General features: G+C 39.8%; 3 protein-coding genes, 1 long non-coding RNA gene and 3 pseudogenes across 17 annotated transcripts; 1 reads left to right on the forward strand and 6 right to left on the reverse strand.

Moving 5' to 3' along the window:
* Positions 1–25,222: 25,222 nt before the first annotated feature.
* On the reverse strand, positions 25,223–212,617 carry ANKRD42 (ankyrin repeat domain 42). 11 transcript variants are annotated; one of them, XR_637595.4, is made up of 14 exons: positions 211,604–212,615; positions 207,768–207,934; positions 201,832–201,939; positions 197,576–197,695; positions 196,561–196,696; positions 183,065–183,265; positions 180,387–180,512; positions 165,455–165,560; positions 160,728–160,903; positions 156,018–156,144; positions 151,384–151,528; positions 143,237–143,319; positions 25,977–26,061; positions 25,223–25,377 (listed from the first exon to the last, which is right to left on the reverse strand). XR_637595.4 is itself a non-coding variant. In XM_031653071.1 (13 exons), exons 1-13 carry the CDS (start codon positions 211,659–211,661, stop codon positions 47,676–47,678), a joined length of 1,581 nt encoding a protein of 526 aa, XP_031508931.1. In that variant the 5' UTR covers positions 211,662–212,615; the 3' UTR covers positions 47,661–47,675. The 11 variants fall into 11 exon arrangements, 9 of the variants coding, with proteins under 9 accessions (XP_031508931.1, XP_009185293.2, XP_031508932.1 ...); XM_031653071.1 differs by lacking the exons at positions 25,223–25,377; positions 25,977–26,061 and adding an exon at positions 47,661–47,703; XM_009187029.4 differs by lacking the exons at positions 25,223–25,377; positions 25,977–26,061 and adding an exon at positions 55,803–55,851.
* Positions 111,427–123,484, forward strand: CCDC90B (coiled-coil domain containing 90B). The gene is made up of 7 exons (XM_031653075.1): positions 111,427–111,956; positions 117,928–118,047; positions 119,009–119,112; positions 122,000–122,101; positions 122,751–122,792; positions 122,879–122,950; positions 123,044–123,484. The coding sequence occupies exons 1-7, from the start codon at positions 111,857–111,859 to the stop codon at positions 123,104–123,106; spliced, it is 603 nt and encodes a 200-aa protein (XP_031508935.1). The 5' UTR covers positions 111,427–111,856; the 3' UTR covers positions 123,107–123,484.
* LOC116269710 lies at positions 134,879–137,557 on the reverse strand. Its single transcript, XR_004177428.1, has 2 exons — positions 136,766–137,557; positions 134,879–134,972 (listed from the first exon to the last, which is right to left on the reverse strand). It is a non-coding gene; the product is annotated as an uncharacterized LOC116269710 (long non-coding RNA).
* LOC108581993 lies at positions 194,590–195,006 on the reverse strand (annotated as a pseudogene).
* On the reverse strand, positions 197,702–199,643 carry LOC108581994 (annotated as a pseudogene).
* An 8,997-nt stretch (positions 212,618–221,614) lies between the features above and the next one.
* PCF11 (PCF11 cleavage and polyadenylation factor subunit) lies at positions 221,615–250,415 on the reverse strand. Of its 4 annotated transcripts, none has more exons than XM_021926368.2 (16): positions 249,777–250,415; positions 245,978–246,103; positions 243,567–243,755; positions 242,988–243,182; positions 240,673–241,787; positions 240,080–240,263; positions 239,886–239,976; positions 237,392–238,959; positions 235,452–235,548; positions 230,008–230,127; positions 229,423–229,525; positions 226,123–226,306; positions 225,390–225,545; positions 224,906–224,998; positions 224,332–224,367; positions 221,615–222,741 (listed from the first exon to the last, which is right to left on the reverse strand). In XM_021926368.2, the coding sequence occupies exons 1-16, from the start codon at positions 249,966–249,968 to the stop codon at positions 222,526–222,528; spliced, it is 4,665 nt and encodes a 1,554-aa protein (XP_021782060.2). In that variant the 5' UTR covers positions 249,969–250,415; the 3' UTR covers positions 221,615–222,525. The 4 variants fall into 4 exon arrangements, with proteins under 4 accessions (XP_021782060.2, XP_003910536.2, XP_009185286.2 ...); XM_003910487.3 differs by having other exon boundaries at positions 229,423–229,528; XM_009187022.2 differs by having other exon boundaries at positions 239,493–239,976.
* A 24,949-nt stretch (positions 250,416–275,364) lies between these two features.
* LOC108582129 lies at positions 275,365–276,166 on the reverse strand (annotated as a pseudogene).
* Between the last annotated feature and the right edge of the window lie 12,192 nt (positions 276,167–288,358).

A 288,358-nucleotide genomic window follows, 5' to 3' on the forward strand; every position in this document is an offset into this window, starting at 1 on the left:
ACATCAAGGTGTCAGCAGGGTTGGTGTATTTCCCCTTGGCTTATAGATGACTGCCTTTCTCCCTGTGTCTTCACATAGACTTCCCTCTGTACCTGCCTGTGCCCAATTTTCTTATAAAGACACCTATCATATTGGTAGGGCCCACCCCATTGACTTCGTTTTAGTTTAATTACTACTGTAAAGGCCCCAATCTCTAAATGTAGTCACATCTGAGGTCCTGGGGGTTAGGACTCTAACATTTGATTTGGAGGGGACAAATATAGCCCATTGTAGTCCACATTTTGTAGATAAGAACATGGGGACTCAGAGAAGTTAAATTATGCCTCAAAAGTTATTCTGCTGGTAACTGTCAGGGCTGAGATTGGAATTCAGGACATCCTATCACCTTTCTTCAGAATTAAACTTTGTCTTCTAAAGGCAGTCATGAAATATAAAAAGAATAAAGGGTCTAAAGTTCTAAAATGAGTTAATAAAAAGACAAGTGATTTCAAATATGAATATTATTTCATGACTATATCAGTCATAATTATTAGTTGCAAACAACAGAAAGGCCTATCTGGGTTAACTTAAGCAGAAAATAAATTTAGTAGAATATTGGAGAGCTGACAGACCTAATGGGGAAGTTAAGAAATAAGGATTGGAAAATAGAGCAGAACTAAAGAAAGCTAAACAGCCAGAACAATGACCAAATTATGCCCAGTCAAGTTGGCGTAGGCACTGTGGCCACCAAACACTACACACCTTTGATGCCCTTGTCTCAATAACCCAGGATGAATTCAGATCTGCTTCTTTTTATCACTTGCTTCAGACTCAGAGTCCCAAGCTGAGGTATCTGGTTAGCCCATTCTAAGCCATACCTGTTCTCTGGCTGCCGGGGAGCTGGAAGCAGGAAAATCTACCATTTCAGCTTCTAGACTAGGTGTTAAAGATAGGAAGAGTTTTTGGATATGAGGCAGCATAAATGTAAACAGCATAAATGGGACTCAAACTACATAGTTTTGTAATGATCAAAATGGAACATAAACCAAATATTTATTATAAGCACTCCAAAAAAAAAAAAAAAAGTGCCAGGTTTGATGTTGGTAGATGACACCAACTACATTTCCAAAAATCAGAGCATAAATATATGAGCTATGAGCTTGAAGAGAGAGTGTGATGTGGAGGCCAGCAGGCCGATATTTTTAGAAAGTATATTGAATTTATATTCCTATGTCTGTACACCTATCTGATCTAACACTCCAGAAGTACATATTTTGGAAGACATGTATAACACCATTAAAAGTGCAATCTGTCTTTAAAAACCAGAGATTCATTCACTGACAAGCATTTATACAATACACATGCTAAGCACTAGAAATAAAACTGTCAGCATTATATAGTCTTTGCTTGGGGAGAGGTTACAGTCTGATGAGGGAGGTGACTATAATGTGAAGTGGAACATTCAAGTGTTACAGATGAGGTCCAAATGAAGGATTTGGGGACGTCACCAGAGGGAAAGGACTTGTGAATGGCAGGGGCTGTATTGAAAAGGCAGTTTTTGAATGGGTTCTTTCACTCCGGTATATACATCAAGGCTATGGAAAGAGATGGGGCTTACCAATGCTATAGACTGAATATTTATGTCTTCCCAAAATTCACAGGTTGAAACCTAAGCCCCAGTATGAGGCTATTTGGATGTGAGGCCTTTAGGAAGAGATTAGGTCACAAGAATGGAGCCCTCATGAATGAGATTAGTGCCCTTATAAAGAGACCTCAGAGAACTCTCTTGCCTCTTTCCACTGTATGAGGTGACAGTGAGAAGATGGCCATCTATGAACAAGAAAAGAAACCCTCACCAGACACTGAATCTGCCAGCACATTGATCTTGGACTTCACAGCCTCCAGAACTGTGAGGAAAAAATTTCTGTTGTTTCTAGGCCACCTGGTCTGTAGTATTTTTGTTATACCAGCTGAAACAGAGTAAGACAACCTCTTTTACCACATGAAAATGTTCAGAATATTCCACCTCAGGGTTTTATGATATCTTGAACAGTGAATCATGGACAACTGTCAGTATTTTGAAGGCTGGAAACAGGTCTAACTCAAAATCTCACAAGAATCTAACACATAGTTTGTACTTGGAAAACATTTTTACAACCAAATGGAACAAGAATACACTCTTCCCAGCTTTGGAGCTCAATTTTCTTCACTATTAAATTAAAAATATAGACTAAACTAGGTGATTCCTGAGGTCTTTGCTGGTGCTATAATTCTATGACTCCAACTTGCATACCTTTTTAGAATATTCAATTGTAATGTCCATTTCAAGCCACTCAAATTTTTGCAAAGTAATTTATTATAAAATTGTGGATCACAGCTGTGGAGATTTTGAGGGCAGCCAACTTCCCAGTCTGATGGGAACAGTCGATTCAGTTAAAATGCTTGCTTTTATGACCTCAGGCAGTTACAAATCTCATTGACTGATCTTTAGTGAATCAAAGGCACAGATTCATCAATCTCTCTAATCACAGGAAAAGCAAATTATGGTAAACATGTGCCTTGAGATCATTTATGGAAAAGCACTTAGCAAGTATAATGTGCTACCAAAATGTGATTTACCACATTACTGCTAATAGGTAGGATGCTATAGAAGAAATCTGGAATAATATAAAGCAAACTATTATCAGTGTTTATAATCAAAAGGTGAGATTAAAAGACACTGTCTTAAATTGCATTTCCATCATGTCTGAATTTAAAACAATGAACTCATATTGTATATCAGGAAAGCCAGTTAAGGGAAAAGATAAGTCATGTGACTTATTCTGTATGTAGGATTATTCTGCAGTAATTGTAACAACCCTTTGTCCCTGGGCAGGGAGTTACTTGGTGTCCTGATGCTGCCATGTGGTAGCTGGGTGACAATAACCCAGCCACCTAACATCTCAAAGATTGTTCCCTTTTGTGTGAAATAGGGATAGAGTTGTCTACTTTCCAGAGCCAGATAGAGAACTTAAGAGGTGAATCTGAAAATACAATAGCCTAAATAAACTCAAGGAAGTATTATTATCTTACTGGATCTTTCCAGCAACCATGTTACTTTTGGCTGGATGTCTTATTTTTCAATTTATGAATGACGCAACAAAGAGCTAGGTAGGTTAAGTAAATGGTTTCAGACAATAAGCACAGTTAGACCAGAGGTTTATTTTCCATTTGCATAGGAAATAAATGTTTTATGCATATGTTTGTCTGCCCAGGGCTAGGGTATTACTTGTTTATGATGTTCTTATATAACAATAATAATAATAATAGAATACAACCCTCAAAGAAGAAAATCTCAGTTAACAAATCTACCATTAACAAAATAGTTTTCACCATCTTGGGCAGCAGTGAAGAAAGAGCCATGAATCCATGCCCTATTGAAGCCTGCCAAATGTAATTTGCCTCAGCTTTATTTATCTCTATAAAGCAATTAAACAGGAGGCAGAAAAGATGAAAGGAAAAAAAATAACTCATTTCAAACTAAAGCAAGCTGTATTCTTTGCAGTGTCTCTTCCCTTTCCCCAAACCCCACTTCAGCTGCAGCCTGTAGAAATGCTGCTGAATACTCAACATATGGAGGCTGTGTCTCACATTTCGCAGTTGCTAAAATGACAAATAGTGCACAGGTTGTCACTGTGAATGGCAGATTCAAAGACCTGGGGCTCAGCTGTCTCCATCATTCAGAAAGGAATTGTTGAGAGTTATTTCTATACCAATCTAGGCAGGCCTGGCTGGCTCTGCCACCTGCCAGCTGTTTTACCTTGCATTTGACATGTTTGAGCCTCTGTTTTCTCATTGGTAGAATAAATATATTGATATCTACTTCACAGAGTTCTTGTAAGAGTTAAATGAGATAAAAATATATAGGATTAAATGAAATTAAGAGTAAAGTAAAGTACTAGCAGGGAATTTGGCATACGATAGGCGCTCAAAAGCTGCTTGCTGCCTATGAGAAGAAGCATAGTAGTGCAAGGGCTAAGTGCCTGTACTCTGAAACAGGCAGCCTGGGTTTGAACCCTGGCTCTGCCATTTACCAGTGTATACTTGACCAAGTCATTTGTCCCTCTGCACTGCCACTATAGAAGTATGTATAATGATAGTGCCTAGAGTTGGTTCTGGGCAAGATGGCCAAATAAAAGCAGCTCCAGTCTGCAGCTCCCAGCAAGACCAACGCAGAAGGCGGGTGTCTGCATTTCCAACTGAGGTACTCTGTTCATCTCACTGGAACTGGTTAGACAGTGGGTGCAGCCCATGGAGGGCAAGAAGAAGCAGGATAGGGTGTCACCTCACCCAAGAAGTGCAAGGGGTCAGGGAACTCTCTCCCCTAGCCAAGGGAAGCCATGAGGAACTGTGCCATGAGGGATAGTGCTATCCAGCCAAGATATGATGCTTTTCCCACAGTTTTTGCAAACCTGCAGACCAGGAGATTCCCTCAGGTGATTACATCACCAGGACCCTGAGTTTCAAGCACAAAACTGGGTGGCCATTTGAGCAGATACCAAGCTAGCTGCAGGAGTTTTTTTTCATACGCTAGTGGTGCCTGGAACCTCAGCGAGACAGAACTATTCACTCCCCTGGAAAGGGGGCTGAAGCCAGGGAGCCACCCCCATGCAACCCAGCAAGCTAAGATCCACTGGCTTGAAATTTTCGCTGCCAGCACAGCAGTCTGAAGCCAATCTGGGACACTCAAGCTTGATGGGGGGAGGGGAGACCGCCATTACTTAGGCTTGACTAGGCAGTTTTCCCATCACAGTGTAAACAAAGCCATTGGGAAGTTCAGACTGGGCAGAGCACACCGCTGGTCAGCAAAGCCACTGTAGCCAGACTGCCTTTCTAGATTCCTCCTCTCTAGGCAGGGCATCTCTGAAAGAAAGGCAGCAGCCTCGGTCAGGGGCTTACAGATAAAACTCTCATATCCCTGGGACAGAGCACCTGGGGGAAGGGGCAGCTGTGGGCACAACTTCAGCAGACTTAAATGTTCATGCCTGCTGGCTTTGAAGAGAGCAGCAGATCTCCCATTACAGTGCTTGAGCTCTACTAAGGGACAGACTGCCTCCTTAAGTGGGTCCCTGACCCTTGTGCCTCCTGACTGGGAGACACCTCACACAGGAGAACACCGGCCGGCATCTGGTGGGTGCCCCTCCGGGACGAAGCTTCCAGAGGAAGGAGCAGGCAGCAATCTTTGCTATTCTGCAGCCTCCACTGGTGTTACCCAGGCAAACAGAGTCTGGATTGGACTTCCAGCAAACTCCAGCAGAGCTGCAGCAGAGGGGCCTGACTGTTAGAAGGAAAACTAACAAACAGAAAACAATAACATCAACACAACAAAAAGGAGGCCCACGTAAATACCCCATCCAAAGGTACTCAGCATCAAAGATCAAAGGTAGATAAATCCACAAAGATGAGAAAAAAAAACAGCTCAAAAATGCTGAAAATTCCAAAACCAAGAATGCCTCTTCTCCACCAAAGGACCACAACTCCTCACCAGCAAGGAAACAAAACTGGATGGAGAATGAGTCTGACAAATTCACAGAAGTAGGCTTCAGAAGGTGGGTAATAACAAACTCCTCCAAGATAAAGGAACATATTCTAACCCAATGCAAGGAGGCCAAGAACCTTGATAAAAGGTTACAAGAACTGGTAACTGGAATAACCAGTTTAGATAAGAACATAAATGACCCGATGGAGCTGAAAACACAGCATGAGAACTTCATGAAGCATACACAAGTATCAATAGCTCAATTGATTAAGCAGAAGAAAGGAGATCAGAGACTGAAGATCAACTTAATGAAATAAAGCATGAAGACAAGATTAGAGAAAAGAGAATGAAAAGGAACAAACAAAGCCTCCAAGAAATATGGGACTGTGTGAAAAGACCAAACCTATGTTTGATTGGTGTACCTGAAAGTGACGGGGAGAATGGAACCAAGTTGGAAAACACCCTTCAGGATATTATCCAGGAGAACTTCCCCAACCTAGTAAGACAGGCCAACATTCAAATTCAAGAAATACAGAGAACGCCACTAAGATACTCCTCAAGAAGAGCAACCACAATACACATAATCATCATATTCACCAAAGGTGAAACGAAGGAAAAAATGTTAAGGGCAGTCAGAGAGAAAGGTCGGGTTACCCACAAAGGGAAGGCTATCAGACTAACAGCAGATCTCTCCAGAAACCCTGCAAGCCAGAAGAGAGTAGGGGCCAATATTCAACACTTTTAAAGAAAAGAATTTTCAATCCAGAATTTCATATCCAGCCAAACTAAGCTTCATAAACAAAGGAGAAATAAAAGCCTTTACAGAAAAGCAAATGTTGAGGGATTTTTGTCACCAACAGGCCTGCCTTACAAGAGCTCCTGAAGGAAGCACTAAATATGGAAACGAAAAAATGGTACCAGCCACTGCAAAAATATACCAAAATATAAAGACCAAAGACACTATGAAGAAACTGCATCAACTAATGGGCAAAATAACCAGCTGGCATCACGATGACAGGACCAAATTCACACATAACAGTATTAATCTTAAATGTAAATGGGCTAAATGCCCCAAATTAAAAGACACAGACTGGCAAATTGGATACAGTCAAGACCCATTGGTGTGCTGTATTCAGGAGACCCATCTCACATGCAAAGACACACATAGGATCAAAATAAAGGGATGGAGGAATATTTACCAAGCAAATAAAAAGCAAAAAAAAAAAAAAAAAAAAAAAGGGAGTTGCAATCCTAGTCTCTGAGAAAACAGATTTTAAACCAACAAAGATTTTTTAAAAATCAAAAAAAAAAGAAGGACATTACATAATGGTAAAAGGATCAATGTCACAAAAAGAGCTAACCTAAATACATATGTACCCAATACAGGAGCACCTAGATTCATAAAGCAAGTTCTTAGAGACCTACAAAGAGACTTAGACTTTCACACAATAATGGTGGGAGACTTTAACACCCCACTGTCAATATTAGATCGAGACAAAAAATTAACAAGGATATTCAGGACTTGAACTCAGCTCTAGACCAAGCTGAGCTAACAGACATCTACAGAACTCTCCACCCCAAATCAACAGAATGTACATTCTTCTCAGCACCACATCACACTTATTCTAAAACTGACCACATAATTGGAAGTAAAACATTACTCAGCAAATACAAAAGAACAGAAATCATAACAGTCTCTGAGACCACAGTGCAATCAAAGTAGAACTCAGGATTAAGAAACTCACTCAAAAACCACACAACTACACGGAAGCTCAACAACCTGCCTCTGAATGACGACTGGGTAAATAACAAAATGAAGGCAGAAATAAATAAGTTCTTTGAAACAATGAGAACGAAACCAATAAGAACAAAGACACAACACAAAGAATCTCTGGGACACAGCTAAAGCAGTGTCTAGATGGGGATTTATAGCACTAAATGCCCACAGGAGAAAGCGGGAAAGATCTAAAATCGACACAATTAAAAGAATTAGAAAAGAGAAAACAAATTCAAAAGCTAGCAGAAGACAAATACTTAAGGTCAGAGTCGAACGGATGGAGATAGAGACATGAACAACTCTTCAAAAAATCTGTGAATCCAGGAGCTGGTTTTTTGAAAAGATTAACAAAATAGACTGCTATCCAGACTAACAAAGAAGAAGAGAGAAGAATCAAATAGACACAATAAAAAACGATAAAGGGGATATCAACACTGATCCTACAGAAATACAAACTACCATCAGAGAATACCATAAACACCTCTACACAAATAAAGTAGAAAATCTAGAAGAATTGGATAAATTCCTGGACACACACACCCTCCCAAGACTAAACCAGGAAGAAGTTGAATCCCTGAATAGACTAGTAACAAGTTCTAAAATTGAGGCAGTAATTAACAGCCTACTAACCAAAAAGAAACCCAAGTTCAAACAGATTCGCAGCCGAATTCTACCAGAGGTAGAAAGAGGGGCTGGTACCGTTCCTTCTGAAACTATTCCAAACAACAGAAAAAGAATGACTCCTCCCTAACTCATTTTATGAGGCCAGCATCATCCCGATACCAAAACCTGGCAGAGACACAACAAAAAAAGAAAATTTGGGGCCAATATCCCTGATGAACATCAATGCAAAAATCCTCAATAAAATACTTGCAAACCAAATCCAGCAGCACATCAAAAAGCTTATCCACCACGATCAAGTCGGCTTCATCCCTGGGATGCAAATCTGGTTCAACATATGCAAATCAATAAATGTAATCCATAACATAAACAGAACCAATGACAAAAACCACATGATTGTCTCAATAGATGCAGAAAAGGGCATCAATAAAATTCAGCACCCCTTTCATGGGTGTTGCCCAAGCTAGCCCTCCACCCATTATCATGCTACTGCCAGACTCCAGATGTCTAAGGCACTCCTTGGCTCCCACAAACTCTCTTCTAGTGCCTCGTCTTCCTCTGGTTGCCCCTCAACTCCCCACTTCCCCAGTTTCTCTCATTACCCCAACACTATCCACCCTCACCCTCAGGAAGATACTTCATGAGGTTTAGATAAGTCAATAATCAGAAATTTATAGCATTAAATTTTATAATAAGGGAGAATATTTAATTAATGAAGTATCTGATTTTAGAATTATAAAAGGCACAACAAAGATTATTAGCAGATTTCTCAGCAGAAACCTCACAAGCTGGGAGAACATGGAATGATATAGTCATAGTGCTGCAAGAGAAAAAACTGCTGGTCAAAAATACTATACTTACCAGAGTGATCCTTCAGAAGTGAAGGAGAAATAAAGTCCTTCCCATACAAGCACAAGTTGAGGGAATTCATCACCACTAGACTGGCAAAGATCTTAAGTAACCAATAACATTGTACCACAAGGAACTTAAAAAAAAAAAAAAGAAAAGGTAAATCAAACCCAAAATTAGTAAAAAGAAGGAAATAATGATCAGAGCATAAATAACTGAAAGATACTAAAAGAAACAGAAAAATCAACAAAATGAGCAGTTGTGTTTTTGAAAAGATAAAGTGAACAAGCCTTTACGTAGACTAAAATAGAGGACTCAAATCAGATGAAAAAGGAAACAATATAGCTGGGTGCAGTAGCTGACACCTGTAATCCCAGTACTTTGGGAGGCTGAGGTGGGCAGATCCCCTGAGGTCAGGAGTTCAAGACCAGCCAGGCCAACATGGTGAAACTCTGTCTCTACAAAAAATCCAAAAATAAAATTAGTCAGGCATGATAGCAGGTCTCTGTAATCACAGCTACTTGGGAGACTGAGGCAGGAGAATTGCTAGAACTCAGAAGGCGAAGGTTGTGGTGAGCTGAGATTATGCCACTGTACCCTGGCCTGGGCAACAAGAACGAAACTCCATCTCAAAAAAAAAAAAAAAAAGAAACAATACAACTGATAACATAGAAATACAAAAAATCATGAGAGACTATTGTGAAAAATTATACTCCAACAAACTGGATAACCTAGAAAAAAATAGATGAATTTCTGAACACATACAACCTACCAAAATTGACTCATGAAAAATAGATAATTTTAACAGGCCATAATGAGTGAGAAAATTGCATCAGTAATAAAGTCTCCCATCAAAGAAAAGCCCAGGACCTGAAAACTGCTTCTTCTCAAACTATTCCAGAAAATTGAGAAAGAAGGAATACTTCGAAACTCGTTTAACAAAGCCAGCATTACCCCAATACCGGAATCAGACAAAGACACAACAACAAAAAAAACTACAGGCCAGTATCACCGATGAATATAGATGCAAAAATCTTCAACAAAAAACTAGCAAAGAGAATTCATCAGCACAATTTCAAAGATGATTCACTGTGATCAAGTGGGATTCATCCCAGGAATGCAAGGATGATTTAACATATGTAAAGCAGTAAATGTAATACACTACATTAACAGAAAGCAGGGCAAAAAACATGATTATCTCAACAGATGCAGAAGAAGGATTTGACAAAATGCAACATCCTGTCATGATAAAAACTCTCAAGAAATTAGGGTATAGAAGGTCTGTATCTCAACACAATAAAGGCCATAATGACAAACCCATAGCTAACATCATACCAAACAGAGAAAAGCTGAAAACTTTTCCTTTAAGATACAGAAAAAGATAAGAATGTTTCTTGTCTAAAAAAATCTAAACAATCTGAAAAAGTTAATCTCACAGAGGTAGTGAATAAAACGGTGGTTACCAGAGACTGGGGAGAGTAGGAAGGAGAGTGGGAAGGGGAGCGGTTGGTCAATGGGTACAAGATTACATTTAGAAAGGAAAAGTAAGTTACAGTATCTTATTGCACAGCATGGTAACTGTAGTCAACAATAAGGTAAGGTATTGTATATCTCAAAATAGGTAGAAAAGAGGATTTTGCATGTTCCCACCACAAAGAAATGATAAATATTTGAGAGGATGGATATGCTAACAATGCTGATTTGATCATTACACAAGGTATGCATGTATCAAAACATCGCATTTGACCCACAATATGTATAATTATGTTTCAATTAAAAATAAACATAACCAAAAAAAGCGCACAGAATAAATAATTTATGTGGAAGCACTTTGTAGAATGCAGCAGAATGTATGAGGTAGTGATTATTATGTTAAGTGCAAGAACTGAAGTGAGAGTTAAATGTTGAGAACACATGGACACATAGAGGGGAGCAACACACACTGGGGCCTGTTGGAGGGTAAAGAGTAGGAGGAGAGAGAGGATCAGGAAAAATAGCTAATGGGTTCTAGGCTTAACACCTGGGTGACAAAACAATGTGTACAGCAAAACCCCATGACACAAATTTACCTATATAAAAAACTTGCACATGTACCCCTGGAATTTACAAGTTAAATTTTTAAAAACTGAGAGAATGTCAAGAAAGTGATGTTCTATCTTTGTAAGTTTGGGATGATGGAAATCCACAGAGATAGAATAAATAAGGTTTCAAGATCCCTACAATCCTTATAGAGAAGCTGAGTTTTGCTTTCTTGACCAATGTCTATGCCAACATATATGTCTGGAAGAAAGAACTGGGCAAATTGAAGCTTTCTACAAACTTGGCAGGACTTGGGGTGAGCAGAAAATTGATAGAAAAGTTGGCCAACTGTAGCTACTTTTGATCCACAATGCCATGGATGGTCTTTGTTGAAGGGAAGCTACAGGTTGGAGGCCATTCTATAAATAAGAGTACGACTTCCAGAAACCTGAGGGGCTGAGGAGTAACAGTGCGGTGTCTACAAAGTCAGCCTCAGCCACCTTCACCCAGGGAATATGAATGAATGTGACAAGTAGGTGGCCTGAGTGTTGGCAGAAATGACATGGCTACTTCCAGAAAGAAAACTACCTTAACCACCAAGAGTCACAGGGGAGTCCAGCTTTCAGAATTCTTCTCATGGCTCATTGCTGGGGCACAACTGACAGCACAAGCTAGCAGCTGCTAAAACCCATCTTTGTCTTCTTTGTCCCTGGAATCAACTTGCAAAACTGCCTTTCAGAGGGAGTACATTAAGTACTGATGTTCACAGGCCTTGCATGCTGAGATTCCAAGTCTTATTGCTTAGACAGTATGATTTTGGGAGCAATACCTTCCACATAGATAGAATTCATGGCTATCTAAATCCAGTACCACCCATAGATCTGAGCACCCAAAGGTCTGGTATGGGCTCCATGATTTAGAGGGCCCCACTCTAGTTCTCCAATGTCCAAGCCGCTCCCCACAGGGTAAACAGCCCTCTGGATCCTGTTTTAGAAACCTCAGATTCCTGCATTCCCTGTCTTCTTGCCTTCAGGGTCTGCATGGACCTGTTCCCAGGCCCATTCTCCAGAGGACTGCACAATCAGTGTGTGCTGCCCTGGGCCTGAGGAGTGGCTAAGGGATGGATGTTTTCAGGGAGGAGAGAGTGGTAGAGCTTGGACATGCAGTTAGGGACGCCGTACTCATGTGTGAGAAGCCCCTCAAAGTGCTGAATGGAGCCAAGGGTGAGAAAGACAAGGATTGGCTTAGTGAGGGAATGGGGGGAAGAAGAATGGATAGATATCCACTGCTTATCCATTCATCAGTTGATGGATTTTTGGCTGTTTCCACCTTTGGCTATTATAATGTTACTATGAACACTTACGTACTGTTGCTTAGTGTTCCAGGGTCTCAATCATAGTTTATCTGTTGCTCTATTAGGGAAACATAAGTTTCTTTTGTCCTCATACTAACTAAAGTTTGCAATAGTAAATATGTCCTTTTGTGCACATTTGCAAAAAGTTTCTCTTGAGTAGCCACCTTTTAAAAATGAATGATAGCATTTTTTACTATGGTAAAATACATGTAACATTTTAAAGTGTATAATCCAGTGAAATTACATGCGCTCATAATGTTGTGCAATAATCACTATTTCAAGAATATTTTCGTCACCCCAAGGAAATCCTGTACCCATTATGAAGTTACTCCCTATCTCTCCCTCCCCCTGGTCCTGACAATCACTAATCTTTTTCTGTCTGCATAGATTTGCCTGTTTTGGTCATTTCACAGAAATGGAACCATATACCATGTAGTCTTTTGTGTCTGGCTTCTTTCACTTAGCATGTTTTCAAAGTTCATCCATGTTGTAGCATGTTACTTCTAATGTGGTATTAGTAGCTGTGGTGGACTGAATGTTTGTGTCCACCTGAAATTCATATGTTGAAATCCTAACCCTCAATGTGACGGTATTAGGAGGTGGGACCTTTGGGAGGTGATTAGATTTTGATGAATTTATGATGGGTGGAGCCCCTGTGATGAGATTGGCACCCTTATAAGGAAAGAAAGGGACACCAGAGCTTCCTCTCTATAAAGATACAACATGAAAGAGGCTGTCTGCAAATCAGAAAGAGAGCCCTCACCAGGAACTGAATGGCAGGCACCTTGATCTTGGACTTCCCAGCCTCCAGAACTATGGGAAATAAATGTCTGTTAAGACACCCAGACTATGGTATTTTGTTGGAGCAACCAGAACTCACTATGGCAGTAACTAATGAAGTATTTACACTCATTTCTTCTTTTCCTTCTCTCTTTTTTTCCAATTAATAAACTTTATTTTTTAGAGTAGTTTTAGGTTCATGGCAAAATTTATTAGAAAGTGCAGTGTTCCCACACACCTCCCTTCATTCCTTTGTGGCAGAATAACATTACATGGATATATTATATTTTGTCCATTTGTCAGTTGATTGACATTTGGGCTGTTTCCACTTTGGGCTATTATGAATGATACTGCTATGGGCATTCATGTACAAGTTTTTGTGTAGACATATGTTTTTATTTTTATTGAATATATACCTAGGAACAGAATTGCTGGGTCATATGGTAACGCTATGTTTAACTTTTTGTGGAACAGCCCAACTGTTTTCCAAAGTGGTTGTACCATTTTACATTCCCACCAGCAGTGTATGAAAATTTCCATTTTTCTGCACCCTTGCTAACACCTGTTATTTTCTATTAAAAAATAACTGTAGCCATCCTAGTGTGTGTGAAGTATCTCATTGTAATTTTGATTGTCATTTCCCTAATTGCTAATGATTCCAAGCATCTTTTCATGTGCTTATTGGCTATTTATATATGCTTTTTTGAGAAAAATCTATTTAAGTTATTTGTCCATTTTTTCTTTAACATTTTTATTCTTTGCAAATACTTTATAGCAATAAACATATAGAAGAAAGTTACCCGTCACCTTACTAACCCAATGCATAATAAATGTTTTTGTGTTTCCAAGTTTCTCATCTATGCACATACTTAAATTCTATTTTAAAATCATGATAAAGTACATGTAACATAAAACTTACCATTTTGACTGTTTTTAAGTGTACAGTTCAGGGGAATTAAGTACATTTACATTGTTGTACAACCATTACCATTATTCATCTCCAGAATTTTTTTCATCTTCCCAAACTGAAACTCTATGCATTAAAAACTGACTCCCCATTTCCCCCTCCCTGCAGCCCTTGACCATCACCATTCTACTTTGTGCCTCTATGAATTTGACTTCTCTAGATACCTCATATAAATGGAATGATACAATATTTGTTCTTTTGTGACTGGCTTATTTCACTTAGCATCATGTCTTCAAGGTTCATCCATGTTGGATCAGGTGTCAGATATTCCTTCATTTTTAAGGCCATAAAATATACCACATTTTATTAGCTAACAGTAGTTCTATAATTCTACAAATTCTAGATTCTCTTGGGATTTTTTTGTGTAGACACATATATCATCTGTGGATACTGACAGCATTGTTTCTTCCTATCTTAATCTCCAAGACACTCATGGCTCCAGATTTCCTGTTCTCCTTTTCCCCATATACAGATGGCAAAGTCAAATTCTGCTAACTAACCACAGCTTTGTTGCATCTGGAGCCTTCCCCACAAACCCAACAGCTGCTCTCCTCAGTGGGAGAATCCTGTTGTAGTTGTGCTGACATGGACAGAACCCTGCCTGGCCAGGCCCTCCCTAGGGAGAGCTAGCTTTCATCTTTGGCCCCCTCTCTGCTCTCTGCACCTCAAGTTCATGCCAAACCCTGTGGCTCACTGTTCCAGGGACATGTACTGATTATTTCTACCTTTGCTCCTATGATCTCCCTGCTAGAATGACCCCCATTCCACCTCCACCAGCTGAAATCCCAATGTTTCCATGCGTTATCTTAAATAACAAATTCTCTCTAAAGGTTTATTCAAGTTTCCTCTTGCCTCCTTAAATCTGGATGTGATCTCTCAGAAAATGGCATAATGGAAAGGAATAGAATTAGAAAAAGATGAGCTCAAATTCAATTCTATTGTGGTTCTAACCCATAATAGCTCTGTGATCTGCCACGTTATGTGGCTCAGTTTCCTTATCTGTAGAATCAAACACTGATGCTTCCCCTAGAGGGTTTCCTTGAGGATGAATTGTATAACACAGTCAAGGGACCTGATACTAAGTAAGTATTCAGTAATTACTGGCTCTTTTCCTCCCAGTCTTCACACTAGCATAATCACTTGTACCTTCCTGAGGCACTTGCCCCACCCGGCTTTGCATTATGGACCCATGTGTCCTGGTGTGATCCTCATTCCAAGTGTGAGTGTTCTCTTTCTTCTGAAGGAAGAGAAAATAGGCCTCAGAGCCCGATGAAATTTGTTCTCATTATGGCAAACAGTTACCAGCTGTGTGACCTTAGTTTACTCATCTGGCAATGGGAACTTTCATGAGGTTTAAACTCGATAAAATATGTAAGAGATTTGCTTACTGCTTGGTACATAGTGTTTGGACTATACACATTTGTTTACCTGATTTGAAATAAATAAAATTCAATAACCTACTCCTTTCAGAGTCAAATCTGTACTTTTATGAACAGTACTAGACAAGGTGTCACATCATACACCCTTTTATCTGGGTCACTGCTGATGACCTCAGCAATGCAACATCTGTGGTGGAACTTGCCACATCTCCTAATTCCTGACTTATCTCTGGCAACTGTAGAAGGTTAAGCAGTCAGTAGAATGGTTGGCAAATTATCTTCCTTCCAATAAATCCTGCCAGTCACCTTCTGAATGTGCATGCTCCACACCGTGTGGAACACACTGCCGAAATTTCCTGGTTGTAGGTCTCTCCCCACAATCATGCTTCCTACAGACATTGCTAGACTTTTTTAAAAGAAGGGTGATTGGGGCCAGAGGCTGGGCCTTTGCTGTCAGGGTGAAATGGGCATTTGCTGTCAGGACATGGAAATATTTTGTCTTTCCTTGACAGCTATCATTTCCTGAATACCTTCCTCAAATCAAATCAAAGAAAAACACTCTGAAGGCTTCATATTTGTCTCCTAGAGATCGAGGCCCCCAGGCCGGAGACCTGGCTCATGTCTTTAAAAATTCTAAATGGAAAAAGGTGGTTGGAGGGCAGCAGAGTAGAGAGAGTGAAGGTCTTGGACATCCAGGACCTTCCTTGGGCCAAAACATGAACCAAAATTAGTCAGAATTTTAAAAAGTGGAGAAATCCACATTTACAGTAGGGGATTTTTATCATACCAATATCAGGAACTAATAGATTAAACAGTTTAAAATTAGTAAAAACTGAAATTTTGAATCACACAGTTTAAAGCTTTATCTAATACAGGATGACAATTTTTTTTTCTGGGAAGGGCCAGATAGTAAATATTTTAGGTTTAGCGGGCTACATATGGTCTCTGTTACAACCACTCAACTCTGCCATGGTAGCACAAAAGCAGCCACAGGCAACATGTAAATGAATGTATGAGGCCGCGTTCAAATAAACTTTACAAAAGCAGGCTGCAGGCTGGTTTTGGCCCCAAAGCAATAATTTTCTGACCCTCTGACCTAATGGGTAGAGAGAGTTTTGTACCCAACAAATAAAAAATGTACACATTAATCAAATACCCATGCACCACTTAAAAAATTGACCATGTAAGAGGAGCAAAGAAAGCTTCATCAAATTTCAGAGTCAATAGCCTATGACCATTTCTCTAATCTCAGTATAATTAAATTAGAAATAAAAAAGTAGAAAACTATACTTTGGTTTTTTTGTTTGTTTTGTTTTGTTTTTGAGACAGGGTCTCTCTCTGTTGCCCAGGCTGAAGTACAGTGGCACAATTATAGCTCACTGCAGCCTCGACCTCCCAGGTTCAAGCGATTCTCCCACCTCAGCCTCCTGACTAGCTGGGACTACAGGCATGTGCCACCAGGCCCGGCTATATTTTTGTATTCTTGTAGAGTTGGGGTTTTGCCATGTTGCCCAGGCTGGTCTCAAACTCCTGGATTCAAGGGATCTGCCCACCTCAGCCTGCCAAAATGCTGGGATTACAAGTGTGAGCCACCATGCGCAGCTAAAAATATATTCTGAAACATACCTCTAAACAGAGCTATCATACTATCTTATTTATTTGTTGTTGTATTTATTTTTAGTTGACAAATAATAATTGTGCATATCCATAGGGTACACAGTGATGTTTTGATACATGTATTGTGATCAGATCAGGGTAATTAGCATATCCATCATCTCAAACATGTATTATTTCTTTGTGTTGGGAATGCTCAGTATCCTCCTTCTAACTATTTGAAACTATATGTTATTGTCAACTGTAGTCATCCTACAGTGGTATAGAACACTAGAACTTACACAACATCAAGTGTAGTAGTAAAAGGTTTATGGAAATTTAAGTGCCTGTCAACAGAAGAATGGATAAAAAAGGAAAACTATGATATGTGTGTCATATGACAGATTACTATAGAGTAGATAAAAATAACTGATAGAAATTTTAAAAATGAGAAAAGCAAGTTACAGAATTTTAAATATATTATTTATATAATTCTTGGATACACGCAGATATTGTTTATGGATATTATGGAAGAGGATAATAAAAAAGGACTTTTCATATTGATCCAATTGTGTGTTTGTGTCCCAAGCTGAAAACATCTATATGTGCTAAAGTGGCATGACAAATCATCCTCTCCAAGTCTGTGGCTTCTCTTTTTTTTTTTTTTCTTTTTTGAGACCGAGTCTGGCTCTGTTGCTCAGGCTGGAGTGCAGAGGTGCGACCTCGGCTCACTGCAACCTCTGCCTCCTGGGTTTAAGCAATTCCCCTGCCTCACCTCCTAAGTAGCTGGGGTTATAGGCATGTACCACCACACCTGGCTAGTAGAGATGGGGTTTCACCATGTTGGCCAGGCTGGTCTCAATCTCCTGACCTCAGGTGATCCACCTGCCTCGGCCTCCCAAAGTGCTAGGATTACAGGCGTGAGCCCCACCACACCCAGCCGGTAATTTAAATTTATATCAGTGATTACTTAAAGTCTGTCTCTCTTACTACATGCTCCACAAGGCTAGGATCATCATCTTGTTTCAGCATTGCATCTCCAGTGCTTGACTTTTAGTAACTATGTAATAATATCTGTGAATGAATGAATGAGGAACTTCTAGGTGAAAAAGTAACAGGCAGAAACATAAGTGATAACAAATCTTGACAGGTTTGAGGAAGGCAAGCTGGTTACTAAGACTGTAGTGAATATAGGGAACTAGGGTTGATGTAACTGCAAAAAGCTTGTCAGAAACCACCCAATATGAAAGGTTGTATGGCCCTCTTATTTAGGATTTGAGATATACCCAGCTTATGCTGAAATTGGCTTTAGAGCAAATCATGTGACTCGTGATTTTGAAAATTAGTTTCTGAGGAAGTTTTGTTATGACATATTATATTTTAAATCTGCTTTTCTCTGTTATGTTGATTATATTCACTTACTAATTCTACAAATACAATTGAGCATCTAGTATGTACCAGTCAGACACTGGGGGTGACCCTCATTCATAGGAACATGATTCAATGTGGGTGACATTCTTAGGAACATGAAACAGGAAGTGATCCTGCCCTTAAAAGGGCCTACTCTCTAGTAAATGGCAATATAAGTAAGAAAGGAACTACTTGCCAAAAAATATTGTTCAATATGGCTGAAGCTTCTAGATCCAACTACCAGTTTTCAGGAAATGGAGAAGATGGAAGAACATAATACTGCACTATGGGGATTCCATCAGCAAAATGTAGACTCTGGGGAATTTATAGAATGAACAACTCCGTTTCTTCAACAAAAAAATTGCAAGGAAAAAAATTGATGGAGATGGAATCGGTAGAGTAAAAGAATCTCAGAGACATAGCAACCAACTGCAATGATGGGATTTATTTGGATTCCTGATTCAAACAAGCATAGTGCTAAAAAACATGACATTTATGAGATGTTTAGGAATGTGAACTTTGACAGGATATTTAATGATTAAGAAATTATTCCTGCTGGGCGCAGTGGCTCACGCCTGTAATCCCAGCGCTTTGGGAGGCCGAGGCAGGCAGATCACAAGGTCAGGAGTTCGAGACAAGCCTGGCCAATATGGTGAAACCCCTTCTCTTCTGAAAATACAAAAATTAGCTGGTCATGGTGGCGGGCACCTGTAGTCCCAGCTACTCGGGAGGCTGAGGCAGGAGAATCGCTTGAACCCAGGGGGCAGAGGTTGAAGTGAGCCGAGATCGTGCCACTGCACTCCAGTCTGGTGACAGAGTGAGACTGTCTCAAAAAAAAAAAAAAACAGAAATTATTCCTAATTTTTTAGTTGTGATAATTATGTTAAAGAGTCCTTCTCTTTTTAAGATACATAATGATACGTACACATGAAATAATGTGATGAAATGGTTTGATATTTGGGATTTGCTTTAAAATAATACGGTGGGGAGGGATATGGATGGGCATCAAAATGAAGCGAGATTGGCCATGAATTCGTAATTGTTGAATCTGAGTGATGGGTACATAGGAATTCATTACATTATTGTGTTTACATCTTTAGATGTCAGAGCCTTTTCATGATAAAAAAAAATTACAAAAAGACAAATTACAATATACCCTTTGAGTTCAGTAAGACTAGGGTATTATTGAAATACACAGAATGTTCATGTGACTTAGATCAGAAGGGACAGAAGATTTCCTGGAAGAGAAGTGTCTGAAGCTCTTCATGCCCAGTTCTCATGGACAACAGGTTTCTTCCTCCAGGGCTGGGAGACAGTTATAGTCTCATTCTCAGAGATAGTTGCAACCTTCTCCACAGCCCGTGGCCACGTGTAGCCCTAGCAGGCTTGGTGCTCTGTCTCTGGCTCACTCTTCTCCTAATGCCACCCTTTAGACTCAAGATTACAGTGTCAGGCCAAGGTATATTCGCCTCTTTGGCTTTGAGGCAGAGCAGACACACAGCAGCAGCCTCTTGGTTGGAAATAGATAGACTGGCTTTGGGTTTTAAAAATTTATTTTATTTTTTTAGAGAGAGTGCCTCATTGTGTTGCCTAGGCTGGATTCAAACCCAGGGTCAAAGCATCTTTCTGCCTCAGCTCCCCTAGTAGCTTTGCACGCATACATACGTGTGTGTGTGTGTGTGTTTAAACAAGGAGATCCATAAGCCACCACTGTTAGCTATACTAAACCTACAGAAACCAGACTCAAAGATGAACCTCAGAGATTATCCAGAACAACTCTCTAATTTTTAAGGGTGGGATAATTGAGACCTGGACGCTTATAACACTTTGCCCAAGTGTCCTTACCTTCCTAGCAGTGGGACTTGGACAGATTGCAAGGGATTTGCTTTGTGTTGTTTCTCTCTCTGTTACATTTCTCTCTATGCCTCCCTCTCCAAAAAAACAGCTGCCTGATTTCATAATATGCATATTCTCATGTGAAAGGCTCTGAGAATAATTGTCATTCTATGTAACAGAACATTTCTTAAATTCGAGTACCCTCCCACGCCCACATGTTTGTTGAATATCTATTGTCCTTGAGAATTTGTGCTCTACAGAGAAGTTTGGGGGCTCCTAGTCTACACTTTGTTAGTCTCTCATTCCTCCATTTATCTATCCCTGATCTCCATTGCTGTGATAAGCCAAGAAGGAGTTGTAGCAGTTGGCAGTCGGGCCCCTTCCCCCAACAAGGAGCTCTTCTTTTATCTCTGTTTCCCATCTGCTCTTCCCTGCAGCAGAAGCTTTTCAGTGTGGATGTTTCTCAACTGGAATGGGAGCACATGGCTTGGGTAAATGTAATTAGTGTATTCCTAGGGAAATACAATGAGCTATGCAGAATCCAAGTGCTTTGCATGCTTAGAGCAACGTCATAAAATATGTGCTCTAGTACTTTTCTCCTTATTGAAGAAAAAAAGCAGATGGGGATCATGGTAATTAAAATGTAGGATCAGTAAAAAAAAAAAAAATAGGGATAAACACACACACTTTCTGGTTTTGTGTTCCTTCAGTCCCAGGCATTTGAAACTCCTTTCATAGGCATGAATAGCTATAAAGAAATCTGCTGATCAGAGGATCCAAATAAGAAAAACTACACGAGAGCCCCATAGTTATAATCCCTACCAAGGACCTCAGGGAGGGAGGCAGCAGGAAGATGGCACTATTTGCACTGTCTGGGAGAGAGCAGGTACTGACCTGGGCCAGGGTCCTTGTGTGGGCTGCAGTGTCTCCCAAAACGCCAGCTCCCCAGATGGAAGACAACCTATAAGGGGCACATCTGAGAGCTTTGTGACCTTGGCAAGTCATCTTAACTCCTTGGATTTAGATTTCTCTTTATAAACTTGAAATAAAGAATTTTAAAGATACTTTGTGGTTCTAACTTTTCTTGAATTGAGAAGGACATTGGAGACATACTTGTAAAAACTAAATTTTATGTGTTGTGTCATATGGTTTTGTTTTGTATCCCCATGCAGATCTCATCTTGAATTATAATCCCCAGGTGTTGGCAGAGGGATCAAGTGCAAGGCTATTGGATCATGGGGGCAGTATCCCCCATGCTGTTCTTGTGATGTGAGTTCTCACAAGATCTGATGGTTTTATAAGTGGTTGACAGTTCCTCCTTCACACACTCTCTCTCCCCTGCTGCCTTGTGAAAAAGGTGCCTGCTTCCCCTTTGTCATGATTGTAAGTTTCCTGAGGCCTCCCCAGGCATGTGGAACTGTGAGTCAATTAAACCTCTTTCCTTTATAAATTACCCAGTCTCAGGGAAGTTCTTTATAGCAGTGTGAAAATGGACTAACACGGTATGTTATCTCATTATTTTCTCCCATAGCAACTTGGGATGATAAGGGCCCATCATCCACAATTTCCTGATGAGGACAGGAAGGTTCATAGTCCTTAGCTGATTAGGATTAGGCAGCTATTAAGTGATCAAGTCTGAATTTGAACCCAGGTCTGTCTGAGTCACTAAATTATACTTTTTTCACTTCAGGAAATAATGTTTCCCTGTGTCTTGAAAATTAGGAAAATGGAAATGCCAGTGAATTTATTAAGCATCTACAGTTGCCAGCCCCGGTGCTAGGAGGTGGAAATATAGTGGGAGCCGTGATGTAGCTAACAGCCTTGAGAGGCTTGAAGGTGTGATTGTTAAGGTTCTTCCTTGGGGCTAAAGAAGAAATACAAAAATACACTTTGATCTACCTTAAACTTATGTAGCCCTCTACAATTTCCAGGTTCTTCAGGTTCATTTTCTTATTGTGATCTTCACAATAAGTGAGAGAGGAAATAGTATAGACAGTATTAAACCATTTTCCAGATAAGAAAACTGAGGCTTAGAAAAGTCGTAGCATGGCCAGGCGTGGTGGCTCATACCTATAATCCCAGCACTTTGGGAGGCCTAGGTGGGTGGATCACCTGAGGCTGGGAGTTCAAGACCAGCCTGACCAACATGGTGAAACCCCTTCTGTACTAAAAATACAAAAATTAGTCGGGCATGGTGTTGTGTGCCTGTAATCCCAGCTACTCAGGAGACTGAGGCAGGAGAATTGCTTGAACCCAGGAGGAGAAGGTTACAGTGAGCTGAGATCGTGCCATTGCACTCCAGCCTGGGCAACAAGTGAGACTCCATCTCAAAAAAAAAAAAAAAGTAGCAGAACATGAGCCTTCCTAGGCCACATCAAGTGCTCTTCTATTATACAAGGCAGCCTTTTGCATTCAGTAGGAAATCATAATTACTGTTGAATTGAGCCAGTTGTTTTTTTGTTTGTTTAGCTGTTGTTTTATGTGGTGTCAAGTAGCTTTGGTGGCAGTTTTCATTTTTCTTTGGCCTTTGTAGGAATAGAAACATCTGCCTGAAATGTCCCTGGGCAGAGGCCCACTCTGTCTGTCTGCAGGCTTCTGAGCTGGTGCCTCACAACCCAGGCCGTAGTAATGGCCCCAACTGTCACTGCCTCTTAGCAAGGCCACATTGTTTTGAATAAGACCTACCTCTAGCCCAGTTCAGCCTGCATCCACACACATGGTGTCCAAAATGGTCCCAGCTAGGGCTATAATTTCTGGATCCCTCATTCAACCCACCACTCTTTTCCAGGGCTGGGCACCATGCTTGAGGAGAGGCACACATAAGTGGAAATGAATTAGGATGTATCCCAGAGTCCGTGCTGGCTGAGAAGCAACTGAGGGGACTACAGAGGTTTTGAGAAGGAAACACATAGATGGATGAAGGAGGAGGCTGTGAAAATAAATATTGATTTAGTATTATGTGTCAGGCATTGTACTAGGGTCTGGAAATAGAGCAACATTCTTGCCCTCATGGAGCATATGCTAAGTAATAGAAATAATAACTTATGTTTTTCTGAGAGCTTATCTCAGCCAGACATTGATCTGAGAGCCTCATATAAATAATCACATTTAATCTCCCCAAATCCCCTATGAAGTAGCTATTATTATCATGCTCATTTTGGAGGTAACAAAACTGAGGCACAGAGGTAAAGAACTTGATCCAGATCTTCTTTTTTCAGAGACAGTGTTTCTCTCTGTTACCCAGGCTGGAATGCAGGGGCATGCTCATAGCTCACTGCAGCCTCAAACTCCTGGGTTCAAGTGATCCTCCCACCTCTGCCTCCTGAATAGCTAGGACTGCAGATGCACATACCACCATGGTCCACTAGTTTTTTGTCTTGACCAGGCTGATCTGAAACCCCAAGGCTCAAACGATCCTGCTGCCTCAGCCTCCCGAAGTGCTGGGATTACAGGCATGAGCTCCCACACCTGGCCATGCTCCACATAAAATCAGCACAAGGCAGCTGAAGGCTGACCCTGTGCTTTCAGGCCGCAACATCTGTGTGCTGAGCCACCACCAAGCACACTGCATTTCTAGAGTCTAAGGAAGCAGCGATAGTGTGTAAAATCCTTGCACACACAGTCTGTTTGATCCTCAAAACAGGTCTGCAAGGTATGTTTTAATGCCACCATTTTATAAGTGATAAATCTGTAGCTTGGAGAGATGAAGGGATTTGCCCAGCAGGTTAGTGTCCCACAGCCTGACCTGGAGCCTACCACAGGACCCAGACAGCGGGATCTCCTTTGTGCTGTAGTTTAAACACTCCCTGCAGTGATGACAAACTGCTTTAATAACTCTAAAACAGCATTAAGGCAAAGAAAGTGGTTTTTCCTATTGTTTTCTATAGTTACCTTTCAGGAATGAGGGCTGCCTGTATCTCAGAGATGGCATCCAGGATGTTTTGTGATCAGGTCATCTTGGGGAACAAGGTGCTCTTTCTTTCTTTCTTTTTTATTGAGACGGAGTCTCACTCTTCTCACCCAGGCTGGAATGCAGTGGCGCGATCTCGGCTCACTGCAACCTGTGCTTCCTGGGGTTCAAGCAATTCTCCTGCCTCAGCCTCCTCAGTAGCTGGGATTACATGCATGTGCCACCATGCCCAGGTAATTTTTGAATTTTTAGTGGAGACAGGGTTTCACCATGTTGGCCAGGCTGGTCTCGAATTCCTAACCTCAGGTGATCTGCCCACCTTGGCCTCCCAAAGTGCTGGGATTACAGGCATGTGCCACCATGGCTGGCCTTTCATTTCTTTATTTGCAATTTTATACTTGTGAATTATGTGCTGTGGAGAACTCAGCAGTGAAATTTCTGGAGGCATCAAGAACCATCTCAGCATTTCTGGTCAGGGGCACTCATGGATGCCTTTCCTTCTGTGTGCCCTGTGGAGTGCGTGAATCTCAGAGACAACACATTTTTCTTCTCAGTTACCCACATGACTTAGGGCAGGTTGCCCTACCTTGAAAACAACATTGGCTTTGACCAATCATATCCTTTTTTCTCACTCCACATTTTGGTAATTAGCCCTGAACATTATGGGGTGGTGGTGGCGGGGTACAGATTTTGTAGCTTTTAGAGCTGGAGAAGGTAAGAGGCCATTTGGACCAATTCCCTTGCTTTACAAGATAAGGAAACTGGGGAAACTGAGGAACTGGAGGGGGCTTGACTTGCTTATCTAGCAAGCAGTGGCTTTTTCTGCTATCTACACTTCTTAGCTCTCTTAGTCCAACTCCTTCTTTTAAGAGATAACTAAACAGATGTTAAAATGCGTGTGACTTGGTCAAGGCCAACAAGTGGATGGTACAAATGAACTAGAAGCCAGGCCTTCTAGCTCCCTCTGTCAGCAGTAAAAGGGAAATGGAGCAGGTAGTTTATCTGGAGGTGATCCCAAGAAGCACAAGTGAGGGAGTAGGGAGAGTGGTGGAGAAGGGAGAATGCCCCAAAGGTGCTTTAGTGAGGAGGCTTCACAGGGACAACTGGGGCTCAGCCCCAAGGGCACCACAGAACTATGTTAAATTGCCTCATCTGGAGTTGCCATCCCACCCAAACTGCATGAGCAGATATTTGTCCCAATAATGGGAAAACCATGTCCATAATCAGTGATTTGGCCAGAAATAACTCATTTCCTCATCTGGAGTTGGAGAAACTGGAGTATTTTTCCAGACTCTTGTTCCTCATTGGTTGAAGATGATTATTCCTGGCTGGTGTTTCTGGGCTGTCCTGTATGAGTGGAGCAAGCTTGGTGTCCTGGAGAAAGCCTGCAGGTGGAGAAGTAGAGAGGTGCAGATAGAAAGCTGAAGTGTTCTGTAAACTATGTATTGAAGCTGCTTGTGGACTCAAAAGTGGCCCAAGGGTATGTGGGCTGGAGTCTTGTAGTGTCTGTTACGGAATGTGATTCAGATTGGAGCCAGGAGATAGTAGAAGCCTGCCCTTTCTGTGATGCACAGTACCAAATGCTTAGCATGAGTCAATTATCTTGGGGAAACAGATGAAGGGACTAAAGCATGCATCTGAGGTGATGAGGGGCAAAACAGAGAAAGTTGCACAGACCCAAGAGCTGGATCATGAGAGCAAAAGCCTCAGGAATTGCCCAATCCTGAGCAGACCCTCATGTACTTCCATAGGGTAGGTGACTAGGTCTCTAAGGGGTAACTCAGTACACACACAGTCCTTCTGTGCCCACTCCAGGCATTGGAATGAGATGTGTTGGAATAGGCGAGGTTTTCTCCCACCAGAATAAGGACTCTAGATGTAGTCTCCTGATCCAGGCCTGGCAGCAACTCCCCTCTCCTCTGCCCAGATTCCACCTGCTCTTTGAGGTCTGTGAGCAGTTCCAGGTTTGGGCAAGCTCACTCACCATTTCCAGGTGTCAGCGGGGCACTTGAGGCTGCAGGAACTTTCCAGCTGAGATGACCCCTCATGTCAAATGATTTTTTGCCACACTGAAAAAGAGGTATTCAAAGTGAAGTGCATTAGGAAGGAGGCAATGAGAGAGCTATTTCTGACCAAAGCACTGATTATGGACGTGGTTTTCCCATTACTGGGACAAATATCTGTTCATGCCGTTTCGGTGTGATGGTGAGAGAATAAACTTGATTCTCTCGTTTTCTTTTTTTTTTTTTTAAATTGAAGTCAAGGAAAGGCTGCTAAGAGCCCAGAGAAGGAAGCTGGACAGAGGAACTCAGTCCCTTTGGGTTCATTGTGTCCCTCAGCTACCAGGGCCAAAAACAGTGGCTGACACAACTGGGCTGGTGGATTCTTGGCCTCTTTGCTCTTGGCACAGTGGATAGGAAGACAGATGCCATGCCACCAGCTCTCCTAGTGTTTTATCATCATTTCCTTCTCTGTCAGTGTCAGTATCCAACCAACTGAACTACTATCCAGAGAAGCAGAGAGAGGCTCTGTACGCTAAACAAGACACTGTGTTGGACTGGGAGGCAGGGGACCTGCCTCTAACTGGCTCTCTGGGCCTCGGGGTCCTCATCCCCAAAGCCAGGGAGAAAGATGAGAGGGTATATGTCTCCTCTTCCACATCAGAAGGTAATGCTTTCTCATTTTATTTTTATTTTTTCCCTGGGAAGGAAATCTGAGATTGAAGTTCTACTGTGAGCTAAGGTTTTGTTACTTACTTTGGCAGTTACTTTGCCCTCTCTGAGGTTGTTTTCTCATCTGTAAAGTGAGGATAATAAAAAAAGCCTGCTGTTTCTAGCTCAGGAGGGTTTTGAGGGAAAATCAAGTGAGATGATGATTATAAAAATGCTCTATAAACTATATAATGTTTCATTAATTCATCCATCCATTCATTCATATGATTAATGAGCATCTATGCATGTGTTGGTTCCTGAGAACCAATCAGCACATGTATAGATGCAGTCCCTGGCCTTGAGGGGGTCTCCGTTTTATGTAAACATAGACAAAAAGCACATAGATTACTGTGGCTTATACTAAAATAGCTATGAGAGCACAGAAGACCCGGCAGCTCTCAGAGGCAAGCTGACACACACCCCAATAGGAGAGTAACACACATATCCAATCTACAGCCATTTACAGAATTCATGCTCAGTATGTGTGTATCTGTCTCCTGGTTGAGGCCTGCACTTCCCTGGCTCTTAATGTCACTACTTTTTTCCCCAATTCTCTCCTGTTTCTTGATATGTCTGTTTTTGGCAAGCCCTCCTTCCCAGGCCACAGGGACAGAGCAGGTGTGCTGTTCTTTCTTGGATAAACATCCCATAGAGGGAGTGGGGCCAACTTTCCAGGTAGTACAGGCTGTTCTTATGTGCACACAGCCTCAGGGACAAGTCGGCCAAGCCTAGCATGCTTTTTTGCATATACGTTGTTTATGAAGTCATAGCATGCCATGGAATAAAAGACCAGAAATTCTAACATTTCCCCTCTCCTCATGAAGTGCAAAACTCCCTTATATCTACTAAGTATATAAGGAGCTGCGCACTGGCCCAGCGTCATGGCCACCAGCACGTTTTTCCAGATGGCAGGAAGCAAGCCTGCAGGAGATCAGAGAAACTGTGTCTTTAAGAACCTTTGAGCTTGTGGGAAAGGGCATATCAGTAGTGACCAATGGTGAGACTGCCCACTGATGACTAGTCTGAGGGGTGATCACTGCCCAGAAGAGAGACGCCGTCTAAGAAGCATTTCTTTCTCATCCTGTTCATTTCTGGAAGTGTTGCTATATCTCTTCTACTCATCTTTTCCCCACAAAGACCCCAGAAGTATTCCTGTGCCTTTTGTTTTTGTACTAGAAATTCTCCTAACAAACCTTCATGTTACTGCCTAACCAGGTAAACTGGGGCTCTCTCTCGTCTGCAAATGTTCTGACTGATACCTGTGGGAGGTGAAGTTCTTGCAGCTAAGAGGCAACTCTGTTTGCATGTAGACTTTCACTCCCATTAATTGAGTTATTTTTGTGCATTCTTATTGCTTACTAAGAATTAGGTCTATTGAATCTTAAACTGTTTATTCCAATTGTAGTTACTGTTGTCATGTAATTCAATATAATATTAGGTGAACTGATGAAATACAAAATAAAGCTTATTTTCACAAAAACTAAGTAGCATTTTTAAAACCTTCAATAAAAATGAGGAGTTTATAAAAATTGATATCAAAGGTATAGGTGAAACAACTGGACATGATATAATAAAATTTGGACCTGTTACTTTTGTCACATCCCATTGGCCAGAGCTTGTCTCCATGGCCATGTTTAGTTGCTTGCAGGCTGGAAAATGCCTAGGAGGCCTCATGCCCAGCTCAAATCTGGGTTTCCATGACTTCAAGAAAGACTGGGAGAAGAGATACTGGGGACATGTAGCACTCTATATAAAAGCACTTTTTTCTACGATTCACTGATTTGACCAAAAATTTTTGACTAATGGATTATTGGCCAAGACATCCTCAGATAAGAGGATTCTTACTGTATAGCTACTTTCCCTGCACCCTCACCATACTCTTCTCTAGTTTAAGTCCTATTCAGCCTTTGTTCATTCATTGGCGTTTTAATCACTCATTTATTTACTCCACAGATATTTATTGTTGTACGAGGCACTGGACACTGAGGAAACAGGAACAGGCAAGAAAGACAGGTCTGAGGTATTTTGTTAGAGCAATACAAAAGGACTAAGATGTCATCTATAAAATAAGAGGCTTAGATTTAATAACTGCCATGCTTGTCACTATACCATAATTCAAAATGCTTATGCTCCTATTACCAGCTTCCTAGGGCAGAAGTTGCTGGGTTTTGAGTCATGAGACTTTGCAGCCATGGTCATTGCTAAAGACTGGATGTAAGAGAGGCTAGTAGCTTCAGATTTGGTCTGGTCTGAGATCTGTGCTTTAGGGGAAGAAGGGCCTGAGTAACTATACCAATCAAATCCTTTCTGTCAAGGAATTTGAAGGCACTCAGTGAGACACTGAGTGAGAGGACAGAGAAGCTCCGAGTTAGGCAGAGAAGCCAGTGACAGAGCCATGTGACTGATACAGAAGTGAAGGAACGAGGAGTTGCTGGGAGAAATAAAAACCAAGGAATAAGGGGTGCTGTTGGACCATTAGAAGAGTTGTGGTATCCAGAGTGACCATGGCTGCGATGGGTCCCTCTGCTTCCTTATTTCCCACATGGCAGTTTAGGTAATGTATGAGCTCTTGGCAATTTATTTAATGAACATCTTCATAGTGCCAGGCACAATTCTAGGCATTTTATAATTCTTATATAGGTACTATCTTTTATTTTATTTTACTTTATTTTATTATTACTTTAAGTTCTAGGGTACATGTACACAACATGCAGGTTTGTTATATATGTACACATGTGCCATGTTAGTGTGCTGCACCTGTTAACTCGTCATTTACATTAGGTATATCTCCTAATGCTATCCCTCCCCCTACCCCACCCCACAACAGACCCCAGTGTGTGATGTTCCCCACCCTGTGTCCAAGTGTTCTCATTGTTCAATTCCCACCTATGAGTGAGAATATGTGGTGTCTGGTTTTCTGTCCTTGTGATAGTTTGCTCACAGTGATGGTTTCCAGCTTCATCCATGTCCCTACAAAGGACATGAACTCATCCTTTTTTATAGCTGCATAGTATTCAATGGTGTATATGTGATACCTTTTCTTAATCCAGTCTATTATAAATGGACATTTGGGTTGATTCCAAGTCTTTGCTATTGTGAATAGTGCCTCAATAAACATATGTGTGCATGTGTCTTTATAGAAGCATGATTTATAGTCTTTTGGGTATATACCCAGTAATGGGATGGCTGGGTCAAATGGTATTTCTAGTTCTAGATCCTTGAGGAATCGCCACACTGTCTTCCACAATGGTTGAACTAGTTTACAGTCCCACCAACAGTGTAAAAGTGTTCCTATTTCTCCACATCCTCTCCAGCACCTGTTATTTCCCGACTTTTTAATGATTGCCATTCTAACTGGTGAGAGATGGTATCTTATTGTGGTTTTGAATTGCATTTCTCTGATGGCCAGTGATGATGAGCATTTTTTCATGTGTCTGTTGTCTGCATAAATGTCTTCTTTTGAGAAGTGTCTGTTCATATACTTCACCCATGTTCTGATGGGGTAGTTTGATTTTTTCTTCTAAATATGTTTGAGTTTTTTGTAGGTTCTGGATATTGGCCCTTTGTCAGATGGATAGATTGTAAAACTTTTCTCCCATTCTTTAGGTTGCCTGTTCATTCTGATGGTAGTTTCTTTTGCTGTGCAGAAGCTCTTTAGTTTAATTAGATCCCATTTGTCCATTTTGGCTTTTGTTGCCATTGCTTTTGGTGTTTCAGTCATGAAGTCCTTGCCCACGCCTATGTCCTGAATAGTATTGCCTAGGTTTTCTTCTAGGGTTTTTATGGTTTTAGGTCTAACATTTAAGTCTTTCCTCCATCTTGAATTAATTTTTGTATAAGGTGTAAGGAAGGGATCCAGTTTCAGCTTTCTACATATGGCTAGCCAGCACCATTTATTAAATAGGGAATCCTTTCCCCATTTCTTGTTTTTGTCAGGTTTATCAAAGATCAGATGGTTGTAGATGTGTGGTATTTCTGAGGGCTCTGTTCTGTTCCATTGGTCTATATGTCTGTTTTGGTACCAGTACCATGCTGTTTTGGTTATTGTAGCCTTGTAGTATAGTTTGAAGTCAGCTAGCATGATGCCTCCAGCTTTGTTCTTTTTGCTTAGGATTGTCTTGGCAATGTGGGCTCTTTTCTGGTTCTATATGAACTTTAAAGCAGTTTTTTCCAATTCTGTGAAGAAAGTCATTGGTAGCTTGATGGGGATGGCATTGAATCTATTAATTACTTTGGGCAGTATGGCCATTTTCATGATATGGATTCTTCCTAGCCATGAACATGGAATGTTCTTCCATTTGTTTGTGTCCTCTTTCATTTCATTGAGCAGTAGTTTGTAGTTCTCCTTGAAGAGGTCCTTCACATGCCTTGTAAGTTGGATTCCTAGGTATTTTATTCTTTTTGAAGCAATTGTGAATGGGAGTTCACTCATGATTTGGCTCTCTGTTTGTCTGTCATTGGTGTATAGGAATGTTTGTGATTTTTGCACATTGATTTTGTATCCTGAGACTTTGCTGAAGTTGCTTATCAGCTTAAGGAGATTTTGGGCTGAGATAATGGGGTTTTCTAAATATACAATCATGTCATCTGCAAACAGGGACAATTTGACTTCCTCTTTTCCTAATTGATTACCCTTTATTTCTGGCCTGATTGCCCTGGCCAGAACTTCCAACACTATGTTGAATAGGAGTGGTGAGAGAGGGCATCCCTGTCTTGTGCCAGTTTTCAAAGGGAATGCTTCCAGTTTTTGCCCATTCAGTATGATATTGGCTATGGGTTTGTCATAAATAGCTCTCATTATTTTGAGATATGTCCCATCAATTCCTAGTTTATTGCAAGTTTTTAGAATGAAGCCAGTTGAATTTTGTTGAAGGCCTTTTCTGCATCTATTGAGATAATCATGTGGTTTTGTCTTTGGTTCTGTTTATATGATGGATTATGTTTACTGATTTGTGTATGTTGAACCAGCCTTGCATCCCAGGAATGAAACTGACTTGATCATGGTGTATAAGCTTTTTGATGTGCTGCTGTATTCGGTTTGCCAGTATTTTATTGAGGATTTTTGCATTGATGTTCATCAGGGATATTGGTCTAAAATTCTCTTTTTTGTTGTTGTATCTCTGCCAGGCTTTGGTATCAGGATGATGTTGGCCTCATAAAATGAGTTAGGGAGGACTCCCTCTTCTTCTGTTGATTGGAATAGTTTCAGAAGGAATGGTCCCAGCTCCTCCTTATACCTCTGGTAGAATTCGGCTGGCTGTGAATCCATCTGGTCCTGGACTTTTTTTGGTTGGTAGGCTATTAATTGTTGCCTCAATTTCAGAGCCTCCTATGGGTCTATTCAGGGATTCAACTTCTTCCTGGTTTAGACTTGGGAGGGTGTATGTGTCCAGGAATTTATCCATTTCTCCTAGATTTTCTATTTTATTTGTGTAGAGGTGTTTACAGTATTCTCTGATGGTAGTTTGTATTTCTGTGGGGTCGCTGGTGATATCCCCTTTATCATTTTTTATTGCGTCTATTTGATTCTTCTCTCTTTTCTTCTTTATTAGTCTTGCTAGTGGTCTATCAATTTTGTTGATCTTTTCAAAAAGCCAGCTCCTAGATTCATTGATTTTTTGAAGTGTTTTTTGTGTCTCTATCTCTTTCAGTTCTGCTCTGATCTTAGTTATTTCTTGCCTTCTGCTAGCTTTTGAATGTATTTGCTCTTGTTTCTCTAGTTCTTTTAATTGTGATGTTAGGGTGTCAATTTTAGATCTTTCCTGCTTTCTCTTGTGGGCATTTAGTGCTATAAATTTTGTCTATACATTGCTTTAAATGTGTCCCAGAGATTCTGGTATGTTGTGTCTTTGTTCTCATTGGTTTCAAAGAACATCTTTATTTCTACCTTCATTTCGTTGTGTACCTTGTAGTCATTCTAGGAGCAGGTTGTTCAGTTTCCATGTACTTTAGCAGTTGCCAGTGAGTTTCTTAATCCTGAGTTCTAGTTTGATTGCACTGTGGTCTGAGAGACAGTTTGTTATAATATCTATTCTTTTACATTTGCTGAAGAATGCTTTACTTCCAACTATGTGGTCAATTTTCGAGTAAGTGTGATGTGGTGCTGAGAATGTGTATTCTGTTGATTTGCGGTGGAGAGTTCTATAGATGTCTATTAGGTCCACTTGGTACAGAGCTGAGTTCAATTCCTGGATATCCTTGTTAACTTTCTGTCTCGTTGATCTGTCTAATGTTGACAGTGAGGTGTTAAAGTCTCCCATTACTATTGTGTGGGAATGTAAGTCTCTTTGTAGGTCTCTAAGGGCTTTATGAATCTGAGTGCTCCTGTATTGAGTGCATATATATTTAGGATAGTTAGTTGCTCTTGTTGAATTGATCCGTTTACCATTATATAATGGCCTTCTTTGTCTCCTTTGATCTTTGTTGATTTAAAGTCTCTTTTATCAGGGACTAGGACTGCAATCCCTGCTTTTTTTGTTGTTTTCCATTTGCTTGGTAGATCTTCCTCCATCCCTTTATTTTGAGGCTATGTGTGTCTCTGCACATGAGATTGGTCTCCTGAATACAGCCCACTGATGGGTCTTGACTCTTTATCCAATTTGCCAGTCTGTGTCTTTTAATTGGAGCATTTAGCCCATTTACATATAAGGTTAATATTGTTATATGTGAATTTGATCCTGTCATTATGATCTTAGCTGGTTATTTTGCTCATTAGTTGATGCAGTTTCTTCCTGGCATTGATGGTCTTTACAATTTGGCATGTTTTTGCCATGGCTGGTACTGGTTGTTCCTTTCCATGTGTAGTGCTTCTTTCAGGAGCTCTTGTAAAGGCAGGTCTGGTGGTAACAAAATATCTCAGCATTTGCTTGTCTTAAAGGATTTTATTTCTCCTTCACTTATGAAACTTAGTTTGCCTGGATATGAAATTCTGGGTTGAAAATTCTTTTCTTTAAGAATGTTGAATATAGGCCCCTACTCTCTTCTGGCTTGTAGAGTTTCTGCCAAGAGATCTGCTGTTAGTCTGATGGGCTTCCCTTTGTGGGTAACCCGACCTTTCTCTCTGGCTGCCCTTAACATTTTTCCCTTCATTTTAACTTTGGTGAACCTGACAATTATGTGTCTTGGAGTTGCTCTTCTCGAGGAATATCTTTGTGGCCTTCTCTGTATATCCTGAATTTGAATGCTGGCCTGCCTTGCTGGGTTGGGGAAGTTCTCCTGGATAATATCCTGAAGAGTGTTTTAAAACTTGGTTCCATTCTCCTCATCACTTTCAGGTACACCAATCAGACGTAGATTTGGTGTTTTCACATAATCCCATATTTCTTGAAGGTTTTGTTCATCTTTTTAATCTTTTTTTCTCTAAACTTCTCTTCTCACTTCATTTCACTCATTTGATCTTCAATCACTGATACCCTTTCTTCCAGTTGATCAAATCAGTTACTGAAGCTTGTGCATGCGTTATGTGCCATGGTTTTCAGCTCCATCAGGTCATTTAAGGTCTTCTCTGTGCTGTTTATTCTAGTTAGCCATCCGTCTAATCTTTTCTCAATGTTTTTAGCTTCTTTGCAATGAGTTCGAACCTCCTCCTTTAGCTCAGAGAAGTTTGTTATTACCGATAGTCTGAAGTCTTCTTTCAACTCATCAAAGTCACTCTCCATCCAGCTTTGTTCCATTGTTGACAAGGAGCTGTGTTCCTTTGGAGGAGAAGAGGTGCTCTGGTTTTTAGAATTTTCAGCTTTTCTGCTCTGGTTTCTCCCCATCTTTGTGGTTTTATCTACCTTTGGTCTTTGATGATGGTGATGTACAGATGGGGTTTTGGTGTGGATGTCCTTTCTGTTTGTTAGTTTTCCTTCTAATAGTCAGGACCCTCAGCTGCAGGTCTGTTGGAGTTTGCCATAGGTCCACCCCATACCCTGTTTGCCTGGGTATCACCAGTGGAGGCTGCAGAACAGCAAATATTGCAGAACAGCAAATGTTGCTGCCTGATCCTTCCTCTGGAAGCTTCATCTCAGAGGGGCACCTGGCTGTATGAGGTTTTCTTTGGCTCCTACTGGGAGGTGTCTCCCACTTAGGCTACTTGGGGGTCAGGGACCCACTTGAGGAGGTAGTCTGTCCATTCTCAGATCTCAAACTCTGTGCTGGGAGAACCACTATCTTCAAAGCTGTCAGACAGGGTCATTTAAGTCTGCAGAAGTTTCTGCTGGCTTTTGTTCAGCTATGCCCTGCCCCCAGAGGTGGAGTCTACAGAGGCAGGCAGGCCTTCTTGAGCTGTGGTGGGCTCCACCCAGTTCGAGCTTCCTGGCTGCTTTGTTTACCTACTCAAGCCTCAGCAATGGCAAACGCCCTTCCCCTGCCTCGCTGCCACCTTGAAGTTCAATCTCAGACAGCTGTGCTAGCAGTGAGCAAGGCTCCGTGGGCGTGGGACCCTCCAAGCCAGGCATAGGATACAATCTCCTGGTGTGCTGTTTGCTAAGACCATTGGAAAAGCGCAGTATTAGGGTAGGAGTGTCCTAGTTTTCCAGGTACCATCTGTCACAGCTTCCCTTGGCTAGGAAAGGGAATTCCCTGACCCCTTGTGCTTTTTGGGTGAGGCATTGCCCTGCCCTGCTCCATAAGCTGCACCCACTGTCCAACAAGTCCCAGTGAGATGAACCCAGTACTTCAGTTGGAAATGCAGAAATCACCCGTCTTCTGCATCGCTCATGCTGGGAGCTGCAGACTGGAGCTGTTCCTATCCGGCCATCTTGGAACTGGCTCTATTTTATTTTATTATACTTTAAGTTCTGGGATAAATGTGCAGATGTGCCGGTTTGTTACATAGGTATACATATGCCATGGTGGTTTGCTGTACCTGTCATCTACATTAGGTATTTCTCCTAATGCTATCCCTCCCTTTACCCTCCATCCCCCAACAGACCCTGGTGTCTGATGTTCCCCTCCCTGTATACATGCATTCTCATTGTTCAACTCCCACTTATGAGTGAGTACATGTGGTGTTTGGTTTTCTATTCTTGTGTTAGTTTGCTGAGAATGATGGTTTCCACCTTCATCCATGTCCCTGCAAAGGACATTAACTCATTCTTTTTTATGGCTGCATAGTATTCCATGGTGTATATGTGCCACATTTTCTTTATCCAGTCTATCATTGATGGGCATTTGAGTTGGTTCCAAGTCTTTGCTATTGTAAGTAGTGCTGCAATAAACATATGTATGCATGTGTCTTTATAGTAGAATGATTTATAATCCTTTGGGTATATACCCAGTAATGGGATGGCTGGGTCAAATGGTATTTCTGGTTCTAGATCACTGAGGAATCACCACACTGTCTTCTACAATAGTGGAACTAATTTACACTCCCACCAACAGTATAAAAGCATTCCTATTTCTCCATATCCTCTCCAGCATCTGTTGTTTCCTGACTTTTTAATGATTGCCATTCTAACTGGCGTGAGATGGTATCTCATTGTGGTTTTGGTTTGCATTTCTCTAACCTGTGATGATGAGCTTTTTTTCATATGTTTTTTGGCCACATAAATGTCTTCTTTTGAGAAATGTCTGTTCATATCCTTCACCCACCTTTTGATGGGCTTGTTTTTTTCTTGTAAATTTGTTTAAGTTCCTTGTAGATTCTGGATATTAGCCCTTTGTCATATGGATAGATTGCAAAAATTTCCTCCCATTCTGTAGGTTGCCTGTTCACTCTGATGATAGTTTCTTTTGCTGTACAGAAACTCCGTAGTTTTATTAGATCCCATTTGTTGATTTTGGCTTTTGTTGCCATTGCTTTTGGTATTTTAGTCATGAAGTCTTTGCCCATGCCTATGTCCTGAATGGTACTGCCTAGGTTTTCTTCTAGGGTTTTTATGGTTTTAGGTCTTACTTTTAAGTCTTTAATCCATCTTGAGTTAATTTTTGTATAAGGTATAAGGAAGGGGTCGAGTTTCAGTTTTCCACATATGGCCAGCCAGTTTTCCCAACACCATTTAATAAGTAGGGAATCCTTTCCCCATTGCTTGCTTTTGTTAGGTTTTTCAAAGATCAGATGGTTGTAGATGTGTGGTGTTATTTCTGAGGCCTCTGTTCCGTTCCATTGGGGTGTGTGTGTATGTGTGTGTATATATATATATGTGTGTGTGTGTGTGTGTGTTTTGGTACCAGTACCATGCTGTTTTGTTAACTGTAGCCTTGTAGTATAGTTTGAAGTCAGGTAACGTGATGCCTCCAGCTTTGTTCTTTTTCCTTAGGATTGTCTTGGCTTTATGGATGCTTTTTTTGTTCCATATGAAACTTAAAGTATTTTTTTCTAATTCTGTGAAGAAAGTCAATGGTAGCTTAATGGGGATGGCATTGGATCTATAAATTATTTTGGGTAGGATGACCATTTTCACGATATTGATTCTTCCTATCCAAGAGCATGGAATGATTTTTCATTTGTTTGTGTTCTCTCTTATTTCCTTGAGCAGTGGTTTGTAGTTCTCCTTGAAGAAGTCCTTCATATCCCTTGTATGTTGGATTCCTAGGTATTTTATTCTCTTTGTAGCAATTGTGAATTGGAGTTCACTCAGGATTTGGCTCTCTGTTTGTTTATTGTGTTGTGTGTAGGAATGCTTGTGATTTTTGCACATTGATTTTGTATCCTGAGACTTTGCTGAAGTTGCTAATCAGCTTAAGGACATTTTGAGCTGAGACGAGGGGGTTTTCTAAATATACAGTCATGTCATCTGCAAACAGAAACCATTTGACTTCCTCTTATCCTATTTGAATATGCTTTATTTCTTTCTCTTGCCTGAATGCCCTGGCCAGAACTTCCAATACTATGTTGAATAGGAGTGGCAAGAGAGGGCATCCTTGTCTTGAGCTGGTTTTCAAAGGGAATGCTTCCAGTTTTTGCCTGTTCTGTATGATATTGGCTGTCGGTTTGACATAATTAGCTCTATTATTTTGAGATACATTCCATCAGTACCTAGTTTATTGAGAGTTTTTAGCATGAAGGGGTGTTGAATTTTGTTGAAGGCCTTTTCTGCATCTGTTGAGATAATCATGTGGTTTTAATCATTGGTTCTGTTTATGTAACAGATTATGTTTATTGATTTGTGTATGTTGAATCCGCCTTGCATCCCAGGTAGGAACCCAACTTGATCATGGTGGATAACCTTTTTGATGTGCTGCTGGATTTGGTTTGCCAGTACTTTATTCAGGATTTTTGCATCAATGTTTATGAGGGATATTGGTCTAAAATTCTCTTGTTTTGTTGTGTCTCTGCCAGGCTTTGCTATCAGGATGATGCTCACCTCATAAAATGAGTAAGGGAGGATTCCCTCTTTTTCTGTTGTTTGGAATAGTTTCAGAAGGAATGGTACGAGCTCCTCTTTGTACCTCTGGTAGAATTCAGCTGTGAATCCATCTGGTCCTGAACTTTTTTTGGTTGGTAGGCTATTAATTACTGCCTCAATTTCAGAACCTGTTATTGGTCTATTCAGGGATTTGACTTATTCCCGGTTTAGTTTTGGAAGGGTATATGTGTCCAGGAATTCATCCATTTCTTCTAGATTTTCTAGTTTATTTGTGTAGAGGTGCTTATAGTATTCTCTGATGGTAGTTTGTATTTCTGTGGGATCGATGGTGATATCCCCTTTTGTTGAGAGCAAAATCTGGCCATAAACTGACCCCAAAACTGGCCATAAACAAAATCTCTGTAGCACTGTAACATGTTCATAATGGCCCTAACGCCCATGCTGGAAGGTTATGGGTTTACCAGAATTAGGGCAAAGAATACCTGGCCTGCCCAGGGCGGAAAACTGCTTAAAGCCATTCTTAAGCCACAAACAATAGTATGAGCGATCTGTGCCTTAAGGACATGCTCCTGCTGTAGTTAACTAGCCCAACCTATCCCTTTAATTCCACCTATCCCTTCATTTCCCATAAGGGATACTTTTAGTTAATTTAATATCTATAGAAACAATGCTAATGACTGGCTTGCTATTAATAAATATGTGGGTGAATCTCTGTTGAGGGCTCTCAGCTCTGAAGGCTGTGAGACCCTTGATTTCTCACTTCACACCTCTGTATTTCTGTGTTTGTGTCTTTAATTCCTCTAGCACTGCTGGGTTAGGGTCTCCCCGACCGAGCTGGTTTCAGCACACTTTATCGTTTTTTATTGTATCTATTTGATTCTTCTCTCTTCTCTTCTTTATTAGTCTGGCTAGTGGTCTATTTTGTTGATCTTTTCAAAAAACCAGCTCCTGGACTCATTGATTTTTTTGAATGGTTTTTCATGTCTCTATCTCCTTCAGTTCTGCTCTTAGTTATTTCTTGTCTTCTGCTAGCTTTTAAATTTGTTTGCTGTTGCTTCTCTAGTTCTTTTAATTTTGATGTTAGGGTGTCTATTTCAGATCTTTCCTACTTTCTCTTTTGGGCATTTAGTGTATAAATTTCCCTCCGAACACTACTTTAGCTGTGTCCCAGAGATTCTGGTACATTGTGTCTTTGTTCTCACTGGTATCAAAGAACATCTTTATTTCCACCTTAATTTCAATATTTACCCAGTAGTCATTCAGTAGCAGGTTGTTCAGTTTCCATATAGTTGTTTAGTTTTGAGTGAGTTTCTTAATCCTGAGTTCTAATTTGATTGCACTGTGGTCTGAGAGACTGTTTGTTATAATTTTCATTCTTTTGCACTTGCTGAGGAGTGTTTTACTTTCAATTATGTGTTTTAGAATAAGTGTGATGAGGTGCTGAGAAGAATGCCTATTCTATTGATTTGGGGTAGAGAGTTCTGTAGACGTCTATTAGGCCAGTTGGTAGAGAGCTGAGTTCAAGTCATGAATATCCTTGTTAATTTTCTGTTTCATTGATCTGTCTAATATTGACAGTGTGGTGTTAAAGTCTCCCACTATTACTGTGTGGTAGTCTAAGTCTCTTTGTAGGTCTCTGAGAACTTGCTTTATGAATCTGGGTGCTCCTGTATTAGGTGCATATATATTTAGGATACTTAGCTTTTCTTGTTGCATTGATCCCTTTATCATTATGTAATGCCCTTCTTTGTCATTTTGATCTCTGTTGGATTAAAGTCTGTTTTATCAGAGACTAGAATTGCAACCCCTCCTTTTTTTTTTTTTTTTTTTCTTTTCATTTGCTTGGTAAATATTCCTCCATCCCTTTATTTTGAGCTTATGTGTGTCTTTGCATGTGAGATGGGTCTCCTGAATACAGCACACCAATGGGTCTTGACTCTTTATCCCATTTGCCAGTCTGTCTTTTAACTGGGGCATTTAGTACATTTACATTTAAGATTATAATTGCTATGTGTTAATTTTATCCTGTCATTATGATGCCAGTTGGTTATTTTGCCCATTAGTTGATGCAATTTCTTCCTAGCATTGATGGTCTCTACAATTTGGTATGTTTTTGCCATGGCTGGTACTGGTTGTTCATTTCCATGTTTAGTGCTTCCTTTAGGAGCTCTTGTAAGGCAAGCCTGGTGGTGACAAAATCTCTCAGCATTTGCTTGTCTATAAAGGATTTTATTTCTCCTTCGCTTATGAAACTTAGTTTGGCTGCATATGAAATTCTGGGTTGAAAATTCTTTTCTTTAAAAGTGTTGAATATTGGTCCCAACTCTCTTCTGGCTTGTAGGTTTCTGCAGAGAGATCCCCTGTTAGTCTGATGGACTTCCCTTTGTAGGTAACCTGACCTTTCTCTCTGGATGCCCTTAACACTTTTTCATTTGTTTTAGCCTTGGTGAATCTGACAATTATGTGTCTTGGGGTTGCTCTTCTCGAGGAGTATCTTTGTGGTATTCTCTGTATTTCCTGAATTTGAATGTTGACCTGCCTTGCTAAGCTGGGGAAGTTCTCCTGGATAATATCCTGAAGAGTGTTTTCTAACTCGGTTCCATTTTCCCCGTGACTTTCAGGTACACCAATCAAACATAGATTTGGTCTTTTCATATAGTCCCATATTTCTTGGAGGCTTTATTTGTTCCTTTTCCTTCTTTTTTCTCTAATCTCGTCTTCATGCTTTATTTCATTAAGCTGATCTTCAATCTCTGATACCCTTTCTTCTGCTTAATTGATTCAGCTATTGATACTTGTGTATGCTTCCCGAAATTCTCGTGCTGTGTTTTTCAAGCCTCAGCATGGCAGACACCTCTCCCTGCACCAAGCTCGACCATTCAAGGTTGACCTCAGAATGCTGTGCTGGCAGCGAGAATTTCAAGACAGTGGATCTTACCTTGCTGGGCTCTGTGGGGGTGGGAACTGCCAAGCCAGGCCACTTGGCTCCCTGGCTTCAGCCCCCTTTCCAGGGAAGTGAACAGTTCTGTCTTGCTGACATTCCAGGTGCTACTGGGGTATGGGGAAAAAAAAACTCCTGCAGCTAGCTCAGTGTCTGCCACCCTGTTTTGTGTTTGAAACCCAGGGCCCTGGTGGCATAGGCCCTGGAGGAAATCTCCTGGTCTGTGGGTTGTGAAGACCATGGGAAAAATGCAGTATCTGGGCCAGAGTGCACCATTCCTCATGGCACAGTCCCTCATGGCTTCCCTTGGGTAGGGGAGAGAATTCTCCAATCCCTTGCACTTCCTGGGTGTGGAGACACCCCACCTTGCTTTGGCTCACCCTCCATGGGCTGCATCCCCTGTCCAACCAGTCCCAATGAGATGAACTGCATACCTCAGATGGAAATGCAGAAATCAACCACCTTCTGCATCGATCTCACTGGGAGCTGCAGAACAGAGCTGTTCCTATTCAGCCATCTTGCCAGTAAATCCTAAATTATATTTTTCATAAGCTCTGGAAAATTGTCAGTCATTATTTCCTGAATGTTACCTATTTTTTGAAGCTCGTCGTAAACCTACTAAGTTTTTCCTTCCATCCTTCCCATTTATTAATATTTCCACTGTATTTTCCATATCTTTCTCTTTCAGTGCTCATTTTCTCTGTGCTCATATATTAGACTCAGTGAATAATTTTAAAAGGTGTTTAAAGAGCCTATTTTACCTATGTGCTGAGTTTTTAAAATATTTTTAATTATAATCTTTCCTTTTTCGAGGTCTAAACCACAACTTTTTGTTTTTATTTTTATAAACTCTACTTAGTACTTTTCAAATCTGTCTGTTCTTTTTGCACAAACTTGTCTTTTTATTTTCTAAGGTTTCAATTTCTATTTTGTAGTTGTTTAACTATCTTTTAAAATACAGTTTCTCATACTGCTCTATGCTACACAATTCTTGGAGCTCTAATTCTGCTGTTTTTGAGTCTGTTGATTCTTGTTCATGTGTTTCCTTGTGAGTTTAAAAACTTGTGATCTTCAGAATGAGGAAAAAAAAAAAAAACTATTCCAAAATTCCTTTGGAACTAAAAAAGAGCCTGAATAGTCAAAGCAGTCTTAAGCAAAAAGAACAAAGCTGAAGACATCACACTACCCAACTTCAAACTATACTGCAAAGCTACAGTAGCTAAAACAGCATGGTATTGGTACACAGACACATCGAACAATGGAACAGGTTAGAGAACCCAGATAAAGCCACACACCTACAACCATCTTGTCTTGAACAAAGCCAACAATAACAAGCTATGTGGAAAAGACTTCCTATTCAGTAAATAGTGCTGAGATAACTGGCTGGTCACATGTAGAAGATTTAAACTGGACCCTACCTTTCAAACGGTGATTTTTGTTGTACAAAAATCAACTCAACATGGATTCAAGAGTTAAATATAAAATCTAAAAGTATAAAAACCTTAGAAGAAAACCTAGGAAATGCCATTCTGGACATCAGCCCTGGCAAAGACTTCATAACAAAGACTCCAAAAGCAATTGCAATAAAAACAAAAAGTGACAAGTGGGACCTAATTAAAGAGGTTCTGCACAGTGAAAGAAACTATTAAAAGAGTAAACAGACAACCTACAGAATGGAAGAAAATATTTGCAAACAGTGCATCTGACAAAGGTGTAATATCCATAATCTATAAGGAACTTAAACCAGGAGGCAAAAAACAACACCATCAAAAAATGGGCGAAGGACTTACTTGAACATACTCTTCTCAAAAGGAGACATACACATGGCCAACAAGCATGTGAAAAAATGCTCAACATCGCTAATCATTATGGAAAGGCAAGTTAAAACCACAAGGAGATAGCATCTCACACCAGTCAGAATGGCTATTGCTAAAAAGTCAAAAAGTAACAGATGCTGGTGAGGTTACAGAGAAAAGGGAACACTTATACACTGCTAGTGGGAATGTAAATTGGTTCAGCCACTGTGGAAAGCAGTCTGGAGATTTCTCAACGTAAAATAGAACTACCATTTGACCCAGGAATCCCATTACTGGGCATGTACCAAAAGGAATAGAAAGCATTCTTTCATAATGATACATGCATGTGTATGTTCATTGCTGCGCTATTCACTATACTAAAAACATGAAATTAACCTAGATGCCCATCAATAGTTGACAGGATAAAGATAATATGGTACATATACGCCCTGGAATACTACATAGTCATAAAAAAAGAGCAAGATTATGTCCTTTGCAGTAACATGGATGGAGCTGGAAGACATTATCCTAAGTCAATTAATGCAGGAACAGAAAACCAAACACTGCATGTTCTCATTTATAGGTGGGAGCTAAACACTGAATACACATGGACACAAAGAAGGGAACAATAGACACCAGGGCCTAATTGAAGGTGGAGGTTGGGAGGAGAGTGAGAATTGAAAAACTCCCTATCAAGTACTATGCTTATTACCTGAGTGACAAAATTATCTGTATACCAAACCCCCACAACATTCAGTTTAGCCATGTAACAAACCTACAGATGTACCCCTTTGAACCTAAAATACAAGTTGGAAAGAAAAAATAAAATTTGTGTCTACAGCCAGGCTTTGCGTATAAGAATCCTGTATAGCTTGGGTGAGGGGGAGTGTTCCTCTGGGATGGGGTCATGGCAAAAGGACTCAGGAGCCAACTTGAAGAGGCTTCCATGACAAGTATGTGAGAATTTGATAATCAAGAAGAATAATATCTATAATTGGTTCAAATACATCATTTATGTTTAAAGCCATAAATATGATACTTTAAAAACATTTTTAGTCATTTATGAAGGATGCTCTTTCCTGCACATATTGTACCTAAAGGTAACACAAAGTTGATAAGAGGTCTCTCTTTATAGAAGTATCCACTTAATAAATGAGGAAATGATACAATCAGAAATCACCATTTTGCAGCTTCAAATGATATAATAGATCTAGTCAATGATCATCAATGTTACAAAGAGAAAGATAAGCAAGACAAAATGTTCTTTCAAAGGACCTACAGAACTTCACTATAACTAATGTAACCCTTTAACACATAGTACTTAAGTGCCACCAAGTTTCAAGTCTTGAATGGGAAAATGTGGTTTTAAACATTTAAACACATGGATGGACTATCACCTACTTTGTACTGAGTTGTCAATTTTTTTGAAAAAGGAGCACTCCTTGAGATGAAACCACTTTCCTATAACATGTAACTGTACAATTCAAATGTATCTCCTATACTCTGAAGGCCCAATTATTTGGGTGCACAGAAATCTCAATGTGCTTCCTTTATGTGCTTCACAGGTAACAACCCATGCCTACCCATTGGGTAACCATCTGGTGTCCAGAGCCATTTGGATGACAACTTCCTACTCTCATTGACTCTTCCCTTAGGCATATAAACTCAGCCTTAAGTGACCTCATATAAATAAATGGGTTGAGAAAGATGCTTTAGAATACCAGACATCAGTTCTTCCTCCTGCAAGTCTTGGTTGGGGCAGCAGCAAAATTACGGCATCTAGAGTTTCTGTAAACCCAAGAGTAATGAAACAATAGCACAATAGCAGTTTATTACTCATAGTCATGAGGGACACTCAGAGCCACAGATGGGAAGTAGCCAGGCCCTTGGTGAAAAAGAAAATCAGGCTTTTCCAGAGGAAAAAACCCTAGAAAAACACATTGCACATGTCTTCTCTCATTACTGATATAATGAAGTTTATCAGTTTCCTTCAATTAATGATGTAAGGACCTAAGCATTTTAATTAAAGTCCTCATTTTGAATCCTCCGTGTCATTTGTTTCTGGTACATTTGGTTCCTGAGTCCTTATGTGGAGAGTTGGGGATGAAAGGTAAAGCGTTTCCATTTGAATGGAAATCAAGTCTGAGAACTGATTACAGATCCAGGTGAAGTGAAAATGTAATAAACAGGCACTATCCTCTAAACAGGAAACCACTAATTAGATTTTTGAGCTTAGCATAAATGCCTCCTAAATTGCATCTTAATACAGAACCTCACTGTATATTGATTCAATTTTTCTGATGCAAAAAGTGCGCTGGTTGGATGTGTCCCTAGAGGCTTAATTGTGCTGGGTATCCTACAGCAATGGTTGTATTGAAATATAAATAATAATGCCAAGAGCCATCATTTGTGTCTGCAGTGATTAGAAGCTATTCATTCTAAATTATTATTTTTACATTTCTCTTGTCTTTGGCCTTGGAAATATGTCAAAAATGTCCCAAATGCATTTCCAGGTCAAACAAATAAATCTATATGAATTAAACACAAATCAAGTCTGTAAGTTTAAGTTTCTGTATCAGCGTGATAATTCATTAATTAAGAAACCCCAGCCATCAAACAGTCTTCAGTGAGGATGTAGGGTCCACAAGCCTCAAGGTTGGCATCAGATCACTGAAGGAACAAAGAGCATGACCTGCTATTGACAACTGCATTGTTTCAGGAAGGAAGTCAGGAAGGATCTGAAGAGAGATCAACAAGGACATACCTAAAAGAAGATAAAGGAAAATAAATGCAAAGTGGGGGAACTATTTGCTTGGTAGAAGTGGGACAGGGGAAATTAATAGCATTTGAAAACAAAAACCTAACATTTCATCTTGAAACAGCAGAACTCAGTTCACCACTGGAGTGAACTGAGGGCCAATCAGGCATACACTCAGCTCAGAGCTTGGGGAAAATATTTATATATAACTCTCCTTGAATTAGCTGTCAAGCAGAGCAGTCTTCTGCCCAGGATATTCTGGGTTTGGAGAACAATAGCAGCTGCCTGATTTGAATCTCCCCTACACTCTTCCCCACCCCACTCCACTCCACCCCGCTCAAAGCAAAATTGACAATGAGAATGAATAAAACCATACCTGATTTGAGTCATCAGCATAACTAGAAAACAGAACATCATGACTTTCAAGTTATCTGTAAATAAAGGGGAATAAAATTGTAATGGACTACCATGGTTTTTCTGGCATTGCAAACCTGTGAGGGGAAGGAGTGAAAGGGGAGACGTTTAAGAGATTTCATGAAAAAAGAATAGAGAGGAGCAAAGAACTTGGATAACATGTAGACAGAAGCACTTCCAGAGAGTGCCAGTCCGACAAAAAATGGCAAAATACTGAACATAGGCTGGGCCTTGATAGCATATGGCACTAATTATAGGTAAGGGGTTTGAAAATGTGTAAAACCCAAAGAAAGAAACAGCAGACACTAGGGTCTACTTGAGGAGGATGGAGGAGAGTGGGAAGAGGGAGAGGAGCAGAAAAGATAACTATTGGGTACTGGGCTCAATACCTCGGTGATGAAATAATGTGTACAATAAACCCCAGGGACATGTGTTTACCTATGTAAAAAACCTTCACATGTGCCCCCAAACCTAAAATGAAAGTTAAAAAAAAAATTGTGTGAAACCAGATGAGGTAGCCCCAGGAAGGTTACTTTGTGGGGAGTATCAGGTACAAAGAAAATTGGTAGTATTAGTTGAATACAAGGCAATAAGAAGTAGATAAGGAAATAAAAAGAAAAAAATAAGGATACTACAGAAAAATAAGAATACAACAGAAAAATAAGACATGCCAATCCTCCCCACCACACTGCCACTGATGATACTATTTTCCACAAAAGAAACTGCAGAGAAGAAGGCATAATTGACATAAGACATAACAGAATGCTCCCAAACTAGGATTGCTGTTCATGAAATGAATCGGTATAGATAGAAAACAAACCACAACCACACAAAACTATTGAAAAAATCATAAAACAGAAGTCAAAGAATTACTGTGTTGAAAACTTTCTCCAAAAACCAACCATAAAACTGAAGAAAACTGTAACACAAAACTCTAAGCTGTATTAAAGATACTCAAACAAGTATTTGGGAATATGGAAAACACCATGATTCAGAAATACAAAAATTAGGAGTAGATACAAACCTAAAAATAGAGGTATGGAGGGAATGATATGACAGTTGATTAAACTAAGAATGGAAGTAGAAGAAAAAGATCAAATTATGTCATAAAAAAAGATACCAGAATCTGCCCCCCAACCATAGCTATTAGGAGGAGCCTCTCAATGATCTCCATTCTTTCCATTTTTACCCTTCTTCCCCCAAGTTTCCAGCTCCTTCCTTCTCTGCCCTCTGTGTTTATGAAAGTAAGTCCCATATCACTTTACTACTGTTACAGCCGTTTCATGAAGTTGCTAAGTGTCCTCAACACTGGAGCTTCCTTATAATCAGAGTGGAGCACCTACAAAATAAATAATCTACTCAGAACATAATTTTATAGTATTCTTAGGCTTAAAAAAAAACTCATCCAAAGAATGTCAGTTTCATTTCTTCCACATTCTCCCCTACCCCTGCCACCAACCAGGATTTTCAAAGGTTGATACCACAGGGGAGAAAAAGTAGTGTCTCTTCCTCGCCCATCACAAGGTTCATTGCTGATACCCCTATAACAAAGACAGATTAACAAGAGAAAAGGATAACAAATTTGTTTAATGAAAGTTTTAAGTGACAAGGAACCAATGACCCAGGGAAAACTGTATTTTTATGGACAGTTGTACAAAAGTATGATTGGAGAATAAAAGGAAACTTAAAGAGAATCTAATAGTAATCAACTATGGAGAACTTAGCAAGGCCAGTTTGTTCAGATTCTTCTTTGAGTCTCTGTGTGACATTTATTTCCTCTGGGTATAGGAGAGACACCTGTCACATGAGGGTTTCAGGGGAGAAAGGTAGGAGAAGGTCATACAGTGACCTTTGTGTTTCTACAGTTTTCTTAATTCCCTTCAATTTAAAATAACCAATATTCCATACTTTGGGGTATCATAGTCTAAGCCCCAAAAGTATTTTTTAAACTTGTTTTTTCTAAATAATTTAAAGTTTTATTATAAAGTGTACACATGCAGGTTTGTTACATGGGTATATTGCATGATGTTGAGGTTTGGGGTAAAAATCATTCTGTCACCCAGGTAGTGAGCATAGCACCCAATAGGTGGTTTTTCAGCTCAGTCCTTCCTCCCTTCCTCCATCCCTCCCTCCCTCCCCATCTAGAAGTCCCCAGTGTCTTTTGTTTCCATCTTTATGTCTATGTGTATTCAATGTTTAGCTCCCATTTGTAAGTGAGAACATGTGTTCTTGCATTAATTCACTTAGGATAACATCCTCCAGCTCCATCCATGTTGCTGCAAAGGAAATGATTCTGTTCTCTTCTGTGGCTGCATAGTATTCCATAGTGTATATGTACGACATTTCCTTATCTAGTTCATTGTTGATGAGCACCTAGATTGATTCCATGTCTTTGCTATTGTGAATAGTGCTGCAATGGACATATGAGTGTATGTATCTTTTTTATTATTATCATTACACTTTAAGTTCTAGGGTACATGTGCACAATTTGCAGGTTTGTTGCATATGTATACGTGTGCCATGTTGGTGTGCTGCACCCATTAACTCGTCATTTACATTGGGTATATCCCCTAATGCTATCCCTCCCTCCTCCCCCTCACCCCACAATAGGTCCCGGTGTGTGATGTTCCCCTTCCTGTGTCCAAGTGATCTCATTGTTCAATTCCCACCTATGAGTGAAAATATGTGGTGTTTGGTTTTCTGTTCTTGTGATAGTTTGCTGAGAATGATGGTTTCCAGCTGCATCCATGTCCCTACAAAGGACATGAACTCATCCTTTTTTATAGCTGCATAGTATTCCATGGTGTATATGTGCCACATTTTCTTAATCCAGTCTGTCACAGATGGACGTTTGGGTTGATTCCAAGTCTTTGCTATTGTGAATAGTGCTGCAATAAACATACGTGTGCATGTGTCTTTATAGAAGCATGATTATAATGCTTTGGATATACACCCAGTAATGGGATGGCTGGGTCAAATGGTATTTCTAGTTCTAGATCCTTGAGAAATCACCACACTGTTTTCCATAATGTTTGAACTAGTTTACAGTCCCACCAACAGTGTAAAAGTGTTCCTATTTCTCCACATCCTCTCCAGCACCTGTTGTTTCCTGATTTTTTAATGACTGCCATTCTAACTGGTGTGAGATGGTATCTCATTGAGGTTTTGATTTGCATTTCTCTGATGGCAAGTGATGATGAGCATTTTTTCATGTGTCTGTTGGCTGTATGAATGTCTTCTTTTGAGAAGTGTCTGTTTATATCCTTTGCCCACTTTTTGATGGTGTTATTTGTTTCTTTCTTGTAAATTTGTTTGAGTTCTTTGTAGGTTCTGGATATTAGCCCCTTGCCAGATGAGTAGATCTCAAAACTTTTCTCCCATTCTGTAGGTTGCCTGTTCACTCTGAGGGTAGTTTCTTTTGCTGTGCAGAAGCTCTTTAGTTTAATTAGATCCCATTTGTCCATTTTGGCTTTTGTTGCCGTTGTTTTGGTGTTTTAGACATGAAGTCCTTGCCCATGCCTATATCCTGAATGGTATTACCTAGGTTTTCTTCTAGGGTTTTTATGGTTTTAGGTCTAATATTTAAGTCTCTAATGCATCTTGAATTAATTTTTGTATAAGGAGTAAGGAAAGGATCCAGTTTCAGTTTTCTACTTATGGCTAGCCAATTTTCCCAGCACCATTTATTAAATAGGGAATCCTTTCCCTATTTCTTGTTTTTCTCAGGTTTATCAAAGATCAGATGGCTGTAGATGTGTGGTATTATTTCTGAGGGCTCTGTTCTGTTCCATTGGTCTATATCTCTGTTTTGGTACCAGTACCATGCTGTTTTGGTTACTGTAGCCTTGTAGCGTAGTTTGAAGTCAGGTAGCATGATGCCTCCAGCTCTGTTCTTTTGGCTTAGGATTGTCTTGGCAATGCGGGGTCCTTTTTGGTTCCATATGAACTTTAAAGCAGTTTTTTCCAATTCTGTGAAGAAAGTCATTGGTAGCTTAATGGGGATGGCATTGAATCTACAAATTACCTTGGGCAGTATGGCCGTTTTCACATTATTGATTCTTCCTATCCATGAGCATGGTATGTTCTTCCATTTGTTTGTGTCCTCTTTTATTTCACTGAGTAGTGGTTTGTAGTTCTCCTTGAAGATGTCCTTCACATCCCTTGTAAGTTGGATTCCTAGGTATTTTATTCTTTTTGAAGCAATTGTGAATGTGAATTCATTCATGATTTGGCTCTCTGTTTGTCTGTTACTGGTATATAAGAATGCTTGTGATTTTTGCACATTGATTTAGTATCCTGAGACTTTGCTGAAGTTGCTTATCAGCTTAAGGAGATTTTGGGCTGAGACAATGGGGTTTTCTAAATATACAATCATGTCATCTGCAAACAGGGGCAATTTGACTTCTTCTTTTCCTAACTGAATACCTTTTATTTCTTTCTCTTGCCTGATAGCCCTAGCCAGAACTTCCAACACTATGTTGAATAGGAGTGGTGAGAGAGCGCATCTCTGTCTTGTGCCAGTTTTCAAAGGGAATGCTTCCAGTTTTTGCCCATTCAATATGATATTGGTTGTGGGTTTGTCATAAATAGCTCTTATTATTTTGAGATATGTTCCATCAATAGAGAATTTGTTGAGAGTTTTTAGCATGAAGGACTGCTGAATTTTGTCAAAGGCCTTTTCTGCATCTATTGAGATAATCACGTGGTTTTTGTCTTTCTTCTGTTTATATGCTGGATTATGTTTATTGATTTGCATATGTTGAACCAGCCTTGCATCCCAGGGATGAAGCCCACTCGATCATGGTGGATAAGCTTTTTGATGTGCTGCTGGATTCGGTTTGCCAGTATTTTATTGAGGATTTTTGCATTGATGTTCATCAGGGATATTGGTCTAAAATTCTCTTTTTTGTTGTTGTGTCTCTGCCAGGCTTTGGTATCAGGATGATATTGGCCTCATAAAATGAGTTAGGGAGGACTCTCTCTTCTTCTATTGATTGGAATAGTTTCAGAAGGAATGGTCCCAGCTCCTCCTTGTACCTCTGGTAGAATTCAGCTGTGAATCCATCTGGTCCTGAACTTTTTTTGGTTGGTAGGCTATTAATTATTGCCTCAATTTCAGAGCCTGCTGCTATTGGTCTATTCAGGGATTCAACTTCTTCATGGTTTAGTCTTTGGAGACTGTAAGCATCCAGGAAATTATCCATTTCTTCTGGGCTTTCTAGTTTATTTGCATAGAGGTGTTTATAGTATTCTCTGATGGTAGTTTGTATTTCTGTGGGGTCGGTGGTGATATCCCCTTTATCATTTTTTATTGTGTCTATTTGATTCTTCTCTCTTTTCTTCTTTATTAGTCTTGCTAGCGGTCTATCAATTTTGTTGATCTTTTCAAAAAACCAGCTCCTGGATTCACTGATTTTTTGGAGGGTTTTTTGTGTCTCTATGTCCTTCAGTTCTGCTCTGATCTTAGTTATTTCTTGCCTTCTGCTAGCTTTTGAATGTGTTTGCTCTTGTTTCTCTAGTTCTTTTAATTGTGATGTTAGGGTGTGGATTTTAGATCTTTCCTACTTTCTCTTGTGGGCATTTAGTGCTATACATTTTGTCTACACACTGCTTTAAATGTGTCCCACAGATTCTGGTACATTGTATCTTTGTTCTCATTGGTTTCAAAGAACATCTTTATTTCTGCCTTCACTTTGTTATGTACCCAGTAGTCATTCAGGAGCAGGTTGTTCAGTTTCCATGTAGTGGAGCAGTTTTGAGTGAGTTTCTTAATCCTGAGTTCTAGTTTGATTGCACTGTGGTCTGAGAGACAGTTTGTTATAATTTCTATTCTTTTACATTTGGTGAGGAGTGCTTTACTTCCAACTATGTGGTCAATTTTGGAATAAGTGCGATGTGGTGCTGAGAAGAATGTATCTTCTGTTGATTTGGGGTGGAGATTTCTGTAGATGTCTATTAGGTCTACTTGGTGCAGAGCTGAGTTCAATTCCTGGATATCCTTGTTAACTTTCTGTCTCGTTGATCTGTCTAATGTTGACAGTGGGGTGTTAAAGCTTCCCATTATTATTGTATGGGAGTCTAAGTCTCTTTGTAAGTCTCTAAGGACTTGCTTTATGAATCTGGGTGCCTGTGTATTGGGTGCGTATATATTTAGGATAGTTAGCTCTTCCTGATGAATTGATCTGTTTACCATTATGTAATGGCCTTCTTTGTCTCTTTTGATCTTTGATGGTTTAAAGTCTGTTTTATCAGGGACTAGGATTGCAACCCTTGCTTTTTTTTTTTTGTTCTCCATTTGCTTGGTAGATCTTCCTCCATCCCTTTATTTTGAGCCTATGTGTGTCTCTGCATGTGAGATGGATCTCCTGAATACAGCAAACTCATGGGTCTTGACTCTTTATCCAATTGGACCATTTAGTCCATTTACATTTAAGGTTAATATTGTTATGTGTGAACTTGATTCTGTCATTATGATATTAGCTGGTTATTTTGCGCGTTAGTTGATGCAGTTTCTTCCTAGCATCAATGGTCTTTACATTTTGGCATGTTTTGCAATGGCTGGTACCAGTTGTTCCTTTCCATGTTTAGTGCTTCCTTCAGGATCTCTTGTAGGGCAGGCATGGTGGTGACAAAATCTCTCAGCATTTGCTTGTCTGTAAAGGATTTTATTTCTCCTTCACTTATGAAACTTAGTTTGGCTGGATATGAAATTCTGAGTTGAAAATTCTTTTCTTTAAGAATGTTGAATATTGGCCCCCACTCTCTTCTGGCTTGTAGAGTTTCTGCCGAGAGATCTGCTGTTAGTCTCATGGGCTTCCCTTTGTGGGTAACCCGACCTTTCTCTCTGGCTGCCCTTAACATTTTTTCCTTCATTTCAACTTTGGTGAACCTGACAATTATGTGTCTTGGAGTTGCTCTTCTTGAGGAGTATCTTTGTGGCGTTCTTTGTATTTCCTGAGTTTGAATGTTGGCCTGCCTTACTAGGTTGGGGAAGTTCTGGATGGTATCCTGCAAAGCGTTTTCCAACTTGGTTCCATTTTCCCTGTCACTTTCAGGAACCCCAATCAGATGTAGATTTGATCTTTTCACATAATCCCATATTTCTTGGAGGCTTTGTTCATTTCTTTTTACTCTTCTTTCTCTACACTTCTCTTCTCGCTTCATTTCATTCATTTGATCTTCAATCACTAATACAATTTCTTCCAGTTGATTGAGTCAGTTACTGAAGCTTGCGCATTTGTCATGTAGTTCTCGTGTCATGGTTTTCATCTCTATCAGTTCTTTTATGGACTTCTCTGCATTGATTTTTCTAGTTATCCATTCATCCATTCTTTTTTCAAGGTTTTTAGTTTCTCTAAGCTGGGTACATAGTTCCTCCTTTAGCTCTGAGAAGTTTGATCGACTGAAGCCTTCTTCTCTCAACTCATGAAAGTCATTCTCCATCCAGCTTTGTTCCATTCCTGGCGATGAGCTGCGTTCCTTTGGAGGGGGAGATGCACTCTGATTTTTTGAATTTCCAGCTTTCCTGCACTGCTTTTTCCCCATCTTTGTGGTTTTATCTGCCTTTGGTCTTTGATGATGGTGACATACTGATGGGGTTTTGGTGTGGTTGTCCTTTCGGTTTGTTAGTTTTCCTTCTAACAGTCAGGATCCTCAGCTGCAGGTCTGTTGGAGTTTGCTTAAGGTCCACTTCAGATCCTGTTTGCCTGGGTATCAGCAGCGGAGGCTGCAGAAGATAGAATGTTGCTGAACAGTGAGTGTTGCTGTCTGCTTATTGCTCTGGAAGCTTCATCTCAGAGGTGTACCCAGCCATGTGAGGTGTGAGGTGTCAGTCTGCACCTAGTGTGGGATGTCTCCCAGTTAGGCTACTCAGGAGTCAGGGTCCCACTTGAGCTGAGCAGGAAGTCTGTCCATTCTCAGATCTCAACCTCTGTGCTGGGAGAACCACTGCTCTCTTCAAAGCTGTCAGACAGGGACATTTACATCTGCAGAGGCTTCTGCTGCTTTTTGTATAGCTATGCCTGTCCCCAGAGGTGGAGTCTACAGAGGTAGGGTGGCCTCCTTGAGCTGTGGTGGGCTCCACCCAATTCGAGCTTCCTGGTGGCTTTGTTTACCTACTTAAGCCTCAGCAATTGCGGGCGCCCGTCCCCTAACCTCGCTGCTGCCTTGCAGTTAGACCTCAGACTGCTGTGCTAGCAATGAGGGAGGCTCCATGGGCGTGGGACCCTCCAGGCCAGGTGTGGGATATAATCTCCTGATGTGCCATTTGCTAAGACCCTTGGTAAAGCACAGTATTAGGGTGAGAGTTACCTGATTTTCCAGGTGTTGTGTGTCTCAGTTTCCCTTGGCTAGGAAAAGGAATTCCCTTCCCCCTTGTGCTTCCCAGGTAAGGTGATGCCTCGCCCCATTTCAGCTCTCACTGGTCAGGCTGCACCCACTGACCAGCACCGACTGTTGGACACTCCCCAGTGAGATGAAACCAGTACCTCAGTTGAAAATGCAGAAATCACCCATCTTCTGTGTCTCTCACGCTGGGAGCTGGAGGCTGGAGCTGTTCCCATTCGGCCATTTTGGGCGAACCCCCCTCTCATGTATGTGTCTTTTTGATAGAATGAATTATTTGGGCAAATACCCAATAGTGAAACTGCACAGGTAGTAGGATAGAATGGCTGATGGAGGTACCTAATCGATGAGCCTTAGTTCCCTGTGATCTGTTCCCAAAGGAATCCAGAAGTTATCATTGTGGCCCTAAAGCTGCATACTAGTGCACGGTAGTTGAGTGGTTGTTCTGTTTTAGTTCTTTAAGAAATCTCCAAACTGTTTTCCACAGTGGCTGAACTAGTTTGCATTCCCACCAACAGTGTATAAGCATTCTCTTTTCTCCATAGCCTTAATAGCATCTGTTATTTTTTGACTTTTTAGTAATAGTCATTCTGGCTGGTGTGAGATGGCATCTCATTGTGGTTTTGATTTGCATTTCTCTGATGACTAGTGATGTTGCCATTTTTTCATATGTTTATTTGGCTGCTTGTAGGTCTTTTGAGAAAAGTCTGTTAATGTCTTTTTTTAATGGGGTTGTTTGGTTTTTGCTTGTTGATTTGTTTAAGTTCCTATTAGGTTCTGGATATTAGACCTTTGTCAGATGCATAGTTTGTGAATATTTTTCCCAACAGTATTCTTTATCCTTCAATTCTTTAGTACAGTGCAGCTATTCACATAAATGAAGCCTGTCAAATAGAAAATCTCCTGGATGAGTGTTCAGAAATATTCACTGGTTTAACATAGACTTCTAGGTCTCTATAATATGATCCAACACTCCATATTCAGGTGAGCCTGCAGGGAGATTATTTAAGGAGCACTGTGTAAAACCACACACACCCAAGGCCCGAGATTTGTGATAACTGAAACTCAACCATTGGAGATTATTTTATGTTGATCACTATTATTATTTTACCTGAAGCTCTAGAAAAGGATATTTAAATAGAACTCCCTCAGTAAACACTTACTCTGAGATATCCAGCCCTTTCCTTAGCTTGTTTGTGAGCCCTGTTCTTCCTCTAAGCTCCCTCTGGGCCTTTCTCCCACTGAAATTGAAGACTAATGTCTTGCTCACTGGGTCGGCCCCACCCTGGCTCTCACTGGAACTACTGGACCTCTAGCTGTGTTGAGGTTGCCAGTATGGATGGCCTGCTCTGCCCTCTACCTCAGCATCTCTTCATGGATGCTGGCCACACTCACTCAAGCTTATCTTATAGAGAAACTGGAGGACACCATATAGAAGGTGACTTGCATCTGAACTTTGCCTCCCTTCTCTCTCAACTCTTCTACCCAGTACCAGAAGGTCTTTGAATGTCCTCTTACCTCCAAGAAGGGACACTCCTCATATTATGTTATAGCCTTCTCCCCTCATTTCAATCTCTTAGTCTAGTCCTGTTAGAGAAAACACTAGGGGAAAAGAAACAGAATTCATAAGAGGTAAAAATGCAACAAGAGTTACTTTGAAAATATTATCATCTTTGTCACACACATAAAATGTTAAGCAGTCCAAGAGGCTTGTGTTAAATACTTAAGTACTTAAGGTGTTACAGAAGTTCATATGAGTTCAAAAGAAGAGCAATCATCAAAGTTAACATAGTTCAAGAAGGCTTCACGAAGACTATAGATTCAAGCTGGGTTGGGAGATTTTCGTATTCCTCGTACATTCAGAAAAAACAAGAGCATTCTAGGAATAGAAAACAAGGTGAGCAACAGCATGGCAGGTAGGAGGTGTCATGGCCCATCAGCTTGGATGGAGCAAAGGAGTTGCTTAGGGAACAGTGCAAGACAAGGTGAGGGCATCAATGGCCCAACTATGATCTTTCAATGCTAGACTAGGCACTGTCACAAGCGTTATCTTTTTCATCCTCACAAAAACCATATGAGGTAGGCAATTCCTGTGTCCCACTTTAAAGACGAGGACCTAGACACTCCAAGAGATTAACTGACTTAAGAGCAAACAGCCAGTTAGTTGCAAAACTCTCTGTCATCAAGTCTTAATCTTCACATAGATAAAATAAACTCGTACTGGATTGCCGATACTTTATCTTAACCCATGATGCCCTGATGAGAAGAGGTTGGTGGTGATGTACCAGAGTCATTTTTTACCTCACCAACACACACATACTCACATACACACGTATGTGGACACACACAGAGTTACTCCGAGATCAGCATAAACTCTGTGCAGTTTGAATTTCCATACATGTGTTGTAGGCATGATAGATGCCATTTTCACTGAATGCTGAAGGCAAACTGAATTTTCTTCTTGACATCCTGACATTTTTGATTGGATGTAGTTTACCAAGCAAAGGCCTTTCCATATGCCACAGGCTCTGAAAACATGACTATACAAGGTATAATAATGTAATGTTGCTGATACAAGCTCCATTCGATTTACTTTGAAATGTCATTAAAAATTGCTTCTGTCAGAGTGCAGGCATTGGATCTGAGACAGGTTTTAGGGGTGTTGCTGGAGTTGATGGGTGATTGTTGCCATAGGCCACAGATGAAAGCCAAGCAAGACAAAGAGCTCAGCACAGGGAAAGCCTTCAGAAGGGAGGTAAATATAAGCATTTGGGGGAGCTAACAGGCATCTGAGTGGTGGGAAAGGAGCTCAAAAGGGTCCAAACTAAGACAAATACTCCTTCCAGCCTCCATACCATGCTATCACCTATCCTTACGAGGGATAAGATTCTCAAAGCAATGTCCACTCTCTACCCAACATCTCCACTTGGAAAACTGATACAGATCTAGGTGTAGTTGAAATGTTAACACTCTACATTTCCCTTAACCTAATTACAGTTACTGCATCACAATTAGGTTAAGAGTGTCTTCTTTCAATACAAATCAATCTCTAGCCTACAGGTGTGGATGTTTTGATTCACATTTCTATCATTTCATTCTCAGTGTCTATTTTTAGCTTTTTCTCCAAAACTTCTTTCAGAAAATGAGGCAGAATTCTCTACTGACTCTGTATCTTAATGAACTACTGGTTCTTGCTTCTTTCTTTAAGGCCATTTATTTATATTACGCAATCATAGCTCTAAGAATAAACCCCTGCTTCCAAGCACCAGTGGATTCAAGACAATGAGCAAGTGTACTAAATGTCAGTGCTTTTTAACAAATATTCAAAATGAGATTCAGCCCTGGAGTGCCACATAGAGAAGGCTATCCTAGTCATGGATGTTTATGGGAAGCCCACTCCTGTACTTGAAGCTCCCTCCAGTTCTCAAATTCTCTAAAGCAGGCCAGTTTCATCTGAGTTTGACATGAGTGTTGCCTCAGTGTTTGTTTGCCTTGTTTTCTGCATTGAATTCTAGTGCAGAAAGAGACCCATTCCAGTCCTTGTCCCTAAGGAGAGCCTGTCCACTGGTGCATATACAGAAAGTATAGTGTTGCTTTCTCTTAACTTCTGAGCATGTTCTTCCAATGCCACACTCTGAATTTCTATTTTGTGCCACTTCCTCCCGTACAGATGATCCTTAAGAGCAATCTTCACACTGGATTAAAATGGCTTGTTTGCATGTCTATTTTAAGAGACACTGAGGTACTTGAGAACAGGAACTGTATTAGAGTTTCCAGAGAAACAGAACCAACAAAATGTGTGTGTGTACACACACATATATATAAATGTGTGTGTATAGTGATTCATTTTAGGAACTGGCTCACACAATTGTAGAGACTTAATGAGTCCAGTATCTGACTGGGGAGGCTGGAAAGCTGGAGATTCAGAAAAAAGTTGCAGAGTTGCCGCTCAAATCCAAAGGACGCCTGCTGGCAGAACTCCCTCTTGCTAGAGAGGTCAGTCTTTTGTTCTATTCAGGCTTTCGATTGATTGGATAGTGTTCACCCACATCATGAAGGGCAATCTACTTTACCGAAAGTCCACTGATTTAAATGTAAGTCTCATCAAAAAACACTCTCAGAGAAACATCCAGAATAATGTTTGACCAAACATCTGGGCACTGTGGTCCAGACAAGTTGATGCATAAAATTAACTATAACAGGGACTTTGTCTCATTTGCCTTTAACATCCTCAGCACCCAGTAAAGCCTTAATATACAGGGTGTTTGTTGAATGAAATAGTGTCCAGTGAATGAATACTGATGCAACCTTCTCAGCAACTTGAAACATCCAGTTCACTACAGCTCCAGACATTATCATTTTCTTTTGACTTTGTATAATTATTTAAAAAAAAAAAAAAAACCTTAAAGTGGTGGCAGTGTCCTATTTAGAGATGGATGAATAGTCTTAACCTTTAGGCAAAAATGTTAAGAACAAATCCTGCAAAGAGGAAAATAAGCCTGTGTCCAGGAATGAGAAAGAGTATGCCATGCCCATCCCTAAAGCTAAGACCACGTGACATTTGCTTTTGTAGCTAGTCTCTTTCACTGGGCCTCTGAGTGGGAACGGAACTGCATTCAGCAAGGGCTCTTGAGCCATCTGAACCGCAGGTAGAGATTGTGATTGATGGAGTGTAGGATTTTGTCCAATAAATTCAGAGGCTACTTCTCCACTTCCCCATCTCTTGGTCTGTATTTGACTCTTCAAATAGCCCCTGAAGCCAAGGTGAGTATGGAGGGGAGTTGGCAGTACCTAATTTATACTGATATTATACTTAAAAAGTAATAGGATGTCCTTTGAAAGGCCTCACTGTTATAACAGAGAGACACCTGAAGGCAATCTATCTAATGAACAATAGAGGTAATTTCTACTAGAGTTGCTTGGGGATTTTGTTTATGTGATTTATTGCAGTAGTTTTTTAAAGGTATTGGTGAATTGAGCTTCTATCTTTGGACTAATTTTTGTGGTTGAAATAGAGATCCATAATTTTCAAGATGGGAAAAGTGTCTAAGCACTTATTAATTCATTCAAAACATATTTACTGAGGCTGGGTGGTAGGCCATGAAGATACCAAGATGAATAAGACCCAGTCCCAGCCTTCAAAGAGCCTCCTGGAGGTGGGCAGGCATATATGGATGGTTTTAGTAACATTACTTGTAATAACGAAAAACTGGAAGTCAACTAAATATCTCTATCAAAGACAGAATAGAAAAATAATCATTAAATAGGCCCACAGTTCCTAAACTCTGAAAGCTAAAAGTGATTTTATAATTTATTTGGCAGCAAAGCCCAACATGAGCTAACATGAGGTTACTTAGTGTCTTTATTATTCCATTTAGTGTGAATATTTTCTATATTTTAAGGAGAAATATTTATATATTTAATCAGAAAATGCTTCTCCAGACCCTACTGGGAGTGCCATGTTATTGATGGAATTTAAGTATCCTATTACCTTTATGGAAACAAGCAAAAAAGTCTGTATTTGTAAACACATCTGGCCCCAGGAATTTGGATTAAAGACTTGAGGGCTATGGCCAGGCGCCATGGCTCACGCCTGTAGTCTCAGAACTTTGGGAGGCCAAGGCAGACAGATCATGAGGTCAGGAGATCGAGACCATCCTGGCTAACTTGGTGAAATCCCTTCTCTACTAACAATGCAAAAATTGGCTGGACGTGGTGGTGTGTGCCTGTAGTCCCACCTACTCAGGAGGCTGAGGCAGGAGAATCGCTTGAACCCGGGAGGCAGAGGTTGGCAGTGAGCCGAGATTGCACCACTGCACTCCTCCAGCAAATGAATGATTTACAGTTACATATATCAACGTGAATGAATCTTAAAAGCAGGTTGAATGAAAGAAAGCAAGTCAAAAAAGAAAAAAAAAAATTCAGCATGATACATGTTACATTAAGTTTAGATTCTACCAAACTTAACATGATACTGCTTAGGAATGCATACATTTTATCAGTAACTAAAAGTAAAGGAATCATAAAGATACATTCTGAATGGTGGCTCCTCTCTGGGTGGGTAGGGGCCCAAGGTTTAAAGGTGATAGAGTGGGTGGCACTTTGGCAGTACACTGGCACAAATGCTTGCTAAAGCTTCTGCAGGTAGGGTTCCTACTTGTGGCCAGTAAGAGCCAGTGCGGTATGAGAAGGAGTTACAGGTTTTATAACCAGAAGGCTGTTGTAGATCTCCTACAATGACTTCTTTCCAAAGTTGAGGTTTTGAAACTGTGTCCAACAGGACTCTTGACTCAGTTTTCTAGGTTTTCCCTTCTCTTTGCCCTAGATTTAACTTCATATTCCCTGATGAGACTAAAGTAGAATGGGTTCAGATAGGAACTGGCAACAGATAGTGTTCTAAAAATAAAGGCTGCAGTGCGTGGGGAGCTCTGATGAGAACGGATGCAATTAATAATCTTCACTCAACAGGAAGCCAAGGTAGAAGTGATTCATCTCTAAGTTTGCAATCCTGACTTTATGAGCAAGCATTTCAAACAATTTATGAAAACTGCTAATGAGAATGCAAACCAACTTGATATTCAGAATGATTAGCCTCATTAAAAACTAATCACATTTCTACTCACTGCCCCCCTACCTCATCTTGCTTATGCACACAGAAAGTTGCCTTATTGAATCTGACTGTGATGGGCAGAGCCTGGGGATGGACTTGCAGAACTCTGAGATAAATTTTACATTTATGCAGTGCCATCAGCAGTACTTGGAGGAGATGCAGACGTGATAGAGAACAGTGAATGATGAAAAAGAATATTTATTACATAGTCCTGAATGTATCTCACTGCAGATTTTCATTCATTCATCCATCATTCATGCTTTCCATAGACAATGTTCCAGGCACTGTGTTAAGCACTAGAGGATAAAAACACTGAATGTATTCCTTTCCATTTGAAGAGCTCCCCATTAGACAGGAATACAAAGATGAGAACAGATTGTTTAAGTCATGTAAAGCCACTTTCCATTGTCAAGTAGGACCACCTATAGAATAACCCCAGGGCCACCAGTCATAAAATACAACATGATGCTGATCCCTGGAGATGTCTCTCAGGAGTACTGAGGATGGCACTGAAATTCAGGGAAGGGCTGGTGAGGACAATAAAGACCTTTAGAAGATGGTAGTGACCTGGGTTTGGAGAATGAATACAGCTGACTGGATAAAGGAGAAATGGGGGAGATACGCTTCCTGGTATAGTTTTGTTCCTCATAAAATAAGGTTTATTCCTCACCTAGAATCATTTATTCATGAAGATATCATGTCTACTTCCTGTCAGTTCTCTTCATTCTTGAGAGAATTCAGGGGTTGAGGATCTGCAACTCCACTTTGGACAGGAGAAAATTCTACAAGTTCCAACAGACAGAACATATGTAACTATCCTAGGAGATCCGGAATTTGAAAGCCTACAAAGAAACAAATAAATTTAAAGAATAATAAAAATAGCTTCCATTACTTGAGAGCCAACTCTGCACCAGGCCCTGGACAGGGCACTTGATAAATAACATCTTAATGAATCTTTGAAAAACCCTAAGTGGTATGTTTTACAGATATTGCAACTAAGGCCCAGAGAAATGAATTTACCTGCCCAAAGGCACAAACATAGTTGGTGGAGAACCAATATTTGTTTGATGCCAAAGTTTTGCTCTTCAGGAAATGAAGTGAATAAAGAAATAGTAAAGCTTCAAGAAATCATGCAAAGTTCTCCTTGTTCCAGACCTTTCCAATTGTAGCTTTGCAGGAGAATCTCATACATCCTACTACCTCCTATGACTCACTGAAGTACACACTTCTCTTTCCATAGGTGAAATTAAGGTGCTAGTCTTGAACTCAAGTGCTGCATGTTTCTGAGAAGCATTTCTAGCACTTCCTTACAAGTACAAATCATCTATATAAATTCTAAAGAAACTAGCCAACAACAACTCTAGCTTCAATAAACTAATAGTAAGTTCTAGTGTATGGTGCATTTCATTACTAGTGAGAATTACACATTCAGATATCCCACATTCTCTAACATACAACAACAGAAGCCTAGAAGGGACATTGTCCAACAATTCAAAGGAATAAATAAACAACATTGATATTGAACCACAACACCCCCTAGCATAAACAACAAAAATAAGCCCTCATTTTCTCTTTTAAAAATCCTGAGCCTTTGCTTCAGCAAACCATTTCTTTTTTTTTTTTTCCTTTTATTTTTAATTGGCACAAGATAAGTATACATATTTATGAGATACAGAGTGATATTTCAATAAATGTGTAATGACCAAATCAGGGTAATTAGCATATTTATCACCTCAAACATTTATCATGTCTTTGTGTTGTGAACATTCAAAATCCTCTCTTCCAGCTTTTTGAAAGTATGCACTAAATTGTTAACCATAGTCACCCTGCACTGTGCTACAAAACATTAGAACTTATTTCTCCTATCTAGCTATAACTTTTTAAGTGTTAAATATTCTTTATTTGATACTACACGTAAACCACACTAAAATGCCTTTCAATGAGTAAAAGAAACCATTTTAGATACAGGGAGTTCTAATTGGACTGGCATAGTTAAGACCAAAAATGTAAAGTAGACATCGCTACCTTATGTTCAGCCCTTGCCTTTAAGAGGCAAATGAACACAAAGCACAGATGAATCTTGCTTGGTTCTGAGATAGTGAAGGAATTTCCCCAGTATTTAAATATATTCATATAATCAGTTACATAAATCTAAATATAAAACCAATTTCCAATAGATTTTAAGATGGCATTCACCATCTTTGTGAAAATTTGAACATTACTAATGAAGTTCAGTCCTCTCTTTAGAAGTAGAAAACCATGATAGCATTTACTGAATTAGAATTACTTTTAACATTTAAAAAGGCAAGCTTATTCATTGAACCACAAGTCAGTCTTAGTTAAACCAGGACTGTTCAACAAAAAATATTCTGTCATTCATGATATGAATTCTGGTTTATGAAATCAAATATTAACATACATAAAAAAGTTATGAGACATTTCTGTTTTGTAACAAATAAGGCAGTGGCCAATTCTTACTCCTTAGTAGCTTTTTTGAGATAAGCTATCAAGCCTACCCTTTCTGCCTTTCTTCTTAATGCTGGTGAAGCTCATTTTTGTTCCAGGGATATACTTCTTAGTATTCTCCAAATACTCCATCAGTGAGTACATCCTCTCCCTAGGTGGTACCTTTATTCTTATTGGCATCTGTGTAAGAGAATCCGGCATCCTGACCTGTCTTCTGCCCAAAGGTACCGTGGATATTTGACCCTGTCTTGTGCTAGCCTCCCTTTTCCATGGTGTGGCACTGGACACACTTCTCAACAAAAGTCTTCTTGCCTTTCTCAACATCACCTGTATTTAATTCTCTTTTTTGTCACTGGTGCTACGAAGGTTCCCATTTGGAAGCTGGACATCCCACTCTCTCTAGCTGTATTTTTTGTATCCATTACTGTACCTTTACTTATCTTTCTTTCTCCAACATTTCTTATGCTCTCACAACCACAATTCTACTCTTTACTCCTACAGGGTGTCTCTCCCTCTCCTTTTTTTTGTGGGGGGGGGGGGGGGGCCCCCTTTTTTCATTTTTTTTCTCCCTGTATCTGGGTAATTTATTTATTTATTTATTTATTTATTTATTTTTATTTTTTTATTTTATTTTATTTTTTTTTGAGACGGAGTCTTGCTCTGTCGCCCAGGCTGGAGTACAGTGGCCGGATCTCAGCTCACTGCCAGGTCCGCCTCAGAAACTGGGTAATTTATAAAGGAAAGAAGTTTAATTGACCCACATGCCCACACAGCTGGGGAGGCCTCAGGAAACTTACAATCATGGCAGAAGGGGAAGGAGGAACCTTCTTCACAAGGCAGCAGAAGAGAGAGAGAGGGTGTATGAAGGAGGAACTGTCAACCACTTAAACCATCAGATCTCATAAGAACTCACTATCATGAAAACAGCAGGGGGGAAACTGCCCCCATGATCCAGTCACCTCATACTGGGTCCCTTCCTTGACACATGGGGATCATGGGGACTATACTTCAAGATGAGATTTGAGTGGGGACACGGCCAAACCCTATCACCCACACATGAAGGAGAAGATGTGGCATTTATCTTTCTGCACTTGATTTACTTCACTTAACATAATGTCCTTCGGGCATATTTGTGTTTAGCAAAGCAATTATCAACTACAAACCTGAACAAAAAGAAATCCTCCTGCATTAGTCAAGATTCTCCAGAGAAACAGAACCAAGAGGGTGCATACATAGATTCATTTTAAGGAATTGGCTCACATAATTGTGGGGACTGGCAAGTCTGATACCTCCAAGACAGGCCAGCAGGCTGGAGACTGAGGGAAGAGTTGATGTCATAATCTTGAGCTTGAAGGCAGTGTGGGGGCAGAATTTCTTCAGCCTTGTGGGACCTCTGTCTTCTCTTAATGCCTGCAACTGATTAGATGAGGCCCACTCCCATTATGGAGGGTAATCCGTTATACTAACAGTCTACTGATTTAAATATTAATCACCTCTAAAAAATACCTTCACAGCAACATCCAGATGGGTGTTTGACCAAACAACTGGATATGATAGCCTAGCCAAGTTGATACATGAAATTAACCATCACATTTTCCATTTTCCAAATCTCAGTAAATGGCAGTACCGTGTACACAAATGCCCAAGTAAAAAACATAGACTCTTCTAGATCCTTTCTCCTCCCTCACCTTGCATACCCAAGTACTGAAAATATGAATTCCCAAATATTTCTAGACTTCATTCCTTCCTTTTCTTCCCCATGCCTACTGAAAAACCATGGTCTCTTACCTGATTTGTTAAAATAGCTTCCTAACAGTTCCTCCTGCCTCGAGTCTCACCTTCCTGTTAAATTTCAAAACCATTAAATTGATTTCTCTCTGAAAATGCTTCAGTTATCCTCCATTGTTTACTAAATAAAATTTAACTTCCATAAGGTGTGGCCCACAAGACTTTTCATGATCTAGCCCCTGATCACTTATCCAGCTTCATCTCTCATCACTGCATCTTATTTACCCCAAACCTAGACACCTACTTGCAGGCTCCAAATGCCCTGTGACAATTCAAGTGCTGCTCCCTCTACTAGTAATGTCTTGCCCATCTGGAAAATGTTCACTCCTCCATCATCACATTCCAAATTTTCCTTCTTCCCTGGCCATGCCCACTTTCCACCCACACTTCCTATAATACAGACTTACATTCTCTTTTTTCTGAGTTTCTTTAGTATTTGGCTTACACTTCTATTGATCACATTTCATGTGGACATAAAAATATATTTACATGGTTGTCATCACCATTCGTGTGTGATCTTGTTAAAGGATTATGTTTTTGTCTTTATTCGTCTTTTTGCCTTCAGTTCAAAAGACAAAGCCCAAGAGGGGCTTCAAGATAGCTGACTAGAGGCATATTGTACTTGGCTTCCTCCAAAAAGAACCAAAATAGTGAGTAGATCATCACACTTCAAATACATTGTCCAAGAGAAAACACTGGAATTCAATCGAGGCATGACAGGAAATACCTAAAGCAAGGCAGAAAGGGAAGTGAGGTGGCCTGCTCAGGCGAGACTGGCTGGAAGCCTGGAGAGACTCCCCAGTGTGGGGAAAGGGTAACTGAAAGACCCTCTGGTGGTTCACATTTCCACTGTGGACTACTGCAATCCTAGCCACAGGAGAACCCTTTAACCTTTGTGGGCCTGAAACTGATACAGAGAGCTGCCTGGGGAGCACACAAAGGCACTGCTCCAGAGTGGGAGCTCATGCTTGGCCCCCCAAACACCCTGAGTCATAAACAGCTATAACATGGTACCATTTTGAAAGCCTAACCACCAACAGACCACACATTGCCCTGAGGCTCAACAGCACCTGCATCGCCACATTCCTGGAGCTCCACTGACATTCCGCACCTGCATCACTGCCATGGCTGGCTGCTGCCACCTGGGCCAAAGTGCAAGCCATAGGCAGTCACTCTACGGCCTCCAATAGTGGAGCCATCACATATTTTAGTGTACCCAGAGAGAGTCCCCCACCTGCCCAGCCTGGCTTTGCCCACATCCACCCACTCATGCCACAGCACGTAGTCTGGGGAACTGGGGATCACCCAGTCCATCACCAATGGCACCTGAGCACTCCTGCTGGGGGCCTAAAGTTGGGTCCACCCACCCTGCTGCTACCACCACAGCTGGCACCTACTTGCATACACGACTTGCAGGCCTGCAGAGTGGCCTGTCTAGTCTATCACAGCCACTGCTATCACCAGCACACATCACTCGAGACACAGAGGGTATTCTTGCCACTGCTAGTGCCATCACTCACACCACACCTGTTTCCCAGGAGCCCAGGAACCCATTCACTCACCCAACTCACTGCTGACCCTATGCAGCATCTGAGCAAGCCACTCAGATGCCCAAGAATCAGCTCACTTAGACCTGCTGACACCAGTGCCAGCATATGCCTCTCAGGAGCCCAAGGACGAGAATGCTTAGCCTACTACTGCCACCACTGGGGCCCAAAGACTGGCCCTCCCATTGTTCCAGTCCTCAGCAAAACTTCATCACAGCCTCCACCAATAACCACACCCTAAGTTACCAAGGAAATCACAGATACCACTGACACTATTTACAGCCAAAGAAATCACACAAAGACTAGACTACTATGTGCATTCAGTATCAAGGCCAAAGTGCCCTGTCTAAACAATACCATAGATATGTCTTCAGGAAAAAGTCTTCCCCTACAAAAGTAAATTCAAAAAATTGGAAGAAGCAACTGTTACACCAGATGTGCAGACATCAATGTAAAAACAGGAAATATGAAAACATAAGGAAATATGACCCCTCCAAAGGAACACAATAATTCTCCAGCAATAGATATCAATGAAAAAGAAATTTAAAAAATCCTAGAAAAATAATTCAAAACGTTGGATTTTTAAAATTTCAACTTTTGAAAAATTCAACAATAGACTAGAACAACAAGAAGAAAATGTCTCAGAACTTGAAAACAGGTCTTTTGCAGTAACACGGTCAGATAAAAAAAAAAAGAATGAGCAAAGCCTAAATAACATATGGGACACCATAATGTGACCAAATGTTAGAATTTCTGGAGTCCCAGAAGGCACCAATCAATAATAACCTTAAATGTAAATGGATTAAGTTTTTAACTTAAAATTCATTCACTGGGTGAATGAATTTTATTTTAAAAAATGGCCCAGTGATTTACTGGTTACAAGAAACATCTCACTTGTAAAGACACATATGACTGAAAGTAAAGGGATGGAAAAAGACATTCCATGCAAACGAATCAAAAGCAAGCAGGAGTAGCTATACTTTTACCCGATAAAACAGACTTTAATTTAAAAAACATGACAAAGAGACACATAAAGGGATCAATTAAGGAAGATGATATAATAACTTTAAACAGACTTATTTATGCACCCAGCATGGGCGCACCCATATGTATAAAGCAAATATTACTAGATTTAAAGGGAGAAATAGACTCCAATACAATAACATTTCAAGACTTAACATCTCATTCTCAGCATTAAACAGATCATATAGACAGAAATGTAACAAATATTGGTTACACTGTATTAAGCAAAGTAAAAAATAAAAATAAGAGGGAAACATTGGATTTAAACTGCATTTTAGACCAAATGGACCTAACCAACACATACAGAACATTTCCTCTAACAGCTACAGAATGCAGATTCTTCTCATCAGCACATGAAACATTCTCCAGGATAGACCATATGATAGGATACAAAATAAGTCTCAAAATTTTAATATCAAAATCATATCAAATACCTCCTCAGACCACAACAGACAAAGCTAGAAATCAGTAACAAGAAGACCTTGGAAACTGTACACGTACATGGAAACTGAACAACATGCTCCTGAATTAGAGTAAGGAAGAAATTAAAGAGTAAATCAAAAAAATTTTGAAAGAGATGAATATCAAAACATAACATACCAGAACCTATAAGATCTAGCAAAACCAGTGCTAAGAGTAAATATTATAGCAATAAGGGCTTACATCAAAAAAACAGAAAGATTTCAGATAAACAATCTGGTGCACCTCAAGGAACTAGAAAAGTAAGAACAAACTAAACCAAAAATTAGCAGAATGAAATAAATAGTAAAGATCAGAGCAGAACTAAACAAAACGGAGACTTTTTAAAAAATTACAAATGATCAATGAAAAACTACAAAGGATCAATGAGATGAAAAATTGAAAAGATGAACAAAATTGATAAACCACTTGCTAGACTAATCAAGAAAAACAGAGAATAACTATATAAACAAAATCCAAAATGAAAAAGGAGACATTACAACTGATATCACAGAAATACGAAAGATCATCAGAAACTATTGTGAATAACTATACACTAACAAACGGGAAAACTGAGAGGAAATGGAAAAACTTCTGTGCATACACAACCTACCAATATTGAATCAGGAAGAAACAGAAAACCTGAACAGACCAATAACAAGTAATGAGATTAAAGCAGTAATAAAAAGTCTCCAACAAAGAAAAGTCCAGGACCAGATGGCTTCACTGCCAAATTCTACCACACTTTCAAGGAAAAACACACACCAGTTCTCCTCAAACTATTCCAAAAAATTTAAAAGGAGGGAATTCTTTCTAACTCATTCTACCAGCGTTACCCTGATACCAAAATCAGACAAAGACACAAGAAAGAAAGAAAGCTGCAGGCCAATCTTCCTGATGAATATAGTTGTAAATATCCTCAACAAAATACTACCAAACTGAATTCAACAGCACATCAAAAAATAATATAGAGCAATTAAGAGGGATTTATCCCAGGGATGCAGGGATGATTTAAAATATGAAAATCAATAAACATAATATATCACATCAACAGAGTGAAGGACAAAAACCATATGATCATCTCAACAGATGCAGAAAAAGCATTTGATAAAATTCAAAATCCCTTCATTATTAAACAAAAAAAAACTCTTAACAAACTAGGCATGGAAGGAATGTACCTCAACATAATAAAGGCTATACACAACAAAATCTCAGCTAACATCATACTGAATAGGGAAAAGCTAAAAGCCTCTAAGAACTGGAAAAAGATAAAGATGCCCACTTTCACCATTCCTATTCAAGTTATTACTGAAGTCCTAGCCAGAGCAATCAGGCAGGAGAAAGAACTAAAATGTATACAAATTGGAAAAGAGGAGGTCCAATTGCCCCTCTTTGCTGATAATACGATCTTACATTTAGAACAACCTAAAGACTTCACCAAAAAAAAGCTTTTTTAGATCTGATAAATTCAGTATAGTTGCAGGATATGAAATCAACATAGAAAAATCAGCATTTCTATACACCAATAATGAACTAGCTGAGAAAGAAATCAAGAAGGCAACCCCATTTACAATAACTACAAAAAAATTAAAATAGCTACAAATAAAGTTAACCAAGGAGGTGAAAGATCTCTACAAGAAAAACTACAAATTGCTGATAAGAGAAAGTGAAAAGGACACAAACAAATGGAAATAAATCCCATGCCCAATGATCAGAAATAATATAGTTAAAATGATAACCATTCTGCCCAAAGCAAGCTACAGATTCAATGCCATCCCTACCAAAATACCAACATCATTTTTCAGAGACTTACTTTTTAAAATCCTAAATTCATGTGGAACCAAAAAAGAGTCCAAATGGCCAAAGCAATCTAGAGGAGGAAGAACAAAGCTGGAGGTATCATACTGCCTGACTTCAAAATATATTACAAGGCTATAGTAACCAAAACAGCGTGATATTGGTATAAAACCCACAGACTAGTAGAACAGAATAGAGATTCTTAAAATAAACCTACATATTTACATATTTACTTTGATTTTCAGCAAAGGCACCAAGAACATACATTGGGGAAAGAATATCCTCTTCAATAAATGGTGCTGGGAAAAATAAATATCCATATGCAAAAGAATGAAACTAGATTCCTGTCTCTTACTATACACAAAAATCAACACAAAAGAAATTAAAGACTTAAATATAAGTCCCCAAATTATAAAACCACTAGAAGAAAACATAGGAAAAACACTTCAGGACATTGATGTAGGTAAAGATTTATGGCTAAGACCTCAAAAGCACAGACAACCGAAACAAAAATAGACAAATAGGACTACATTAAACACAAAGCTTCTGCACAGCAAAAGAATCAACACAGTGAAGAGATAATCTGTTGAATGGGAGAAAATATTTGCAAACTATTCATTCAGCAAGGAATATCCAAAACATACAAAAAAACTCAATAAAAAATGAAATAATCCCATTTAGACATGAGCAAAGGACATGAATAGACATTTCTCAAAAGTAGACACACAAATGGTCAATAGGTATATTTAAAAATGATTACCACTAGTAATCATCAGGTAAATGCAAATCAAAACTACAATGAGATACCATCTTACCCCAGTTAAAGTGGCTATTAGTTAAAAAAACAAGAAACAGACACTGGAGAGGATGCAGATAAAAGGGAACTTATACACTATTCTTGAGAATGTAAATTAGTATAGCCACTGTGGAAAACAGTATGGAGATTTCTCAAAACACTAAAAATGGAGCTACCATATGATCCAGTAATCCCACTACTAGGTATTTACCTAAAGGAAAATAAATCAGTACATCAAAGGGATACCTGTACTCACATGTTTATTGCAGCACTATTTACAAGAGGAAAGATACAGAGTCCATCTACAGATGAATGGATAAAGAAAATGTGGCATTCATATACAATGGAACACTATTAAGCTATAGAAATGGATGAAATCCTGTTAGTTGTGCAATATGGAGGAAACTAGAGGTCATTATGTCAAATGAAATGAGCCAGGCACAGAAAGACAAACCTCACATAGTCTCACTCATATGTGAGCTAAAAAGTTGATCTCATGGAGGTAGAGAGTAAAATGACTGATAGCAGAGGCTGGAAAGGATGTGTGTGTAGGAGTGAGAGATGAAGAGAGGTTAATGGGTACAAACATATGGTTAGATAGAGATAGAAGATATACATTCTTGGGGAAAAATCTAATTGGATTAAAAATGGGCAAAAGATCTGAATAGACATTTCTCAAAAGACATGTAAATGGCAAACAGGTATATGAAAGGTATTTAACATCATGAATCATCAGATAAATACAATAAAAACTGTAATAAGATATTGTTTCACCCCAGTTAAAATGATATATCCAAAAGACAGGAATAACAAATGCTGGTGAGGATGCAGAGGAAAGGGAATCCTTGTACACAGCTGGTGGGGCTGTAAATTATTACAACCACCATGGAGAGAAGGTTAGAGGTTCCTCAAAACACTAAATATAGAACTACGAATGATCCACAATCCCACTGCTAGGTATATATCCCAAAGAAAGGAAATCAATGTATCAAAGAGAGATCTGCACACCCATGTTTGCTGCAGCACTATTCACAATGGCCAAGATTTGGAAGCAACCTGAGTGTCCATCAGTAGAAAAATATATAAGGAAAATGTGATCCATCTACACAATAGAGTGTATTTAGCCATGAAAAGAATGAGATCCTGTCACTGGGAACAACATGGATAGAATTGGAGATCATTACATCAAGTGAAATAAGTCAGGCACAGAAACTTTGCAAGTTCTCACTTATTTGTGGGAGCTAAAAAAAAGTTAAAACAATTGAACTCACAGTGATAGACAATAGGATGATAGTTACCAGAGGCAGGGAAGGGTAGTGGTGGATGGGAGAAGTGGGGATGGTAAATGAATATAGATATACAGTTAGATATAATGAATAAGATGTAGTATTTGATAGCAAAATAGGGTAAATGCAGTCTACAATAATTTGTTGTATATTTTAAAATACCTAAAGAGTACAGTTGGATTGTTTGTAACACAAAGGATAAATGTTTGAGGAGATGGATACCCCATTTATCCTGATATGATTATTATGCATGGTATGTCTCTATCAAAATATCTCATGTACCCCATAAATATGCACATCTCTTATGTATCCACAAAAATTAAAAATTAAAACATTTTAAGTAGAAGTTCTAATGTTCAATAGCAGATTAGGGTGACTGTTATCAGCAACAATGTATTGCATGTTTCAAAGTAGCTTGATGAGAGGACTTGAAATAGTCCCAATAAATAGAAATGATAAATGCTTAGAGTGATGGATAACCCCAATACCCAACTCGATTACACATTCTGTAACAAATACTCACATGTACACCACAAATGTGTATAATATTATGTATCAATAAATACATCAAAGGGAAAACTTATAAGACAAAGTCCAGTATAGTGCTCATCACTTAGTAAACACCCAACAAAGGTTTGCAATGACCTTTTCACTTGTTTGTAAACATCTCCTTCTAGAACTAAGCTTCTTTTGGGGAATAACTGTTTGGTTTACCTTGTCCCTTGCAAAGTACTTGGCAAATAAGAGACATCTAATAAAGATACTTCAAATGATTGAGCACTTCAGTCATTAAATTTGATCATCTCAACCTCATATATGTTCCTCATTTTTCTTATACTGAAATATTCAACTAGGTAGAAAGGTTCTCCTTGGCATGGACTAGTCTTCTACTTTTTTGTGTTCTTTTTTCTACCAATTCCCACCCATCTTAGGGAGTAGCATGGTATCAGGTACATGGTAGGAATATAATTATTTTTGTGGATGAAATGATGAATAGGTTATACACTTGTACATTCTTTTCTCTGAATCAGAGCTTTCTCATGTCAAAACTTATGCCTGGCCCTTGCATCATGAACTATGGAAAACCAGGCTGAGAGAGTCTATCCAACTAGGTCAACTCTGCCCAGGAGAGATGAAATCACTGTCTCTTGTGATTAACCTATACACATCTCAAGAAGGCATGCACTCATACTCTCCAGGAGGATTATATTTCATCTTGATGATCAGACGAAGGATGAGGACAGGAAGAGTCAGAGGGAGGAAAGCCACTGCTAAAGAAGAGATACATGTACCTTGGGACTAAAATGAAGCCATAGCTAATCAGGGTGAATTAAAGGAAGTTGCAGCTTCATATAGAGCCAAAAAGCAATAGCTCACCTTGAATGCAGAAACACTATTACATCTTGGGCAAGCAGCACCAAAAAGGTGACAAGCCCTTTAAATGGTCTTTTATCAGAGTTCCAGGTTTCCTGGCCCTATTTACAGCTAAAGTCCTGGACTCCCTCAGTTTATTCCCACCTTTACTCCTTACTTCTCTATTCCTTCTGACTGTATCTTCTCTTTTGAGGTCCAAGGTCAACTCTCCAGACAAATATGACTTCTCCAATGTGATCCTCAGCCCCTCTCTTGGAAATGCTTTTATAGGATAAGCAGTGTAGCAGAATGGAAAGAGTAGGGGCTTTGGGGTAATCAGATCGGCACTTAAATTCCACTCACAAGCTGTCACCTTGGATAAGCATCTTAACCTCCAAAGCCTCTGTTTCTTAATGAGCTTAATAATATCTAACCCATAGGGTGGTTTTTTGTATCAAATGAGATTAAAAAGAGTAGTTGCTATAATCAACATCATTAGCCCTCTTTATTTATTGGCGTCTGTCCTGAGGTAAACACCTTTCCCATCTGGCTTCAGTCCTGGAGAGTCAACCCTACTTTTCCAGGTACCCCTGGTGAGGAATAAATTCAACAGAAAAGTTCTCTGTTTGGGTTACTGTTGGTTCCTTAAAACCACCTTGCTGTCCACAAGAGAGCTTTTAAAACTTGAGCACTTACTATATACACACACCTCAATGAACATGCCCATCCACTGTAAGGTTCTTGAATGTAAGATAAGGTGCTCTGCCCTAGAATGGTAGATGAGAATGAAGTCCCCACCTTTCCAGAAAGGGCTCAAAGCTTAGGAAAGTCACACAGATTGACAGAGATCCAATAGCTGCTGTCTCCCTCCTGTTTAAAGCACAGCCTGGAGAGTCTGACCTTGCAGCTGCCCAGGTTTCTGGTGCTAATTCACAGTCCCTAAGAAAATCAGCACCCTAGGGCACATTAATCATTCTCTTTCACAGAGATAAAATATTTTCTCTACTGATCCTGGACACGGAGCTTGCCTAGAAATGATCTGCATTCTAAGGTGACTCCTTTTAATCTTCTTGTCTCATGGAAATGTTCCAGGGTTCTGCCTGCATCCTGGCACTTCTCCTCATCATTTACCATGGTACTATGGTATTCAGAGATCTCAGAAGTTATGTAATTTAACCCCAAATCTGTACATAGAAAGAAACTGAGGCTCAGAGAGGGGATAAGGCATGACCAAGAGGCAGAGCAGTCAGAAGCAGACTCAAGTCCCGATACTTGTCCAGCTGCCTGTCCCACTAGACAAAGGGCAATCATGCATTGCCAGTACTGCCAATACCACACATTAGAAACCAGCTACTATTAAGAGACTAGGCTTCAAGGATCTTTCTTTCTTTCTTTCTTTCTTTTTTTTTTTTTCTGAGACGGAGTTTTGCTCTGTCACCCAGGCTGGAGTGCAATGGCACAATCTCGGCTCACTGCAAGCTCCGCCTCTCAGGCTCACACCATTCTCCTGCCTCAGCCTCCTGAGTGGCTGGGACTACAGGTGCCCACCACCCCACCTGGCTAATTTCTTTTTGTATTTTTAGTAGAGACAGGGTTTCACTGTGTTAGCCAGGATGCTCTAGATCTCCTGACCTCATGATCCACCTGCCTCGGCCTCCCAAAGTGCTGGGATTACAGGTGTGAGCCACCGTGCCCGGCCAAGGATCTCTTTCTTACATGCTATGTGATCCTAAGCAGGTCACTTCTCCTCGCTCCTCAAATGATGGTCCCCAGACCAGCAGCCTCAACAGCACCTAGGAGCTTGTTGGAACTGCAGAATCTCAAGCCCTACCCCAGACCTGCTTTTAACAAGACCCCCAGATTGTATAAGTTGGAGGAGCGCTGACTTAAATTATCTGAACTTCTATTTCTTCATCTGTTAAAGGGGATAATAGTGTCTGCCTTATGAGTTTGTTCCCAAAAAATTGACAATAAGGTAACTTGCAAGCAGTAAGATGCCTTTATTTGAAAGCTCAGAAAATTTTTTTCAAGGAAGTTTAAAACTCAGACACATAGCAATAGTAAAAATCTCTGTATATTGCTTCAATTTAATTCAAATATCTTATAACTTAAGATAATGAATAAAGCAGAAGCTAGAAACTAATTCAAATTATGAGGCAATATATAGTTGTTGGCTCTTGGGTGAGACTGCCTGAGTTTGTGATTATTATTTTTTTTTTTTTTGACGGAGTCTCGCTCTGTCACCCAGGCTGGAGTGCAGTGGCGTGATCTCGGCTCACTGCAACCTCTGCCTCCTGGGTTCAAGCGATTCTCCTGCCTCAGCCTCCTGAGTAGCTGGGATTACAGGTGTGTGGCACCATGCCCAGCTAATTTTTGTATTTTTAGTAGAGACGAGGTTTCACCACATTGGTCAGGCTGGTCTTGAACTCCTGACCTCATGATCCGCCTCAGCCTCCCAAAGTGCTGGGATTACAGGTGTGAGCCACTGTGCCCAGCCTGTTCATTTACTAGAAAGATAAGCTTGAGCAAGCTTTTACCTTTACCAACCTCTGTTTCTACACCTGTAAACTGAAGCTAATAATGCATCATGTGGTGGTAATGCATCATCTCAGGGAGATAATCAGTAAAGTACTTAGCACAGGGCCTGGCACATAGTATACATTCCCACCATCATTGTAATCTTCATCATCATCATCGACAATCATGTCGATGTTACTCAACAACTGCAACTTGGGAAGGTTTCCACATAGGAAATTTGGGGAAGGCTTCCTCATCAAGAAACCATTCCACTTGGGACGTCTTCTTGATGAGAGACAGGACAGGAACTTCTTCTAATGTGAATAATCAACTGCAGCCTTCATTTCCTTCCTGTGAAGACATGTTTTTGAGTGGTAAGTAAATGCAGCTTTCTCCTATTTAAGCCAGACTTCTTTAACTCCTTACTAGTTCCCTTTAGCCTATTAAGTAAAATTTTATTTTTGTCATAGCTTTTTGTAGGGAAGAGTTCAAGATACTTACACATAGCCTGACAAATATCCTTTTCTCCTTCTTCAACTGCACACACATAATGGCATTTCAGCAACTGAACAGTTATGTTTAGTTTACAATTACTAACTAGATTTTGACCAAGTTTTCATGCAATCTGCAATGTGAATTCTCCATGAGGGCTTTGCAGAATACTAGGATTCTAATTCCCTAACTTATGCCCCTGCCCCCAAAATTACACTAATTGAGCTGCCTCTATCTTTCATATCAGAATAGGTTCCAAAAAAGGAGATTCAACTCAGCTCACATTTTAGTGTAAGCACTATATTAGCTCAGTGCAATCCTTAGGAATAAAGCCTAGAGACCTTTGATAACTTAGTAAACGACATCTGAGTGACCTTGGTAACTTGCCCAAAGTCACACAATTGGTCAGAAAAGATGACACCCAGGTCTTAAAACATACTAAAGTTGCAGAGTGCAGTGTCTCCCAATTCCAAACACCATGTTTGTTCTTCCCAGTGTTTAACCTAACCTCTCCTACTTTGGTCTATGCCTATCTATCCACTCTTACTTTGCCACTGACATAGCACTAAAGATTTCTAAGTCCAACCCCATTGGTCTCAGAGTTCACTACCTTTGACTGAGAGGAGGTGAACCAAGGTGTGGTATGTTCATTCCCTTAAGAGCTGGGGTAAAGAAAGGGGCATCCTGTGAATTGTGAGGATCCTGACATGATAATCTAGGTATCTGTCTCCGAGCAACAGAGAGCACAGGGAGTAATTATAGGCTCTTGCTTTTGTACTGCACTCAACAATTTTCAAAGCACATCCACATCCTGTTGAGCCTCCCAACCATCCCATGAGGAGGGCAGAGCAGGAATTATGATTAATGAGGCTCAGAAAAGGCTAAATGATTTTTCCAAAGTCACAAAGCTAGTGAGCAGTCAGGCTGGGACCAGAGCCTAAGCCAGGGCTTTCTCTCACACACATTGGAAAAGAAAGCTCAGGATGGATCATCCCTTAAGCTATTATTAGAAATTCTCTGATCATCAGCTGATGCTTTAATGGGGCTGAGCTAGTGGTCAGCTGTGAATAAGAATGGTACACAAATCTACCACCATGAGAAAGCTTGGGGAGGGGTAGGATAGAGAAAAGGAGAGAAGAGGAGGGTTCCAAGGACAAACATCTTAAACTCCAATCCACCCTTTTATCAAAGACTAGATCTGACAGTGCCAAACCAACCCCTTTGCAAGCTTTTTCTCCCTCGGTTCCTAGACTAGGTGCTCCTGGGAAACAAGAGCTTTGCATCTCCAATGGTCAGTGCCTTGCTGGGCACAGGGCAAAGTCTCATATAGATTTGATGAATGGATAAATGAATGAATCACTATGTGTCCACACTAACTCCAGGTTTTGTCTTTCACAAGGATTCTTACACGCACCTCTGGTTCCACCCCTCCCCAACCCTGCATCATCTCCAATGTCTGACCCAGGTCAGTGTCAGGGCTCCAAATCCAGAAAAGAATTATAGTCTAATAAAGGTCTGAGCACAAGCCCCTGTCATCCTGAGACAGCAGTTTTCAGTTGAGACAATCCAAGCAATTCTATTGCTCATTCCCTTCAGGCATATCAGATTGACATTTCTCCTAGCAGGGGGATTTCTTGTTTCAAAACAAAACAAAATCAATACAGTTTTATTAGCCATCCAATGTAATAAACTTGCCACAGATGACAGCTTCTAGGTCCAAATCTGACCAATCCAAGATGAGTCTGAGATACCAAAGGAATATACCCAAATAGTCTCCAGTTCCCCTGCCCTCCCCTCTCTCTCCTGAGCACCATCAGCCTGATCTTGTTCTTTATCACGTCTGCCTGACCTTCTGCACAGTCTCTTAATCACTCTCCAGGGCTCCAGGCTCTCTGCTCTCCAGTCTTTCTTCCATCTCCTCTGAATTTTTTCCTCCTCTCTATGGCATTTGAGGTCCTTCCTAATGTGACCTACCTCTCCTGACTGATTTCTCTCCACTCCTCCCAATCATGCTACAGATCAACAGAAGCATTCCCCAGAAAGCACATGAATTCCCTATCAGGAATTCTCAGCAGGAGAACTCCTCATTTGTCAAGGCCCACTTATTCTGGGAAACCTCCTTCAAAGGCCCCTAAAAAGGAAGTTACTCTCTTTTCCATGATCTGTTAGTATTTTATTCATATCTAATACCTGGCACATTATCATAATTTTGGTTTACAGGCATACTTCATTTAATTGCACTTTGCTTTACTAAACTTTACAGATACTGTGTGTTTTTTAACAAATTAAAGGTTTATGGCAGCCCATGTTGAGCAAGTCTATCAGTGCCATTTTTTTCTGACAGCATATGTTTACTATGTGTCTGTGTCATATTTTGGTAATTCTCACAATATTTCAAACTTTGTCATTATTATTGTGTCTGTCATGATGATCTGTGATAAGTGATCTTTGATGCTACTATTGTAATTGTTTTGGGGTGCTATGAATTGAACCAATATAAGACAGCAAACTTAGTTGATAAATGTTGTGTGTGTTCTAACTGCTCCAATGACCAGCCATTCCTCCAACTCTTTCCCTCTCCTTGGGCCTCCCTATTCCCTGAGAAATAACAATATTAAAATTAGGCTAATGAACATCCCCACAATGACCTCTAGTGTTCAAGTGGAAGGAAAAGTAGCATTTCTCTCACTTTAAATCAAAAGCTAGGAATGATTAAGCTTAGTGAGGAAGGCATGTTGGAAGTCAAGATAAGTGGAAAGCCAAGCCTCTTACACCAGTTAGCTGAGTTGTGAAAGCAAAGGAAAAGTTCTTGAAGGAAATTAAAAGTGCTGCTCCAGTGAATACACAAATGATGAGAAAGCAAAACAACCTTATCACTGATATGAAGAAAATTTTAGTGATCTGGATAGAAAATCAAACCAGCCACAACATTCCCTTAAGCCAAAGCCTCATCCAGTACAAGGCCCTAACTCTCTTCAGTTCTATGAGGGCTGAGAAAGGTGAGGAAACTGCTAGCAGAGGTTGGTTCATGAGGTTAAAGGAAAGGAGTTGTCTCCAGAACATAAATGCACAAGGTGAAGTAGCAAGTTCTGATGTAGAAGCTATGAAAATTTATCAAGAAGATCTAGCTAAGATCATTGATAACAGTGGCCACACTAAATGACAGATTTTCAATACAGATAAAATAGCCTTCTGTTGGAAGAAGATGCCATTTGGGACTTTGATAGCTAGAGAAGTCATTGTCTGGCTTCAAAGCTTCAAAGGACAGACTGACTCACAGAGGCTAATGCAGCTAGTGATTTTAAGTTGAAGCCAGTGCTCATTTACCATTCTGAAAATCCTAGGACCCTTAAGAATGATGTAAAATCTACTCTGCCTGTGCTCTAGAAATGAAAAACAAAGGCTGGATGACAGCACATCTGTTTACAGCATAGTTTACTGAATATTTTAAGCCCATTGTTGAGACCTACTGCTCAGAAAAAAAATATTTCTTTCAAAATATTACTGCAGGCCAAGCATGGTGGCTCACACCTGTAATTCCAGCACTTTGGGAGGCCAAGGCAGGTGGATCAGTTGAGGTAAGGTGTTCAAGACCAGCCTGGCCAACATGATGAAATCCCGTCTCTACTGAAAATACGAAAAAAAAATTAGCCCGGTGTGATGGTGCATGCCTGTAACCCCAGCTACTAGGAGGCCGTGGCGTGAGAATCACTTGAACCTGGGAGGTGGAGGTTGCAGTGAGCTGAGATCGCATCACTGCATGCCAGCCTGGGTGAAAGAGCGAGACTCCATCTCAAAAATATATATGTATTACTTCTCACTGACAATGCACCTGGCCACTCAAGAGCTCTGATGGAGATACACAAGGAGATTAATGCTGTCTTTATGCCTGCTAACATAACACTCATTCTGCAACCCATGAATCAAGGAGCCATTTCCATTTTCAAGTCTTATTGTTCCAGAAATATATCTCCTAATGCCAAAGCTGCCATAGATAGTGTATTCCTCTGATGGACTGGAGCAAAGTAAATTGAAAACCTTGTAGAAAGTTTTCACCACTCTAGAACATTAAGAACATTAAGAACATTCATGATTCATGGCAGGAAGTAAAAATATCATTAACTGGAGTTTGGAAGAAGTTGGTTCCAATCTTCATGGATGACTTTGAAGTGTTAAGCGGAGCTCAGGTTGGACTCAGTGGCTCATGCCTGTAATCCCAGCACTTTGTGGGGTGAATCACTTGAGCCCAGGAGTTCAAGATCAACCCGGGAAACATGGCAAAACTCCATCTCTATAAAAAATACAAAAATTAGCTGGACATGGTGGCACATGCCTGTAGTCCCAGCTACTGAAGAGGCTAAGGTGGGAGGATTGCTTGAGCTCAGGAGGCAGAAGTTGCAGTGAGCCATGATCGTGCCACTGCACTCCAGCCTGGATGACAGAGTAAGACTGTCTCAAAAAGAACTGGAGAGATGTGACTAAATTGCGGCAATCTCATGATAAAACTTGAATGGATGAGGAGTTGGAGTTGCTTCTTATGGATGAACAAAGAAAGTGGTTTCTTGAGATGGAATCTACTTCTGGTGAAGATGCTGTGAATATTGTTGAAACAACAATATTAATAAAGCAATAGAAAGCTTTGAGAGAATTGATTTCAGTTCTGAAAAAAGTTCTACTGTGGTTAAAATGGTACCAGACAGCATCATGCGCTACAAAGAAATCTTTCCGTGAAAGGAAGGCTCAATTGATGTGGCAAACGTATTTTATTTTACTTTATTTTATTTTATTATTTTATGGTAGGATCTAACTCTGCCACCCAGGCTGCAGTGCAGTGGCACAACCTTGAATTCCTGGGCTCAAGCAATCCTTTCACCCTACCCTCCTTAGTAGATGGTAGTATAGGCATGCACCACCACACTCAGCTAATTTTTTTTTTTTATTTTCTGTAGACACAGGGTCTCACTATGTTGTCCAAGCTGGTCTTAAACTGCTGGCCTCAAAAGATTCTCCCACCTCAGCCTCCCAAAGTGCTGGGATTTACAGGTATGAGGCAATATACCCAGCCTGTTGTCTTATTTTAAGAAATTGCCACAACCACTCTAACCTCCAGCAACCACCACTCTGATCAATCAGCTGCCACCAAAATTGAGATAAGACCCACCAACAGTAAAAACATTACAAGTAGCTGAGGGTTCAGATATCATCAGCATTTTTTAGTAAATAAAGTACTTCTAAATTAAGGCATGTACTTTTTTGTAGATATAATGCTTCATGCACTTAATAGAGTTTATAGGGTAAGCATAACTTCTATATGAACTGGGAAACCAAAACATTCTTGTTAATCCCTTTATTGCGATATTCACTTTATTGTGTTAGTCTGGAACTGAACCACATTATTTCTGAGCTATGCCTGTACTTGTCTCTTCCCCTACTCATAAACTCCTCTAAGGAGAGAAGTTGTCTCCAGAACATAAAAGTACAAGATGAAGGAGCAAGTTCAGGTGTAGAAGCTGCAGCAATTTATCCAGATGATCTACGATTATTGATAATGGTAGCCACACAAAACAACAAATTTTCCATGTAGATTAAATAGCCTTCTGTTGGAAGAAGGTGCCACACAGAACTTTCATAGCTAGAGAAGAGAGTACAAAGCTTAACTTCAAAGCTTCATAGGACAGACTGTAGGCTAGGTTTGGAGTGTTATTCAACCTTCAGACATTCTCGAACACCCCATGCCTACCATAGTATCTGTACCGTGCACACAAAGTGTGTTGGGCTAGACTAAAAGAGGTTACCGAAGATTGTCAAAATGTCAGGTAATTCACATGTTGCATACTGGTAAGAGCTCTTGAAAGTTAAAGAACACCTACCTAAGAGTATGTAAATTATTAAAACATTTTAGAGGGCAATATAGCAATACATTCCAACATTTTAAATATGCAAACTCTTTGACTCAGCCATTCCATTTCTAGTGCATTCTTACATACATGCACTAAGAAATATCTACAAGGATGTGCAGTACAGCTTTGTTTTGTTTATAATAACAAAAAAAGAATACAAAGTATCCATTAATAGGAATACCAGTTAAATATATAATGTTATGCTTATACCACGTAATATTATTGAGTTATTAAGAATGAAATAGAATTATAGGTGCAAACTTGGGAAAATGTCCAAGATATAATGATAAGTGAGAAAATTAAGCTCCAACACAATGGAAAGAAAGTGCACCAATCCATTAACAATATTATCTTCAGGGTAAGGAATTAGAGAATAATTTTATTCTGAACTCTATATATTTTCATACCTTTTTATTTCTAAGGAAGCAATACATTTATAATAAAAAAATGCATTTTCTTAAAAAGTAGAAGCCCACCCTCCACTCCATCCCCAGATTCCCTTTTGGATGCAGTGGAAGATAAGCACTGGGCTGTTCATGGGCTGGAAAAGCTAGAATCTGCTTTTCTCCAGGTGCTCCATGAGAGAGGCACAGCTCTGATGGCCGCTCCCTCCCAGCTGCCAATCACGCCCTCTCTTCCTCTGATGATTCTACTGTGGGATGGGGGGAGAGCACAGAACAGGATAGGCAGGAGAGGGGCAGGTAGGTGGGAGAGCTCTAACATCAAAAACTGCCTCTGCCTGTCTTTCCCCTCAAGTCTGACTTGTCAAGCCCAAAATTAGAAGAGAAATGAACTGTAGCTAAATCAGCTAACTGAACCAAGAAACAGCCCTCCACCTTCACTTCCAGTGGCATCGATCCAGTGATCCTGGACAGTGGCCCCCAGCAGTAGAGAGTTCTGCAGACACACAGGCTGACCTGCCCAAGTACTACCTGTAGAAGGCAGATGGGAACACAACTACTTGAAAAGGAAAGGACAGAAACAATTGAATGAATTCCATGATTGGGAAATTGCCTAATCTAATTTTTCTCTTTGGATGAGTGTCCTTTGTCTCTGTTTCAAATGGTGGAAAGGGGCACCAGAGTGAGGCTGCTGCCAGCTTTCTTTAATGACATGCCGGGACCTAGGCCTGGTATTACCAATATTCCAGAATCTAAGGAAAGGGCATTATGCCAGATGAGCCTCTCCCTCCCTCCCACTGTGTAAGCTTTAGAATCTGAACTGGACTGAGAGGGCCTGAAGATTACACTTCTGGTAAATAAAAATAATTCTAATATTATATTATTAGCTCTAGTAATGCTATTATTAGTTAGGTAATAGCTCAATAAATACCACCTTCTTACTCTGTGTCAAATACTGTGCCAGGTGCTTTGTATGCATTATCTCACTTTAAAACAGTCCTATGATAAGTACGATTATTATTCCACTTTTAAAAATGAGAACACTAATGCTCTATAACTTTCACAACATCACTCAACTAGTAAGAAGCAACACTAAGACTGGTTTAGTTCTGTTCTTAACCATGAAACTGTGGTGGTTTGCACAGTAAAATCTTGGCATTCATGAGGAATACATCAAAATGAAACCAAAATACCCTACTAAGAAAACAAACTTACCTCCCTCTTAAAATTTTGTAAAACTGCAAGGAAAGATATTTTGAAAAAAATAATAAACCAATTAACATGAGAGGCATTGGGTATATTGGGTAAATACCCAGACACTAGAGTCAGACTACCTAGGTTCAAATCTCAGCTCTCTACCATCTACCAGCTATGTGACCTTAGCAAACCATTTAACCCTCTGAGCCTCAGTTTCTTCATTTTTAAAATGGGTTGTTTTGGCCAGGCATGGTGGCTCACACCCGTAATCTCAGCACTTTGGGAGGCTGAGGCGGGCAGATCACTTGAGGTCAGGAGATCATGACCAGCCTGGCCAACATGGTGAAACCCCGTCTGTACTAAAAATACAAAAGTTAGCTGGGCGTGGTGGCACACACCTGTATAATCCCAGCTACTCAGAGGCTGAGGCAGAGGTTGCAGTGAGCTGAGATTGCAACACTGCACTGCATCCTGGGCAACAGAGTGAGACTCAATCTCAAAAAAATAAGGATTGTTTTGAGGGTTAGAAGAGTTCATATAGTAAGTGTATTTGTTTCCTATTGCTTCTATAACAAATTACCACAAACTTATTGGCTTAAAACAACACTAATTTATTACCTTACAGTTCTGGAAGTCAGAAGTCCCAAATGGGTCTTACTGGGCTAAAGTCAAGGTCTGTGTTTCTTCTGCAGGTTCTAGGGGAGAACTGATTTCTTTGCCCTTTCCGGTTTTTATAAACCACTTGCAGTCTGTCTTCAAAGCCAGAATCTTCACATCACTCTGACCTCTGCTTTCCCTGCACATTCCTTTTTCCGACTCTGACTCTCCTGCATCCCTCTTTGCCTCATAGATATCCTCGGGTCCACGTGGATAATCCAAGGTAATCTCCTCATCTCAAGAGCCTTCATTTGCTCACATCTGCAAAATCCCTTTTACTATGTAAGGTAACATAGTCATAGGTCCCAAGGATTAGGATTAGGATGTAGATATCTTTGGAGTCATTATTCTACCTGTCATAGCTAGATATATATAGAGATAGAGATATATATAGATATATACGTACTAGTAGCAATACTAAAAATGTAAAAGATTACCCATAACCAAATCAGAACTTTTAGGGAATTCCTGAAAGATTAAAACAACAACAACAACAAAAACAAGTGCGATCATATTGACAATATAATCATAGCTCAAAATACAATGAGAAGATTACTAGGGATAGTTCCAGAGAAGCACCAAGCTTGGAGTCAAAATATATAAGGGATAGAAAGGACCCTGCTCAATTAAAGCACTTCAGTAGCAGTATTTGAGTCTGTGGGTCCTGCCGCACCCGCTGCTTCTTCTAAGAGGTAGACGCAGAGTTTTCCCGATAAGGGTGAGTTGTGTGGCATGATGGTCTAGACAGATGGGGAGCCCCACACTCAGCACACAAGCTACCAGCACAAGCCTATTAGCAGCACCTCTTGCCTCTCCCCTGCCACAGTCACAAAAGCAGAAAACATAATCAGCATTCAAAGACTTTAACAGTGACAAGGTATCAGAAAAAAAAAAACACTACAGCCCCAAATGTATTTATTAGAAAATAAAATAGAAACTAGATGGAGGAAGAACAACAGTAATTAAACCCATGAAAAGTAAAAAACAGAAATTTTAAAAGTTTTTAAAAAGCAGAAAAAGTTAAGCTGATTAACAAAAATCAAAAGCGAATCCTTGAGAGAACTAATAAAATAACAAATCTCTAATGAGTCTAATCAAGAAAAATAAGACATCAAAGCTAGTGTTAACACAAACATAGGGTGATAACTATAGATATGGGGAAGATTAAAATTAGAAGAATACCTTTTCGAATAGATTTGAAAATCTACATGAAAGGGACTGTTCTGCTAAAAAACATAAATAATCAAAAATGACTCAAGAAAAGGTATGATTCCTGAATAGACCACATATAACCAGAGAAAATACTAAAAGTCCCAAAATATCCCTTTTCAAAAGACACCACATCCAAACAGTTTTGCCAGGGAATTCTACCAAACCTTTAAAGGAATAAATAAAATGCAATAATGACAACAAAGAGCTATAAAATATAAAGAAATAAGCTTATGAATAATATAAACAATAATAGTATAAAATATTAATATGAAATAATACCATGAAAATAAAACTTATTGAATGACATACAGTAAGGTTAGTCACACTATATACTGAATTGGAAGGCTCAATAATATCAAAACGTCTATTCTCCCCAGTCTGTAAATGCAGTTCGCAATCTTAAGTTCATTTCCAAGGGTAACTCCAGCTGGATTTTTAATGGAATTTGAAAAGAATACGGAGTATAAAATGTTATTTACCTATTGGCAAAATTATTATAATTCTGGAGAATCCAATTACAGTATTATTATTATTAAGGACCTAGAATGTAGAAATGACAGTTTCTAATAAGTTGTTTTAAAAGCCAAAAAGCATTTAAGTGTCTTACTAACTTTTGCATTCCCCAAACTTATCATGATATTTAGCCCTGAGCAGATGCTCACCAACTGTTTATTCAATAAATGAGTGATGTATTTAATTAGTTGAGCCTTTCCACTTTAATGCCTTAAATTGTCAATTAACTAGAAAGTTCAAATCAATTCACTTATGTTGAGTTAATAACAGGGCTAAGAATGTGTTGGGTTTTGGTGGACACAAGGATGTAATGTGTTGTACTTAATGTAATTCAAAATCTAGTGACATAACTACCTTTTAATTAGACAAATTAAATAAAGTTAATTTTCATTAATATAAAAAAGAAAAGAATACAGAATACAAAGATCTTTCAAGTCTGTAAGTTACAAATATCATCTTTGCTTATAATTTTCTTTAGAAAACTTCTATTTTCCAGCTAAAATAATCACTTCTCTATTGCCTCTTGATTTTCATAAGCAGTAATAACAACTGGTTTTCTTTTAACTATATTCTGCAAAAAGACTACATTTATGATATTTATGAGATTAACATATTTAATATTGATTATATTATTTGCATGATATTTATTACATGCCTCACCCTCTGCATGAATGTATAAGGCATCTATTATCTCACGTAATTCGTGCAATCCTGTGTTAAGATATCTTCCATTTTAAGAGGTACCATTGCCAAACACGGTGGCTCACACCTGTAACTCAAGCACTCTGGGCGGCTGAGGCAGATGAGTTCAAGATCAGCCTCACCATTTAGAGATGAAATCCCGTCTCTAAAAAAATACAAAAAATAAGCCAGGTGTGGTGGCACATGCCTGTATTCCCAGCTGCTCGAGAGGCAGAGATGGGAGAATTGCTTGAGCCCCAGTAGTCGAGGCTGCAACAAACCATCATCATGCCACTGCGCTCCAGCTCGGGTGACAGAGCCAGAAATATCATTTATTTATGTACCACCAAGAAAGAAACATCCTTGTCATCTTGTCATTTAATCTACACATATCAATTTTACAGTTGATAAAACTAAAACAAAATGCATCTTGGAATCAATGAAGGATGGTAATATCCCTGTGGTAAAAGTAAGAAAATGGAAGCTTGTTCAGGGATTGAAGTAACTTCTCCCTGTTTCTTCTGTGCTCTAGCTTGGAATTGTCCTGCATGGATTGCATTTCTCCTCCCATCCCTGCTACACACCTAAGAGACAGGTGGCGTTTTTTCATTTGTTTTCAATCAAGCATGTCCGTAAAAATTACACCACACTTTTCCTACTAGAAGCATCCCTACCTGAACAACTCCAGAAAGGTCATGACTGCCTGGGGGATTAGGGTTCCTTGTGTTTAAAGGTATTCTAATGTTTCATATGACCTGAAGACAGGACCTCACTCAAATAGTATATTTTATGTACTAACTAAGGCTTTTCTTTTTATGTCAAATATCCCAGTGTGTAGGAGAGGATGACCTGAAAAGAAAAGTAGCCTTCTCTGGTAGAAAGAGCATTTAATAAGGATCCAGAGGCCTCATTCTAGGCCTGATCCTTGGTCCACAGAAGTGGTGAGAAACTATGAAAAACAGCAGCTGCACACCCCCTGCATGCCCTCCTTCATCCACTCAACTTGGAATTGATCCTCCAGGCCCTGTGCTTCAACCCTCATGTTATAATGAGAAAACTGAGGCCCTGATGGAGCAAGTGATCATCCTCTTCACATAGTCCATGGGAAGAGCATGGGCTTTAAGGTCCATCGCAGGCCAGGGATAAGCTCCGATTCATTTACTGGCTATTTATGTGAACTTAACCTCTCTGGAAAAGGGTATAATAATTGTTCCCTTAAATGATGAGAAGTAATGAATATCTGGCACATGGCCTGGCATAAAGAACATGATCAATACAAATCACTTATTATTTTTACTGCCTACGACTTCCCATCATTTACCCCAGTTATGCCTTCTCGAACTGTGCAGAGTAAGTTTGATTTCTCTTTAATACAGCAGCGCAACCTGGTATGATGGCTCATGCCTGTAATCCCAGCACTTTGCGAGGACAATATGGGAGGATCACTTGCACTCAGGAGTTTGAGACCAGCTTGGGCAGCATAGTGAGTTCCCGTTTCTACAAAAAATAAAAAATAAATAAATAGCCTGTAGTGCCAGCTACTCAGGAGGTTGAGGTGGGAGGATTGCTCGAGCCTGGGAGGTCTGGGCTGCAGTGGGCCGAGACTGTGCCACTGCACTCCAGCCTGAGTGATAGAGTAAGACCCAGAAAAAACAAAAACAAAAACAAAACAAAAATATTACAGAAGCCCTTCAAATAGTTTAAGAACACAGTCCTGTCCCCCTAGGCTTATATAGACTAAACTACACAGTCCCTTCAATCCTATTTTGTGTTATGTGATTTTTCGACACCTCAAGGACCCAGCTACCCTCATGGAAAATTCCATTTGAAAATGTCCCTTTAGAATGATACATACCACTGATGGTCAATATAGATAGAAAAAAACTGACAGATCCCCAAAAAATATTCAGAGCCTAAAAAAGAGGAAGAATTATTAATACTATCTCTCTGTTTTAGAAGTGGGGAAACATTCTATACCATACATTACATTAAAAAGAAAAAAAATCAGGCCAGGTGTGGTGGCTCACGCCTTTAATCCAAGCACTTTGGGAGGCTAAGGCAGGAAGATCACTTGAGGTCAGAAGTTCGAGACCAACCTGGCCAACATGGTGAAACCCCGTCTCTACTAAAACTACAAAAAAAATTAGCCAAGCATGGTGGCACGCGCCTGTAATCCCAGCTACTCAGGGGGCTGAGGCAGGAGAATGGCTGAAACAGCCAAGATCACGCCACTGCACTTCAGCCTGGGAGACAGAGCAAGACTCTGTCTCAAAAAAAAAAAAAAAATTAAGAGCCCCAATTATATGGTTTGGCTTTGTGTCTCCACCCAAATCTCACCTCAAATTGTAATCCCCATGTGTCGAAGGAGGGACTTGGTGGGTGATTGGATCATGAGGGTGGATTTCTCCCTTGCTGTTCTCATGATAGTGAATGAGTTCTCATGAGATCTTGTTGTTTGATAAGGTCTGGTGCTTCCCCTTCTCTCTCTCTCTCTCCTGCCTCCATGACTGTAAGTTTCCTGAGGCCTCCCCAGCCATGCAAATCTGTGAGTCAATTAAGCCTCTTTTGTTCATAAATTACCCAGCCTCAGGTAGCATCTTTATAACAGTGTGAGAATGGACTAATACACTAAATGTTAACTAGAAAAAGGATATGAACCCAAAATTCAAACAAGAGGAATTACAACTAGTGAAAAGTTAGAGAAATAATTAACCTCAATAATCAAAGAAATGAAGACTTAACATGATTATGAGATGCCATTCTATATGTCAAATTAGGAAAAAAAGGGGTTTTACAATGAGTACACATGAACATACAGAGTAGAATAATAAACATTGGAGACTTCAAAAGGTAGGAGGATAGGAGGAGGGTGAGAAAAATTACCTGTTGAGTATAATGTTCTATACTAAAAGCTCAGACTTCACCACAATGCAATATATGCATGTAAGAAACCTGCACTTGCACCCCCTAAATATATAACAATTAAAAAATTAAAATGAAGAGAGTTTTGTCATGATAATATTCAGTGTGGGTGAGGGTATAAGACACTGATGCATTTGAAAATACAAACAGCAGGATAAATTTATACCACCTAATTGGAAAACAATTTGGCAAAATATATAAAGAGCAATCATACGTGTTTTTTGTTTGTGTGAAACAGTCTCACTCTGTCACCCAGGCTAGAGTGCAGTGGCACAGTCATGGCACACTGCAACCTCTAACTCTTAAGCTCAAGCAATCCTCCCACCTCAGCCTCCCAAAGTGTTGCTATTACAGATGTAAGCCACCACACCCAGCCTCATAAATGTTTATATTCTTTGATCCAATAAAGTCAATTTTGGAAATTTATCTTTAAAAATAAAAACATTTTATATTGTTTATAAAAGAAGACCAAAATGACCAACAATAAGAGATTGATTTAAAAAATTCAATCTACATTGTTTAATGGTTTAAAAGTCCCTATAGCCACATAAGAAAATGGCAATAATACACAATTTGCATTGAACAGTTAATAAGCAGTTAATAGTTTCTTTAAAAGAAAGCTACAAAATTATATATACACTGTTAAGTATTGTAATTATATTTTAATGAAAAGGACTCATAAAAGACTGTAAAGAAATACACTAAAATGTAAACATTGTTTTATTGGGATAGTGGATGATTTTTTTTCCTTTCACTTCATGGAGGAATACATGGTAATTGTACTCTGGTGTAGTGTGTATCCATGTACTCTAGGAGGCTATAACTGCAGAAACATCTAACACCTCCACAGGAAAATTCAGTTAAATGAATATTTGCTTTGACTAAGGAATTTTATCAAAAGGGCTTAAGAAATAACAACACATTTATTTCAAAAGCAAGGATGCCAAAAATAATTTTCTTAAAATCACTTTCCTCCAGTATCTGAAGTCTGGTGAAACATACCGGTTTCTGAAGGATGCATACATATTTGTATGAAAAGATGCCATGGCTATTCTCATTTGGGAACAGATCTTGTAGTGGGGATTATAAGGCCACTTTGTTTTTCAGTTTTACCAGAAGAAGATAAAAATATTAAAAGGACAACCTGGGTAATATCTCATTAGGAATAACTTCTCAAGCAGCTCTTTGAGAATATTTTACTCTAATACATTTGCTAGGGATGGTGGAGATGGTCTGAGAAACTTGGACCCTAATCCTAATTTTGACAATAAATAAGACCTTGAGCAAGTTATTTAACTTCTGTAAGCCTCAGTTCTCTCATCTGTAAAATGGGAATGATGATAGTTACAAAGGAGCTGCAAAGAATAAATGAGGCCAGGCGCAGTGGCTCACTCCTGTAATCCCAGCACTTTGGGGGGCTGAGGCAGGCGGATCACCTGAGGTCGGGAGTTTGAGGCCAGCCTGACCAACATGGAGAAACCCCATCTCTACTAAAAATAGAAAAAATTAGCTGGATGTGGTGGCGCACATCTGTAATCCCAGCTACTCGGGAAGCTGAGGCAGGAGAATCGCTTGAACCCAGGAGGCGGAGGTTGCAGTGGACCGAGATCGCACCATTGCGCTCTAGCCTGGGCAACAAGAGTGAAACTCCGTCTCAATCAATCAATAAGAAAGGGTATGACCTTTCAAGGACTTATCAAAGTGTATGAGGCAAATAGTTGGGCACAGCACCCCATGCCCTCCCAATGCACAAGGTTCCTGAGGGAATATGCATGCATGGCAAGGTCTGGCAAAAGAATACCCCTGGCTATGAGACCATAAAGGCCAATGCAGCCAGGACTAGGTGAAGCATTCCTTTGTCTAGACAGCCTGGATCATGGTTTCAAAGCTAAGTGGCCTCTGTTAGCCTACAGAAGAATGCCACATCCTACCACTTGGGTAGGGAGGACAGACCAATGCAGAAAGAAAGAGTACAATCAGATAAAAGAGCATGCATAGCTTGCCACGGTGGCTTACACTTGTAATCCCAGCATTTTGGGAGGCTAAGGCAGGCAGATTGCTTGAGCCCAGGAGTTTGAGACCAGCCTGGGCAACATGGTGAAACCCTGTCTCTACAAAAAATGCAAAATTAGCTGGGCATGGTGGTACACAGCTACTTGGGAGGCTGAGGTGGAAGAATAGCTTAAGCCCACGAGGCAGAAGGTGCAGTGAACAAGATTGCATCATGGCACTCCAGCCTGGGCAACAGAATGACAGAATGAGACCTTGTTTCAAAAAAAAAAAAAAAAAAAAAAAAAAAGCATGCATGGCCAGGCTAGAGAGCCTAGGCAGGCCTGCCTATGCCAGAGCTGGTCTGGGCTGCATTGTCAAGGCCTTCACAGGCTAGGGCAGTAAAATCAGCCCCTGTCCTGTTCTTGCCTCTACAGAGCATGGGAAAGATGCTAAAAGGGCATAAGAGACCAAGAAAGAGAGAAAGCTGTGGTCTTTACTAAGCAGGAGAAACCCAACCCTTCTGGAAGGAAGAGGCTCCCAAGAAACCAGCCCTACCTAAGCTCTGACTTTAAATACTTAGCTAAACCCAGTGGACGCTCCACTCTCCAGTCCAACAAAATGAGTTCAGACATGAGTGATCTGTACAGCTCTCCTCCTATGTAGGGTGGGGAGAATAAGGCAGCAGCAGGGACTGGTGAGTCTTCCCCAGTGATTCACACATAGGCCCAATGCACAGTCAATTGCACAAATGCTGTTTCTCTTCCCCACTGAACTCCTGACGTTACTAATAGAGAAGTAACTGTAGAGCTTCTCTATTCCAGGAAGCAGGGCTAGGTCACAGTTAATTAGGAGTAGAGAGGATTCCAGAGCAAGCCTTCACCAACTCTCACTTGGAAAAAGCTCCGAAGAGTGTACCAACCCTGTTGCTGATCTCCTCCTCCAGTCTTGTTCTCCTCATACCCATCGTCTACACTACAACCAAGTTACTTTCACTCATTTGATAATGAGGTATTTCCAAATTACTAATTTGATCATGCTACTCCCCTGCTGAAGGTGCATCACTGTTCTCACTGTATACAGAATAGTTCCAGTGCTTTGGCCTGACATTCCAGGCCCTTGCCTTCCATGTCAGCCTCATCTCCCACCTCACCCCTGACACTCCACACTGTTGCATGCTCTGCCACTTACTAGCTCTATGGCCTTCAGTGAGTTCATTAACCATTCTATGATTTTGTTCCCTCATTTGAAAATTAAAATAATATGGTCCCTATCTCACAGAGATTGTGTAAGGATTAAATGAGATAACACATGTGTGGTGCTCAGAACAGTGCCTGACACATGGGAAACACTCAAGACTTTTTAGATATCATCATCATCAACACTATCAATATTATATGTTTTTCCCTTTTTATGGAATAACCTACTTGCCCTTTTATATCACCCAGCTCCTACTCACCCCTCAAGATTCAGTCTAACACTTTCACACTGTCTTCTCCAAGCCCTGCCTGGATCCCCTAGGCTGGGCTAAGTGACCCTTTTTGTAATGCAAAGTTCTCATTGCTTAGTTCTATGTACGTGTCTCTAATCTGTCTCCCTCTCCAATCTGGTGAACTCCTCAAGGACAGGATCTGAGTCTCATTTATCTTTGAAGTGACAGGCCCAACAGCATAAACGACACATAGTAAGTAGTCAGTAAATGTTTGCTGTATTGAAATGATACTGAAAGTATCACGTATCCAGCAGCATGTAACATACTGTGAGGGAGACAAGAGGAGACAAGAATGAATCCTTGGACTAGAAGAGTAGCTACGCTTATTGGCCAATCCCAAATCTCTGAGTTGTACATAGAAGAGCTCCAAGGTGGTTGTGAGACGAGGTACCTTCATTCCTAAGGCCTGAGGACACATGGACTGCCCACCCTGGGTCAGACACCAAGTCAGCCCATGCAGCCTGGGCTCCAAGGGTCTCATCGCCAACAAGCTGAAAAGGAGGCTGGCTGTGACCACACACTTAAAACCATCTCAGAGGGCTGTGGGGCCATAAGTCAGGTCCTCACTGCTGGTGGCTCTGTAAAGTTGTCATAGCATTTGGACAAGCTCAGTTTACTAAGGCCAATTCTGAGGGAAATTGCCCTGCCCACACTCCCTACTGAGGAATGAAGTCCTGCTCTGAGCCCCAGATTTGTCCTTCCTTCTCTGGCCAGATGGTTTAGAAGTGAGAGGACAAGGATTAAAGGACAGCCAATCCAGAGACTGGCCAGCAACCTGTAGAGGAAACTCTACCCAGACAGGGACAATGGTAGTTAACTGAATCCATCTGATTCCCTCAGGAAGTTGGCTGGAGAGGAAGGAAAGTCAGACATCTGGGAGAGAAGACTCTAGAATACCTTGCTAGTTATTCTCTGCTTGCCCTTGGCCCCACCATCCCTGATCCAGTCTCCATTCTCCTCTCCTCTCCTTGCCTGTGGGGCTGACCTCTATGAGTGCATTCCCAGGGTCCCTTACCCTCTAGCTTCTAGCCAATGGGGCAACTGGCAGGAGGCTGAAGACTTGAGGAGGGAAATTCCATGGTATTTATTCCCCCACCCACTCCATCCCACCATGTCTGCCTTCCTCTGTGGCCACAGTTCCTGTCAGGCAGCCTTTAAATGGCTCCAACTTCCAATAAGCCTCCAAGACCACCATCTCCCCAGGCCTCAGAGTGATAATGGCTCCTAGTGTTGTGAGAGTCTCTGCCAACACCTTTGCAAATAGTCCCTGCATTAAAAAGTTGCTTCAAAAATCCCAGCCAAGGAATGCCATCTGTGTCCTCCTGGTCCCTAGAATGATCCAAAGACTTCCAAGAGAAACCTAGTGGTGCAGCAACACAGCGAAGAAGCTACAAAGTCCTACTCCTGCAGCCCTGGATCCTGAACGTCCCTCCTGTCCCAGGGCTCATTCTGCCAAGCTGTGCTGAGGACCCCTCCCTTCCCCTGAGCAGAGGCTGTGTCTCTGCACCTAGGGCTGGGCCCACACCTCTGTTTTCCATATTACTACCTGTCTTTTTAATAAATGTTACTGACAGGCAGTTCCCTCACAGCTCCTGTGGCTGGGAGAGCTGGCATAGCATTTGGGAAAGCCTGCTTTATGGCAGCCACCTTTAGCTTAGCTCTGGGCTCATCAGAAAGAGGAAAGGACCATCGGAGCCTGGATATGGACTCAGACTTGGGCCCAGAGACTCCACACAGTTATCAAGGAGATAAAAATAAACAAAGCAGGAGCAATTAGTGCCCTGTTAAAAGGAAGGCTCATGGCCGGGCGCGGTGGCTCAAGCCTGTAATCCCAGCACTTTGGGAGGCCGAGACAGGTGGATCACAAGGTCAGGAGATCGAGACCATCCTGGCTAACACGGCGAAACCCCGTCTCTACTAAAAACACAAAAAATTAGCTGGGCGAGGTGGCAGCGCCTGTGGTCCCAGCTACTCGGGAGGCTGAGGCAGGAGAATGGCGGGAACCCGGGAGGCGGAGCTTGCAGTGAGCTGAGATCTGGCCACTGCACTCCAGCCTGGGCGACAGAGTGAGACTCCGTCTCAAAAAAAATAAATAAAAAATAAAAAAAATAAAAGGGAGGCTCATCCACACACATTTCCTTCTGTTTAAGGTGGTATCCCCTCAGCCGTTTTTCCTGTGATGATTATCTTCCCATCTCATGTCCTTCAGAGGGGACTCAGCTCAACCTCACAGATTTGTTCACAGCTTCAAAAACCTAGCAAATTAACGAAGCTGCTGTGGGAACTAAACTCTTGCAATTCCTTTGTGTCCTGATTTCATTAACATTTTTAAATTCGCTGTTACTAAATTTTCCATTACACCTGTTTGCATATTTTATCTGGGAGGCAGCCTGCCACAGAGTATTGACCTGTAAAATGAGAACCTAAAGACTAAAAAATAAACCAAGAATCTAGATAAAAGCTAAAAATAACTTCAATCACTCTTCAGAGATGCTGGAGAGGAGAAAGTTTGTGCAGCCATCACAGTTGGATTAACGAACTTCTAAGTCCCCTTCCAGCTCTGAGAATGCTTGAGACAGTGGCTTTTGCCTAAAAGGTTCAGTATCATGCTGGTAGGCCCAGCCACATCCACTGCCAGGATCTGCACCCCTCGTACTCCGGTGATGAGTTGGAGAGTGTTCCTTAGCTTCTATCTGAAGTAACATCCTCACCCAGCCCCTAAGACAGGCATGATAGTTTCTTCCTGACCATCTCTGCACTGTTCCCTTGGATTGTCAGTGTCCCAAGGGCAGGGACTGTGTCTCTGCACCTCTCCTTGCTCAGGTCCTGGACACGTAGGCTCTCAGAGAATGTGTGCTGAATGGATGAGTGACCCTCCCTATGCCTAACCCATATCCTCGTAGGCTTCCTAGCAGCCCCAGACACCATGAGTTGGTTTATTCGAGCCCCTCTTTGGTGTTCCACAAGAAGACTACAATAGTAAACACAGTATTTTCCAAACTTTTTGTCACCTAGATTATGACTGTGATTCAGTTTCTCTAATCAGAAGCACTAGTCTGAGGCTAAAATTCAGAACTGAGTTGCATGGGGAAAGAGCCATAGCAGGAGGCGACAATTATCTTGTACAGATCAGAGCCGAACTGACTTGGCTGTGGAGCCAAGAACTGGGGCAGCAGCTTCCTAAGAGTGCAGCTGCCTGATTTTGGCAGAGGCAGCAACTCTGCAGTGTGATTTTGGGGAGCCATTTCTAGAAGGTCAATTTAGATTGCTTCTTCAACTCTCCCAGCAATTCTGTGAGCTACAAATGCTTTCTCATAAACCTCTTCCTGCTTAGCCAGGTAGAACAGATTCTGTTATTTCTAATTGCACTGCCCTGACTGATCCCTTCACACCCTCTCAAACTGTTCCTGGCCTTCTACCTTTCAAAGTTCTTTCCCACACTCAAATTCTCAAACTCCAGCACAGCTTAGCTTACCTAAGCTATATTAAGAACTCATTCTGCTCCAGGCCCTGGGCTAGATGCTGTAATACATGACATTATTTATGTGAATGGGTCCCTGCCCTCCTGGAGTTTGCAGTCTAATGAAGCAACTAACCATGTAATCAAATAATTTATCAATCAGAGACAGGGAATCCAAGACCGTTTAAATGGAAGACACTGATGTTTCTGCATGTCTTAAATGGGAGATGCTTACATTTTGGGAAGGCAGCTCATCTCTGGTCCACAAGTGTTCATGCGCACTACTCTGAGCATCTTCTGGAAAGTAAACCAAGGACCAGTAAACATTTTATGAGGTGATGGATTTTGAAATCTACCACAAACAGAAAAGAAAACACGGCTCACCACAGTCAGGCTGACTTCCACGAGCACAACAAAATACATCCATGCTCCACTGACTCTAGCCTGTTCCTTAATAACAAAGGCTTTCTCACTCATTGCTTACAACAATGTATGGGACCCTCAAAACTGTTACCCACATTTTCCTTGGAAGGAAAATGCTGTCTGTCTTGGGGTTCTGAGGATTTTGTAGCATTCCAGCTTTATCTCCCATTAATTGCTCCATTCATCCTGAGCTTTGGGCATATCTGACCTTCCCCACCCTGAAAATACAAACTGCCCTGTCCCCATCCCCATGCCTCACTCTAATCCTCCATACCACTCTCCTGCTTTGTCAAAATCCTATCCACCCTCCATGGCTCTGATAAATGCCACCCGCACCAAAAGCCTTCAACCGATTACTAGAGACAGGATTAATTTGTTCTACATCTGTACTATAGACTCTTGACATTTACAAATTTTAACATTTTCTATTTTGACTATTTTCAAGCAACCCTAAAAGTCCAAGACCCAGACTGATTCGGAATTTCGTTGAGGATAGAATTTGAATTGAGCTATTGAGAGGCAGGTGTACAGGAAAATGTCACTGAGCCAAGAGGGTAGTGAGAAGGTTTGGTATAAATGAGGCCCTGGAGAATAAAAAGGACAGGGAATGACAGCATCCTATTTCTACCTTCACCTTTAACCCACCCAGACAGAGAAGATGGGATTGGTAAGAGAGTGGGATCTAGTTTTTAAACCACAGCAAAAGGGTCTGGGGGTATCAGAAGTTACAGGCAGACCCTCTAATAAGGCAAAAAAGGAAGACTGCCTAGGGGAAATGGTCAAACACTGAGGGAGCAGGACTGAAGTACTGCTGGTTAGGGGCCAGGGCCCAGGCACCAATTGTTAAGTAGGAGCTCAGGGCTGTAGAGCCAATGGACTGACCAGGTACCCAGGAGCTATGCATCTCTATTTCCATAAGCCCTTGTTACATCTACTGATCAAGCCTGTCCTATGGAGGATGCCCCAAGAGAATAGGTCCCAGAGGCCTTGGCAGGTGCCCTCTAAATGTGAATGTCTACTGGATTTGGTGAGTGCCTCCCTCACAACACCCATCATCTAGGGAAGAGGGGATCCTGCCTCTTCCACTTCTAGACTGGCCAGGCCTCATCGTGGTGATCCTTGTATCTATATATAAGATCACAGATCAAAGTGGAATAATCATGCACTTGTCCACTTGACCAGGTTGATTGGGCCAAGAGTGAAACCAAACTCAACTTGGCCTCCAACTCTTTTCCCCTCAGACATTTGGACTTGGAACTAGGGAACATTTAGTCAGTATCTCTCTGGTGCCTGAAGTCAGATGTAACATGTAAGAGCTGTCAGAGCCTATTTTCCTACCATCTGGAAAAAGACAGTCTGCATTCAAATAATATAAATAACACCAATAACAGCTAACACTTACTAAGCACCTTCTATGTACCAGGGACTGTGCCAAGCCCTTTAAGTGCATTAACTCATGTAGTCCTCGCAACAACTCCAGGAGATAAATGATATGGTCATTCTTGTTTATAGATGAGAAAACTGGGGTGCAGCAAGGTTAAGTGACTTGCTCAATATCACATGGGTAGTAAGTAACAACAACCCTCTGGCTCCGGAGCCCATCGTCTCAACCACTACTCTATACCTGGTAGAGCTGGTAGGGAGAAGGGAGTACCACTGAGAGATGGCAAGAGGCATGGTCATTTTCAAGCCCCTGTTCCAGTAGTTCCTGAAGCCAGACTGCATCTGCAACCATGCTACCATGTATCTATAGAGGAGGAAGTTTGTGCGACCAAAATGGGGTTGGTTCACAACATAAGTTTCTGTCACTAGCAACTAAAAAATTCCTGACAAGATACTATCTCTCTAGCATGTAGCATGCTGCCCACCAACAACCTTCTCACCCTGCATCTTATTCTTCCCATCTCTACTGGGCAGCCAAAATGAGATTTCAGTTCCAAATGAAATTGTATCCTTAAAACCCTTCTATATCTTTCTAAAATCCCAGGAGAAAGTCCAAACTTTTCTTTGTAACATACAAGTCCTTTCAGGACTTTTCTCCTGCTTCATTTCTCACCATTCCCTCCTTTCCATGGCACTCTACACCTAGAGGGAGAAAATAATTTCTGAACTCCCCTGGGTTCATCTCCCTGCCACCATTTTGTATAAGTTCTCTCCAGTGGCTCACAAGTGGCTCTCCTGATTAGCATCTGCCTTGCTATTTCCTACTCCAGAGGCAAAAGCCAAAGACTATAAGGTCAGGACCTCAGCACACCCACATAAAGACTGCTTACCTGGCTGACTCCCAAACATTGTACCTCGTCATTTCTGTCCACTGTGCTTCAATTCCCTGGGACCCTGATGCCTAATTGAAATGACATATGAGGAAATGCGCTGCACGGTACCTAGATCATAGTAGTCGCTCATCATGTGATATTTCGCTTTCCTCCTTCTTCTCTTCCTCTCCTGGTAACCCTATTATCAAAGGATTATTGTCCTCATCCTGCCCTGTGAAAGCATCTCAAGCCAAACTCCCCACATCATCTGCCCTGTGGCATATCTGAGAAATACCAACTCCTGTCCAAGTTCAGGGATCTGACAAGAACAACTTTAAGCCCTAAGGCCTTGGGTTACAATTGGTGCTACTTTGGGATCTGGTTCTGTGTCTGCAGGTGGTTGTCAAAGGGTCCGGCCATGCAGAGAGAAGAGGGAAGAGTTCCAGTGGTGCCCACACAGCTCCTTTCCCTGACCCTAAATTCACTATAAAAAGAACTAGCTCAAAGCAAGCTGTTCTTCAAGCATCATTCCATCTTCATAACAATTCTATTTGTGTCTGCAGAAGAGGGCTGGAGCACCTCATTCTGCTACAATTGGAACAATTACCCCATAAATGTGATAATTACAGTTTGATCATTTTGTAGGCAAAGGGAGACTGGTTCCAAGATTTGCTCCTCCTCGTAAATTTCTGTGAAGAAACTGCTTATGTTCCAGGGCCACAGACTTCATATTTCAGAATCAGATGAGTGTCTTCTAGTTCTTTCCTTTCCAAAAGGACAAAGATTTGGACATTTCTCTTTTGTGCTGGCTGGACTGCTAAATTTAAGGGTATCGTCTAAGGCAATTGTCTCAATAATTTAAGCCAGGAGGATTAGGCTCTTTGCACATGCCCGTCAACTCAAGAGCCAGCTGTCTCGTCAAAAACCATACTGTCATCTTGGCATCAATTTGACCAAGGTGGCAACATAAGTGGTGTCTCTCTCAAGGCCCTAAATACAGAAAAAAGCTATATTCAGATTGCATTTTTTATGGCAAGCTGTGTACCTGATCTGCCCATTCTTGAAAACAGAATCTTATCTGTAAAATTCAAAGTGTGGAACCTTACAATGCCTGCAAAAAAGTTGAGAATAAGCAAGCCCATGCTATGGAATAACCTCTATACATACTACTATGTAAATTATTTAATCTTAAGTATACATATTAATAAAACCAATTATAACCACCACAGTGGGGGATGGGATCTTCAGGAATGGTGAATCCCCTTATCTTTAGCTATACCTTCAGGTATGTCTAAAGACACATTTCTACCCCATTCTTGTCCAGAAGGTCTCCATCTGTCATCCTGATTCTGCATTACGATTCTTCTCTAGGCCCCACAGGGCCCATGTTCTACACATCTGACTTTAATGGCCACCTCCCAGTTTTGAGAATTTGAGAATTTTTCATCTGTCTATTTGTAGCAGTTCCAAGTTCATACCTTAAGTGTGAATTGGGTCACTACCTCAATATTCTAATGGGTCTAGTGGCTTTTATTCCTAATATACCAATGCAAATAACTACAAAATGTTCAAAGAGGTTCACAGCCCTGCTGGCATCTCTGCAGCTGCTGTGGAGCTGAACAGTGTTGCATGTGTCTCCTTTTAGAGAGAACACCACTTACAGATGCAAGTGCCACCTTTAGAAGTTTCCTACACTATCCAGAGGTCCTCTACTATAGAGGCTACTTCCAGTGTTTCACAGACACCCCTGTCTGCCTATAACAGCTTAGAGTATTGGAGTTTCTCCATTTCAAATTCTCTCATGTCTGGTTCACAGATGTTCTCGTGAAAGCTGAAGAGGATATGCTTTGTCATCTCTGGGTCTTCCACCAACAAATGTTCACCTCTTTCACAAAGGATTATCAATCCGCTTCCCTCCAAATGGTCTTAGCAGGAATGTATAATGTGGTTCTCACAGTTTTCAGTCAAAGATTAGGTGACCAATCTAAGCAGAGCCAATCATAGTCCCTTCCCTGGCAACTTGAAATTGGAACTAAGTGATGCCAGACTCAGCTGGCTACTCCCTTAAACAGGGGAGATATAAATGCAGACACTGTGGCATACCATTTTCTATCCCATGCACTAGATATCAGAGAAAACCAATCAACGTAGAGAAATAAGGCAGCAGACATGAGAGAAGTGTGGGTAAGAAATAGAGATAGAAAATTTCCTGGTTCTTAGAAACTTTCCAGGCTCCACTTCCAATCCTTTCTGAGACCTTCATGCATTACTGCCTTTGGATTTCCTGAACTATTCTTATACAGTTATTATTTTATATTTCCCTTCTATGATTTCTGCATTTACCAGTCAAAGTGATCCTGATAAATGCTATGCTGTTATTGTGAAAAATCCCATAACAAAAGCTGGCTATTCATTTCTCATGAAAGGTCAACAACATAGCTGACAGCAGCAGCCTAGAAAGTTCTTGAGGAAGACTGCTTGGTGTAGCAGAAAGACATTCTTTGGGGTCAGACATCCAAAGCTTCAAATCCCACCACTAGAAGCTACATGGCACTGAACAAGTTCTCTAACCATTCTAGACTTCAGCTTCCTTATCTGTAAAAGTGTTGTTCTGGGGACTAAAGCTCATGTCCAAAGAGTGTCTAGCACTGTCCTTGGCACATAGGATGGATGTGATAAGAGAGAACTACTATTTCTTTAAATGCCTATTTTTGGGTTTGCCTCAGGGAAACTGTAACTGTAATGGGTAACCCTGGTTTAAAAGTTTCCAAAATAAAGCCAGATGTCAAAATTGTATAGCTCAGAAAAGGCTGGCTTTCTTCATGATCAACATGTACATCTACACCCAATAAGATCAAATAAATAGAAGTGGATCTTTTAAACGTAGAATTACCACATGACCCTGTAATTTCACTCCTACATAGATACTTAAAAAACTGAAAAAAGATATTCAGACAAGTACGTGTATGCACATGCTCATAGCAGTATTATTCATAATAGCCATAAAGTAAAAAGACCCCAAGTTTCTACCAATGAATGGATGGATAAACAAATCACGGTACTGTATTATGTGCACTAGAATACTGGCCATGAAAAGGAATGAAGTACTGATGCATGCTGCAACGCAATGAACTTCCAAGACATTTTGCTAAATGAAAAAAGCCATATGCAAAAGGTCACATGTATGATTCAATTTACATGATATATCCAGAATAGATGAATCCATAGAGACAGAACGCAGATCGGTGTTAGTCAGGGACTGAGAGGAGTGGGGAAGGGGAAAAACCTGCTAAATAGGTCATGAATTTTACTTTGGAGTGATGGAAATATTTTGGAACTAGATAGAAGTGGCAGTTGCACAACACTGTAAGCGTACTAAATGCTACTGAGTTGTTCACATTTAAATGGTTAATTTTATGTTATGTGAATTTCTCAACAATTTTTTTTAAGAAATGACCTAAATTACACAAAGAGCTAACAATAAAAGAAAGACCTTCTTGATGATAAGAGCTGAAAACAGGGTAAGGCTGGCAGGAGTAAAATCAATCAAGGGCCTCCAAATTCTCCCCACAGTAGTATAGATCAGTTCTTAGAGATAGTTTTGTGGAGGTCAAGGGCTCTTCCCCAGAGCCTAAGGTAATAGCAGGAAAAGGCCTGAGGTAGGAGTCAGGAGCTGTGACTGTGTCACTAAATAATCAGTGCCTCTCCCCTGAGCTTCAAGCACCCTCAATTGCAAACCCAGAGAACTACCTCCTGGGGCTGTTGTGAGGCTCAAAGCACACAGTGAATATGAAGATTTTCATTACCCATTATAAAAATGCAAAGTTTTCCACGTGGTTCAGGGTTGAAATTCCAGCTTGTTGTGTGTCCCTGGACAAGCTACTTAACCCCTCTAAGTCTTGTTTTTGTCTCTACCTACCTTACATGATTGTTGGAGAATTAGAAATAATATACGCAAAGTGCCTGGCACCCAGTACAGTTGTTGAAGCTATTGTTAAATGGGTGAGAACAGTTTCAGCAAGGAAGGGAAGGAATAAGAGAAAATGAGCAAAATGGGTGTTAGGATGATGATGGGAGTCAGTGAAAATGTCATGGCCAGTGCAGGATTATGGCAGCCCAAGGGGAATATAAGATCTAGAAATGGCTTATGTGCTGCCTCCTTTCTCTCCTGCATTCATAGCAGATATTACCAATCAATCATGTATTCTTTACTGCTGCACCAAGGTGTGGCCTCACAACACTCATCACTTTGTTCTAAGCAGCAACGATCAATTGAAGGGTGTTGGCATAAAGATGAAATCCATTTGTCATTCCTGTACTAACATTTTCTTGGAGGATTAGAGATGATGTGTCCCTAAGAGTACATATAATTTCACAATTTGTGCCATGTACCAAGTGAAAACAAATTGGTGGAAGGAACAGGGGTAAGTTACCTGTGCATGTGCAGCATGATCAATTATGAGTTCTACCACATACTTGCTCTGTGACCTGGGACAAATTACTTCAGCCTTCTGAATCTCAGTTTTCCCATCTATAAAACAGGAGTGATGGTACCCAGCTCATGGAGTTGCCAAGGAGCTCAAATGAGCTCATGTGTGTGAGATAGGAGATAAGGCAACACCTACATATGAGGAATTTTTGAGGAAGAATGCCCCACATTTTTGTTGGGGACAGGAAAGATACAGGCCATGCTGAGAGTTTAGTGAGATTTTTCAGCTCTGCTATACTCCAGTGCAGAAAATGAACTCCAAAGTTAAGACCCCAAAATCCTATTTCCCTGGTCTTTCCTAGTGAGGTCCAAGGCAGCCAAGTCATACAATGCGGAGGACTTCTCCAATCAGGTACCTTGAGGCTGGAGCTGTAGGCTCTGCCAGGCCAGGGGTCTTCTCTGACCAGGAAAGGGGCAGATGTCTAGGGTTTTCCAGATCAGTATATAGGACAGGGAACCTAGGTGAAATACACAGCTGTGACGGCTAAAGGACTCAGCAAAGGGCAGGCAAACACCCTTTTGGTTTTTTTCCTTTTCTTTTCATGTTTTTGTTTTCATTTTTGAGACAGGGTCTCTGTTGCCCAGGCTGGAGTGCAGTGGTGCAATCAGGGTTCACTGTAGCCTTGACCTCCTGGGCTCAAGAGATCTTCCCGCCTCAGCCTCCTGTGTAACTGGGACTACAGGCATATGTCCCATTGCCTGGCTAAGTTTTTAAAAAATTTTTATAGAGACAGGATCTCGCTATGTTGCCCATGCTGGTCTCAAATTCCTGGGTTCAAGTGATCCTCTCACCTTGCAAACTGCTGGGATTACAAGGTGAACCACCATGCCTAGCCACCTTTCTTTTCAAAACTACTCCCTAGCCTAATGCCCTTCGGTGATTCCTCTTACTCATGAATTAAGTAAAAAAGACCTTGAAGTCATCTTTTCCAACCTCACCTACTGAATTTCCCTACCCTTAACCCATTCCAGCCATTCTCTCCATTCCCAAATGAACCAGGCTCTCTCGCACACACTTCCTGGCTTTTGCAAGTGCTGTTGCCTTTCCACACAACATACTCCACACCACCATTCACCACATCCATTTAACCAAACTATCTTTCACACATCCTTTCAAACTAAAGTCTTCCCATGGATCCCTGGTTAGGGTAGTATAAGCCTCTCTCATGCATTGCCTTGGAAGCCTATACTACCCTTCATCATATTTATTACAATAGACTGTTGACAATCTGAGAGCAGGACTGTGTTTTATATTTATATCTTCATGGCTTAGCACAGTGCCTGGCACGATAAATAGTGTTCAATAAAGAGTCATTCAAAGAATAAATGAGTAATCAATGAGAGACACCAGGTTATGATGTAACATTACAAAGTATATAATGTTTTCACAGCTCTTTCTTCTTGTTTTCCACCATTCTTTTAACCATTCTTTGATTTATTTTAATGGGCAAACTCAGAATCAGGTGTCATTGCCAGCTTCCCTGTAAAATTAGGGGAAAAAAAATCCCCAGATTTGCAGGGAATAGGGGCTGATAGTCACTTTCAAGCCATGCAAAATGTGAAATTAACATAAAGCTACACAAAGCTTTTGTGACAATGGGCCCTCTGACTCAGCTTCAGAGACGAGAGCAAAGAATTGTCTTTTGTTCTTTTCACATACTCCCCCTAGTGGCAAGTAAGCTAAGGAAGAAAATGAAACCCATTTGGTCCAGAGCTCTCTCTTTCTCAATTCCTTATTCACAGGCTTTAAAACACATCGAGATTCCTTCACATCACCTATTCCAAGATAAAATGACTGACAAACGTGAGTGGTCCAGGCTGCATCCTCTCTCCGTGAAGTCACCAGAGCTACAGTCGTAGTCCTGAGTGATCTCTGGTCATCTGATACAACTGTGCCCAAGCTGGGACCCCAACCTCTAAACATCAGAGGAAATAGTACTGGGGCAATGGGGTCCTCAAGAGGATTTGGACATATTAAAATGCCTCAAAAAATTGTATTATCGCTGGAGATAAAATTGGAAACCACCGAAGAAATTGGCAAGTATCTTCGCCTTCCTCTGTAAACGTATCAGCTTACTGTTCAATCAGCACTGCTTATCTCCCACTTACCAACAGTAGCTTATCTTGAATTAATGGAAAATAGGAAAATAAGTAGTAGCTTCATACGTGTCGTTGGTAAAGAGCATAAGCTGTGTTTAAATGGGAGCTTATCAAGGTAAAAAATAATACAAGTGGTTCTTTGCAATGAAAAAAACCAGGACCCACTTCCCTGCTACCCTGTTGGCCTTTGAGGTTTAGATAAACTAGGCTGCTTTCAGCAGGAGAGCATTTCTCATGGCCAGGCCACCTCATCAGACATTGGAAGAGGAAAGGATTCATTTGCCTACACTAGCGAATGGCAAATAGTTATTTTCTAGAAAGAAACTCAAACTGATTTTTAGCTATGTTAGCTCAAAAAATTTCAAAATCTCCTGCAAGTCCACTATATGAAATTCAATTTCCTTAGTCTTTTTTATTCTACCTTTTTCATTTTATTCATCCAAATTCCACCCAATCTCCATATAATTCCTATGCCCCAGTCTACCAAGTTTCCTCACCAAACTATGACCATATTTTGAACATTCATTCATTCAACACACATTTACCAAAAGTTTGTTATGGCCCAGGCATGGTAAGCACTGGAGACACCATGACAGATATGGTCTCTGCAATCATGGAGAAAACAAATATTAATTGCAGAGACATGGGAAGACTGGGCTGCTGTATGAGTCCATAACAAAAGTACCAAATCTGCATGTTGTTTGAGTGGGAATGACTTCTTAAAGAGTCACTCTAAAGAGTCACCATTTAAACAGGGATCTGAAAGATATAAAGGAATTGGCCAGATAAAGAGGAGAAAGGGCTCCAAGTTGAGTAGTGATACCTTACCATATGCAAAGTCCCTGAGGAGGAAGGAGCAAAGAGATGAGTAAATTGTACTTGCTCACTCCAATCCTCTCTCCTGGACTTCTTGCCTTACAACCTCTACTAACAAAAAACCTTAAGGTTCAAATCCTATCTCTTCTTGATAACCATTACCACAAAGCATTTAACCTTCAACTGAAATATAGGATTTATTATTTTCTTAACATTTATGTGACACTGATCTATTAAAGCTGTGTTGAAGGCTGCTAAAATGCTTATTCTATTCTCTCAGTTATTAATATATTACAAATTACTGGAGAGCAGAAATTTTTTCTATCCTTGTGTATCCCAGCAGAAATCCTTGAACATAGTAAGAACTTGAATAGTTGTTGGATTGAACTGGTTTTCTTTACACTCCTCACAACATCTAGCCTTAAACCTAGCTGGCACTCAGATATTTCTGTAAGATTATCTTTGATAATCAACACTGTATATTTGTGTTACGGAGATAGCTTTATGGTAAAATAAATAATAGTAACATGTATTAATATATAAAGAGATCCACTTTTTTCATAATTACTTAAAGTAAGTAAAATATTGTGATAACACTTACTGGTCTGTATCTTCCGCTAGCCTGTGAGCTCCTCCAGAGCACGGATCCTATCATTTAACAGAATTATAATCATGTATATAATTATAATTATAATCTTGTATATAAGAATTATACAGAATTAGAATTATGTATACACACGTATAAGGATTTTCCTGTCTCTAAGATTATTTTTAAAAATACTTAATTTTTGCATAATATTCCAAATTGGGACACTTCTGCAAGTTATTTAATCACTTTTGAATATTTAGACTATTTTCAATTTTTCACTATAAATAACATTGCAATAGTCATCCTTTTCAAAAATCTTAGCTACAGATGTGATTATTTACTTTGGATAGCTTCTTAGAAATGAAACTCTGGGCCGGGTGTGGCGGCTCACACCTGCCTATAATTCCAGCACTTTGAGAGACCACGATGGGTGGATCACCTGAGGTCAGGAGTACAAGACCAGCCCAGCCAACATGGCAAAACCCCATCTCCACTAAAAATACAAAAGTTAGCCAGACGTGGCAGTGCATGCCTGTAATCCCAGCTACTTGAGAAACTGAGGCAGGAGAATTGCTTGAACCTGGGAGGCAGAGGTTGCAGTGAGCCAAGATCACACCATTGCACACCAGCCTGGGTGATACAGCAAGACTCTGTCTCAAAAAAAAAAAGTGAAACTCTGGCTATTCACTTTTTGGAGTTTCATAAATATATTACTAAATTGCTACAGGCCAAAACTGGAAGCACATTCCCCTTGAGAACTGGAACAAGAAAAGGATGCCCATTCTCACCACCCTTATTCAACATAGTGCTGGAAGTCCTAACCAGGATAATCAGGCAAGAGAAAGAAACAAAGGTATTCAAATAGGAAGAGAGGAAGGTAAACTATCTCTCTTTGCCAACGATATGATTCTGTAGCTAGAAAACCCTAAAGACTCTCCCAAAGGCCCCTGGAACTGATAAATGAATTTAGTAAAGTTTCAGGATACACAATCAATGTACAGAAAATCAGTAGCATTTTTATATACCAATAATGTTCTGGCTGAGAATCAAATCAAGAATACAATCCCATTTACAACAGGCACAAAGAAAATGGAATACTCAGGATCACCTAACCAGGGAGGTGAAAGATCTCTGCAAGGAGAACTACAAAACACTACTGAAAGAAATCAGAGACAACACAAATAAATGGAGAAACAGTCCAAGCGCATGGGTTGGAAGAATCAATATAGTTTAAATGGCCATACTATCCAAAGCAATTTACAGATTTCACGCCATTCTTACCAAAATACCAACATCATTTTTCACAGAACTAGAAAAACCTCTTATAAAATTAATTTGGAACCAAAAAAGAGCCTGAATAGTCAAAGCAATCTTAAGGAAAAAGAACAAAGCAAGATTTCAAACAATTCTGTAAGGCTAAAGTAATCAAAACAGCATGATAATCATACAAAAACAGACACATAGACCAGTGGAACAGAATAGAGAACGCAGAAATAAAGCCACACACCTAAAACCATCTGGTCTTCGACAAAATCAACAAAAACAAGCAATACAGAAAGCATTCCCTATTCAATAAATGGTGGTGGGATAACTGGCTAGCCATATGCAGAAGAAAGAAACTGGACCTCCCTACCTCTCACCATATACAAAAATTAAGCCGGATTAAAGATTTAAAAGTAAGACCTCAAACTATAAAACTCCTAGAAAAAAACTAGGAAATACCCTTCTTGACATAGGCTTTGGCAAAGAATTTATAGCTAAGTCCCCAACAGCAATTACAACAAAAATAAAAACTGACAAGTGGGACCTAATTAAACTAAAGAGCTTCTGCACAGCAAAAGACACTATCAACAGAGTAAACAGATAGCCTACAGAATGGAAGAAAATATTTGCAAACTATGCATCTGACAAAGGTCTAACATCCAGAATCTACAATGAATTTAAACAAATCAAGAAGAAAAAACAATCCAATTAAAAAATGAGCAAAGGACATGAACACACACTTCTCAAAAGAAGGCATACAAATAGCCAACAAACGTGAAAAAATCCTCAACACCACTAATCATTAGAGAAATGCAAATCAAAACTACAATGAGATGCCATCTCACACCCATCAGAATGGCAATTATTAAGAAAAAAAATCCACATATGGGTTAGGCTATGAAGAAAAGGGAAGGCTTATACTCTGTTGATGGGAATGCTAGTTCAGCCACTATGGAAAGCAGTTTGGAGATTTCTCAAAGAACTTAAAATACAACTACCATTCAATCCAGCAATCCCACTACTGGGTATATACCCGAAGGAAAATAATTCATTCCATCAAAAAGACACAGAGCTGGGCACCGCAGCTCATGCCTGTAATCCCAGCACTTGGGAGGCCTAGGCGGGTGGATAGTTTGAGCCCAGGAGTTCTGGACCAGCCTGGGCAACACGGCAAGTCCCCATCTCTACAAAACATACAAAAATTAGCCAGTTGTGGTAGCGCACACCTGTAGTCACAGTTACTTGAAGGCTGAGGCAGGAGGATCAGTTAACCCAGGAAGTTGAGGCGGCAGTGAGCCATGCACGACTGCACTCCAGCCTGAGTGACGCAGCGAAACCCTGTCTCAAGACAAAAAAAAAAAAAGAACACATGGAATTGTGTGTTCATTGTGGTGCCATTCACGATAGCAAGGACATGAAATCAACCTAAGTGCCCATCAACAGTGGACTGGATGAAGAAAATGTGGCACGTATACACCATGGAATATTATGCAGCCATACAAATAAGGAAATTATACTCTTTATAGCAACATGGATGGAGCTGGGGGCCATTATCTTATGCAACCTAATACCAAGAACAGAAAACCAAACACACATGTTCTCACTTAGGAGCTAAACATTGACTATATGATGGTAAACATGGAAACAAGAGACACTGAATATCATTAGATGAGGAAAGGGGGAGAGGCACAGAGGGGTATGGGCTGAAGAAGCACCTGTTGAGTACTGTGCTTACATCCTGTTGGGATCGTTGGGACCCCAAACCTCGACATACTCTAAGGTTTTGCTTTTTGTTTTTTGAAACTGGTGAGATTAAACTTTTTTACCTTTTCTTTTTTTTTAGATGGAATCTCGCTCTGTCGCCCAGGCTGGAGTGCAATGGTGTGATCTCGACTCACTGCAACCTCCACCTCCAGAGTTCAAGCAATTCTCCTGCCTCAGCCTCCCGAGTAGCTGGGATTACAGGTATGTGCCACCACGCCTGGCTAATTCTGTATTTTTAATATAGACAGGGTCTCTTCATGTTGGTCAGGTTGGTCTCGAACTCCCGACCTCAGATGATCCGCCCGCCTCGGTCTCTCAAAAGTGCTAGGATTACAGGTGTGAGCCACCACTCCTGGCCATCCTAATGTTTTAAATAGCGATTTATATTTCCTCTTCATGAATTGTCTGTTAAAGCACTTGTGGGCGAAAATTAAGTTTTGTTCTTCTTTCAGTGTGCTTCGGGCCTTAGAAATGGTGTTTGTTAGGTAGCTCTCACAAAGCTTTGAATACATATAGATAGAAACCTAGCCGTAATTGTTTAGAATCTTGCGAGAATAAGCCACTGCAACCGCACAACTGTGTGCCATTTTAGGATTTACCGAGAATATTCATGAGTATTGGTGCATTTTAATACAACTACTGTGCATTGTTGCTTTCAGCATTTTACTATGCGGAGCAAAGTCTTGAGTGAGGTCTGGGAAAGATAAATGGTGAAAATTTAAGGAATTTCTCGCAGAAACGGAGGAATTCATCTTCCCTATAGAAAGGATATACCGACTAAAATTAGTTGGTCCTCCCGTGCACCAGACGGCGAAGCAGCAGGATGTGACGCTGCACGGTAAGTGAGCGACTCGCTGGACTACACTTCCCAGAAGGTTTCTTTGGCCTCCGCACTACGCAATCGCCCAGAATGCTCAGCGGCCGAGAACTTCAGGTCCCAGACTGCTGTGCGGCTAAATACGACTCCATCTCCCCCGACCCAAGCGCTTAATGGCCGCTGGCAATCTTGGGGGAGCCAGCTGTTGGACTATGCCCCGCTGCCAGGAAACAGGCGCCAGAAGGTTCTCCGACAAGATCCCGCCTTCCTAAGACGGTAAAGGCGTTCACAGGTCGGGAAGGGGCGGTGGGAGTAGCGGGACAGCGCTGAGCATTGCTCGTGAACTGTGGGTTGGCCTGCGAAGAGGCCCAGTTTCGTGGCACCACTGTGGCGCCCGCACTGGAAGGTGGTCTTGTGACCGAGCGAAAACTACAATTCCCAGCATTCCTGCGGTGCCAGAACTACCTTGCCCGAAAGCCTGTGCGAGATTTACCCCGTCTTCCGCCTCCCGCCCGCCGGAAAACTCTGAGGCCATGAATAGTCGCCAGGCTTGGCGGCTCTTGCTCTCCCAAGGCAGAGGGGATCGTTGGGTTTCAAGCCCCCGCGGGCATTTCTCGCCGGCCCTGCGGAGAGGTGAGGCAAGGCGTCGTGTCATAGATGTCTGAGTGCTCTCTAGGGTGACGATGCCCGTGGGTCGCGCCTGCTCGAGCGAACGGGAAGAGAAGGTGCCACACCCTCCTCCCCGATTCACGCCTTGTGCTGGCGACACAGCTGCCTGCTGCCCCGACTTGCCCAGCTCGCCCCAAGGGGCGAGGACTGAGGAAATCAGTGCCTTTCTGTTCTTAAAGCGAACCTTTGAAGGCCAGGGCTTCGCGCCCGGCTTCTTTCTCAGCCCTTGTTTCCCTTTTTTGGTGACAAGAGGCTAGTAATCTGGTAGGTTTGTCTGGAGGCAGCGTAAGGTAATCTGTGCTTGAGGGTGTCCTGATTTCTTTTGTGGCCTTATCTTTAGATTTTGTTTTTTTAGGTGCTGGCCTCCAGCCCAAGTTTTTGGTAGACAGCATCATAAATTTCAGATCACGTCTGCCTTATTCTCGCTGGAATTCTCAGTACTTTTCAGTCACATTGTAGACTTTGGGAAAAAAAGTGAATACTGGAACCTACAAGTTTCCAACCGGTTGGCACCCCTGTTAACAGAGTGTCCTGAAGACATCTAACTTTATTCCGAGAAACGTTTCTAGGGCTAGGTTTTTCTTGTTGTCGTTTTTTACCCCCCGTTTTTAAACTTCCCTCCTAGTTTTTAAACCGTTTTAAGGTTGTCCACAAAATAGGCGAATAGGCACCTCTTATCAACCTTAGCATTCTCTGTTCACCTTCTTGAATCTTCAGTGCCAGGTACACTGAGCCAGTCGGTACCCAAACACTTCCACGCTGTTATTTATGCTCCGTGTTGTTACTTGTGCTGTTTTGCTCATTGTTTAATTTTAATCCACACCAGTAACAGCTGCAGTCAAAACTGCAGTTGTTGATCATCCGTCTGTAAGATTGCTCTTTAGCTGCCAGGATCATTCACAAGGTCTCTTTTGTTAGGTATTTGGGTGTTTAGCATAAATACACATTATGATGGATTTTACAAAAAGGAGGTAGCACTTTTGAATTCCAGGAAATCATCCAACTTTCATCTTTGTTGACTTTTACAGGTGTGCTTCACATATCCAAATGAAAACAAAATTAAATGTTTTTAGAGAATGAACTTTGAAGTGCATATCATAATGCGAAATACATGACCATAAGTAAATGTTAATGTTTTAACATAAAAGTTTTCCCACTTGAGTCTGAGTGTTCTTGGAGAAACTTTAAATCTCTTCTTACAACTAGTAGGATTTGTGTCCTTCCTCACTAAACAAATATTGAATGTTTATTGTGTACAAGTAGTTTAAACTTGCCTAATAATGTCAATAATCAGGGGATTTGAAAACCTTGACCTCTGACCAATGGAAGGACCTTAGTTATTATGATGCAACTAGTGTAGCACATTAGTAGACCAGCATGTAAGAATATATGCTGTAATGCCTGTTCTTTTGAGTTCCCGACAGAAAAGTAACTGACTATACACTGAAGTGTTTCAGCTGTAAAATTAGTAGTAAATTCATATAAAACTTGCAACTTAAATTTAGTGGGACAACATTTTACATATTTGTTTGTTTGTTTGTTTGTTTGTTTGTTTCAAAAGTAAAATTTGACCTTTTCCAGCAAAGAGGAGTTTGGTGCAAGATAGGCCAGAGTTCCAATCCGCAATCTATGACTTAGTAGTTTTGCCAAACTGGTTAAACCTTTAAACCCTTGAGTTTGTATCTCACTATTACAAACAAACAAATCCGTAAGATATAGCTATCAAAGAATCAAAAGTAGTAACAATGAAAGGAAAGGTTTGGAGTTTTGTACAGATGTTTAAGCCTGTACAAAACTTTTCAAGCTATTAAGGATCTGTTGTTCCACTATGAGCTAGAAACACTGATTCTGGGCACTTCATTTCCCCTACCTATTAATATGGCTGCGAAGACTTATTTTTTTATTTTTTTTATTATTATTATTTTTTTTGAGACAGGGTCTCTGTCACTCAGTCTCGTGTGCCTTGGTGCCATCTCGGCTCACTGCAACCTCTGCCTCCCAGGCTCAGGTGATCCTCCCACTTCAGCCTCTCAAGTAGCTGGGACTACAGGCACATGCCACCGTGCCCAGCTAGTTTTTGTAATTTTTGTAGACACAGGATCTTGCCATGTTGCCCAGGCTGATCTCGAACTCCTGGGCTCAAGCGATCCGCCTGCCTTGGCCTCCCAACTGCTAGGATTACAGGCATGAGCCACTGCACCTGGCCTGTAAAGACATTCTTAATGAGCGCTTATGCATTGAACTGCTCATGACCAGTTGGAATAGTGATTATGAAACCCTACTATGAATATCCAATGGTTTTTCCAGTTGCTTATGGCTTCCAAAGTGGAGTGAAACCCAAAGTTCTACTGCCAGTGGGTGTCAATACCTACCTCATAGGATTGGGAGGACTAAGCAAAGTATTATGTGAATATCTTAGCACATTTAAGGAATAATGTTTTACATATCCTTCTGCATTCTCAGCTCTCCTTAGCCCCATAATAAATAGAAGCCAAGAGAATAGCAAAGGCAGCCCGTGCCTAGATTTTGCTGATTTCATTCATCCTGTCTGGATAACTTCTTTAATATTTAATGTAGCTGTACCATCATCCAAATAGCCATTCTCGATCCTTTATTCTCAAGGAGGGCCAAATGCGTCTCCTTTGTATTATTCATCATTGTGTATACATAATGCCAAGCACAGTGCCTTTCGTTCAGCAAGTATCTATGGAGCATCCAGATTTGTGTAGGCATTGGGGATTCAGTAGTGAGCAAGAACAAATGTGGTCCCTGCTCTCAAGAACTGTATAGTTTAGTGCAGGGGTTGACAAACTTTTTCTGTAAAGAGCCCAATAAATATTTCAGGCTTTGTAGGCTGTAAGGTCAGTCACAACTATTTGCTTTGTAGCATGAAAGTAGCCATAGATTAATCCATAAATGAATGAGCTGTGTTCTAATAAAACTATCTAGTTCTAATGAATAAAACTAGAAAAACAGGTGGTGGTAGTCTACAGGCTATAGTTGGCTGACCACTGACTGGTCTCTTGGGGAGACAACTGAGAGTCACATAAATGTGTAAATTGTGAGAGGGTTTGCAAAAGAATCCTATGCAGTACTATGAAAAACCATCACAAGAGAGACTTAACCCAAAGGACTCGTCAGGCTTTCCAGAGGAAGAAACATTCAGACTGAGCTCTGAAGGATAAACATGAGCAGGCAAAGAAAAAGAGAGCTTTCTGAACAGGGCAGGGGCTGGGCAAAGGCCCTGAGAAGGTAAAGCACATGGCATGTTTGTGGAATTAAAATCAAAGAGCCCTTGAAAGCAGAGGACCAGAGAGAGCATAGCAGGACATGAGACGAGCTACACCCTACAAAGATTTATTGACTTGTTAAGGTATTTGGTCTCTATCCCAAATTTAGTAGGAAGCTGCTCTTTGTGTAAGGTATTCAGAGTGTCTGTTGACTAAGTCAGAGGAACTGTACTAATACGCCTAGCTATGAGACCATAAGATCTTGGACTAATTACAGACAGTCCTCAAGATAGTTTAACTTAAAATTTTTCGACTTTATCATGGTGCAAAAACAGTATGCATTCAGTAGAAACTGTACTTTGAATTTTGATCCTTTCCTAATCTAACAATAATGCATTGGCAGGGGCAGCAAGCCACAGCTCCCCCAGTTAGCCATGGATCACAAGGGCAAATAACCAATACTTAGTATTGCCAGGGTTTTTTGGGTTTTGTTTTTGCATCCCATAATGTTTACAAAATGCCCATTTGGGTGTCTACATGAAATATTCAACACTTTATTGTAAAATAGGTTTTGTGTTAGATGATTTTGGCCAACTATAAGCTAATGTAAGTGTTCTTGACGTGCTTGAGGTGAGCCCAGCTAAGCTGTGATGTTCAGCAGGTTAGGTGTATTAAATGCATTTTCAGCTCAGGATATTTTCAATTTATGATGGATTTAATGGGACATAACCCTTTTATAAGCTGAGGAGCATCCATACTTAGCCCTGAGCCTCAATTTACCTCATCCATAAAATGAGAATTTTAAGGATGGGGTAATAGATGTGAAAACAGTAAAATATTATATAAATGTTATTACTGATTTTTTTTCTAAATCCAAATAAACTTCTAATCAGGGATATGTAACTAAGAGTACCATCACTACTCCTAATGCAGTTGTTATTGAAATTACTGAAATCTGCCCCTCTTTCCTCTAATTTTTCTTTTTCTCTCCTACCTTAGGTCTGATATTTACACACAAAGGCATGTTTCTTTACCCTACTAGATGACATTCAAGTGAAAAAGATTACTGACCAGTGTACCAATATGTGTGTTTTAAAACATTGCTCCACTTTTATTTATAGCTACTTGCTTTTATCTCTTCAGTTAAATAGAATTTTTTGGAGTATTTTAATAAATCTTTTATCATTTGAATTTAGAGTTTATTGTTAGGTTTTTTTAAAAAACAATATCTCTTTCCTGCCTTCTAGTCTATAAAATCAGTGAGAACATCATTCATGTCTGGTTTTGCTTATCATTTTACCCCTGTGCCTGGCATAAGTTCTAGCACTCAATAAATATTCATTAGGCTAGAAGGATATAAAGAAGGAATCACATTTGTTCTACACAGTACTGGTGGAAAAATAATGCCTGAAGTTGCAGTCTTTTTTTTTTCTTTCTTTCTTTCTTTTTTTTTTTTTTTTTTGAGACAGAGTCTCGCTCTGTTGCCCAGGCTGGAGTGCAGTGGCGTGATCTCAGCTCACTGCAAGCTCCACCTCCCAGGTTCACGCCATTCTCCTGCCTCAGCCTCCCTAGTAGCTGGGACTACAGGCGCCTGCCACCATGCCTGGCTAATTTTTTTGTATTTTTAGTAGAGACGGGGTTTCACCGTGTTAGCCAGGATGGTCTCCATCTCCTGACCTCGTAATCCCCTGACCTTGGCCTCCCAAAGTGCTGGGATTACAGGTGTGAGCCACCGCACCCGGCCTGCAGTCTTTTAAATATCTAGATATTTTAAGTGGCTTAGGATAAATAAGAGAAACAGCATGGAGTGTAAGATTTGAAGTCAGAAGAATCTGAGCCTGAATCCTAATTCTACCATTGGCTCTGTAAAGGTAACTCCTTTACCTTTCCTAGAAGTTGTTTATCGGCAGAGTACCTTATAATAAATTCATCAGCAATATACAGAAAAGGTCTTTACTGTGTCTAGGTTAAAACTTGGGGAATTTATTGAAATAGGACAAGAAGGGTTATTTCAGAAATGAGAATTTTTTCTTAGGGTTCTTATGTTGATACCAGTAAATATGCCCATGATTTCAAATCAAATTCATTGATTGAATCAACAGTAAAACTTTGTGGCCCAACTATGTGCCAAAGCACTGTTCTAGGTGCTAAAGATACAGTAGTGAAAACCACAGTCAAAGCATCATGGAACTTCCATTCTGATCCAGAGATACAAACAGCAAACAAGATAATTTCATATTGGAGCTGAGAACTATGTAGGAAATAAACTGTGGATATATAAGTGAGTGGGAGTATGGAAAGCTACTTTAAACAGGGATGTAAGTGTACAAAATTTTCATAGCTCTTGAAAGACTGAGCACAGAGAAGAATTGAATTGTGTAGTTTCTGCTTTACAGTAAGTAGAGCTGAGGTGGTGATATCCAAAGCATTTGATGTGTTTTATTACAAGTTTATACTAACTGTTAACATTCCTGAATACCAAAGGAGGGAAAAGAAACATTTATTGAATGTTTAGTATGTACAGAAAAAAGTCAGAGACTTTTCAGATAAAAGAGAGGCTCAGAGGAGTCAATTAACTTGGGTGAGATGACAAAACTAGAAGAGCTGGAACTATATCATAAATGGATGGGGAAAATGCTTTGTAAGCTAAAGTAGGAAACCTTTATCAGTTACTATAAGAGAAAAAAAATGTCTTCTCTTTTCAGACTTCTTCACCACCACAACCAAGGAGGGATATGATAGGCGGCCAGTGGATATAACTCCTTTAGAACAAAGGAAATTAACTTTTGATACCCATGCATTGGTTCAGGACTTGGAAACTCATGGTGAGAAACATGGATACCTCCTGAAAGAAGAAAATTAATAGCACTCATAATAATTGCCTAGTCAAGACAGTATCACTGTTATGAACAATTAAGAGTATTTAAATAGACAATCCAATGAAATATTTTATAGTCACTAAAAATGATACTATTTGAGAAATATTTACTGATATGAGGAATGTTCAAGATATGTTAATTGAAAAAAGCATTGAAATATGTACAGAATGATTCCAATTAAGTGAAAAAGAAACTAGTTTCTAGGCTAATACTAAAGTCCATGTGGAAGTACAAATGTTTGAGATTAAAAAATCGGAAAATAAGCACAAAAAATTACCTGATATCAAAACAGTAATTTAAATTATGTGATATTAAAGGAATAGACTAATAGAACAAAATAGTATTCAGAGACACAGACATGAATTTAATGTGATGAAGGCATTACAAATTAGGGAAAGGAAGGACTATTTAATAAATGAGATAATAAATGACTAGCCACTGGGAAAAAATATATTAGATCCCCTTACTGAAAACTAAATTTCAGATAGATGAAAAGCTAAATAAATGTAAAAGAATAAGCAGTTTTATAGAAAAAAGGGGGCAAATGCTATAAACAAGCATAACACAGAAAAATAAATATAAATAACAAAAAGTATATGTAATGCTTAACCTCTCTACCAACCAAGGAAATGCAAATTTAAGTAACATTAAAATAACAATGTAATACAATTTTTTTTGCCAATTACTCAAAATAAAAAGTCATATCTAGTGTTAATGTAGATGTGGGGAGATACAGAATGGGAATTAAAATTGTAGAGTACTTTTGGAGAGTAATTTAGCATTATCTGTCAATTTTTAAATTGTAACCATTATTTTAAAAAGAGTATAACAATTTAAATGTTGAGGAGTTACTCTCGCTGTTTATTTTGATAAGGATATATACACTTTACCTATTTGCTGCCTACAGGATTTGACAAAACACAAGCAGAAACAATTGTATCAGCATTAACTACTTTATCAAATGTCAGCCTGGATACTATCTATAAAGAGATGGTCACTCAAGCTCAACAGGTAATACACTGATTACTACCGCTTCTGATACTTTCATTAGACAGTCATTTCATAACTACGTCTCTGTCTACCTAGTGACCTTCCAAACACGCTCGTATCTTCCTTGTTCTCTCTAAAGGGACCACACACACACACAAAAAAACACTGAATAAAGTCAATATTTAGAGAGACTGAATAGTTAGAATAGTTGTAATAATGTTGTGGTAACAGAGATGGTATTTTGCCAAATCTTTGATGGGATGAAATCATTATATTGTGTTATTCATGAGTGGTGGTAGATTGTTAGTGAAACAACTTTTTCCCTCAAGAAAGCTCACCACAGAAGAGCTAATCTTTCTATATATTAAGTATGTTTTATTGCTGCTATACATACATATTGGTTAATTTTCACAGACATAGCTGGAAAGGACTTACATGACTGAGAAGGACTTTATAAATTCCCTAAGACGCCTTAATTTGACTGAATATAAAAATCCTAAAGTCAAATATAAGAATTTAACATGTAAGCGGCACAATGCTGTGTATTTTTCATATATTATTTAATCTCTAACAACCTTGAAAAGTAAGCAGAATTCTATTTGGCCACTGAAGACAGGCTTAGAGAGACTGAGTAATTTACAGGAGTTTTCACTGTGGTGATACGGACAAAAAGCAATAATTTTACATAAAGGACTGAATAAATGAACTTAACTAGAATAATTTCATACTTGATATGAAACTAAGTCAGCTAGCAGGATGGGGGGAGAAAATAAAGTAATAAAGTCTTATTCTGAGAATTTGATTATATTGTGATTCTGATTCAAATCTGAATATTCTCTGATGGCTCCATAGTAGTTACAAAAATCACACTTTTAATATATTTGGCTACTTAACAATAGATTATGTCTTTACATTTAAAGTTGTTAAAGATGGACACCTGTGCAGTTTTGTAGGCTTTTTGAGTCTGTATTTAAAGAATGAGGTAAAAAGAAGCTCTTAAGAGCCACATTAAGGCCGGGTGTAGTGGCTCACGCTTGTAATCCCAGCACTTTGGGAGGCTGAGGTGAGCAGATCACTTTAGATCAGAAGTTCGAGGCCAACATGGCAAAACCCTGTCTCTACTAAAAATACAAAAAAAAATTAGCCACGCATGATGGTGGGTGCCTGTGGTCCAAGCTACTCGGGAGGCTAAGGCATGAGAATTGCTCGAACCCAGGAAGCTGCAGTGAGCCAAGATCATGCTAGTACACTCCAGCCTGAGTGACCGAGCAAGGCTCTATCTCAAGAAAGCCACAATACAATCCCTTATTTTCAGGTTCAGACTCCACAAGTATGAAGTCTGTAATTAGCTTTCCAACTTTTGCCTATGTAATAGGCAAAAATCTCAGTAATAAGAATACATTATTTTTAATGTCATATAATTCCTTTATAGTGATATTTGGGGCAAACAGGACTGCCAGCCCTTAGAGGCCACATCTGTGTGACTTCTGAATTAATTCTCATAAATATGTCACACAGAATTGAATAAAATGAACAACCCTCCTGAGTAATATATGAGGGTTAGAAAAGGCATGCGTCAGCAATGTCTGTTGTACACAGTTAAAAACTTTTATATAAGAAGTCCAGACTTCCTCCACATTAATACATTAGCATTAGACTATCGTGCTTCAGTCATTAGATCTCTGTCCCATCGGTAATAATAATAGTTAACATTTCAGTGATAACCATAGGCCAAGTACTATCTTAAGCATTATACATACATAATCTCATTTAATCCTCAGAACAACTCTTTAAGGTGTACCAGGTACTGTTACTATTTCCATTTTACCAATGAGGAGACCAGAGAAGTTAAATGACTTGCTAGCATCTCACAGTAAATGGCAGAGTTTGGATTCAAAGCTCAACAGCCTGACTCCAGAACTCATACTGTTTTTTTGGGAGGCTTTCTTGTTTTATTTCTAAACCGTTATACAGAGTCCTTAATAAGGTTATACCTCATCTGCTTTTTCTTTTGGTAAAGGATAGATAAATTAGCAAGCTACATGATTTTAAGAAGTGTAGTGCTACAGGTTGAATATCCCTTATCTGAAATGCTTGAGACCAGAAGTGTTTTAGATTTCAGATTTTTTATTTTGGAATATTTCCTTTACACTTACCAGTTGCACATCCCAAATCTGAAATCCAAAATACTCCAATGCACATTTCCTTTGAGTGTCATGTCGGCACTCAAAAAGTTGCGGATTTTGGATTTCGGATTTTTGGATTAGGGATATTCAACCTGTAACAGTTATATTTTCTTTGTAAGACTGTCATAAATCATTTCTACAAAATTGTCCTCCCTAATGAAGCAAAAGCTTATAGATCTATCAGGTAAATGCTACCTTTTCTTTCACATATTCTTTGTAGTGCCAAATATAGGGAAGATACCCAGGAATTTAAACAAAATTGGTTATGTTGTGCTGACAAAGGGCAATTATTTTAACTACATATCTATTTTGTTTTACTATCTGACTTCTGAGTCATATCCAATACCATGGAATTTTCCAGTGGTAGAAAATCTCAAAATCAAAGTAATAAGAGATAAAACCCTTTCCATTTGGTTATTCAAAAAACAAGAACAAAACATTATTGTTTTGAGGAACTCTTAGGGTCTAAGGAAGCATTTTATTGAGATTCTTTTCATTCAAAGACTTACACATTTCTCTCCCCTAGGAAATACCTTTTTCTTCCTTGAATCTTTTTCTTTTCATATTGATATTTCAGATATGTAAGTTTCATATTTACTTAACCAGTCAGCATTATACCTTGTAGCATGTTAACAAATTCATTTAAATTTCATGAAAAACAATTCCATAAATAAAAGATGGCTTTCTGTGGATCACTAGGTTATTTTTTTTTTGTTTTCTAGGAAATAACAGTACAACAGCTAATGGCTCATTTGGATTCTATCAGGAAAGACATGGTCATCCTAGAGAAAAGTGAATTCGCAAATCTGAGAGCAGAGAATGAGGTGATGCAAATTTTAATTTATTACTCATAAAATAACTGATCTCATAATAAGCATCCTACTTAGTGAATAAGTTAATAAGACCAAGTAATAATTCCATGTGGTTAGTAAACAATAAGTTTTTAGATTTAAAAAGTACTATTTGTTTAACCATACCTAATCTTTTTCTATATAAATCATAGTGCTTTGCATACTGACAAGAATAAGAGTTACATTTTATACATATAAAACCACATAAAACAGAAAATCTTTGAGCTATGTATATAAAATTTCTATATAATGGTTTCAGAGCTGAGAGTAATGTGGCATTTTCTATTTTATTTAATCCTGTACTAAATGTCTTTGTGACTTAAGAGAAAAGTGTATTTCTGTAATTAAGTCAGAATTTTAAGTTATGTTATCCACTGTAGCTTTTTAAATTTAGAAAATCAATTTTTAAAAGTATAATACAAAAACAAATGCATTTTGCTCATAACAATTATTTTCTGAATACAGTGGCTTACTAGTTTCTTTTGAAGATTTTTTTCCTTATCAATTGTGTATTAGAAATCCATAGATTGTCCAAATTTTGGTAATCTAGGGTTTCAGATTTTTTTAATCATAATATAGATTTGGTTTAATGCTAATTACATGTGATCTTTCCTGTACCTAGAAAATGAAAATTGAATTAGACCAAGTTAAGCAACAACTAATGGTAAGTGAATTTTTTTTCTAGCTGTTAATTTCAGAACAAATATTCATAATAAGATCATTTTTTAAATATCTTTATTTTCTTTAAAGCATGAAACCAGTCGAATCAGAGCAGATAATAAACTGGATATCAACCTAGAAAGGAGCAGAGTAACAGATATGGTATTGTGCTTTTAAATGTACTTTCTTGGTTACTTACTCCTTTTTAATTTTAGTCTTTTTTTTTTTAACTTCCTGCTGCTTCATATCCTATAGTTTACAGATCAAGAAAAGCAACTTATGGAAACAACTACAGAATTTACAAAAAAGGTAAGGTAATATGTAAAAATGTCTCTTTTGTACAGTTCTTGTGCCTTGTATAACTGCTTTTATGTGTACCAGTTTATAAGTTTGGACTTTTAAAAACTAGCCCTATAGAATCTCTGGCTTCCTCATAACTATTATAGTTAGCCAGCACTTCCAGGGAACCTGGCACCAAGTAGATCGTCATCCATGGGCCATGACCTTGAAGTAAGAATCAAGCTTTCCACATAGTGTGCCTTTTTAAACTAAATTACTTTTATAATAGAAAATAACTATTTTTTGGGCTAGGCACAGTAGCTCACACCTGTTAATCCTGCACTTTGGGAGGCTGAGGCAGGAGTTCAAGACCAGTCTGGGAAATAGAGCAAGACCCTGTCTCAAAAAAAAAAAAAAAAAAAAAAAAAAAAGAACTATTTTTTAAAAGACAAAGATTCACTATTGGTATTTCATAATTGGTACTTAAATGAGTGCCTAGGTTCAGTTAAATAATTATCTTAAGGTTTTAAAAAAGCTATATATTAATAATATATAAACACTTATATTTAGTGTTTATTAATGTGCCAGATACCATTTTACATGCTTTACTCATATCTGTTACATCTGTCAATTAACTTAATATTCATATCAGTTTGTGTGATGTAGGCACTATTATTCCCATTTAAACAATTTGGAAAATGAAGCACAGAGGGGTTAAGGTCCCACAGTTAATAAGTGATGTCACTAGGGAAAGAACCTGGATTCTAAATCCCTAACTTGGAAGTACTGTTCTCCTTCTCAGTAATGCTACAATGTAATCATGACTTCATCTCTGTGGCTTGAGTAAAACCCAGCTTTCTGACTCAGCTTTGTCCTTTTCTTAAAAGTTCAAAGCCATTTGTCCACATTCTAACAGAAAATATATCACTCTTGCTTATAATTTAATAGAAGAGAAGGTCACATTTGTTCTTTCAAAGATCTTACTGTCTTCCCTTACTTCTTGGCCAGATAAAGGAGACAAGCAACGAAATCATCTTATATATTTAGGTATCAAATATGTTATTATGAGGGTTTTAGAATATGCCCAGTATGTGATACTCCTAAAAGATGATCTCCAAATATGAAAGTAGAAGGAATGTAATTCGTCAGTTTATAGTGTTTTTTTATAATTTTTTTTTTATACTTTAAGTTCTAGGGTACATGTGCACAACATGCAAGTTTGATACATAGGTATACATGTGCCATGTTGGTTTGCTACACCCATCAACTCATCATTTACCTTAGGTATTTCTCCTAATGCTATCCCTCCCTCAACCCCTCACCCCCCAACAGGCCCCACTGTGTAATGTTCCTGTATCCAAGTGATCTCATTGTTCATTTCCCACCTATGAGTGAGAACTTGTGGTGTTTGGTTGTCTGTCCTCGTGATAGTTTGTTGAGAATGATGGTTTCCAGCTTCATCCGTGGCCCTGCAAAGGACGTGAACTCATCCTTTTTTATGGCTGCATAGTATTCCATGGTGTTTATGTGCCACATTTTCTTAAACCAGTCTGTCATTGATGGACATTTGGGTTGGTTCCAAGTCTTTGCTATTGTGAATAGTGCCGCAGTAAACATATGTGTGCATGTGTCTTTATAGTAGCATGATTTATAATCCTTTGGGTATATACCCAGTAATGGGATGGCTGGGTCAAATGGTATTTCTAGTTCTAGATCCTTGAGGAATCACCACACTGTCTTCCACAATGGTTGAACTAGTTTATAGTCCCACCAACAGTGTAAAAGTGTTCCTATTTCTCCACATCCTCTCCAGCACCTGTTGTTTCCTGACTTTTTAATAATTGCCATTCTAACTGGCGTGAGATGGTATCTCATTGTAGTTTTGATTTGCATTTCTCTGATGGCCAGTGATGATGAGCATTTTTTCATGTGTCTGTTGGCTACATAGATGTCTTCTTTTGTGAAGTGTCTGTTCATATCCTTTGCCCCCTTTTTGATGGGGTTGTTCTTAGATTCTGGATATCAGCCCTTTGTCAGAAGGGTAGATTGCAAAAATTTTCTTCCATTCTGTAGGTTGCGCGTTCACTCTGATGGTAGTTTCTTTTGCTATGCAGAAGCTCTTTAGTTTAATTAGATCCCATTTGTCAATTTTGGCTTTTGTTGCCATTGCTTTTAGTGTTTTAGACATGAAGTCCTTGCCCATGCCTGTGTCCTGAATGGTATTGCCTAGGTTTTCTTCTAGGGTTTTTATGGTTTTAGGTCTAATATTTAACTCTCTCATCCATCTTGAATTAATTTTTGTATAAGGTGTAAGAAAGGGATCCAGTTTCAGCTTTCTACGTACGGCTAGCCAGTTTCCCAACACCATTTATTAAATAGGGAATCCTTTCCCCATTTCTTGTTTTTGTCAGGTTTGTCAAAGATCAGGTGGTTGTAGAAGCATGGTGTTATTTCTGAGGCCTCTGTTCTGTTCCATTGGTCTGTATCTCTGTTTTGGTACCAGTACCATGCTGTTTTGGTTACTGTAGCCTTGCAGTATAGTTTGAAGTCAGGTAGCGTGATGCCTCCAGCTTTCTTCTTTTTGCTTAGGATTGTATTGGCAATGCAGGCTCTTTTTTGGTTCTATATGAACTTTAAAAGTAGTTTTTTCCAATTCTGTGAAGAAACTCATTGGTAGCTTGATGGGGATGGCATTGAATCTATAAATTACTTTGGGCGGTGTGGCCATTTTCATGATATTGATTCTTCCTATCCACGAGCATGGAATATTCTTCCATTTGTTTGTATCCTCTTTTATTTCGTTGAGCAGTGGTTTATAGTTCTCCTTGAAGAGGTCCTTCACATCCCTTGTAAGTTGAATTCTAGGTATTTTATTCTCTTTGTAGCAATTGTGTATGGGAGTTCTTCACTCATGATTTGGCTCTCTGTCTGTTATTGGTGTATAAGAATGCTTGTGATTTTTGCACATTAATTTTGTATCCTGAGACTTTGCTGAAGTTGTTTAGTTTAAGGAGATTTTGGGCTGAGACAATGGTGTTTTCTAAATATACAATCCTATCATCTGCAAACAGGGACAGTTCGACTTCCTCTTTTCTTAATTGAATACTCTTATTTCTTTCTCTTGCCTAATTGCTCTGATTGGCCCAGCCAGAACTTCCAACACTATGTTGAATGGGAGTGGTGAGAGAGGGCATCCTTGTCTTGTGCTAGTTTTCAAAGGGAATGCTTCCAGTTTTTGCCCATTCGGTGTGATACTGGCTGGGGGTTTGCATAAATAGCTATTATTATTTTGAGATACATCCCATCAGTACCTAGTTTATTGAGAGTTTTTGGCATGAAGGGCTGTTGAATTTTGTCAAAGGCCTTTTCTGCATCTGTTGAGATAATCATGTAGTTTTTGTTTTTGGTTCTGTTTATATGATGGATTACGTTTATTGATGCATATGTTAACCACCCTTGCATCCCAGGGATGAAGCCGACATAATGGTGGTGGATAAGCTTTTTGATGTGCTGCTGGATTCGGTTTGCCAGTATTTTATTGAGGATTTTCGCATCAATGTTCATCACAGATATTGCTCTAAAATTCTTTCGTTGTTGTGTCTCTGCCAGGCTTTGGTATCAGGATGATGTCAGTCTCATAAAATGAGTTAGGGGGGATTCCCTTTTTTTCTGTTGATTGGAATAGTTTCAGAAGGAAACTATTTTGTACAGCTCCTCTTTGTGCCTCTGGTAGAATTTGGCTGTGAATCTGTCTGGGTCCTGGACTTTTTTTGGTTGGTAGGCCATTAATTATTGCCTTAATTTCAGAGCTTCTTATTGGTCTATTCAGGGATTCAATTTCTTCCTGATTTAGTCTTGGGAGGGTGTATGTGTCCAGGAATTTATCCAATTTTTTAGGTTTTCTAGTTTATTTGCATAGAGGTGTTTATAGTATTCTCTGATGGTAGTTTGTATTTCTGTGGGGTCAGTGGTGATATTCCCTTTATCATTTTTTATTGCGTCTATTTGATTCTTCTCTCTTTTCTTCTTTATTAGTCTTGCCAGCAGTCTATCAATTTTGTTGATCTTTTCAAAAAACTAGCTCCTGGATTCATTGATTTTTTGAAGGGTTTTTTGTGTCTCTATCTCTTTCAGTTCTGCTCTGATCTTAGTTATTTCTTGCCTTCTGCTGGCTTTTGAATGTATTTGCTCTTGCTTCTCTAATTCTTTCAATTGTGATGTTAGGGTGTCAATTTTAGATCTTTCCTGCTTTCTCCTGTGGGCATTTAGTGCTATAAATTTCCCTCTATACATTGCTTTAAATGTGTCCCAGAGATTCTGGTATGTTGTATCTTTGTTCTCATTGGTTTCAAAGAACATCTTTATTTCTGCCTTCATTTCGTTATGTACCCAGTAGTCATTCAGGAGCAGATTGTTCAGTTTCCATGTAGTTGAGTGGTTTTGAGTGAGTTTCTTAATCCTGAGTTCTAGTTTGATTGCACTGTGGTCTGAGAGACAGTTTGTTATAATTTCTGTTCTTTTACATTTGCTGAGGAGTGCTTTACTTCTAACTATGTGGTCAATTTTGGAATAAGTGTGATGTGGTGCTGAGAAGAATGTATATTCCATTGATTTGGGGTGGAGAACTCTGTAGATATCTATTAGGTCCGCTTGGTGCACAGCTGAGTTGAACTCCTGGATATCCTTGTTAACTTGCTGTCTCCTTGATCTGTCTAATGTTGACAGTGGGGTGTTAAAGTCTCCCATTATTATTGTGTGGGAGTCTAAGTCTCTTTGTAAGTCTCTAAGGACTTGCTTTATGAATCTGGGTGCTCCTGTATTGGGTGCATATATATTTAGGATAGTTAGCTCTTCCCTTTGAATTGATTCCCTTTACCATTATGTAATGGCCTTCTTTGTCTCTTTTGATCTTTGATGGTTTAAAGTCTGTTTTATCAGAGACTAGTATTGCAACTCCCGCTTTTTTTTGTTCTCCATTTGCTTGGTAGATCTTCCTCCATCCCTTTATTTTGAGCCTATGTATGTCTCTGCATGTGAGATGGGTCTCCTGAATACAGCAAACTGATGAGTCTTGACTCTTTATCCAATCTGCCAGTCTGTATCTCTTTTAATTAGAGCATTTAGCCCATTTACATTTAAGGTTAATATTGTTATGTGTGAATCTGATCCTGTCATTATGATGTTAGCTGGTTATTTTGCTTGTTATTTGATGCAGTTTCTTCCTAGCATTGATGGTCTTTACATTTTGTCATGTTTTTGCGCTGGCTGGTACCGGTTGTTCCTTTCCATGTTTACTGTTTCCTTCAGGAGCTCTTGTAGGGCAGGCCTGGTGGTGACAAAATCTATCAGCAGTTGCTTATCTGTAAAGGATTTTATTTCTCCTTCACTTATGAAACTTAGTTTGGCTGGATATGAAATTCTGGGTTGAAAATTCTTTTCTTTAAGAATGTTGAATATTGGCCTCCCACTCTCTTCTGGCTTGTAGAGTTTCTGCCGAGAGATCCACTGTTAGTCTGATGGGCTTCCCTTTGTGGGTAACCTGACCTTTCTCTCTGGCTGCCCTTAACATTTTTTCCTTCATTTCAACTTTGGTGAATCTGACAATTATGTGTCTTGGAGTTGCTCTTCTCGAGGAATATCTTTGTGGTGTTCTGTATTTCTTGAATTTGAATGTTGGCCTCCCTTGCTAGGTTGGGGAAGTTTTCTGGATAATATCCTGAAGAGTGTTTTCCAACTTGGTTCCATTCTCCCTGTCACTTTCAGGTACACCAGTCAGACGTAGATTTGGTCTTTTCACATAGTCCCATGTTTCTTTGAGGCTTTGTTCATTTATTTTTACTCTTTCGTTTTATTTTTTATGTTTATTTATTTGTATTCTTTCTTTGTTTTATTTTTACTTCTTGCTTCATTTCATTTAAACTTCAGTCACTGATACTCTTTCTTCCAGTTGATTGAATCGGTTAATGAAGCTTGTGCATTTGTCACGTAGTTCTTGTGCCATGCTCTATCACGTCATTTAAGGACTTCTATACATTGTTTAATTAGCCATTCGTCTAAGCCATTCGTTTTTCAAGGTTTTTAGCTTCTTTGCGATCGGTTTGAATCTCCTCCTCCTTTAGCTTGGAGAAGTTTGATTATCTGAAGCCTTCTTCCCTCAACTCGTCAAAGTCTTTCTCCATCCAGCTTTGTTCTGTTGCTGGCAAGGGGCTGCATTCCTTTGAAGGGGGTGAGGCACTCTGATTTTTAGAATTTTCAGCTTTTCTGCTCTGTTTTTTCCCCATTTTTGTGGTTTTATCTACCTTTGGTCTTTGACGATGGTGATGTACAGATGGGGTTTTCGTGTGGATGTCCTTTCTGTTTGTTAGTTTTCATTCTAACAGTCAGGACCCTCAGCTGCAGGTCTGTTGGAGTTTGCTGGAGGTCCAGTCCAGACCCTGTTTGCCTGGGTATCAGCAGCAGAGGCTGCAGAAGAGTGAATATTGCTGAACAGCAAGTGTTGCTGCCTGATCGTTCCTCTGGAAGCTTCGGCTCAGAGGGGTACCCGGCCGTGTGAGGTGTCAGTTTGCCCTACTCGGGGGTGCCTTTCAGTTAGGCTACTTGGGGTCAGGGACCCACTTAAGGAGGCAGTCTGTCCTTTCTCAGATCTCAAACTCCGTGCTGGGAGAACTACTACTCTCTTCAAAGCTGTCAGACAGGGACATTTAAATCTGCAGAGGTTTCTGCTGCCTTTTGTTTGGCTGTGCCTTGTCCCTGGCTATGCCTTATCTCCAGAGTCTACACTTGGCTGGAGTCTACAGAGGCATGCAGGCCTCTTTGAACTGCAGTGGGCTCCATCCTTTTCGAGCTTCCTGGCCACTTTGTTTACCTACTCAAGCCTCAGGAATGGCAGGCGTCCCTCCTTCAGCCTTACTGCCACCTTGTAGTTAGATCTCAGACTGCTGTGCTAGCAATAAGAGAGGCTTCATGGGTGTGGGACCCTCCCAGCCAAGTGTGGGATATAATCTCCTGGTGTGCCGTTTGCTCAAACCCTTGGAAAAGCACAGTATTAGGGTGGGAGTGACCCAATTTTCCAGGTGCTGTGTGTCATGGTTTCCCTTGGTTAGGAAAGGGAACTCCCTTACCCCTTGCACTTCCTGGGTGAGGCGATGCCTCGCCCTGCTTTGGCTCTCACTCGGTGGGCTGCACCCTCTGTCCTGCACCCACTGTCTGACACGCCCCAGTGAGATGAACCCGGTACCTCAGTTGGAAATGCAGAAATCACCTGTCTTCTGTGTCGCTCATGCTGGGAGCTATAGCCTGGAGCTGTTCCTATTCGGCCATCTTCTATTTCTTTCACTTTCTAGAGAGTACCCTTCACTTCTAGTGTGGACATGTTTAAAAAAATTTTTTTTTCAAATGACATAACTGCAAGGTTTTTAAGAATATAGAGAAGAGGCAGATTGGTCAGGATAAGAAACACTTAGCTTTAGTTTTTCCTCTTTTTCCCCTTGATCTTAAAGAGTAGTAGTGCTTGGCCAACTAAAAAACAGCTATGGCTTTTCAGTTCAGTTCTGACTTCAATTCCCTCTTTTTTCCTACCCCCCTCTCTTTTCTCTTCTCTTCCCTCCATGAGCTAGGAAAGATTTATGACTCTCTTGGGGCCAGCTGTGTCGCTCTTGTCTCCCCCTGAAGATCTGTCACTAGTTTTGGGCTTCCGTGGCAGCAGCCATCTCACCATTCCATAGACTGCCCACCCTTTGGACCCTTGCATGTACTTCATGTGGATACTAAAGTCATTCTGACCTAATATCACCAGAAATAGTTTGCTGTGACAACAGTGCATTTGATTGCTGAAACCAGTTCAGCAGGTTAAGGGTCTGGCCCAGTAGAGCAATGCTTGAGACAGGGTAAATCTGTCCAATTCTAGAGTTCAGTGATAGGAAGCTTACTGGCCTTAAGATAAAACCCATATTCTCTTGCTGAGCACAGTGGCACATATCTGTAGTCCTAGCTACTTTGGAGGCTGAGGCAGCAGGATTGCTTGAGCCAAGGAGTTCATCGAGGCTAAAGATGATCATGCCTATAGTCACTGCACTCCAGCCTGGCAACACATGAGACCCTGTCTCTGCAGAGGCAGAGCCTGATCCCACAGAAGCAGAATAGAATGAATGTCTCTTCAGATAGGCTGGTCCCAAATAGGAGTGGGGAGGAAGTAGGCTAATTGCGCCTTGTTTCTTCTACTAGATTTACAACTGGGCAAGTCACTTTACCCAGGGCAGACTGGATAAGGGGATGAAGAATGATGATAGTTATGCTACTGGAGCTTCCTTCACATGGAGGAGAGACACATTCCCTCTTAATATTTTAGAGTATTTTAAATCTTAACAGACTACTAATTTATTTACTTGCTTAATGTCTCTCTTCTTCACTAAGATTATCAATTCAATAAGAATAAAACCATGTTTATCTCTGTGCACAAAGGGACTAGCATGCTGTTTGGCATATAGCAGGCAGTCATACTGGTTAATTGAACAAATGCAGTGTACTTTGTTACAGTGGACTTTAATATATATGGTCACTTATTAATTGACCCAGTAGAAATTCATGTACAATGTGCTAAGAACTCTCTTAGGCAATAGGATTGTGAGATAAAAATGAATCACAATGCAACAGGATAATGTCAAGAGTTTTTCTTTTGAAAACAAAGCAGCAGTTAGATTTTTGAGGAAAATATAGTTGGAAAGCCTCTGACTCGCTAACTCACTGGACCATATGGACCAATCTCTTGACTACTCTATGCTGCAGATTCCCTGTTTGTTTATAGCTAAACAAATGACAAGGTTATTTTGAATAACTGATTTTGTCCAACTTTTATAGCTATTACCAAGGCATTATGAAATCAAAATGTTTACTTTTTGGTCTTATCTTCTTGATCTGGATAAAACTGAAGAACTAAGATGAAAAGGACATTTTAAAATTTCTTTGAAATTACTTATGATTTACTAATAGATATTACTTTGTAAGAAAAAATATACATCTAATAACAAAACTAGAATTTAAATTTTCCTATGAGTTTCTTGAGAGTAGGTACTAGATATCAATAAACGTTTGCTGAATTTAAGTCATTAAGGAAAGTTTTGTTTTATGTAATAAATTTAAGATGGGTTAACTTAAACTAGATTAAGAAGCAGGGATAAACTGGTTTTTGAGTATCAGATATTTTAAAAATACATGTAATAATCAGAGCTCAATATTTAGCAACTCTACAGATTTCATATTAAGTGGTGTACATTTGCACTAAAGCACACATTTATTTATGAAATGGAGTCTTGCTCTGTCACCCAGGCTGGAGTGCAGTGGCGCTATCTCAGCTCACTGCAACCTCTTCCTCCCAGGTTCAAGCAATTCTCCTGCCTCAGCCTCCCAAGTAGCTGGGATTACAGGCATGCACCACCACATCTGGCCAATTTTTGTATTTTCAGTAGAGACAGGGTTTCACCATGTTGGCCAGGCTGGTCTAGAACACCTGACCTCAAGTGATCTGCCTGCCTCAGCCTCCCAAAGTGCTGAGATTACCGGTGTGAGCCACCGCACCTGGCCTATCAATCATTTTAAAATTTATTGTTTTAGTTCATTACCAAAAAGAAATCAATCTCCAGCTATATGGTAAGTCACTTTTAAAACCCACACAAGTTTGTTGTAATAGTCTTTTATTTTATAAAAAAAAATGTAATTATGCAATGGTTATCAGGAAAGTTAATTCAGTAATAAATATGTAGGCTAGGGAATAGTTTTCAAATATTCAACCAATACCAACAAAATCCTGTATGATTTACACAATTGTTCAAGCAAACACAAGAAAACTCTGGTTTGATTTCTATGAACTATCAAAAAGGGTGAAATGCTCTTCCATCTCAAACCAGGTCTGAATGACAGCTTTTCAATATACTAAAGACACACACAATAAAGACAAAATATCTCTTTCTAAAATAGTCCTCTTTTAGTCCATATATACTTTGAATAATCTTGTGTAGTAAATTTTTGCTGCAACTGACAATGTTCAAAGTAAATCTCTCCTGGTTTGGTGTTCTAAGAAGCCAACAGCCATGGCAGTATGAGCATTACTACTACTTCCAGAATCTATAAAATCCCAATGCTATTGCCAGGCAAGTAAACACCGAAGCTGTGAAAAGAAGAAACTGTGTTATAGGTCTTGTATTTGTATTATTTTGCAGAGCTAATGAGAATAATGTTATCTTTAAGTGAAGAGCAAAAAACCAGGAAATCCAAGCAATTTTCTATCCTGTTTTTTATTCCCTAGAAAATTAAGGATGAAAGACATTTTTAAGGACAGCATTAATGCCCAATTCTTAAAAGCACCTGTATATTCAAATGTAAATTATATGTCATTTAGAACATATAAACTGTATTTAAAATCATTAACATTAGCATTATTGACTACTATAAATAATTATAAACTCTAACTTCAGATCTCATGATAAATGAAATCTTTCTTGTATTAAAAATTATGTAGTTAGGCTAGTAAAATATACATATATCTATGAGAAGAGAATTTTAATTGCCTTTTCAGTGCCTTTTAAAATAATTTCTCATAATTGTTAAAAAAAAATCTTAATAAAAACTCTTTAAACTCAATGAGGTAGAAGAAAAGGCAGAAGCAGCATCAGGTTTTTAAAATAGTTAATATACTACCTGTACTTTATGTTACATAATTTTGGATTAAAAAAAAATTGAGTTTTCCCAGCTTTTAGAAGGTAAGTCTGTGTGCGGCCTTTAGGGACTCCCTAGTTTCCAGTTTGTTTAAAATACCAATGAATGAATTTTAAAAACAAGTTAGAGATGAAGAGAAAACTTTTGTGAATAAAGACACAAGAAATTAGCCTTTCAAAGTAAAGTTATTCATAATGTATAAACCCATTTGTACACCATCCCATTTGATCCTACTACTTACTGAAACTTGGTTAATGATAAGATCATTGTCTCAGTTTTAATAAATGGGATTAGGCATCTCTAAGAAATACAGAGAAGGACATTTGAGAAGTAATAACACAAAGTTTCTAGTCTTACTGCCACTGGGCAATTATATATTCTCCCATTTGATCCTGCTACTATTTGCCACGTGTTGGGTAGTATGCTAGTATGCTGAGCAATTACACAGTAACCAGGAGATTGGTGGTATTATCCCTGTTGTACAGACGAGGTAATATACCCAGTTACATCGCTAGCAAATAGTGGAGGCAGGATTTAAGACTAAGTGTACTTGGGCTGGGCACGGTGGCTCACGCCTGTAATCCCAGCACTTTGGGAGGCCGAGGCAGGCAGATCACGCAGGTCAGAGATCGACCATCCTGGCTAACACGTGAAACCCCGCCTCTACTAAAAATACAAAAAAAATTAGCTGGGCATGGTGGCGGCTAGAGAATGAGGCGGAGGTTGCAGTGAGCTGAGATTGCACCACTGCATTCCAGCCTGGGCAACAGAGTGAGACTCCATCTCAAAAAAAAAAAAAAAAAAAAAAGACTAAGTGTACCTGACTCCAACGCCGTTTTTTTTTTCTTTTAATAAAAAAACACACAAAAAATTTGTTATCCTTATTACATACTGTGACACCTGAAAAACTCAATCTGTCATTTATTTGAGTCACATAGTGCTATCTAAGTGGTTACATCCTTGCTGATTCAACAGCTGATAAATTAAGTTTTAGATAACCAAATGAACACTTACTTATTGTGAGGTAGGAGGTATTTTGTTCCTTCAGTAGAGTATACAATCGTTACTGCATTTAAGTTTCTCTCTCATGTCTTGCTGCTGTTATTTCAGCTTTTATTTCTCATGGCTGTTGTTGTAGTAACTATGGAGCCATCTCCAAATTATTTAAGTTTGCTGTTTATCCTCTATACCCTGTCTAGGGAGACATTCTACATATATGTAAAATGCTTAGGTGAGCATGTGCCTGGTACATTTTAAGCACTCTGTAAACATTAGCTTTCATTATTTATCTGCCAAGAGCAAAATCTGCCACATTATCTACATAGATTAAATGGAAATTGCTATTATTCCTTGGTGGCAGTGTTCTGGATCAAAAGGTGGTGTCTGACCCAGGATGAACCATTCAGACTTCTTTCTGAGGATTTCACAAATTGGAACTAAGCAAAGAGGGCAATCTCTCCTGATTAGTTAAAGTGGAATGATAAAAGAGTCTAGGTGCTAATGTTTCCAACTTATGGAGAAAGCTGGTATGAGAAATTGAGGCACACATTCACAGATGTAAACAGTAAGTTCTGATTCCAATTATGCTTGTAGGTAGGCTATTTTACTTGTGCCCCTTCCATGGTTCAGCTGATGGCTGGGGGCTCCATCTTCAACCCTGCTGGCACCTCAACATCAGTGGTGACTGCCCAGAAAATGACTAAGAGTATAAACCAGCAGTTTTCTTTTAGACAGCAATTTGTTAATATCAAACATTTTAAATGTGCATATCTTTTTGACCCCAAAATTTAAATGTACATAGCAAGTTGTTATATAGAAATACTAGCATGGGGGTACAAAGATATGTGTGTGTGTATGTATACTTACTCAAACGTAACACATATATATGGCTGTTCAATACAGTATTGTCCTTAATAATGAAAAACTGGAGGGAGAATGCCTGTTAATAGAGGACTGGATATATAAATTGCGGCATTTTCATATAGGGAATACTGTGCTTTCTAATAAAAAGATGTCTGTGTGTATTGATGTGGAAAGAAATAGGACATTTGGTCAAATTTTTAAAAGTTGTAGACTATAAAAAATACGTGATCTAATTATTTTTATAAAGTATATAAGATGTTTATATATAGAAGAAAAAGACTAGAAAATGTTTACTACTAATAGTAAATATACATAGGGAGGTGCTTTCACTTTTACTGCTTTTGAATTCTGTGAATAGTTTATAATGAAAATACATTACTTTTTATAAAAGGAAAGAAAAAAGACAAGTAATAGTTGACTAGGGCATTCTTTCTAAATCACTGGGCTGGGCCCTGTAATTGGGTCAGGTCAAATGGTACTTGAGGAGCTCAGTATGTGACAAATAATCTAATTTTGGGGTAGTATCTGTGCTGAATCAGTTGATTTAAGGTAAGGTCATCTCCCCCTCCTCCAGGTTTTTAATGGGCTTATATCTACTTTTTTGATCTTTTTTCTCTAACCTCATTCAAATCTTTATGGAAGAACATAAGCAATACAAAGAAAATTTTCATTTTGTTTTTTCACTGTAGAATACAGAGTTTATCCTTCTATCATTTTTGTGCTTGTGTTTATATATTTCTTTTATGTCCACATGCTTTTTCTATTAGTAAGCTGCAGAATTGCCTGCTAAACTTATATTCTGAAGGGTAACACATCTATCTGTGAGGACGAAAGCAGCTTAACATTTAGAACTGTCCCATACTACATCCTATATGTTCCTTCCTTTGGCTGTGTCTAATTTGGAATCTGCTATAATAAAAATTAGAAGTATTTAAAAAAAAAAACCCTATAATCCAAAAAATATCCTGAGACTAGAACCTTCTTTAAGCACTACAGGGGACCAAGCAATAAAGGAGCCGTGTTTTATAGCTCCTCCTTTTTCTCCTGTGCCTGCTCAGTTACCTTGGTAGGTAGGAACTAACAGGAAAATGAGATGGCAGCAATTTCTTTCTCTGACAGTCTTACCTGCAAGATAACGAATTGTCTCAAGTTTGTTAGACTCCATCAGTGTTTTCAAGGAAGCAATTTCAGCGTCAATTTTATTACTGGTCTCTGAAATAATACTTTTGGTTTGAGTATCCTGTAGTAAACCAGAATAAATAAGAGAACTTAATTTTGTTCCTTTGTATTAAATGGACAAAAGCATTTACATTAGAAACCCTCACTTATGGGCTAATTGTGATACAAAAGTCTTAATTGGGGAAACAGTAAAAGCATAGTGGTATAAAAAAATTTTAAGCATTCCAAGATGGCCAAAAAGGAACAGCTCCGGTCTGCAGCTCTCAGTGTGACTGATGCAGATGATGATGGGTGATTTCTGCATTTCCAACTGAGGTACCTGGTTCATCTCATTGGGACTGGTTGGACAGTGGGTACAGCCCACAGAGGGTGAACTGAAGGAGGGCAGGGTGTTGCCTTACCCAGGAAGCGCAAAGGGTCAGGGGATTTCCCTTTCCTAGCCAAGGGAAGCCATGACAGACTACCTGGAAAAACGGGACACTCCCGCCCAAATACTGTGCTTTTCCCAAGGTCTTAGCAACCAGCAGACAAGGAGATTCTCTCCTGCGCCTTGCTCAGCAGGTCCCACTCCCACGGAGCCTTGCTCACTGCTAGCGCAACAGTCTGACATGGAACTTGTGAGGCGGCAGCCTGGCTGGAGGAGGGGTGTCCGCCATTGCTGAGGCTTGAGTAGGTAAAGCAGCTGGGGAGCTTGAACTGGGCGGAGCCCACCACAGCTCAACAAGGCCTACTGTCTCTAGATTCCACCTCTGTGGGCAGGGCATAGCTGGACAAAAGGCAGTAGACAACTTCTGCAGACTTAAATGTCTCTGACAGCTCTGAAGAGAGCAGTTGCTCTCCCAGCACTGCGTTTGAGCTCTGAGAACACACAGACTGCCTCTTCAAGTGGGTCCCTGACCCCCGTGTAGCCTAACTGGGAGACATCTGCCAGTAGGGGTTGAAAGACACCTCATATAGGTGGCTCCCCCTCTGGGACGAAGCTTCCAGAGGAAAGATCAGGCAGCAATATTTGCTGTTCTGCAGCCGCTGCTGGTGATACCCAGGTAAACAGGGTCTGGAGTGGACCTCCAGCAAACTCCAACAGACCTGCAGCTGAGGGACCTGACTGTTAGAAGGAAAACAAACAGAAAGGAATAGCATCAGCATCAACAAAAAGGTCATCCACACCAAAATCCTATCTATCGGTCACCAACATCAAAGACCAAAGGTAGATAAAACAACAAAGATGGGGAGAAACCAGAGCAGAAAAGCTGAAAATTGTAAAAATCAGAGCGCCTCTCCTCCTCCAAAGGATTGCAGTTCCTTGCCAACAATGGAACAGAGCTGGATGGAGAATGACTTTGACGAGTTGACAGAAGCAGGCTTCAGAAGGTTGGTAATAACAAACTTCTCCAAGCTAAAGGAAGATGTTCGAACCCATCGCAAGGAAGCTAAAAACCTTGAAAAAAGATTATGAATGGCTAATTAAAATAAACAGCATAGAGAAGACCTTAAATGACCTGATGGAGCTGAAAACCATGGCACCAGAACTTTGTGATGCATGCCCAAGCTTCAATAGCCAATTTGATCAAGTGGAAGAAAGGGTATCAGTGATTAAAGATCAAATGAATGAAATAAAGTGAGAATACAAGGTGAGAGAAAAAAGAGTAAAAAGAAATGAACAAAGCCTCCAAGAAATATGCGAGTCTGTGAAAAGACCAAATATACGTTTGATTGGTGTACCTGAAAGTGATGGGAAGAATGGAACCAAGTTGGAAAACACTCTTCAGGATATTATCCAGGAGAACTTCCCCAACCTAGCAAGGAAGGCCAACATTCAAATTCAGGAAATACAGAGAACATCACAAAGATACTCCTCGAGAAGAGCAACCCCAAGACACATAATTGTCAGATTCACAAAGGTTGAAATGAAGGAAAAAGTGTGTTAAGGGCAACCAGAAAGGAAGGTCGAGTTACCCACAAAGGGAAGCCCATCAGACTAACAGTGGATCTCTTGGCAGAAACTCTACAAGCCAGAAGAGAGTGGGGGCCAATATTCAACATTCTTAAAGAAAAGAATTTTCAACCCAGAATTTCATATCCAGCCAAACTAAGTTTCATAAGTGAAGGAGAAATAAAATCCTTTACAGACAAGCAAATGCTGAGAGATTTTTGTCACCACCAGGCCTGCCTCACAAGAGCTCCTGAAGGAAGCACTAAACATGGAAAGCAACAACCAGTACCAGCCACTGCAAAAACATGCCAAATTGTAAAAACTATTGATGCTAGGAAGAAAGGGCATCAATTAATGGGCGAAATAACCAGCTAACATCATAATGACAGGATCAAATTCACACATAACAATATTAACCTTAAATGTAAATGGACTAAATGCCCCCAATTAAAAGACACAGACTGGCAAATTGGATAGCGTCAAGACTCATCAGTATGCTGTATTCAGGAGACCGATCTCACATGCAAAGACGCACACAGACTCAAAATAAAGGGATGGAGGAAGATCTACCAAGCAAATGGAAAGAAAAAAAAAAAAGGAGGGGTTGCAATCCTAGTCTCTGATTAAACAGACTTTAAATCAACAAAGATCAAAAGAGACAAAGAAGGCCATTACGTAATGGTAAAGGGATCAATTCAACAAGAAGAGCTGACTATCCTAAATATATATGCACCCAATACAAGAGAACCCAGATTCATAACGCAAGTCCTTAGAGACTTAGAACAGAAATCACAACAAACTGTCCCTCAGACCACAGTGCAATCAAATCAGAACTCAGGATTAAGAAACTCACACAAAACCACTCAACTACATGGAAACTGAACAACCTGCTCCTGAATGACTACTGGGTACATAACGAAATGAAGGCAGAAATAAAGATGTTCTTTGAAACCAATGAGAACAAAGATACAACATACTAGAATTTCTGGGACACATTTAAAGCAGTGTGTAGAGGGAAATTTATAGCACTAAATGCCCACAAGAAAAAGAAGGAAAGATCTAAAATTGACACCCTAACATCACAATTGAAAGAACTAGAGAAGCAAGAGCAAACACATTCAAAAGCTAGCAGAAGGCAAGAAATAACCAAGATCAGAGCAGAACTGAAGGAGATAGAGACACAAAAAACCCTTCAAAAAAATCAATGAATCTAGGAGCTGGTTTTTTGAAGAGATCAACAAAATTGATAGACCGCTAGCTAGACGAATAAAGAAGAAAAGATAAGAATCAAATAGATGCAATAAAAAATGATAAAGGGGATATCACCACCAGCCCCACAGAAATACAAACTACCATCAGAGAATACTATAAACACCTCTATGCAAATAAACTAGAAAATCTAGAAGAAATGGATAAATTCCTGGACACTTACACCCTCCCAAGACTAAACCAGAAGAAGTTGAATCCCTGAATAGACAAATAGCAGGCTCTGAAATTGAGGCAATAATAAATAGCCTACCAACCAAAAAAAGTCCAGGACCAGACAGATTCACAGCCAAATTCTACCAGAGGCACAAAGAGGAGCTGTACAAAATAGTTTCCTTCTGAAACTATTCCAATCAACAGAAAAAGAGGGAATCCCCCTAACTCATTTTATGAGACTGACATCATCCTGATACCAAAGCCTGGCAGAGACACAACAACGAAAGAATTTTAGAGCAATATCTGTGATGAACATTGATGCGAAAATCCTCAATAAAATACTGGCAAACCGAATCCAGCAGCACATCAAAAAGCTTATCCACCACCATTATGTCGGCTTCATCCCTGGGATGCAAGGGTGGTTCAACATACGCAAATCAATAAACGTAATCCATCACATAAACAGAACCAAAAACAAAAACTACATGATTATCTCAACAGATGCAGAAAAGGCCTTTGACAAAATTCAACAGCCCTTCATGCCAAAAACTCTCAATAAACTAGGTATTGATGGGCCGTATCTCAAAATAAAGAGCTATTTATGACAAACCCACAGCCAATATCGTACTGAATGGGCAAAAACTGGAAACATTCCCTTTGAAAACTGGCACAAGACAGGGATGCCCTCTCTCTCCACTCCTATTCAACATAGTGTGGGAAGTTCTGGCCAGGACAATCAGGCAGGAGAAATAAATAAAGAGTATTCAATTAGGAAAAGAGGAAGTCAAATTGTCCATGTTTGCAGATGACATGATTGTATATTAAGAAAACCCCATCGTCTCAGCCCAAAATCTCCTTACGCTGATAGGCAACTTCAGCAAAGTCTCTGGATTCAAAATCAATGTGCAAAAATCACAAGCATTCTTATACACCAATAACAGACAAAAAGAGAGTCAAATCATGAGTGAACTCCCATTCACAATTGCTTCAAAAAGAATAAAATACCTAGGAATCCAACTTAAAGGGATGTGAAGGACCTCTTCAAGGAGAACTACAAACCACTGCTCAATGGAATAAAAGAGGCAACAAACAAATGGAAGAATATTCCATGCTCATGGACAGGAAAAATCAATATCATGAAAATGGCCATACTGCCCAAGGTAATTAATAGATTCAATGCCATCCCCATTAAGCTACCAATGACTTTCTTCACAGAATTCGAAAAAACTACTTTCAAGTTCATATGGAACCAGAAAAGAGCCCACATTGCCAAAACAATCCTAAGCCAAAAGAACAAAGCTGGAGGCATCACACTACCTGACTTCAAACTATACAACAAGACTACAGTAACCAAAACAGCATGGTACTGGTACCAAAACAGAGATGTAGACCAATGGAACTGAACAGAGCCCTCAGAAATAATGCCACACATGTATAACCATCTGATCTTCGACAAACCTGACAAAAACAAGAAATGGGGAAAGGATTCCCTATTTAATAAATGGTGCTGGGAAAACTGGCTAGCCCTATGTAGAAAGCTGAAACTGGATCCCTTTCTTACACCTTATACAAAAATCAATTCAAGATGGATTAGAGAGTTAAATATTAGACCTAAAACCATAAAAACCCTAGAAGAAAACCTAGGCAATACCATTTAGGACATAGGCATGGGCAAGAACTTCATGTCTAAAACACCAAAAGCAATGGCAACAAAAGCCAAAATTGACAAATGGGATCTAATTAAACAAGAGCTTCTGCACAGCAAAAGAAACTACCATCAGAGTGAACAGGCAACCTGCAGAATGGGAGAAAAGTTTTGCAATCTACCCATCTGACAAAGGGCTAATATCCAGAACCTACAAAGAATTCAAACAAATTTACAAGAAAAGAACAACCCCATCAAAAAGTGGGCAAAGGACATAAACAGACATGTCTCAAAAGAAGACATTTATGTACCCAACAGACACATGAAAAAAATGCTCATCATCACTAGCCACCAGAGAAATGCAAATCAAAACCACAATGAGATACCATCTCACACCTAGTTAGAATGGCGATCATTAAAAAGTCAGGAAACAACAGGTGCTGGAGAGGATGTGGAGAAATAGGAACACTTTTACACTGTTGGTGGGACTGTAAACTAGTTCAACCATTGTGGAAGACAGTGTGGCGATTCCTCAAGGATCTAGAACTAGAAATACCATTTGACCCAGCCATCCCATTACTGGGTATATACCCAAAGGATTATAAATCATGCTGCTATAAAGACACATGCACACGTATGGTTATTGCGGCACTATTCACAATAGCAAAGTCTTGGAACCAACCCAAATGTCCATCAGTGACAGACTGGTTTTAGAAAATGTGGCACATACACACCATGGAATACTATGCAGCCATAAAAAAAGGATGAGTTTATGTCCTTTGTAGGAACATAGATGCAGCTGGAAACCATCATTCTCAGCAAACTATCGCAAGACAGAAAACCTAACACCGCATGTTCTCACTCATAGGTAGGAACTGAACAATGAGAACACTTGGACACAGGGTGGGGAACATCACACACCGGGGCCTGTCGTGGGGGAGGGGTAGTGGGGAGGGATAGCATTAGGAGATACACCTAATGTAAATGATGAGTTAATAGGTGCAGCACACCAACATGGCACATATACCCATATGTAACAAACCTGCACGTTATGCACATGTATCCTAGAACTTAAAGTATAAATAAAAAAAAAGAAAGTGAACTATAACTAGATTTCTTTTGATTACTATACCAGCTATTTTAAAGCTTATGTAAATACTTGTAAAATTAATTACTCATAAATCTCTTGTCTTGCCTGTGTAGAGTTATATAAGAATAATATCGGGAGAAGGTGTACAACTGAGTCCATGTCATTTAAAAAATCTCTAAATCTCTTTAACATTTCTGCCTTCAGAATTGGAATAGAAGCATATCAGAGTAATTCTGAGAGAGTTTGTATAGACTTACATTTATATCAATTTTTTTAATGAAAGAGAAAAATCTAGCAGGTTAATTTAGTCATTTCACTGATTAGTACCTTCTCACAAACACTCCTCCAGAAGAAACCTTTTTTTTTACTCGCCTCTTCTCTTTGTTTGACTCACAAGAAGCGCTGTCTTCCTATAAACAAAGGAAAAGAGGGTCAAATACAATTTTCATGCTAGCACACATTTTCGTCTTTCTACATTGCCTATTCAAAAGAAAAAAAATTAACCATGCTAGTATTTTCAACTCTGATTAAATTTCTTTTAGGATTTTTTGTGAATAAATTCCCAAATCTGAAGTACCAGTGTATTATATTGTGCTGAATCATATGACTAGGAGGCAACTTAAGAACTAGAGAAAGAATATAGAAAATTTAGTGGGTAAGAGGTGGCTACTTGTCAGATATAGCCAATTTTCAATGTTATCTCATTCAGTTTTATCTCTACCTAAAGATCCCCAGACACTAATATTTAACAAGATATTGGTAACTGAAAGTGTTAGTATGTCATCTTCTGGATTCTTTTGCCAGTCCCATAGTGCTGCGAATCATTCCCTAGCTTCCCCATTCCCTCTTTTGTTTTTGTACTTGATCCCTCTACTGCTCTCGTCTCATTGTGCACTTTGCCTAGTCTCCTGGTCTCACTGTTTCTGAATATTTCTTGTCCATCTTGGTATTCTTAAGACCCAGCACGGAAGAATCAATAAATACTATGGTAAGGAGCAAGCAGGGCTGGAAACACAATGAGTGGTCACTAGATGTTAATTATCTTTGAGTAATTCTTCCAATCAAAAATGCTCTGCATCTAGTTAGGCAGGACAGCTCTGAACACAGACGCTCTAAGAACAGCACAAGGACCATGTCCCTGGGGAGAGCCCATGGCTGGAGTTAGTTCCCCAGGGTGTTCCTGCCCACACCTTTTCTAATGAGTCCAGTTAGTTTAACTCAATAGTGTGTGAACATGGAAGTAAGCTGCCATTATCCAACACCGCCTGGAAAAACAACCATGCATCTGGTCCCTCCCATATCCCTCAGCTGCAAACTTGAGAGTAGGATAAACTTCTAGCTTTCTCTTATAGTGGCCAGGTGTTTGTGGGCATAGGGCAATACAGATGGTCTCTTCTCTTGGGAAAAAAGCTTAGCGGCCAGTCTGAAGAAAAATAACAAACCTTTGATTGGGACTCAGCATATGATACAACTGTTCTTCGTACTATACATAAAAAATAAAGTGTAGTGAGTAGCATTACCAATATTTTAAAGATGAGGCCAGGTGCGGTGGCTCACGACTATAATCCCAGCACTTTGGGAGGCCAAGGCAGGCAGATCACTTGAGGTCAGGAGTTCAAGACTAGCCTGGCCAACCCTATCTCCATTAAAAATACAAAAATTAGCTGGGCTTGGTGATGCATGCCTGTAATCCCAGCTGCTCAGGAGGCTGAGGCATAAGAATCGCTTGAACCCAGGAGACAGAGGTTGCAGTGAGCCGAGATTGTGCCACTGCACTCCAGCTTGGGCGACAGAGCAAGACCTTGTCTCAAAAGAAAAAAGAAAAACACTCAGGTGGGGCAGGAGTTTAACCTAATCTAACTAGATGGAATTAGAGAAAGAATATAGAAAATTTAGGGGGAAGAGGTGGCTACTTGTCAGATATAGCCAATTTTCCAGTGCTTTAATAAGAGTTATGACTTCCAGAAACAGGCAGGGTATGGTGGCTCACATCTGTAATCCCAGCGCTTTAGGAGGCTGTCGTGGGCAGATCGCTTTGAGCTCAGGAGTTTGAGACCAACCTGGACAACAATCCCCCCTCTCTACAAAAAATACAGAAAAAATTTAGCTGGGCATGGTGGCTCATGCCTGTAGTCCCAGCTACTCACGAGGCTGAGGCTGGAGGATTGCTTAAGCCTGGGAAGTGGAGGCTGCAGTGAGCCGAGATCATGACCCTGAATGCCAGCCAGGGCACAGAGTGAGACTCTGTCTCAAAAAAATTAATTAAAGAGTTCCAAAGACAGTAATACTTATTTTTCTTTACCTTTTATATATTAGAAGAGACCTTAAGGATTCCAAATTTTCTAGAAACAGTGGTTAAATAACAAAGTCCCTCCTAACACCAAATATGTAACTTGTTCTATCAAACCAAGTCTTAAAATACAACTACTTCAAAAGAAAATATGTGCTTGGCATTCAACAGGCCTTCCATAATTGTTCACTGAAGGTTCCATATCTCCAAATTTCTAAAAGCTTCTGCATTTGGAGAACATTTTTCACCAAGATTACTCGTTTCTTTATCTTACATTATAGCCAAGAAGTATATTTCTCCCTAATACATGTTTTCTCCTAAACTCAACAGAACTATATATTAAGATACTAAATACATGAATCATAATGCTTAAGCACCAAAAGCAATTCTAAATGTAAATGCAATCTATTACTACAACAAAATTAGACAAAAATCCTTGTGGTGAAAATGTATATATTTTTTTACCCTGAAAGAATTAACAGGTTTGTTGAACAGATTAAAATTCTACACATAAAACTGTTGACTTTGTGGATCTACCAATTATTGCTGGGATATATGGAATTCTTATTTTTCAAAAAGCCTATGCACTCTGAAAATTCTAGACAGCATATGAAACTATAAGAGAATTCCACCTTCTTGCTTACCAGTACAGACTCTTAACAGTGTCAAAACCAACCCTTCTCCCCCAAAAAAGTAGGGTATAAACAAAGAGAAAGAAAGGCAAATCACAAACTTTTAGAACTTCCCCAAGCCAAGAGTTAAATGTGGATAAACTCCCTGAAATCCTCAAATTACTCCACGGGCCACTCTAGGTACATAAGCTAGGATGTCATAGGTCAGAGAGAAGCCCAGCAGAAACCATATCAAAGTTCAACCTTGTTCCAGACCTTTGTAGGTAGAAAATAAGGTTAAGTGAAACATGGAAGGTAACCATGGAATATTGCCAGTTCCCGGTTAGCCATTCTTGATTAGCAAACATGGCCCAAAGCTGTAGATCAAGGACTTCCTGAATAATACTGGTTCTGGAGACAGAAGCTATGAGTTCAGTGCTCCATAAATCTCTCTGTGGACAGACAGCTCTGCCAAAGCTATTACATTATATTTAAGTATATATTTAAATATATATATATATATAAAAAATACTTAAAACATTAGTTTAAATTTACTGTTTTAAGTACTATATATATATATATCAAAGAGCACAAAGGAAAAAAAGGTACAGCTTGATGCATTTTGTGACCATGACTGAGATCAAGAGACTGGACATTACCAGCATCCCAGAAGCCTCCATTTGCCCCTTCCTAGGCACTACTGACTTATCTTACCGATTTGTGGACTACATGGAATCATACAGTATGTACTCTTTCATATTGCTTTCTTTTAGTCAGCACAGTGTTTGTGAAATTCATTCATAGTGATGTGTAGAGTAGTAATTCATACATTTTCATTGCTATATAATATTCCATTGTATGAATATAGCAAAATGTATTGATTCTTACTGTTGAGGGAATTTTTAGATGATTCTAGTTTGAGAGATATATATAATAAGGCTGACAAGAACATTCATGTATATATTTTTTGGTGTCCACCTGTGTACACAAAGAAACATGTACTAATTCCACTAGGAATTAATTTTTCAAAGTGGTAAAGCCAATTTACACTGCCACCATTGGTATATAAAATCTCCAGTTGTTCCACATCCTCACCAACATTTGGTAACGTCCATTTTAATTTTTGCCATTCTGATGGGTATATATTGGTATCTTGTTTGGGTTTTAATTTACATTTCTAATAACCAGTGATTTTGAGCACAATTTCATGTTTACTGGCCCACTTGGATATCTTCTTTTGTGAAGTGCCTATGCAAGTCTTGCCCAGTTTTTTTACTGGACTGTCTTTTTCACATTGATTTGTATAAGTTCTTTATATATTCTGGATACAACTTTTTCAGATAGGAGTGAAGAAAGAAAAGCAGAGAGAAAGAAAGGAAATATGCTTTTCTACACTTTGGCTTGCCTTTTCAAATCTGTTCATATAATCTTTGATGAACTGAAGTCTTATTTTAATGAAGTCCAGTCTACCCATTTTTTCCTACCCCAAGGTCATGAAGATATCCTATGTTATATTTTATCATCTCAACTTCCAATTTAAGACATATCTTGAAATATATGTTTGAACTTATAGTGTAACATTTTAACAAAATTACTACCAATTTTTAAGTTTTCATAAGTAAATTAACCCTATTAAAAAGCTATCATCAGGCCAGGCACAGTGGCTCACACATGTAATCCCAGCACTTTGGGAGGCGGAGGTGGGTGGATCACAAGGTCAGGAGTTCAAGACCAGCCTGGCCAAGATAGTGAAACCCCGTCTCTATTAAAAATACAAAAAAATTAGCCAGGCGTGGTGGTGGGCGCCTGTACTCCCAGCCACTCGGGCGGCTGAGGCAAAGAATTGCTTGAACCTGGGAGGTGGAGGTTGCAGTGAGCCAAGATCACGCCACTGCTCTCCAGTCAGGGCAACAGAGTGAGACTCATCTCAGAAAAAAAAAAAAAAAAAAAAAAGCTATCATCAGAAGTTTTCAAAGAAACAGTTTCAAAATAAATGTTCCTAAAAGCACAGAAAGAGGGAGTGTGAGGGGTTTATAATAGCAGTAACAAGTGGTGTTAAAAGCATAGACTGGGGGCTAGACAGGTTGAAATCATGGCTAGCCATCTAACAAGCTTTGTAACTTTATAAATTATTCATTTTATCTGAGAGTTGATTGCTTCATTTGTAAAATGAAGATGGTATCTGCTGAATATAAAGTCTTAACACTAAGCCCAATATACTCAAAACCTGTTGTTAATGATGACCAAGATGATGTTATTAACATAAGTTAAATGATCTCAAAAAACTTAGATTTTCAGTACTGTGGGTAAACTAAGTGCCCAATCATGCTGTACTACAAATGACAAGAAGCCCTCAGACCAGTACAAGGTGCTTGATGGAAGGAGAGATCACGTGTGACCAGGGAGACTAGGAAAGGGGTGATAAATGAGACGGTTCCTAGGGGATTTTACAGAGTCAACAGGCAGTTTTCAAGGTATATGGACAAATTGAACAAAGGCTTAATGATGGGAAAGCATAGGGTAGCTTAAGAAAAAATAAGCTATTAATATATGTAGGAGAATAGACAAAAATAAGGTTGGTGAGGTAGGTTAGGGCTGAATGTCAAACTGAAGAATCAGTACTTATTCAGGTAAGGAAGATTTTCAATCCAAGGAGTGACAAGAAAATCAAGCTGACCACTGTGAGTCAAATGGATTTGGATAGGGAAGGAGTAAATACCAAAATTCTATCACAGTAGTTCAGAAAGAAAGATATAGAAACCTAAACTAGGGAAGCAGTGAAAGTAGAGAGCATGTTCCCACCTACGGGATGGGCTCACTTTTTGTATGACCTAAAGGAGAAAACATAGCTAATCATTAAGAGTCCAAGACTGGGTAGTTGAGAAAATAGTGATGCCATTAATTTAAATGCAGAAATAGGGGAGAGAATCTGGTCTTGATATTGAGCTTGGTTCTGAACATTTTTTTTTTTTTTAATTCAAGCACCACCGGGAATTTCAGGTGGAAATGTCCAGTTGACAAGCAGTGAGAAATACAGGTGGGGAGCCCTGGTGGGGACAACAGTACTAAAGTATGGATTTGATAGTCATTTCCACAGAAGTATTAGAAAAATATAATCTGGAGGCAGAGATTCTGAGTTTGCTCTTGCCTTATACTAGCTGTATGCTCTAACAAGACTCTCAACTTCTCTGAGCCTCTGCTTTCTCATTTATAACACGGGATCAAATATATATATATCATTCTACCTCCTCATAGGGTTGATGCAGACTAAAATGAGATAATATCTGAGAAAGTGCTATAAAAACAGCTGTTATCAAAAAAGTGCTTTATATATGTCAAACTATCCTAGGTAACTATTCTAAGATTTTTTTTCTCAGTAAAAATTGTACTATTGCTGATTATTTTGGGGTCTGAGGATCTTAAGGTACAATAGAATGCAATCATAGGTCCTGACCAGAAGGTGGCAGGAGAAAGACTTAGAGCTTCTTGAGGATTCCATATTTATAGTTCTGAATGATAAGTTCATTTTACTTATACTTTATATATAATTAGACTCCCAAATAAATTCTTCCTATCCTTAGCTGCATGTGGCTCTACACGTTTATTTATCCACTGACCGTATCAATTCATCTGTAATATAGAAAATGGAAAAAAAGAAAGGGAGTAAATAATACAACGACTACTACTATATAGTGAATACCTCTGTGTGCTAGAAACCGCATTCAGGATTTCTACACAATATTCCATTTAACATCAATACAATCCTATGAGGTAGGTATTATTATTCCTCATTTTAAAGCCAAGGAAATTGAGATTCAAGCTTTTGCAAGTGAAAATAAACAGTGCCAGAGTTGCAGCTGCCATGAAAGCTCAGTGACATTTGCTTATTTACAAAAATTAGGTATAACCTAAAGCAAGAATGCAAAAAACAATGAATTCTGAGCACAGGGACCTTGAGTCAGCTCTCCTGAAAGCCTACACATTGTTGGTAAAGTGAAGTTTTAGGGAAGCAAAACTGTGGAGTATGAAACCAGATCCAACCTGAGAACAGATGCTTCTGAGTAAGCAACGAGAATTTCTAAATAGCTAAAAGACAGAAAACATTTCTAAGTAGACAGTTTGGAATGGTTCAAAAGAAAATGTGTAGCTTGGGTGACCACCCCAAAATATTGTCCCACCTAGGCAACTGAAGAACAACAACTTAGCCTTGACAACAAAGCAAGATCCCGACCTTACAGAAAAAAAATAAAAAAAATGAAAAAAATTTAAAAAAATAATTGGCCAGGTGTGTTAGTGCATGCCTATAGTCCCAGCTACCTGGGAGGCTGAGGCAAGAGGATCAGTTGAACCTAGGGAGTTTGAGGCTACAGTGCTCTATGATGGCACCACTCCACTGAAGTATGGGTGACAAGAGCAACACCCTGTGTCAAAAAAAGAAAAAACAAAGAACGACAACTTACCTTTCTACTTTTGAGGAGACTGGGAGTCACAGAGTCCCTGCCACAAGGTGGAGAGGTAACAGATTTGATTGGAAGCAGTAAGTTATAAATGGTACTGTGTCCTGTAGCCCTCTAACCAACACATGACTGTATAGCTGGCCTCTCTGATACTAAAGTTTCCCCATGTGCTAAAGGTTGTACAAGAAGAGGGTTGCAAAATGAAGAGAATAGATTAATTATTATAGTTAATTATATTTCTTGGAAAATCAACCACTGGTGAGACACCAAAACCCAGAGAAACTGAGGAAGTGATTATATTTGCATATGCATAGAAATACACATGCATGTTTGCAGATAAATAGAATTTTGTCTAATATGGTATGTACTAAATTGTTAACAATAACTTCTTCTGGAGAGTGGAACTTAGTGTCAGAAGGAACATCTATCTTGTTTTTAACACTATACAACAAACATGTTTTATTATTTTAATATTTTTAAAGTGGTTATTGAAGAGACCAATGACTAGTTTGTGCAAAATAAAAAGAAGCCAGGAAGATTCTATAATATTAATAGATCAGATTTGAGGTGACACAAGCCTCAAACAGAATTAATTCATCCATGATGACTGATGAAGAAACTTCCCTATGGAAAGAAAATATGGATTCCATTCAAAGCACTTTATTTCGGTTATTTAGAATATTAAAATATACATATCCTCTAGCTGTCTTAGAATTCTTATTGATTACTCTGCTTATGAGAATATTTTCTCCTTCTATGGTACAATATTAAAAATAATACTTAGGAACCAGGCTGCTGTTTGTAGATAGATAGATAGATAGATAGATAGATAGATAGATAGATAAGACAGATGTGTGTGTGTATATAGAAAGTTACATAGTTACACATAGTGTGTGTGTGTACATATATTCCTTTAATCCTGTCATCAGCTCTAGAAAGTATAAGTTATCATCGCCAGTTTATAGCTGAGGCACAAAAAGGTTAAATGAGTAGCCCAAATCAAAAAAGACTATAGCCAGGATTCAAGTCCAAAGAGCCCCAGCCCAAAGCTTGTACTCTTAGCCACTCTTGTATATATTTGTTGAGAAAAATAAATGTATTAAAAAGGACACCAACCATAGCCACAAAGTTGGGGACTTGAATTTTTTCCAGTGTTTCCCTGAGTTGATCAACCTCTGCTCGATATTCATCAAGCTGACATTCTAATTTTTCTCTGCGTAGTCGCTCATACTCCAGCTGGCCCTGCAGTTCTTTGATGGTCCTATCAAAAACAAAAATTTTTAAAAATCAATCACCAATGTCAACTAACTATTTTTAATAGTGGAAAGCATTCATGCATTGTATTTAAGGCAAATAAAACAAAGAAATCATTTATTCAACAAATATGTATTAAGGTTCTACTATGAACGAGCACTGACCTAGGTACTAGGGATACAGTGGTGAACGAAAGGCCCAAAATCTGCCTTCCTGGACCTTACTACTGCATAGTAGAGATATGCAGACAATAAGGAAAATAAATAAGTAAAATATATGGTATGTTGGAAGGTAGTGCTAAAGGAGAAAACAAAAATAAAGCAGGAAAGAGTAGTATAAAATGTTGTGGAAGAGGGGCTTAACATTTCCTACAGTGGCTAGGGAAGGCTTTACTGATAAGGGGGCTTCTAAGCCAAGCCCTGAAGAAAATAAGAGAGATAACCCTGTAGACATTAGAGGAAAAGCATTCCAGACAAAAGGAACAAGTACAAAGGCCCTAAAGTAGAAGTATGCCTGAAGAAGTACAAGAAAAACAGAGGCCAATGCAATAGAATCGTTTAAAGAATAAAAGGGAGGCCAGGCATGGTGGCTCATGCCTGTAACCCCAGCACTTTGGGAGGCTGAGGCAGGTGGATCATTTGAGGCCAGCCTGGCCAACACGGTGTAACCCTATCTCTACTAAAAATACGAAAAAAAAAAAAAAAAGTCAAGTGTGGTGGCACACACCTGAAATCCCAGCTACTTGGGAAGCTAATGCATGAGAATCACTTGAACCCAGGAGGCGTGGATGCAGTGAGCTGAGATCATGCCACTACCCTCTAGCGTGGATGACAGAGCAAGACTCTGTCTCAAAAAAAAAAAAAAAAGAGAGAGAGAGAGAGGCCGGGCACAGTGGTTCACACCTGTAATCATAGCACTTTGGGAGGCCAAGGCAGAAGAATTGCTTGAGCCTAGGAGTTCAAGACCAGCCTGGGCAACATAGTGAGACCCCCATCTCTACCCCCAAAAACATTTTTTTAAAAATTATCTGCGGTGATGCACACCTGTAGTCCCAGCTACTTGGGAAACTGAGGTGGGGGGATCCCTTGAGCCCAAGAGGTCAAGGCTGCAGTGAGCTGTGATCATACCACTGCACTCCAGCCTGGGTGACAGAGTGAGACCCTTTCTAAAAAAAGAAAAAGGAGAGGGACAGTAGTGTGAGTCAGAGACATAAAAGAGAACCAGAGTAAATAAGACCTTTTAAATCATAGTAAAGACTTTGGCTTTTATGCTGAAGGAAATGGGAAGCCACTGGAGGGTCCGAGCAGAAAAATGGCACAATCTGACCTGTAATGATTGCCCTGGATACTGTTTTAATATGATTACAATAGATATGATATGATTACCCTGTTTTAATATGATTACTCTGGATACTGTGTTGAGAATAGACTACAGGGTAGGGGAGTGGGGGATATGAAGGCAGGGACAGGAAGTAGGAGACCGATCAGGAGGATGTCGCAATAATCCAGACAAGAGGAGATGTAATTTGAACCAGGATTTTTCTACCTTATGGCTGGATGGTGAGGGGAAACAGAATTCCCAAGGCATGTTAGGTTGGGTCCCGGAAGGGCAATCTAAGAATATACAGTAGTAGCTCTGGTACAAAAGTGAGTAAGGTTAAGATTGGGGATAGAGAGGAAGAATGTCAATTGTGGAAGTCTAGAAGTTCGGCAAATAAGAAGGGAATATCATCCCCAGGACAGAGTAACACAAATATGTTTTATTGTATTGAGAGATTGGTCTAACTGATGGACAACAACAAAAATCAAAAGATATCCCTCAAGCCAATACTTGTCCAGTTTTTCTTTACAACTATATCCAAGATCAGGAGTTTGTACCCAAAGAATAAATGTCTTAAGATGCACTTAACACAGCGAGGTGTGGTGGCTCATGCCGGTAATCCCAACACTTTGGGAGGCCGAGGCAGGTGAATCACTTGAGGCCAGAAATTTGAGACCAGCCTGGCCAACATGATGAAACTGTATCTCTACTAAAAATGAAAAAAAAAAAAAAGTCAGTGTGGTGGCTCACGCCTGTAATTCCAGCACTTTGGGAGGCTGAGGTGGGCAGATCACCTAAGGTCAAGAGTTCAAAACCAGCCTGGCCAACATGGGTTTCCCTACAAAAATACAGAAATTAGCTGGGCATGATGGCATGATGGCAGGTGCCTGTAATCCCAGCTACTTGGGAGGCTGAAGCGGGAGAACTGCTTGAACCCGAGAGGTGGAGATGGTGAGCTGAGATCACACCATTGTACTCCAGCCTGGGAGACAGAGCGAGACTCAGTCTCAAAAAAAACAAAAACAAAAACAAAAACAAAACAAAACAAAAAAAAGATGCACTTAACGCAAAGTGGAGAACAAATGCTAGAGAAGAATTAAAACTCACTCAGGGTGGAATTTAGAAGAAACACTGCCATCTCAGCTGATATGAAAATGCATTCTGGCATAAACATAAAGCAATTTTTTTTAAAAACTCTGTTCAAAAATCACTTACATTAATAATATTTCACACTGAGCGACTAATCCATAACTAGTCAACTAAAAGTTCCATTAAAGACTATTAAAATTATAATGATCTTAAACAGGGTTAGAATCATAGACTTAGGCTCAAATCCTGGCTCTACCCCCTCTGTGACTTTACCCAAGTTACTTAACCTCTATATTAAGTCTTGGTGTCCTAATCCGTATAGCTCATGGAGTTGTGAGGATTGCCTGAGATAAAGTATGTAAGGGGCTTCTCTGGTGCATAGCATATAGTAGTGCTTAGAAGTAATACAAATAGCTGTAGTGGTAGTATAGTAATCTGCTTTAGAAGAAAAGTAAAGGAAACCAAAATTTAAAGCTCATTAGTAGGAAATAATTTTTCCACCATGAAGTACTTTTCTAGACTACAAGGAATCTAAGAACTTTCAGCTAGGCTCTTAGACCAAGGTTAACACTAAAAAAAATTCTACATCTCAAAACACTTCAAACAATGTAGAGGCAGTGGACAGCCACCTATACGATATGATTTGTGAGATACCAAGAAAGCCCCTGATTTAAAACAAACAAACAAAAAAAATCAGTCTGCCACAGCTTCCTAGTGTCTAAAATCAAAATCACATCAAGAAGTAGTTTCAGTTAATAGGGTAGCAGGGAAAAAAAAAACAGAAAAAAGAGTATTTTGGCCTAATGTTTTGCCTTCTGTTTAAATTCCCAAGTACCTATCCATGGAAGAATGACACATTAATCCTTATATTATTTTTTATTTTCTTTCTTTTAAACTAGAGCCAAATGTCAGCTTAACTACATTAATCCTTATCAAAGATTTAGATGTTACTCTGAATACAGTTAGCAGACCTCTTTCAGAGCTAGATTCGGAAGTGGGTGGAAAAAGGGAAACAGGCAGTTCTAAGAGTGTGACGGAACAAGACACAACCAAAGGAAAGGGCAGGAAAAGCAGAGAACAAAGAAGGGAATCCATGTGTGGTTCTCTTTCCGGACCCATGTTTGATTAAATCTAAAGTTTCCTCTCCTATCTCTTTCTGTTCCCTGTCCATTCTGGAAAGCAGATAGACAAGCAGAGAGACAGTAGGATGAAAGAAGCTCACAGCATCCTCTATCCCAGCAGCTATTAACTACAGTAGTCCCTCAGTATCAAAGAGGAATTGGTTCCAGGAAGCCCCAGACACCAAAATCCATGGATGCTAAGTCCCTTACATTAAAATGGTACAGTACATATGTATCTGCATATAATCTATATGCATTCTCCTGTATACTTTGAATCATCTCTAGATTACTTATTGTAGTAGTATACAATAAGTTGTTGTAGCACATTATTTAGGGAATAATAACAAGGAAAAAAAAGTCTATAATGTTCAGCAAAGACACAACCATAGTTTTTTTTTTTTCCCTGATTATTGTATCTCCAAGTTTGGTTGCATCCACGATGTGGAGCCCACAGATACAGAGAGCCAACTGCAATTAGAGAGGTACCCATCATCCAGAGAGCCAATTTAGGGTGCAGGAAGTGAAAGGTAGAGACAACCATCCACTTGCTCACTGCCTCTAGATGCAAGAGCATTCTCTGATGGGTACTATAATCAGTGAACATAAGACCTAGTCTCAGATTTATGAATGGGCAGTGTAGCCTGATGGAAATGTTCAGAGACTACATTAGAATGTCAGTTTTGCAAGATGAAGAGAGTTCTGGAGATTGGTTGCACAACGATGGGAACGTACTTAACACTACTGAATGGTATACTTAAAAATGGTTAAGATAGTAAATTTTATGTGTATTTTATCACAATTATTTAAAAATCTTAACTCCTTTGCCATCTGGAGGCTTAGGAGAAAAGCAGGATGGAACCTAACACCCTTTGGCAAGATGAAAGAAAAAGTTGCTGATGAACAAACCCTCACATGGCATTTACAGAGGTATTTAAAAACAAATCATTAAAGTTTTGAGGACATTACTTTTCAGACTCGAGCTGTTCTTTCTTCTGCTTTAAATCTTCTTCTGTTATGCCTCCCAAGTGTTTGTAGTTGCTCTCGGCAATTTCCAGGAGGTGCCTCAATTCTACAATTTTCTTGTAAGCTCTCACTGCAAAACAGAGTTGAATAGGAACCTAGTTAGACATATAACAGCTCATGTGTCCACTGGGTGCTGGTCTTCTTGAGCATATTCTTCCTCTAGACTAGTGTCTGTATGGTTTGGAGAGGGGGTGGAGGAAGGTTGGTATATACAAAGAAGGATAAATATAAGTAACAGAATACTAAAATGAGCATGCGATGAAATACCTAAATGGAGGATTCTTTCCCTGCTACTGGAGCATGTATCAGGTTGTTATGACTATTAATGCTATGAACAAGAAGGTTTTAAAAGACCAGCAGTATTGGCCAGGCACGGTGGCACAGGCCTGTAATCCCACCACTTGGGGAGGCCGAGGTGGGTGGATCACCTGAGGTCAGGAGTTCGAGACCAGCCTGGCCAACGTGGTGAAATCCCGTCTCTACAAATAATAAAAAAAGTAGCCAGTGTGGTGGTGCATGCCTGTAATCCCAGCTACTCACGAGGCTGAGGCAGGAAAATCACTTGAACCCAGGAGGCGGAGGCTGCAGTGAGCTGAGACCATGCCACTGCACTCCAGCCTGAACAACAGAGCAAGACTCTGTCTCAAAAAAAAAAAAAAAAAAAAAGACTAGCAGTGTTTTCGGACTAATGGTGGATTACAGGACCACGTGCAATCTACTATGTAACAGAAAATTAGAAAAACTGAAATAAGTACCAGCCACAAATTTTGTGATTGGTCACTTGTAGCACCTATGCAAGAGAATAGTAAGAGAAGGAAGTATATTGAGAGATACTCTGAACTATTCTCCAACTATCAGAACCATGACATCTCCATCTTTTATGGCAGTGGTTCTCTATCTGGGGTGATTTTCTTCCTCAAGGGTCATTTGGCAACCTCTGAATAAGTTTTGCTTGTCACAGCTTGGGAGTGGGAACAGGGAGGTGCTGCTGGCATCTAGTAGGCGAAGGCTCAGGATGCTACTAAACATCTCACAGTGCACAGAAAACCCTGCCTCAACAAAATAATTATCTGGCCCAAATTGTCAAGAGTATAGAAGTTGAGAAACTCTGCTTTACAGGACCAGCTTAGCAAATCACAGCCTCTTCTTCCTAACACCAATGATTTATCTACCAACAGGTTAGAGCTGCAGGTTCTAAACTGCATACACCTGAATCAAATGGGATGCTTTTTAAAAATGTATGTGCTTGAGCCCCATTCCAGACCTACAAATTCAAGAATATGTACTTAATAAAAGCTCCTCGGTCAGGAGCAGTGGCTCACGCCTGTAATCCCAGCACTTTGGGAGGCGGATCACTTGAGGTTGGGAGTTCAAGACCAGTCTGGCCAACATGGTGAAACCCCGTCTCTACTAAGAATACAAAAATTAGCTGGATGTGGTGGCACATGCCTGTAATCCCAGCTACTCGGGAGGCTGAGGCAGAAGAATCACTTGACCCCGGGAGATGAAGGTTGCAGCGAGCCGAGGTCATGCCACTGCACTCCAGCCTGGGCAACAGAGTGAGACTTTGTCTCAAAAAAAAAAAAAAAAAAAAAGGGCAGCCAGGTGCGGTGGCTCACCCCTGTAATCCCAGCACTTTGGGAGGCCAACGCGGGCAGATCACGAGGTCAAGAGATTGAGACCATCCTGGCTAACACGGTGAAACCCTGTCTCTACTAAAAATACAAAACAAAATTAGCCGGGCGTGGTGGCAGGTGCCAGTAGTCCCAGCCACTCAGGAGGCTGAGGCAGGAGAATCACTTGACCCCGGGAGATGAAGGTTGCAGCGAGCCGAGGTCATGCCACTGCACTCAAGCCTGGGTGACAGACCGAGACTCTGTCTCAACAACAACAAAAAAAGGCTCCTCAGACAATTCTAAAGGGCAGATGGGTTTGGGAACCACCATAACCACTAGTAAGAAGGTAGAGGGGATTAAGATAAAAAATGTCAGAAAAGAGTGAAAGAGCAGTATTTAGCTTATATAATAATTTCTTTATTATTTGAAAGTCTGTGTTTTGTAAAGCCTGTTCTATGGGGTCCTCAGAGGCAAGAACTAAGATTAATTGGAATTAGCTCCAGGAAGAAAGATTTCAATTCAACAAAAGAGGAAGTTTCCAATGAAAACAATAAAAATCATGTATTTATGCAGTGTCTGTGATGTCGAGATACTACACTAAGTACCTTATACATTTTAATCCTCACAGAGAAGAAATGCTTCTCAGAAGAAGACATACACACAGCCAACAAGCATATGAAAAAATGCTCAACATCAGTAATCAATAGAGAAATGCAAATCAACACCACAGTGAAATGCCATCTCACATCAGTTAGAATGGCTATTATTAAAAAGTCAAAAAACAACAGATGCTGGGGAGGTTGTGGAGAAAAGAGAACATTTATACACTGCTGTTAGGAGTGTACGTTAGTTCAACCATTGTGGAAAGCGGTTTGGCAATTTCTCAAAGAACTCAAAACAAAATTAACACATGACCCAGCAACCCCACTATTGGTATGTACCCAAAGGAATATATATCATAGTATATTCATACTATATTCACACTATATTCATACTAGAAAGACACATGCACACATATGTTCATCGCAGCACTATTCACATAGCAAAAACATAGCATCAACCTAAATGTCCATCAACAGAAGACTGGATAAAGAAAATGTGGTGTGGCCGGGCACGGTGGCTCATGCCTGTAATCCCAGCACTTTGGGAGGCCAAGATGGGCAGATCACAAGGTCAGGAGTTCAAGACCAGCCTGACCAACATGGTGAAACCCCATCTCTACTAAAAATTCAAACATTAGCTGGCCATGGTGGCACACACCTGTAGTCCCAGCTACTCGGTAGGCTGAGGCAGGAGAACCACTCGAACCCGGGAGGTGGAGGTTGCAGTGGGCAAGATCGCACCACTGTACTCCAGCCTGGTGACAGAGTAAGACTCTGTCTAAAAAAACAAAACAAAACAAACAAGAAAAAACTTACTACCATTCACCGAATTCCCCAGGCCAGAAATCTGTCATCCTTGATTACCCTCTTTTTCTAACACCTCATAGCCACATCTATCAGCAAATCCTATCATCTTTCTCTTCTAAATACACCCAAATCTCACCACTTCTCATTATCCCCATCATCTCCACTCTAGTCCAAGCCATAAACAACTCTCTCCTGAACTATAGCCATAGCCCCCTAACTGATTTCCCTGCTTCCACTCTTGCCCTATGAAGGAAAATGGGCTTTCCACAACACCAGAAATCTGGGGGCAAAAACAGTCAAGGCCAACAAGATCTTGGCTTGGCTTTCACTCTATCTTCCCAACAAGGTATGATCTTACTGATGCTGATTTTTTTCAAGAACCAGGATATATATATAAATATTGCCTTAAACGAACACATAGAATGTTAATGTAAGCTCTTCTTAAATGGTGATGAAAGCCTCTAGTATAAAAAGGCGGAAGCAAAACAAGAATGGAGATATCCCATATCACTGGTAATTACAGGCCTACATCAGGAACTCCAGGAGCCCAGGAAATCTGTGCAGATATTCTACATCTGCTCTTGTACAATTCTAATTTAGTATCCTTGGCATCAGGATATAATTATATCAGGAACTTCATCCAACCTTATATAGTTAGGTGGAGTATGTTCTTTTCCCACCTAATTCATACCCCATATGAAATGCTATGCTCTTGTCCACCTCCTAGTCTATCACCCACTCAACAGGTAGAGTGACACTGTTTTTAAATGTGAATCAGATCACATCATTCCCCACCCTGAATCCCAACAATAGCTTTCTATTTAAAATAAAATTTATATGCGGAGATTTTGTAGTGAAAAACGAGGAAAAATGAACAAATAAAAATCTAAAACTAAAATCCTTATTAGGCCCTAAATAATCTGACTGGGTCCCTGCTTACCTTTCAAACCTGTCACCACTTTCTTAGGGATTCTACTCAAGCCACACTAACCATTCTCAATGCTACATAATGGCCTTTACATGCACTGCTCCCTCTGCTGGCATGTTCTTCCAAGATCTTAATATGACTCATTCTCATCACTCAGGTCTCTGCTCAAACATCACCACCTCAGAGAGGCCTAATGACTTTCTTATCTATAGCACCACTCTACCCTATTTTCTTTATATATCTATTTTCTTATCAATTATTTATCACCCTCCCCCTGACTACCACCATTCAAATGAAGTTCCTTTGTATTGTTCACCATTATTTCAATACCTACAACAGTGTCTGGCACATAGTAGACAATAAATATTTGTTGCTATTATTATCTATAACAATCATTTGCCAACTAACCATGGAAATCCTTGAGATGTCTCTTTCCCTGTTTCCTTGATCCACTAAAGAAAATACTTGAGTATTTTCTTATATAACTTTCTACCCCCTGAGGGACAGAGGTTATGTCTTATACTTTTTATATGTTCAACAACCCTAGTACAAAAACTTATATTAGTTCTGGTTCCTGCAAAAATATCAAATTATTTTACTTGTAGGCAGTATTTGTCTTTAGAATAGTTTCCAAACTTGTGGTAAAAAGTGGCTATGTTATTTCTGAAAGGATAAATCACAACAGAGGCAGCATACTTACTTCTGGCATCTGTTTTATCCAAGTCACTCAGACATAAATCATCCTTGGCATCAGTGCTTCCCTCAACACCATGTCTTATAAAATATTTCACATCATTTTCATCAATTTCATTTTCATCATCTATATCATATTTCTGTAGCTCCTCTAACAGCTTCACTGCTGCCAAATGGGCAAACCTGTAGAAAAGAATCAATAACTAACCAGATCCACAATCTTCCTGAAACTGAAACTGCAGCTTGCACTTAACTTAGGGAATCACACTCTGTACACTCTGCCATCAATCCACTCACCAGGCAAGGAGCCAAAATCTGAAGGTCAGTGACAATTTGACATACATTCAACTATATGAGAAACTTAGTTACTTGACACTAAGGACAATTATTCATATTAAACACTGATTCCATAATTTTTACTGGCAAAGATACACTGGGAATGGAGATCCAATATCAAAGGAATATGTGGTATGCTCTCAAGCAGAGCTGCTCAACTGAATAGAAGACCCAGAACCACCCTCCTTGATTACCTACAGTTATTGCCTTTTCTTGGCCTAATTTAGATTATATAATTCATTTTCATTTCAGTTTTAGGGCTAACTATTAATATAGCTCTAGCCCCCTCTATCTTCACCCTTCCTCAAGCCAAAGCATTTGGTATGACTTTGAAATTTAATGAAAAAATAATGACCTTTCCATTCATGTTTTCTAATTCTCCTTAATCTTTCCTGCATCTCTATGAAGGTTCCAGTAAGGTACTCTTAGTTTTGGAGTTGTTGTTGTGATTGTATGTAACCTGCATATTTTTCCACAATTTTTCTAACTGGAATTTTTAATATATTTTCTTACAACTTGAAGAATTACTAAACATAAAAATCTTAAATCCTGTTTTCTTATATTTACATAACCAAACACGCACATTACCTTCTACCAGGTACTGCATATCATTAAAGACATAGTAATAAACATATGCAGGAAGTTGTAAGGTTTATAGAATTCATTATCTCTACTACTAGGTTGTAATTTCACAACTGTCATTTACTGAGTGCTTACTTTATGCTAGATTCAAAGTTATATCTAAAATAACACTACACCCACACCAAGCATTTTGGTGCATGGGAAAAAAATGTGGGCCCAGAAATTATGGAAAACTTCAGATACACCTATAGTATTCAATCACCTATTTGATGTTGATACAAAAATATACAAATAGATCAATGGATAAAATAGTTCAGAATTAAGCCCACACATACATTGAGAACTGATTTTGACAAAGGCAGTGTAGAAATGATAGTCTTTTAAACAAATAGTCTAGAACTGGATATCCATATGCAAAAAAAGAACTTGGACTCATACTTCGTATCATATACAAAAATTAACTCAAAATGATCACAGACCCCAATATAAAAGCTAACACTATATAACTTCTAAAAGAAAACATAAAAGAAAAATTTTATGACTTTGTGTTAATCAGACTTCTTTAGATATGACACCAAAATCATAATCCATAAAAGGATAAATTAGTAAGAAATTTTGCTCTTCAAAGACATTAAGAGAATGAAAAAATAAGATACAACTGGTAAGAAAGGGAAATCTTTGCAAAGCATATATCTGAGAAAGAACTAGTATCCAGAATATACAAAGAACCTTTAAAACTCAACATCAAGAAAACAATTCAATTTTTTAAAGTGGGCAAAAGATCTGAATAATCACTTCATCGAAGAAAATATACAGATGGCAAGTATGTATATTTAAAAGATGCTCAAAATCATTTTTCATTAGAAAATGCAAATTAAAACCACAATGAGCTACCACTACATACCTATTTCATTACTGGAATTAAAAAAAAGACCCTAACAATACCAAATGACGGTGAGAATGTGGAACAACAGAAACTGACATCCATTGCTGACAGAAATGCAATTTTTTTTTTTTTTTTTTTTGAGATGGAATCTCGCTCTGTCACCCAGGCTGGAGTGCAGTGGCGCGATCTCAGCTCACTGCAAGCTCCACCTCCTGGGTTCACGCCATTCTCCTGCCTCAGCCTCCCGAGTAGCTAGGACTACAGGTGTCCGCCACCACGCCCAGCTAATTTTTTGTATTTTTAGTAGAGATGGGGTTTCACCATGTTAGCCAGGATGGTCTCGATCTCCTGACCTCAAGATCCGCCCGCCTCAGCTGCCCAAAGTGCTGAGAGTACAGGCGTGAGCCATCGCGCCAGGCCAGTTTCTTTTTTTGAGGGTCTAGCTCTGTGGACCAGGTTGGAGTGCAGTGGTGCAATCTAGGCTCACCACAACCTCCTCCTCCTGGCTTCAAGCAATTCTCCTGCCTTAGCCTCCCAAATAGTAGCTGGGACTACAGGTGCATGCCGCCACACCCAGCTAATTTTTTTATTTTATTTTATTCTATTCTATTCTATTCTATTTATTTATTTATTGAGATGGGGTTTCGCTCTTGCTGCCCAGGCTGTGGTGCAATCTCGGCTCATGGCAACCTCCACCTCCTGGGTTCAAGCAATTCTCCTGCCTCAGCCTCCCGAGTAGCTGGGATTACACGCATGCACCACCATGCTTGGCTAATTTTGTATTTTTAGTAGAGACGGAGTTTCTCCATGTTGGTCAGGCTGACCTCGAACTCCCGACCTCAGGTGATCTGCCCACCTCAGCCTCCCAAAGTGCTGGGATTACAGGCGTGAGCCACCATGCCCAGCCTGAATTTTTCTTTTTTAGTAGAGATGGGGTTTCACCATGTTGGCCAGACAGGTCTCAAACTCCTCACCTCAAGTGATCCACTGCCTTGGCCCCCCACAGTGCTGGGATTTCAGGCATGAGCCACCGCGCCCAGCCCCTAGAAACGCAAATCTGTATGGCCACTTTGGAAGGCACTTTGGCAGTTTGTTATAAAATTAAACATACACTTTGCATATGGCCCAATAATCCTACTCATAGATTTACCAAACAATTAAAAACATGTTAACACAAAAACCTGTATAGGAATGTTTACAGCAGCTTTATTCATAACCACCAAAAAATGATACAATCAAAATGCCCTTCAACCTGTGAGTGGATAATCGAATTATGGAATGCTATGGAATTCTACTCAGCTGTTAGAAGGAAATGAACTACAATCAAGATGTCCTTCAACCTGTGAGTGGATAATTGTACTATGGAATACTATGGAATTCTACTCATCTGTAAGAAGGAAATGAACTGCTAATACACATAGATGAATCTCAAAATAATTATGTTGAGTGAAAGAAGCCAGACATAAATATATATTGTATGATTCCATTTATATAAAACTCTAGAAAATGCAAACTAATCTACAGTGACAGGAAGCAGATCAGTGGGAGCAGTCAAAGGGAGAGAGATTATAAAGTGGCAGGAGACTTTGAGGGTGATGAATATGTTCACTATCTTAATTGTGGTAATGGTTTCACAGGATATGCATATATCAAAACTCATCAGTTGTACCGTACAAATATATGCATTTTATTGTATGTCAATTATACCTTAATAAAGTCATTTTAAACCAATAAAATAGACTTGAGTTGATAATGATCCCAGGTACATGGTACAACAAAACCACACTCCAAGGCATCAAAGAAATTCCATAAACAAAATTGTAGGGAACATGAGCTCACAAACAAAAGTTGCATGGCAACTTAGCAAATGATTGGACCACAGCATACTGTCAAGCCTCATCTGCCATTGTTAGCCCATACTCCTAGTTTAGATTCCAGCTTTCTACTCCACATGCAGTTCTTCAAACATACAAGGTGTTATCTTACAACTCCTCCTTAGGTTTACACTTATGCTTACAAGTATCAACATAAATGTTTCTTCCTCAAAAAAAAAAGTTTTTTTCTTTGACCTCTATCTAAATTCCGTCCCCATGCAGTTTCCTTCATAACTTTTACCATCCTCTGTATTAAAGTTTCTCCCTTACAACTTTCCAACAGAAAGACTTTTTTCTATGTTCTTAGTGTACCTTACACATACCATGTAATACAGTATAATGATTAGAATTAATAAGAATTTTATTTGCATATTTCTCTCTCCACAATACTGTAAGCTCCTTGAGGGCAGTGACTGTGTCTTCTCCCCTTTGTATTTCTACCACTAATCACAGAACTTGGAACATGGTAAATATATGGGAAGCTGAATGAAAAAACAACCAAATGAACAAACAGATGGACTAAATATTTCTTGAGAACCTAACTTGAATGAGCTGGCTATGTTTAATAATACGTGCTATATTTAATTCAGATGTAAACTGCAAAATATGTTTCAAAATCCATGTCATTTATTTTTCTATTATTAATGCTATTTATTTTTATCACATAGCATTTCTTAACAGGGAATGCTACAGGCATTTGGATGGGACAAATAGTGCATTACTGTTCTGAGCACTGCAGAATATTTAGCATTCCTAGACCTGACCTCCAGTTGGTGAAGGTCTCCTGACCTCCAGTTGGGGGTCTCCTTCCCCAGCATTTCCAAAGACCCCTCCCATGAGAAAAGGGGAAAATATTACCTCCCAGTTGAGAATTACTGCTTTAAAGAGAAAAGCTGATATAATGATGGCTGTAAATTCAGCTTGAAAATTGTCATTCCATCTATATTTGATTGAGTCCTCTAAAATTCCATCAAATCTTCAGAGATTTTTGAGTCCAAGAAAGTATATGCAAAAGTTTAAAAGCAAAAGAAAGGAGTAAAGAAGACAGATTTATACCTCTTTGCCACATCACTGGGTCTCTCCCCTGCTTTGTTGGTAATATTACTGTCTGCTCCCATTTTAATTAACCATTGCAAACACTCTATGTGGCCTTGTCCAGCAGCTGTTCAAAAAAAGGAAAAAGAACAGGAATTACAAAAAAGTTATAAGTAACAATTTTCTAAAATTTTGGATAGTACCATTATAGAGTACTTACCTAAGTATTGATCCTTGCAGTAACTGGCAAAAGTACGTTGGGCAAATATTATTTTCTCTATTTCACTTACTAATTCATTAGACAAACATTTAATCAACTGTGTTCAGGCCCCATACAGATAATTTTACATACGGATATAAAAGCTGAAACTCAAAAAGTTTTTTTATGTATTTATTTAAAATCACACAGCTAGTAAAAAGTAGTTTGAAACTAGAACCCAGGCTTTTCTAATACTATCCAGCACTTATCTCCTACTATAAATAGCTTCTAACCAATCTTGTATTTCACAAGAACGTGAGCACATTCTAACCATAAGAACCTACACAGACTTCAAAAAGTCTTGCTTCAGCATATATTTATATGATAGATGTATGGTATATATGTATTCTTCTGATTCTTACAACTCAAAATTTATAGGCCTGTAAAACCACACTTGATTACCTCAACTGTTTACCACCTTTGTCCAAATCTTTACCTCAAAACACATGCTGTCTTTATTTTCACCTTCACAACTCTGCTTAATGTGTCTTCCCACCTAAAGCCAATCACTCAACAATGTGCTCATTTAACCTGTAACTATTCTTCTTTATCCACCTTGAAACTCAAGGAAGCTGAAGAAAACAAACGGAATAGACTTAAAAGAAAGACTTGAGTTTAAGTCTTTTAAACAATAAGATGTGAGGACAAGGCTGTAATCTTCATATCCCCAGAACACAGCAAGTGGCTGCAACTTATAGACCCTCAATAAATGTCTAAATAGAGTTGATGAGTGAATGAATACATTTAAAAAATGAAATCTCAGCTCTGCTATTACTAGCTATATATCTAACCTCAGTCAAGCCACCTGACTTCTCTAAACATCAATTTCCTCATCTTTTACATAGATGATTATTTCATAAGCAAAGCACACTGCTGCTTTATAAAACTGCAGTAAGGATTAAATGTGATAAGAGCTTTTCACTCTGTAAAGTAGTATATAAACATCAGGTATTATTACCAAATCCCTATGAACAGTTCCTCAATAATTTGATCCTTAGCAACTTCTTCACCCTTCAATTCCTATTCCTATGACATGTATTTTAACAACCTAATTATTTTTTGCCATTAATTGCATCCTATCTTAAAAGAAATCTCTAGTTCTTTTATGGTATAATTATGTAACTCTTTAACAGTAAGGTCCAGATCTCATTTTGGCTCACAGTACAGGCACGTGGTTGGTGCTGAATATGTATACATGACCTTGCAAAATGAATCAAAGAGCGAGAACTTTTGGTATTTATTTGGTGCTTTAAAAAGCAAACCCACCTCCATTACTGGCAACAGAGAGGACACAGAGCAATATCAAGGGACTAAACAACCCTATCACTACAGTCCCACAGCCCAGCTGGCAAGTCTGTAAGAACTCTTGTTCTGTTGTCCTCTGCCTCAGAGCCATCTGCCAAATTACAGGCTGGCTTCTGCAGAGTCTGGGGCTTCTCTCTTTCCCACAGAGTCTGGGGCTTCTCTCTCTCCTACAGCCTATCTAACCCACTAACACAGAAACTTCACAATTTCTCAGACTTCTATTAATAACCCCACTTTAGACAAAAATGGCAACATATTGATCTTTCTGTCATTAAGAGTCACAAAATCATATTTATGAGCATGGATAATGCTGAATTTTACAAGACAGAATGAATTTAGCCCAACATTTCATTTTATCACATGGGAAATGTTTAAAAACAGGAGGGAGGGAGGTTAAGTTATATATCTACAATGAAATGCAATAAAAGGATTTACCTAAGATTTTTACTGAATATTGATTAGGATATGTTGACTAATTTGACCAATGTTTTATAAGGAACAAGACAAAATTATACAGGTGTTAGAAATTTTTAAGAAATGACTTGAAATAATTATGATTTAAGAGCAAGTTTAAAAAGGGGAAGTCATAGATCTAAACAATTATTAAATAACTAAGAAGAATGCCTCAATAATAAATACCACAGCTTATCTCCTAAATGCAATTAAAACTAAAGGAAAAGGCAGTCTGACAAAATGTGAGAAACATGAATTAAATTATAAACAGATATCAACTTTTATATGACCAATTTTAGTACAGTATAAACATACAGATGGTACCCAAGAAAAGGCTAATGTCTTAATGTACTTCTGAATGACTGGAGGATCAATGAAAAAATTAAGAAGGAAGTTGAAAAATTTCTTGAAACACATGATAATGGAAATACAACATACAAAAACCTATGAGATACAGCAAAAGCAGTACTAAGAGGCAATATTGTAGTTTTAAGCGCCTACATCAAAAAAGAGAAAAAACTTCAAATAAAAAATCTAATGAGGCCAGGCACTGTGGCTCATGCCTATAATCCCAGCACTTTGGGAGGCCGAAGCAGGTGGATCACCTGAGGTCAGGAGTTCGAGAGCAGCCTGGCCAACATGGTGAAACCCTGTCTCTACTAAAAACACAAAAATTAGTCGGGCATGGTGGTGTGTGCCTGTAATCCCAGCTACTCGGGAGGCTGAGTCAGGGGAATTGCTTGAACCTGGGAGGTGGAGGTTGTACTGAGCCAAGATCGCACCACTGCATTCCAGCATGGGTGACACAGTGAGACTCCATCTCAAAACAAACAAACAAAAAATCTAATGATGCATCTTAACAAGAATACCAAGAGTAAGCCAAACCCAAAATTAGTAAAAGAAAAGAAACAATAAAGATCAGAGCAGAAATAAATGAAATTAAAATGAAGAAAACAATGCAAAAGATCAATGAAACAGCTGAGTATTTTTTTGAAGAGTTAAACAAAACTGACAAACCTTTATCCAGACTAACTAAGAAAAAAAGAGAGAAGATCCAAACAAATAAAATCAGAAATGAAAATTAGATATTACAACTGATACTGCAGAAATTCAATGGCTCATTAGTGGCTACTCTGAGTAACTATATACCAATAAATTGGAAAATCTAGAAGAAATAAATTCTTAGACACATCCGACCTACCAAGATTGAACCGGGAAGAAACCCAAAACTTGAACAGACCAATAATGAGTAATGATATCAAAGCCATAATAGAAAGTCTCCCAGTAAAAAAAAAAAAAAAAGCCAAGAACCTGATGGCTTCACTGCTGAATTCTATCAAACATTTAAAGAAGAACTAATACCAATCCTACTCAAACTATTCTGAAAAATATAAGGGAAAGGAATACTTCCAAACCCATTCTACAAGGCCAATATTACCCAGACTCCAAAACCAGACAAAGACACATCAAAAAATAAAACTACAAGCCAATATATCTGATGAATATTGATGCAAAAATCATCAACAAAATACTAGCAAACCAAATCCAACAATACATTAGAAAGATCATTTCATCATCACCAAGCAAGATTTATCCCGCGATGCACAGATGATTCAACATATGCAAATCAATCAATATGATACATACCGATAGAATGAAGAACAGAAACCATATGATCATTTCAACTGATGCTGATAAAAGCACCTGACAAAATTCAACATCCCTTCTTAATAAAAACCCTCAAAAACTGGGTGTAGAAGGGACATACCTCACCATAATAAAAGTCATATATGACAGACCTACAGCTAGTATACTACTGAATATGAAAGCCCTTCCTTTAAGACCTGGAACACAAGGATGCCCACTTTCTATTATTCAAAACAGTACTGGAAGTCCCAGCTAGAGCAATCAGACAAGAGAAAGAAACAAAGGGCATCCAAATTGGAATGGAAGAAGTCAAATTATCCCTGTTTACTAATGATATAACCTTATACTTGGAAAAACCTAAAGACCCCACACAAAAAGACCTATTAGAATTGATAAGCAAATTTAGTAAAGTTGAAATCAACATACAAAAATCAGTAGCATTTCTATATGCCAACACTGAACAATCCAAAAAAGAAATCAAAAAAGTAATCCCATTTATAATAGCCATAAATAAAATTAAATACCTAGGAATTAACCAAAGAAGTAAGGGATTTATATAGTGAAAACTATAAAACATTGATGAAAGAAACTGAAGAGGGTATCAAAAAATGGAAAGATATTCCATGTTCATGGACTGGAAGAATCAATATTGTTAAAATGTCCATACTATTCAAAACAATCTACAGATTCATTGCAATCCCTATCAAAATACCAATGATATTCTGCACAGAAATAGAAAAAAAAAAAAAAAAAAAACCTAAAATTTATATGGAACCACAAAAGACCCAGAATAGCCAAAGCTATCTTAAGCAAAAAGAACAAAACTGAAGGAATCACATTACCTGATTTCAAATTATACTATAGAGCTATAGTAACCAAACAGCATGATACTGGCATAAAAACAGACACATAAACCAATGGAACAGAATAGAAAACCCAGAAACAAACACACCTACAGTGAACTCATTTTTGACAAAGATGCCAAGAACATACACTGGGAAAAAGAAAGTCTCTTCAATAAATGGTGCTGGAAAAAAACTGGATATCCATATGCAGAAGAAAAAAACCAGACCCCTATCTCTCACCAGATACAAAAATCAAGTCAAAATGGAATAAAGACTTAAATCTAGGACCTCAAACTATGAAACTACTAAAAGAAAACATTGGGGAAACTCTCCAGGACATTGGTCTGGAGAGTTTTGAGCAACACCCCACAAGCACAGGCAACCAAAGCAAACATGGACAAATGGGATCACATCAAGTTAAAAAGCTTCTGCACTGCAAAGGAAACAATCAACCCACAAAGTGAAGAGATAACCCACAGAATGGGAGAAAATATCTGCAAACTACCCATCCAACAAAGGATTAATAACCAAAATACATAAGAAACTCAACTCAATAGGAAAAACTCTAACAATCTGATTGTTTGTTGTTGTTGTTGTTGTTGTTGTTGTTGTTACAGAGTCTCGCTCTGTCACCCAGGCTGGAGTGCAGTGGCGAGATCTTGGCTCACTGCAAGCTCCACCTCCCGGGTTCACGTCATTCTCCTGTCTCAGCCTCCCAAGTAGCTGGGACTATAGGCACCCGCCACCACGCCCGGCTAATTTTTTGTATTTTTAGTAGAGACAGGGTTTCACCGTGTTAGCCAGGATGGTCTTGACCTCCTGACCTCATCATCCGCCCGCCTCGGCCTCCCAAAGTGCTGGGATTATAGGCATGAGCCACCGTGCCCAGACCAATAATCTGATTTTTAAATGAGCAAAAGATCTGAACAGACATTTCTAAAAGAAGACATGCAAATGGCAAACAGACACATGAAAAGGTACTCAGCATCATGGATCATCAAAGAAATGAAATCGAAACTACAAATAAGATATCATCTCCCCCCCAGTTAAAATGACTTATATCCAAAAGGCAGGCAATAACAAACGCTGGTGAGGATGTGGAGAAAAGGGAACCCTCGTACACTGTTGGTGAGAATGTAAATTTGTACAGCCACCATGAAGAACAGTTTGGAGGTTCCTCAAAAAACTAAAAATAGAGCTACCACACAATCCAGCTATCCCACTGCCGGGTATATGCCCAAAAGAAAGGAAATCAGTATATCACCTTCACTCCTATGTTTGTTGCAGCACTGTTCACAATAGCTAAGATTTGGAAGATTTGGAAACAATCTAAGTGTCCACCAACAGATAAATGGATAAAGAAATGTGGTACATATACACAATGGAGTACTAATCCGCCATAAAAAAAAAAAAAGACTAAGATTAGCCGGGTGCAGTGTTTCACACCTATAATACCAGCACTTTGGGAGGCCGAGGCAGGCGGATCACGAGGTCAGGGAAACAAGACCATCCTGGCTAACATGATAAAATCTTGTCTCTACTGAAAATACAAAAAATTAGCAGGGCGTGGTGGCACACCCCTGTAGTCCCAGCTACTCAGAAGGCTGAGGCAGAAGAATTGCTTGAATCCAGGAGACAGAGGTTGCAGTGAGCCGAAATTGCGCCACTGCACTCCAGCCTGGGCGAGAGAGCGAGACTCTGTCTCAAACAACAACATGGATAGAACTGGAGATCATCATGTTAAGTGAAATAAGTCAGGCACACAAAGACAAACTTTGCATGTTCTCAGCTATTTGTGGGATCTAAAAAGCAAAACAATTGATCTCATGGACATAAAGAGTAGAAGGATGGTTACCAGAGACTGGGAAAGGTAGTAGGGGAGTCAGAGGGAGGTAGGGATGGTTAAAGGGTACCAAAAAATAGAAAGCATGGGACTGCATGTAGTGGCTCATGCCTGTAATCCTAGCACTCTGGAAGACCAAGGCAGGTGGATCGCTTGAGTCAGGAGTTCGAGGACAGCCTGGGCAACATGGCAAAACCCTGTCTCTACAAACAATACAAGAAATTAGCCAGGCATAGTAGCATGTGCCTGTAGTCCCAGCTACTCAGGATGCTGAAGTGAGAGGATCCCCTGAGCCCAGGAGGTCAAAACTGCAGTGAGTCGTGATCGCCCCATTGCACTCAAGCCTGGGCAACAGAGCGAGACTATCTGATAGCACAACAGGGTGACTATAGTCAATAATAACTTAATTATACATTTTTAAATAACTAAAAGAAGGTAACTGGATTGTTTATAACACAAAGGATAAATGCTTGAGGGGATGGATACCCCATTCTCCGTGATGTGACTATTTCACGTTCCACGTCTGTATCAAAACATCTCACATACCCCATAAATATATACACCTACTATGTACCCACAAAATTTAAAAAGAAAAAACGATAAATGTCCCCCAACAATGCCCTTTTCCAGCTGTAGTGACTTATAATCCCCCTCCACCACACCATCTGATCCACTTCTAGCCGTGGGTATACTTGATGGATGGACTCATGAAGAGAGGGTGAAAAGTAAACTCTTTTGGCTCCTCATCACGTTCACCTTCCCACCTTCCAATATCTATATTAAAAACACCTTGTTGTTGTAGAACAGTCTCTTTAGAACCTGCTTCCAGATTCCTCATTTCTCTCTCAGTTCAAGTGGTGAAGAAATGACTAGGACAGGCTAAAAACTAGCCATCAATGAAATTTAATTTACTGTCCCCACAAAGATGCACTATGAGCACCATGAGTGAGCCTATCTTTTGCTACTGTGTCTAAATGACACTCCCACACACACATTAGCAATCAAAAACATATCTAGGATATGCAATGGGGACTGTAAAATGGATGTGTTATAGGAGGAATTGTGTTCCCCTCAAAATTCATATGTTGAAGTCCTAAACTCCAGTACCTCAGAATGCAACTGTATTTGGAGACAGGGCCTTTAAAGTGGTAACTAAGGAAAAATAAGGTGATGTAGGTGGGCCCTAATCCAATTTGACTAATTTACTTACAAGAGGAGGAGATCAGGACACAAATATGGTCATGCACAGAGGAAAGACTATGTGAGGGTATAGCAAGAAGGCAGCAGGCCTTCTATAAGCCAAAGAGAGAAGCCTCAAAAGAAACCAAACCTGCTGCCACCTTCATCTCAGACTTCCAGCCTCCAGAATTCTGAGAAAATAAATTTATGTTGTTTAAGCCATCCAGTCTGCAGCATTTTGTTATATCAGCCCTAGTAAACTCATACAGGGGTTTTGCTCCAAGAAACCACATTAAAAAAAAAAAAAACTTGGGGGCGGAGCAAGATGGCCGAATAGGAACAGCTCCAGTCTCCAGCTACCAGCCAGCAACACAGAAGACAGGTGATTTCGCATTCTCAACTGAGGTACTGGGTTCATCTCACTAGGGAGTGCCGTGGCGCGGACAGCTGCTGCAGCCCACCACAGTGACAGAAGCTGAAGCAGTGGGCGAGGCATCACCACCTGGGAAGCACAAGGGGAAGGGAATCCCTTTCCCAGCCAGGGAACTGGAGACACACAACACCCGGTGGGCCAGGGTAACTCCCACCCTAATACTGCTTTTACCAAGGGTCTAGGGAAACGGGCACACCAGGAGATTATATCCACACCCACAGAGGGTCCCATGCCCAGAGAGCCTCCCTCATTACAGTACAGCAGTCTGCCATCTAACTCAAGGCAGCAGCCAGGCTGGGGAGGCACCTGCCCCGCTGGAGGCTTAAGTGGGTAAGTAAACAAAGCCGCTGGGAAGCTCGAACTGGGTGGGAGCCTACAGCAGCTCAAGTAGGCCTGCCTGTGTCTGTAGACTCCACCCTGGGGACAGGGCACAGCTAAAAACAACAACAACAACAACAAAAGGCAGCAGAAACCCCAGCCTGAAATGACTGTGTCTGACAGCTTGAAGAGAGGCAGTGGATCTCCAAATGGAGGTTGAGATCTGAGAACTAACAGATCTGCTCATGGTTCAAGTGGGTCCCTGGACCGAGTAGCCTAATCTGAGCATCCCCACTAGGGCAGACTGACACCCCACACCTCACACGGGTGGAGTACACCCCTGAGAGGAAGCTCTAAAGTAAGAATAGACAGGTACACTCCACTGTTCAGCAATATTCTATCTTCTGCAGCCTCTGCTGCTGATACTCCAGGCAAACAGGGTCTGAGGGACTCAAGCAATTCCAACAGACTTACAGCTGAGGTCATCCTGACTGTTAGAAGGAAAACTAACAACAGGGAGGACACTCCACACTAAAACCAACACCATGACCATGATGTCCCAAAGAGTGCTGGGCAGAAAAGCTGAAATTCAAAAAATAAGAGCATCTCCCCTGCAAAGGAACGCTATTCATCAAGCAGCAACGGATCAAAGCTGGATGGAGAATGACTTGACGAGTGATAAGAGAAGAAGGTCAGTCCATCAAACTCTCAGAGCTAAAGGAGGAATTACATACCCAGCTGCAAAAGAAAACAAAAAACCTAAAGAGTGGAAGAATTGATAACTAGAATAATTAATGCAGAGAAGGCCATAAACAACTGACAGAGATGAAAACCATGTCACTTAGAAATACTGACAAATGCACACAAGTCAGCAACCGAATTGGATCAACTGGAAGAAAGAGTATCAGCAATTGAGGATCAAATGAATGAAATGAAGCGAGAAGAAAAATCTAAAGAAAAAAGAAGAAAAAGAAATGAACAAAGCCTGCAAGAAGTATGGGATTATGTACGTCTGATTCGGGTGCCTGATTCGGGTGCCTGAAAGTGTCTGATTCGGGTGCCTGAAAGTGAGGGGGAAAATGGAACAAAGTTGGAAAACACTCTTCAGGATATCATCCAGGAGAACTTCCCCAACCTACTAGGGCAGGCCAACATTCAAATTCAGGAAATACAGAGAACGCCACAAAGATACTCCTCGAGAAGAGCAACCCCAAGACACATAATTGCCAGATTCACCAAAGTTGAAATGAAGGAAAAAATTTTAAGGGCAGCCAGAGATAAAGGTCGGGTTACCTACAAAGGGAAGCCCATCAGACTAACAGCAGATCTCTCGGCAGATACTCTACAAGCCAGAAGAGAGTGGGGGCCAATATTCAACATTCTTAAAGAAAAGACTTTTCAACCCAGAATTTCATATCCAGCCAAACTAAGTTTCATAAGTGAAGGAGAAATAAAATCCTTTACAGATAAGCAAATGCTGAGAGATTTTGTCACCACCAGGCCTGCCTTACAAGAGACCCTGAAGGAAGCACTAAACATGGAAAGGAACAACCGGTACCAGCCATTGCAAAAACATGACAAAATGTAAAGACCATCGAGGCTAGGAAGAAACTGCATCAACTAACGAGCAAAATAACCAGTTAATATCATAATGTCAGGATCAAGTTCACACATAACAATATTAACCTTAAATGTAAATGGACTAAATGCTCCAATTAAAAGACACAGACTGGCAAACTGGAAAAGAGTCAAGACCCATCAGTTTTACCATGACTTCAGGAAGACCCATCTCATGCAGAGACATACATGAGCTCAAGAATAAAGGGATGGAGGGAAAGATCCTACAAACAAATGGAGAACAAAAAAGCGGGAGTTACAATACTAGTCTCTGATAAAACAGACTTTAAACCATCAAAGATCAAAAGAGACAAAAAGAAGCCATTACATAGTAGTAAGGAATCAATTCAAGGGAAAGGAAGCTAACTATCCTAAATATATAACACTTATTTAGGAGCACCCAGATTCACATAAAAGCAAGTCCTTAGAGACTTACAAAGAGAGAGAGACTTAGACTCCATACAATATCAATGGGAGACGCTTGCTTCAACCACCCTGTCAACATTGACAGATCCAACAAGACAGAGAAATTAACAAGGATATCCAGGGAATTGAACTCATCTCTACACCAAGAAGCGAGACCTAATGAACTATCTACTGGAACTCTCTCACCCCGTCAACCCAAGGATGCCCCAGCACCACATCACACCCATTCCAAAATTGACCCATAATTGGAAGTAAGAAAGCACTCCTCAGCAAATGGCACAGGAGTATAACAAACTGTCCTCCTCCAGACCGCAGTGCAGAAAATCAGAGCTAGAACTCAGGACTAAGAAACTCCAATCAAAACCGCTCAACTACATGGAAACTTCAATAGCCTGCTCCTGAATGACTACTGGGTACATCCACGAGAATGAAGGGCTGAAATAAAGATGTTCTTTGAAACCAATGAGGAACAAAGTACAGCAATACAAATCTCCTGGGGACACATTTAAAACAGTGTAGAGATTTATAGCACTAAATGTCACACAGAGAGAGAAATACAAGAAGAGATCTAAAATTGACATCTAACATCTGATTAAAAGAACTAGGAAGCAGAGCAAACACATTCAAAATAGCAGAGAACTAAGAGAGAGAAATAAAGATCGACAGGGAACCCCAGAAGGAAACAGAGACACAAAAACCCTCCAAAAATCAATGAATCCAGGCTGGTTTTGAAAAGATCAACAAAATTGATAGACATGTAGGAACTAATAAGAAAGAAAAGAGAAGAATCAAATAGGCCTGTAAAGCTAGTAAAGGGGATATCACCCACCAAACCCCACAGAAATACAAGAGCTACCATCTAGAGAATACTGCAAGCACCTCTATGCAAATAAGCTAGAAATCTAGAAATGGAATGCTTCCTGGACATACACTGTCCCAAGACTAGAACCAGGAAGCTGAATCCTGAATAGACCAATATCCAGGCTCTGAAACTGAGGCAGTGATTAATAGCCCTACCAACCAAAAAGTCAGGACAGAGCTGGATTCACAGCTGAATTCTACCAGAGGTACAAAGGAGGAGCTAAAGTACCATTCCTTCTGAGCTATTCCAATCAATAGAAAAGAGAATCCTCCCTAGCACTCATTTTATGAGGCCAACATCATCTTGATACCAAAACCTGGCAGAGACACAACAAAAAAGAGAAATTTTAGACCAATATCCCTGATGAACATCAATGCAAAAATCTTCAATAAAATACTGGCAAACCTGATCAGCAGCATCAAAAGCTTATCCACTTGATCAAAGTGGAAAGCTACATCCCTAAGGATGCAAAGGCTAGTTCAACTACACAAATCAATAAACATAATCCAGCACTATTAACGAAACAAAGACAAAAACCACATGACTGGCTATCCTCAATAGATGCAGAAAAGAAAAGGCCTTTGACAAAAGTGTTACATGCTTTCGCTCAATAAAGTCCGGTATTGATGGAATGTATCTCAAAATAATAAAGAGCTATTTATGACAAACCCACAGCCAATATCATACTGAATGGGCAAGAGCTGGAAAAATTCACAGCTGAAAAGCCTGGCACAGACCAGGGGATGCCCTCTCACCCTCCTATTCAGCATAGTGCTGGAAGTTCACAGCTGGGGCAGTCAGGCAAGAGAGAAAGAAATAAAAGGCTATTCAGTTAGGAAAGAAGAAGTCAAATTGTCCCTCTTTTGCAGATGACATGATTGTATTATTTTAGAAACCCCATCATCTAGCCCAAAATCTCGCCAAAGCTGAAGATAAAACAGAAAACTGTAAAATCTCGGATACAAAATCAATTTTAAAATGCAGTATTCTTATGCACCAGTAACAGATTAAACAGAGAGCCAAATCATGAATAGACTTCCATTCTGAATTTGCCTCCAAAGAGAATAAAATGCACAAGATCCAGCTTACAAAGGGATGTAAGAGGGACCTCTTCAAAGGAAGGAACTACTGGAAACCACTATTTCGAAGGTAGAATAAAAGAAGGACACAAATGGGAAGAACACACCAATGCTCATGGATAGGGAAGAATCAATATCTTAGAAATAGAAAATAGCTACCTTCAAAGTAATTTATGGATTCAATGCATGTCCCATCAAGCTACCAATGAGTTTCTTCACAGAATTAGGAAAAACTGCTTTAAAGTTCATATGGAGACCAAAAAAAGGAGCCGCGGTACCGAGACAATCCTAAGTCAAAAGAACAAAGCTGGAGGCATCATGCTACTGTTATCAGAACTATACTACAAGGCTACAGTAACCAAAACAGCGCCAGATGCTGATACCAAGAGCAAGGAATACAGACCGAAATGCAGGACAGAACAGAGTCCGCTCAGAAATAAATACCACACATCTACAGCCATCTGATCTTTGACAAACCTAAAAACAAAGAAATGGAAAAGGATTCCCCTAACCGGTGGACGGCGAGACTGGAAGCTGGGTTCTTCATTCCAGATGGATGGGAACTTGAACTGGACCGGATGAAAGGAACTTAAGAAACACAAAGTATTCGATTTGCCAGGCGAACCGGCGGCAAAACGGTGAAACCGGACTCGAACAAAACCGGCGCTACCGTCAAAGGTGAACGGGCGAGGGCTGGGAAGAAACGCCGGTTTCAATTCCGGCAAAGGACTTCGATACTCCCGGTGAAATTCGAACGGGCGGGGCTGATGGAACTGAACAATCGCCACAGCCAACCGAACCACAAAAATCACTCATCATCTAAGCCATCAGAACTACGCATCAAAAAACCATCAGCGGATATCTCACCAGTTAGAAAGGCAATCATTGAAAGTCAAGGAAACAACAGGTGCTGGAGAGGATGTAGGAGAAATAGGAACACTTTTTACACTTTCATTTAGTTAGGACTGTAAATGGATTCAACCATTATAGAGGAAAACAGTATAAGCTGATTCCTCAGGATCTAGAACTAGAAGTACCACCCCATGACCAACCATCCCATTGCATTATATACCCAAAGAGATTATCGTCGGCTGCTTGCCATAGAGACACGTACTACGTTGTTTACTGCAGCAAACATGTCACGTGTTTTGCAAAGAATGGAATCAGCAAATATCCATCAGTGACAGACTAAGATTAAGAAAATGTAGCACATATACACCATGGAATACTATGCAGCCATAAAAAAAGGGAGGACGGTTTGTGTCGCTGTGGCCAGGGACATGGATGCAGCTGGAAACCATCATTCTCAGCAAACTACTCACTTGCAGAACAGAAAACCAAACACATGTTGTCACTCATGGGTGGGAACTATCAGACAATGAGATCACTTGGACTGGCTGGGAAGGGAACATCACATCCCGGGGGCCTATCATGGGAGGGCAGGGGGCAGGGAGGGAGGGGATTGCATTGGGAGTTATACCTGAGTAAATGGCGAGTTGATGGGTTGCTGGCGGGTCTGATGGGTGCTGTGAAGTTGATGGGTGCAGCACACCAACATGGTACAAACCTCTGTCTCTAACCATGACAGAGTTATGCCATGCCTAGAACTTAAAGTATAATAATAATTTAAAAAAAAAAAAACTTTATGTACACCAGTAGAAAGCCTCCTCCCCATACACATATCTCACAGTAGAGAGTTTAACTCCTGGATGACCAGCAGAAATGGATGGAGTGAGATATTCCAAACATAGGGCACAGAGCTCACCAATCTGTGGACTCTTTCTGTGTAGGAGAAAACATCCTCTGCATCCCATCTCTTCCCATTTCCCCTGCTTATAAAACTATTGTTACACATAGTGCTTAGATTCTATACTTTGAGATACATTATGGATTAAACAATGTAAGCTAAAAACCTAACCAATGGGAACATAATATATGATCTGAGGACTGCCAGAAGTTAATTTGTGAAATAAAGTCCAATTTAAACACATGATTATATTAATAAGCCTACTATCATTTTACTCTAAGAGTTTAGTAAGAATCACCTGCCATCAGGCCAGGCTCACGCCTGTAATCCTGCACTTTGGGAGGCCAAGGCAAGTGGATCATTTGAGGCCAGGAGTTCAAGACCAGCCTGGCCAACATGGTGAAACCCCATCACTATTAAAAAGACAAAAAAATTAGCCTGGTGTGGTGGCACATGCCTATAATCCCAGCTACTCAGGAGACTGAGGTGGGAGGATGACTTGAGCCCAGGAGGTCTCCACCTGCACTCCAAGCCTGGGTGACAGAACAAGACCCAGTCTGCGAAAAAAAAAAAAAAAGAGAAGAGAGAGAGAGGGATGATTTCTATTTTAGTATTAATTAAAAGGTCATTTAAAAAATGTTATCCTAAGAAACTTCTCTAGCAGTACATTTCACATTTAACTAACATAACAATGTCGCTATAGAAATTTTATTGGAATTACCCTTGAATAAGATAATGCATGAATATCTGGCATCATAAAAGAAACATTACACTTGAATAGAGAATTAGGCATTCTATATACCACACAAGGTAGACTGATATCTGCTAGGGCATCAGAAAAAAGTTTTATGTTTCATGTGTTTCTGATTGATATTTACTTTAAAAGATTAATAACTCAGCAGCTATTGTATCCAAACTGAAAGGAGAAATCATAACTCACCTTTATGCATAGGAGTTGATCCATTATCAGCACGCTCATTAATATTGATTACTCCATCTTCTACTAACTTCTTAAGCATCCCCAAATCACCCTTAAAGGCAGCCACATGACCTGGAAATGCTAAAGCTATGAATAAAAAAATTCAGCATTTCAATAAATATCAGAGTTTATTCTTTTCCCTGTCTTAAGCTGTCATATATTTCAGGTTTCAATATTTTCTCAAATAAAAGGCTGTTGTAATGGAATGAGTTCAGTTGATGACTAGCAGTAAAAAGAGAATTATCAAATAAGATTATTACTAATCATTCTACTCTTTTTCCCCTCAGGACTTCAAACATGCCAGAAGTATTGTACCAGGACAATTTTTAGCCACATTCTCTTTCTCTCTCATATCACCACAAAACACAGAGGATGGTCATTTAAAACCCTTTGTATAAAGACACACTTGGAAGCTGGGCATGGTGGCTCATGCCTGTAATCCCAGCACTTTCGGAGGCTGAGGTGAGTGAATCATTTGAGGTCAGGAGTTCGAGACCAGCCTGGCCAACATGGTGAAACCCTGTCTCTACTAAAAATACAAAAATTAGCTGGGTGTGGTGGCTCATGCCTGTAATTACAGCTACTCAGGAGGCTGAGGCAGGAGAATCGCTTGAACCTGGTTGCACAGACCGCTCCTTCTCTACTTGCAAGACAGTGAAGACAGCAAAATAGACTAGAAGCAGATAAGAAGTGTGTATGTGCACATACATATAGAGTCATCCCTTGGAATCCTAAGGGTTCTAGGACCCCCCAAAGATACCAAAATCTGTGGATGTCCAAGTCCCTTATATAAAATGGTATATTTGCAGATAACCTATGCACATCCTCCCTCCCATATACTTTAAATAATCTCTACGTTACTCACAATACCTAATACAATAGAAATGCTATGTAAATAGTTGTCACACTGCTTTGTTTTGTTTAGAGATAGGGTCTCACTTTGTCACTGAGGTGTGGTCACAGCTCACTGTAACCTTGAACTCCTAGGCTCAAGCAATCCTCCCGCCTCAGCCTCCCAGGTAGCTAGGATTACAGGGATGCACCATCATGCCGTACGCTTACTGGTCTTTGTTGTATTCTGTCTTACTGATCTGTATGTCTGTTTGCCATTACTACACACTGCCTTGATTACTGTAGCAATATAGTAAGTCTTAAAATCAAGTAGTGTTAAGTCCTTCCAACTTTGTTATTTTAAAAATATTCTTTGGCTATTCTAGATTGTTTATTTCCATGTGTAAAAATGAGAAAAGTCACATTTCAGATTTGTTGAGAGGGTAAAATTATGCAATTCTTTGGTATCCAAGTATCAAGAAGATCTTATTTTTAAAAAAGACAAAACAATGCAATCCTTGCAAGTGCTTACTACCATGTCTGGCATTTTTAGTAAGGACTCAGTTTATGTAGTTACTATCATTAAAGACATTTTATTAAGCATCAACTATATGCTAGGGATAAGGTTAGGTGCTTTCAGTTGTGTGTGTGTGTGTGTCTGTGTGTACACATGTATGTGTATAGATGCACAGCTGGCCCTCCATATCTGCAAGTTCCATATCTGCAGATTGAACAGATGGAAAATACTTGAAGGAGAAACCAATAAAAATAACAATACAACAATAAAAAATAATGCACATAAAGAACAACACAGGGTGGATGCAGTGGCCCATGCCTGTAATCCCAGTGCTTTGCTGGGAGGCTGGGGAAGGAGGATCACTTGAGGCCAGGAGTTTGAGACCAGCCTGGGAAACATAGTGAGACCCCCAACTCATATACACAACTAAAATATAAAACCACAGAATGGAACGAAAAATCTAAAATAATAGTTCACCCTTGAGGAGGAAGAAAAGGTGATGGTAATTAGGGAGAGAGATCCAAAGGGCTTCAACTCTATATTTTATTCTTTTCTTTTCTTCCAAGATGGAGTTTTGCTCTTGTTGCCCAGGATGGAGTGCAATTGCGTGATCTTGGCTCACTGCAACCTCCACCTCCCGGGTTCAAATGATTCTCCTGCCTGAACTTCTCAAGTAGCTGGGATTACAGGTGTTAGCCACCATACGTGGCCTCTATATTTTATTCTTAAATTTAGTGATTCACTGCTCATTATGTTAATTTTTTTTTTTTTTTGAGACAGGGTCTCATTTTGTCATGCAGGCTGGAGTGCAGAGGTATAATCAAGGCTCAGTGTAGCCTTGACTTCCTGGGCTCAATCCATCCTCCCACCTCAGCCTCCCAAGTAGCTGATTACAGGCATGCCTCCACATCCAGCTAATTTTTGTATTTTTTGTAGAGATAGGGTTTTACTATATTTCCCAAATTGGTCTTGAACTTCTGGGCTTAAGCAATCCACTCACCTCAGACTCCCAAAGTTCTGGGATTACAAGCATGCGCCACTGCAACAAACCTCTACACATTTTTGTCTAAAGTATTTTATAATAAAGAATCTGGATGAATGTATTGGCAATGATATGTAATAAATTTTAATATGTTATATATTAAACATGTTTATATTTTTACATATAACATATATAACATTTGCCTTATATCTTCTTTTCCTATTTCATTGATTCTACATCAATGAAAGTATATCATTATATCATCATCATCATCATTACATTATATGCTAGAACATATCACTTACTTACTTTCCTGATCTTCTAAATCTTTTCCTTCATACTCAGCCCCCTGGATAAACTGTAAAATGTTCTGCTTGAAGAACCTCTGGGCCAAATCCAATACATTTTCTCCGTTATCATTGAAAGCTTTTAAAACTTGTGTCGCACTGCTCATTCTACTGAATAGGAATTTGAAACAGTGAAGGTGGCCTTCCATGGCTGCTAAGTGAACTAGAGGAAAGAAAAAAAAATTTAATATTTTTAAAATACGTATGTATGTATGTATGTATGTATGTATGTATGTATGTATGTATTTAGAGACAAGATCTTGCTCTGTAACCCAGGCTGGAGTGCAGTAGCACAATCATAGCTCACTATAGCCTCCAACTCCTGGGCTCAAGGGATTCCCCCCACCTCATCCTCACAAGTAGCTGGGAGTACAAGCAGGAGTCACCATGCCTGGCAGAATTTATTTTTTAAATTGAAACTAAAATAACTTGAAAAAAGAAATAACACATTAGCTCTACTCCTCATAGGGAGATAATTATCCCTGCCCCAAATGACAGGAGCAGAGATGAAACCTTTTTCCCAGCCTGCATTTCTTTACAGTCAGCCTTCTAGTCACTTCAAAGCAGTGAGTAAATGGTTCAATAGTTACACTTACCATGAGTCTAGAGAGATCAGATGAGGGTCACCAAAGAGCAGGCCCAGAAAGTTATGTTAGAAAGTGAAATCCCAATTATACAGTTTATAATTACATGATAAAATGCTTATTATGTAAGTAAAATAACTAAGTAAAATTTAATATTTTGGGAAAAAATGGAAGAAACCAATCACTGCAAATAAGAATATTATAATATTTTATCACTATGCATTTGTCACTTTTCTATAATAATTTATTCTTTTTATTATAAACAAGAAGAATGGATTGAAATGCAGACTAGGTATATACACTGACTTCATCATTTACAGCCTTTCAGAAAATAACAGAAAAGGTATTTTTTAAAGCTATAAAAAACTAAAGAAACAAACAGGAATGCTATGAACAGACAAGAAATTTTAAGGAATCCCTGAAAGAAGTATATTGGATGAGACTCAGGGACAGCCATAACCTAAAATTTTATGGGAAAAAAAAAAAGGAATGCATCTGGAGTTGTTACAAGCTTCGAGGCAATGATTACAAAGACCAAGACAGTCTTTACACTTAAGAAATGACCGCTTGGGAAATAAGCCCAATTCACATATCTTGATTATGGAGAGGCAGGGTAATGCCCAAGTGGCCAGTATAATTGAGGTGAAACAAGAAGTCCCAGATAAGAAGTCCAGAAGATAAATTGCTGGCACATATCAATCTATCCTCCCTCAGCTGCCCTTCATACTAACCCCTGCCCCCCTGAAACTGCAGATTCCTCTAACTGCTTACTCATCGTTTACACTTAAAAGTCTTATAGGCATTTCTAACATATGTCAAAAGTTGAGCTCCTTAGCCTCCTCACACACATTTTCCTTATATTGTCTCCCCATCTTGGTTAATGGAAGTTCTCTCAACATTGTTCAGGCCCATAAGCCTTGGAGCCATCCTTGACTCCCCTTTCCATAACTCCCCACATCTAATCCATCAACAAATTTTACTGGCTCCTTCAAAATATACACAGAACCTGATTACTTCTCAGTACCTTTGCTGCCTCTATACTGGCCAACCCAAATAGTAGCCTGAATTATTGCATCAGGTTCCCAACTGCTCTCCTGTTTCTTACCCATGCCACTACCACACCCTCAACTGCAGTCTATTATAAACACAACAGCCAAATGATTCTTTTATTTTTGTTTTGAGACAGGGTCTTCCTCTGTTGCACAGGCTAGAGTATAGTGGCGCAATCTTGGCTCACTGAAACCTCCACCTCCCGAGTTCAAGCGATTCTGGTGCCTCAGCCTCCCAAGTACCTGGAATTACAGGTATGTGCCACCACACCCAGCAATTTTTTGTATTTTTAGTAGAAACGGGGTTTCACCATGTTGGCCAAGCTGGTCTCGAACTCCTGGCCTCAAGCAATGCACCCGCCTTGGCCTCCCAAACTGCTGGGATTACAAGCATGGGCCAACGCGCCCAGCCCAAAATGATCCCTTTAAACAACAGGTCAGATCATGTCACTCCTGTGATCAAAACCCTCCAATAAGGCTGGGCATGGTGGCACATGCCTATAGTCCTAGGTATTCAGGAAGCTGAAGCAGAAGGTTTGCTTGAGCCCAGGAGTTCGAGTCTAGACTGGGCAACATACTGAGAAAGATAGAAAAGATGGAAAGAAAAAACAAACAAACCCTCTAATGGCTCCTCTTACTTCTCCAACCATAACATCTAATACCCCCTCACTTCTGTTGGAACTACACTGACTTACTATTACTCAAACACACCATGCACATCCCTGCCTCAGGAGATTTACACTTGCTGTTACCTCTACCTGAAATGTTCTTCCTCCAGGATATCCACAAAATCCGCTTCCTTAACTCCTTCAGGTGTTTACCCAATTGTAACTTCCTCAGTGAAGGTTTTCTTGATGACTTATTTCAAATTTCATCCCCTCTCATACTCTCTACTCGCCTTTCCTACTTTACATTTATCTAAACACATATCTCTATATAATATATATTTTGCTCATTCATTTAGATGATTATCTGTCTCTCCCCTCACCACCACATGTAGGTAGGACTTTGTCTTTTATTTGCTATAATATCTCCAGCACCCTGAAGAACTGAGACATAGTATGTGCTCAATAAACGTATGTCAAATTAATAAAAATTTTTGAGAGGGTTTCTACTTCCAAAATGGTCCTGAAGACGCAAGCTAGTTTCACACTCTACCAAAGAAAACAAAAACAAATATACAGCACTGAGATTATCACTAGCAATAGCCCAGAATTCAAATATGAGGATGAGACAGGTCCTGGGGCCACAGTCAAGTGAAAAACCTCTGAGCAGACAGTAACAGAATCGGACTTCCATATCCAAGACATGCCTCCCCCAATTCTGCCCAGCACAAAGCTCATGAAAATTTCCCCCAACTCACAGTTTTTATACTGGAAAAAGTGAGATCAAAGTAAGCAGCTTCCCTATCATCTTGGGCTCCCTGGAAGAAGACCTGTCCCTGCCTCAAGCCACAGGAAGCACTGGGAGTGCCTGAAGACAAATATATCCCTGAGGATAGCCAGAGACAAAGGGGAGAGGTAGGACTACCATCCTGAGTCCTGGAAACTCTGCTCTGTAACTAAGCCAAAGGAGACACCAAATCAGAGTGGCTGTTTAGCATCACCATACTAGGGTTCTTTCTACAGGTCCCCTCGGCACAAACTGCTAGCAAGCGTTCCCATACTGCTGAGATCCCTTTTGGGACCTCCCCAGTTTGGAATGGGCTACACTCTGATTTATTTACTAGAGTCAAGGCAAACCTGAGCAGAAGGTGCCATTTAGGGCCAAAAAGGAAGCAGAGACCTACCTGGAAAAAGAAAGAAAGTCAACAAGAAAATTACAAAGAATCTCTAAATGAACATACCCCATAAAAACCAAAAGAAGCCAGACAGCGAAGACTGGAAAAACTAATCCCTCAATGCAAAAACATAGATGTACATCCAAGGGAAACACAACCTACCCAAACAGACATAGTAATAAACCACTGACTGACTCCAACAAGATGGCAATATGTGAGTTCTTGAAGAATTCAAAATAGCAGTTTTAAGGAAACTTAGTGATCTCAAAAAAAAAAAAAAAAAAAAAAAAAACATAGAAAAGCAATTCAGATATTGATCACAGAAATTTAACAAAAAGATTTTAAATAATTTTTAAAATCAAACAGAATTCTTAAAATTGAGAAACATATTTGCCAAACTAACAAATTCATTAGAGTCTCTCAATAACAGAATGAATCAAGCAGAGGAAAGAATCAGTGAGTTCAAAAATAGGCTAATTGAAAATACCCAGTCATAGGATAAAAAAAAAATGGAAAGAAATGAAAATCACCTACCAGAAATAGAAAATTATCTCAAAAGACCAAGTCTAAGAATTACTGGTGTTCAAGAGAAAGTGAGCAAGGACAAGTGGTAGAAAGCTTATCCAAAGAAATAATAACAGAAAACTTTCTGAAACTTGAGATAAATATAAATATCCACAAATAGTAAGGTCTCAGAACACCAAACAGATTAAACCCTAGTAAGACTACCCAAGGCATATAATAATCAAACTCTCAAAGGTCAAAGACAAAGGAAGGATCTTAAAAGCAGAAACAATAAAGAAACAAATAACATACAAAGGAGCCCCCGTTTGTCTGGCAAAAAACTTCTCAAGAAAAACCACACAGGTCAGGAAGGAACAGGACCTTTTCAAAGTGCTGAAAGGAAAAAAACAAAACAAAACCCTGCCATCCAAGAATCCAGCAAAGCTTCTTCAACTATAAAGAAGACAGAAGGGCTACCCGTTCCGGACGACCCCTTCCATGCTGTGGAATCTTCGTACTTTCACTCTGCTCAATAAAGCCTACAGCTTTTTCTCTCTATTGGTTCATGACTCACCGCAGTCAGCTGCCACACCAATTCTTTGGTGTGGCTAGGCAAGAACCTTAGGTGTTACATTTTGCGAGGCAGCCAGGAGTCTCCAGGAAAGGCATCTACATCGTCACGTGGTGAGTACAATTAGACCTCTTTCACTTGCTATTCCGTCCTGTCCTTCCTTAGAATTCAGAGGCTAAACCGGGCACCTGTCAGCCACTTAAAGGCAACTAGCACAGCCACCACACTAAAGACATGGGTGTCAGGCTGTCTGGAAAAGGGCTCTCTAACAACCCCCACCCCTTTGGGGTTGGGAGCGTTGGTTGGCCTGGAACCAGTTCCAATTCTTTCGCTTTCCGTGGTGGTCCCAAAGTACACCCAGGAGTGCTCAGTGGACGTCTTAGTCTCCTAGATATCCTGGTTGAGACCATGGTCCCACAAGAATCTCTCCCTGCACGGGTTACTGAGCGTGAGACAGCCACATCTGTCTCCTGCCTCCTGGGTCCTAATGTCTGCCGGCTAGACTTCTTTCCTCATCTTACAAGTAAGGTTATTCCCCCTAGGCAGGATCAAGATTCCCTATTTAGAAGTCTTGAATTCTTGGGGTGGTGCCCAGAAGATCCCTGTTCATGGTGCCCTCCAGGGTTTAGGCAAGTGTCGCCATTTCATGGCCATTTTGAAGGGCCAGTTCCCCACCATAGTGTATGGTCCCCCACATCAGGACAATTTAAAGACAGGTCTGTAATTTTCATGTGGATAGTAGAAAAGCCTTAGGACATTTCCTCCATTGCTCCCCAGATAAACTTACCCCTTTCTTGGGGCCTCTCAAGTACAATCTGGTGCATAGGCACAGGTCTTAAAGCCATTGTTGTTTCAACCATTCAATAATTGGTATTGGAGGGAAGAAAATACAGTCATTTGGGACACAGGATACTGGTACCACCTTGAGAGGGGGGCTTACTCCTTTGATGGCAAGTGGGGACAGAAGGCTAAAATTACAGCAGCTGTTCTCTCGGCCCAGCTGGAAGGAGGACACATCCATCCTGCCCCAAGCTTAGCATATGCACCTCCTGTCACTAAGTCAGAGATTTCTCCTTGAAGGACAGTTTTATAGCCAGGACCACATAGGTGGGCCGCTTAGCATTACAGAAACATCAGTGAGTGTCCCCAGACCCAGGCCTTGCCACCTGGAACAGGTAGGGCGCGTGTAGGACCACAATAAATCCAACAGTCCTTGTGCCCCATTTAGTGGTCAACAGGTGCATGGCAGAGGCAAGGGAAGTTTCCATCCCACCGGTAAGCATGGTTAAATCCGGTAGATGAAGAGCTCAGGAAAAGGGACCATGAGCTTTGAACACAATTGGACCTGACCCTTATGGGATGCCCTTAGGGAAGACGAGTCCCAGGACTAACCAGGGTGCGGACATCCCTGTGTTTAAAATTCCGGATAAGCACCACACCTTCCAAACCGGACACTCCCTTAAGATGTATCCTGAATTACTGGGACAAATTTGACCCTGAAACCTTAACAAAGAAGTGGCTAATTTTCTTCTGTACCACTGCCTGGCCACAGTATTCCTTACAAAATGGAGAAACTTGGTCCCCTGAGGGAAGTATTAATTATAACATCCTTCTACAACTAGCTCTTTTCTGTAAACAGGAAGGTAAATGGAGTGAAGTTCCTTATGTACAGGCTTTCTTTGCCTTTCATGACAATACTGCCCTGTGCCAAGCCTGCAAGCTTTGCCCAAATGACAGAGGCCCACAGTTACCTCCATACTCAGGGCCTCTTCCCTCAGCCCCACTCTCCTCCCCCACTGACTCTCCTCCATCCAGCCCCACCAAAGTGTTAAAGGCACCCCAGAAAGAGAACACAAACTCCACAAGCCAGGCACCCAAACTATGTCCCTTACAAACAGTAGGAGGAGAATTTGGGCCCATTCACTTTCATGCGCCCTTCTCACTCTCAGATTTAAAACAAATAAAGGCAGATTTAGGGAAATTCTCGGATGATCCCTCTAACTATATAGATGTTTTACAAGGGTTAGGGCAGTCCTTTGATCTAGCATGGAAGGACATCATGTTGTTCCTTAATCAGACCTTAAGTCCTACTGAAAAGGAGGCAGCTTTAGCAGCAGCCCAGCAATTTGGAGATTTATGGTATCTTAGCCAGGTAAATGATTGAATGACTCTGGAGGAAAAGGGAAAATTCCCCACAGGGCAACAGACAGTACCCACTGTAGACCCTTATTAGGATACTGACTCAAATCATGCAGATTGGAGCCACAGGCATTTGCTAACTTGCATTTTAGAAGGGTTGAGGAAGACTACGAAAAAGCCTATGAACTACTCAATGTTATCCACAATTATGCAGAGAAAAAGAGGAAAACCCTTCTGCTTTTCTAGAAAACTAAGGGAGGCCCTAAGAAAGCACACCTCCCTAACTCCGGACTCCCTGGAAGGCCAACTTATTCTAAAGGATAAATTTATCACCCAATCAGCGGCTGACATTAGGAGAAAACTCCAAAAGTTTGCCTTAGGCCCCGAACAAAATTTGGAGGCATTATTAAAACTGGCAACCTCGGTGTTCTATAACAGGGACCAAGAGGAATAGGCCAAAAGGGAAAAGCGAGATAAGAAAAAGGCTACAGCCTTAGTCATGGCCCTCAGACAGGCAGACCCTGGTGGCTCAGAGGGAACCAAAAGAGGAGCAAGCCAATTTCCTAGTAGGGCTTGTTATCAGTGTGGTTTGCAAGGACACTTTAAGAAAGATTGTCTAACCAGAAACAAACAGCCCCCTTGCCCACGTCCAATACGCCAAGGCAATCACTGGAAGGCACACTGCCCCAGAGGACGAAGGCCGTCTGGGCCAGAAGCCCAACCAGATGATTCAGCAACAGGCCTGAGGGTGGCCAGGGCAAGCGCCAGCTCATGCCATCACCCTCACAGAGCCCCAAGTAAGTTTGACCATTTAGGGCCAGGAAGTGGACTTCCTCCTGGACACTGGCGCGGCCATCTCAGTTTTAATCTCCTGCCCCAGATGACTGCCTCAAAGTCCGTTACTATTCAAGGAATCTTAGGACAGCCTAATAACCAGATATTACTCTCACCTCCTCGGTTGCAATTAGGAGACTTTGCTCTTTTCACATGCCTTTCTTGTTACGCCCAAAAGTCCAACACCCTTATTAGGTAGGGACATGTTAGCCAAAGCTGGGGCTATTATCTACAAGAATATAAGGAATAAATTATCCATTCATTGTCCCCTACTTGAAGAAGGAATCAACTCTGAAGTCTGGGCCTTAGAAGGACAATTCGGAAAGACAAAGAATGCCCATCCAGTTCAAATCAGGCTAAAAGACCCCACCACTTTTCCTTATCAAAGGCAATGTCCCTTAAGGCCTGAAGCTCACAAAAAATTACAGGATATTGTTAGACATTTAAAAGAGGAGAAGGAGCTTGAACATTCAGTACCCTGGAATATGTTTAACCAATGGATATCTGGCCTCCTCCCCTTTCTAGGCCCTGTGACAGCCATCCTACTTTTACTCGTCTTTGGGCCTTGCATTTTTAACCTCCTTGTCAAATTTGTTTCCTCCAGGATCAAGGCCATCAAGCTACAAATGCTCTTACAAATGGAACCTCAAATGAGCTCAACTCATGGCTTCTACCGAGGACCCCTACATCAACCTGCTGGTCCCTGACTGGCCTAAAATGTTCCCCTCTGGAGGACACCAAAACTGCAGGGCCCCTTCTTCGCCCCTAACCAGCAGGAAGTAGCCAGAATGACTGCCGCCCAGTTCCCAATAGCAGTTGGGGTATCCTGTTTTAGACGGGGAACTCAGAGGAGGGGCTAGCTGGGCTTCCTGGGTCAAGTAGGAGCTCAGAAAGCTGTGAAACTCACTCATTTCCTGCATCAGAACTTACTTTGGTCCTGGATAGATAATATTGAAGATATATGGTTAAAATATTCCTAACACCAAAAAAAAAAAAAAAGAAGAAGAAGAAGACAGAAAGCCTTTCCCAGACCAACAAAACCTGAGAGAGTTTACGATCACCAGAACCATCTTATAAGAAATGTTAAAGGGAGTTCTTCAATCAGGAAGAAGAAACACTAATGTGCAAATGGAAAACATTTGAAGGTATAAAAATCACTGGTGAAATTAAAAACATGGACAACCCTAGAATACTCCAATAATGTAACTGTGGTGTGTGATAACTCCAGTATGAAGACTAAAAGACAAATCTAACAAAAACAATAATAGCTATAGCAATCTGTTAAGAGATAGGAAATACAAAAATATATAAATAGGTGGGGCGCAGTGGCTCACACCTGTAATCCTAGCACTTTGAGTGGCCGAGGAGAGTGGATCACTTGAGGTCAAGAGTTCGAGACCAGCCTGGCCAACATGGTGAAACCCCATCTCTATGAAAAATACAAAAATTAGCCAGGCGTGGGGGTGGGCGCCTGTAACCCAGCTACTTGGGAGGCTGAGGCAGGAGAATCTCTGGAACCCAGGAGGAGAAGGTTGCAGTGAGCCAAGATCGCACCACTGCACTCCAGGCTGGGTAACAGAGCGAGACTCCATCTCAAAAAAACAAACAAAAAAACCTCAAAAATATGTAAATAGAGACAACAAAAAGGCAAAATGTGGGAGAAACAGTTAACATGTAGGGCATTTTGGTTTTTCCTTGTTTCTATTCCTTTCTTTGTGACCTAAGGTAAGTTGTCATCTCTTTAAAATAATCTGTTATATCTATAAAATGTAAGACTCATGGTAACTACAATGCAAAACCTATATTTACTAAAAAATAAAAAGCAAAAAAAAAAAACATACTACCAGAGAAAATCACTTAACCACAAAGAAAGACAAGAAGAAAGGAACATAGGAGTTACAAAACAACCAGAAAACAAGCAACAAAATGGCAGCTGTAAGTCTTTACCTACCAATAACAACACTGAATGTACATAGACTTAACTCTCCAATTAAAAGGCACAGAGTATAAAGAAACATGACCCAACTACATGCTGCCTACAAAAAACCCACTTCATCTATAAAGATACACATCAACTGAAAGTGAAGGAATGGAAAAGATATTCCATGCAACTAGAAGAAAAAAACAAACAAGAGTAGCTAGATTTATATTATATAAACTATAAGTTAATTCCACTACTGTGTATATATCCACAAGAAAAAAATGTCATTATATCAAAGAGATAGCTGCACTCTCATATTTATTAATACACTATTCACAATAGCCAAAATATGGAATCAACCTAAGTGTACATCAATGATGAATGAATAAAGAAAATGTAATGTATATTCACAATGGAATATGATTCAGACAAAAATGAATGAAATACTCTCACTGCCACAAGATAGATGGAATTGGAGGTCATCATGTTAAGTAAAATAAGTCAAGCACAGAAAGACAACTATTATATGTTTTCATTCATATGTGGGAGCTAAAATATGCTGGTTTCATGAAGATAGAGAGTAAATTGATTGGTGGTTATCAAAGGCCAGAAGGGTAGCATGGAGAGAGGAAGAACAGAGTTGATTAATGGGTACAAATATAAAATTCAGTAGAAGAAATAAGATCTAGTGTTTGACAGATCAGTAGGGTGATTATAGTTAACCATAGTCTATTGTGTATTTCAAAATAACTAGAAAAAAATAATTCGAATGTTTCTAGCATAAAGAAAAGAACTATTTAAGGGATGGCTACCCATATTACCTTGATTTGATCTTTATACATTACATGAATGTATCAAATTATCACACGTACACCAAAAATATGTACACTTATCAATAAAAAATAATTTTATGAGAGTGATTTGAACACAAGCAGTCTAGACCTAAGGCCACATTCTTTCTTAACATCTATATTATTATAAATACTCTACTGGTTATAAATAAAAGAATTATACCTGTTTAAAAAAACAATTGGATTTTTTAATGACCAGACAAGACTAACAAAAATGATCAAGTATACTTGATAAAGGACAATACAAAAATAAAACTGACCCCTACCTTGTATTACACACAGAAAAGTCACTTCTAAGAGGATTGGGAATATAAATGTGAAAGTAAGATAATAACATTTCTAAAAGATAACATAAAGGAATGTCTTCATGATCACAGAATAGGGAAAGTACAAAAAGCACTAACTACAAAGGAAGAGATTATTAAAATGGATTACATTAAAATTAAAACCTCTGGCCAAGTGTGGTGGCTCACACCTGTAATCCCAGCACTTTGGGAGGCCAAGGTGGGTGGATCACAACGTCGGGAGTTCGAGACCAGCCTGGCCAACATGGTGAAACTCTGTTTCTACTAAAAATACAAAAATTAGCCAGGTGTGGTGGCGCATGCCTGTAATCCCAGCTACTCGGGAGGCTGACGCAGGAGAATTGCTTGAACCCAGGAGGCAGAGGTTGCAGTGAGCCAAGACTGTGCCACTGTACTCCAGCCTGTGCAACAGAGCAAGATTCCATTTAAAAAAAAAAAAAAATTAAAACCTCTATTTATCAAAAAATACCAAAGAATGAAAAAGCAAGCCATAGAGTAGAAAGATTAGAAAGATATTTGCATGAAAAGATATTGGTAATAAACATAACTGACAAAGGGCTTGTATCTAGAATATATAAAGAACTCCTACGACTCAGTAAGAAAAAGACATACTCCAATAGCTAATAGGCAAAAGATCTGAACTCCTACTTCACAAAAAAAAATAACTAAATAGCCATTAAAAATATGAAACGATGTTTGACATTTTTAGTCATCAGGAAAAATGTAAATTTGAAACTGCAATGAGATACATCCATCAGAAAGACTAAAACTAAAGAAAAACTAATAATACCATAAATAATACCATATGCAAAAATGGAGCAATTGAAAGCAGTCTGAAAAAGTGAAGGAAGCCTAGCACAAAAGAATTTTTTTTTTGGTTTTTGGTGTTTTGGGTTTTCTTTGCAGTTTTTACAGTTTTATTTAAACATAAAGCATGCCCATGAGGTAGCTACTCATTTTCTTCACTGCGCAGCCTGGCATTGGGGTTGGTGACTATGATGGCCAGCTGGGCAGCTCATTCCACGATGGCTTTGCGGTTCTTGGAGGAAACATCTCAGCACAGTAAGATTTGTTGTACATCAGCAGCACTTCCAGCTCCTTGACGTTGTGGACCAGGAACTTCCAGAAGCCACCGGGCAGGATGTGCTTTGTTTTTTTTTGTTGCTCCCACAACCAATGTTGGGGCATCAAGATCGACCCTTGAACCTTCTATGAACCCTGTTGTCTATACCTCTGAGTTTCTGCCAGTTACACTTAATTCTGACATATCGGTCAGTCTGGTGCCAGATGAACTTCTTAGTTCTCTTTTTGACGATCTTGGGCTTTACAAGGGGTCTAAGGGTGGCCATGATGCCGAGGAGGAGATGGCTGCCACCTCTGTAGGCACTGCCGAGAGAGGGGCTTTTTGTTTTTTGGGACTTTAATTTAAATTTTACTAAAAAAAAAAAAAAAAAAAAAAAAAAAAAAACTTACAAAATACAAAGTAAAAAGAATGAGAACAAAATAAATTTTCAGATACACAAAAATTGAAAAGTTCATACCAAAAGACTTCACTAAATGAACACTGAAAGATGAACTTCAGAAAAAAGCAAAATGATCATGGACAGTAATGTAAAGATATAGAAAGATGAGGTCATGCAGGTAGGTAGGAGCCAAATTATGTAAGTCCAGCATGCCAAGCCAAGGAATCAGAGGCTCCACAGGGATCCAGGGAGGTTCTAAATGGGAAAGTGATTTGATCAGTCCTGTTCATATTATTCTGCCCTTCCTCTTTCTATGTTTGCTTCTTTAAAGTATCATTTAAGTATCATTTTCACTCCAATCTCACTGTGATCTATCCTTCAGAATTTCTAGACCACTTTTTAAAGAAGGTGGAGTCTAGGTCTCCACTGGCCACTTTACTGTAGGTTAGACAACTGAAGTAGCAAATTAACTAGTATCCTCCACTTATGCAGTACTGTTTAAAAAATGAAAAAGTTGGGCCAGGTGCAGTGGCTCCTGCCTGCAATTCCAGCACTTTGGGAAGCCGAGGCAAGCAGATCTCTTGAGGCCAGGAGTTCGAGACCAGCCTAGCCAACATGGTGACACTCCCTCTCTACTAAAAATACAAAAAGTAGCCAGGCGTGGTGGCGGGTGCCTGAAACCCAGCTACAAAGGATGCTGAGACATAAGAATCACTTGAACCTGGGAGGCAGAGGTTGCAGTGAGCTGAGAGCACACCACTGCCACTCCAGCCTGGGCAACAGAGCAAGACCCTATCTCAAAAAAAAAAAATTTAAATTTAAAAATAAATAAGTTGTCTATGAGGCAGAGACAGGTGAAGTTAAAAAATAAAAACACTAGATAGCAGATGAAGGAAACAATTGGCAGGAAGAGCAAATCTATGTTTAATTTTGCTAATTTATCTTTTGCTGATATGGTTCCAGAAAAAAAATCGATCAAACGTAAGGTACATAAGATGGGTGTGATGTAAGATAAAAAGTGTTCATGTCAATATATACGCTACTTCATTTTGTGAGGGACTAACAGAATAATTGGTTTCAATGTCTTTATTTTTTAAGAGATGGGGTCTCACTTTGTTGTACTGAAGTGCAATGGTACAATCACAGCTCACTGTAGCCTCCAATCCCTGGGCTCCCAAATCCTCAGCCTCCCAAGAAGTTAGACTATAGGCACACATCACAACACCCAGCTTTTTTCTTTCTTTCACTTTTTTTGTAGAGAGAGGGTCTCACAATGTTGCCCAGGCTGGTCTCAAACTCCTGGCCTCAAGTGATCCTCCTGCCTCAGCCTCTCAGAGTGCTGAGATTATAGGTGTAAGCCACCATGCTCAGCCAACAGTTTAAATTTCTTAAACAAGATCAAACATTTAAAAGTTTATATCAATGAAAAACTAAAACATTTGCTTTATTTAAAATACCTGGAAGGTTTCCATTGTAGTCCACATCTTCTATGCTACAACCCCATTTAACAAGAAGTTGCAAGCAGCCAAGCCGTCCATGAAAAGCTGCATAATGTACAGGTCTCCATTCTCTCTTATCGGTCACACTGGGATCCTAGAGGTAACATTCACAAGGACTTAGTTTCTCCCTATTTTGTAGGGAAAACACTAAACCTAGCAGCTTAATTCTATAAATAAGAATTGGAGGCTGCTCTTAATACAAGAAGGCAAACACTTAACATAATAGAAAAATGCACTGCAACCACTAATTTGAATATATGAGCTAATAAAATACTAGTAAAATTTTATAAAACAGGCTTTTCAAAAGAACGAGTCACATAAAATAGTTTTTAAAAAGGAACTTAACTAGTCATCTTACCAGTTAGATTCCTGACCAATAAAATGAAAGGGATAGATTGAATGATCAAATACTATCATTGAGAATATAAACAGAATTAATAAAAAATATTTAATAAGTTTTCACTCTTTCTCAAACTATAGAAACACCAACTCTCACCACAATGTCTTCAATATATGTAGTTCTCTTCTTCTGTTATTTATTACAACTACTACAGATAAATATTGCAATAAACAAAATTTCTGAAGAAATAAATCACTTTCTAAATCAGTATATGAAATAAGAGTTTCAAAACAAACACATAGGTAGACATACAAAAATTCATAAAGATTTACAATCACCTGGTTAAGATTTGTTTGAAGCTTCGTAATCTAACCAGTTAAACTCTGAACTGGCATGAAGAACCCAAAACCTCTCAAGTACTTTGTAATACTAAATTGTTTTTTGGGGGAGAAGAGAAGATTTGTCTGAATTATTGCTTCTATGTTTAAAGATAGAAAAGGTAGAGAGAAAAATTAAATTAGCTTCCCAAAGTCATATAAGAGATCTAAAAAGTCAGGAAGAGACAACTAGACTACCAAATGCTATTCCATCTACATTATCATACATTAGCACATATTAATAGGAGTCACTCACCACTCCACTTCGGAGCATTATTTGTAAAGTAAAAGAATGTCCGTGAGTTGCAGCAAGATGTAAAGGAGTGCATCCCCGGTCATCCTGGGCTGTCAGATTTGCTCCATTCATTATAAGAGCCTAAAAATAGAGAAATAGGAACGACTTTACATGAGTATAGATGTTAAACCATAAACGCAGATGCAGATTATACAAAGGCAATTTATTAATCTATAGCTAAATTATTATGTATGTTCTTACATGTGTGCTACAAGCAAATCGTAAGAAATTCTTAGCTAATACTAAGAAAATGTTTTGTTTTGTTTTGTTTTTTAAGATTATAGAAACTTCCTCTCTAATCAAGGCTTTTAACATGAACAGATTTCTCGAATAAAATGGAAAGTTTCCAGTACACTGAAACATAAATCCACAAGTTGCCTGGCAGGATAAAACACCTGGCAGGATAAAACAAAAACAGCAAGTTTACATGATCCCTGTAACACCCATGGTCTCAAACTCAGATGCTTCCTCCATCTGCCAACTGTGTTCTGGATACAGAGCACATCGTGGCTTCTGGGATCACACTCAGCTGAGGCTGTGGGTCCACAGAGCACTCATCTGGCTGGGCTATGGTGGAGGTGGCTCTACTCAAGAAGCAAAGCAGTTACTAGCACATTCAAACAGTGTATGGAACATATTTTAAATATCAAAGTGAGAAACAAGAAGGCAACATAATAATGTTATCAGAAAGATGTTAGGAAGTAAGGAGAGCTGTGTAAAGCTTGAGGCTGAAAAGCAGCTTGCCAGCTTCCTTTCTTTGGCTTCTTGGGTAGTGGGTGCCAAGACAGCAAGATGTGACGTTCTGGTTCATGGATCATATAATGGACCCATCCCTGACTCTGCTGAATGCCAAGATTCCTCCATTCAGATTCAGACATCAAATGGGTTTTATGGACCAGCTTGGCTGTGTCCGTGGGCAGCATGACATGTTGATACTCAACTCCTCATCGTCATATTTGTCCGAATAGTAAATTTGTTTGTGCAACATGATCACTTGGTTTGCTAGCCTTCAGCCCCGTGCCGCCAAGCAACTCCCAGCAGCACGTGCTCCCACCCACTTTGGCCTCAAGAAAATGTTTTAACATTGCCTAGAAGACATTTATAATATTGGTTTTACATTTTGATTTGAGCATGTGTATATAATTTATAAGACACATCTTTCATGAGCACAGATAGCCACTAAGTTAAATTCTTTAATTCTAACCTAATAAAACTGAAATTTAAACCTTCACTAATTCAAAAGCAGAATCCTTTGTTAACAAGGTTTTGGACTCAATCAAAGAATTAATTAAAGTGACGAGTTCTAAGCTCCAAATCAAGTTTCTAAGTACATCTAAAGAGGTCCCATCTGAATTTGCAATTGGCCCAGTTTCTATTTATGGGTTATACCATATACAGAGTAATTGGCTTAAAAGAATTATTAGTCCCGGCCAGGAGCAGTTGCTCATGCCTGTAATCCTGACACTCTGGGAGGCCGAGGTGGAAGGATGACTTGAGCCCAGGAGTTTGAGACTCTTCTATACTTCACCATTCCTGTAATCTTTATCTCCAGCCCCCTTTTCAACCGCCTGGACCCTCTTCTACCTGGATGACCTACAGACACATTAAACTCAATGTATGCCAAAATGAAATCAACATCTGTCTTCCCAGTGTTCCTTGCTTTTCAGATTTCCCTATTCATTCCATCATAATTATCTGTTATTCCGACTTGAAATTTGAATTTTCACTACACTCTGTCAATGTTTGCTTTGCAAGATATCTTGCCTCATTTTCTTTCTTTCCCTCTGCCACCACCTATTTTTACCCTCTCTGGTTAGTGATTACAGCAAAAAATCTCTAACTGACCTTCTTGTCTTTAAACTCTTCCTTCATCCTAGTAATCCTGGACACATTTTGCTAGAATAATTCCCTGAAATACTGTTTTCATTATCTCATTCCCCTGTTAATGTCCATGTGGATGTTTATGTGTATGTATAAATATATATACAGACATATTTACACACACACACACGCACACATATAATGTATATAAAAACTCTCTTTTCGCAGCCAGATGCAGTGGCTCATGCCTGTAATCCCAGCATTTTGGGAAGCCAAGGCAGGAGGATCACTTGAGCCCTTGAGTTCAAGACCAGCCTAGGCAACATAGGGAGAAACCCCTGACAGACATCTCTACAAAAAAAATTAGCCAGGCATGGTGAAGCATGCTGGTGGTCTCAGCTACTTGGGAGGCTGAGGTGGGAGGATCGCTTGGACCCAGCAGGTTGATGCTGCAGTGAGTCATGACCAGGGCACTGCGCTCCAGCCAGAGCGACAGAGCAAGACGCTGTCTCAAAAAACAAAAACATAAACAAAACCTCTCTTTTCTTTCCAGGTAATCACAGGGTTGAGGAGGGGGAAAAAACTATCTTTCTATAAAATGAATCCAAAATCTTCATTCTATTTCTGAGGCACTTTACAAAACTGGTCTACCCAAGCATGGTTCTTAACAGTCCACACCATAAATAATCTATACTCAGTAAAACTAACATAATGGTATATCCTCTGAACATAGCCCAATTTTCCAATTCAGGAGCTTCTTACAGAAGTATAGCATAGAGATTAATGGGACAAGTCTAGGTTCAGATCCTAGCTCTGTCACTTGCTTAGGCAAGGTACTTAACACTCTGAATCTGTTTTGTAACCTATATAAAAGTGAACTCATAGAACTGTTTGTGTTGGATGAAATGATACATGAGAGACTGACTGACACACAATAAATCTTCAATGAATGACAATTACTATTTTTATTTGCTCCTAACGTATTGCCTGCCTCTATAATACTTCCTCATTACTTAATCTTTAAAATCAACCCACTCTTTTGGGCTTAACTGATGTTTTATTTCCTCCATTTATGATCCCTCTACCTCCTCCTAAATTATACAATTCTTCTCATCTGTATTTTTCATTAGAACTTTAATCATAGATTTTGCTTTGAATCGTTTTGCAACTCACTGAGTAGAGCTCCTGACCCTTCAAACAATCTCATGCTTCCTCCTGGCAGGAACTGTGATGTGGATTGGCTGTGTCCCCCCTCAAATCTCATTTGAATTGTAGTTCCCATAACCTATACGTGTCATGGGAGGGACACGGTGGGAGGTAACTGAATCAGGGGGTGGTTGCCCCCATGCTGTTCTCATGATAGTGACTGAGTTCTCACGAGATCTGATGGTCTTATAAGAAGCTTTTCCCCCTTTGCTCAGCAGTTCTCTCTTCCTGCCATCCTGTGAAGAAGGACGTGTTTGCTTCCCCTTCCACCATGACTGTAAGTTTTCTGAGGCATTCCCAGCCATGTGGAACTGTGAGTTAACTAAACTTTTTTTCTTTATAAATTACCCAGTCTCGGGTATTTCTTCATAGCAGTGTGAGAATGGACTAATACCAACTGTTTGCTTATATGACTCTGTATTCCTCCAAATTCCAGTCTATTTCAAAACACTGAATAATAACAATTACTCTAATATACTAGATCCCACCATATATTAATGTGTCACCCTGGTCAGGCAATACATTAAATATGAAATTTTAGGCATGGCCAAATGTCTTAGTCTGTTTAGACTACTATACAAAATATCATAAACCGGGGAGCATATAAACAACAAAAATTTATTTCTCATAGTTCTAGAGGCTGGAAAGTCCAAGATTAAGGTGCTGGCAGATTCTGTCTGGTGAGGGCTCATTCTGCATGGATAGTGCCTTCTCACAGCATCTTCATATGGTGGAAGAGGCTAGTGAGCTAGCTCTCTGAGGTCTCTTGCAAAAGGACATTAATCCCATTTATGAGGGCAAACCCCTCATGACCTAATAACCTCCCAAAAGGCCTCACCTCTTAACACTATCACCTTGGGGTTAAGATTTCAACATATTTATTTTGGAGGACACAAACATTCAGACCACAGCAGCAAGCTATAAAGGAGATAATCTGGTCATGACTGTGAGATCTCACAAAACAACCCAGATAGCCAACTACATCAGAGATAAAAGGATTTCTGGTTGCACACCATTTATTTAAGTGGATAGCTGGTATCAGAATATCTGAGTTGTGGAATCCAGTAAGTTATTGTTTAGAACATAAAACTAAATCTATTGAGTCAAATAATTAGAATAATAGCAATAGCCCAATAGAACTATGTTAAAGTAATTGAGCTTACTGAAAAAAAGTAATAAGGTATTATTACCTGTACACAAGCATCCTGACCCCTGATTGCAGCTATGTGAGATGCTGCCCAACCTCTCGTTGTTACGTGTGTGATATCAGCTCCATGCCAGAGCAGCCAATGAAGACACTAAGAAAATAACCATGTTAACAAGTGATAAGGTGGATGTTTTTAACATTTTTATCTTTTAAATTTGGTGTGTTATCATAAAATAACAGACTGTAGCACAAGAAGTATCACAAGTGAATGAGAGATCCATGTATAAGAAAAACAAAAGCACAAGCACAGTGACACAGCAACCAACATTTGGCCTCACTGTTGGGTAAACAATAGAGACTAGTGGGAACTGTGGCAAACTGGAGACCATATTTCTTGTCTGTAAGGTGTAGATACTACCAATTACAGTTAGTGGTTGCTATGAGTGAAATGCTTATCCGATGTTTGTAAATATTCTGTTTGACCAATACTGTGCAGGCCAAAGAAAACAGATTTAAGAATCAAATTCACTTAAAGGCTGCCAGTTTTCAATCTCGAACATAGATCTTTAAATGGGTCCAGAGTTTTTGCATCGGAGCACACATTGTTATTCTAGTGATTCTAAAAAACAAATAATTTAAAAAAAAAAAAAGAGAGAAGTCAAATGTATCTTTCAAGATTTTTAAAAATTAATCTAAATCTCAATATAATACAGTACTTAAAGGTCTGTACCACATACAGTGTTACTGTCTTTGTATAATCAAGTTTGTATATTCTACCACCTTTCTTTTTAAAAGAATTGATCATATCATTGGGATACATTGTCATAGAAGTCATAATCATATTATTTGATAAAAAGGCTTATCAAGTAAATATCATTTGCCTATCACAGAGACTAATGACAATAAAATATAAAAAAACCTCAATCTCAATAATTATCATAGTAAGTCATTCATTTATTCAACAATATTTATGGAAAGACTATTATGTGAATTGTTCAGGTACTAGAAAATAAAGCCACTGTCAACATTCATGTACTGGTTTTACATTTGTCTTGGGTGATTATGTAGAAGTGAGACTGCTAGGACATAAAATAAGTATATATTTAACTTTATTGTAAAAACTCCAAACTGTTTTCTAACATGGCTGTACCTCTTTACATTCCCACTAGCAATGTATGAGAGTTCCAGTTTCTTGATATCCTTGTAAACACTTTATATTGTCATTTTTTTCAGGTTTTGTTTTTTCTGCTATTCCTACAGGGATGCACTGGCATCTCATTGTGGTTTTAATTTGCATTTGCCTAATGGCTAATGATGTTGAACATCTTTTCGTATGTTTAATTGCCATCCATATGTACTCTTTGAGAAAGTGTCAATTGAAGTCTTTTGCCCATTAAAATTTCTTTCTCTTATGCTGAGTTCTGAGAGTTCCTTGTATAATCTGGTTACAAGTTCTTAGGTACATGATTTGCAAAGGTTTTCTTCTCTATTTTCTCTATAAGTTTTATAAGTTTTACATTTATCTACAATCTGTTTTGAGTAAATTTTTGCATACGATACCAAGTATGGCTCAAGTTTCATTTTCTTTATTTTTTTAATTTTAGATTCAGATGGTACATGTGCCAAGTTCGTTCATTTCAAGGATATATTGCATGATGCTGAGGTTTGGGCTTCTATTGAACCCATCTCCCAAATAGTGAGCGACCAGGTTACCAAACAGGTAGTTTTTCAACCCTTGCCTCCTTTCGTATCTACTTTTGGAATCCCCATTGTCTATTGTTCCCATCTCTTTGTCCATGTGTACCAAATATTTAGGTCCCACATATAAGTGAAAATATGTGGTTTTTGGTTTTCCTTTTTTGTGTTAATTCACTTAGGATAAAAGGTCCATTTTCTTACATATGAATATGTGTAACTGTGCCAACATCATTTAATGAAAATATATCTGCTCTCCACTGAATTACATTTGCATCTTTGTTAAAAATCAATTGACCGGTCAGGCGCAGTGGTTCATGTCTGTAATCTCAGCATTTTGAGAGGCTGTGGCAGGTGGATCATTTAAGGTCAGGAGTTCAAGACCACCCTGGCCAACATGGTGAAACCATGTCTCTACTAAAAATACAAAAATTAGACAGGCATGGCGGCAGGCACCTGTAGTACCAGCTACTCAGAAGGCTGAGGCAGGAGAATCACTTGAACCCAGGAGGCAGAGGTTGCAGTGAGCCGAGATCATGCCACTGTACTCCAGCCTGGGCAATAGAACCAGATTCTATCTCGAAAAGAGAAAAGAGAGAATAGAGAAGAGAACCGAACCAGATGGAAATCTGGAGTTGAACAGTATATCTGAAATGAAAAGTTTACTATGGGCTCAAGAGCAGATTTCATCTGAAAAAAACTGAAGTCCAATAAAGCATAGTTTTCACCAATTGTTAATTTAGTGATTATTTCTCGCAACCAATATATAAATACCAAAAATCTTAAGAAAATTCAGAAAGGATAAAAAACTGTAAAGGTGTTAATGTAGTGCTCAAGTAAAGATTTAGGGCCAGGCGCGGTGGCTCACGCCTATAATCCTAGCACTTTGGGAGGCCGAGGCAGGTGGATCACAAGGTCAGGAGTTTGAGACGAGTCTGGCCAACATAGTGAAACTCCGTCTCTACTACAAATACAAAAATTAGCCGGGTGTGGTGGCACGTGCCTGCAGTCCCAGCTATTCAGGAAGCTGAGGCAGAAGAATCATCTGAACCCAGGAGGCAGAGGTTGCAGTGAGCAAAGACAGCAACAGAGCAAGACTCCCTCTCAAAAAAAAAAAAAATTTAGGAGATGACCTTTAAGTGGGAATAGAGGAAAGCACTAAAATCTTTGGTTTCTGTTTATGTTTGATAAAATCCAACAAACAGGCTGGGGCATGGTGGCTCACACCTGTAATCCCAGCATTTTGGGATGCCAAGGCGGGTGGATCACTTGAGGTCAGGAGTTAGAGACCAGCCTGGCCAACGTGGTGAAACCCCATCTCTACCAAAACTACAAGAAATTAGACAGGCATGGTGGCACATGCACCTGTACTCCCAGCTACATGTTAGGCTGAGGTGGAAGAGTTGCTTGAACCTGGGAGGCAGAAGTTGCAGTGAGCTGAGATCATACCACTGCACTCCAGCCTGGGAAACAGAGCGAGACCCTATCTGGAAAAAAAAAAAAAAAAAAATCCAACCAACATTTATTGAACATCTGCTGGGCACTGTGCTAGACACTAAAAATATGAACAAATAAATTTAATTCAACAAATTCAGCAACATGAGAAACATTTATTGTGAACCTATGATGTGACTCCTATAATATGCTAGACACCACGCTAGGTATTGTGGAAAAAAAGACGAATAAGACTCAAATGGTATCTTCAAAGAGCTCAAAATCTAACAGAGAATAAAATTTAAAGTGATACACTTTTAAAATTTATAAGATTTAGAGGTAGCAGTAAGGAGTCAGTAACCAGTTGGGAGATATTGAGGGCAAAAACAGAAAGCTTTAACCAAGTGGATACTGACTGACCTGGATTTCAACCAGGTAACCAGTGAGAAGAGATAAGACAGGCAGATAAAACAGCATGTGCATACTGCCCAAAGTAATTTACAGATTCAATGCTATTCCCATCAAGCTACCATTAACTTTCTTCACAGAATTAGAAAGTACTTTAAATTTCGTATGGAACCAAAAAAGAGCCCATAGAGCTAAGGCAATCCTAAGCAAAAAGAACAAAGCTGGAGGTATGATGCTACCTGACTTCAAACTATACTACAAGGCTACAGTAACCAAAACAGCATGGTACTAGTACCAAAACAGATAAATAGACCAATGGAACAGAACAGAGTGCTCAGAAATAACACCACACATCTACAACCACCTGATCTTCGACAAACAGGACAAAAGCAAGCAACAGGGGAAGGATTTCCTATTTAATAAATGGTGCTGGGAAAACTGGCTAGCCATATGCAGAAAACTGAAACTGTATCCCTTTCTTAAGCCTTATACAAAAATTAACTCAAGATGGATTAAAGACTTAAAAGTAACACCTAAAACCATAAAAGCCTTAGAAGAAAAACTAGGCAATACCATTCAGGACATAGCCATGGGCAAAGACATCATGACTAAAACACCAAAAGTAATTGCAACAAAAGCCAACATTGACAAATAGGATTTAATTAAACTAAAGAGCTTCTGCACAGCAAAAGAAACTATCATCAGAGTGAACAGGCAACCTACAGAATGGGAGAAAATTTGTGCAATCCATCCATCTGACAAAGGGCTAATATCCAGAATGCACAAGGAACTTAAATTTACAAGAAAAAAACAAACCACTGCAGCCAACAAACATATGAAAAAAAGCTCATCACTGGTCATTACAGAAATGCAAATCAAAACTACAATGAGATACCAGCTCATACCAGTTAGAATGACAATCATTAAAAAGTCAGGGAACAACAGATAATGGAGAGGATGTGGAGAAATAGGAATGCTTTTACACTGTTGGTGGGAGTGTAAATTAGTTCAACCATTGTGGAAGACAGTGTGGCAATTCCTCAAGGATCTAGAACTAGAAATACCATTTGACGCAGCCATCCCATTACTGGGTATACACCCAAAGGATTATAAATCATGCTGCTATAAAGACACATGCTGGGCCGGGCGCGGTGGCTCAAGCCTGTAATCCCAGCACTTTGGGAGGCCGAGACGGGCGGATCACGAGGTCAGGAGATCGAGACCATCCTGGCTAACACGGTGAAACCCCGTCTCTACTAAAAAGTACAAAAAAATCTAGCCGGGTGAGGTGGCGAGCGCCTGTAGTCCCAGCTACTCGGGAGGCTGAGCCAGGAGAATGGCGTAAACCCGGGAGCGGAGCTTGCAGTGAGCAGAGATCCGGCCACCGCACTCTAGCCTGGGTGACAGAGCGAGACTCCGTCTCAAAAAAAAAAAAAAAAAAGACACATGCACACATAAAAAAATAAAATTAATTAAATCTAAGGACAGAGCCCAATGTTCAGATTTGCATTAAAATACTCACTAAGCAGTTTGTACTAGCTAAAAATTGAAACCAAATAAATATCCAACAATCCAAAAAGATAAATTCTGATACCAGTCTAAGAATAGAAAAACAACATGGCTGAAGGAAATGAACTAGAGTACATACATGCAACCACATGGCTAAAACTCAAAAACATATTGTTGAACAAAAAAAGCAAGCTAAAGAATAATACACATAATGTGGTATCATTTATATAATGTATAATGTCATTCAAAACAATGATATAATCATATGTAATAACAGCATAAAACATAGATGGGAATAATAAACACCAAAATCAGGGTAATAGTTATCTCTGGAGTTGGAAGCAGAGGAATGGCACCTGAGAGGGGTACTTAGGGACTTCAAATGTACCTGCAACATTCTATTTCTTTTCTAAAATCTGACGCTACTAAAGCAAAAATGTTAGAATATGTATTCATTATATTATCCACTCCAAGTTATCCTCTATGCTTGCCTCTGGAACCCAGTCACCATATTGTAAGGAAGTACAAACCAGCTCACATGTAGAGTCGTCACAAACAGGCCCACAGGAATGAAGTTTAAGGTGCCTAATCCATAACCAGCATCAACCACCAGAGACATCTTGAGTGAACAAGCCTTCAGAAGAATCTAGCCCCAGCTTTTTAATATTCCAGCTGAAGCCCCAGATATCATGGAGCAGAGACAAGCTTACGTTTGTTCACGAGTATAACTAAATCATTATTTTATTACGCTAAATTTTGGGATAATTTGTTATAAAGTCCTAGCAAAGTGGAATACCCAAATATTAAATGACTATGACTGAAAAGAAAATATATGCAGTACCTACCAGAAGGTCTCAACCCTGTTTGCTAAATTTACAAAACTGTTATTGCTATAAACTTAACCTCGGTTTAGTGGTATGTATAGTTCCTTACCTCCAAACTTCCAGAATGTGCTGCCCAATGTAAAGGGGTAAACTTATGGAGAACATCAACTTCATTAATGCTGGCTCCATGTTCCACTATTTCTGAAAGCTGCTTTACATCTCCAGCTCGTACTGCGTCATGTATGCTGCCAAAATGCACCTTCTTCCTGGAACCTACTGAAAAATCAAATTATTTACAATGTACTACAAAACTGTGAAAGAGAAAAAAAGACTAAAACAGTGATCTAACAGAAAGCACAAAATTACTTTGGTTTTCCAAATAATTTACTACAAAGACGTTTGTCATTAATATCTTAAACAGACTTCTGGTTTCAACACTGACATGTAAAAAGCATGGAAGTTGACATTCCCATCCTCATAGGGAAAAGTGAATAAACAGAAAATGAACAACTTTTCTTGGACCCATCAGAGAACTGAGGTCTCAGGGCAAACTGCTACCCCAAATCTGGAGAGACAAATACAGAAAAATATAGTCCTAGAGCAGAAGCACTGGAGTCATAAAGTGATAGAAGCACTTACGTGGTATTTTGATGACTTGCCAGAGGTTGAGTACGTACTGGTCAAAGAATGAGAAACTTCTAGGGGTCACACTCTTACTTAGGGAGCCACTACACTTTCATAGATTTTACCTTCACAAACCTCACCAGGTTACCATGGTGAAAAGCCAGGAACTCACGTATTTGGCAGTGAGAAGGAGAAAGTAACCATTTTGAAATATGCCTAATGTGTTCTCCATAACAAAGGCCTCCCTAGTGAAAAAGACTTCACCAGGGCCTCCTCTCATACATGCAGATATATTTTATCAACATCTTTCTTACATTTCTAATTTATGTCTTACACTATGAAAGGAATGGCAGGCTACAATTTTTAATTCATATACTGTTACTGCTTCATATTTTATAATTTAATTAATAAGCATTGTGAACCAGAGGCAATAAAGGTATCTAAGCATGAACAGACAGCTATTAGAGAAGGATGAAGGAGTAAGCAGTTCAACTGCAGCATTCTGTAAATAAAACAGGCATGATTCCTGACCTGAAGCTGATTTGAAAACAGCTCACCAACACTTCTGGCAAATGATCTGTGCAACCTTGTACTACTATTTATCTATGTACCTGTCCTCTCTCCACAATCAAAGTATTAATTTCTTAAGGGCAAAAATCATATTTTACACTGGAATTATATCTTACTTTTATTACATCTTTTTATATACTCTAATTATATCTTTGCTCTTAGCAAAATGCTATAAATGTACTCAAAAAGCCTTTCTGAACATCTACCGTGAGTCAAGCACATCATAGAAAATGGACATAGATTTAATACTTTTTTTTCCACCAACACATTAAAATCTATTTGGATAAATACATAAAGAAAACAAAAACCTGACAGCAATGTCCTCAGAGAGTACAGGTAAAATTAAGGAGAAACAAAACAAGTCATACAGGAGGAAACATTCGAGCAAGACCTTGAGGAACAATTAAGATATATGGCAAATGGGAACAAGAGCTTATGTAAGGTGTGCACACAGACACATACACACACACACCCCTTTAATAAACATTCAATGATGTTAATCCCTAGGCCAGAACTTCATTCTTCTCCTTTAAACTAGCACAGCTAGACCTACAAGTGATGTTCTATCCACTCTACTTATTTTACACAGACACTCCTCTAATCCATCTTATACAGACCAACTATCCTGATCACTTCATGCCCCTACTCTAAACTGCTACTGGTTGGCCACTGCTAGTCTACAAAACAAAACCCAGACTCTCAGTATGACCTCTATGGCCTCCCATAATTTGGCTCCATCTAATTTTATGGCCTTTTTTCTCACCACATTCCATCCCAATTTATTCACTCATCCACCCATCCATCTACTCAACATAAGTTTGGTATCTACCATAAGAATAAAAAGATGAAGACACCCTCAAGGAACTCACAGATTAGTAGAGAAAATACAAACACAAAATACAAAATAATGTGGTAAAAGCAATGATGGAAATACTCATAGGAACTTGTGGAAGCACAGATGACTTCAAACTCAGCTAGGGTAGGAGGGAAGGGGAACAGAGAAGGATTCCCGGGGAAAGTAACATCTAAGATAGAATCTTCAAAGATTAACAGGAGTTTGCCAAGGAAAGTGGGAGCAGTGAAAGGCATTCTAAACAGCATGAACTGTCAAGAAATCTCACACACACATACACACACACACACACACACAAATCCTATTACTAAAGTATTAAGGGGAAATATTGCCTAGAACTAGACAAGATACAGACAATGGTGAAACTTATTTTTAAAAACTTGGACTTGAGCAGACAGTGGAGAATCACTGAGGAATTTTAAACAGAAGAATTATAATGATTGAGAGTTGTAAGGCTGAGTTTACAAGGCCAAATTCAGGGAAGAGAATTTATTGAATGGGGAGCAAAAAGGCAAAACTAGAGAGTAGGTTGATTGGTCCGGCACGGTGGCTCACGCCTGTAATCCCATGAGGTCAAGAGATGAGACCATCCTGGCTAACACAGTGAAACCCGTCTCTACTAAAAATACAAAAAATTAGCCGGGCATGGTGGCGGGCGCCTGTTGTCCCAGCTACTCGGGAGGCTGAGGCAGGAGAATGGCGTGAACTTGGGAGGTGGAACTTGCAGTGAGCTGAGATCGCATCACTGCACTCCAGCCTGGGGGACAGAGCGAGACTCTGCCTCAAAAAAAAAAAAAAAGAGTAGGTAGATCATGTAAGAATACACTTTACAATAGTCTAGACCAGAAAAAATGAGATCCTGAACAGTGGGAAAAGAAAAGCAGACAGATTCAACAAATATTAATAAAATTAGAATGAACTAAACTAGAATGGATTCAGTGGGTGAAATAAGAGAAAAGTAGTGAGATAACTCCAAGATGTCTGGCTTTGTCATCTGAGTGCTGTGGTGCCATTAGTTGAGACAGCAAACACTGAAGGACAGAGAGGATATATAGATACAAAATTACAATTTGGACATGCTGTTCTTGAGGTACCCAAGGAAGATTTCCAGAAGGGAGACACATGTATACATCTGCAGCTCCGAGGAGAGATACAGAATTCAGGTCTCAGTGTTACGAGTGTCTCTGCATTAGAATGTTTTTTCTGACACCCATACTCACCCGCTACTGGAATCAGTGGCATTCTACCATCCTTTATAACACTCACCTTACTTGTCATTATTTGCTCAGTATTTATCTTCCTCACTAGAAGGTAAAGAATGTGCCTTGTCTTCTTTACTGATAGTTCGTTAACACAGAGCACAAAGTAGGCACGCAGTAAATATTTACTGGATGGTTGAATGAGTAACAGATTTGAGGGCCATCAGTAGGACTGAAGTCACAGTAAATGACAAGAAGAAGAGAACCAATGATGGCATCATCAAGGGGGGAAAGCTGCATTTAAGAGGGCAGAAGAAAAGAAAACGGCAAAGGAAAGGGTCACTCAATAGAGTGAAAGAAGAAAACTAAGTAAGTACTAATTTGTCGTCTCCACAGGGTCAAATGCTTCAGGAAAGCCAAGGAAGAACTTAAAAGAGTCCATAAGACTGAACAAGAGTTGATGTTAAGCTGGGCAAGAAGACTCGGAGGACTGGTGTGGATGGAAAAAAGGAAAGAAAGCTGAAATAATACAGAACAGGGGAAAGTTGACAGCTTTGGTATCTCCAAAAACAAATTAGAAAGGGAAACGGGGAGCGACACCTGAGAAAAGGCAATGCCAGAAAGGGCTAAGACTGTTGCACGCTTAAGTAAGAAAAGGAATGTGGCAGAGATGAGGGCCAACGACATAGTCTGACTCACAGGGGTTTGCAGTCTCCCTAGAGGAAGTGGAGGGGCCTGAATTAGCCACCCCGGGCATGATGCAACACCTCCGACTCTGGGGAGTAGTTGAGTCCAGGCCCCTGATGCTGCCGCGGTCTTCACTTGCTCTCACCCACGAGCCACGGCAGGGGCAGCGGCCCTCTTCTCCGTCGTCACTAGGACGGGGCCCAAGGTCCTCTCTTGCTCTCTCCCAGAAGCTGCAGCAGAAACCTTCGTCTTCACTTTCTCTCTCCCAAACGCCACTGAGGCGGCAGCTGGCGTCTTCACTGCCGCTCACACCGGAGGAGTCGCTGGCTGCGTAGCCGCAGTCTTCACTTACTCCCTCCCAAGAACTACCGAGGCTGTGGCCGCCATCGACACTCCCTCCCTCCCAGGAGCCACTGAGGCGGCGACTGCGATCGTCACTGACTCTATACCCGAAGTCACTAGTTCGCGGGTCCCGGACGTCACTGACTCCCTCCCAAGTATCACTTAGGCGGAGGCCTCGGTCTTCTCTGGTAGTTCCCCTGGAGTCGGCAGTTTGGTGGCCTCCAACTTCACTAAAATTCACGTCGCTGCTGCAGAAGTTGCGGTCTCCCCTAACTCTCTCCCAAGAGCTTCTGTGACTGCAGCCACTATCCCCCCTAACTCTCTCCCCAGAGACGCTGCGGCAGTGGCCGAGGTTTTCACTGACCCTTCTCAAGTCACTGCGGGACAAGCCGGCGTCTCCACTTAGGCTTCCCGCAGCGACCCTGGAGCGGCGGTCACCCTCTTCACGTTTTCTTTCCCCGTCGTCGCTAACTCTTTCCCTTGACTCGGCGCTGGAATGGCCGTGTAGGCCGTTTATCCTCCACACGTGGTGGCTAGTGCGGCGGCCGCCGTCTTCGTCTGCTACTCCCTGAGAGTCGCTGTGGCGGCGGCCGCCTTCGGCTGGTACTTTCTCGGAGCTGCTTTCCAGCCTCCCGACTCCAGTCACTTGGCTGGAGAGGCAGCAAGGCCGTCGCCTTGGAAACGAGTACACTTCCGACGTGCTGAGGTCATTTCCCGTTCCTCACGGCTCACGCCATTTCCGGTTTCCTTTCCCTCAGCTGTTTCTTGGCTTTTCGTCTGGACGAATCGGGTGGTGGTGTGAACTGGTTTTCGGTAAAATTCGGCTCGGCCTCTCACGAGCCTATCTAGGTCCGTCTCTGGAGTGGCCTGTCATCGATCGCGCCCTCCATCGCTGAGCGACACAAGTGGAACCTCCCAGGACTGCATTCTGCGTAGGTGACCTGTGTGGCGCGGACCGGGCGGGGCCTTTTTGTCCTTGAGCAAACCTAGTATACTTTCTCAGTGGTGGTTGGAAGGAAATTTGTTACCCTGTCATTTCGCAAGTATGGAAAAAGACCTAAAGGAGAATTTAGCGGCTGCAGCCGCTGTTTTTATTGAGTACTTTACTAGCGCCAACTCTTAAATAATCGCTTGTTAGATGTTACCCCTATTTTATAGGTCAAGAGACTCAATATGTCGGTACGTCGGTAAGGCCAGGCAGCAGGTAAGTTGTAAAACCAGTATAAAAACACAGGTCATTAGTCAAAAGACTGCTTCAGGTCTCCTGGCTCCAAATCCGAGGTTCCTTTCACTGTAGCATGTTTACTGCTCCAATATTTCTCTACAACCCTATTGCTTAACAACAGGAATGAATTGTTTCATCATTTGTTGGAAACATATGGGTCACGTTTTGTACCAGCAGCAGAAAATACAGAAATTAGTAAGAATTCTCTGCCCACCAGAGGCATCACCAACCCAGATTCCCCTCTCGGCCCAGTTTTTCCACCCTTATTGCCTTCTCCCTTCTGGAATAACGAACTGGTCCTAGAAACATACCATACTTTTTAATATCTCTGTGCCTTGTCATGTGCTGTTCGTCTTACCAGGAAACTACCCTGCCTTTCCCCCAGTTTTTGTCTGTGAACACAGTTGGGGAATTCTCCTGATCCTACCTCTACTCTCTTGAGGTACAGTAAATTGTCTTTGACTTCCATCACCTTTTGTAATATTACTAATTGCCATTTATTGAGTTCCTATGATCTGCCTGGTACTGATCTAAGTGCTTTATATTAGTTTTCTTGTTCATTTTTTTATACCAACATAAATGAGTTTGACTCAATTCTTATTATAACCTGCCAAAATAAGTATTCCTCTTCCTTTTTACAGAGAGAGAAACAAGGAACAAAAAAGTTAATTGCCTGAGGATACACTGCTAGTGTTGCGGGACAAATGAGAGACGGGAGAGGCCGAACAGAGTTCAGGAGAGCTCTTTATTATTAAGGTGATCACTGGCTCAGTCGGACTAGGGTCCAGAAAGACTGAGTCCGGAACAAAGGGATCAGTTACCTTTTAAGCAGTTTGTGGCGGGAGTTTCGTGCTGCAGGAAGCCTGCTTGCAGAAGCAAGAACAAAGGCAGATAATTACTCTTTTACATTTGTTACAGCACATGTCTTATATCCTTGGGAATACATGCTTTTGTAGTAATTGCTTATCAACCTTGTGACTTTACAGCCGCGCTGGGGAGGGAAGCAAGACCTCGCCGTGCCTCAAGGAATGTGAAACCATGGAACACAGATAAGCCTCTCCGTGCATAGAGGAGAAATAAGCAGTTAATATTCTTTCCTAACCCAGGCCTCCAGACCAGGAGGCTATATTACATTCTACCTCTAAGGAAAAAAATAAACTTCTTGACTAACATACTTATAAAATTCATTAATTCCCCCTTCAGTAGTAAGTATTAAATACCTGACTTAGGATTCCAACATAGGTCTTGGATTTTGCTGCAGGAGCTCCTCAAAGTCTCTGAATTCCCACAACCTTTTATTAGATCACTTATCCCGTTGTATTATAATTATCTGTTTAACAATTTTTCCTCAACCCTCAAGGACCCTGAGCTTCCGGAAGGTGGGGATTGTATCTTAAAATCTTGGCATTTCTGACATCTAGAATATTTCATTTAAGAGAAGGGCTTAGTCACTACTGTGTGGGTGAGTGGGTGGGTTGATCAGTTGACTGTCAGGCAGGTGAACTAATAGGCTGAAGATAAAGTTTTTCACTGTTGGAAGTGAATTTGGGATTAGTTGTCCTAATCCCCTCACGTTTAGAAATGGGGCAACTGGGTCGGGCACGGTGGCCTGTAATTCTAGCACTTTGGGAAGCCAAGGCGGGCGGATCACCTGAAGTCAGGGATTTGAGACCAGCCTAGCCAACATGGTGAAACTACTAAAAATACAAAAATTAGCCAGTCGTGGTAGAAGGAGCCTGTAATCCCAGCTGCTAGGGAGGCTGAAGCAGGAGAATCACTTGAAGCTGAGAGGGGGAGGTTGCGGTGAGCTGAGATCGCACAATTGCCCTCCAGCCTGGGTGACAAGAGCAAAACTCTGCCTCAAAGGAAAAAACAAAACAAGAAATGGGTCAGCTGAGGCCTTTTGCATACCGGGCATTTATCGAGTTACTCATGTGGGCCAGTTTCTGTGATAAATGATTTGCAAATAATACCCAACCTAATGTGTATTGTTATTTTTATTTTTACAGACGAAGAAACAACTCAGATTAGACCAAGATCACACAAGTAGGAGTTGAGGAATTGGAACCCACTATGACTTCAAATTAATAGCGTTTATAGCCACTTACATAGTAATGGTAAAGGTTTTATTTTTTTCACTATACAATATGTAGTAGATAAATTTACTGAGGAAATGAGACAGCATGTCACAAATCCTTAAAGGATACACACATAACAGGAAGGATTAGAAGAGGAAACAGAAACAGGTAACAGAGAAGCAGAAAAAGTAAAATCTCCCAAAATAAAAGTAGAAGGAATTAAAAATAAAAGCAGAGTCCAGGTGCAGTGGCTCACGCCCGGCACTTTGGGAGGCTGAGGCAGGTGAATCACTTGAGGTCAGGAGTTCGAGACCAGCCTTACCAACATGGTGAAACTCCATTTCTACTAGAAATAAAAAAATTAGCCGGGTGTGGTGGCATGCACCTGAAATTCCGGTTACTTGGGAGGCTAAGGCAGGAGAATTACTTGAACCCAAGAGGCAGAGGTTGCAGTGAGCCAAGATTGAGCCATTGCACTCCAGTCTGGGTGACAGAGCAAGACTCCATCTCAAAAATAATAAAAGCAGAAGTTAATGAAATAGAAAATAAAATTGATGATAGTAATTAACTGGTGTGTGAAAAGAACAATAAATAGACACTCAACAAATCTGAGGAAGAAAAGGAAAGAAAATGATATTGGAAACAAAGGAGCCCATGGAGGGAGGATGACTTGAGCCCAGGAGGTTGAGGCTACAGTGAGCCATGATTGCACCACTGCACTCCAGCCTGGTCAGCAGAGCTAGACACTGTCTCAGAAAAAAAAGAAACAGGCCGGGCATGGTGGCTCATGCCTGTAATCCCAGCACTTTGGGAGACCAAGGCAGACAGATCATGAGGTCAAGAGATCGAGACCATCCTGGCCAACATTGTGAAACCCCATCTCTACTAAAAATACAAAAATTAGCTGGGGTGGTGGCAGGCACCTGTAGTCCCAGTTACTCTGGAGGCTGAGGCAGGAGAATCGCTTCAACCCAGGAGGCGGAGGTTGCAGTAAGCTGAGATCGCGCCACTGCACTCCAGCTTGGCAACAGAGCGAGAATCCGTCTCAAAAACAAAAAGTAAGGGCAAAGGACATAGTACAGATATGAAGGAGACTTTGAAAATCAGAAGCAAATTATTTTGTGTAACATACACATTGAGCACCACTTACCCAAAATGCTTAGGACCAGAGTGTTCCAGATTTTGGATTTTGGAATGTTTGCATATACATAATGAGATGTCTCGGGTATGGGACCCAAGACAAAACATGAAATTCATTTGTTTTATGTACACCTTATACACAAAGCCTGAAGGTAATTTTATACAGCATTTTAAATAATCTGGTACATAAAACAAAGTTTACGTTAAGTATTTATGTGTGGAATTTTCTACTTGTTGCATCATGGCAGTGCTCAAAAAGTTTCAGACTTTGGAGCATTTAGGAATTTGGATTTTCAGATTAAGAATGTTCAGCCTTTACTAATCTTGAAAATTCGGCTGGGCGTGGTGGCTCACGCCTATAATCCCAGCATTTTGGGAGGCTGAGGTGGGTGGATCACTTGAGGTCAGGAGTTGGAGACCTGCCTGGCCAACATGGTGAAAACCCATCTCTACTAAAAATATAAAAATTAGCTGGGCATGGGGGCAGGCACCTGTAATCCCAGCTACTCAGGAGGCTGAGGCAGGAGAATCACTTGAACCCAGGAGACAGAGGTTGCAGTGAGCAGAGATCATGCCACCACACTCCAGTCTGGGTGACAGAGCAAGGCTCCATCTCAAAAAAAAGAAAATTCACTTGGCTAATTTTCTTGGAAAAGATGAGTTTCAAAATATTGGCTCAAGAGTCAAAAAACTTTAATAAATTGGTAATTATTAATGTCATAATCAGTCCCCAATAAATGTCACCAGGAACAAAGCATAGAGAAAGATGGAGTACTTCCCAACTCTGAAGCTAGCATAACCCTAACAGCTCTAACCATGGTAAAATTTCAAATTCACATTGCCCATGAACCAACTGGTTGTGAGATCTTCAAAATAACTTGCTCAGATGTATGTAGTATGATAGTCACCATAAAACTTTGTGATTGTGAATAATTAGAAATTTTAATATCTATCAGTAAAAGAATAGCTAAATTATGCTGCAGTCATCATACAAAATACTACACAGTGGTAGAAATGCAGATCTGTGTGCCTTAATCTACATGGAAAGAGTTGTAAGGTATAGGCAATGAAAAATGGTGCAAAACAATACATATGTGATCTCATTAAATTTTTAATTTTTTTTTAATTTGGAAAGGGTCTATACTGAATTGTTAACCCAGTAGTCACTTTATAGACCAAGAAAGAGGGTATAGAAGGAGACTATATTTTATACTTGCATTATTTGATTTTTAAAATGTTAATCCTAAGTAAAAATACAGAAGAAGAGAAAAACATGTGCCATCACATGAAGCAAAAAAAGATAGTTCTAAAGTGAGTGTGGGCTGGGCACAGTGACTCACGCGTGTAATCCCAACACTTTGGGAGGCTGGATTACTTAAGGTCAGAAGTTTGAGACCAGCCTAGCTAATGGGGAAACCCCGCCTCTCCTAAAAATACAAAAATGACCTGGGTTTGGTGGCGGGTGTCTGTAATCCCAGCTACTCAGGAGGCTGAGGCACGAGAATCACTTGAATTTAGGGGTCAGAGGTTGCAGTGAGCTGAGACCACGCCACTGCACTCCAGCCTGGGCAACACAGCGAGACTCTGTCTCAAAAACAATAAAGTGAGTGTAGTCCAGAAGAGATTAAAGAAGCTAAGAAAAGCACACTGGTTTTAGCAAGAAGTCATTGATAATAAGTAATTTTAATTAAAAAGCTAAGATGCAATATCCAGACTGCACAGGATTTCAAGGTAAGTGCCTGACTATGGAAGAGGTTTCTTACGTGAAACAGGGTTCCGAATACATCCTGGAGTGGTCATCTCAGTATTCTCAAGAATTGGAACTTCTAGCGAGTAGGAAGGTATGATTCCAGTTAGTAAATATGACTAGTCCTCCACTTCTACCTCAGTATTTCCAAAGTGGGGTGATAAAGCAGGAGATCATAAATCAGCTTTTTACATCTCGTTTCAGAGAAGGGAGCAGGGCCAACCCCAGGCAAAAAAAAAAATGAAGTGGATATTGGTGACGGTGTGTACTTCTTTCTGCCTGTATGCCATTTTCTCTTGTTTCCCAGTCATTCTTGTTCTCCCTTTGGTGCTCACTCCCAAATCCTCACTGGGATACTTCATGGGTACCTTTTGGCTCTTACTTAGCTACTCTTCCCCACCTGCTCAACATAATGCCCATTATCTCTGGGAGCTGACCCCATTTAGGATAAGGAAAAAACTTCCCAATTCTAAAAGAGTTCAGATCTTTCTTGATAATAGTCTTTATTTTCCATTTCTACCTCCAGTTTACCAGAGTCAGCTACATTTTTCCACCTGCAGCATGGTAGATGCTTCCTTAGAGTTTCCTGAATATTTTGTATAAACCTCCATTAGGGTACTTAGTACTGAATTGTAAGGTCAGTCGTATAAAAAATATGTATATACTAAGCTGTTATATGAGAATGTTTTAATTTTTTATATGTAATTATTTTTCTTCTCAAAGCTTATTTTTAGCTGAATTGCAATGAGATTGCTTTCTATTTTCCAAAGCATCGAAGTTGGAAATTTTCAGTGGGAAAATTAAAACCAGGAGTATATATACTTAATGAAATATTTAGATTTTAGGAAACATATGCTATTCCTTTTATTTGTTCTCTAAAACTTCAACTCAATTTAAGAGAAAATGTTCCATCATTTCTGAAGCTTCCTTTAGTTTACTGCACTTTATGGTGAGAGATTACTAATTCTAGCTAACAGTGTTATGTATTGACTCTATTTTATCTTTGGGGATGCTGTTGATCTGATGCTGATTTCTGAATTATTTACCAGATCTGGCTGTTCGTTAGAAAAAACTATGGAGCTTCTTAAATACTAGAAGTGCCCTGGATGAGAATCAACTCAATGAGACTCTCCAAAGATTAGGAATCTCTTAATATTCACTAATTCTAAGCCGGGTGTAGTGGTATGCACGTGTAATCTAGTTACTTGGGAGGCTGAGGTGGGAGACTGGCTTGATCCCAGGAGTTCGAGGCTAGCCTGGGCAACATGGTAAGGCCCCATCTCTAAATTTTGTATTAAAATTCGTTTTAAATTCACTATAAGTAATTCTAATGCACCGCCAAATATGGGGCAGAACTGGATCACTGCCTTACCTCTGGCCTTCTACCTCAAAGAGAAAATAAGAATTGAACTCAATCCCAACTGTAAATACTAGTGGCCATCTTGGAGAACACTGGCCCACCTCCATTCCAAAGCTAATCCTTCCTGTGATTTCATTTTTTTTTTGCAACGTTCCTCTGGTTTTTCATATATTTGGTAGAGACGGAGTTTCACCATGTTGCCCAGGCTGGTCTTGAACTATACTCAAGCAGTCTACCCACTTCATCCTCCCAAAGTGCTGGAATTACAGGCATGAGCCACTGCCCAGCCCTTCCTGTGCTATTGTTGATGCTATCTCATTACAGCCTTGAGACTGGTATACTGGTCATCTCCATCTTCAACCCATTTCTCCACTGAGCTCCTCTTAACATGCTAATGCCTTTCCTATTTGTCTAACTACAATTTAATCTCTGGAGTTAAACTTCATTTAAAAAAATAGCTTTTAATATTTTGTTACCTCTCATCCACACTACCCATTGCACCAGGTGTTGGCACCCATACTCAGCTGTTCTTGGGTCAACAGAGTATTTCTCAATCTTACATATTTTCTTGACTTTATTTTGTTGACTACCTTGTCCATTGAAATTTTCTTCCCGCTCACACCTGTAATCCCAGCACTCTGGGAGGCCAAGGCGGGCAGATCACTTAAGGTCAGGAGTTCAAGACCAGCCTGACCAACATGGTGAAACCTCGCCTCTACTTAAAATGCAGAACAGCCAGGCGAGGTGGTGGGCGCCTGTGATCCCAGCTACTTGGAAGGCTGAGACAGGAGAATCACTTGAACCTGGGAGGGGGAGGTTGCCGTGAGCCGAGATTGTGCCACTGCACTGATCAGCCTGAGCAACAGCAAGACTGTCTCAAAAAAAGAAAAAAAAAATTTCCCATTGCTGGTTTTCCCATTTGCTTTCTGACCTTCTCACCTACCAGTCTTTGTTCCCCTATCCTTGACCCTCTTCTCCATGTGGATACCATTGATACACTTTTAGGTTTGCATGTCACCTTCCTTTTAGAATGTTCCATACCTGTAAGCAGTTGATAAAAGCTATGATGGTTTCCCCAGAAAAATGTACAACAGGAAGGTTTGCCTGCATTTTTGGATTCACAGACCTCAGTTCTATGGCAGTGTTCATATACTTAAGTTCAGCTGTCACCTGTGTTTACAACTCAAATCCAATGGCTACCAGTTTTCCCACTGGACCTCTCTGCATTTAGCAGTCTCTAAAATTGTATTCACTTGATTCTTAAAAAACAAAAACTTAAATGCAGATAGGATGTCACCTCTGTTTAAAATTTCTAGTTGCTGCTCTGGTCATCAGTTTAATAAAAATTCCTTAACATGACCAAGAAGGCTCTTCACTACTTACAAATAAAGGCCGGGCACATGGCTCATGCCTGTAATCCCAGCACTCTGGGAGGCCAAGGCAGTAGGATCACTTGAGCCCAGCAATTCGAAACCGGCCTGGACTACATAGTGAGACTCCATTTCTACTAAAAAAAAATTAAAAATAATGGTTCATCATAATATCCTATTCAAAACTGAGTTTTAACCATAAGAAGTCAACTTTTGAAAGCACAAAGTATTTCAGGCCTTTACATTTGCTGTTCATTTTCCAAAGATACCCTTCCTATCAGTATGGACTCTACTCCTGGTTATCCTCCAAGACTCAAATATCACCACATTTGTAGTATCTTCCTTAAGCCACCTTCCAGTAGTTTGGTGTGCTTATTTCTATCCTAACAATTTGGGGGTATCTTTTGAAATTGCAGAAATTGTATGGAATTAGATGAAACAAAGCCACGTTCAAATTCTAATAAAAATTTTGAAGTGAGTGGCTTAATTTCATCTGTAAACTGGGGACACCATCTACCACATAGTTATTGGATGTGAATACCAGAGAAAATACATGTAGAAAGTGCTAGTGCCTGCCACATAGTATGTGCTCAATAAAACTCAGTGTTTTATATGCTTATGTCCAATAAATGGCAGAAAAGACTAACCTGTCTCAGAGTGCCTGGCTCATAGCAAGTACCATGTTCATGTTTTAAAAAACAGATGAAAGACAACAAAAAAGTCACATTCTAAAGCTTTTCAATAAAGAAATACAAACAAAGTTTCTTCATCATTCTATTTATTACATGTATGAATATTAACATCTCATGGTGTCCATCTAAGTCAAAACCAACAAAAGAAAAAAGTTAACCATATCTCAAGCGAACATTCTTACAGATTCCCGTTACTTAAAATAGAAATATGTTCATCTGCATTAAATCATTTGACAATTTGAAAAATGTCTTCCAAAAAAAATCACCTTTAGTACTTAAATATATTTGTTAATTGTTTGATGGCATCAGTGTCCAAGTTCAAGAATAAAAGTTGCTTCATTAGATATTTTCAAAAGTGAACATCTGGATGGTTCTCTATAGCTGGAGATGTGTGTGTGTGTATATATATATTCATATATATATATCTCTGCAAATATGTCCTATTTTGTCTTTAAAATTTTTTCAAAATCTGGCTTTTCTATTTGAGAAAAGCCCTATGGTGCTCTCTCACAACCCCCTTTTGAAGGATGAAACTTCAAACTTTGCTTCTTTAATCAGTGGGAGGCTACTAGAAAAAAAATCTTATGTTGAGGTTGCTGTTCAATTCCATTTTTACCCAATAAAAAGTACAGAAACTATTTGATGGTGTGCATAAATATTACACTCCATGAATAGCAAAAATATTTTTTATTTATAATTTACAGTTGCACAGTGAAAAATCGTACATTTTTACACATACAATTTCATTTTGTTAAATTTGCACACATCTACAGAACTTTCACACAACAAGCACCTGAAACTCTGCAGGCAGTAGGAAATGCAAATACTAAAATGTATTTATTAACCAAATGATAGCTGAAGGCCCTGCCTCAGCTAGACAATTTATATAGATATGTCTATATATACATAAAAAAATTCTTCACCTTCTAGATCCAACAGCAGCTTTTTTAAAAAAGAAAAACATACCTTTCTCATTTTATTTAAACTGACTCAACTGTGTCATTTTCTGTTTTAATTTCAGAGGGTGTTGCTATGCTTTCCTCTGTACAAGCTGGTGGTGTATCAATTCGTTCTTCCTTAACTTTGGGACTTTCACAGGGTTCCTGCAATTCGTTTTTGACAATGTTCAACATAATATTCAAGGGGTTTTCAGCTGGTGTCTTGCTGGGAGATGGTGTACAATCAAATGAAGATGTCTACAAAATGAAAGGCCCTATGAGTACTGATGAAAGTTAAAAATTCTCACATTAAATGACATTTAGTTTTGTAAGACCCTTGTATGGACAAGAGAACACACAACCAAATGCAAATGAAACACCTGCCTCCCAACAAAATGTGCCATAAAGACAACCAAAAATAAAATATATATTGCACATTCAATATGTACTCAGCAGTGAGCTAAGCAGCAGCTAAGTTGGAGGACATTATACAGCCAAAAAAAGTTGATTAGACATGCTTCTACATTTTAATCTCTACATAGATGTTAAACTCATACATATATCCTGGGACTTGTTACTACCCTAATTTCAAATAGTCTGAGGATTTTTTAAATCCCCACAAACCATGATCCTCAACACTAGTCTTCTGACAACTTAAATAAACCTTCCAAAATGCCTCCAACCCATTATCTCTAAAAACCTATTTGTTCCATTACTTGGTTTTAAAAACAGCCTACAAATATGACCATTTGAACTTTTTTTTTTTTTTTTTTTTTTGAGACAGAGTCTCACTCTTGTCGTGCAGGCTGCAGTACAGTGGCATGAACTCAGCTCACTGCAACCTCCACCTCCTGGGTTCAAACAATTCTCCTGCCTCAGCCTCCCAAGTAGCTGGGACTATAGGCACCCACCATCACGCCTGGCTAATTTTTGTATTTTTAGTAAAGACAGGGTTTCACCATGTTGGCCAGGCTGGTCTCGAACTCCTGACCTCAGGTGATCCACTCGCCTCGGTCTGCCAAAGTGCTGGAATTACAGGCGTAAGCCACCACGCCCAGCCGACCATTTGAACTTTTAAGGCCAAAAACGTATCGTTTTTAGATTCCATATGTGATCATTAAATAAAGTATACCTATTTTGGCCGGGCACGATGGCTCATGCCTGTAATCCCAGCACTTTGGGAGGCCAAGTGGGGGTGGATCACTTGAGGTCAGGAGTTCAAGACCAGCCTGACTAATGTGGTGAAACCCTGTCTCTACTAAAAGTACACAATTAGCCAGGTGTGGTGGCGCACGCCTGTAATCCCAGCTACTTGGGAAGCAGGGGCAGGAGAATCGCTTGAACCCAGGAGGTGGAAGTTGCAGTGAGCTGAGATCGCTCCACTGCACTCCAGCCTGCCCAATAAGAGCGAAACTTTGTCTCAAAACAACAAAAAGAATATACCTATTTAGATGGCTGAATAGAGATGGAAGAAAAAAAAAAGTAAATGCTACCCATAGCTCTAGAAACCTATCTCCACCATGATATCTTCACTTTTCCTCACATTTCTTTGGGCCTAGTGGACTAGTAAAAGACACCATGATTCAAGTGAATAAAATGCAAGGAATGATAAATTTCAAAATTTTAATTGTTTGCATATCACAGAAAATGATATTCATATATGTCAATTCTGTCACTCTGGCACCAGTTTTTACTGAACAACCTAAGTGCTACATCAAAAAACAAAAACAGTTCAATATATTAAGTTTAAAGTAACAATACTGCTCTGATGCAAAAAAAAAAAAAAAACTGAAAAGCAAAATTTATTAATGCAAATGAGAGCAAATACAGTAACCAAAAAGAACTTACATTTTGATAATCTTCATAACATGATGGATGATAAATCTGAAGCACAAAGAAAAAAAGTAAATATGTGCATATTCATTTCTAGTGGGCTATTCTGATACGATTTTTCTTTTTAACTTTAAACCAGAAGATAGTCTTTGGAAAGAAGACAAAAATTATTTGGTCCTAAAATGGATAAAACCAAATTTTCATCCTTATGCTTAAAGAGTCTGAAAAACTCTTGGCCCTAGTATTTAAGTATCTTTGCTTTGTTTTCAGCACAGTAGAGTTTGATGATGAAACATAAATCCACAATCAAAATAGTGTGGGTGGAGAGAAAAACGACTAGATTCAGAAGACCTAGTCCTGGGTCTGTCACTGACTAATAGTGCAACCTCCTATGTAAAGTGAGTACAGAACCGGGTAACTGCTAAGATCCCTTCTAATTCAAGCATTCTATTACTAAAGTCCAATACCTTTTTTATTACGACCAAAAATCAAACAAAAAGTATTACAAACCCCCTCCTTTCAAAGTAATGTGTTAACCCAACAAAAAAATACTAATCTTAACACTTCCTTATAAAGAAATGAAAATTACCTTTCCATCTACTCTAATAGCATTTTTCAAATGCCATTCCTCCTCCTCTTCATCCCAGTATTGTTCAAATTGTTCTTGACAGATTTCACAACTCTAAAATATAATCATATAAAATGAAATTTACATAATAGGCCATATTTAACCCCATTAAGTAAAAATATACAAACATTTTGTTAAGTGGAGTAAGCAATTTATGAGCGTTCCAAACGTTTGAATAATGTCCAATATATACTATGATTCAAAATACATTTACAGGATTCTGTCAATCTTTCCAGCAAAAAGAGTAAACATTTCACTTCTTGTGGCCACTGTAGTTATGAAACTCAAAGCTAGATTATAAAAATAAAATTGAAGAGTAGAGCTTTCAAGAAGTCTTAAAATCATTAAAACAAGGATATAAATATAGTGATATGTTTGTGAGTATTTACTTAAAGGAAGTGAGGGACACTCCCACTGGGAGAAAATTTAAACGTTCTTCTCTTACCTCAACTGCTCCAGCTGGTCCAGCAGGTACACTTTGGAACTCTTTTTCTTTAGCAGCCTCTTGAGTTTTGAGCACAACTTCTTCATGCACCTTTTCAAAAAACTGGCTCTTTGCCCGTTCTTCCAGATCAGCTATCTCCTCAAATTCTATCCAGTCCTTAAAAGGAGTTGATTTTCAAAAGATTATTCCATTTATTTCTAAATTTTTACTGTGTATCTTCAATATAATGCCATTTAAAGGTAGGGGTACGTTATTTTCTACATTATGCTCTAATATTATTTAAAATTATACTTTGAGACATATAACTAATGACAACATAAAACAACCAATAATTAAGATCTTTTCCAGTAACTCTATAGTTACAACTACTAATTCAAAAAAGGTAAGTTTCAAATACATTGTTTTTTACAAAAAACAGCGCCAGAGCCTTGGAATTTTAGAGCTAGAACAAGCCTGTATGCTACACTCTAATCTTAATTAAAAAATAAAAAAAATCTTCAAAATTCATTTTTTTAAAAATCTGTTTATATTCTAGAGGTCAAATTTTATTCAAGAAATTTACATGTTAGAGTCCAACAATTATTAAAATTATTAAATTTTAATTATTGAATTATTAAATTATCTATTAAAATCATTAAATTTTAATAATTATTAAAATTACTAAAATTAATATACTTTTAGAATGATATAATTTAAGTCTAAAAGATACTATGGAGGCACATGGGTTACTTACTGTTAAACTGTAGTACCAACGTCTATGAGTGACTTTTCTGCTAACATCCTTTTCAGTTCTATTTTGCCGATAATGCCAGTCCAAATGATCTGCATAAACATCTGTCTGTGATGTTGTAAACCTCATTCCACAAGAGTAACACTGAATACCAGTGTACAGTCGATTTATAACACTGTCATAACGTCTATTTTGAAAAAGAAATAATCTTTAGTGTTGATAATATGGCTTAATGGCCTTTAAAAGCCAATTAAAAATATTTCAGTTTTCCATATCGTAACAATGGTGAAACCAAGAGCTGGCTGAAACAGTTAATACCCAAAGATCAGTATTATTCTCTAACAATGTGATTGACCTTCTTTACCTTAACTTTGGTGACTTTTGCAACATGGAGCCTGTCTTCTTATTGATAGCCCTGACCCAGTTATTTATTTCCTTTTAGCTAAAAATGAAATGATCCTGTGCTAGCTAACAAGGCAATAGTTAGCTTATTCTAGTTTGGAGTCAAGATGGACATGCAGTACAGTTAAATTTCACCTCTCTAGATCTTTGGCATTCTGAATAATTCAACTTCTCCACTCTGGTGTAACAGTGAAAAAAGTACAGAAGAAATAATACTATGGATAACTAAAGAGAAAACTTAGAAGACCACTGGGAAACAAGTTTGCCGTGGTCAGCAAATAATTAAGTTTTTTAAATTCTGGGCTCCCTATTTGGGAAGAAACAGGTATATATAGAAGACAAAGTAAGAGAACAAACAGAGCAGTTACTAACTCCAAGAAAAAAAAAATAGTCGGTCACGGTGGCTCACACCTGAATTCCAGTATTTTGGGAGGCCAAGGCAGGAAGATCACGAGGTCAGGAGTTCAAAACCAACCTGACGAACGTGGTGAAACCCCGTCCCTACTAAAAATACAAAAATTAGCTGTGTGTGGTGGCACACGCCTGTAATCCCAGCTACTCAGGAGGCTGAGGCAGGAGAATCACTTGAATCGGGAGGCGGAGGATGCAGTGAGTCAAGATCAGGCCACTGTACTCCGGCCTGGGCGACAGAGTGAGACTCCATCTCAAAAAAAAAATGGTAGAATAAAGCAAAGAACACGGGTACTTTGTTATAGCAACAAATAAACATCTAGTCACAATATTAATACTGAATAAAAACATGGAGGGGAGTTAGTAGGACAGGACAAGAGTTGGCTGAATCCACCCCCTGCCCATTTTTTCGGAGACGGAGTCTAGCTCTATGGCCCAGGATGCAGTGGCCCGATCTCAGCTCACTGAAGCCTCCGCCTCCTGGGTTCAAGCAATTCTCCCTGCCTCAGCCTCCTGAGTAGCTAGGATTACAGGTGCCCACTACCACGCCCAGCTAATTTTTGTATTTCTAGTAGAGAAAGGGTTTCACCATGTTACCATGTTGGCCAAGCTAGTCTTGCACTCCTGACCTCAGGTGATCCACCTGCCTCAGCCTCCCAAAGTGCTGAGATTACAGGCATGAGCCACCGCACCCGGCCGAAATCACTTTTGGAAAGTTAAGAGATTGGCCGGGCGTGGTGGCTCAAGCCTGTAATCCCAGCACTTTGGGAGGCCGAGACGGGCGGATCACGAGGTCAGGAGATCAAAACCATCCTGGCTAACACGGTGAAACCCCGTCTCTACTAAAAAACTACAAAAAAAAAACTAGCCGGGCGACGTGGCGGGCGCCTGTAGTCCCAGCTACTCGGGAGGCTGAGGCAGGAGAAAGGCGTGAACCGGGCAGGCGGAGCTTGCAGTGAGCTGAGATCCGGCGGCTGCACTCCAGCCTGGGCGGCAGAGCAAGACTCCGTCTCAAAAAAAAAATTAAAAAAGAAAGTTAAGAGATTATGTCCAGATGTGATAAATCAAGAAAGAGAAAATTATGTATATTATAAGAAATAGGTGGCTCAAACCTGTAATCCCAGCACTTTGGGAGGCCGAGGCGGGGAAGATCACTTGAGCCCAGGAGTTCGAGAACAGCCTGAACAACATGGTGAAACCCCATCTCTACTAAAAATACAAAAATTAGCTAGGCGTGGTCATGCGTGCCTATAATCTTAGCTACTCAGGAGGCTGAGGCAGGAGAATCACTTGAACCTGGGAGGTGGAGGTTGTAATGAGCCGAGACAGTGCCACTGCACTCCAGCAAGGGTGACAGAACAAGACTCCGTCTCAAAAAAAAAAAAAAGAGGTAAATGCCAGAAAAAATAGTTTGAAAAGATAAACAAATAAAATGATTGCCTCTAGGGTACAGTGTTGGGTGAAGGAAAAAGGCATGCCATCTTGTATTAAAAGCTTTTATGTGCAAGTATTACTTTGAAAAAAATGATTTTACATTATAGTATCCAATTCAAATTAAAAAAATGATTCTAAGAATGAAAAACTCATTTGCTGTTTTATTTTTTATAAAGTACTCACAGGATTAATGAATTCATTCACTAGAAAAAGCTTTAAATATTTTTTATAATACAATAGAAAATTATGAAAAGATATGCACCATATGTTAACAGCTGTTATCCATAAAGTGAGAGTTGTGTTTTCTTGATTTTATTTACAGTATGTTCTAATTTTCCACAATTAACATTACTTATAAAATGAAAAATAGATTTTAATTGTAAATGCTGGACTACGAAAATCTCATTTCTAAACCTCAAAAATGTAAGAATATCAATACAGAAACAATGATAAACAGAAAATGAAACTAAACAGGAATACATGAGTTATCAATACCTAGTATTTAAACTCCCTAAGTTTTCTGTATCACAAATTAAAAAATGAAAACTTTGAGGGGCCGGGCGCGGTGGCTCACACCTGTAATCCCCAGCACTTTGGGAGGCCAAGGCAGGTGGATCACCTGAGGTTAGGAGTTCGAGACAAGCCTGGCCAACATGGTGAAACCCTGTCTCTACTAAAAATACAAAAATTAGCCAGGTATGGTGGCACATGCCTGTAGTCCCAGGAGAATCGCTTGAACCTGGGAGGCAGAGGCTGCAGTGAGTCAAGATCACACCACTGAACACCAACCTGGGCGGCAGAGTGAGACTTTTGGGGGCGGCCTTTGGCCAAAGTACTTGTACACCAGACATATTTTAAAAGAAGATTTAAAAAAAGGCTTCCCAAAGACTATGTTATGTATATTTTAGCACAGTGGAAAAAAAAAAAAAGACTTCCTCAATGTTAAAACAGTAAAAGGGATAAGGGAAAGGGAAAGCACTAATAGTAACAATGTCCACTGTAACAGTGTTATTAAAGTCACTGCCTCTTTATCTTAAAGAAAATTAGATTACATACTGTTTCAATTCTTCAACTGTAAAATTAGTAAGATCTGGAACATCTTGATCTTCATTTTGATCTTCCTCCTCTTCAGGGGGAGGCTGAGCAGCTACTTCACTTACTTCTTCAATTAAGAAGAGACACACAAATTTCTTAATACCATTCTCCATATATTCTTATAGAGAAATCTACCTAATCTATTCAGTGCTTCTGATCTCAAGTTTACTGGCCAAGGAACCTAATACAATTTTTTATTTTGATATGTGATGTTAACTCTGTTCTCTTAAAAGTCATCTATAATAAAAGTCATTTATTTCATCAATATTCAAAATCTTTTCAAAAGTTAAATTAACATAAAATTACTGGTAAAAAGCCGGCACATTAGGTATGTTAGTTAACTGAAAAATATGTCCACTATAAGATAGTTCAATCTTAGGAAATCTAAAAGAATTTCATTATAAACCAAAAATCAAAACTAAAAGGTATACCTACGAATTCAATTATTGTAAGGACCTTTATCATAACTTATATCATTATATTATATCATACATTTCAAAAACTTAATGAAGCTTTGTGTACATTTAAGTATAAAATCACACTTACGTGTTGTAGCTGAATCAGGTTGGGACAATTTGAGAATTCCTGTTTTTAGCAATTTTGAAAACAATTCATTTACATCCACTTGACTGAGATGATTATCAGGATACGCCTTAGGGAGTGCTCCTAACAGAAAAAAAAAAAGAAAAAGAAAAAAAACCACTCTTAAAGTGAATGTAGAACTTAAAGATGCAAATTATACTAAGCATTTTTCAAAGTTTTCTTCAAGATGTCCTGCCAACAGTAAATTTGACAAAACCTTATTAATTAGTTTAATTTCAAAAGTCCCTAAGATTATCCTTTTAATTTAGGTCTACAAGTCAGCACGACTTGAGAATATATTCCTTTTTCCTTTTTTCATTTTTTATTATATTTTTAAGTTCCAGGGTACATGTGCACAACGTGCAGGTTTGTTACACAGGTATACATGTGCCATGTTGATTTGCTGCACCCATCAACTCGTCATTTACATTAGGTATTTCTCCTACTGCTATCCGTCCCCCAGCTCGCCACCCCCCGACTGGTCCCGGTGTGTGATGTTCCCTGCCCTGTGTCCAAGTGTTCTCATTGTTCAATTCCCGCCTGCAAGTGAGAACATGCAGTGTTTGGTTTTCTGTCCTTGTGATAGTTTGCTTAGAATGATGGTTTCCAGCTTCATCCATATCCCTGCAAAGGACATGAACTCATCCTTTTTTATGGCTGCAAAGTATTCCATGGTGTATATGTGCCACACTTTCTTAATCCAGTCTATCATTGATGGACATTTGGGTTGGTTCCAAGTCTTTGCTATTGTGAATAGTGCTGCAATAAACATACATGTGCGTGTATCTTTATAGTAGCATGATTTATAATCCTATGGGTATATAACCAGTAATAGGATTGCTGGGTCAAATGGTATTTCCAGTTATAGATGCTTGAGGAATCGCCACACTGGACTTGAGAATATATTCTAAAACAAATGCTGAGAACAGTGAAAACAATGACCCTTTATGCTCCCTTCTCCCATGCAATGCAGCACCACCCCATCTCCAACTTTCCACCTTTCTAATTCTCTCTTCCTCATCTTCTAAGTATACTGGAAAAGGTAGTTTTATATAGATGAAATAGTTTATCACCTCTTAGCACTAAGCCTAAGTGGAAGTACTCCTGACCTCAATGCTCCCTGACATAACAGAAGAACTGAAACAGGGAGATCAATCAAATGGCTCAGAGTATACCTGCTCCTATGACCTTTGCTAAAAAGTATACTGCCCTTGCAAAGCAGCTCAGGCTATTGCTGAAAAGGTGTCATGGTTACTAAAGCTTCAATAACTTGAATAAATTAGATAAGCCTAACAATCTTGTTTTGCTTGATGAGGAATCCTCATTGGTGAGGAATCATTCCAGTCCCATATTTTTCCAAGCACTATTCTAATAATTGTGATTCTTTGTGTGTGTGTGTGTGTTTTGAGATGGAGTCTCGCTCTGTCGCCCAGACTGAAGTGCAGAGTGCTCGGCTCACTGCAAGCTCCACCTCCTGGGTTCACGCCATTCTCCTGCCTCAGCCTCCCGTGTAGCTGGACTACAGGTGCCTGCCACCACGCCTGGCTAATTTCTTTTTGTATTTTTAATAGAGACGGGATTTCACAGTGTTAACCAGGATGGTCTCGACCTCCTGACCTCGTGATCTGCCTGCCTCGGCCTCCCAAAGTGCTGGGATTACAGGTGTGAGGCACCGCGCCCAACCATAATTGTGATTCTTTAACTCAACTATGAAAACAATACTTTAGGCCAGGTGCAGTGGCTCACAGCTACTCGGGAGGCTGAGGCACGAGAATCATTTGAAACCGGGAGGCGGAGGTTGCAGTGAGCCAAGATCTCACCACTGTACTCCAGCCTGGACAACAGAGCGAGAAGACCCTGTCTCAAAAAAAGAGAAAACAATATTTTAATGTATTTGTATGTCACTGTGATGCATCTCACTACACGTAAAGTTCTGAACCACTAAAAATTCCTCTTAATGGCAAAAATTCAATTTGCATCCACATACACATAATCCCTACCTTTAGACACTGTATACTCTACACTTACTCTACTGCCTTATGTATAGTAAGCTAATTAATGTCTGTTCAAACTAAATGACTGAATACATGAATGAATAGATCAACTTCAATAGTTAATCAATTACAGTAACATTTAGCTAACTAGTTTAACCTTTACTTTCCATTAAATCTAAGATGCATAATTAGCTATTCACATGTCTGAGGGTAGGCAAGTCTAGTAACCAAGCGCATAAACTGTGGAACCAGACTCCTGGGATTTTAACCAGAAATTCCACTTTCTAGTTGTATGACATAATCAAGTTCCTTGTCTATGCCTCAGTTTCCCATGCCTGTACAAAGGGTAATAATAGTTCCTACCTAAGTACCAATCCTAAGATTGTTATGAGGTTAAATGAATTAATATTTGTAAGGAACTGAGGTGTTTAGCATTATTATGTGGTTTTTGTTAAACCAAAAAAAAAAAAAATCAGTAGCCTTTCTATACTATAAAGCTCTTTGAGGTCAAGTGTGGTGGCTCCCAATACTTTGGGAGGCTGAGGTGGGAGGACTGCTTGAGCTCAGGAGTTTGACACCAGCCTGGGCTACATAGTGAGCACCCTCTTTAAAAATAAATAAATAAATAAATAAAAATTTTAAAAAAACTTTAAAAATAAAGCTCTTTGAAGGATGAACCTTATTAAATTCATCCTAGCATACAGCAGATGACTAATATATGTCTGAATGAATAAATGAACATGGGTATATTTCCTACTAGAAAAGGGATGTTTACACTTTCCAGTTAGAGAAGGAACCTTGAGAGAAGCTAAATATAGCACACTGAAAACTGCTGACACCTCTTGTAAGAGTAAGAAGAACTTGAAGAACGAAGACACACCTAATGTCCCATTCAATACATCCAAACGAGGGGAATAATTGTGATTTCCTCTGTGACACTGCTATGCCCTGTACACATACACATAGAACCCAAGGTTGTAAAAGCAAAACAAGGCTGGGCACAGTGGTTCATGCCTGTAGTCCCAGCACTTTGGGAGTCAAGGCAGGTGGATCACCTGAGGTCAGGATTCAAGCCACCCTGACCAATATGGTGAAATCCTGTCTCTGTTAAAAATACAAAAATTAGCCAGGTGTAGTGGCATGCACCTGTAGTCCCAGCTACTGGGGAGGCTGAGCCCGGGAAAATTGCTTGAACCCGGGAGGAGGTTGCAGTGAGCTGAGATCGTGCCATTGCACTCCAGCCTGGGTAAGAGAGCAAGACTCGTCTCAAAAAAAAAAAAAAAGAAACAAGAAAATTTGTGGATTCTGTAAAGCATCTCATGCCACTAACGCCAATATAACAAATCCTCTGCTCAAAACAAAAACTGAATTCTAAAGGAAAATACATTAACATAACACTTGACAAGTTACAAAGTACTTTTGCATATACTGTACCATTTGATTCTCTAAAAAAAATAAAAAATAAAAAAACTGATACTACCATATCCTGCTTTTTTTTTGGTTTTCTTTTTTTTTTTTTTTTTGAGATAGAGTCTCACTCTGTTACCAGGCTTAAGTGCAGTGGCATGATCTCAGCTCACTGCAACCTCCTCCTCCTGGGTTCAAGTGATTCTCCTGCCTCAGCCTCCTGAGTAGCTGGGACTACAGGGGCCTACCACCACACCCAGCTAATTTTTGTATTTTTAGTGGAGACAGGGTTTCACCACATTGGCCAGAATGGTCTCCATCTCTTGACCTTGTGATCCACCCGCCTCAGCCTCCCAAAGTGCTGGGATTACAGGCATGAGCCACCATGCCCGGCCCATATCCTGTTCACAGAGGAAAAAACTGAACCTCAGGGGAGATACCTGCTTAAAGCCTGCCCATTTATAAAGTAACAGAGTAGAGATTCCAATCCTGGTCTTCTGGGCTTTAGATCCCAAATTCTCTCCTTCTCTTTTCATTATAGTAACAAAATAATAATAATAACAAATATTAATTAGTTGTAATTGTCCATGTAGAAATTAAAAATTAAAAGCTTCCAAATTAATTGAATTTCTTGACACAATTTAAGAACTAATGTATACTGGCCGAGCACGGTGGCTCACGCCTGTAATCCCAGCACTTTGGGAGGCCGAGGCTGGCGGATCACGAGGTCAGGAGATCGAGACCATGGTGAAACCCCGTCTCTACTGAAAACACAAAAAATTAGCCGGGCGCGGTGGCAGGCGCCTGTAGTCCCAGCTACTCGGGAGGCTGAGGCAGAAAAATGGCGTGAACCCGGGAGGCGGAGCTTGCAGTGAGCCGAGATCATGTCACTGCACTCCAGCCTGGGTGACAGAGCAAGATCCCGTCTCAAAACAAAAAAAAAAGAACTAATGTATAAAAAAGATATTGGCTAGGATTTCCTAATTACTTCAGAAGTTTTGGAAAACTCCATAAATTTACTGTAAACTGATTAACTCAATGCTACAATAAAACATGTTTCTGAAACAGCTGTTTCAATGATTCAGAAATGAAAGCAAGTATCACTAATGTATATACTTCCCATTTACCACATATTAAAACTAAAATTCATTCTGCCAGGCATGGTGGCTCACACCTGCCATCTCAGCACTTTGGGAGACTGAAGGGGGCAGATCAGTTGAGGTCAGGAGCTCAAAACCAGCCTGGCCAAGATGGTGAAACTCCGTCTCTACTAAAAATACAAGTTAGCCGGGTCTGGTGGCACGCGCCTGTAGTCCCAGCTACCCAGGAGGCTGAGACAGAATTGCTTGAACCCTGGAGGCAGAGGCTGCAGTGAGGCAAGATTGTACCACTGCACTCCAGCCTGGGTGAGAGAGCAAGACTCTGTCTCATAAATAAATAAATAAATAAATAAATAAATAAATAAAACTAAAATCCATTTTAAAAGTCCTTTTATCTAGTACTAAGCCTCACCCCATAGTAACAAAGATGCTTAACAGTGAACCTGGCTAGGAAAGCCACTTTTTGCTATTTGAGTGCCCATAAAAACATAAAAATTAATCAACTTTTTAATGCAGTATCCTCAGTATTCACTTAATAAATTTTTACTGGATCATAACACGTACTTGAAACATCAAATAATTGAGATTTCTGAGGTTTGTCATTTATTTCATTCTATCTCAACACAGATGTCATACCTTCCTTCCCACCTCCCAGTTTCCACCCAATAGGTTTCCTTCCCTCTGTTCTGTGGACTACAAGTCCCCGCTAACCATCTCTAGCTGTAAATAGGGTCATCCACAATGTAAATAAACTTAGAAAAGGAACAAAAATATGTCAGCCAGATTAAATTTCTCTAAATTAAATATACCTTTGCAAAACTGTCATTTCCTAAAATTCACCAAGTTAGCTATTCAACAAAACAATAATCATTTGTCTTTTGAAAAACAAAGTTCAGAAAGTACATACCTGAAGGATTCTGAACAAATCCAGGATTTTGTGGATGAACTGGTAAAAACTGTTGTCCTTGACCAAAAGCTACTGGCTGAGCAACACCACTCAGAACCTTTAAGAAAAACCTTAATTTTAAGAACATACTTTCTACATTTCAAGTAAAACTTTGAACATCCTAATTACATAAAAATATTCATAGATGTCACAAGGCCTGGCTTAGATTAAGAAAGATAACTAAAGATTTAGTTAGTTTTAGATTTAGAAAAGTAAATCTAAATAAATAAATAAAGATTTAGAAAGGTAACTTGGCTGTGTCACTTCACTTCTAGGTCTTCTACAAACAGGAACAATAAAATCTTCCCTTACCCGTTTCACTGAGGTATAAGTTACTGAGAATGGGTTAAAACTTCTTTGAAAAGTTTAAGGTACCTACTAGAGAGGCAAAGTAAACCCTCAAAAAGGAAAATGTAAGATACCACACAAACATAAGGTAACTAGCTGTGTTACTTTACACAAGTCACTTTACCTTGCTGGTGCTTTCCCTTATTTCACAAATAGAAGAACTGACATAGAGCAATATGACCTATACACAATCACAAGGGCTAGTTAGGAGCAAAACTGAGGCCAGAACTCCTCACCCTTGCCCGTTTTCCAGATATCAAAAGCCTGTTTTAATTAGCAATCTGAATTACCAAGCAGGTAAGTATCCTGCTTGGCCATTATCTTTGTGTACAGTTATAGCTACATTACAAAGTAATCCTGTAAAAGGTCTTGTAAAAGATGTCAAAGGGAATGTTAAAAAATAGAACAACCATGGAGCAAGAACTGCACTGGCAGACAAATACGGTATTTGCAGTCCAGAGGGAGGCAGGACTTCTACATGTTGCTGGTATGTAAATAAATGTCCATTTATAATCCTTCTTCAGTATACATGTGGACTTTTGGTGGTGAGTACACATAATAAAAACCCCACCAATTCTGTGCAATGTAGAAACAAAACTAAGTACCATTCTAGAGTATGTGTCAATTTCTTTCAAGGGTATACAGTAGAATAGATCTAGACAGGTCAACTGTTTTTTCATACGATTAGAGATGAATAGAAGGACTACTTTCTATTAATAATGTTCCTAATGTGCTTTTAAAATCTTCCTTATTTTGTATTTTCTTCCATACAATCTTACTACTATAAAATAAATCTCTCCTAGTAAGAAAATGTCAGCACCTGGAAAAGAAATAAAACTCGGCCCAGGAGAATTTCAGCACGCAAGCAAAAGTAGTCATTCAAAACCAACCAAGTTAATCACAAATTGTAAACATACTACCTTAAAGTTATTTCAGTATGCATTTTAAAATGTATACAGAACAAGTGTAAAAGAATACCAACAGGTAACTGCATGCTTCATAACCAGAGTGTATTTGGAAGGCTATTTGCTACTAAGTTTGCTATGTTGACATTAATATCAAACAATTGTGTTTAACTGAAGTGACTGGAAAGGTGGTAAAAAGTAGAAAAACAGGACAAAGAAAAAAATTGCAGACTGTGAAAGCATGGACAAAATCTGATCTTCTTATTTAACTCAGGTTAATGAAATTCATGGTCAAAGAACAGTCCAAGCAATCAGTTCCATGGCTACTTTAAAGCACATCAGGGCCCAACAGTTCTACAATGCAGACCTCTATGAAACACAATTGTGTAATATTTCAAAAGCTTTAAAGCAAAAACAAAACAAAAAAAAAGCAGAGTTGAAGGTGGGGGTTTGAAACAGCTAAAATCAATTTTGGATTTAAGCTGCAAATTTCATCCCCAAAAGACGCCCACTTCCTTAGCAGGTGGCTTTAGAGTACATTAAAAACTTCTTTCCAATCTATACAATAAACTATGTCCTGAAAATCTTTCTAGAAAGATTAAAAAATGGTTATCTGCATACAACCCAAATTTAGAATAAAAGACTTACCTGTTGAGATGCCTGAATATTTCCTACTGTCATTGGAGCAGGTATATTGCCAAAGTTTCCAAATTGAGAACTCTGAAGATTTTTTTCATCAAAATAGTGTCCAGAAGCTCTGTTAAGTGGATTAGAGAAACTCTGGTTTCCAGGGCCATGTGGTCCATTAAAATTTGGTCCTTGAGGTGAATCAAATATTTGTTCATGTCTTTGGAACTGTAGTCCTTGAGATGGGGCATTAAAAGCATTGCCAGGTGGATCATTATATGGACCAGTCTGATTGAAAGATACTGATTCAAGCCTTTGTGAAGGATGATTGTCAAATCTTGTGCCTTGAAGACCAAGAGGAATATCAAACCTTGATGTCTGCTGATGTTGTGGACCATCAAATCTTTGAGGTACACCATCAAATCTGGGCTGAACCTGCTGTCCAGGTGGTCCATCAAACCTCTGAGGGCCTGGCTGACCAGGAGTCCTTTCAAATCTAGGACCTGGCTGACCATGTAATCCATCAAATCTTGGCAAGAGTGACGGCTGACCTGGCTGCCCATCAAACCTTAAAGCATGACAACCTTCAAATCTTGGACCACCTTGACCCAGAGGCCCTTCAATTCTCAGGCCACCTCCTGGTACAGAAGGACCCTCAAACCTCATTCCACCTCCTTGTTGGACTAAAGGGCCTTCAAACCTGATACCAACCCCTGGTTGGCCATGTGGACCCTCAAACCTAAGGTTTCCACCAAGTTGATTATGTTGTCCCTCAAATCTCAGACCAGCTACTGACTGACCATGGGGGCCCTCAAACCTCATTCCAACTCCTTGCTGTAGCAAAGGGCCCTCAAATCTGATTCCACCTCCTGGCTGACCATGAGGTCCATCAAACCTAATAGCAGCCCCTGATGGACCATGACCCCCTTCAAATCTAAGTCCACCTACAGGCTGACCTCGGGGATTATCAAATCTAAGTCCACCCACAGGCTGACCATGAGGTCCCTCAAACCTTAGACCACCCACGGGTTGACCACGATGTCCCTCAAACCTCAGACCACCCACAGGCTGGCCCCCTGGTCCCTCAAATCGTAAACCACCTGCAGATCCCTCAAACCTCAGACCAGGGGAACCTTCAAACCGAAAACCACCTCCTCCTGCTTGACCAATTGGGCCCTCAAACCGCAGAGGTGTCCCCACTGGTCCTGGAGGACCTTCAAATCTCAAAGGACACCCACCTCCTAGCTGACCTTGTGGCCCTTCAAATCTCAAAGGGCCTCCTCCCCCCATTTGTCCTGGTGACCCATCAAACCGAAGAGAAGCTGGTGTGGGAGGTCCATCAATTCGAGGGCTTAATTTATTAGGTCCTTCAAAAATCATCTTGGTTGGGCCATCTCTTGCTACTGATGGCCTACTAGGTCCATCAAATAATGGTCTGTCTTCAGCTAAAGCTGTAAGTCGCTGATTTGTATCCAGGCCGGCGAATCTTGATGCTGGGCTATCTACAAATGGTTTATCTGAATCTTCATATCGAGGTCGCTTAAGTGGAAAACGATCATTGAATGGAGATCTCTGCTCTTCTCGCACACCTTTTAAAAAGGAAAAAAATTATTTTCACTAAATCTAAAGTTATCTTAAAATCTTCTCTTTTCATATAAATGTTTAGCCAAAGATATAACTATCTCACTATATTAGAGGGGCAGGAAGAGACAGACAGCATAAAGCAGCAGATAAGAGGATGCCCTCTAGAGTCAGACACACCGAGTCACAAAAAAATTCCCATCCTATCAACATACTAATTATTTCATTTTGAGAGCAAGTTATTTAACCTCTCTTTTATTTCCTCTCTGTAAAATGGGGAGAATATATACTTCGTTGTGTTGTTGTGAGGATTAAATCAAATTACATATTTAAAAAACCTAATGAAGTACCTGACACACAACTGGCCTTAGAAATATTAGCTCTCTTCCCTTCCCTTTCCTTAAAGGGAAAAAAGTAACAAAATAAATGGGAAAAAAATGGTACTCTGAACAGTCACAAAAATCCATCCCCACTTAGCTTGTTCATTTTCCCTTCACTGCTGTGTGATTCAATAGGCATAATCTGATTTAACTTTTTCTACCTTTAGCAGAGACTTGCTCGTCATGTCTTCTCCGGCCCTCATGGGGTGAAAGATTCTCAGCATAAGTACGACTCCCAGATATAGGAGAAAGACGTCTTGCTCTTTCACTAAATTGTTCTTTTCTGTCAAACTGTGCTCCACTATTCCTACTTGCATGTTTACTTTTGGATGGCTCACATTCTATTCCAGACAACAAGGCATCAGTCAAAGGGTAGTCAAAAATATCAGGATCTAAGAGATCAAGTCTTGGAAATGAATGCTGAACCTGTGTCCTTTTCAGTTTTGCTTTATGTTCATAGTAGGTTAATTCAGCATCAGATAAGAGAGGTTTCTTTTTTAATCCACCTTTATTTTCTTCTGTAGGACTATCCCGTACATTGCATCTATGTTTACCTTCTTGATACTGAAATAGCTGTCGAATTTGATGCACAACAACAAGGAAGTCATCCTGTGTAATTTCACCAGATGCTAAACGTTCACTCGTCTGTATAGGGGTGATAAAAGGAAATAAAATATTTTAAATATAAAAAAATACCAAAAAAATAGACAAAAGAGAATAATGACATGGGATTAATCATAGTAACTACCTTTTGAAGTAATTCTCTTTTGCTTGCAAGAGTTAACTCTTTAGGAATCTGAAGATTGGCATCTACACTTAATCGATGCTGTTGCTGCTTTGGGGCTCGAGGCGATAAAATTCCTTTAGTGCTTGACCAGCTCTCCCTATGCCTCAGATGAGGAGGTTTACTATGTTCATCAACCTGCTGTAAGCTGAAACCATAAAAGCAGTATGTTACTTTGAAATGTTTTTTAAAATAATACTCAGGACCATATTTAAAGATTCTTTTCAAAAGGATATGGTTAAAATGGGCATATGTAACCACAAAAAGTAATTAATTAAATGATTAAGAGCATGAAATATGCAATCAGCAAAAACAGATATGAATTCTGATTCTTGCATGTCCTGGACTGCAGCGTTAGGTAGATTAGTTAACCTTTCTAAACTTCAGTTTCCTTATCTGTAAAATAGAAATAATAATAGTATTTAACCCACAGAGATGTAAGAATTAGATGGAAAAAAGTACTAACAGCACCCAATAAACATTTTCCAATTTTTAAATTAACACTATTTTTGACACATATACACTATTACACTTGACTTAAAATGTTAACATCATACCTTTTATTTTCTTCCCAACCAGATTTCCATCTTTTGGCAGACTTGGAACTTTGCCAGTTTTCTACATTCTCCTTTGGTTCAGTGCCTGACTTTGTAGAATGCTGATTTGTAGTTTCTTGTGGCCGCTCCTCTTCAGTCTTTTTCATTCGCCTTGGATCCCGAATATCCTGTTTAGTACTTCTCTTAGCATTTCTGTCTTCCCTAGAAGGTGGTGTAAACTCTTCCATATGTGACTGCTTAACTCCAGATTGGCGAATCTTTCCAGCTTTAGGTGTCGATGTTGGAGATATACTTCTTTGCCTTCGTTTGGGTGACCGCCTATCTCTTCTCTTTGGGGAATGTATAATTGGTGACCTAGACTTGGGTGATCGAGATCTTGATCGCTTTCTAGTACTCGATCTCCCTGGTTTTGTCCCCTGTTTTTCTGACTCTTCTGTTATTGTATCCTGTTTTTGTACAATGCCATTTATGATTTTATTTCTACTTCCAGCCACTCTGTGTTCGGATGACTTCATGTGCTCATCTTTATCCTTTTTTTCTGCAGTTTTTCTCTTCTCTTTCACATCATCGTCTTTGCCATCAGTCTTATCCTGAAGATGTTTTTTTAATCTTGGGTCTCTCTTGTTCATATCAGACAACCTCATACTTTCTGATTCTTGATTTTTCAAGTCTTTTGTGTGAGACAATTTGTTTTTCAAAGGTGATGGTGATTTCGATTTCGATTTCGATTTAGAATCTAATTGTTCAAGTTCTTTCTTGGTTATTTTTTCACCTGATTTACTTTTTTCTTGCTTGGATGAATTTAGTTTTTCAGAGGGTATAGTTTTACTTGTCTTAATATCAGACTGGTTTAATGTGTTCATTAGAAATTCTTTCCTGTGACTTTGATCTTTTCCATGAGAATGTTGGCTTATCCTGTTCAGACGAGGATCCCGGTTAGTTCCTTTCACATCCTGAATTTGTAAGGATGGTCCTGGACGGCTTTTCTCAGATTGCACAGGAACCTGATGAGGAGCTTTAACTGCCATAGGGGGAATCTGTGAAACATGTAATTTAGATGGTGCAGATCCAGGACCTAAATTGGATGTTTCCTGCTGAACACTAAGAGAAACTGCCTAAAACACAAAATAAATGTTCATGTCAACACTGTGAAACATGAAGATTGTCAAGAAATTGCAAACAACTGAAGAATATAATGCTTTATTCAATAAATATATTTACTCAACACTATATTTAAATTGTACACGTCTAATGTATAAATTGAGATTACAATGAAAAGAAAAAGTCCATGATTTAAGTTGCCCATTATTTCTTACTAGTATTTTTTGAGATTTTATAATATAATCTCTAAATAGAATGAAAAAAAATTGTTTCTCTTTCTAATTATTCAGGATTCTGAGCCATACTGCTCCTAAGTAATTGCTAAATCACTATACTCCAGCTGCACAAGAATCAGAGTCATTTCAGCTAAATTCTAAGTCCTAAAATTTAGTTTCTCCCAAAGTGGTGCTATTAATGAACTTATAAAATTCTGCCTTCCTGTACCTCACTGTCGAATAAGCTCAGATGCTAAGCAAAATAACTTAGTATAAAGTCATTTCATGTGTCGAAATATATAATCTTCCTGGCCTCTTTAATTTTGTCATTTCTGCTCATGAAGTATAAGCTCATAAAACATTGAAGACTATGCAGAAATATTTGCCACAACATGCCTACCATCTTGGGACTGAAATATTAAGTCCACATAATGTAATGATCAAACAAAACTAAGATGCTAATTTATAAGATGGCAATCTAACAGAAAACTATTTGGAGGAAATAGTGTAGTTTTTTGTTTTGGGGGGTTTTCTTGAGACAGGGTCTTGCTCTGTCACTCAGGCTAGAGTGCAGTGAAGCAATCATATCTCACTGCAGCCTTAAGTGATCCTTCCAACTCAGCCTCTCAAGCAGCTGGGACCACAAGCATGCACTACCATACCTGGCTAATTTTTTTTGTTTGGTAGGGCCTCACTATGTTGCCCAGGCTGGCCTCAAACTCCTAAAATCAAGCAATCCTCCCACCTCAGACTTCCAAAGTGTTGGGATTACAGGCATGATCCACTGCACCTGGCCTATGTGGTTTTTAACCAAGTGAATTTTACAATAAAGATATAAAAGTATTATCTAATAAACATACTATGATTTGTAAAAAAAAAAAAAAAGTTAAAAGAGTACACTACTAATAAAAGTAACATTAATAAAATTCAAACATAAACATTACTTCTCTATTGTTACACAAGTTTAAAATATTTAAAATGCCAATCTCCCTTACTTACCAGTTGTGCCTTAGCTTGCTCTAGCTCAAGCTCCAGCTTTTTCTGCTGAAGTTCTAACAACTGTTTTTGCTTTGCCAGTAACTGCTGCCTTATTAGTTGTTCTTGTGTAAGATTCTTTTGTATATCAGGAACAATTGGAGGAGTGGAGATGCTAGGGGAACTGACCACTGTACCAGGTGTTGAAGGCTCCTCGGGCTATAAGAAAAGACAATTTGTTTAAGAAAAATACATCAGCTAAAAAGGAAGCTAAGGAGTAAATAAAAATTATCAGTTTAACTCTCAATAATTATCCAAATTCCTAAATATCACACAGAATTTAACTCTTTAATAATTATCCAAATTCCTAAATATCACACAGAAAACTTATCAGGAATTTAAAAGCCAAATTAAATGTTACATAATACCTAAACAAGGTGAATACATTTCTAAATAAAAATTCCAAATATATACATATTATTTTTTTTTCAAATTGAACCGATTCACTATATTCTATTTTGGCTTTCTGGCATTAAGTTCTCTAAAAGAATTCAAAATGTGATACTTAAAAGCATGTTACATACTATTCATATTAAAACTTACCGATTTATTTAAAAATTTAGGATTCACATGGATGCTAGACGTATTCACATTGGGGGGTAGAGGTTTAATAGGCCAAGCAGGATCTAATGAATTGACTCTGACATCCAGGGCATAAAGTTTCTTCAAAGGGAATATTTCATCCCATGTGGAACGTAACTTAAATAAACTTTTCCTAGTATTTTCATCCACCTAGAACAACAGAACAATTCTATGGCTTGTTAAGTTACTATAGAATATTTTCTATATTAAATGTAAGTTATATAAATCTGCTCTACTTCACATATAGAACTGTACTACCCATTGGTAAGTATATTCAACAGTAATAATTTATTAAAGGTGCATTTCTCCTTCAAAAACAGAATAATTAAAGCTATTTTCATCTAGCCTTCATGCAAGCAACCAACCAGGCGAGCCTTTCTATATACAAAACGTTTCCACATCTTAGAGCTTAGTATAATATTCCTAACATTACTCTTACTCTGGAAAAAAATATAAAACAACTAGAAAATATAAAACTAAAAAATATAAAACTACTAGAAAAATTGATTACCTGATGGCTTAAATGTTTTAAATTATTTACATAGTAGTACAAAGTTAAAATTAAGGCAAAACTATCTCACTAACCAATGCTCAGCAATACTGTATGGTTGGGTACCTAGGAATAAGTTATTGTGGTATGGAAAGCACTTTAACAACTGAAATTTACAAAATCTTAACCACTGATAAGCCTTAGTTTTAAATAACTTATCTGTTCACGTTTGTGATGGCCTAACAATTTTTAGAAAATCTGCCATTGCCAGGCACGGTGGCTCACGTCTGTAATTCCAACACTTTGAGAGGCCGAGACAGGTGGATCACCTGAGGTCAGGAGTTCAAGACCAGCCTGACCAACATGGTGAAACCCCTTCTTTACTAAAAATACAAAATTAGCCAGGCATGATGTCTCATGCCTGTAATCCCAGCTACTCCAGAGGCTGAGGCAGGAGAATCATTTGAACCTGGAAGGCGGAGGTTGCAGTGAGCCGAGATGGCGCCATTGCACTCCAGCGTGGGCAACAAGAGCAAAACTCCATCTCAAAAAAAAAAAAAAGAAAAAGAAAGAAAATTCACCATCAAGAAACCTAGGACTTGTGAAAACTGAGTTACATTTTCAACATTACAACAGACAGTAAAGCCTTAACTATATTTTAAGTCTTCATATAATTATTTATTATAAGGTCATTTTAATCAATTGTCATGTTAATGCCCACTTAGATTCAGTAAAGGTATGCTACCAAACACCCAAGTGAATTTGAACATACTGAAACTGAAACCAAGAGGTTGGTTAAGCTTCTCCTTAAGACTATAGCCTCTGGTTAGCAGTATTCAGCAAATGTCTACAATATTCTATTAACAAGCATTTTAATGCTATCTGATATGGAGCTTTCCAAATTTCTTCTATATATACTATTTCTTTTCTCTAAGAACTTAAAAACATTTCTCAAATAACAACTACCTATTTTCTAATAAACATGTAAAATCTAATAATAGTTCTTCCAAAAAAAATTCCAATTCTACAAATCTGACAACTGACACACAGGTGTTCATCTACTAAAATATAACTACCACCAAATACTGTCATTAGGAAACAATCTTTAAACCTAAGTATCTCATAAGTGCCTTTTTGCTCAATGTGAAAGATACAGCCTGACAGGCAGAGAATTACCTCAGCAAATCCCTTGTCTTCCTCAACATAATACTGCTGTAACCAAACCACCACATATGTTACAATGTTATGGAAGAAATTTACAATCTCTAGATATGAAAAATAAGCCTAATTTCTGAACACTAAGGTGGAGGGAAAAGTATTTCCAGAATAACCTATAGCAATTAACTGGTCCACCATTGACACATACCAACAACATTCACCTAAAACATACTTGAACAATGTAACAAAAGAGTAAACATTTCCAGAAAACAAAACAAAAAAACACAGAAGTTTCAGGAACCAATCACAGGTTGAGACACTGAGGGATTATGCTTTTTTTCCCCCAGAGAACAGTCAACATCCTACCTAACACCAGAAATTTAAACAATGAAATTTTAATTACTCTTGATGATTTCAGATCTTTTTGCCTGGTTTATAAGTGATGAAACAGATGTTCAATGAACAAACTCAATTTTTTTAAAAAGCACAATTCTAAAAGCAAATCCATCTATTCTTAAATGGACAATGTAAACTCCTAGAATCTGTTCTAAAAATCTAACATAAAACATTAACTTCAGCCTCTTTCTTTGAAATGGTACTAACGATAAATGTCCAAAAGTATAAAACATTTCACCACCCAAGAAAACCCAACACAAAGCAAGTATTTATTTAATCAGGAACACATTTTTTTTAAAAACACAAATGTTTCTAAATGCGTATGTACCTTTTCAAACACACAAATAAATGTTGCAACTAGATTTTTAGTAAAGGCAGTGAGATACTCTCTTCCAACGTTTTTCACAATAGAATCCATAAGGTACATAACAGGAAGCTTCTCTGAGGAAGGAGCCTGAATAAAAAGAAACTGAGAAGTTTAGTATAATGAATTACCACCAAATAATTACTTTTAAAAGTGAGTTTTTAAACCTACAATACAGACCTCTATTTTTGTTGATACTAAATACTTTTGAAGTAATCTTTATGAAACTTAAGTGTTCAATCAAGTTCTCAACTCTTACAATCCTTAGTTGAGCACACAAAAGCTCAGAATTACCAGGATGAACAACAGCTGTAATCCCTAATATACTCATTTAACATTCAATGAAATTTCAAGTTCATGTGGTAAAAAGACCTGTGTTTTAAGTGACAAAAATAAAGAGGAGGCGAGGGAAAATTACTTTATGTAATCCAAGTGTCAGTTTTGGGACCCATATTAATTTACAATGGTGTGCCTACACTCAAAGCAGTTTTTAGACCTCTTGTAGAAACTAATTTCCATAGGCATATTTTATATGTTCAAGTCTATGAAGCTTTTGTTACCTGTAAAATCACTAGGATTACTTCTCTATAATCCAAATGAACAAAAATTAAAAACACTTCACCTAGGAAGTCAATGGCAAAACACTGAAACTTGCACAACATGCAGGAAGTTGCAAGTTTGTTACTCAGACAAGAAAAACTGGATGGAGCAGCCGCTGAATCATGTAAATCAGGTTGAACTTGACTCTGGAAACCAGGATTTGTCCTGAAGATTTTCTTCACAGCCTGGACTCTCCGCCGATAGTTTCCTCTGACATGCACAAACCAGGGGTTATAAATTTGTGCAGAGCCAGTGTGGTGATGCTGATATACAGGTGGCCCTTTCCAAAGTAAAGAAATGTTGCCCCAGTTCAACGGCAATGCCTACCCACCACTGGCTTTTAGAAGGCACAGCAAGCTTCCAGAAAGCATCAGCAGGTTCACAGACTTGTTGAGGAGCATTAAGACACACCATAATAGTCTTAACTCTGACTCCAAAGGAGTACCCATGATTTTTTAAATACAAAACAAAAAACTTAGGTTATCCCCATTTACCCACCCCACGTGTATAGGAATCTTAACCCTGATAACACTTACCCATAGCTGCCTGAAGGCCTGAAGCTAGGGTAGGCTCACAGTTCTGGAGTACACAATGCCATATTTAATAAAACCAATTGCCCATACAAGTGTGTGGAAATGCTCTTGCTTCTGATAACACCTTTACGACCAAAAGTTGGCTAAGGAAACCTTTGAATAACTTTATGAAAACTTTCTTTTAAAGTACTGTCCAATAAAAAGGTTCACCCACTGCATGTGGGTCAACTATATTAAGTACGAACATGTCAAATGGTTTACCGCTGTGTCTTTACCTTACCATGTCATGTTTTACACCACTTTAGTCATTATGGTACTTATGAAGATAAACAGGCTCTCTTTAACACCAGTCTGTTAAGTAGGCTAATTTTTTATTGTACAAGTGAAGTCCTTATATGTATTATTTTTTGCTACTGCTCTCTCCTGGGAGGAGTCAAATTAAGTGTGAATCCTTTAGTAACGCAGAGAAGCTAAAGAATAAGGACACAAACATTCACCTCCAAAACACAAAACCAGGCCAGTTTCCTACCAAATAACGGAAAATCCCTCCCCTCACCCTCGATCCCAACCAGGATTAAGATAGTTTCCCCAAAGTGCCTTTTACATCTTTTCCTCAATCTGGCTTTACAAAAATAAGCAGGAAACGTGTGCCCCCAAAATTTCAGTCTTTTACCAGCAAATAGCCCATCTATTTTCATCACTGTGTAGCGATATACAAACACAAGTTTTATGTGGTCACTATATTCAGCATTTAGTTTTCGGTCCTCGAAGGTCTTCTGGATCCATTAAAAACCAGCAAGGAAACTGTTCTTTTGAGTGACAACCTGAGCTGCTCAATATTAGGCGCTGTGGAATATTAAATCCCAAGATACGAGGTAATTAATTTTAAAACTCAATGTTTTTGCCTTAAAAACATGAGTGCTTTAAGGCATTTAATGTCAAGTTAAGCCTTCAACAAGGCAAAAACTAAGTTTTCATGTCCAAGATGTTTGTGGTATCAATAAAAAGCATGTTGAGTATGAGGAATGCTTCCTTTTTAAATCTCATACTTAAAAAAAAATAGCTGTTTTACACATACACATTCACAGGAAAAAGTGAACGAAAACTTGTATTTTAGCTGTCACACTGAGCATGATAAACTTGTTGAGGCCCTTAAAAGAAAAAAGGAAAAAAACCTTCCTTTTCGTCCTCTTTAAAGTATGAAAGGACCACCTGAAACCGTGTATCTTGTGAGGAGGTTTACCCAAAAGAGTGGATGGAACCTAAAGAAGAATGAACCCAAGTCACTTAAAGACTTTTGTTTAAAACACACAACCACGTAGATAAAAATAAGTCTTGGAAACAGATTCTACACCTTACAAAGGTAAATAAAAAAGACAAATACATATTTTATATGTTTTATTCACAAATTTTATAATACCAGTCACACATTTCAAAACCATTTATTAGAGTCAGACCACTCAGTTTTACACTAGACAGAAACCGTCTCTAAACAATATATTGGTGGTTGTTGTTAAAGTGGCCTTTAAAAAGGGGTTCACTCTGCTAAAAGGAGGCTCATCCTGATAATTGCAATCACTAACAACTAGAAAAAACTAAACCGTAGGTACAAGCTTGAAAAATAAAATGTAGCACTGGGACGCTATTAAAACTCATTGTAACTAAGTTTAACAGTAACTTTACTTAAATGACATATCGCTCCCATATGAATCCACAGAAGAGGAGGACTACAGGGAAATATAAGGTGGCAGAGGACCACTTCTGTCAAGGGGTAAAGAAAAACACTCCTTCGCTATCAGGGAAGGGAGAAAAAAAGAGAAAAGGAAGAGGAGGAGGGACTGAACTTTTCAGAGAAACTGCAAGTACTTGTTACCCTCTGGGCCAGTTCTCCACCTACAGGTTGGATAAGATCTCCTCCCCCCACCCAAACCCCACCCTCAACCCCACTTGCCCCTATTTTGGGACAAATTAGACCCTCCAATAGGAGAATAAAAGTTTTATCTAGCCGCCCCCACCCCAAAATGGGGCTGACGGGTGTGAGCAGCTGCCTGGCTGGCAGGGAATGGATTCTCCTCTCTTCCCTTTCGCATCATGTGCTTTTCAGGCGCCATGTTGGGCTCCTAACAGGCGGCTGCTCCACTCGGGGCCAAATCCCTATTCCCACCCACCAACAGCTCGCTCCCAGGTCCCCCTTCACCTCCTTCCAACCCACAGAACACAATTACCAAAAAGGTTGCTGGGGGAAAATGGGAGACCCACTCTCCCACTTCCCAGGGGATTAAAATGGCTTATGTTAACTCTTACTTCCCCAAACCACAAACTGCCTTTAAGTCTCCCCCACCCAAAAGGGCTCTATTCAAAGCGTGTGTGTGTCGGGATATACAATGCGGTGGCCTAAAAAGGGAGTTGGTAAGCGGAAGTGGGACTCCACCCTTTATCCTCCCCACTCCCTCCCCCCGAGAGGCCCATGCTCCAAGCCTGGGCCAAAGACCGAGCCTGAGTTGGAGGGGGGTGGGGGGTTGGAGAGAAGGAACACTGTCCCCCTTGGGATGGAAGCGAGACCTGGGATGAGGCTGACACTAAAATCAGGGAGTATTAGAAGAATAGGAGGCTGCGGGGTGTATAAAAACCTTGGCGGTTTGGGCCTCGATGAGAGAGACGATCTCCTTGGCGAAGGGCAGGTTCTCCTCGGCTAGAATGGTCAGCATATTGATGTGCGGCTTGCTATTGAAGGTCAGGTCTTCGAGCGATGACTGATAATCCCGACAGGCGTCCTCCCGGGCCCCCGCAGCACCGGCCTCGGCCGGCGTCTGCTCTGACATTGCGCCGCGGCCCCCCTCCGAGGTCCGCCGCAGCTGAAGCTGAAGCCGCTCTGGATACCCCGCCTCCCTTCCGACTCCTCTTCCTCTCCCCGGATCTCTCGCGGCTCCGGCTTCACCACATGCTGACCGCGGAGGGGGGATGGGGGACGACACAGGGGGAACCTCGGGTATGAAACGCCGCCGTCTCGCGGGTGATCTCCGTCCACTTCCAGCCGCCACAGAAGCTTCTTTCTCCACAGACACAAAATGGCGGCGGCAGTGGCGGCTCCAGCTCCGAAAATGTCTGTGTTCCCAACCGCTGCGTCGTGCGAAATGAACTAGGGGAGGGGAAATGTGCGGTAAAAGGGCGGGGCCGCTGATAAAACCAGGCGTGATTGGCTGGCCCGGTAACGTCACGAGCCCCGCCCCCGGCCCTTCCGCAGGACGTCCTGGCACCGCCTTCTTCTCCGGCCTCTACCCGGACTTTCGCAACATCTACGGCTCGGAGGTGCGCTGGAAAAGACGGCCCTTCTCATTGGCCGATTCATAAGGGACTGTTCGGTCATTTGTTACCATAACAACCCATTCAGGGAAGCCAATAGGCCTGGGGAAGGCAGTTCCCGAGGCCCAACCCAACCACTTTAAGAAGAAGGCTCAGCCGTCCCCTCTTCGTCCCTCCCTCTAGCTTCCCAGCCACTGAGCGGGCCTGTCAATCATCTTTCCTCCCGCCTGCCCCGTAGCTGCTACCGACGGTGGGGGCTGGAGGGGGCGGAGGCTTTCTGCGACCGCACCCCCTCTCTGTTAGCGTCTCAGGTGCTCTCGAGAGCCTGGGAGGGTCCAGCTGCCGGGGCCGGCTACCCCTCTGGGAACTGGAAAGTGAGAGGGAGGTGCTGAATTTACCCGTAACCTCGAAAAGCACTGCTGGAGAGTTTATTCCAGCACGCCTCTTCCCACACCCACAAAAATACCTAGGCGAGCTTGCCTGAGTTGAATCCCCAGGAAAATGCCTTTTATTTAGAGGTTAAGTGTGAAAGGCTTTTTCCTTGGGGGTTTGGAGGAGCTCTTTAAGGAGCCCACTCTGAGCTCTAGGAGGAGTGTTTCTCAACAGCCACAGCCAGCCGGACCCTAATATCTCCACTGTGAATCTGCATTTCAGAACCTGCTTAGCATACACTGTTTGGGGCAAGTAGGAAGACACACACGCATACACTTTTTTTTTAAACTTGTGGGGCTCTCTTCCCAGGTTGGAAATGATGCTCGCAAAACACACAAAGCTTTCAAATAAATAGTTCACTATGGAGCTGCGACATAACACAAACCAAACGTAATTTTTTCATTGAGTAGCGATATTGACCTAAATATAAGCTTTTAAAATGTGTCAATTACGGGCTGGGCGCGGTGGCTCATGCCTGTAATCCCAGCACTTTGGGAGGCCGAGGCGGGCAGATCACGAGATCAAGAGCTCGAGACCATCCGGGCCAACATGGTGAAACCCCGTTTCTACTAAAAATACAAAAATTAGCTGGGCGTGGTGGCATGCGCCTGTAGTAGTAGTCCCAGCTACTCGGGAGGCAGAGGCAGGAAAACCGCTTGAACCCGGAAGGTGGAGGTGTCAGTGAGCCTAGATCTCGCCACTGCACTCCAGGCTGGTGACAGCGAGAGTCGTCTCAGAAAAAAAAAAAAGTGTCAATTACCTAAAATTGCTTTTCCACTGCCTTCCGTAGACTACTAGGCATTTGAGAGATAATTTGTTGCTCCCTAGAAGAAATTGCTCTTAAAAAATAAACTTAGCCGGGCATGGTGGCGGCCGCCTGTAATTCCAGCTACTTGGGAGGATGAGGCAGGATCGCTTGAACCAGGGAGAGGGAGGCAGAAATTGCAGTGAGCCGAGATCGAGCCACCGCACTCCAGGCTGGGCGACAGAGTAAAACTCTCTCTCAAAAAACAAACAAACTACCTTGTCCCATAGAAAGTAACATTTTCGTTTCTTCTTTTTGTTTGAGTTTTTTAGCATCTTTATTGATGTATAATTGAAACATAGTGAACTGCATAAAATGTGCTGCAAAGTTAAGTTTTGACATGTATTTTCCATGTTTTTCTTAGGGTGATATCACACATGAATGAAAAGTAAAACCTGGGGAGGAAAACTGGTCTTCCCTCATTTGAAGCTAAGGAATATTGTTGAATAAGTATTTATAATCTCAGTAATTTCACACTATTGTCAGTGGTGATATTTAGATATACTAGACAGTTTAATAACATTCAAAGGTTTTATTTTCTGGAGGGAAATGACCAGGGTGAAATAGTCCTCTGTGCATTTCCTTTTCATTTTAAAGGTGAATTTCATTATAGAACTATCTGTCTTTTACAGTTTTAACTTTCTTTTAACAGCAAAGTGAACTTCTAAAAAAAAAATGAAAGGCTGCAAAGCTCTGATTTGGCTTTTATTGTATCCCTCATAGACTCTATACAGAGTAAACGATTAATATATTTTAGCACATAAATCAACAAACCTATGTCCCCACAAATGACATGGAAAACTCAAGTGACTAGCAATCATTTTCAAATCATGTGCTATACTGTAACAAGAATATTTTTTCTTTAAATACTCAGGACAGGGCACAAACTAGATAACTGAAATTTTACATACAAATAAGTGCGCAAAAATTCTCTCATGGATTTTCACTGCCAGTTCTTTCGTCAGAATATGCAACTAATTTACTTTCCACCAACATTAAGCCCTGGTTATTTCCTATCTCTATGCTAGGTGCAGTGGTGAACAACATAGCCCCTTGGCCATACCTTCATGAAATGTATACCTCAGTCATAATCTCATGTAGTAATGCAAAAAAGTACTACATTTGTCCAGGAGCCAGTGGTATCCCAGAACTATTTTCAATAATCAAATCCACTAATTATTGTGTTTCTGCAGAATATGAAGCATTTCCATTGTTTTCGAGGAAAATAACTATACCCTTCCCTTGGTTCAGAGTATTTACAGGAGGAGTTAATTCCTCCTTTAAAAAAACCTCTCAGCCTGGAAGTGGTAATAATTATCAAAAAATTAATTTAATTATTTTTTGGGTTTTTTTTTTTTTTTTTTTTGAGACGGAGTCTCGCTCTGTCGCCCAGGCTGGAGTGCAGTGGCTGGATCTCAGCTCACTGCAAGCTCCACCTCCCGGGTTTACGCCATTCTCCTGCCTCAGCCTCCCGAGTAGCTGGGACTACAGGCGCCCGCCACCTCGCCCGGCTAAGTTTTCGTATTTTTTAGTAGAGACGGGGTTTCACCGTGTCAGCCAGGATGGTCTCGATCTCCTGAACTCGTGATCTGCCCGTCTCGGCCTCCCAAAGTGCTGGGATTACAGGCTTGAGCCACTGCACCCGGCCAAAAAATTAATTAAATTATTAATTTAAATTTTAAAAACCTCTGTTCTATCTAATCAATAATTTTTCTTATGTAAGTTTTTGATATCATTAGAAAGATAGAAATGTGGATACTAAACACAAAAGTAGAAAGGACATAGGCCAGGTGCCATGGCTCATGCCTATAATCCCAGCACTTTGGGAGGCCCAGGAGGGCGGATCGCTTGAACTCAGGAGTTCGAGACCAACCTGGCCAACATGGCGAAACCCCGTCTTCTACCAAAAATACAAAAAATTAGCTGGGTGTGGTGTTGTATGCCTGTAATCCCGGCTACTCCTTTAAAATTTATAGACCAGGTGCTGTGGCTCATGCCTGTAATCCCAGCACTCTGGGAAGCTGAGGTGGGAGGATCACTTGGGCCCCAGAGGTTGCACTGAGTTGAGATCATGCTACTGCCCTCCAGCCTAGGCAACAGAGCCAGACTGCGTTTCAAAAAAAACGAAAAAAGGAAATAAAAATTAAAAGCCAATCCCTTTAAAATTAAATAGTTATCAAGCACTGTCAGCAGGTAGAATTTCCCCCTTTTATGTGTAAATCCAGCGTGTGTAGATAATATGCAGCAATAATATTTACCTGTTATATATTATATATGCATATACATTTATTTATTCTTGCTAGAAATATGTAGTTTACTTATATAAATTTTTTTTTTTTTTGGAGACAGGGTCTCACTCTGTCACCCAGGCTGGAGAGTGCAGTGGCGCAATCTGGGGTCACCGCAACCTCTGCCTCGGGAGCTCAAGGGATCCTCCCACCTCAGCCTCCCGAGTAGCTGGGACCACAGGCATGCACCACTACACCTGGCTAGTTTTTTGTATTTTTGATAGAAGATGGGTTTTCAGCATGTTGTCCAGGCTGGTCTTGAACTCCTGGGCTCAAGCAATCCTCCCACCTTGGCCTCCCAAAGTGTTGGGATTACAGGAGTGAGCCACTGCTCCCTGCAACATTATTATTTACATGTTTTATAACCACAAAAGTAATGCATGCTTATTTTAAAGAATTCAAATACAAGTACACAAAGAAAAAATGAAAACTCCCTCTCTCTGCCCTTGACCATAAGGTAACCACTGCTCACAGTTTAATATCTATCCTTCCATGTCTTTTTAAATGAAAATACACATAAACACAGTATATAAAGCTTTTTTGTTTGTTTGTTTCTTTCTTTAATTTCACCATCTTTCTGACTGGGAAGTGTAAATCTTTTTATTTTTGATTTTTACAAAAGCATAATACACGTGTGCGTATATATCTAATATTAATAACTTGCATTTATTTATTTATTCTTTATATTTATTTTATGTATTTATTTATTTATTTTTGAGACGGAGTCTTGCTCTGTTGCCCAAGCTGTAGTGCAGTGGCATAATTTCGACTCACTGTAACCTCCACCTTCCAGGTTCAAGCAATTCTGCCTCAGCCTCCTGAGTAGCTGGGACTACAGGCACCCACCATCACTCCCAGCTAATTTTTGTGTTTTTAGTAGAGACTGGGTTTCACCATGTTGGCCATGTTGGTCTTGAAGAACTCCTGACCTCAGGTGATCCACCTGCCTTGGCCTCCCAAAGCACTGGGATTATAGGAGTGAGCCACAGTGCCCGCCCTAACCTGCATTTTAAACTCAGGGTGTCACAGACAGCCTTTCAGGTGCATGGACTTCCTTTAAAGAACAGTCGAGATGCTGTATAATTCAAAGCATTTGTTTTTAAAGTTTGTGGCTTAGAAAGATAGCTATAGCAAGAATCAAGCCATTCTTATACAGGCTCTAAAATTGGCATGTAGTAGATATTCAATGAATATTTGTTGACTGATCCAGGCCATGATTTCAATTTCACCTTGCTTGTCCATTGTTATCCTCCAACAGTATGAATAGACAAATGCAGCATTAGTCCAGAACCTAGGGCGGAGGTTGAACTTGGTGTTATGGAGTTTAGAGATAGTGATTATCAGGAAAGGACCCTGGCTCACAATTCAAATGCGTGATAACCAAATTCCAAAAACCAGTTCATTGTTTTAAGACTTAGAAATTATATGTTGCCAGCAATCTTTTCACTCATTTGCAGAAAAATATGATTTAGTGAACACTAGTTCTTAATTTTAAGTTTTACTCCCATATATTTATCTTAACTATTGGCATCTCCTTCCATATATAGATGAAAAAAGCAAAAGAACAAGCAGCAAATGAATACTAACCCCCAAAACATGAATTCATAACTAATTATATACATAATAATCTGCATTGTTATATATTATTATCTGGGGTCTCTCTCTAGAAATAGAGAATAAAAAGTCTAAACTAATAGAAAACTTCTAAAAATATTATTTCATAACAAATTTTATTTATAAAATATATAGCATTCTCTGGAATATATATATGTGTGTGTATGTGTGTGTGTGTGTTTATATACATGTATTTAGAGAAAGAAAGAGAATAAAAGATTTTCTTGGGAAAAAAGTTGCTTCTGTTCATTCTTTCATTTGTTCATTCAGTGCGGCCCATGCTCTCAAGGAGCTCATAGTCAACTGGGTAAGATAAGAAATTAAACCAGGGTGGGGCACCGTGGCTCACACCTGTAATCCCAGCACCTTGGGAGGCCTAGGCAGGCAGATCACTTAAGGTCAGGAGTTCAAGACCAGCCTGGCCAACATGGTGAAACCCCGCCTCTACTAAAAATACAAAAAAAAAATTAGCCGGGCGCGATGGTGAACGCCTGTAATTCCAGCTACTTGGGAGGCTGAGGCAGGAGAATGGCTTGAACCCGAACTTAAGAGGCAGAGGTTGCAGTGAGCTGAGATCACGCCACCTGCACTCCAGCACTCCAGCCTGGGTAACAGAGCACGACTCGTCTGGAAAAAAAAAAAAAAAAAAAAAAAAGGGTCGTCTCCTTTGTGTGCCTAAGTAAAATATAATGTTGCCTAATGAAGGGTAACAGAGTGGAAATGTCATGGGGAAAAAGTAAATGTACTGTATATCATATATTTGGGGGTGTTGCAATATTGTTTGTTTTACACGCTGTCATGGTTTGAATGTCTATTTTTTGTTGTTGCTTCTTTTTCTTTGTCAAATATGCTATTTTGACATATGGGTTTGGTTATAAAGTTTACTCTAAAACTTATGTGAATTAGCTAGTTTTGTTTCTTTTGAGACAGAGTCTTGCTGTGTCGCCCAGGCTGGAGTGCAGTGGCGTGATCTCAGCTCACTGACAACTTCAGCCTCCCAGGTTCAAGCGATTCTCCTGCCTCAGGCTCCCAAGTAGCTGGGACTACAGGCACGTGCTACCACACCCAGCTAATTTTTGTATTTTTAGTAGAGACAGGTTTTCACCATGTTGGCCAGGCTGGTCTCTAACTCCTGACCTGAAGTGATCCACCCACCTCGGCCTCCCAAAGTGCTGGGATTACAGACGTGAGCCACCTTGCCATGCCTAAAAATTATGTGAATTAGTTTTAACTGCATTATATTCTAAAATTCATTTCCTGGCTGGGCAAGGAGACCCCATCTCTATGGAAAAAAAAGTTTAAGAAAGGAAAAAAAAATAGTAAAATTCATTTTTCCAAATTGGTGGTGGTTTCTGTGAGTCAAAATAAAAGAGCTCATTCTCATCGCATAAGTGGTTTTCTGCTACTGATTCTTGCTTGAGAGGCCTGGTTCATCTGCTTTCTCCAGAGCTGTCCTGTGCCAGGAAATAACTTAAGCCAGGCAAACATAGAGCCTGTTATCAGACAAGTGAGTTAAACCAAAGGGATGTATACATGGATTATTGCATGGAGAAACCATAATCAAAATAGTGGTTTAAAGCATGAAGTCTGATGAAATGATTGATTGTCTCTGCAGCAGCTTCTTAGCCTCATGACTTTTAGGAAGTTATTTAACTTCTGTAAGCTTCTGTTTTCCGATATTTAAAAAGAAAATGACAACTCTCTCCTCGTAATGTTGTTACAAAGACGGAATGAGGCCGGGCGCAGTGGCTCACGCCTGTAATCCCAGCACTTTGGGAGGCTGAGGCGGGTGGATCACGAGGTCAGGAGATCGAGACCATCCTGGCTAACACAGTGAAACTCCGTCTCTACTAAAAACGCAAAAAATTAGCCGGGTGCGGTGGTGGGCAGCTGTAGTCCCAGCTACTTGGGAGGCTGAGGCAGGAGAATGGCATGAACCCTGGAGGCGGAGTTTGCAGTGAGCCAAGATCGCGCCACTGCACTCCAGCCTGGGCGACAGAGCGAGACTCCATCTCAAAAAAAAAAAAAAAAAGACGGAATGAGATGACATACCCTATTGTGAGACTTTACCATTGTATATTTGACCCAGCAAACTCACTAAAGACAGATTTACTCAAACACTGGGAAATAAAGTACATAGATTATGCATTTCAGGATAGTTTCAATTTGTTGTCACAAATTGAAAACAATTTAGGTCTGGGTGTGGTGACTTATGACTGTAATCCCAACACTTTGGGAGGCCACAGAGAGAGCATCACTTGAGCCCAAGAGTTTGAGACCAGCCTAGGCAACATGGGGAGAACTTGTCTCTACAAACATTTTTTTTTTTTTTAATTAGCTGAGTGTGGTGGTGTACACCTCTGGTCCTAGCAGCTACTCAGGAGGCTGAGGTGGGAGGATCACTTGAACCTAGGAAAGAAAGGCTGCAGTGAGCCATGATCCTGCCACTGCACTCTGGCCTGGATGACACAGCAAAACCCTGACTCAGAAAAAAAAACACAATTTAAATGTCCAGTAGTAGAGGACAAGTTTATTTATAGTACCTATATGCAACAGAACAGCAGTTCTCAAACTTTTAAGTCTCAGGGCCATGTTATACTCCTAAAAATTAATGAGGACCCCAAATAACTAGTGTATATGGATTTCATATGTTAATGTTAATTATTTTATAAATTAGAATTTATAAATTATTTAAAACATTTATTTAAAAATAACAATAATAGGGCCAGGCACAGTGGTTCATGCCTGTAATTCCAGCACTTTGGGAGGCCGAGGTAGGTGGATCACGAGGTCAGGAAATCGAGACCATCCTGGCCAAGATGGTGAAACCCCATCTCTACTAAAAATAAAACAATTAGCCAGGCGTCATGGCATGCACCTGTAGTCCCAGCTACTCAGGAGGCTGAGGCAGGAGAATCACTTGAACCCAGGAGGTGGAGGCTGCAGTGAGTCAAGATCGCACCCACTGCTGCACTCCAGCCTAGGCGACAGACCAAGACTCTGTCTCAAAAATAAATGAATAAAAATAACAATAATAAATCCTTTGCATGTTAATATAAATAATGCTTCTTGAAAAATAACTATATTTTCCAAAATACAAAAAAATCAATGAGAAAGGCTGCATAATTCACGTTTTTGCAAATTTGTTTATAATGTCTGGCTTAATAGAAGACAGATGGATTCTCAGGTCTGCTTCTGCATTTACTCTTGCAATAACACAGGTCATGTACCTTCTGGAAAGCTCAATTGTACTCTAGTGAAAGAGTGAAAAAGGAAAATAACATCTTGGGCTCCTTATGAAAATAATTTTTACTTCAAGCCCACCTGTTACGTTGGTGACTACTGCGTTGAAATATAATACTATGTGCCTTTTTAAAAGAAAGAAGAAACAGTGCTACTGTAGAGCAATCTTTAAGATATATTTCATTTCAACTATACCACAAGGCAACCATTAAAAAAAAATGCATTCATTGAAAAAATAAGTAAATAAATAAAGGCAAGATACAGAACTGCTTATATGGTATTCCAGCACTGCATTAACTAAAAAAAAAATCAAGGGAAAAGAATATATACATGTAAATATGTATTTGTATGTAGATGTAACATCACTGGAAGAAAATAAAAAAGAACTGGTAACAATAATTGCCTATGGAGCAGGCAACCAGAAGACAGGGCAAGAAGAAATCTTTTCAGTTCTCTTTTTAGTGTTTTAAACTTTTTACCTTAAGGGGCTGGGCACGGTGGCTCACGCCCATAATCCCAGCACTTTGGGAGGAAGAGGCCAGCGGATCACCTGAGGTCAGGCATTCAGGACCAGCCTGACCAACATGGTGAAACCCCGTCTCCACTAAAAATACAAAAATTAGCCAGGTGTGGTGGCACGCGCCTGTAGTCCCAGCTACTTAGGAGCCTGGGGCAGGAGAATTGCTTGAACCAGGGAGGCAGAGGTTGATGTCAAAAAGAGAAAAAAAAAAAAAAAAAAAAAACTTTCTGCCTTGTGAAAGTATTAACAAATCTTAAAAATAATTTGTTTTTAAAGAGATTATATTATATATATAATATAATATATATATAATATATATATTATTTTATATATATATTATTTATGCTTTCCACATGCCTGGTAGATGTTCTGTTGATATAATGCCTTTTGATTCTAAGATAAAACCATCATTTAAAAAGTTTTTTTAACAACAGGAAAAATGTAAAACAATTGAGCATCTTTTATCCTGAATGCACACTTATTAAACTGCCTTAGAATTAAATTCACAAAATCCAAACATCCTGATTATTGCAGTTATTTTAAATCTAGAATGATCATAATTGTGGAGATAGCCAAATATGACTCTAAAAATAATGTCCAAGTCAATCAGGCAGTAAATATGAGCTATCTAGTCAATCCAATGACGAAACCTGAAGGTGAATTATAAAATTTCATAGAGCCAGGTCAGCATAAACTTTTAAAAAATGTTTTATAAGGGCTGGTGCAGTGGCTCATGCTTGTAATCCCAGCACTTTGAGATGCCAAGGCAGGCAGATCACTTGAGGTCAGGAGTTCATGACCATCCTGGCTAACATGGTGAAACCCCATCTCTACTAAAAATACGAAAATAGACAGGAGTGGTGGCAGGCACCTGTAATCCCAGCTATTCCAGAGACTGAGGCAGGAGAATTGCTTGAACCTGGGAGGTGTAGTTGCAGTGAGCTGAGATTGCACCACTGCACTCCCGCCTGGAGGAGACTGACACTCCGTCTCAAAAAGAAAAAAAAAAATAAAAAAAGCAAAATATTTAATAAGAACAATTGATTTGAAAGTTTTTGCTGCCTGTCAATCAAGTTTAAACTCTCAATAGCTTATAGCCACAAATATTTATTTCCTCTCTCATAGTTCTATAGGTTGGCTGTGGCTCTCCTATGCTTGGCTGGAATCCACTGGGCTTGACTTCAGACTGCTGATTAGGTTCAAGTCTGCTCTACATATTTCCTCATTCTCCTTGGACCAGTGGCTACCTCGGACATGTTCTTCTCATGAAGGGTCACTGGAGTCCAATAAAGTAAGGAGAAACATAAGATGCCCCTTGAGATACTGGCCTGGAACTGGCACACTTGTCACTTTGGCCCATATCTCATTGACCAAAACAAGTTACAAGGCCAAGCACATCATTAGTTGGGAGAGGAGAGGTATTCTCTGCTTAGTCATGTGAAAGACACTAAGGAGTTATGTGGTAAGGATATAGATGGAGAATGCTAATACAGGAAGGTCATGAAGCATTGGAATAATAATTCAATCTATCACATCATTTTAAAAGAGCTACACGTGGTCCTTAATGGCTCAAGAACAATGGCTCTGGGTATATGCAGCCCAAGACACAAAATCTCTGGTCCATAAACAACTTCATTCTGCTGAGCTGGTAACCCCAGTTTCCTTGGATTGGTAAATAGAGAGACAATGAAGTAAATCAAAACCATATAGGGATCATCTGTATGTATTTGGAATTTAAAGTCCTTATTGGAGGAGAAGGGAACAAGAAAGTGGCAGCAGTAGGGGTTTGTGGCCAGGGTAAGCTGCCACTTTGCTCTGTCACCCAGGCTGACTCGTCAGCCTTTCAACCTTATTGAGTATGTCAGTTCAAGGTGCTGTTGCTCCCACACACTGAGTCATCCTGGAAGACGGGAAGATCCAGCAGCAGGATTTTGGCTAAGCGTGTAACAGAGCGTAAAATTGAAACCCTCTATTATACATAAAATCTGTATTTCCCTCGAGATGTTTGAAACCAAAGATGAGATGGAACTAAAGATGCAGCCCATCCCTGACCAGTTCAACTATTGATTGAATCAAAGTGATCAGTTCCTTACCCTAGATTCCTGACAGAAAGAAAAAGGCATGTCCTGGATCAGGGGTAGCAAGGTGTTAAATTATATACTTCAGTGCATAATTTGGTTGGCTGGTGGCATGTTTTGTTCAGTTTTGTTTTGTTTTGAGACAGGTTCTCTCGCTATGTTGCTCAGGCTGGTCTCCAACTCCTGGTCTCAAGTGATCTTCCTGCCTCAGGCTTCCAAGTAGTTGGGACTACAGGCACATACTGAGTCTATGTTTTTTAAAACAATATCTTGCAGTCAGAAATTAAAAATTTTAAAATTTAAGATGATGCAGGCAACGTGACTAAAAAAATCAAAGGAGAAAGAAAGGTCAATAAAAGTAAATGACCCAGATGGATTCACATACAAGGACATTAATAAACTACTATAAATGTATTCAAGGAATATGAGAAGATATAAATGAATGAATAGAAAGAGAAACAATTTCAACAGAGAAATGAATATCTAAAGCAAGAAAAAAGAACCAAATGGAAATCTCAGAAATAAAAGAAAAAAATCTAAAGTTAGAAACGTAATTCAGTAAACTTCTGGCCATTATATCCAAGTCACCTTGATTACATAAGTGAGATAGTTTGACATAACTGATGGAGACTTGAGAAACACCTTGATCTCATCAACAGCACGTTAACATTCTAGCTCTTTAGTGAATCCTTTGCTCAGAGAATTTGCTTCCTTTTCTTTCTCTTGGTGCGTATTTTACCTTTTATCAAAATCTGTTTTGGACTCATGATCTCCTTTACACCTTCACTATCTAGAACATTTAAGAGGTATTTCTATAACAATAAAGCAAATACATGCATTTATTTTTAAAATAGTTTTTATGTTTATGATTAACACAGAAAAATCAGCTGCTCTATGATCACAGAGGAGCCAGGATTTTCATATTTATTTATGTTTATTCTTTTTCAAAAGAAATATATATTTCTATTTATTCACTTCATTTGTAATCAAAGAGATTCTGTTTGCAAGTTTCCATGGTCTTATTTGTACCATCCATGAAATGTTTTTACTCCTCCTGTTACAAATCAAAGGCCTCAACAACCAAAGACTCTAGAACTTGCTACCTTTGAATCAGAATTGTGACATCATACCTCAGATAATCTATATCTCCAATGATACATTCAGAGACTCTTGTTGTATTTGAGATGTGTGGTGTTATTTAAATAAATTGAGTATTATATTAATTTAGGCATGTCATTCTTAAAAAGTACTATTTATAATTTTAGATAACTTTGCATTTTAGATTATCTGACACTTGATCTTCCAATTCACAATGAAAAATATGTAATTGAGTGATTGATTTTAGGCTTATAAAATAATTTTACTGTTTATAAATAGTATTCCAATATTTAAAATAATTTAAGAACTTAGAAAGGTTTTGCTTATATGGCCAACCATTTAAAGTGCTTAAAAGCAAATAAAATGGGCTGGGTACAGTGGCTCATGCCTGTAATCCCAGCACTTTGGGAGGCCGAAGCAGGCGGATCACGAGGTCAGGAGATCGAGACCATCCTCGCTAACATGGTGAAACCCCGTCTCTACTAAAAATTCAAAAACAAAATTAGCCAGGTGTGGTGGCAGGTGCCTGTAGTCCCAGCTACTCGGGAGGCTGAGGCAGGAGAATGGCCTGAACCCAAGAGGCAGAGCTTGCAGTGAGCCAAGATGACGCCACTGCACTCCAGCCTGGGGGATGGAGCGAGACTCCGTCTTGAAAAAAAAAAAAAGAAAGAAAAAGAAAATGTATTAAATTTATAAATGCAATTTAAATGTTTAAAGAAACTCAAGTTGAAAATAGGTTTAATTTAAATTTTTGATAAAGATTTATTTATTCAAATTGAGTTGAACATTAATAAGGTAATTTAAATATTGTACAGTATATAAATAGAATAATTAACTTTATTTTAATTCAAAGTCCTTCAATTGTCATCTTCATATATGGAATATTAATTTTTTAAAACTCATGAAAAGTCTTTCCTATGTATAAAAACAATTCTAGGGCCAGGTGCAGTGGCTCATGCCTGTAATCTCAGCACTTTGGGAGGCTGAGGCAAGCGTTATCACTTGAGGTCAGGAGTTCGAGACCAACCAGGCCAAAATGGCGAAACCCCGTCTCTACTAAAAATACAAAAATTAGCCAGGCATGGTGGTGCGTGCCTGTAATCCCAGCTACTTGGGAGACTGAGGCAGGAGAATCACTTGAACCTGGGAGGTAGAGGTTGTAGTGAGCCAAGATCATGCCATTGCACTCCAGCCTGGGTGACAGAGCAAGCGAGATTCCATCTCAAAAGAAAAAAAAAAAAAAAATTCTAGAACTGTTTAAAAATTCACATTAACAAAATCCTTTGTTAAGTCAGATTAGGTAATAAAAGTTAAAGGTATCTCTTATTATTTGAAAAGAATATATCAAATTTTTGTTTAAATACAATAATAATCAGCATGTTAAATAATGCAACTTTCGTATGCATTCCTGACAACCTGATATTCTTCATTTGAAACCATCAAAGAACTTGGAGTGTACACAGTGTACTGTGGGTTCCTATTTCTTTATTCTGCAGCCAGAGCCATCGTTCTAAACATTTGTGGCAAAAACTTAAAATTTTTTTTTTTAATTTTTATCCCACACTACACTGATGTAGTGCTGCAAAAACTTAAACCCCTCTACAGCTTCCCATTGTCCCCAGGATCAAGTCCCAAATCCTACAAGGTACCACTTACTCTGGCCCTTGCCTACCCCTTAAACCTCAGGAAGTCAGTCTTCCTTGGTTCTCTCTCTATTCCAGCCACATTAGCCTCCTTTTCACTAGGGCTTTAGCAATGCCATTTCTTCTGCTTGGACTGTTTCCCTCTAGCATTCCCTCCCCAAAACATATACTTGATTAATGTCACTTTCCCAAAGAGGATTTTCCTGACACTCCAGACTTAGTGAGGGACCCCTGGTTTTAAGTTTTTGAAAAAGCTTAAAAGAAATCACTTTTCTTTGTCATAGGTTGTTCAGGCAACCTTAACTTCTCCCTTCTGAAGTAAAATATATTTCAGGTGTTTATAGTATTTTGCTATTATAAACAATGACCCAGCTAACACCTTTGTACATTTATCTACTACAACAGATGCTGTGGGTGCCCCACTGATAGTCCCTTGGCACTCATTGTTTCCTTAAACATAGTGAAATATTTACTTCGACCACCTGTGACTATGCCTTAGGCTTTCTCAGTGGTAGGAGACAGCTTGGTCCACAGTGGGCAGAGCATTAACAGCCCCCTCTCCCCAGTAGCCCACCATCCAATGATGGATAGGAATTTGTAAATATCCCAACTTCCTTGGGTAAGACACCGCTGAGGCAATTTTTTTTTTTTTTTTTTTTTTTTTTTTTTTTGAGACTGAGTTTTGCTCTTGTCGCCCAGGCTGGAGTGCAATGGCACGATCTCGGCTCATTGTAAGCTCCACCTCCTGGGTTCAAGTGATTCTGCTGCCTCAGCCTCCCGAGTAGCTAGGATTACAGGCACCCACCACCACGCTGGCTAATTTTTTGTATTTTTAGTAGAGATGGGGTTTCACCATTTTAATCAGGGCTAGTCTTGAACTCCTGACCTCAGGTGATCCACCTGCCTCAGCCTCCCAAAGTGCTGGGATTACAGGTGTGAGCCACCATGCCCAGCCCGATGCAAATTTTATGTAGTCTCCTTGAGTGGGATTGAGCCTCAGTTTCCCACATCAGTAACCTTGCATTCTGTATGGTCTACCTTCCTTTTCCTTTCTCATTTCGCCACTTCTTCAACAGTGATTCTGGGGTTACTGTCCAAATAAACTACTTAAATTCAATGCCTTGTCTCAGGGACTGTTTCAGGAAGAACCCAGCCTAAAAACACTGTATTTTCCTATTTAGAGTCACTCAATAATTACAAAGGTGGAATTGCCAGTTCAAGGGTTAAGCATTTTAAATTTTGATATGTAATGCCAAATGGCTCTCCATAAAAGTTGCTGTAAGAGGCTGGACACAGTGACTCATGCCTGTAATCCCAACACTTTGGGAAGCCAAGGCAAGAGGATCACTTGAGTACAGGAGTTCGAGACTTGTGTGAGCAATAGAGTGATACCTTGTATCTACAAAAAAATCAAAAAATTTGCCAGGTATAGTGGTGTGCGCCTGTGGTCTTAGCTACTCGAGAGGCTGAGGCAGGAGGATTGCTTGAACCTGAGAGGTCAAGGTTGCAGTGAGCCATGATTATGTCACTGCACTCCAACCTGGGCAACAGAGCAAGACCCTGTGTCCAAAAAAAAAAAAAAAAAGACTTGGTGTAAGAAACACCTATTTTGCAAGGACCACAACATTTTTATTATTTAAATGTATATTCTATTTTATTTCATATAGGATTCAAGATATATTTCTAGCACTGAGCAACTGTTAACCAAATTACTACTAGCATCTTTTGGTAACCTGTTGAGAGAACAAGGGCTTTGGAGTCACGGAAACCCAGGTTAGAGTTCCACGTCTTACTTTTTAATTATGTGTTAATATGACTTCTTAACTATGTAACCTTGGCAAGTTATTACTATATCTAAGCATGAGTTTCTTTATGTCTAAAACAAGCAAAACAAACAAAAAGCAATACCATAGATTATTTGAGGAATAATTGTGATGATATATTTTAAAAACAAAGACTGAAACTTAGTATAGTGCCTGGCAAGTAGTTAGAGCCCAATACATGGTAATTATTACTGTAGCAAAAGAACAATGACATTCGTATTCATGTCCTATAGTACTAACGACAGTAACAAGGACCTAGAAAATGCTCAAATGTTATTGAACTGAATTACCTAGTCTATACAGTTATTGTAGAGATCAAATGACAGAACGTGTATAAAAGTGTTTCAAAAACCAGAAAATATTGGAGAAATGTGGTGCTACCTGTCCCCTACCAATGAGTCAAAGCCCCAGTTTTTATTTTTCAGGAACAGTTGGCTAGATATGTGTCCCTCTTCCTGCTCCTCTCTAAAATCAATATTTTGAGGCATTTTTAGACTTCACTGTGTGAAACTACCATTTCTCCATCTATCCTGCTTGCAGCTGCCCCACTTAGCTGTCAGGAGCAACTGCTTTCAGTATGGAATCTTACTGCCAATCATCCTCAATCAAGCTCCTCTAAGACAGTGGGTTCGTGCCACAGGCAGTCATATTGAAGCCAGGAGTATGTAATTTTGATTTGGATATTTTGAGACAGTCTAAATTTCAAATATTCTGATATTTTATTTTATTTTGTTTTATTTTATTTTATTTTGAGACAGAGTCTTGCTGTGTTGCCCAGGCTGGAGTGCAGTGGCATAATCTCTGCTCACCTCAACTTCCTCCACCCAGGTTCAAGAATTCTCCTACCTCAGCCTCCCAAGTAGCTGGGATTACAGGCATACATCAATACACCTGGCTAATTTTTGTATTTTTCATAGAGATGGAGTTTCACCATGTTGGCCAGGCTGGTTTTAAGTGATCCACCCACCTCGGCCTCCCAAAGTGCTGGAATTGCAGGCATGAGCCATCATGCCTGGCCTATTATGATATTTGAAACTGATTTTTGTGAATTCTTATAATCCATTTTATATAAATTTACTATTATCAATGTATTTGTTCTATCCTTGGATTTTTGTTGAATACCTATCATGAAATAAGCACTGTCACAATGTTGAACAAGATAGACATGATCCTTGTCCTCAAGAAGCAAGCTCTAGATGTGGTTTAATTTTTATGTTTTTGTAAGACTTTCTATATGAATAAATTCACAAACTGGAAAAAAGTTTTTCAAAGCTAGTGTCCAGATTTTTCATTTGTAAAAATATGGCCACTTTAGTTGTGGAGAGACACAAAGAAATATAACCTTCTGAACAGTCCTCTCAGAAAATAGAGGAGGAAGAAAGAGAATTTTACTTTAAAACCAGGCACTTTACTTAAATTATCTAATTAAATCATAACAACTTGTGAAGAAAATGTTCTTATCTCCATTTTAAGAAGAACTGAGACTTAGGCTAATAGTCTTGCCAAAGTCTACCACTAACAAATGCCATTACTAAAATTAGAACCCAGTGTTTCCTGGTTCCCCAACCCAAGCTTTTTCTCCGACTCCATTCTACCCCAAAGCAAGCAACCAACTATTAAGCCAGAGAAGTATTATGAAATGTTACTTACAATGGGTGGGATATAAAAGAACATGTTTCTTAAACACAAGGGGCAGAAATCTGGTTGAGACACAAAAATAACGTGATCTAAGCTAAGCGACTTCAAACATATTAAGAGTTCCTGGGAAATACAAATGGGTATATTGAAGATTTCAAGGTAGTTTTCATAGAAAATATATAAATTGCCCTAAATTCTCCCAGGCATCTGTATTTCCCATACCACTAGGTGATTTGTCTGATCACATTGTATTCCATTTGTTTTCTTGTCTTTCTTCCCTCCAAGAATGTGAACTCTGTGAGGGCAGAAACCGTGTTTGTGTATCATTAACCTTGTGGCCCCATAATCTAATGCAATGTCTACTTCATAATAGATAGTAGGAGTTTGAGAAAAGTTGAACTAAAGTGAGATGTCACTTGAGAACTGGGTATGAAAGCATGATTTAAGATGAACAAGAGAAGAGCAATCCAGGTGGGGGCACTAGTGGAGGAAAGAAGTGAGGAAGTAAGATCAAATGTGATATGTGTGGTAGTAGTAATCTGGATGGAGGTAGAAGTCTGAAAAATTGAAGGTCATAGCTATTCCAGTGTTGATGGGGCCACCTGTGAGCTGGAAGGGAAGACTTCCCAGTCCAGAAGGCAAACTTGGGATATTATAGGCCCCATAAGCGAAATGGGAAAAGGTATCCACAACCATCGTGAGAACAGAAGCAGTAGGAGCACTGGAGAAACTTGCAAAGCACTCATGATCTCCCAACAACAACACAGACTCTCTGTGTGCAGCCTGCCCAGAGGAATCAGACTGTGGCAATTGCTTCATCAGTGCTGCTAGACTGCATTCCAGGGCTGAGTTAATGATCCCATCTTTCCATTTGATCCTAAGTATAGCTCTGGGCGAGGTCCAAGAAAACATCCCTGAGTGCTAAGGGTAGCAATTGGAAAGCACCTCTTCTGGCCAGGTGTGGTGCTCACACCTGTAATCCTAGCACTCTGGGAGGCTGAGGTGGACAGATCATGAGGTCAGGAGATTGAGACCATCCTGGTCAACATGGTGGAACCCTGTCTCTACTAAAATACAAAATATTAGCCAGGCGTGGTGGCGCGTGCCTGTAGTCCCAGCTACCTGGGAGGCTGAGGCAGGGGAATCGCTTGAACCCTAGAGGCAGAGGTTGCAGTGAGCTGAGGTTATGCCACTGCACTCCAGCCTGGCGACAGGGTGAGACTCTATCTCAACTAAAAAAAAAAAAAAAAAAAGAAGGAAAAAAAGAGAAAGCACTTCTTCCATTGCAGTCTTCCCCCTGTCTCTTCATACGCCCTTCCCACTAAATCCTGACTGTCCCTCAGAACTCAGAATCCATTGGCTGAGTTGCTAAATTCTTTAGCCTACTAGAGCAAATCAGAGTGAGACTTAAAGGACCAGCGTAAAACAAAATGAGTGTGATGCTATATTCTTTCTCTTTCTTTCTCTCTTTCTTTCTCTCTTTCTTTCTCTCTCTCTTTCTCTCTTTCCTTCCTTCCCTTCTTTCTCTCTTTCTTTCTTTCTCTCTCTCTCTCTCTCTTTCTTTCTTTCTTTCTTTCTTTCTGTTGGAATCTTGCTCTGTCACCCAGGCTGGAGTACAGTGGCTTGATCTCAGCTCACTGCAACCTCCGCCTCCCAAGTTCAAGTGATTCTCCTGCCTCAGCCTCCCAAGTAGCTGGGATTACAAGCGCCCACCACCATACCTGCCTAATTTTCTCATTTTTAGTAGAGACGGGATTTCACCATATTGGCCAGGCTGGTCTCGAACTCCTGACCTCAAGGGATCTGCCTGCCTTGGCCTCCCAAAGTGCTGGGATTACAGGCATGAACCACCACAGCCGCCTATGTTTCTTATCTTACTCTGAAGAGGCCCAATTTTGAGAGGCTGAGAGGAGGAGCCTTCCACATGCTGGAGCCATTTAGCCCAATTTTCAAGCACAAGAGGCATCAGATTTTGGCTACTGTTTGGCGTAAAATTTTCAGAGGGTAGGGAAAGCCCTTATTGTAAATATCAATCCTAAATAAACATATGAATCCCTATGACAAGCTATATTAAAGGGAAGAAGACTAATTCAAGATAAGGGGTCTCAAAATTTGAAAGCTGTTCCAGCTTCACAGAGGCTCTTTCAAGATCTAAGAATAGAGAACAGACCAAAACTACTGCATATTTATCTATGTGCCTAGAGAACTGGGAGGAGAATTTTATGGGGATTATTGTTGTCTTAAAAAGGACAAACTCTCTACTTGGACAGTTTTAAGTTTGTTCTTGCCTAAGAGTACAGTTTGCAAAAAGAGCTTTTGTCCACGGTTGTTCACTTGAGCTTCACAACAGCCCCGTGAGGTCATTATATCGCAGTTTATAGATGAAGGGTCGGATGTTCAAAGAGGCTACGGTCGCTGGGTAGGAAGCTCCAGGATTGAGACCAGAATCCAGGTTGTCCTTCTCCTGGTGCAACGCAGGTTGGGTTTTGTTCCCACTAAACATGTAATCCAAAAGTGTCTTTATAGTTTTTATTTCCCACTAGCAGATTCAAATCACATCCTCAGACCTGTGATCTTACTAAGAACTTGGCAAACATATACAAGTCTGACCATTAGCCAGGCATTAGGCCAGGTCCTAAGAACACAGAGGTAAGTCAGTCATATACTTTACCCTTAAGGTCCCAGAATCCAGTCTAAGAGGCAGACATATAAACAATTAGTTGTAATGCAGTGTGCTAAGTGCTATGATTCAATTAAGAATTGGATATAGAGTTGAATAAAGAAAGATCAACTCTACTTGTGGTGACTGGGGGATAGTCTCCTGGAGAAGGTGATGATTAAGGGAAAACTTTAGAAATAAGTAGGAGTGTGTCTGGTGGGCAAGGGGGAAAAGACATTCTTGGCAACATTAACAGTTCATGCAAAGGCATAGAAGTATGAGACAGTATGATGAGTTCAGTGTTTCATTATACACTAATGGGTGCAAAAGTTATACTTCCTGACGTGACTCTTTTGAATCAGCAGTGCCCACTCCTGCAGTCTGCAGTTCCAAGCACCATTCATTCATTTAGCAAATATTTACTGAATCCCTACTATATGGTGAGCTCTGTTCAAGGGGCTGGAGATACAAAAATTCAAGCAAAGTCTCTGCCCTAAAAAACTCTAGTGGGAAGAAACAGGCAATAAAAAATAATAATACATTAGGGGGTGATAAGGGTTATGTAAACAGGTAGCTGCCACCACCACAGAGAATATAAGTTCTGGAAATACATTATTCAAGATTAGTTTGGCTACACATAACAGAAAAATCCAATATAGTAGAGATTTACACAATGCAGAATTTATTTCTCATGTAAAAGAAGTCTTGAGATAGATGGTTATGGCAAGTTATCAGATTATCAGAGGCCCAGGCCCCTTCTCTCTAGTCCACATCCTTAGCAGGTGGCTTTAATCCTTATGTTCCAGGACAGATGCTGGAACTCCAGGAATTCTATCATCGTATAGACAGCAGGATGGAGAAACAAAGAAGGGTGGGCCTTCTTCCTTTTAAAGAGATGTAAGAATAGACAGGGCGCGGTGGCTCACGCCTGTAATCCCAGCACTTTGGGAGGCTGAGGCAGGCAGATCATGAGGTCAGGAGTTCGAGACCAGACTGGTCCACATGGAATACAAAAATTAGCTGGGTGTGGTGGTGCACACCTGTAATCCTAGCTATTCAGGAGGCTGAGGCAGGAGAATTGCTTAAACCTGGGAGGCGGAGATTGCAGTGCGCTGAGATCGCACCACTGCACTCCAGCCTGGGTGACAGAGAGAGACTCCGTCTCAGGAAAAAAAAAAAGAGAGAGAGAGAGATGTATGAATCATATATCATTTCTACCTACTTGTGGCCCAACGTAGCTACAAGAGAAACTTGAAAAATAGAGTTTTTCTTTGTTATCTTTTTTTGTTATTACTGTTTTTTAAGATGGGTAGAATGGGCCCAGCTAAAATGAAGATTCTGTTACACCTTGTGTTTCGCATCTAGTCCTCTTTCTGTCTCACAGGTCTTCCTCCTCTGTATTCCTTCTTTAATGATCCTATGCTTTCTCCCTGCCTGTTGCTAATTATACTATTTTGACTCTTCCTGATTTGGGTTCTACCAATCTGAAAGACAACACTTCACTTCCAACCTCTTGATCTAGAACTAAATACTCCCTGACACAGAAACTATCCTCATGGGGTGAGTTCCCACTTTGATCTATTTCTATCCTGGGAACAAGACAGTCCAAATTTCATAGAAATTCACAAAATCTCAAGTATAGAGAGCTCATGAATAATGATAAAAATTTACTTTAAAGATCAGCAGTCTTCAATTTCAGACTCATGTCTAATTTCAGAACTTTGGTCATCATTTTGCATTTTTACTATTTTTTTCCGAATCTGCTATTAATTGGAGTGTCCGGCTAGTCTTTTTTTTAGATAGTTTAATTCCAGGTGTCAGCTCATAATAATTTTAAAAACCCATAAATACTTCCTCAGGCTTAACAATCACTATCTTGGTGTTCCCTGCTGAAGGTACTGATAATGAATCCAATAAATAAGTCCTGGAAACAGGGAGGTCAACCCAGGCACAATATCTGATTATCAGATAAATATCAATGCATATGGGGTAACCACAAATCCTAGGAGAAAAACTTTGGATGCTAAGCAAAGATCAAGCATTTCTGAGAATTTTCTCTTTTATGGTTGGTTTTTGTGGGCAGTCTGTGCAGTCAGTAACTACAACTTCCACCACCAAAGCTGTTCATTCTTTCTAAAAATAATGCAATGATTTAAAGTTAACAAATCCTAAGATCATAATTAGTTTATTTCTTTTTTTTTTTTTTTTTTTTTTTTTTTTTTGAGACGGAGTCTTGCTCTGTTGCCCAGGCTGGAGTGCCGTGGCCGGATCTCAGCTCACTGCAAGCTCCGCCTCCCAGGTTCACGCCATTCTCCCGCCTCAGCCTCCCGAGTAGCTGGGACTACAGGCGCCGCCACTTCGCCCGGCTAGTTTTTTGTATTTTTTTAGTGGAGACGGGGTTTCACCGTGTTAGCCAGGATGGTCTCGATCTCCTGACCTCGTGATCCACCCGTCTCGGCCTCCCAAAGTGCTGGGATTACAGGCTTGAGCCACCGCGCCCGGCCCATAATTAGTTTATTTCTATAGAGAAACCACCATTAAAACTTCAGTATTTATATACTTAGAACAGAATTAGTAGAATTAGTTTCAATATGGTCCCAACCACTTTGTGTGACTTCAGGCAAGTTACCTCACCTCCTAAGCCTCAATTTCCCAAATAAAATAATAGTAATAATAATCCTATAATCCTATATCAGATGTGTCTCAATTTTTTATTTAGATGGCTTCCATAGGTGTACTAGGCCAAAGTATCCAAAAAGAAGGTAAAAAGTCCAAACGACAATAAGCAAGAAGGGAATATAAAGCTAAATTACCTTATAGAGCAAGATAACTCATTGAAAACCTGGGTGTACATTATGCAATCAATTTTTCTTTAGTGATACACTCCGTAGGTGCTTTGCACAATGTAGACTACATTTTAACCAGGGTCTTCTCTAGCTAGAACCACCAGTTCACCTGGCAATTTGTTTACAAATGCAGATTTCTGGGCTCTACCCTGGATATTTTCATTCAATTGGTTAAGAAGACAACTTTGGAATCTATATTTTAAAAGTGTATCCAAAAGATAAAAAAAAAAAATAAAACTTTTCTGGGGTAACTTTTAAAAATTACTTTGTATTATAGCTTTGTTTTGCTTTCTAATTTTTCATGTTGACCATGTACAGTATTAATTTTTTGAAAGGGAAAATAAAAACCAGTATTTTATTTTTATTAAAAATAAAGCTTTCAGGGCACAGAAAGGCAAACATCACATGTTCTCTCTTATTTGTGGGATCTAAAAACGAAAACAATTGAACTCACAGACATAGAGTATAGAAGAATGGTTACCCCGAGGCTGGGAAGGGTACTGGGGGCTGCGTGGGTTAGGTGGGCATGGTTAATGGGTAAAAATAGATAAATAAAAAGAATGAATAAGACCTACTATACGAGAGCACAACAGGGTGACTATAGTCAATAATAACTTAACTGTATATTTTTAAATAACTAAAATAATGTAATTGGATTGTTTGTAACAAAAATGATAAATGCTTGAAGTGATGGGTACCCCATTCTCCATGATGTGTTTATTTCATCTCACATGCCTGTTTCAAAACATTTCATGTACCTCATAAACATATACATCTACTATGTACCCACAAAAATTAATTTTTAAAAAAATATATTTTAAAAATATTATTAATTAATAAAGCTTCCAGGTTATGTTCTGGAAGAATAGTTTTTGGCTATGTCCACTATAGAGTTTAATTGACTCACTCATTCCCTTAGGTGCTGGAGCAAACTTAGTTACTTTTTGAGAATACTCTGTAGCCATGTCTACAGGGTACACTTTTGGTCTATTCCCTCTCAGATGAATCCCAATCAATTGACAGGTTTGACATTATTTTCTGAAAATTGCAAGACCAGATCAAGACTTGGGCCCCAGTGAGTCATTTCACCATTAATCTAAAAGCATTAAATGACTAAGGTAGGTTTAAAGTAGATGAAATAGGGGAAAGGTAGAGGGGGTTAAGGTTCTTGATTAATTGAAACAGATAAGAATAATACATAATGTGTATAAATTAGTGTTTTCCAAAATACTTACTTAGAAATTATGATTTAACTTCTTAACTATAAAAAGTATATATAGTTCCCATTATAAGTTAATACACACACATTAAATATAATTTGGAAAATACTAAAAAGAACAAATTCGTTGCCTATAGACTACGAACCAAAAACAACCACTGTTACATTTCAGTTCTTTCTTTTTTTTAACCACCAAGGCAGACATTTTTATTTTGCTAGGATATACAAATAGAATTACTACAACCATCCACACAGTCTATGATTTCTTTTTTTTTTTTTTTGAGGAGGCGAGTCTCACTCTGTTACCCAGGCTGTGAATTTTGCAGTGGGAAGATTACGGCTCACTGCAAGCTCCATACTCGGAGTTCACGCCATTCTCCTGCCTCAGCCTCCCGTGTAGCTGAGACTACAGAAACCGCCACTTAAGCCCAGCTAATTTTTTTTTTTTTTTTTGTATTTTTAGTAGAGATGGGATTTCACCATGTTCACCAGGATGGTCTCAATCTCCTGACCTCATGATCCGCCCTCCTCGTCCTCCCAACGTGCTGGGATTACAGGCGTGAGCTACCGAGCCCGACCCACACAGTCTATGATTTCTAAACATTTACATATCAATGGTTTCTGGAAGATGCTGTTGTCCTTCATAGTTCATTGAAAGTTCACATCCCTTCTGTGAAAGTCAAAGTTTTCTTCGACCTACAAAATTGTCTTTTCAGAAGTCTCATGGAATGTTTTCTTTGCTTCTCCATATTGCTCCTTAATTTGATATATTTCATTTTCTTTTTCTTTTTTCTTTTTCTTTTTTTTTTTTTTTGTTTTTGAGACGGAGTGTCGCTCTGTCGCTGTCACCCAGGCTGGAGTGCAGTGGGGCTATCTCGGCTCACTGCAACCTGCGCCTCCCAGATTCAAGCAATTCTCTGCCTTAGCCTCCCGAGTAGCTGGGATTACAGGCAACCACCACCTCGCCCGGCTAATTTTTTGTATTTTTAGTAGAGACGGGGTTTCACTATCTTGGCCAGGCTGGTCTTGAACTCCTGATCCACCTGCCTCGGCCTGGCTTCCCAAAGTGCTGGGATTACAGGTATGAGCCACCACACCCGGCCACACAGATTTCATTTTCTAGTTGAACAATAGTCTGTTCAACCTCGTAATTCTTACTGACCGGGGATCCCCAATTTGATTCCATTTCTCTCAATTTAGATCCAGCGTGAGTTGCATGTTCTTTCTCTGCCCGTTAAACTATTGAATATGTTTTCTTACCTTCTGAAGTTCTTTCTGTGAATGTTCAATCATATGAACTAGATTTTCATTGTAAACTTTCTAGGCATTACACCCATGCTATGACATTAGTTTCAGATTCTCAATTCCAACTGCTTGCTGCTTTAACTGGGCAATAAAATTGTTTACACATTCTTACCATGCAGTAGTGTCATTTTTTTGATGGGAGAAAGGGGCTGGAAGCTCATATCATTTCATACTGAGCAATTCAATTGGTTGTCAAGCAGCCAGTCTTGCAAATTCATTTCTCATTATGTCAGTCATTATAATGGATTATTTTCCTCCCCCTAATTATTCTCTGGGTTAAATGCTCTCTAGAATTTCAAATGCAGAATAATCTGGGGCTGTTAGGCGGTCCAGGTAGTTCTTAGTAGGTGAGTTTGCTCTTCCACCAGCACCCCAGCAGCTTCCCACACACCAGGGGCTTCATAACCTTGATCAAAATACGGCAACGCATCTACCACAACCTCTCCGGCCGCCAAACCTGTGCCTGCCCTTCTGGGGACCTTAGGTTGGCCTGCGTTTTTTCCATTTCAGTTATTTCCATCCCATTTTTAATAATATACACAAAATCACATAAAATGTTATTTTATTTTTCTTACTGCTACTTTTTTTTTCTCTTTATGGAGGTATAACTGACAAATACAAATTGTATATATTAGGCTGGGCATGGTGGTTCATGCAGTGAGCAGATCACTTGAGGTCAGGAGTTCAAGACCAGCCTGGCTGACATGGTGAAACCTCATTTCCACTAAAACACAAAAAATTAGCCAAGGGTGGTGGCATATGCCTGTAGTCCCAGCTATTCAGGAGGCTGAGGCACAAGAATCACTTGAACCTGGGAGGCAGAGGTTGCAGTGAGCTGAGATCATACCACTGTTCTCCAACCTGGGCAACAGAGTGGGAATCCATCTCCAAAAATAAATACATACATACATACATACATATTGTGTATATTTATATTATACAATGTGATATAAGTTATTTTGATATGTATATACACTGTGAAATGATTGCCACAATTAAGCTAATGAATGTGTTTATTGTCTTGCATTGTTACAATTTTTTTTTGGTGCTAACAACATTTAAGATATACTCTTGTAGTAAGTTTCATGCACACGATACAATATTATTAGCGATAGTTATTATGCTGGACTTATTAATCCAGAACTTATTCCTCCTGCTTAACTGAAACCTTGTTCACTTTGATGAACATTTTCCCACTTCTCTCACCCCCAGCACTCTCCTCTCTCCTTCTATGAATTTAAATTTTTTCAACTCCACATAAAAATGAGATCACGCAGTATTTGCCTTTTGTGCCTGAGTTATTTCACTTAGCATAATGTCCTCCAGGTTAATCCATGTTCTTGAACATGACAAGACTTCCTTCATTTTGAGGAGTGAGTAATATTCCATCATGTATACCCTATTTTCTTTATTCATTTTTTGTCCATCTGTTGATAGACACTTAAGTTGATTCCATATGTTGGCTATTGAAAATAACACTGCAATGAACATGTGTATAGATATCTTTTCCACATACTGATTTCATTTCCTTTGGGTGTATATCCAAAAGTGAGATTGCTGAATCATATGGTAGCTCTATTTTTAATTTTTTTAAGGAAATTTCATGCTTTTCTTCTACAATGGCTATATATATATATATATATATACACACACACACACACACACACACACATATATATAATTTTTTTCCAGCCTGGGTGACAGAATGAGACTACTCTATCTGAAAAACAAACAAACAAACAAAAAATACAAAAAAAATCCTTTTATCAGATAAATGGCTTGAACATATCTTCTGCCATTCTGTAGGTTGTCTCCTTACTCTGTTGATCATTTTCTTTGGTGGGCAGTATAATTTGTGCTGTATAGTTTGATGCCATTTTATTTATCTAATAAAAGGGTTTTTTAAATTTTTTTAAAAAGTTTTTTTTTATTTTTAGTTGAGATGGGGTTTCCCCACGTTGGTCAGGCTAGTCTTGAACTCCCTAGTCTTGAACTCCCGACCTCAGGTGATCCGCCTGCCTCGGCCTCCCAAAGTGCTGGGATTACAGGCATGAGCCACCATGCCCAGCCTATTTTATTTTATTTTTTAAGACAGGGTCTCGCTTTGTCACCCAGGCTGGAGTGCAGTGGCACTATCTCGGCTCACTGCAAACTCTGCCACAAGAGCTCAAGTGATTCTCCCACCTCAGTCTCTGGAATAGCTGGGATTACAAGTGTGCGCCACTACATCTAGCTAATTTTTATATGTTAGTAGAGACAAGATTTCACCATGTTGGCCAGGCTGATCTTGAACTCCTGACCTTAAATGATCTGCTTGCCTTGGCCTCCCAAAGTATTGGGATTACAGGCGTGAACCACTCCGCCTGGCCTGGTTTTGAGTTGCCTTTTGTATGTGGTATGAGATAAAGGCTTCAGCTTCCCAAAGTGTTGAGATCACAGGTGTGAGCTACCCTGCCTGGCCTCTGTCTTTTACTTTTAAGAATTTGACTATAATGTGTCTTGGTGAAGATCTCCCTTAGTTGAACTCATTTTGTTCATGAATTGTTTTCCTAATAATCATTTAGTTGTCCGTGTTCTCTTATAGCTCCTTGAGCTTCTTTAAGATGATTATTTTGAACTCTTACAAATTTTCAAATAATTACAAATTATTTTGATATACAAATTCATGAAGTTTGTGTTATCTCAATTTATTTTTTATTTATTTTTACTTTTATATTTTGAGATGGAATCTCACTTTTGTCACACAGGCTGGAGTGCAGTGGCACGATCTGGGCTCACCACAACCTCTGTCTCCCGGGTTCAAGCGATTCTCCTGCCTCAGCCTCCTAAGTAACTGGGATTACAGGCACCCACCACCATGCCTGCCTAATTTTTATACTTTTAGTAGAGACGGGGTTTCACCATGTTGGCCAGCCTGGTCTCAAACTCCTGACCTCAGGTGATCCACCTGCCTCGGCCTCCCAAAGTGCTAGGATTACAGGCATGAGCCACTGTGCCTGGCCATGTATCTCAATTTTTTTGTTTGTTTGTTTTGAGACGCAGTCTCGCTCTGTCGCCCAGGCTGGAGTGCAGTGGCCGGATCTCAGCTCACTGCAAGCTCCGCCTTCCGGGTTCACGCCATTCTCCTGCCTCAGCCTCCCAAGTAGCTGGGACTACAGGCGCCCGCCACCTCGCCTGGCTAGGTTTTTGTATTTTTTAGTAGAGACGGGGTTTCACCGTGTTAGCCAGGATGGTCTTGATCTCCTGACCTCGTGATCCACCCGTCTCGGCCTCCCAAAGTGCTGGGATTACAGGCTTGAGCCACCGCGCCGGCCTTATCTCAATTTTAAGGTCAGTTATTAGTGCTTTAATTTTTTTACCTTTGGTGGTATCATGTTTCCCTGATTATTATTCTGTGATTCTGGAAGGACCATCTGATGAGTTCATGGGTAGACTTACTTCTGAAGTCCTCAGATGGGCTGATCTGGTGTCTGGGGTCTGCAAAGGTGGATCTGGAACCTGAGTCTGTGGGTGGTACAGTCCTTAATCCTGAGTCCATGGAGATGACCTGGCACTGGGGTTCACTGGTGTGGTCCCGGTGACTGGGTCTGCTGGAGAGGGCCTGGAGCCTGAGTCTGCAGGAATAGGCCTACAGCCTGTGTCCACAAGGGCTGACAGGAAGCGCGGGTCCACTGGAGTTAAACTGGCCCTGGGATGGGTCTTGAGCCTGAGTCTGCTGGGCAGTGTGCTGGTGCTAGTGCAGGCCTGGTGTCTGGGTTCTCAAGGTGGGCCTGGTCTACAAGGGCTTGCCTGGTGCTGGGACAGGTCTGGAACCTGAGTCTGCAGAGCTGGGACTGGGTCCTGGGTCCATGGGGGTGGTCCATGGGAGTGATTCTAGAGCCTGGGGCTGCTGGAGCTTGGGGCCACAGGTGCCAGCCTGGTGGCTAGGGCCATGGGGGCTGGTGGCATGGCACTGGGGCAGTCCCAGAGCCTGGGTCTGTGGGGCTGGTCTAGAGGCTTGGTCTGTGGTGCCAGCCTAAAGCCTGGGGATGTGGGGGCCAGCCTGGTGCTGGGTGAGCTTGGGTCTTTGGGATGTGGGGTCTTGCCTGGAGCCTAGGGGTGCAGGGGGCGGCCTAGAGTCTGGATCCACAGGGACCAGCCAGCCACAAGGGTTCGCTGGGGAGGGCCTGGTGCTGTGGTTCATGGTAAAATTGGGTGTTCCCTCCTCTTCCTCCCTCAGAAGGCTTGGAAGACATAATGTGGGCAATGTAAAACTGTCCTTCCTACCCTCTTTAATGCATCTTTTCTTATTTCTGTGTTCCACCTACATACTGTCATCTCTTACCTGAATTCCTTAGCTCTTATGAAAGTATTTTTGCATGTAGATAGCTATTTAAATTAGTGTTTCTGCAAGGAGACAGGCACTAAAAACTCCTATTCTGCCATCTAGCTGACATCACCCCAAAACCATATTGTATTTTAAAATGTTCCTCTGTGGTCTTAAAATTTTATTAATTTATACTCTGGGAAAGTTATTTCCAAATATTTCACCATCAAGTACATTTTTTGATACACATAGACCCTATCCTTTGCATCATGGATCATAGTCAGGAACATCTGTGAGTGCCCATCAGAGCTAATATGTCACTCTGAGTTGATTGCCACAGCCCCTAAGTTAACATGTGATTTAGCCTGCACAGCCCCATTTGAGGTTGACGTTTGTTCTGAAATCTCCTTTAGCACTTCTACAGATCCCTTAAATATCCAGGAACCCCATGTTATGACTTAATATTTAGAAGAAAGGGTTTGCTAAGCCAAAATATACTTACCCTGAACCCTGTAAAAATTATCTCTAAGTCTAAATAGATGATATCTACATTAATAAGAGTTCAGAATCAATTTGTCATCTTGCTATAAAATTGATCTTCATCTTAGAACTGGATAATTTACTCATTTAAAATATGCCTTAAGATGGAATCACTCCAGGTTTACTTTTGGATAGCATGTAGGTTCTCTTTAAAAATATAAATTCGGCTGGGCACAGTGGCTCACATCTGTAATCCCAGCATTTTGGGAGGCTGAGGTCAGAGATCACTTGAGGCCAGCAGTTCAAGACCAGTCTGACCAACATGGTGAAACCCTGTCCTCGACATGGTGAAATACAAAAATTAGCTGGGTTGGGTGGCACATCCCTGTAATCCCAGCTACTTGGGTGTCTGAGGCACTAGAATCACTTGAACCAGGAAGGCAGAGGTTGCAGTGAGCTGAGATCGGGCCACTGCACTCCAGCCTGGGTGACAGAGTGAGACTCTGTCTTAATAAATAAATACATAAATTCATGGCTAGGTATGGCAGTCACACCTATGATCCCAGCATTTTGGGAAGTCAAGGCAGGAGAATCACTTGAGGCCCTGAGTTTGAGATCAGCCTGAGTAACATAGTGAAACCTTATCTTTACTTTAAGAAAAGTTAGTGTCCATAATGGTTTCAATAAGGAACACCAACATCAGTGGTGTCAACCATATTCTTAGCCACATTCTTGAATGTCCTAATGGGGCACTCATAGTAAAACCTAGCCAGCAGGATGAAATGTTAGTAATACTGAAACAGGGTTAAATACAGTTGAGGTCTACGGCTTTTACAATTCATCTTTTTATAGCAGTCTGAATCTTCAAAGTGTTTTGGTATCATTAATTTTGATGGACAGAACCACAGACTGGCTGGAACAAAATGTTTTCTGCCCATTATCATAGCCTCAAATCAGAGCTACTAACTTGGTGTCCTGAAGACTCACTCTAAATGTTCTAAGAGAAACGGTTATTGCCAAAGTTACACCCCTGATTGTTGGTTGAGAACACAGAGTGCTTCCAAATTTTTTTTTTTTGAAACGTAGTTTCACTCTTGTTGTCCAGGCTGAAGTGCAATGGCATGATTGTGGCTTACCGCAACCTCTGCCTCCCGGATTCAAGTGATTCTCCTGCTTCAGCCTCCCAAGTAGCTGGGATTACATGCATGCATGTGCCACCATGCCCAGCTAATTTTTGTATTTTTAGTAGAGATGGAGTTTCACCATGTTGGTCAGGCTGGTCTTGAACTCCTCACCTCAGATGATCCACCTGCCTCGCTCTCCCAAAGTGCTGGGATTACAGGTGTGAGCTGCCGCTTCTGGCCCTTCCAAATTTCTTTCTTTCTTTTTTTTGAGTCGGAGTCTCACTGTGTCGCCCAGGCTGGAGTGCAGTGGCGCAATCTCAGCTCACTGTAAGCTCTGCCTCCCAGCTTCACGCCATTCTCCTGCCTCAGCCTACTGAGTAGCTGGGACTACAGGAGCCCACCACCACCCCCGGATAATTTTTTGTAGTTTTGGTAGAGACGGGGTTTCACCGTGTTAGCCAGGATGGTCTCGATCTCCTCACCTCGTGATCCACCCTCCTTGGCCTCCTAAAGGGCTGGGATTATAGGGCTGAGCCACCACGCCCAGCTGTCCCTTCCAAATTTCTAAATGTTTCTTTCCTTCTTCTTCTTCTTTTTTGTTTTGTTTTGTTTTGTTTCGAGATGGGGTCTCACTCTGTTGCCCTAGTTGGAGTGTAGTGGCATGATCATAGTTTACTGCAATCACTTCAGCCTCAAACTCCTGGGCTCAAGTGATCCTCTTGCCTCAGCCCCTGAAGTAGCTGGGACTACAGGCATGCACCACCATGCCTGGCTTCAAATGTTTCCAAAGATAGATTCATACTCCATCATAACACTCCTCAGTTCACAAAGTAGTCAGAACTCTGAGCCTACAGGTGAGGTGCCGGGGCCCAGTGTTAATAAAAGGGAAGATTTCCAGCACAACCTTATAGATATTGCCATTTCTAAGAGTAGGATGACAGAAACGTCATTAGCTTTGCAGAGTTCAAAGTTCAAGTCATATCACTTCCCAGTTTTGCTGACCCTGGGAAATTCAACATTTATGAGCCCCAGCTTCTCCAGTATAAATTAGGTCTATAAATGATACTTATTCATAAGGTAGTTGTGAGAATTAAATGAGGAAACAAATATTAAAGGAACTTGCTAAATGAAATCTCTCTGAAAGAGATTGTGGAGTCCAAAAGGACCATTAATAAAAAATGTCATTTATTCATACTCTGGACTGTTTATTATTACAGAGTCACTAGCCTTAGGGAAACCAGATCTTCAACAGTAAAAGTTACCCAAGTTTCCTGTTTTCTTTTTTTCTTTTTTTTTTTTTTTTGAGATGGAGTCTCACTCTGTCCCCCAAGCTGGAGTGCAGTGGCGCAATCTCGGCTCACTGCAAGCTCTGCCTCCCGGGTTCACGCCATTCTCCTGCCTCAGCCACCACGCCCAGCTAATTTTTTGTATTTTTAGTAGAGATGGAGTTTCACCATGTTAGCCAGGATGGTCTCGATCTCCCGACCTCCTGATCTGCCCGCCTCGGCCTCCCAAAGTGCTGGGATTACAGACATGAGCCACCTCGCCCAGCATTTTTCCCTGTTTTCTTTGCACCCAACTGTATCTGAGTTTTAGACTGTGCAAAGCAGCCAATTGTTTTGATCAAAGATTAGGTAAGATGTGCTTTTCTGGGATGTGTGGTGGTTATTCTTTGCTTTGGAAAAAGAAATTAGAGGAGATATTTGAAATTATTTATTAATATTTATTTATTATTTATTAAAATTATTTATGAAATTATTTATTACAATTATTTATTAATATTGAAAATATTTATTGAGTTCCTACTCTGTGCAAGACATAAGTGAGAACAATATGACGTGATTGGTTATGAGCATGGACACTGGTACCTGACTGCATGGGCTGTACCCCTTACTAACTACAGGACCTATAGGGATGTCAGTTTCCTCATCCTAAAATTGAGGTTATGGCTGGGCATGGTGGCTCATGCCTGTAATCCCAGCACTTTAGGAAGCCAAAGTGGGAGGATCTCTTCAGCCCGGGAGTTTGAGATCAGCCTGGGTAACATAGCAAGACTCTGCCTCTACAAAAAAATCAAAAAATTAGCTAGGCGTGGTGGTGCGTGCCTGTGTTCCCAATACTCGGGAGGCTGACGTGGGAGAGTCACTTGAGCCTGGGATGTAGAAGCTAAAATTAGCCTTGATCGTTCCACTGTATTCTAGCCTAGGTGACAGAGCAAAACCCTGCCTCAAAATAAATAAATAAATAAATAAATAAATAAATAAATAAAGTTATAATAGTACCAGTTATAAAGATTAAATAAGACCATCTTTGCAAAGTTCCTTTAGTGAAGTATATGACACATTTTAAGTCCTATGTGCTTAATAAATTCATTTTGATTATGTTTAGTGTTTGTTTATGTAGATCTTGACTTTTCCCATTGGATTATAAATCCCCTAAGAAATGAATGAATCTCCTAAAGGGAAGGGGAAATGCACATTTCTCTTTAAGTTAGATAGTATCCCTGCATCTACTCTGTGTTAGATTGTTTCTTATATACTTTATACACATTTAACTCCCATCTTTTGTTATAGATGTTATCAACTTTTTATAGACAAAGAAGCTAAATCCCAGAGAGGTTAGGTGAATTGCCTAAGGTTGTATAGCATTGGAGACAGAATTCACATCTGGTCTAATGCCAAGCCTCATAATCATAGACCTTAATAGTTATAAAGATATGGAGGGGAGAATCCAGTGCTTGTTGCATAATCACATTCTGCTGTTGTTAAAATCTCTTAGCAGCTGTCCTAAAGTGTTTAGTGCGTGTTTCCCAAATACTAAAAAGAAATATTTCAGTATGGGTTATAGGTAAAAAAGTATTCATTCTACTTTCCAAAAGCAAATATAGATTTATGTCAGAGAAAAGGAATAATTAATAATTATATTTTCAGGGAGGAGGGCAAAGGAGTAGAAGGGACAAAAGGGGAAAAGAAGAGGAAGGGAAGGGAAGCTGTTTTGCTGATCTGAAATACTATTAATTTAATTTATAACACGAATGAATATGAACATGCAAGAAGCATCATAAGAAACACAGAATTAGCTTCTGCCTGGAGGAAAGAGGTCAGCAGACAAATAGGTCACAGATTACCAGGAAACACCGACGTTAATAGACTCAGGTGCAGTCAAGCATAGGAAGCATTCCAAAGACAGATGAGTTTCAACCAAAATATTAATAAAATAAGGAGTAACAGTAAGGGGAAACTGGAGCCCGTGGTCATTGCTGGTGAACTTCAGGTAAGTCTGACAAACCAGCAGCTTTTGGAACTGGGTTTTATTTTTATTTATTTATTTTTGAGACGGTCTTGCTCTGTCACTCCAACTGGAGTGCAGGGGTAAAATCACGGTTCACTGTAGCCTCGAATTACTGGGCTCAAGCAATCCTCCCACCTCAGTTTCCCAAGTTGCTGGAAACTACAGGCACATGCGGCCATGCCTGAAAAATGCTATTCAAAGAAGTTGTGAAAGACTCGTCCATAAGAAACAGTGTGATAAGAAGAAAGGGAATGAATAGGACAGTTGTTGAATAGACAGGAGGAAAGGAAAAGGGGAAGGAGAAAATGGGGTTAGTGAAGAAGAATATCAAAGGTAAAGAAAAAATCAGGGTCAGTGTGGTGGCTCACACCTATAATCCTAGCACTTTGGGAGGCTGAGATGGGTGGATCACCTGAGGTCAGAAGTTCAAGATGAGCCTGGCCAACGTGGTAAGTCTCTACTGAAAATACAATAAAATTAGACGGGCATGGTGGTGTGTGCCTGTAATCCCAGCTAGTTGGGAGGCTGAAGCACAAGAATTGCTTGAACCCAGGAGGTGAAGGGAGCAGTGAGCCGAGATTAGGCCACTGTCTTCCAGCCTGGGCGACAGAGCCAGACTCCAGCTCAAAATAATAATAATAATAATAATAATAATAATAATAATAAATCAGACCATCTAGTGGGTATTTTATTTTTGTATCTACTACATGCAAAAGACTGAAACTATATGCTCTCTGAGGATACAACAAAATAATAATAAATAACACCACTTTTTGAATGTTTACAAAGTGCCAGGTATTATAATAACAGTTACACACTTTTCTGTTTTAACAGCTCACTGAGGTGAGGATCGCAGGCTTGAGAAGTCAATTGCAGCTAGTTAGTGGCAATGAGGGATTTTTAAACCAGGCCTGTCTGGTTAAGAAAAATGCACTTTCCTTCTTCTCCTGCCTCATCCTCCCTTCAACTTTCATAAGATTTTGAAAAGTGCATATACATATTGTGTTAATTATTAAAAAGGATACATATTTATTGTAGGAAAATTGGAAAACACTGTTAACAAAGTAAACAATTAGGTTTTCCTAATCTATGCTCTTTTAAAGAAGTATAAGGGGCAGGTCGTGGTGGTTCATGCCTATAATCCCAGCACTTTGGGAGGCCAAGGCGGGCAGATGACCTGAAGTCAAGAGTTCGAGACCAGCCTGTACAACATGGTGAAACCCCATCTCTAGTAAAAATACAAAAATTAGCCGGGCATAGTGGCATACACCTGTAATCCCAGCTACTTGGGAGACTGAGGCAGAAGAACGCTGTCCCGGGAGGCAGAGGCTGCAGTGTTTCCAGATCCCACCACTGCACTCCAGCCTGCAACAGAGAGATTCTGTCTGAAAAGAAAGAAAAGAAAGAAAGAAAGAAAGAAAGAAAGAAAGAAAGAGAGAGAGAGAGAGAGAGAGAGAGAGAGGGAGGGAGGGAAGGGAGGAAGGAAGGATAAGAAAGAGCACTGCTAAAGCATGTAAGAAAAATCCTGTTCTTTCACTCTTATCAACATGGAGTATCATTCTTTAAAAAAATGTGTTTGATGAAAGAAAAAGGAAATTCATTATTCTTTTAATTTCTGTTTCTCTAATACTACTGAGGTTTTGTGGTTTCTCATGTTTTTGGCCTCTTCTACTTCTTGTGTGTCACACAAATATACCTGCTCTTCATTTTCTTTTGGAATGTCTGTTTCTTACTGATTTGCAAATTATATTAAGAATACTAATATTGTCTATTATAGGTAGCAATTTTTTTTTCTAGTTGTTTTTGTTCTGTTGATAGTACTTTTTGACATAGAGAATCTTTTCATTCTTGTGTAATCAAATCTACTAAACTTTTCCCTTTGCGTTTTCCTCTTTTGTTTTCTTCTCTTTGAAAAGGCTTTCTCCACCCCAAGATTGGCTATATTATCTTCTAATAAGCTGGGTTTTGAAGGAGGTAAGGGACATGGATTGTTCCAGAGAAGGAGGGAAGGGATTTGAGTATTCAAGGCAGGAGCAATGATGGGGCTCATGCAGCCAGATGTGGGGATGAGGCCCAGATCTGAGCAAATAGAAATTGGACTGTATCAGCCTATGGAAGACAGACAAGGTGAAGAAAATAGAAAGCTTGGGGGAACTTGAAGCCTGGGCTGTGGAGCCTGGTATTGATTTGTTAAATAGAAAATCAAGGTTTATGCCAGCTTTCCCCAAAGGGGAATCCCAGATGAGAAAAGGAGACTATATAAGGATACATTTTCTAGGAGGTGCACAAATGCAAGAAGCCAGAAGAGCTAAGACACTGTTGCTGCAATCTAGGCCTCAGGTGATGACATATTAAATGGACAAGACAGGCTGGAGAAATGGAATGAAAGAGGAAGAGGCAGATATGAGAAGTATTTCTGTAAGAAAAACAGCAGAAAATAAGTAACTGCAATAAAAACAAAACCAGGACTTTGTAACTGAATACACTAAGAAGCACACAAAGGAGAGAGTTTTAAAGATCACTGATGTTTGGAGAAGGAGGTAAGATTTCTATGTTTCAGTGGCAGCAGCCGGGTGATCTGGAAGGATAAGCTGTGTCAGGCACAATGCAAAGGAGGAAATCTACGCTTAGTGTTTGGATGCTCTTAATTTGGGCTTGGTGGAATATACACAAATATCTATCCCTCAGCTGAGAGAAGAGAGGGCAGCTCACTAGTTGAATGAAGGAAACTTCAAATTAAGGAGAAAAACTGAGGTACTTGATCCTCCTTTCCCCAACACATTACTCTGAGCAAGGCCTGTGCTTGAAGAAGATAAAGCAGCTTTCTGTCCCGTTAGGGTGTTTGGAACTGACTAATTAATGAGCACAGGGCCTAGGCTGGGTGTGATGGCTCATACCTGTAATCCTAGCACTTTGGGAAGTCAAAGACGGTGGATCATGTGAGCCCAGAAGTTCAAGAGCAGCCTGGGCAACAAAGTGAGACCTCATCTCTACAAATAAATAAATAAATAAATAAATAAATAAATAAATAAGTAAATAGCACAGAACCTAAAAGGTGTAGTTATGAGAAATGACAACTTCTATGTTAGTGTCAATACTTGTGAGATCCTGTAAATAAGGTTGCCAAATAAAATGCACTGTTACATTTGAATTTCAGATGAGCAATGAAAATTTTTTTGGTATAAATATAACCCAAATGTTGAATGGGACATATTTATACTTACACAATTTTTATTCATTGTTTATCTAAAATTCATTTTTATCTTGGTGTCCTATATTTTTATTTGCTAAATCGAGCAACCCTTCCTATAAAGGGAGATTCCAGAAGTCTCCAAGAGTATGGCAGCTTGTACCAGTCATTGGTGGAAGTTGAGAAGTAGAAAACACAGCAGGAAATTTCAACTTCCCAAAGAAGAGAAGATGCCGGTGAAGCAGGAGGAAGAGATGATAAATACGACACAGATAAATTAATCAATTTGTGTTTCTTCAGCATCTGC

This window comes from Papio anubis, chromosome 12, assembly GCF_008728515.1.
Source record: "Papio anubis isolate 15944 chromosome 12, Panubis1.0, whole genome shotgun sequence".
NCBI lineage: Eukaryota > Metazoa > Chordata > Mammalia > Primates > Cercopithecidae > Papio > Papio anubis.

Coding starts and splice junctions, on each gene's coding strand:
- CCDC90B (XM_031653075.1), top strand. CDS start 111,857: ATGAATAGTCGCCAGGCTTGGCGGCTCTTGCTCTCCCAAGGCAGAGGG. Junction 122,793..122,878: donor AAGTTAAGCAACAACTAATG/GTAAGTGAATTT, acceptor TTTTCTTTAAAG/CATGAAACCAGTCGAATCAG. Junction 122,951..123,043: donor GGAGCAGAGTAACAGATATG/GTATTGTGCTTT, acceptor CATATCCTATAG/TTTACAGATCAAGAAAAGCA.
- PCF11 (XM_009187021.2), bottom strand. CDS start 249,968: ATGTCAGAGCAGACGCCGGCCGAGGCCGGTGCTGCGGGGGCCCGGGAG. Junction 230,128..235,451: donor ATTTGTTCAGAATCCTTCAG/GTATGTACTTTC, acceptor TTTTTCTGTTAG/GAGCACTCCCTAAGGCGTAT. Junction 222,742..224,331: donor GTTATGAAGATTATCAAAAT/GTAAGTTCTTTT, acceptor TTCATTTTGTAG/ACATCTTCATTTGATTGTAC.
- ANKRD42 (XM_017948814.3), bottom strand. CDS start 211,661: ATGCCCGGGGTGGCTAATTCAGGCCCCTCCACTTCCTCTAGGGAGACT. Junction 183,266..196,560: donor CTACAATGGAAACCTTCCAG/GTATTTTAAATA, acceptor TCTTTCCTCTAG/TTCACTTAGCAGCCATGGAA. Junction 180,513..183,064: donor AGATTTAGAAGATCAGGAAA/GTAAGTAAGTGA, acceptor TTTTATTCATAG/CTTTAGCATTTCCAGGTCAT.